Consider the following 244,482-nt stretch of genomic DNA (forward strand, 5'->3'; position numbering starts at 1 on the left):
GCAGGTGCACAGAAACAGACAACACCTCATTCAACTGGACTTTAAACAACCTGCTCATTGTTCACTTCATCACAGACAACATAGAGCTGCAGCCGACGTAGTCACACAGGTGCCTGAGGGACACATCTGATGCTCCACTGTACCATCACAATGTGTGTGTGTGTGTGTGTGTGTGTGTGTGTGTGTGTGTGTGTGTGTGTGTGTGTGTGTGTGTGAGAGAGACATTAGCATGAACATCAATTACATCATATGAGGCATCAGCCTGTTCAAGCCTTTTCCTGATCTCACCCAAAATGCGGCGGGGACACGTTCAAGTGCTCTTCAACACGTGCAGCCGTCAGACCGACATGTGCCAACACAGAAATCCAGTTTATTGCACCGTGACCTCAATGCACCAAACACACAAACCATGTTCAACCTGCAACCTGCAAGTGAATCAGCGCATGTCATGTTATTCAAGATTCATTTTCATTGCATTCACTTCACTTCCATTGTCTGTGCACACAACCTTGAAGCGGCAAATGCTAAAATTTATTGTTCAGCTATTTATTTATCTATTTATTCGTTGTTTACACCATAATTTGCTCTCTCTGATTAAATAAACCCCCCTCCTTTGCCAGCTGGTTTATACAGGAACACACTTACACACACACTTACACACACACACACACACACACACACACACACAAACACAGACACACACAACCTGCTGCAGCCTCTTCACTTTGGAGCCTCCTAAAACAGCACCATCTAGGGGCCAGATGGACTCATAACTGCAAGCAGCATAGTCCATGAAGGCACAGAGGGAATGACATCAGTCATTTCAGTGGGAACAACTTTGGCGGAAAAATCTGAAAAAAAAAAAAAACTTTTCATCGTCTCTGCTATGACTTTAACAATCATCATAAATGTTGCCCGTAATGGATTTGATACTAAAATCTAATTATCTACAAAAAGGCTTCACACATAAAAGAACCCGTGATTCATCTTTGCAGGGATTTGCTTCTCTCGGTGAACGAGGGCACCAACACCTCTCTCTCTCTCTCTCTCTCTCTCTCTCTCTGGGCCTCTGAGTGCTTCATGCCTCAGTGAGGAGAGGGTTGTCCTGACTCCTGTGAAGAACAGTGTGGAGGCGACAGGGGTGGAGGTGCAGTGGGGATTCCTACAACACTCCCCAAACTCCCAGTGGTTTATATAACTGTGCCTTCAGCCGGCCCACGTCTCCCTTTATTTTAAACCAGCCCTGGCAAACCAGCAGGAATCCAACTTTCAAATGAGCAGGTTCAACCACACGTTTAGAATTTGATTGTTGTTTATTAGCCTATAATGTTTGTTGTTGATGCCCCCCCCGCTGTTAGCTACATGCATGGATTAGTTCTGGCCACTGAGCCGCTCGGCCTCCGTGTACTGAAGCTTAAATGTACTCGTTTAAGAGCAGCAGACGGAGAACAGAGAGACTCAAACAGTCTGTGGGTTTTCCACCACACCGACAGCCACGCTTTGTCCAGATTGTTCTAATCGACATCAGATCAGCATCACAACTCATCACATCTCCTGTTCCCTGGTGCCCAGCATCCTCACCTCACATGCAGAGGGAGGGAGGGAGGACGGTGGGAGGTTGAGCATCAGGTCAAAACCCGGCTCCTCACATGCCGGGCGTCTAATGGTTCATTTGATTACACAGTCTGACAGGAATTTGGTCAATGGATTGAGAAGCTCCCTGCTCAGACAGCAGACTAATGGGGAAGATTGTTTATCTATAATTAAACCTACTGCTGCTTTACTGGTGATATAGGAACTCTTACGTGATGATAATAATAATAATTATAATTATTATTGGTTGTCATTATTATTATAAAAAAGTATAAAACAAAACCACACCTTTACATTCATTCACTCCTATAACAAAGATGGACTTCAGTAACTTTTAAACTTTTGATTTTAAATAATTAGACCAACAGGGAATAGAATTGTAAACTATAGCAACACCGTTTTAGATGAGAATAGAATCGACTGAGCGGTGACAGGTAACAGAGCTCAGGACAATCTGTAATAACAACCTGAAAGTGTGTGTCACATTATGCTGCTGAAAATAGAGAACGTTTTCCGCTTCACATGAACAGACACACTTCAGTCCCGCAGGTCACCTCAACCTGTGCCTGTGAGGTCGAGACAGTCCCCTGACTCAGAAACTGCATTCCACACGTGCTGTCTATTTGTCTTGTACTGTTTTCTGCTGTTAGGTTTATTGTAATTTCCGCTCGATGGAGACGTGGGAATCTAAAAATTCCCATGCCACCAAAACAGAGCCCAGCGTGACTCCTCACTCCCACCAGGCCCTGATTGCGTGATTGAACCGCAACCAGGGGACAATGATACTGAAGAAGACGGACAAGGACTGATGACTTTGAATCAGTTGCCGTTGTTTTCTTGACTCATGATGTTTGGAGAGGGTTGGTGCATTAGTTAATTCTTTTTTTTTTTAAATCACACTTTTTCAAGTAGAGCAGAGGAACCGAGCCAACATCTCACCAACAGGCGAACTCCCACATTAGGTTATCCCTGTCACACTTTGAGAAGCACCCAGAACCACCCACATCCCAGGAGAGAGAGTGTGAGTTAGAGGAGGAGGAGGAGGCTGCACAGGCCAGGGAGGGAGGGAGGGAGGGGTGGGGGACTCCTATTCCTGTGTGCATGTGTGCGTGTGTGTGTGAGTCTAGGTGAGTGTGTGTTTCTTTGAGATAGACAGGGGGAGGGAGGCTGGGGGTGTGTGTTTCCTCTCCTGTATTACCGCACCGTCTGCGCCTCACCTCTCACTTTTAATTGGCTGTGGATGCGCTGTCACTACGACAGCCGCCGGAAAGGTGCGCGCACATCACGCTTTCTGCACAGCTGAGTTTACAAAGCACCTGCACATGAGCGCGCGTGAACTTTGGTGCCTTACCCCCCACACACACACACACACACACACACACACACACACACACACACACACACACACACAGAGAATGGATGAATGAGTCCAAATCATAAATGCACAGAATTAAAAAAAAACATTATTGATTATTCATTACCACGTTAATTATCATAATTAATATACCACTGGAACCTGTCTGTGCGTATTGATGTGTTCACTGAAGACAGTTAATGTGTCGATTTCATCCCTCTCACGCATGCACATTGATTTTGCTGATCCTCTTTCCGGTACCTTTGGCTCTGCGTTGATATCTGCGTAGTTTGGTGTAAACCTAATGCTTCTCTCTCTCTCTCTCTCTCTCTCTCCGTGCACAGATCCCTCCCTCCTTCTCTCCCTCCCTCCTCCGTGCGCTGACACAGTCACTCTCACACTCGCACACGCCGGCGTGCGCGCACACAGACACACTCTCCCCCGCGCCCTCCCCTCGTCTCGGTGCTGTCTCATTCACTCCAGTGCGCCATCCACGCACTGACTCCCAGCTCGAAGGAAGGGAGGGGGGGCGGGGTTGGATATATACCTCCGAGAGGAGGCCACGAGCTTCACTGAGACTGGACCCACTTGCAGCGCAAGGACCACAAGCAAGAAGACTCCGAAGCCGGGAGTAGAAGTACCAACAGATTTTATCGTGGAGCATAGAAAAGAAAAGACCAGCGAAACCTCAACGTTTTTTGGACTGTCTGCTGGAGCTCCGATTCAACCAATTTGCCTCTTCGCTACACGCCGGTTCCTCTGGATAGGCTGTAGCCGCTAAACAAAGTTGGTAGTAAACTCTTTGGAGTTTGGTAAGAGTCACTTTATATTTCTTCGCTTGTGAGAGTGGACTGCACTGGAGCTTGGGATCGAACCCCTCCGCACACGCTGGTCGGGCTTGGACCAAGCGCTTCATCCTTTTTACGCACGGTTTCCCGACGCTGCAAAAGTTTGTGTCCAGATCTGAAGACTCGTGAGATCAAGTCAGCAGCTGCTTCCTGAGCCCAGCTCCAACATACCTGGGTCCCCGGACAGAGAGCCACTGACCAGAGCTGAGAGAAGACTCGTATCGAGGTGAGGAAACTTACTTTTAAACGCGTGTTTTCTATGAATGAATGAATGTTTGATAAAGAGACAGATTGATGATGAGTGTCGTGTGTGAGAGTTTCTGAGTTTCATCTCGCTTTCTCAACTTTCTCAAGCTGCTGCTGCAATTTTCCAACAACATGCACCTGTTGAATCGACTTTTACGCACATTTTACGCACATTTTACGCAGCGTCTGTACCATTAAATACTTTTTCCTTACAGAGATTTTGATTTTACTTTTGATTGATTTGAACTCTAGTGCTGCTACATTGCTGCTTATGCTGCCTATAGGTGCAGTAATACAGCCTGAAGAGTGCAGCCATGCTGGATGAGGCGAGGTGAACGATCAGCAGGCGAAAGTTAGACTCTGGCAACAGGTTGCTCCAAAGCAGTCTCTGATGTGCTTGTGCTGCAGGATAGGTTCGGGTGCTCTTGTAGAAGATGTTACACTGATTTCAATCATATCGTTCAATTAATGGACACATTTCTAGTGCAGATGCTTCTACATTTATATAAACCCAAATGTCATTTTGTTGATTTTCAAATCAAACATTTTCTTCTTTAATCAAGGTTCTGACAAACGTTCAAAGCAAACAGTGACCAGTCTGGATTTTATTTGCTCTGCTTGTCACACTTTTCTTTAAGAACAGGTTTTGAGCATCATATATCACTATGATACCTGTAGGGCAATGTAAATACATCCTGTCTTGAATCTGAACAAACACAGATGCTCAGGAGTTTAAGTCAGCATCTGTTTCCCTTTTCCCGCTTGTTGTTTTTGCTGTCACACGGTTTTGCAACGAAGCTGCCGAGCACAGTTTCTTGCACACGTGTGCAGCTACTTGCCACCGGGTGTACAGCAAAAGAGGGAGCGTGTGCAGTTTATGGATGAAGGATGACTTGTATAATGGCCACATATCTCCTGAGTTTGCCTCAACTAAACAGAGCGACTTGCAAAGGAAAAGAACGAGGTCAGGAAACTGTGAACATCAGTCTATCTCTCTCTACCTGTTGCACACAAATCACATCTTGAACAGAAGACTGAAGCTTAAAAGCAACTATTTAGTTATAGTCTGGCTGGAAAATCATAAGATGAACTAATAATCAGTTTGTCTAAATTTATTTCAGTTTCTATCTGATTTATCTTTTCATAGCTTCCTATTGTTAAATGTTAAATGACTTGCTTTATGCTGCAGACATTCATTCAGTCTAGCTTCTTTTGGGTTTATACCCTTAATGAATTCTGCAAAGCTTTCTGTGTCTGTGACAGGCGGCTACATAACTGTTTGTACGGGCAAAAATAGAGAGCATGTCGCTGACGGTTATTTTCATGCTCGTTGCTTTCTTTTCACACCGATCTGCAGAAAATAAATGCTGTCTCCATAACAACAATCTGCTCTTTAGGACGCCTGCTTTGCAGAAATGTTGTTGACGACAGCAAATACACAAGGAAGAGAAAGGGCCAGAATGGTCGCAGAGAGGGGGGGGCAGGTAGAATAACAGCAAGATACACACTGAGTTCTCCTACGACAGCTGGACCTCCTTTCTCTTGTCGCTGTGTGCCTCATCAGATGCCCATTCATGGAGCTTCCGGTTGTTGGGACGCAGGAGGGAGGCAGGAGGGAGGCAGCCACCTACACAAAGCAGAGGTCTTTGCTGTGTTGCTCACAGAGAGGAGAGGGGAGGGAGGGATGGTGAGAGACAGAGAGGGAGGGAGAGATGTGAAAAGAAATGCGAGGAACGTAATTATGAGTTCTTCCTGCCTGAAAAGTGCAGGTGCTCCTCAAAGCGAATGTCACCACAGGCGTCAATCATCTGCCTCCCTGCACTGCCCCACTTCTTTATGATTATTGACTCAGTCACACACAGGCTGTCACTGGTAAATCTTAGATAACACATTCAGCTTTCTTCATGCAAACACTATCCAATGATCATACTTTTACTATTTCAGTTGACGATGACTGTGGCCTGTTCTACTGACAAAGGAAAAAATAAGTAGAAAAACATGAAAAGGCAGAAGAACATCCCTGAATGCCTGAGAAACTTGTTGCTGAGCAACAGTGTTTCCTCCCCTCGTCTGGGCTGCAAGGAGCATCTCCCGTTATTTGAGCCGGTCCAGTCGAGCACTGACACCTTAATGTCGACTCTGCGCTCTTTCTCCAGGTTCTATTAGTCATGCAGTGGCACAGGTTCGAGTCAAATCCACATTAAGCATGTTTGCAAGATGAGTCAAATATGAATTATCCAGAGAACTGTGGATGCTTCATTTGACTGCATGTTGCCCATTTGCAGAGCAGCATCAATTCCTGATTAGAGAAGCTATAAGTGATTCACACGTTTAAAACATGCATGCATCTGCATTAACTTTCATGCATTTGCAAGAGTGGCTGTCATTTGTCATTCTGGGAGCATATTTCATTGCACTTCATGCTCTGGTATGTAACGCAGGACATATTTCCGGAGCACAGATGCCACAGCAGGATATGTAATCACACTTCACCGTGGACCCAGACCAACCATTTCTCTTGTTTACCACTCGAGTGAAGAGTGCATTGTACGAATAACAGAACTAATAAGCGTCTGTGGTTGCCAGTGGCAATGCTTCTATGAACGTCAGACTGACGCACATGATTCACGGATCAGTTCAGTGTGTGGGAGGAAAGAGCAAGAGCTCGGAGATACCAGCCTGCTGTGAAGGACTGTAATTGCAGTGGCAGAGCAATTATGTCCCGAAGAACTGGGCATTTAGATCATCGAATCTGCCCTGAAACACAATGATACTGATCAGTGGCAAATCCCTGATGAATAAATATCATTTCCACAGCGGGTCCTATTAAAATGCATTCCGCGAATATTGTGAAAATTACACATTTGATTTTGGAGAAAGCTCTTCTCCTGCATACTGATGTTTGTTCTGATGATTTAGATGTTGGGGCACGCTAACAGAATTTTTTTCCTGTTTTTCATTCCATGTTTCTCTGCAGCTCCTTTTCTAAAAGAGACATGACAGATTGTCTGAAGCACTAAAACCTACAAATCCGTCGATTCTTCAGAGAGGTTTTGAAGAGAAGTCAGAAGATCTGAAACAAGTGCAGTAACTTGCAACAAAGAAGTTAAAAATCATCTTGCCTAAACCAGCAATTACAGAAACGAGTACATCAGCATCCCATATCTGAGCCGACACAATGGCGTGGTCAGCTCTTACCGGCCCCTGTGTGGCCCTCGTCCTTCTCTGTTTTGGTTTGGCCTCTTGCACCCCCTCCGGCCCCGCCTCGGCCACCTGCGCCACCCTGGAGCAGAGTCGCTTCTTTGGCGTGTTCTCCTCGATGACCACATTGCCTTCAACACCGTGCTCCTGGACCCTGCAGAACCCCGATCCTCGCCGCTACACCGTCTACATGAAAATCACAAAGCCCACCGACTCCTGCGTGCCCCGCCAGATCAGAACCTTCCAGTTCGACTCCTTCATCGAGACCTCCCGCACCTACCTGGGCATGGAGAGCTTCGACGAGGTCGTTCGGCTGTGTGACGCTTCAACCACTGTCACCTACCTGGAGTCCAGCAAGCAGTTTCTGCAGATCCGCAAAGTGGCGCCAAGGAACGGGCTGGAGATCGTGGAGGGGGAGAGTGACGGCAGCGACTTCAAGGCTGAATTTCTGGTCGTGGGGAAGAGGAACCCAAGTATGCCTGCCTGCCAGATGCTGTGCCAGTGGCTGGAGAAGTGTCTGTCCAGCAGCACCCATGATTATCCCTGTGGCATCATGAACACCCCCTGCCAGTGCTGGGAGGCACCAAAGAGGAAACCAGGAAGCTGTTACAGAGGCGGTGTCTACGTCGAGAACTGTGTTGCTGTTCCCAAAGACAACCGACGCGATGCTGAGATTATCAGTAAGTTCATAGTTTGTTTAGTTTGGTTTCCTAAACTTTTTTTCAATGGGGAAAGAAGGAAAAACAAAAAATAATCAATAGGTCAGAATCAAACAATAACAGAGTGATTCTCCAGGTTTGTTGTGTTGTTTTATAATGACCCCTGCTGGACCTGACTATCGATCGAGGGAGGTCATGTTCTCCAAGATCCCACTTCTCTGTGGACCAGGCAATCACTAATTGTTTGTCTGCCGAGGTTAATGATCCGTGTTCGTAGGACAGGGGCACAGGCGGAGGATGTGCACTCCACCGCCACAAAGCAATGAGAAGTAAATCAAAGGTGTTGGAGTAATTTGCCGCAGCGTCTTAAGGCTTAAGTGGCAGAACCACCTGAACCGCACACATCACCGGCGCTCCCTTTCTCTTAGGGAGACATGATAGGTTTAATGCTTGGCAAGGTCAGGGGGTTTGGGGAGAGATAGAGAGGACATTTTTTGTGCGATTAGGGTTCTGGGGGGGGCAGAAAAGAGCACAGAGACCTCAGTCAGCTGGCAGCGGTAATCGAAGTGCAGCAATTCCGGTCGTCACGGCAACCCGCCGGTCGGCCTTACACGCCGCTCTGCCGTGGTTCACACGGTGAGTGGTTAAAAGCAGACAATCACCATTTCAAATGGAACATCTATCGGCTTGAGTGCTCGCGTCTGCTCGCAAAGAGCCTTACTTGCTCATTCGCTGTGTATAAAACAAATATTACTCACTTCCTGTTCGCTTTTGTGAGTCAAAGTTTTACAAAACCTAGTTTTAACCAGTTGAATGAACCAGTGTGGACCTTTGCCTAAGTATCTGTTCTCATGTCTTCCTTGCAGAAGGCTGGGCTGGATGGGGACGCTGGTCCGTGTGCAGCCAGGAGTGTGGCGGTGGAGTCCAGGTGCGCAGCAGGACCTGCCAGCCCGAGGACAGCGTGTGCCACGGAACTGTTGAAGAAGGACGCGCCTGCAACCCTCAGGCCTGCATTGGTAAGCCCACCTGTCAATTAGCTGGGGAGCACTCGGCTGCAGGTGCCTCAAGTTCAGTGGAATAATCTGTGCAATTTTCTAATTCCCTCAGGCACAGAGCGATCCAGGAGCCAGGGTCTGCGGGCCATCGTCGGTCTGAAGAGGGACAGTGCTGCTGATTCCAGCCAGGGAGTTGTTGCAACCCAAACAGGTGAGATAACAAGGACCCTCTGAAAGCTGTGCTGTAGTTATGGATTACTAATTCATACATATTTTGCAGATGTCCCTCTAATACATGTTTTCTCCACAGTGGATGCTAAGACCGATGAGTGGTCCTCCTGGAGCGCATGCTCCATCACCTGTGGGGAGGGCTGGCAGAGTCGCACCCGCGTCTGTGCTACTTCCTCCTTCACCACCCAGTGCACCGGCCCCCTGCGTGAGAACCGCCCCTGCAACAACACCGTCGTCTGCCCCGGTGAGTGCCCGCTTCCTCTTCTGTGCTGTGAACGTAACGGGGGGGGGGATTCAGGGACCACACTTGGCCCCGTCTTTTGAAGTTACACAATGATGGTTAAAGTTGTTGCTCAATTATTTGCCTTCACGCAGCCACAAAGGAAAAGTAGACAAAGAAAAGCAAGCGGGCAAAAGATGCTTTCACACAATTTGGATTGTGGGGAAGAGACAGCAAATTCAATATTTAATACATTTCCATGACAGTGTTTACATAGAGTGCTGTGTACAAGGGATTATGTGGAGGACTGCACCATCTAGTGGAGATTTTAAAGTTTTCCTCTACTGTAGATTCTCTCTTCTACCTTCCTGTATTAAACTAAACCCGTCTGTGACCCGTGTGCAGTGAATGGTGCTTGGGAGGAGTGGACCCCCTGGAGCCTGTGCTCATCCACCTGCGGCCGTGGTTACCGTGACCGCACCCGCACATGCAAGCTGCCCCAGAACGGAGGAGAGCCTTGCCGCGGCCCCACAAGACAAACCAAGTTCTGCAACATCGCCGTCTGCCCAGGTGAGTCATCTCGAGATCTTGAGAATGTGTCATGGTATTTCTTCTACTTAAAAAAAAGTCTATTCATCTGCTACCAAATACCAGAATTCCTGACTCTGGCAGTGATGCTTGACTCCTGACTTCACTGATTCATGCTGTTTTGAGAGATAATTAGACGAATTATTGGCATCACCCCCGTCACAATCAGCGAGCACAGTGGCAGGTTGACATTACATCTGACACATCAACACAATAAAAAGCCTCTGTTGGAATTAGTCACTGGCTAATAAGGAACGGCCGGTGACTCACGCTGTGCTCATGGTCACTGAATGCGTTAGAAGCTCAGTTCTTTCCCATTCAGCCTCCTACACGTGTGCTGAAAGGATTTCATGGCCTCAGTTCGTACAGCTACTTCTTCTTCCACATGACGTTTGGCTGTGAGCAGTTATTTGATCTCTGCGTTGCAACTGCACGCTGCCATCAGCAGATGTCTCTGTGCACCGCGGCTCGGTCGCTGCCAGTTCCTCAAACGGCATCTGTTCGGGCAAAGTCATTATTTCTCTTTTGAAAATTGAAAGTCGTGGCAAATTGAGTCATCCCTTCATTGTCCATTTAGAGTGATAGAAACGTTATTTTGGCCAATCCAACCCTTTTAAGGCCACGTGATCTGCCTCGCCGTGTTAAAGGGCAACATTTAGCAGCAATTACCATTGATTTCTGTCTCTGTTCTATTTCTAAAGTGCTTCAATATTTCAAGGCAGTTCTTCTCCCAACTTTTAAACTGGAGCATGAAAAGTGTTTTGCTGCAGTGAATCAATATTCCTTTTCCTTTATGTGTCTATACCCTTTGTTACAAATGCCCAGTATTGAATTTTTAGCAAAGTTCTGCTTCTATGTAAGAAGAAAAAATTGTCTTCTCAGCCAAGTGAAAAATGCTTTAAACAACGGTCATATTGTCCATCAAGAGGTAAACTGGATAGGAAGGCACATACAGTCATGTTTGAAGGTTTCACTTGAACTGAAGTAGGTCATGTGAATTCTTAATGGCATCAGTGAGTTTGCCTCGATGCCTCTGGCCTGTGGGTCTGCCTCGTCCTTGCTGACTCTCCTGCACGTGTACCATCCTCTGTCTCCCTCCAGTGGACGGATCCTGGAACGAGTGGTCCGGCTGGAGCGCGTGTTCCGCCTCCTGCTCCAACGGCACCATGCAGAGGACAAGGGAATGCAACGGACCATCCTATGGCGGCTCTGAGTGCCACGGCGGCTGGAAAGAGACCAACAACTGCTTCCTGAAAGACTGTCCCGGTAAAAAGAAAAAACTAAATTCCCATATTCAACAATCCCTGTGTAAATAAAGGACACATGAATTAGACATATCACATTGTTCATGGTGGGAAATGTCCTCTGTCTGTAGTTAATGGACGCTGGAATTCGTGGACCACATGGAGCAGCTGCAGCAGGACGTGCGGTGGAGGCGCTCAGCAGAGACAGAGAGCGTGTGAGGGCCCTTTCTTTGGTGGAGAATCTTGCCCCGGTGAGAAGGGAGAGCAGAGACGCTGCAGTGAGAAGAGATGCCCTGGTGAGTGACTTCAATACATCACAATGAATTAGTGTAACTTCACCATAACGCAGTCCAATCAGGAAATAAATTAGTCACCATATAATGCATTGTTCTCGTCACCTTTCAGAGCCCCATGAGATCTGCCCCGAGCAGAACACTGGAGAAGTTGTGTGGAAGCAAACCCCCGCAGGAGACATGGCTGCCATCGCTTGCCCTGCTGATGCCTCAGGTACAGTGACATTACAGACAGCGATGTGTTGTACGTGCATTGATTGGATATACGTTAAACTGTTTGTCATGCCCGTCACGCCAACTTCAAGCACTCTCTCCCATCAACAGGTATGATTCTGCGCCGGTGCACCCTGGACGCTGTAGGTCTCGCCTCCTGGGAGACCCCAACTCACATCAAGTGCGTCTCCAAGAACTACGAGAACATTCAGATGCTGGTAAGCCCTGAGAAGACGCCCTTATTAAGATGTTAAACAGCGGTGTAGACAAACCGGCAAAGGTCAGAACATTCAGATTAACCTCCTGTCTCCTCTCCTGCAGTCAAGGGACTACATCTCCAAAGCACAGGTCGGACAGAGCATGGACGGAGTCGCTGAGGTTATTTCTCGTCTGAGATTCTCCTCTGATGAGGGCACCAAGTACAGCGGCGACCTCATGGCCATCATGGAGATCCTGAAGAACACAACTGAGCTGTACAAGGGAACCAGGCTGAGACTGAGCAGCGCTGATGTCGCGGTAAATTGAAATCTTCACATTAAAATAACCAAAAGTGTTATTTTATCTTCTTGAAATGTGTCTCTCGTGCTTCTCTGACCAAAAATAGTTTGTGATTAAGCCGGATTTGGTTTCTTCTTACACCTGTGCCTCCGCTTTATGATCCACAGAACTACGTCCAGACCATTAGCGACTTACTGAAGGAGGAACATCGGGACAAATGGGAAGAAGCACAACTGGTACGTGATAAGAGGGTGTGTTTATGAGAAAGGGGAGAAGAGGGAATGAAAAGTTTGTTACGTCATCATTCTGTAGCCTTTTGATTAACACTCCCAAATGCAGGAGGGCTGGAAACGTATCTCAGATTAGACTGTTGTGAGAAAAAGTGAATTCAATGTCCAGAGGCTGACTTATTATCTATCAGTAGCTTTTATCACAAAAAATGTCCTATGATATTCTTACAACAAAACATACAGGAGTTGTTTGACCACCTGTCGACATATTCCCCTCCCTACTCTCATGGCAGTGTTCAGGCTATGAAGCCAGTTCTTTCTAATCCAGTTCCCTGGGAAAGATAAGAGTTGCACAAACACTGCAGAGAGCAAAACGCACATTAGTGCACATGGGGACTAGTGGGAGAAAAAGTGAACGCTTGAAGGTGACAGTAAACATAGAGGGAGACTGAATCAGGGAGAATCACTACGCCCACTTTGCAATCTGCGAGTCTCTGCGCCGTCCTACATACCGATGGCATTTGTGAGGGGACACAGACGAGCACATCGCACACGAGTGCGCACACACACACGCAAACACACACCTTGCGCCCACATCAATGCAGTTCTGCGTCAGAGACACGCAAGTCATGCAGCCCTCCCTTCCACCGAGCGAGAGGACAGGAAAAAAACCTCAGTATGAATCAACAGCCTGCCCATTTATGGCCTTCAGGAAGTTCTGGGGTTGCATAGCAGCAAGAAGTGTGTTCTTTTTCTTCCTTTTTTTTTCTCAGCTCCACTGCTGAGCGCTGTGAAAGAATAAGCACAAGCCGCACTGACATGAGAATAGAAAATCTAGATAAGGAATTGTAATTATAAAAGAGCGGCCTCGTGCCTAATTAAACCAGTTGTGTCAACAGCCCTTTTTCTAACCTTTCCCTCCTTTTTCTCTTATTTTTCAAAATCCAGATGGGCGCCAGCATTAAAGAGTTCTTCCGCCTGGTTGAGGACTTTGTGAACATGATGGGTACGCAGATGAGCAGCTTCGAGGACGTCTATGAAGTCACAGAGAATTTCGGTGAGCCTTGAATTCCCCTCCGCCAGCTGCCCCGTGTCTCGTCAGGATGATGTGTCCTTTAGTCCGGCCCCAGTGCATCAATCTTAATCTGGGGCCCGTGTGTCTGAGTCCGTACAAGCAGCAGCACAAAGCATCACTTATCACCCTGACAGAGTCCATCGGCCGCACTACATCAGTATCAGTGTCATCTCCAAAGATGTTCTGCATCTAATCACAAGTGTATTGCACATAACACATGGCTTTTTGCAGAAACTTACCAATCCTGTTAAAAACACTGTGAGAGTAACTGTAACTGTCTTATCGGTGACTCGTGTAACTGTTGTGATGAAGGTGACATTATCACAGGACTTAGTGGGAAGTGACACACATGACGCATGAAACAAAAAAATGTCCCTGGCATCGTTTGCTTCAGTTCATTGAGATAAAAAAAAAAAAATGTGTAGAAGTGGATGACGTCTAAGACAAAGTCTGTGAATCTGTGTCCTCCTGCAGTGCTGAGCATCCACAAGCGCCCGGCGACCACAAACTCCAACTTCACCTTCCCCGTGAAGGGCTGGAGGGGCATGCTGGACTGGGTCAGGAACTCCGAGGAGAAGATCTCAGTGTCCCGTGATGCTTTGTCCATTAAGCAATCTGGTGAGTTCCTACACGCATCATTTATTCTGCAGATCAACTGGTGCTCCGTCTTATGGAATTGGCTCTAAAATCAGATGTTTTGTTCTTTGCAGACGGCAACAGCACTTTTGTGACCGGCATCGTCCTCTACAGAAACCTGACGTCTATCCTGTCCTTCCAGAGGTAGGCCACAGCTCTTCTGCTTTTATCAAACTGACCATTGACCATATTCATTCTTCTATGAAGCCCCATGTGCACCAACGCTGACCGTGTAACCTCCTCCCTCTCCGCAGCAACTCCACCCTGCTCAACTCCAAAGTGGTGACGGTGATCGTCAACCCCACGACGACTCTCCTGTCGTCCCCCGTTGAGATCGAGTTCCCCCACCTCCACAATGTAAGTTACCCAATCTAATGTGGTAGTATCCGCCCCCCTGCCCCCTCTGGGTGTTTGCTCACGTACACAGCCTGACATTTTGTTGACATTTACAGCGACACTGTGACTTTTTACGTACGACTGGTCAGTGATGATGATGATAAATCACAAATCACGTGCAAGTAATTAATCTCCGCAGCCGGCGAGACGCTGTTTTTAGTTTTGTACTTGTATTACGTGGGAGGGTGGCGAGAAATGTCGGCGGGTGGGCGGTGGCAAGCTGTTGCATCTCACACGTTTTGTAGTACAGTGTCCCAGCCTACGTGTGTCCCCTTTTTTATTTTCTGTGGAGATCCCTCACTCACTTCTTCTTCTTCCTCTCCTTTCGCAGGGCACCATGAATGAGACGTGCCTCTCGTGGGACGAGAGCGAAACGTAAGTGTCGACCGAGGTCTCTTCTTAATCATCACCCCACATGTTTTGTCCTGCGCGTCAGCTGATCTGAGGCCTGGTGTTGTTCATCGTCTGCCAGTCATGCATCTGTCACCGCTACCAAACATTCAACCGCCCCTGTAGTGAGAGACAGAGCAATAACGCTTCAGCCATTTTGAAAATGCAAGTCATTTCGGACAAAGAGGATAGAGGAACGCCCCGATGTGTTGGCTCCCCGGTCTGTCTGACATGCTGACTGCCTGACACACCACGTTGATCGCACGCCTCCCTGTGCGTTGCCCCAAACATCCCGAGGAGGGGGGGGGATAGATACACGGGCAACACTAATAACCTCATTACATACATCAGTGAGTAAATTCACCGCCAGCATCCCTACAGCACCACAGAGTGTCAACCCGACAGACAATGGCCCCTCTCCCTCCCTCGGCTCTCCGCCATGTTCATATGTCACCGCCGCACTTAATGACTGTGGCAGCTCGGGAGTTTTTAAGGACGCTTACACGCATTCGAATGACTTACGAAAGCAGCTCCTGGTGGCCGGGGGATCAATCAGCCCCCGGGCCCACCCTGCCCTCCTCAAGAACACACAGGTGGACCATTTGCATATAGATAGACTTGTCCCCCCCCCCCACCTCTCTCCCACACACACACACACTTTTCCACATAAACTATAACAACCAGAGTGGAAGCATAAGCAAAGGCAAGAATGAATCAAAGGAGAAGATGTAATTAACTCATACACTTTCAGAGGGAGGGCCATGTGCCTCCAGTCAAATTATGTTCATTCTTGACAGCGGATGTGATTAATGGCTGGATAGGGACAGCGGAAATGACAGAGGAGGAAGCTCTGGCTGAGGGGGAACAGTTCGGGGTCAGTGCTTGTTTGCGGAGCTGCTTATGTTTGAGGCCGTCGCAGGAAGCGGTCGATCATCTCCTCCGATCAGCATCTTTCTTTTGTAACATAAGAACAAAAGATGGACCACGCCTGCTTCTTTTTTTTTAAAGGCCCAGTTTGCATCACACACATCTGCATGATGTGACGGCCTGAAAGCTGCACGCATTAAACGCTGCAGCCGAGCTTGTTTAAGACGCCATTCCAGTTAACTGGCTTGATGATATTCCCCCCCCCACCTTGCGGCTGTCCGACCATGACGCTCTGTACCAGGCTGGACCTGCTGGCTATGATGCCCCTTTGTATTCACCAGTCAGTCAGTCAGCGAGAGCCCGAGGGCGCAGTCTCAACCTCCTCTGTGCTCGCTGCTCTCTGGCATTTGCTGCTCACACACGAAGGCTGGAGCTTGATTTTTCTCTGGCTTAAAGTCGAGATCTGCACAAAAAGCACTGGAGATTAAAGAACTTGATCTGAAATCAGACAAGTGCAACTCCTTTGAAGGGGCCATAACGAAGCACTCACTGCTTTCACACTTTCTGTTTCTCATGTTTTCATCTCTGTTTTGTGATTATCGTGGTAAAAACAGGAGCAAATATTCCATGTATATTAAGTTGTTTGAGAAAAAATGAAGTTCAGTGTCGAGTCCCTCGTCTTCACACTCCCTCCTCCTTGTTTCTCAAAAGAGGGAACACATTGTCCTTTGTCGCCCCTGTGCACCGGCCAAGTGTTGCCAATAATCTGGTGTCAAGCGAGGAAAGATGAGCCTTAACGGGGAACGATACAGATTATGCTAATATTGAGATTTATGAAGGGGCCTATCATCATTAATCCCGGCAAAGATGGCCATTAATCACATAAACGTGAAAGCCATTATCAAAGCAGCCTGAGATGCAAGCGAGCGCCTCAGGTTACAGAAAGATAATATTTGTCTTTATCACACCGGAGCACAGAAGGAATGTCTGTGCATTAAAACGGTTTATATAAAAAAAAAGTATATTCATATGCATGTGTGCTGCTTGAAATTCAAATCACACTGGTCTATCATAAGCAGAATATACCAAGTGTGTGTGTGTGTGTGTGTTTTTTGTTATGGGAATTATGAGACCTTCCCTTCACATGAGGGGTTCGTCAGATGCCTCCTCTCCTCCTAACCCTGTTCCCTCTCTCCTTCCCTGTGCAGTTCCTCGCTGCTCGGCTCGTGGTCGGCTCGGAGCTGCAGATCGGTGCCCGTTCATTCATTCAGAACCAAATGCGTGTGTGACAGCCCCTCCACCTTCGCCATTTTAGCGCGCATCAACTTCGACTCGGTAAGTCTCCCGGTCTGCTCGCGAAAATCTGCGGCCGTTTTATCTTCTGTGTCCGACGTGCATCTGAAGTGTTTTTCCGTGCACGGTGTGAATGCGGTGCAGTGTGAACGGTGGGACTTGTTGTTGTGTCATCCTAGCGGGGTGTTTTTTGTGTGTTTCTTTCTTTGCTGTAGCGCAGCCTCTTTGTCTCCGTGCAGGTGCCGCTGCTCGGAGACGGATCGATTTTATTCTAATTAATCTGATCATCGGGTGGAAATAAACCGTGCAACGTGTTGATATGCGGGAAATTGGCATGTGTGGGATTTCAAAACTAAAGCGCTGACGATTTGCACATTTGACGTGTCTTTTCGTGCAGGAGCGAGTCAATGTGATTCTTGCAATCAGCTGCATAATTGAAGAAGAAGAAGAAGAAGAAAAAAAGGATAATAGCGTATTGCAGCAATAGTAGGGGGTCGCTTATGCATTTTTAAATTTTGCTTGTGCATGAAAATATATAAACACAGACATTATTATTGATCGTTGTGTAATCAGAGGTAACATTTAATGCCCGATTATGCAGTTTTTTTAATTTATTATTCGTGTTCAGAGTTTGAGCACCTGATGTTTCCATCATTGAAATCTGCCAATACATATTAGCTTTTCTTCTTTTTTTTCATGCATGCGCAAAGACAATGTGTAACCCCCCCACTCCCCCCACCCCCATAGACTGTGTTGCCTGTAAAGCTGCTCCATCTCCAGTTGCCTTGGTAACGGCTTCTGCAGGCAAACTCGGCCTGTGTGATTTTTTGATAACTGAGGTGCTGAGGGAACACACACACACACACACACACACACACACACACACATAGAGCCCCCCCATCTCCCTCCTCCTCTCTCCTCTGAACAGCCCCCCCCCAGGACAGAGGAAATGGCCTGTCCATCTCTGCTGTGCATCTGACTGCTGCTGCACAGTCGGGAGTCGGGGGGGGGGCAAGCAACAGATATTTATCAGTTTGAGGAGATTCATATTTGAAGTTTGAATCTCTTAATTTCCTCCTTTTTTCACGTTATTCATCGAGCAGTCGGAGCAAAACAGCTCACGACGGCTCCGGACTGCAGTGTTTTTCTGCTGCTGAATCAATTCCCTCTCCAACCTGTTGTTTACACCCCAGATTTGATTTGTCCTGCAGTTGCCAGTCTGAACAGCGCCGCCCATATTTTTGTTATAGGGCTGCACATGCCCCCCCAACCTCCCGAGACAGTAAAAAAGGCAGCTGCGCCAATCATTCCCTCTGCCAATATCTCTGAATTCTCGATTACATCCACCTCCCTCCTCCTCCTACTCCTCTTCCTCCTGCTTCTTCCTCTTCCTCTTCGGCCACAGCAGCGAGTCTTAAAATGCCAGCCAGGCGGACCAATGAGAGACAGACGTCTGGTCATGCATTGATGGCTCCCCCCACCCCCCAACCCCCACCCACCTCTCCATCCACCCTTTGATGTGAGCCATGGACGTTTTCAATAACATCTTCCTGCGAGACATATGAGGGAGAGAAGGGGAGCGAGGAGAATACGGGCAGATACCGCAGTGTGTGTGTGTGTTGCAGCTCTCGCTCACTGTGGTCTGGCTTCAAGACTCATGTGCGTTGGACACATGATGGTCCAGAGGGAGCCTTTTATATAGTTAGTACAGCAGAGGCTCTTAACCACAGGGGTGATTGAATAGAAAAATCAAAAACGTGAATGTTTAAAGGTTTTTTTTATTCCTTTACGTGCCTCGTCTGTGCTCGAAAATCAGAACATGTGATTCAGTCAAGGGCAGGCAGAAGACCTTCTCCATATTTAGGTCAATCTGGCTGTCTGGATTTCACTCAGAGGCCCACGGTGCAAGCGTCAACCCAGATATAGAGATTGTGAAGCGAGGGAGCAGAACACACTGTATCACCCGTTCTTTTTCCTTCCCCCCCCAGATATGGTAAAAGCAACAAAAAAAAGACACTCTGACTCTATATCTACCATCTGTTTTGGGGCGCTTCTGATGAAGTTGGATAGATTCTGAAGCAAATTTGCCACACTAAATTAGTCTTTGGCTGCCGTAGGCCGGCCTTCACCAGCTGTGCTTCTTCAATATCACCCCAGAGAGGAACAATCCTTCATGGCTCAGTGTTGTGCCATTTAAATGTTCTGCAACACTATCAACAGTGGTAGAAGTATTAGGAGGCGCGCGTCACATACGCTCGCAAAATGAGAATTTATGGACGTCATAAATCAAATGAAGGCCAAAGCAGCGTCTATTTCTTTCCCCTCTCGCTGTGCTAATTTGAAACCTGCAGATTTATTACATCTCATTTTCTCACTTACCTTTGTGGAGCCACTTGGCCCTTTCTCACCCGTTTCCCTCTCAGCTCATTATCAAAAAATACAATCACACCATTTGCCGACGACGACTTCTCCATTCCGAGCCCGAGCAATTTATACTTCACACGCTTTGTGGTGATGACAACTTGATCCGATGTGTTAAATTAACTTATTACAGCCACGAGTAGGTGTGAGACAGACAGAGATTATAGATGCATTGAAACCACACAAATGGGGGTTCGTAGGTTTTTTTTTTGTCAGGCGGCAGATTCTCAAGGAGCTGTGAGATTTGTGTGTGCAGCCGTGACCCGTCAGCGCTCCGGGTCAACGAGCAGCAGGGACGACAGGCGAGAAGTCGGCCCCTTCTCCGTTTCCTCCACCAGAGGTTCGGTGCCAGGGCCGTTTGAAACATGGGACAGTCACCGCCGCTGGCAGTGGCAGGCGCTAAGCTGCTGTCAAGAGATCAGAAGGGCAGGTGGTGGCAGATTAATGCACAGGTGATAATGGTCCACCTGTTCACTCCAGCAGGGGCGGGGGGGGGGGAGCTGCGGCTCGGCACCGACGCAGTGAGAAGATGATAAAAAGGCGAGAGGAGAGAGAATAGCTCGGGATGTCTGTCAGTGATGAGAAGGTTGCCACTGCAGCTCAGACTAATGATTCAATACAGCGCCCCCTCCTGAACTGCCCCTGGGACTCGGACAACCCCCCACACACCGAGATGTATGTGCAGCATCCTCCTCGCCTCATTTGCTGACTCAAAAGCTCAATGGAGGAACGCAGTGACCCTGACCATTTGTTTAGTTTGCCGCTCCATCTTTCTGACATGTTCACCTTGGGGTCACCTTGCCTCATCCGTGGCCTGATTGTGCCATTCAGCTGTTTGCCTACAGGGAGCTGTCTGCCGTTCCAGATAGCACACCCAGAGGCTTCACTAGTGTGTGTGTGCGAGTGTGAGCGTGTGTGTGTATATTTCAGTGCTGCTTTGCCTCAGTGTGAATGCAATCAGCTCTAAGTCTTTTCATGTCTCCTCTCTGCAGATCATGGACAAGGCACTGCTCCCGTCCGTGACTCTCATCGTTGGCTGTGGGGTCTCCTCTCTCACCCTGCTGCTCCTCATCATCATCTATGTCTCTGTGTGGAAGTAAGTAACCCCCCCACGAACAAAGCCTGACTCCAACTATGCACACTGCACGTTTTTGCTCTCTCTCTCCTCTACCCCTGTACTCACTCTTTCCTTCTCCCTCTTCCAAAACTCCAGGTACATCCGCTCCGAGCGCTCCGTCATCCTCATCAACTTCTGCCTCTCCATCATCTGCTCCAATGCCCTCATTCTCATCGGACAAACCCAGGCTCGCAACAAGGTAAGGCCCGCTCCTCCAGCCAATCCGAACCTCTCGTTAAACCTCTCTGAGACTCACCGCTTTGGGGACCTTTGCAAGTAGCAGCGCCACTGACACAGATTTCTCCTCTGTCCCCCTCCACCTTCCCTTCCTTCCCACAGGTGGTGTGCACTCTCGTAGCTGCTCTGCTGCACTTCTTTTTCCTCTCCTCTTTCTGCTGGGTGCTGACAGAAGCTTGGCAGTCCTACATGGCTGTCACCGGCCGTCTGCGCAACCGCATTATCCGCAAGCGCTTCTTGTGCTTAGGCTGGGGTAAGAGCACCTGTCTTTAGCTTCCTCTCGGCCCTCTCTCTGTTTTTCCTCCCCTATTGCACTTTCCTCAATAGCTTTTTTTTAATCCTTTCAAGCTCTAACGTTTCCTTCTGTCTTTTTGCGTTATCTTGCAGGCCTTCCCGCGCTGGTGGTGGCTGTGTCAGTGGGTTTCACAAAAGCTAAGGGATACGGCACCGTCAACTAGTAAGTGCAGTCTCAACCTGCCAGCTTTGCATCTTCCCTTTTCTCTGCCTTCATCCTAAAAAAACTCCTCCTTTAGTTCACACATTAATATTCTCCCTCCCTTGTTTCTCTAGCTGCTGGCTCTCCCTCGAGGGCGGACTCCTCTACTCCTTTGTCGGCCCGGCTGCAGCTGTCGTTCTGGTGTGTATTCTGACTTTGACGTCCCACTCCATCACAATCACACACAGTGTATTTCTAAATGCATTACCCACTATTACATTTTCTCATCCAATTTTTTTCCCCTCTTCTTCTTGCAAACAGGTGAATATGGTCATTGGTATTCTGGTCTTCAACAAGCTGGTATCCAAGGACGGCATCACCGACGTGAAGCTGAAGGAGAGAGCTGGGTAGGTCCTATTGATCCTCTCTTGTAGAGTGTTGCTCTTATCACCCCCCCCCATCAGTCCCATTACAGGTATATTGATGATGTGCTTTGATATCAAGGCTTACAATCAAAAAAGAGGAGGGGAATAGATCTGAGCCAGTAGAGATCAGTCCTGTGTATGAGCCTGTTGAGTTGAACCCGTTCCTTTTCCCCCTGCAGGGCGTCACTGTGGAGCTCCTGCGTGGTTCTGCCTCTCCTGGCCCTCACCTGGATGTCCGCCGTCCTCGCCATCACCGACCGCCGCTCGGCCCTCTTCCAGATCCTCTTTGCCGTGTTCGACTCGCTGGAGGGTTTCATCATCGTCATGGTTCACTGCATCCTGCGCAGAGAGGTAAGAGACCCCCAAACAAAACATGCAGATGAGATAAAGTGAAAGGAAAGTTGTTTCTCTTGCTGGTCGTATTTATGAAGTTACATGAGCTGACTTTTTTTTCCCACCCTTCATCCATTAGGTTCAAGAAGCTGTAAAGTGCAGAGTAGTTGACCGCAAGGACGATGGCAATGGAGACTCTGGCAGTTCCCTTCACAATGGCCACACCCAGCATATGGTACGTTTCTTGGCTTATTGCCTTTTTAATGTCTTGAGTGCCTTTTGTGTTTTACCTCTAAATGGATATGTGCATACATTAGGCACTGATAGAACATCTGTTATTCTTTTATCAGCAGTCTGATAACGAAAAGGATGGAGATTCGAGCAGACAAGGTAAGCCCTTTTTCTTGCTCTTAACCAATTTTCCATTTGCATTTCCATTTCTCTTAGCCTTGCACTTAAAACATCTGATCATGCATAAAAAGAGGACACATTTATTGAGCCAATATTTCAGATGTGGTTCTTTATTATCATTTAACTCTAAAACCATTTATCCTAAAAGGAATGAAGAGCTCCTCTGAAGAAAAGATGCCCCCTCCTCAGATGCCTCTTCCCATGGGCTCCAACTTCCACACTCTGCCGTCCAACCCCAGCAAGGGCCACATGCATGCGCTCCCTGAATACTCCAGCCACACCCTCACCCTGAAGAGAGAGAAGACCCGGCTGGTCGGTGGAGTCGACCCCTGCGGAAAGCCAGTGTACGTCTGCGAGGGGGAGATCTTCCAGCAACTGGACGCAGATCTCGCTCGTGTTCAGGCCGAGGGAAGTGGCTCCGACGGCAGCGGCTACGTCCTCATGCCCAACACCACCTCCACGCTCAGGATGAAGCCCAAAGACGACCCAACAAAATACAACATCAGCGTGGAGCAGATGCCGCAGGCCAGGCTGATGCACCTCGGCGGGCCCTTTGCCGAGCCCCAGGCCGCTTTCGGGATGAAGTCGATCCCCTCAGACCAGGTCAGCGTGTCGTACTCGGAGAGAGACTCGCCCATCCAGAACATCCACAACATGTCCAGCGAGTCTCACATCACCCACAGCAGCCTGGAGAACACCTTTGAGTCCATGAACTCCATGATGTCCAAGAGCGAAACCATCTCCACGCTCTCCATGAGCTCCTTGGAGGTAAGATCCACGGAGCAATGTGACCTGCGGCAGAATACACGCTTGATGAATTCTTGTGCACTATATTTTATCTGATATTAAACCAACTTTCTCCGTCTTTTCTCTGCAGAGACAGAAATCCCGATATGCTGAGCTGGACTTTGAGGTGAATATTGTTTGGTTACCGTTTGCTGTATAGATAATAAATGACACGTATTATATATGAAATGTACAACACGAGATATGAATTTTAAATGTTTTTGTCTTTGCTTCCTGTAGAAAATAATGCACACGAAGAAACGCCACCAGAACATGTTCCAGGACCTAAACAGGAAGCTCCATCATGCTGAGAAAGACCGAGAGTCGCCTGCTTCTGACAGCAAGGTAACGCATCGTGATGATATGCTCATCTTCCATTTCCATAGACATTCATTTCCAGGAAAATGAAAAAGCAAAAAAAGGAAAAACACAACAGAGGCAATTATAATGTTAAAATGATTCTTTGATATAAAATGACCTTTTAAAACCACCGGTGATTTGTGTATTGAACTGTGGTTGTCATTACTTTGAGGTCATTTGAATAAGGATTTATTTTCTTCCTTCCTTCTTACAGTCTGTGAGATGGAGTGTGTCCTCAGGAGGAAGTGACAAAACGAACCACAGCGTGAGTGTTTATATACAACCTCACACAAATCTCTAATTTACTGCCTGTAGATGAGACACAGATATTACACTTGCCTCAAGGAGGAATGATTTCCTCCCCCCTCCAAATGACAATATGACTTTCATTATTAGAAAATCACTTTGGCCGTAATGAAACCCATCACATTTTTGATTAAATCAGGAATTTGCTCGGGGCTTGATGAGCGACACTTGTGCTAACGTGCCTCCTCTTTCTGCTCCAACAGGACAAACAGCAGGCTCCTCTGGAGAGGCCGTGGGAGGGAGTCCGTGGAATACCGCAGTCGCCCCCTGCTTGGGTGCGCAAAGACCTAGAGCCCCTCGCCGCCTCGCCTCTGGAACTGCACTCTGTGGATTGGGAGAAAACCAGCACCACCATCCCCTTAGTCGGGCAGGACATCATCGACCTGCAGACAGAGGTCTGAGGGGGAGGAGGGGGGCGAGCGAAGCCACCTGATTTCACCTTGGTCACCTTTTTGGTTTGGGAACGCGATCCTGCAAGGATAGAGTAGAGGAAACCAGGAAAGGGAGGAAGTAGGCCCCAGAATCAATGTCTTCAAACCCTCAGCCAGAGCAGAGAGGGACGGAAGAGTGGAGTTGGTGATGATGGGATGTTTATGTAGCTTCTCTGTGTGGACTTAAAGTATCTCGTGTCAGAGTGCTCTGGTGGGCGTAGGGTTAATGGAGTTTCCAGTGATTTCCATGGACCAGGACTGGCTGTGGTTCCACCGGGGGTTTCCTGAACCCCTCCAGCCTGGGCTCAGAAGATGTGGTCGACATGTCTGTGCTTCTTTTTTCCTTCAACTCGACTTTGGAGAAAAATGTTATGACATTAAAAACAAACGGCGGGTCCTCCCTGCTTCTTGGGAGGAGCGACCGGAACTCCTGGCTGCTTCTCGAACAGCCGGGTTAACTGTCCAAAACAAGGCGTGAGAGCAGAAGGGACCAGTTTCATGTTTGGAGTCCAACACTCATTTTGGCTTTTTTTTTGCAGTTTTTGTGTTTATTTGTTCTGCTTCATACCAGGAACTGCTACAACAGATCTGAATATGAGACTCTGAACTGAGAAAACTAAAATGAAGCAGATAATATTTTTCTCCACTTTGACCACCATGGTTATTATTATTATTACAATGATTATCATTGTTATTGCCATTATTGAGTTAATAGCCTCCATTTTAATTTTTCATTCCCCACATGACTGTCAGGCACAAGTTTTATTGTTTTTTAACAGTCATATACAACATTAGGCTCAAAAGATCAGTAGAATGTTCTGAGCCCACGTGGACTGCATCGGGACAACGAGCGGTGGTGATGGAGGTGGCGTTTAAGTTACCCAACACGTCCTGGTTTCTCCAGCATTCCTCTTCTTTACCAGAACACCAGCACCAGGATGAACACAGACTCTCACACAGGAAGAGCAGTGCACTCTCGGAAAATGCTGGTCGGATATAAGAGGAGGCGTTGCAGTAGGGGGGGGGATGGGGGTAGCAAACCTCCGCCCTCTCTCAGCTGGCACAAGATGCAGGCTCTTCCATGTGGCACATATATAAACGGATCCGAGGATTCAGCGAGACCTTTCATCAACGCCCTTTTGTTTCTCAGCCTTGCAGGACTCTTGGACAGAGCAGAGGCTCCTGGCGCTGATGGCCACTTCCAGCCCAGCGTCAGGTCCTCAAGACTTTAACACATTAGTGTTTTCAGCCATCAGTGTGAAAAAGTGCAATATGATGGGCGCTTGATGCTCAAGCAGGACTGATATTATAATTTTAGGCAGGAGTTTTTTCTTACCGATGTTTTAAGAAGTTTTATACCATCTTCCGCATATTTACAGGGCATATAGATGCTTTATGAGAATATTGTATGACAAATCTGTATTAGTAATTCAAGGAATTTATTCGCTAGAGATTTGTTAGCACAAGACTCCATATTTGGAGCTGTGACAGGTAGATAATTGTACTTCTATAAAGTAAACATTATACTATAGAATGAACGATATGAATATCTCTAAACTGTGCTTCAGGATATTTGTTATTACTCGCCGCTGTATAGCAACGAGTAATTGATCCTCATGTCTTCTGTACCAGTGTGTTTTTAATAACCGTCAGTAACTCAACAGTATGCATTACCAGCCAATTCCCATGTCCCTTCCAATTAGTCCGTCCTGGGCACAGCCTGATTCATACCTCGAGTTACTCGTATTGAAGACCCATTTGTATTTCCTTGTCTCGACTTTGTTTTTTTATGTTCTGTTCTACCTTCTGTAAATGTACAGTTTTCACAGCACAAAATGAATGTGACTTATTTCTAATAAAAAACTAATATATATTACATGAAGACTGTGGTCCTCAATTATTCAGCAGTGGTTTAAATACGACTTTAAATCTCATATTCTCCTGAGGACTTTCAGGAATCTGAACAAACCACTCCTGCAGAGTCACGTTGGCATGACAGCTCCATCTGAAGCCTAAAAATAAAGTTCAAACGCGGGATAAGGAACAAACTGCAGCGTGTAGAGAGCGAGGCAGAACATGAAGAAACGCATTTTGAACTCCTGCCACATTAAAGCCTCTGGCAAACATGCCACTCTAAATATAGACGTGATATCTCTGATGATAGAAGTGCAATTCTCAGTTCTATTTTCATGCCTTGCAAGGAGACGAAAATCATTAAAGCGAAGAAAAAAAAGATCTGAAAAGTTGAGTAATGAGAAAACAAACACATTTGACAGGGGACAGAATGTGACTCTGGCCTCTTTAGAAAAAAGGAAATCTACCCGGTGTAAATTTAGTTTTGCCGACTTTGTCCACGGTAATGAGACTGCGCATTCTCTTCTCCATAATCCCTTCTTCGTTTCAATTCAACAGTGTGCTGTAATTCTGCTGCAAGGCATCAGCAATAGGAGATTTACATCATCCGTTTGTCGAGCTCTGCTAATTTGGTGGGGTCAGCTGGAGAGCAGGCTGGTTTCTGTGCGAACGGCGCCTCACTATGGGTGACATTTTTCATATTTGTTAGCACGTCACGGGACACGCTCCATTTTTCTCAGTGGCTCCTGAATAATTTTTTGCTTTGTGGAACATTTTGTGCTAATTTATTTTCACGGCCCAAACGTCATCTGGGTCTCGTCTGCACAGTCTGTCGGTGACAATTCACTGCTGTGATTGTGGAATCCAAAATAAGACTCTGAAAATATACAATATGACTCACTGTGGCCCCTCGTTATTTGCATTTCTTTCATGCCCTGACCTGCATACAGTTGCAATCACTGGGCAAGAAGGAAGAAAGAACAAGATGCTCACACATTTAGATTCTATAATTTCTATTAATATTAAATATACATGAATGTTGAATGACACAAACTTCTGCCTGATGCACAACTTCATCCAAGTGTGCGAGTAATATAGCAGCAACTGTCTCCACAAACACACCTACAGGCAGTTTATATGCTCTAGAAAGCCCTAAACTGTTACATGCTTATGAATATTTATGGTGATACAGCCTCTCTCTCTTGTTCAATAATTAGTATATGTAGATGTGTATGTGTGTGGTGGTTGGGGGTCCCAATAACAACATCCTACAGCTGTCAATGTCTACCCATCCCCCACCCTCTTCTTCTCAGCTCAACCCCCCACCCCTCCCAACATGGAATCCAGTATCAATTAGCACCTTGCTGGCAGCAACAGCAGGGTCCTGGCAGTCTCTTAATTGGAGGCTGTTGCTATAGAAACAACAGATGCTAATCAGAATGGGCAAAGATAAGAAAGTCTTTAAATTCCCAAAAGAGAAGAGAAATAAAAGTTACTGCAGCTAATACAATGTATTTCCAATGATTGTCAGCAGCACATTGAATTATTCTAATTATCAAGTGTGAGGCAACAGAAAAAGAAAAATCTTGTGCGACTAATATTTGTATTAAGCTCAAGGGAATCAAATATATTTTAAAAAATCATCTTTAACTTTTAAATGTATCTTTATATCTATACATCCATATTACAATATTATTATATATTATTTGTTAATTTGGATATATTTGTAAAACAAATTCTGCAAGAACTATGCCACAAATGATCGGGTACTTCAGCCAGAGGGTTAGGACACAAGTTGTGCTGGCAAAAAGATTTACAAGCAAACTATCTCCACAATAATCTCCAGCACTTCCTGTCGTCCTGCTCTGCAGTCGGCAAAGCAGCTCTGATTTCCCAGTGGAGGGAATTAGAGAAACCTAATTTCCCGATCATGATGACGATGATACCAACCACTCCATCTCGACATCAGCGGATTTGCAAAACTCTGCATCTTGTCAGTGATTCTCTTTGCAGAGCTCATACGGTGATACTGCAACACAAAGGAGGAAAGACACAGCTGAGACTAAACACAGGCGATTTCATGCTGTTTATGCATGAAATCATTCATGGTGATGTAGTTGGCACGTTGCACTTCAGTGTTTATCAGAGATACTGAAAAGTGGTGATTAGAGAAACAGTTTCACATTAAAATATTGGTGCATGGATTAGATCTTTGTTAGTGTATTTGCAGTAATGCTGCTTGTTGTTCTGTATTATAATGTTACTGCAATGATATGCAAACCAGCTCCAACAATAATATTGAGATTCAAAATCCATTCTTGAACTTGGAAACAGCAGGTGAGAGAACAAACTCCCCTGGTAGCTGTTCAGAAGATTTCTATCAAGTACGTATTTTATTTAACTCTTAAAAAATAATTTATTGGTAAAATAATAATAAAACTTACAAATAGTGAGATTTTTCTCTTGATGTCAACAATTTGAAGCAAGTTTTTCAGTTTTTGTGACTGATCCAAACCCTAATTTTAGTCTGTTTGAACCAAAACGTGGATTTTATAGTTACAATATTTATATTGAGTTTAATGATGACAAAATGAATACTTAAACACAAAAAAGGGGCTAAACATATTGTTTGGGATGGTAACATGTGTTCTGTATTTTGTGTTGTTGTTGTTGTTTTGGAGTAGGTCTTTGTGTTGTGATGTTTTGCTACAACACTGCTCTACTTGGGGAACCAAACTTTGGCTCTGAAGATAAGCTGCATCCATTGTTTTTTGAGCCGCAGCACAGCGTGTCCTTCAGCTCAAATCACACTCTTGTCTCCCCGAGCGAAACAGATCCGAGAGCGAGACTCTGAGCGGCTTAACCCTCGGGCTTGTGTTGTTTCCGATGGCAGAAATTTTCTTGAACGTAAATACGTAGTTAAAGTCCAATCAGCGTCCACTCATATAATCAGCACAGGAATCAACAAGACGGGAGTGGAGGTTGATATTACATATGGTCTGTGATTTAACTTAAATAAGCACTCACGCATGTCTGCCCAAACACTATATGCGTCTCGCTCTCTTTCTTTCCTCCTCCTAATTGGGGTTGATAAAGGATCTGTCATCCATGAAAAAAGCCCCCCCACTGTGTGGCTGCCTTACCTATGAATGACCAAGACCCAGATGTGGCGGATTATAGCTGTGAATGTGCGTCACAGCGAAATGCCAGCAGTCACTTGAGAGTGGTTTCATAAGGGGGTGTTTGCACTTGTCTTACTTTTCAGACGGTCTGCTAACCCCGGGGGTGGAATGGACCGGGTGAGGCTAATGATCAGCTTCGGTGCTGATGGAACGCGGAGGGCTGAAGTGAATGGTTCAATAAAATCAGTCATAAACCTGGACAGAGGTGACATGTGGTCACAAGCGAGTGACTCAATAGAAAGGGTTCCTGAGCAGCTCAATGGAACTGTTGGTGACACATGAATAATTGATATTCCTTTATGAAGAGAGGATGTATTACTCATGGTGGGGGTGGTAACGTTGGTCTGTCAGGTCACTTAGTCCGTCTTGATAGATCTGTACATACCGGATGGATTGCCTTTATGTTTTGTACAGTTTCACGCTCCTGAGAGGAGGAATCCAACTGATTTGAGGATACCTCCACAATTTATCAAACAGCAGCAGCAGTTCAGCCAAGTTTCGACGCATCCTTCAAAGTATCTCGACATCTAGAGGATGAACTTCATTTCATACAGATATTCGTGGTCAACCCTGATTGTACACCCTGACTTCCTGCAGCGCCATCGTGAGGTTGATCTTCAGTCAAATACCTCAACAACTATCTGGCAACTACTAACATCGGTTACTGCATCAGTTTGACGACACACATGCTGCAGAAAGTCCCGGAAAAGTTTCCAGGGGACCCAGAAAAGTGACGAACCTGGCTGTAGTTCAATGCTTTGTGAAGTTATTGAAGTCTGCTACTCGTCAGTGGTGATGGAACTTCACAGAGTAAATTGATGAAGATGTTTTCTTTAATGTGTTTAATTTGCTGTGCGTTGAGCTCTCTCAGCCGTATTGTCGGATGACCTGTGAGGACTTTGTCGATCACTTAACCTTTTAATTTGCGTGATCTTTAAGTCAAGACTTTCATTTGTCCAGTATTTGAACCAAAAACCTGCGAAAGCAATGTTTATAGTGTCTGTTGGCCAATGTTAACACAACATAACAAAGACGCCGAACAACGGAAACATTACTCCCGCTAGCATGTTAGCACACTGACATTTGCTAAAGGGCACTAAACACCGAGTACAATTTCCAGTCATTGCCTTGAAAGTTGGTAGAGAATGTCCTCATCTGGATGACTTTATATTTTTTACAATATTTTTATCGATCCCCTTAAATTTTCATTCGATGCCATCCTCAGGTCAAGACTTACATTTTTCCAGTGTTTGTTTTTTTAATGATCAAATATCTGCAAAATTAATAACATTCTGATTAACTTCAATTAGGTGTTTGGTGCAAGTTTAGAAATGTTAGCATGCAGACACAATCCCGATTACATAGATGTGTGTCTGGCCTTTTCGCCTTTATTTGACATTATAATGCAGCTTTTATTGAAAGCCGCAACCATCCTGCGAGAGAGTGAAATAAGTCCAGCAAATGTACGATTTGCAAAGGCTGTTTTGAGAGAACTGATTGGCTGCTTCTCGTTTTGTAATCAGTGTGCAAAATGAGTCAATTCCCCCCTTTTAATTATTGCCAGGCTGGTTGTCAATCGTCCCTGCGAATGTTCCTTGTCCAAAAGACCTTGTACAGAACATTGCGGATCTGATCCACTTTATCAACCCTGATGGTCGCCATGGCAACAGTGGCAACATCCAGGCAGCTCATGAGGGGCCATTAGCAACACAAGGACTTTCAGCAGCAGCAAAACAATGAGAAATATACGAGGTGAACGCACGTAGATAAAACCCCTAGAAGTGTAAATACTTCTGATGAACCAGTCAGGGTGCGTGCTGCCAAAGAACATTGCATATAATTCCTGCATTGTAATTCTGATATGATTTACTGCCTGTTTCATGGATAAACATGTTTTTAGTACCTTATATTTAAGTGACTCCATGCACACATAATGCAAACTACATCAACGTGCTTTTTTCCAACAGGTACGCATCAATTTCACATTTGAGTTCAATTTCATGCAATTATTGATAATGCACATGAGAAAAGGGGGCAGATTATTATGCAGGGAATCTGAATGTGGATTTTAAAAGGACTGCAACAAAAGAAATCTGAAAGGATATTATCGCGTACATCTGCAATGAACGTCCTTCCGAGCAGAGGTTATGAAAATGGGCTGTTCATACAGGAGCGCTGTGCCACATCTCGTTGTCCGCATGACCTTATTTTGTCTTTGCTCAGGTTAGTGCCGTTGCCAGGATACTATTTCCTATGGCAACACTTGAGACGGCAAGGTGAGCAGCTCTGAAAAGATTTAGGTAACTGGCTGCTCTGTATCCTGCAGACCGGAAGTCCGTACATGACCATACAAAAGCCCAACATGCACAGACACACACACAGACACACAAGCAGCCCTCAAATTTGTGTTTGGCTCAGTGCTGTAGCTGATACAAACACAACAAAACGACTTCCTGTTCAATTCAGCCATGATTGATTTTAACCTCAGAGGTTATTTCATGTTAGGTTTTCACATAGAAGTGACACAGTGTGACTATCTCTTTAGATATAGTCACAGTAGAACATACTGTTCAACAATGATTACTTCCCTGCAATATTCATTCTTCTGCATGAAACTCAAGTTCCATCTCTATTAAAAGTAAAGTGAGAACAGCACTTACTGACGTCCATTACAGCTATGGAAGAAAGACTTGTTTTTAACATATGTTATGTGAATGGTAGCAATTTCCGATTCCATATTCATTGCTGCACACAGCGGACGCCATCTGCATGAGACCACACTGCCACCATTTGATGCAAGAGTGTTACTACCTCAGTTTCACCATTTCCTCTCCCTGTTGAGAAGTACACTCAAAAACCACTTTGTTGGAAACACCTCTGGTTTCACTCCTGTCAGCTCAGAGCAGAGATCTGAGGCTGCAGTGGACACAGGCTCATCGAAACTAGACAGTTGACAACTGCTGAGGCTGCAGATGGTCGGGTCAGACAACATGAATTCAAACACCCAAAGTGCCTTAGACCATGCAGGCTGCTGCTGGTGGTGCTGTGATGGTGTGGAGGTTTTTTTTCTTTCCAGAAGCTTTAATACCACAGCCCATTTGAGTATTGTTTCGGACCATGTGCATCTCTTTCTGTCCACTGTTTTCAACTACTTTCTGCACCATGTCACAAAGATCCAGTCACCAGATCTGGATCCAGTGGAAAAAGAGATTGGCAGAATAAATGTGCAGCTGACAGATCTGCAGAAATCTTGCACAATGCATGCCACGGAGAATTATGTTTGTCATGTTTTAAGCGCTGTTAGTATGGTGTTCCTAATAAAGTGTGGCTGAGTCTATAAAGAAATGCCTGCATGTGTCTCTTGGTGCTCAAATCAAAACCTGAAAAGCATATATCTCATTTATCCCTGACCCTGCTCCCATTCAGACCCTACAATCTAAGACTTTCTGTCCCACTTCCATATTGCACACAGACCAAGGATGTTGGAATTACAGAACAAAGTGGGCCAACATGGACGGCTTTCTTCTCGCAGGAGCTTGCATATCGCCAGGGTCATTGCTGGACTTAAACAGCTTGACAGGATGCAGGGACGTCATCGGAGCAGCGCCGCGCCTACACTCGCTCATTGACCATCAACTCTGCCGAATTCAGACAATGAAAGGAGAATGTCAGGGATGAAGGCTCTTCATCAGTGGGACTCCATTATGACTCATTTGTACGATACACCCACTGTCTCTCTTTACTGTGCAAAGCTTCCCATTGTGCGGCTGAATGTGTCTCACCCAGCACTCGAGAGATGAGCACCGGGTCTCATCCTTTTGAGTAATGGGTCCACAACACAAGGATGTCAGCAGTCTGTGAACAGCGGTTACAAAATATGAGCGCGAAATTAATTAGACTGCCCGTGCAGCTCGGTGGGGGTGATCGATTTATGAAGATAGCTGAGCACAAAAGAGGAGGAAGCAGGGGAAATCTGTCTTTTTATTATTGTTGCTGACAAACCTGAGTGAGCTTAAGTATCACTGCATCAGAAGTGAGGCACGTTTGTGTGTTTTCTCCAAGTTCGCATGATGCTACACTCGGACTTGAGACCTGCAGCGTGAATTTGTTGTGTAGCCTGCTGCAGGGTTCAAGGCCCCACTGACCTAAGATAGGAATCGTTAGTTGAAAAAGAGGATGAATAAATGAATTTAGTGCAAAAAGAGCACAATTTCCCTTTCATGCAACTTCGCAGAATAGTGGAGAAAGTACTCAAACATAATAACACAACAACAAAAAATCTATTTAAGAAAAGATACATGAGAAATTCACTTAAGTACAGTAATGAAGGTAATGTACTTTGTTACATCACACCACTGCTAATTAGTTCTGCAGGAGACACATAATCAAAATCATATATTGCCTTTATTTCATTCTATGGACTATTCACACTGTGTTTGGTCACATACAGCAGACACAAGAAACACGTCTATGAAATATTGCATTAAAAAAAACAAAGTAATGCTTTATTTTCTGGGTTCATGGTTAAAAACATGGTGTAAATGATGCTGTTTCAAGTGGAATTTGAATGCTGTTTACCCTGAAACTACTACAGTGTTTTGTGGACTCAAACACTTCACCCACCTTTCCATCGGCATAGTGGTGAGTAAAATAAAATGTGATTGATTGATTGATTGATTGTTTGATTGATTGATTGATGATCCAGTAACATTCCACACACACACACACACACGAACACACAAATACACACACACACACACACACAGATTAGACTTCGCTGTGTTTTTGTTTACATGTTGCTGCAGCTCCAGCACTGACGGCCCCTCACCACATGGTGGCAGCAGCCGGACCCTCACATTCCAGAGGTGGGCGCTTCTCTGTCCACGCCCAGTCGCCGACGTCCTCCTCAAATTTCCGCATAGTGGGTCTCGGACCTGTGGAGCTGAACTTCCCTCCGTCTTCACTGTCCCGTCCTGCGCCTCCAGTGACACAGCCGCGGGCACCATGGCCCGGTATCTGCTGAGGTTGAGCCTGAGGAGATGCATCGCCTCTCAGATCAGGATGGCATCTGATCAGGTAGAAGAAAAACGTGCTGCTCCGCTGACAGGAGACGCTTTCCCCCTGTTAGCATGTAGCTAAGATCTGCAACTTGGCATTGGTCGCAGCCTTGATGAAGCTAGCGACGCTAAGCTAGCTGCTAACCTGTGAGTGTTTGCCACTAGATGACGACGTGTGCATGTGAAGTTTGCATCAGTTTTGCTCATGGCTGCAGGTTCATGTGAATTGTTTTTGCAACCATCCACTGTGAACTTGAGTAAAGCAGCTGTGTCACTGCAGAGGTGCAGCCCTGCTGTTATGTCATGTCCCAGACAATGACATGTGTGCATGTTTATGTCGAACATATGGAAAAAGTCTGCCTAGACAGTAATTCATGTAAAGCACAAGGCGATATGTTCCCTAGTATTTACAGGTGTGTCTCTTATTGCAGAGTCAGCATGAAAAAGCAATATATTTAAATACACTTACAATCGGCTTCAAAATGTCTTCAAATGAGAATTGAGATTTGTTCTATTTATAATAACTTTAATTATAGAGCACTTTTCAAAAAAGTACTTTACTGCAAAGGTTAAGGAATCACCTTTTATTAAAAGAGAATATTCATTTGAAAGAATTCAAAAAGACATGAAATTCTTTTAAATTAATTTTAAAAAATACAATTCTACAAAATATGAGTAAAATCAGGAAAGGCTCTCTGATGAGTGTTTTAACAAGGGATTTAAAAGATTTTAGTTTTTATTTGTTGTGACAGAGACTGTTTTTGTTGTTTGTTTGTTTATTTCATACCGATTTGAGAAAGTTAGGTTCACATCATATGACATTTTATTCAACAGGCGGATATTTAAGACAATGGTCTGCTGTTGTGTAGTCAGTCTGAGCAGATAGCGTGTACTCAGATAAGTGAGAGTTAACGTCAGGTCCAATGTACAAACTGCTTTGGAGTCCTAGCAATTCAAATGCAAGTGAAATGCTGATTCTATTTCTGATTTACAACTTGAGACTACTTCTACTTTATTGTCCCAGAGGGGAAAGTTGTTTTGCAGCGTGGCAAAAGTACAAAAACTCAAGAAAGAAACATTAAAATACATCAATACATCAATAAAACTGTTGTTAAAACAAAAAATAAGACAGTCATCAGGAAACAGGAAATAAACTAGGTCATCGGCTTGAGTTATGAAATAATATTTCCACCTGTTGGTCTTTGGTAATCTGTATCTTCTGCCTGAGGGACGCTGTAAGATTTCTCAAGTCTTGGCTGTAGCTCTCTTACCAAAGGTGAGAGACGGGTCAGGTAACTTAACACCGATGATCTTACAGGCAACCTGGAGTGTGTGCTGCAACTTATCTTGTTCCCGAAACAGAGATTACCAGTAAAAGGATAAACATATTCACTAGCTTGTAATATGATTCCAATTTGCACAATGGTAAATGAACCTCTTGTACTTTATGGGGTTAGAAGAATTGGACAGGTTCTTTGCACATGTAGAATCTTTGTGTAACAAATGAAATCTAACGAATTTCCTCTGCTTATTCCAGCTTGGTGAGTTAGGCAAGGGAGCGGGCAAAGGTGGGGGTGGAGGAGGCTCTGTGAGGGAGGCGGGCGGTGCCTTCGGGAAGAGGGGAGCAGCGGAGGAGGAGCGGTACTTCAGGTGAGTTGTAGCTGCTTTCAGACGTGCACTGACGTCCAGACATTTTCCTGCAATCTTTTGGAGGGGCTGTGTGTGAGAACGCAAATGTCACATATAAAAAAAACAATGCAATTTCATTTCCACCTGCAGGCAGAAGGAGAAGGAGCAGATGGAGGCGCTGAGGAAACATCACGTGGAGGAAATCGAACACCACAAAAAGGAGATCGAGCGCCTGCAGAAGGAGATCGACCGCCACAAGGGCAAAATCCGAAAGCTGAATCACGACGACTGAGGCGGAGCGGGAGGCCCATCGTCTGTGCTCCTACAAGCTGTCCCAGACCCATAGTCATTGATAAACATATCGATTGATTTTTTTGTTTGTTTTTACTGCTGGTCAAGGCAGGTCCTGTATCAGACATGATACTGGCGGCATGGACATTTTAAAGAAAAACAATAAAGCACTTCCATATACACATGCAATGAAAGCTGTGAAACATGTGTGATTTATTATATTTAATCCTCATGTGCTCTGACAAAATGTCGGTTGTTTATTATGCATTGAAGAAAAACTCCTAAAGTGCAGATTGTGCGGAAAGGTGCATTGTTATTGGCGGGAAGTCGCGTCAGTCAGAGTTCAAGCTCCGCGGTTGGGTGGTTGCAAATGAAGCGCTCGTTTTGATTCCCAGCGCCGCCCGCTGACACGTCTCTTCGGTGCCACTCGGCTTGAGGAGCAAATCCACACACGGTAGGGATTAAACCGCGGTTGTATTCCACCCAAGGATTTAAAATGTCTTCCTCTATTGAATCGAACCAACCCCTCGAGCCTTGTGTAAAAGATATAACTTAAAAAAAACACTCCTATGCATCTAACGGGACAAACCAGGACGCGTGTCCGGACAGTGAAAACAAACGCACCCGCTTCGCTCCGCGGTATTTTCGCCCCTCTCGTCCAACTCTCGCGATGTTTGCGGAGCGGTGGCGTTGTTCGGGCGAGCCGACGACGAGACCGTAGCTGTCTGGAAATCAGTCCTGTGGCTCCGACTCAAACATCTGCTCCACACTACACTTTCCCCCCGCGTCCCACGGTGCAATCGCCCCGCGTCGAACCCGCGCCCCGCTCACTTTTCGGAATCAAACCGGTGAGTCGCGCTAACTGTCTGATCGCGGGCGTGTGCGTTTGATTTGCGAAATGTGTCCGCACGGCGAGGCCCTGCGCGTCAGCCCGTTAGCCTAGCCTGCAAGCTAACACCCCGCACCAGCGGGTTTTACTGGAGACACTTCAGATAGATTTTGTTCTGGGAAACTGGGAAACGCGTTTTAAATGATAGCGGAAGTCACGAGGAAACGCGCTGTACGTGCCGATGTGTAAATGTAACGCGTCCTCGTTAGCTAGCTACATAGCCGCATGTGAAGGGGGCGGGACGGTGGAGGTTTATTTAGTTGTTAGCTTCATGTCTTTTTCACTTCTATTGTTATGATCTTCATAATTCTAATATCATTATTTATAGCGTTTTCTTTTTTAACTCTGCGCAAACCCGATACTTCGGTTAAAAAGAACAGGCAAAGCGGGTTTATTTATGAAGCACCTTCCACACAGAGGTGAGTCCCTGGTGATCCACTGGGAGATTAAAAAAAACACACTCAAATTTAATAAGCGGTAAAAAGGATTAATCTGTCAAAATTGTATAATATATAATAAAATAGAGACTGGAGAATAATAATTAAATTAGCATAGAGATGCAATGATGGTGTGACCTAAAAGTTGTTCACCTGGTTTTATGTACAGTGATATTTTTGCCATATTTGATAATTGGAGAAATATACAATCAAAGTGTAAACACAAGGAACTTTAGAAATGGAAGGCAATAAGTACAATGTAATGAGAATATTTATGCTGTAACAACATTGCACGTGTGTGCAGTTGAAATCGCACTGATAGAAATGTGTTATTGTCGAGCGACAGTAGTTGAAAAGCCAGATACACAAGTTGTGTGTAGTCGACTGGGAGCAGTGCTGGTTCTACAGTCTGCAGGACGTCAATAACATCCTAATGAATGTTGTCTTAATGAAAACAGTTTGAAATAATGTCTGCAGGATTAACTTGTTCTTAATGCGTTGTTTTTCTTGGATTCTGTGCGATAGGAGAATGGCTGCCGCCGAGGTGAACGGTAGTTCTGCCCCGGCAAAGGAGGAGGAGGAGCCGATGGATGTGACAACAACACACACAGAGAACTACCAGACGCTCATTGATGCTGGGCTGCCCCAGAAAGTGGCTGAAAGTCTAGACAACATCTTTCAGACAGGTGGGTGGTGGCTGCTTTGGCTCCTACAGTAAAGATTGGTGACTGTGACTTGGCAGCAAAATTGACCGTGCCTTGCTCCTGTAGGCTTGGTGGCGTATCTCGACTTGGACGAGAGGGCCATCGATGCTCTGAGGGAGTTCAACGAGGAGGGAGCGCTTACTGTGCTCCAGCAGTTCAGAGAGAGCGACCTGTCCCATGTACAGGTAGCCACATGGATGGATTACAATGTTGTTGTTTTTTTGTATTTCTGTGCTGTTTAGTTTCATGGAAAGTGTTGTCTCATTTCTTCTTAATGTAGAATAAGAGTGCTTTCCTGTGTGGAGTCATGAAGACATACAGACAGAGAGAAAAACAAGGAAGTAAAGTACAGGAGTCCACAAAGGGCCCGGATGAGGCGAAAATTAAGGTAAACAAACTCATGTAGTTGAACTTTGTTGTTTAAAATGTCATATAATAGAAGCCTCTCGAACCATGGAGCTCAGTTCATGTTTTTGTGTGTGTTTTCAGGCTCTGCTGGAGCGGACAGGATACACTCTGGATGTCACAACAGGGCAGAGAAAGTATGGCGGTCCCCCACCGGAGGATGTATTCAAAGGAGTGCAACCAGGGATTGGAACTGAGGTAGATGACTAGATAAATTCTGAAATCTGTCAAACCTAATTTCAAGGCTTTACTGCCTTTTAAACGGGTGATGTTAATTCTCTGCTGCTTTATATCATCCACTGAGAATACTTAATATCACGCTGTACAATTTGCATTGCAAATCCTTGAACTTCTCCACCGCATTATCTCTTCTTCATCAGGTGTTTGTTGGAAAAATCCCACGAGACTTGTACGAGGATGAGCTGGTGCCACTCTTTGAGTCCGCTGGTGCAATCTGGGACCTCAGGTTAATGATGGACCCTCTCTCTGGGCAGAACAGGGGTTATGCCTTCATCACATACTGCAACAAGGACGATGCACAAAAGGCTGTGAAGCTTGTAAGTGATCTGGGAGGGTAGTTGAAAAACTACATCGGTGTAAAATACAAACATGAAGAACAAAAAAAAGAGTTTGTTTGTCTTTCCATTTTGTTTTCAGTGTGATAATCATGAAATCCGCCCTGGCAAGTACTTGGGAGTATGTATATCTGTTGCAAACAATCGCCTGTTTGTCGGATCAATTCCAAAGAACAAGACAAGGGAAAGTATATTGGAAGACTTCGGCAAAGTTACAGGTCAGGTCCAAATACACAGAGATCCTATGCCATGCAGGATATGTGGGGCTTGATTCTTTGCCTTAATATGAAATCAAAGACGCTGTATTCATCTTACAGAGGGTCTCCAGGAGGTGATACTGTACCACCAGCCTGACGACAAGAAGAAGAACCGTGGCTTCTGTTTCCTGGAGTACGAGGATCACAAGTCCGCAGCACAGGCTCGCCGCCGCCTGATGAGTGGCAAGGTCAAGGTGTGGGGGAACGCCGTCACTGTGGAGTGGGCTGACCCTGTTGCTGAGCCAGACCCAGAGGTCATGGCCAAGGTTAGCAATGTTCATGTCTTATTGCTATGCGCTTGAGAAGACTGCAACCACACTCTGTATGACAATCTTTTTTTTGAATCTACATAGGTGAAGGTGCTCTTTGTGAGGAAGCTCGCCACCGCGGTGACTGAAGAACTTCTTGAAATGGCGTTCTCTCAGTTTGGAAAGCTGGAGCGAGTAAAGAAACTCAAAGACTATGCTTTTGTTCACTTTGAAGAAAGGGATGCTGCTGTTAAGGTGTTTTTTTAAATTTTGTATTCCTTTGACAAGATATCATCTCATGATGATGTGTCTTTAACTAACCCCTAACTCTTCTGCTATGTTAAGGCAATGGATGATATGAACGGTAGGGAGCTTGGAGGAGAGTCAATTGAGATTGTTTTGGCAAAGCCTCCAGACAAGAAGAGGAAAGAGCGTCAAGCAGCTCGGCAGACCACCAGGAATTCAGGGTGAGTTAAACCGTGACACATGGCTTGTTCTGTTTGACCTGTTTACATAATAAGGAATCAATAAATGTTACACTGTCCTTACCGCTGCAGGTATGACGACTACTACTACTACCCACCTCCACGCATGCCACCACCAGGCCGAGGTAGGGGTCGTGGGGGCCGAGGGGGCTATGCTTACCCACCAGATTATTATGGATATGATGACTACTATGATGACTACTATGGTTACGACTATCATGACTACCGTGGTGGCTATGAAGATCCTTACTATGGCTACGATGATGTGTACAGCATGAGGGGCCGTGGTACACGTCCCAGCAGGGGAGGTCCTCCTCCACCTAGGGCTCGTGGAGCACCACCAGCTCGTGGCCGCGGTGGCTACGCCCAAAGAGGCCCACCCCTAGGTGGTCCCAGGGGTGGCCGCGGGGGGCGCGGAGCCCCTTTCCAGCCACAGAGGGGCCGTGGTCCTCGTGGGGCCAGAGGCAATCGTGGGGGAAATGTCGGTGGAAAAAGGAAGGCAGACGTGTTTAACCAGCCTGACTCCAAGCGCCGCCAGACCAACAACCAACAGAACTGGGGGTCCCAGCCCATCGCCCAGCAGCCCCTGCAGCAGGGGGCCGACTATTCTGGTAACTATGGTTACAGTAATGACACCCTGGAGTTTTCACAGGATTCTTATGGGCAGCAGTGGAAGTAGATGCACCCAAAGGTATTTGGCAAAGTGGCAACAAAAAAAGAGAAAAACAACAAAAAGGAAAAAAAATCAGGAGATTGGCGACAATTTTTTGAATCACTTTTTATTCATCATCCCTCATGAAAAAATGTCTGTATATATCTCAGAAAAACGGACAGACCCCAGAATTGGCTCAAGATGATTGGCTGGAAAGCCTTTTGGCTGAAGAAATGAGCGTAACCGTTGTGGTGAATCATTTGTTACTTCTACGGTTACATTGGGACATGTGTCTTTAGAAAACACACAAAATCCTTTTATTGTTACTTTTTGTTCCTGATTCTTTTAAAGCCAACAATGAACATTTTCAAAAAAGTGGACATTCATTTCGAAAAAAGTCTGAAAGGACATTAAATAATGATATTGCCTTGCAGGAGTTTTTGTCCATGCCCCCTTCCCCCCCCCTCTCCTTCTTGTACTCCCTTTATTTGTGGTTTCTCATAGTTGCTTAGGGACTTGCTTGTAAATAAATGCTTATGGTTAGAGCTTCATATTTCATTTTTTGCAATGGTGGAGAAAAGAATCCACAGGAAGGAAGAAAACAAAGGTTTTGTAATGTTCAAAGTGTATGCCTAGCATTTCTAGAGATAGGAAAAAAAATTGTGTTTTTTTTTTTAAACTGATACCATAACTTCCTATGTTTTCTTTGAACTTTCCCAATAGGATTTGGTTTGGCTTACCTTAAGAGCCATAGCAGTTTGTTCTCTGATGGTCTTTGTATTTATAACTTTTACGTTTGTTCCGTTTCAATAAAACTCAGCTGAGCATCAGTCAATTGTCAGATACTCAAATTCAGTGTTGTCATTCAGTAATTGATTTGATTATTTTTATTTTTTTACCTCAATTCTCACATTTGGATGAAGATCTTCTTTTCCCGCTCAAATTTTCTTTTCCTCAAAGGATAAACCCAAAAGGCTGAAATTGTGCAGTCAGACAACGGGACAAGAGAACTTGGAAGGTGTTTGGAGGACACAATGATTAAACAGGATTTTAACCTTTTATTTTTCAGTGCATGTTACATCTCAGAATCTGCACTCAGAATTTATACAGTGATACCAACAACCATTAAAGGACTAAACAGTGACCAGTGTGACTCCTTGCCATTGTCCAAGATTGTGCCCATCTTTGTCCTTTAGCCTACCGTCACTAAATGCTGCTCTAACTCATGATTATTTAATTATAAGTACATTTTTGCCAAAAATTCTACTATTGGAAATCCTTCATTTTACAGTTTGCCTCAAATGGTTCCTCCCTGTTTTTCACCTCATCCTTGATTGTATCTCCACTCAGATTCAGCCAGAGAAACGTTTTGGCCAAGGAAGTGCTTTTCAAGTTAAGAAGTATAGTCGAGGAATGTTGTGTTGTTATACAATAGAAGTAATCTCGTAAAAAGTAAGTGTTTTAAAACAATTTCCTGTGTGAATTTGGTGTTTGTACGGAAACATCTACTGAAACATATACTGTGTTCGCCTGTCTGAATAAACATAAGATGAGGACAATCTTGGACACTGGTGAGATGGTACTCACACTGGTATGGACCTGAAACACCTTGACAACACATTTGAATGGATTTGTTTGCCGAGTTGTCTCCCAATTCAGTTTTAGTTCCAAAATCTGCGCCTCGTCTCAGCTTTTGAAGACACCAAGGATCTGACCATCCAAAGGGTTAAAACTCTTGAGACAATTTCACCTGTTAAAATGTTTTTAGCAACTGCCTTTTGGTACCATGGTATCATTGTATTTTGTTTCATGTGTCTGTCCTCTTATTCCAACCTGCCTAGGTGGAGAAGCATTGAGGGCGGCACCACTAGCATGAGGGACTCACCTGAACGGTACTCAAGGGTGAGCTCGCCTTGCACAGAGTACTGTCTCCTCTCCTGTAGCTAATTGTTATCTCTGGAGAAACACTAGCTATAATTATACTTTGTTCTTTTATTTATTTATTTTTTATTGTTTCCTCACCTACTTTACTGTAATGCGAATCAAGCTTTTTTTTTTATTTTGGAGGGGTGTGATTTTTCTTTTTTCCCCAGGATATGAAGATTAAAAGTCACTAAAGTTGACTGAAGAATCATTGAAAAATATTAAATTAATTGTCTCGTCAGCATTTTTCTGGGAGAAAAGTGCACATTTCCCTCACATAGTGCATATTGTTCCAAGTTAAAGAGCCAAAAAGCATTTATCTTTAGACTGGATTTAACAGCCAAAAGGCACAGTCAAGGATTTGGTAAGCGTTACAAACCCTGCAAGCACCTGTTGCCTGTCTTGGCTCACTGCACCAAAATGACCTCGGCTGTCTTCCCAGTGCACACACACACACTCACTCACACTCAGTGAATAGAGGTGGGGTGGATGTTTCCTCTCCTACGCCACTAGAGGAAGCTGTTCGTCATCAGCACGGCCGCTGCTCCATTGTCCCAATAAACGATGCTGCATTTTTGGCCATTTTGACAGTTGTAAATGTGTTAATTAATACACAAATAATTACTATTTGAGCTGCTTGTAAAATGTATTGAGATCTCAGTGGGGACAGTGGGCTAAAAATAGATGCAATTGGCAGATTTCAGAACAATGGATTTCCCTCAAAACTGGTGTATGTACCTTTTAACACCACCAGATGGTAGTAGGAGAGCCACATTATTTATAGTACACAGGTAAGACGGGGGTGTGGGGACCACAGCAGCTTCTTGTATCATGTCACACACATTTTGGTTTGTATTCAAGTGCCATCAAATGCTGGAGTGTCTTTAAAACAGCGTCTCATATCAGAACTGTCTTTATATGTTGCCTCTTGTCACCAGGCAGTAAAGGAGCTGCCCCCATCCATGTGAATGAGTTCACACTAATGGAAGGGACTGATTGGTAAGATTGTTCATTATCTGAACTCATTCTCAGAAAAGTCTCATGTTTCTGTTTTTTGGCTCTTTTGTTCTATTTGAAAACAAAGTTTGGTGTCCTAGTTGTCTCTTTATGACGTGCTTACTTCCCAGAGTAAGTTCTGAAAGTCACAAAACTGGCACATATATTTTTCTAATCTAACATATTACAAACTTTAGAGATTTTTCAATGTTTTCGTCTGTGTGGCCTTTTTTCTTTTTAGCTCTGAGCTTGGAGATGGTTCTCCACAAGGTGCACCTTGAGAATGATGTACCTGAGGTCCAGAGCAACCGCACAAGCACGAGCCGGCTTCGCTGTGTACAGAACAGCAGGCGACTGAGGTGAGAGGTAATTGCGGATAAGTTTCCACCTTCAGTCTCTTTTTCAATGAAAATGGGAACAAAAGTTACCTTCATAACTATTCAATCAAACCTAATTGCTAAGCCAAAAAAACCTTGAGATCACAAAATCATCATCTCCCTTTCAGAAGAACAATGAATCAGAGTGAAAAAAAACAAATCAAAGCCTGTCCCTCATTGTTCCCACATTAAAATCTGATAGATCCAGATTATTTTTTATCAGCACCAAATTGCCCACACCTGAAGAGATCTGTCCATGAAAAATGCCTGATATCTTTCAACAAGATCCATTAATTATTTCCTGGGAATGTTAAAGAAAATCCTGGATCTGTCCCTTTGTCCGGATCTGCTCCAAAACATAATGGGTTCTGCCTTGGCCCATCTCCCATCCTTCCAAGTTTTGTGGAAATCTGTTCAGCAGTTTGTGTTTAATCCGGCTGACAGACAGGTGAAAACCTCCACAACCTCGGTGGAGTTAATTTATAGTGATGAGAGAGTTAATTTACAACAGTAATTATGCAGTAAATTAGTCCTGAGAAATCCATTCTAATGTGTTCTGTTATCTTTCACTGCAGAGGCCTGGGAGGACGCAGCCGATGGTGGTGTCAGGATCCAGAGCTCGGTCCAGCAGACTGCTGCGCCCTCGTCCAGCTCAAAGAATCTGAACTGTAAAAAGAAATCATGTTTGTTTCTTGATTGTTCAATACATTTATTTCCAAAGTGAACCTGTGTGTTTGTATTTTTTTACAAAGGCTTTTTAATATGTGATATTTAATTTACAGCATTTTAACATCTTTAACTTTGACTTGTGTGGATCTTATTGGAAAGTTATTCAAAAGTTGTGCGCTCCACATTCAGAGCAGTTGGATGAATGATGGGTGAACAAACCTAATCAGTGCTGGACTAGAACTCGCTGACCCTGGATACACCGGGTTTAAAGGGCCAGTCCTGATGGAAAGGGCGGGAAGTGATAAATGTCTGCCCCATGCGCTCCTCGGGTTTGACCTTTTTTATTCCAGAAAAATCCAGACCAATCTCTAGTTTCCTCTGGAGGCGTGTTGATGTGAAATCCGGCTGTACTGTAGTTTGAAAACACGCTGACGTGTTCCAGTGTCTGACTCCTGCTCATGAATCAGTCTGCTCTTTAAATAACACGTTTATTTTAAACTCCTGGAAATGTAGCGGGACTTACAAACAGAACGTTTGAGCTAACCCGGAAGCGAATTCTCATTCAGTTCCGGCCTTTTCGAAATAAAGCACAATGCAGTATTTTAATTAGATAGCAAACAAATAAGTTTTGTAAAAGCTTCGCAGCCTTCGTCCTCATATTTACTGCAAGTTTTAAACCATCTCCGTGAGCTACAATTCATTTCACGTTTTTAAACCTTGCTCTTTTTCTTTTCTTTAAAAAATAAATAAATACCGATTCAAATATATAATTTAATATTTCCACAGAGTAAACGGCCCGTGTATAAATAAACCTAAAGTATTAGAAGAACTATTTTAAACAAAGTTCACACAAAAAAGTTTTCGATCAAATTAGCTCTGGGGTCACGTGGCGCCGCTACGTCAGATGTAAACCAGGGGCAAGATGGCGGCCGCCGGAGGAGAGCCTTCTGAGATTGTATCGGATGAATTATTTCAAAACTTCTACACGGAGGTACCAGGAAGCTCGCGTGGATTCGTGTGTGTTGAAAGTTGTTGTCGCTCCGCATTCGTCGGCTGACGTGTGTTTCTCAGCCGCGTTCGGGATTGTCGTGTACGAGGCCTCGCAGACGTGAGCATCGGCTAACGACAACAAGCTAACGTGTTCCTACCCAATGCTAGCAGCCGCACCACTGGAGATATGTCTTGATACACGTTCCCTGTAACTTACACAGACCCACAAAGTTTAAATTGTACCTAAATGTGAGGCGTTGTTTGCTCCCCCTTTAAAGTGACTGTATCCGGGGAACCCTCATGCTACATTCAATTCATATTTAGCAAACAAACCAGGTGACACATCCAGGAGAGAAACAGACTTCCATGACCGTTAGTCCCTGGTGTGGGGGGGGTGGGATAATGAGCAGTGACAGTGCAGCTTCAGACACAGTGTGTGGTTGTGTGTTTTATCTGTCAAACAGGTGAAGCAGATCGAGAAGAGAGACTCTGTGTTGACCAACAAGCAGCAGATAGAGAGGCTGCTCCGACCTGGAGCCTCCTACTTCAACCTCAACCCGTTTGAGGTGAGTCCACAGGGGGAGAAGTTCCACTGCTACTGGGAACTACTGCTCAGACTCTGTAGGGAACTAAGTAACGAGAGAGGGCTTTTAAACACAAGGCCATGAATAGTTTGTTTTATCCTACAACGTCCAGTAAACAAAAATAAACTAAATCAAATCAGTGTTTCACAAATACATTTGTAGGTTTTTCCTGATCAACAACAAGAAGAACTTTCCCCACAGTTAATCTGCCTCAGTTTCTTTAAAGGGATGGTTCACTGAAAAATGAAAATTCACTCATCTACTCAGCACTATGCCGATGGAGGGTGGGGGAAGTGTTTGAGTCCACAAGACAACAGCGTTACAGCAGAATCTGATACACTTGAAGTCGATGGTGACGGAGACTTCAGACGTAATAAAACAACAGGAAAAAAACCCCACAACATGCCCTCATGTTGCTCGTGTGGTGTCATCCAAGTGTCCGCAAGCCCCGACATTCAAATTCCACTCGAAACGAGGTCATTTCCACCGTGTTTGAAGTCTAACTGCCTCTGATAGCTTCCTCCGAGGTGCGTTCACAGAACCTGGGACACACCATCTTGTGGTTACGTCCGCTAGCTTAGCCACTTCCAGTAGTGGACTTTTAGGCTTTAAACACGGTGTAAATGACCTCGTCTTGAGTCGAATTTGAATGTCTTGCAGACACTTGGGTGACACCACACGAGCAGTATGGAGGCATGTTGTGTTTTTTCTGTTTTAATATGCCTGAAGAAGATGTCGCCTGGGCTAAAACACTGTTCACCCCTGAAACTGAAAGTGTTTTGTGGACTCAAACACTCCATCCACCCCTCCATCGGCATAGTGGTGAGTAGATAATGAATGAATTTTCATTTTTGAGTGAACTATCCCTGTAATGTCTTCATGCAATCACAGAGTGACTCTATGAGCTGAACCATCAGTTGCAGGAGTATCTTCTTTTCTGCTGAAGATACATGTGGCTCCTCATCATTCATGACGTTTGTTTGGTGTCGTTTAAGACAAGAACTCAAACAGCTCAAGTCCCTTAAACTTCTGCATATTACTTTGTGTTTTAATGAAAGTTTTTTTAGAATTCAGAAGAACAGCTTTTTGCTCAAAACATCACCTTGGTTTCGTGTCTTATTTGGGGAAAAGAATCTGTCAGTAAAATGCTGTTGTATTTTCCAGGTGCTGCAAATTGACCCCGAGGCAACAGATGATGAATTGAAGAAAAGATTTCGGGCGGTAAGCAGAAGAAGAGAAGTGTTGGAATAAATCATTTCAGTGTTTCTTCGTCGTTTTTGTTCCTAATTTCCTTTTTGTCTCTTCACTATGCAGTTGTCCATTCTGGTCCATCCGGACAAAAATCAGGGGGATCAAGATAGAGCACAGAAGTCCTTTGAAGGTAAATCCCTTCCACTTGTTTTTGACTTTTTATGTCAACAGTGAAATAGTAGATCCTGAAAGTACGTAGTGAGTTTAAGTTCTCCTGGTTATCTCCCTGTGTTCTAGCTGTGGACAAGGCATATAAACTCCTACTGGACCCCGAACAGAAAAAAAGAGCCTTAGACGTGATCCATGCAGGAAAGGAATATGTGGAGCATATGGTGAGTGTTCATCACATCCCCTCACTGTTCATCCTCTCATTCTCTAGCTTCTTGTTACTTCTGACTGGTATCTACATTTGCTTTATTTTCTGCCGCTTTTCAACAGGTAAAAGAGAAAAGGAAACAGCTGAAGAAAGAAGGGAAGTCGCAGGATATGGAAGAGGATGATCCTGAAATGGTGAGACAGTCATAACATGTTTTAACGAGATGGGATTGAAAATAGAATGACCTAAATCAAAACTGAACTGAAAGAGACACAGAACATTAAATTGAACAATTTAAAATTTGAAAAGGATTTAAAAACAAAAGGTTTTTATATTAAAAAACTATACTTCATATTTAAATAATGCCTTATCATACAGGTCCAGAATCTTAGTTCTAATTCTGTAGAAACTTCCCACATAATAATAAGCGGTTATTTAGCTGTTCATTTCTAGGATGTTCACTACCTAATATTTATTGACCAGTGTTTGTCATGTTCATGTCCACATTAAGTGTCTCTGACTCAATTTGTCCTTTTCCAGTTCAAGCAAGCCGTGTACAAACAGACAATGAAGCTTTTCGCAGAGCTTGAAATCAAGAGGAAGGAAAGGGAAACAAAGGACATGCATGAAAGGTAAATGACATGTGGAGTAATTCCCATCTGATCCGATGATTTCCCCTTTAAAACAAAAAAGCATGTTTATTCTGAACATCATGGATTTATTTTGATTTTTCTTAACTCACCAGGAAACGGGCGAGAGAGGAAGAAATCGAGGCAGCAGAGAAAACAAAGCGAGAGCGAGAATGGCAGAAAAACTTTGAGGTGCCTTCCTCGCCTTCCCGGTTACTCATTAATAAAAAAACAAATCACGATGATCTTGCTTTTGGCATTTCTTTTTTTCACCCCAGGAAACAAGAGATGGGCGTGTGGACAGCTGGAGGACCTTCCAGGCCAAAGGCAAGCGCAAGGAGAAGAAGAACAACAGATCCTTCCTCAAGCCTCCAAAAGTCAAGATGGAGCAGAGAGAATGATGACGTAAAACTGGACTGCAGTAGATTAAAAACCCACTTGTACTAAAAGAAAAAACTCACTTCTGTGTATCCTCACCTCGTCGTCTGCAGTTTAGCTGTGTAGTCGCCATAAGGATACTTGTCATGCCCTCTTAGTTTTGTACTTGGGGTTTCTAATGTACATATTTGTGATCTGGACCCAGAGATCATACCTTCCTCGTGTCAGAGAGATAAATGATGCATCTTCCATTTCTGTAACTGACGAGAAAAATGCGTGGTTTGTCCTTATGTTTGCTTTTTGTCCTTTATTTTTAAAAAAATTAAATAAAGCTTGGTGTTAACAAGCCAAACGTTCAAAGCTGAGCCTAAAATTTGTCTGAAGTTAAAAGGTTCAGGAGACTGTTATCAGATATATATGATTATTACAGATCACTTCACAAGTCAATACAATACAATACTGATCCGATTTACTCACACTCCCTTGAATATGCTGTAACAGCACAACAGGTAAATATCTCTGGACCTTCTACTTGTTCAGTTTTTATTTCCTGTCTTGATGCACCCGTCGGTTCTGCATGTTTTAAAACTATTCAATGAAATACTGTCAATAAAAACAAACATCTGACTGGTGTTTGTTGTACATACTTTTTCTATTTATGTTGCTTTTTGGGGGAAAAACTGCATAAAAATCATTTTACCTGCTTAGTTTCTGATTTGGATTTCAAATGATTCCACTAAATGAAACAAGCTCAGTAGTGAGGGAACTGGAAGAAGAAAACAATGACTACAAATCCAATGTATAACAGTTTAATACCTTATTATTTCATAGAACCATACACAAACAAAGAGTGATAGTGTACAGTCTGTAAATTATCAAGGAATCATGAAGAAGCACTCCAGTTTTTATGAATCAATGCTTTGTTTACAGGAGAATAAAGACAGGAATCCAAACAATTCAGGGAATCTGTCCTCGAAACTCTTGCTCTCACATGAGTGAACACTGATCTCCACCTGGGCCATGAGCAGGGTGAGCTCCTCCCATCCGTCCGTCCAGACTCAGGCCCTGAAAGGCCCCGAAGAAGGAGTTGTCCTTGGCTGGGCCCGATTTTCTGGCTGAGGTTTGCTGTAGGAGGAAGGATGAGGGATTTAGAGGCTGCTGAGTAAAAATCCTATTATTATTTTGTTTTAACTTTGAGGTCAGTGTGCACGTACCCTCGGAAGGCAGTGGTGGCTCCTGAAGTGAGTCCCCCTCACAGCCCTCTCAGTGTTCTTCTTGGCGAGAACAGCTTGTTGTCGTTTCCTTTAACACAAAGCACAGGACACCCTCAGTCAGTCACACGTGCAAGCAGCTTATTCCTGTGAGGAACAGTCTTATCCTCATTAAGTCTGATGCCAAGAGACTCAGCTGGACAACAAGACAGCGACTGAAATCATTCATCCCCTAAAAAATAGGTAGAGCAACAAATCTGAAAGTAAAACAGCAACGTAGCAGAAGAAAATACCAGTTGGAGCATGTTGATCCTCACCTTTCTCTCTTCAGCTCGGCCTGGTACACCCTGAGCCAGGAGTCGGGGACTTTCTGGCTGCTGCAGGGGAGGCTTCTCCTCCTGCTGATGCTCGACCTGCGGGTGAAGCTGCTCCTGCGGACGGACTCGCTCCTCTTGGCCCCTCTCTTGTTGGGGGAGCTTTTCCCCGACACGCAGCTGGTGAACTGTTTCAGGGGAGCACCCAGAGACATGAAGGAATCCATTCTCACAGTGTCGAGGCTTCTTTTATTTTGTGTGGGTCTTTTGAGGTCCCAGACAAATGTGGGTGTTGATGCTCTTCTTCAGTTTACAACAGGAATGAGGCTTCAATCTGAAAACACAAAGAACAAGAGCTGGAATGAACTGTGTCATTTTCTCATGCTGTTTCATTTCCAGTTTCCAAATAATGATAAAGAAAAACAACCTGAGCTTAATACTTAATTCAGCTTTATTACCTCAACCAAGGTCTTATCTCTTTGTTTGTTGGTTTGTTCGAATATAAGCAAGATTACACAAAAACTAATAAACCGATTTCCACAAAACTTGGTGGAAAGATGCGATTCTGGTCAAGTAAGAAAGACTTTAAGGATTCGGATCCAGGATTAATTCTTTTCCAAATACCCAGAGAATAATTAATGGACCTTGATTAAAACAGGCACATCTAGGGAACTAATATCAATCAGCCCTGATTCAATTTAAGGAGACTGTTGGGCCTTAGCATGGTTCTAGTTCTTGTTTAGGTCCATATCAGTGTAAAAAGTCAACAAATAACTAAATAGAGAACAATAATATAGAAATTAACACCGACAGACATTTGTTCCATTGTCTCCAAAAAGTAAAATAATTCTAAATCCTCCACATAGGTGGGTTCCTGCCACTTATTGCTGCCATATTTCAAAGGTGCAAATAAACACACACGCCTTAAAGAATCCGTGGGACTCACCTTGTTGTCTCTCGGGGACACAATCTGCTGCTCGTCTCATTTTGTTCTGTGTGCAACTCTGCTCTGCCACCGTTTAATCTGATGGGGATTTGACTGATGACACCACTGGTCCCTCAAACAGGATTATCTGCAGACGCAGGAGTCGCTCATCTCATTAACAGCAGAGCAGCGACAAACCTGCTCTGGAAAGGAAACAACAGCACCTGCATGTTCCCATTTGAGGCCTGGAAGAGCTCCCAGGCCATTGCATGTGCAGCAGGGGTTTGGATCTGAAACATGAGGGAAAGATGGGACAAGTCACATTGGAGGTTTCAGCAGTAAGCACCTGACTTGCTGAGGTAACAGCTGATGAGATCATGGGACAGAAGAGTCCAGACAGATGGAGCGTGGACGGGACGGAAGGTGGACGGTGACGCTTTTAGTGACGCACAGAGGTTTTCTTGCTTTCTCCCCAGGAAGACAGGAACAGAGGCCCTTCATTGACTGGGAACATGAAGCAGCTGAGTCACAACACTGAACAAATGACTCAGTTCATTCATTGTAGTGAGACCTGAATCAAGGTTAGAAAACATGTCACAGAGCCGGATGACTCAGCTTCTACCTATAACTGTGAATTTACACTTTTATAAAAGACTCCAGAGTGGTGACATCAAGTTGTGTGCTTTTCAGTGTAAAAGCAGCGTCATCGTGGTGCTTACTTACTTCTTGTTAACTTTCCTTTCTGTCTTTTTTTGATTTCTACTTATTTTACTCACAGAGTTGGATTAAAAATGAATTACCAAACAATCCAACTGTACAACTACCAGGTCACTAGTTAAATCAAGTTAAACTCCACAGTAGAGGCCCTAGTTTATATTATTGTTATTGAGGAGCCTTATTGCAGAGCTGTACAACAGTGACGTAGTAGGAAAGAAGTCCCACAGTGGTAGAGCGGCGTGTTACTGACAGATGGGGAAGCTTGTGTGACGAAGCGTCTGAGCACCTGTCGCAGCAGATCCTCTGAGTCAGTCTCTGCCTGACGGGGCGACAGCTGAGCTCAGGGTTTAGAAGGGAATGAATGAAGGTTAGTTGGGAACAACAAATAAACTATTTTGAAAAGTCACGGTCAGTGTCAGGGTCCCTGCAAAGTTTAGATTAAAAAGTGGAGACTTAAAGACACTTCAGGCTCCTGCAGAGCAGAGATTAGATCTCCACTATATTAACTTCAATTCTGTTTTCAAATCTTCTCTCTAAACTTAGTTTTACTGAATGATTTGGTTCTTTTAAAAGCTATTTTTGTTTCTTTTCCATTAATTTCAAGCAATGTTGAACTATTTTATTTATTGTCCTTTATTTAAAATGGTGTTATATCTTTTAACGTCTCTGATTCTAAATGCTACTGTATTATTTTCCTTGTCACTGATGATTTGTATTATTGTTTGTATCTGTCTTCTTTGTGGAGCACTTTGCTGTGGCTGTTTGGAAAGTTGATATACAAATAAAATGATTACTCAAAAATATAGAGTGACATCAAGTTGCATTAATATAATTTGTATAGAAAATATATACAAAAAAAAAGTTGTTGTTCACCTATCATTGTTAATATAATATATATATATACACGTTTTATTATATATTCTTCAGTCACTGCTCATTATCTCAGTGGGACTTTACCTTATCTCTCCTCTGTACTTCCTACAGTTCTGTCATTATAATTTAACATGTTGCATGTCCTTAAAAATCCATTAAAGATATTTGATATGTACATTACATTTATATTAGCCTATATTTAAACAGGATTTATTTAGGCAGCAGACTTTTCTTTCACTTTGATCTTTCTGGAAACCATCCAGCAGGAAGTGTTAGTCAGCGAAGACTCGGAGAGGAACCCAGACACAGCGGAGGTATTTAAAGACAGGACGCCTCCTTTTAGCAACCAGAGGCCTGAACCGATACTCAGAACACGTAAGCCTCTGGCAAGGAGGACTTTACTTTATTTCTACACAATGGTACATATATACAGTTTTATACGCTTTAATTTCTTACAAAAAAAACAATTCATTTACAGGTGGAGGTGGGGGGGGGCGGGGACTGACCTATTGGAACTCAAAATAAATACGTCGACAGGAGTTGTGTGTGTGTGTGTGTGTGTGTGTGTCTGTGGCTCCCACCAGGAGCTGTGTGCTTCACCTCGACCGGAATCACACATGGAAACAAAAGGCAGGTTCTTTTTTTGTTGTTGTGAGAAAACTCCCATGACTAATGCTGAACTATTAAAAAGACTCTGAGCAGAACATTAACATGGACGTGTCAACCACTCCATCCACACTTAGTCACACCCACACCCACACCCAGAAGAGCATTGCATAACATAAACAGATATCAATAAGACAGGCGTCAGAGGCCCGTGTGTGAGTGTGGAGTGTCCTTCACCATTATCATCTCATCGGCAAATAATAACTGGGACATTAAGAGCAATAGTCTCCATATAGGGAATAAACCTTTTATACATAAAAAAATAAACATGGAAAGTGATCTACGATGGAAGTGCTCACCTTTCAAAAACAAAAACTTCAGACACTTGCTTCTGCTGAAGATTCTTGCAATTTCCAAGGAAACGTGATATTTAACCATCACTGGTCTGCTGTTGGCATAATAGAGTTTTTTTTCTATGTAACTGCTCACATTTATCTGGGTGGAGACTCGTGCTGCATTTACAGCTCCGTCTCCTTCTGACCCTTTCCTTACACCTCAGAGTCGGAAGACATTTCTTTTTGGAGTCTTGCTTCTTTCCTTTAGAGAGCGGAATTATTGTCTTTACATGCTGATGGAATTGAAAGACGGACGGAGGGCGGGGTCGAAGGTGGTTCAGAAATCTAAAGGAAGACAGGAGCTGCATAGAGGGCTACTGTGGGTGCAAACATTCTTCCATGATTTTTGACCTCGACTGAGGCTGCAACCACGACAAAAGATTTGGTTTTTTTAAGTCTTTTGTGGGTTATTTTGGTCTCTGCAGCGAAATGAAAACATGCCTCTCGTGGCTGCAGAGGTGGACGTCACAGGGACGGGATGGAGGAGCAGGAAGTAACAGCGTCCATGCTCTTAATGACAAAACCGCATCATCTGAAGCCCCCAGTTCCTTCAACAGTTCACCTGTTCCACATTTATAGAACATGATCTCCTCTGTCATTCAGTCTCTGGAGACCCCAGGGTCACCGGCTGATGTCTCTGTTGCCCTCCCAGCTCTTGCTGCCCGTTGCCTCGCTGCTGCCGCCGTTCTCGAAGAAGGGGTGCTTGAGCGAGTCGGCGAGCGCCAGCCTCTTCGTGGGCTCGTACTCCAACATGCTCTCAATGAGGTCAAACAACTGGTGGTGCTCCTCTGCCTCCGACAGCAGATACCGCTGATGAAAGGACAGAGAGGAACACAAAAGAGAAAAAAAAGAGGTGGAGGGTGGAATATTGAGTGAATGTCAAGAGAAGAACAGTCGCACAAAACAAAGACACTTTTGTTCTTTCAGTACAAAGCACGTTTGTCACTTATCATCCCCGCTAATTATTCTTTTTATTCATTTCCCACTCGTCTTACCCGAAGAGGTTTGCAGTTTTCTCTGACGTATTTCCCCGCTGACGAGCTCTCGTCCCAGTCCAGACGACCCCGATAGAAATATTTCTGCTTCCTGAGAGGGAACGGACGTCAGTATGAGCAGCGTTCCATTGTGTGTGTGTGTGTTGATTTAAAAAGGTATGTTAAAGTGTGTGTTTTCTCACCTCGTCTTACGAATCATCCTAGAGGGCACTGGTCCGAGGATTCTCTCCATCATGGCCAAATGCTCCCTGTTGTCGTGAGTCTGTCAGGAGATGGAGAAAAAAGGTTCAGCAAACCAGATTCAGTAGCACAGAGGAAAAGACAGAACGAGACTTGATTTAGAAGATAATCAGGTTTAACTGCTGCTTCAGCTGCTACGAATAATTTGAGACAGTCAGAGCTCACAAATAACTCAAAGGACTTATTCTTACTGGGCTGAACCAACTGCTGCTACAATTACTATGTATGTGTATTTATTGTAGTATTGCACAGTATACATGTACAAGAGCGGTTTTGCAATACCCCGCGGTCAAGTCCGAGATTTTAAGCTGCTTCTCTGCTTCCTCTCATCTTGAAAATAAGAGCCGACACAAGTGTTCTTGCCAACCACTCAATGGCTTGTCCACAAAGCCTGCCAGAGTGGAAAGTGGGTGCTAGTATTTTTGGGTTAAGCTGTCTTTACCTCTGATATTACTCTGGTACACTCCAGGAATAAAGAAGAGCTGCAGAGCTACACTAAGATGTGAGGATCTCCCGGCAGGTGGATGCTTGGATGGTGTTTATTTGATAAATATGGGCCCAGATCCTTTTATTTTACCTACTATCTTAAAACATGGGTGAGGCCGTGGTGTTGGAGGTAACCTGCTGGCAGAAATAGAAAGTTGTTGTACCTGAAACAAGGTGAAGCCCAGGTAGTATTCGAACAGGATACACCCAATGCTCCACACGTCACAGGGATGGCTCCAGCCCAGCTCTGACGGACACAAACACACAATGAAAACATACAAAAATGTCATGTATGGAGGGTGCACCTGTCTGGGTTCAACGCTTATGGACTAATTTCCTTAAATTAATTTGGATCAGAGGAATCAGGGTGGGGGTGCTGAGCTGTGCTGGTTTCCACTGATAGGACGCAGCCTGTTGCTACAAAAAGTTCCAGGTCGTGCCAACTGAGCTGCTTATCTGGAAACTGGTTTCCCCGAAGAAACCTGTGGTTAGTAGAAATAACCGCTCGTGTCCTCCTGGTATTTGGTGTTTTCAATGACAACAGCTCGCAGTCGTTCTCACCTAGTATGACCTCAGGGGCACGGTAATGCCGCGTGGACACAATGGTGCTGTGGTGCTCGTGGTCAAACGTGGCACTGCCGAAGTCCACCACGCGTACGGCCGTGCTCTTCACCGTCCGCTCTTCACGTTTCTGCAGGCAACAAAACACAAGTTTCTACCACAACTACTGACTTTCATACAAATTCTTGAGCAAACTGTTTTTAGGTGTGTAACAGAAAACAACAATGTTTGTTTCCTTTGCATTCCTCTTCCGCGTACCTTCTCTACATTGTAGGACATGGTGAAGTCTGAGTTGACGAACAGGATGTTCTCAGGCTTCAGGTCTGTGTGCGTCAGCTTGTTGTCATGGAGAACTGTGGAGGACAATGTTGCTTATTTAGTATTTTGCAGTGAACTGTAAATGCACTTAAAGCTATAACCCATCTTCTAATCACTTAATGAGCTTATCTTAATTCCTTTCAGATCAAATGAAATGTTGTTACAACACAAAGTATATTAATAAAATATGTTTAAAAAAATACTCCAATGAGAAAGACCATGACAACAACATTTAAAAAAGTAAAAGAACATAATCTGTAAAGATAATGACATTTTAAACAGTAACTCAACAGCTTAATACACTGGGGCAGGATTTACTCAGTATCGTTTGTTCCTGAGAAGTTATTCAAGTTAAGAATCAGAGATCACTTTGAAGCTGTGATGCCCTCATGTGGTTACAGGCCGTCTATTGCAAACAGCTGTTTCTACTCCAGTCACTTCCATGCAGTCAAATGATGAAAAGACTTCACTGAATGAGGGCGTGTTTGTTTTTGAGACATTAAAGTTTCATTACATGAGCCTTAAAATGCTCTGTTTGTTATTTAAACTGCACAGCAATATGTTAATAGTTCTATTTGTTGGATTTTTATTCCCCTATGGTCTTTATGTCCTAAAATCAAATAGAGGACATTAAAAAAACGTACACTTCACAGCGAGACAGATCTGGTAGGCCATGTGTCGGACCTGGCCGATAGAGTACGGCAGGTAGTTGTTTTCCTTTAGGAAGTCGAAGGTGCTGAGAGCGAGCAGCTCAAAGGAGATACACATGTGACCGTGGTAGTCGAACCAGTCGTACATCTGTACACACAGGCTGCAGGGAACAGAGAAAACAAAGGTTAATGGCTGCACACACTTTTTACCTTAGATGTTTACATAGCACTTTGCAACTGAAATAACTTGGGGCTTAATGTCTAGCCCAAAGACACTGCGGTAACCAGACAGGAGGAGGAGCAAGGCACTGAACCGTCAGCCCTGCCATTAGTGTACAACCCGTTCTACCACCTGAGCCAGAGAGGCCCGCAGCAACACAAGAGGTTTGGCAGTGATGAAGTGGATCATTTATACCAAACAGCAATAAACTGGTACAGCAGCTAAATTTAAGATTTTTTAAAGAGGCTGATGTCGCACAACATTTCTTGTAAACTCTCAAAGGTTTCTAGGAGAGAGAGAGAGAGAGGCCTTTACCGAAGCCAATGACATGGACAAAACTAGATTGTCAATATTGGCAAATTTCAGTTTTATCACCAAGTTTTAATAAGTGAAATAAAGTTAGTTCTAGCAGTGTTAGTTACTTGTAAAGATCCTTCATTTGCAGCAGCAATGTACTCAGTCGAAACTCACAATTTGTTATCAGGGTCCTTCTCGTTGATCTTCTCCAGGACATTGATCTCCAGACGAGCGGCTTCCTTGTACTTCTCCACATTTTTGATAATTTTCAGAGCAACACGGGCTCCTCCCCTGTAAGAGGTAATTAAACACAAAGTTACATTACGTTTGTATCAAAACCGCACTTAGAGAAGATGCAGTTCATAGAAAAGAGCCTGGATTTCAGACCAGAAAGTAATAATGATTTGTTTGCCTCCACGGTTGAAACATAAAAGCTAATAGCTTGGCAGCAAAATGAAGGAGTAACTCCCTTCAGCAGCTCCAATTGGTGAAAAGATATTATCCTGGAATCTGTGTATGTGTCAATATCTGAAGACTCTGACCATGAAAATAAACTAATTTCTAGCTCTGTCAGGAGACAATATATCTTTTAATAGTTAATATATCAAAAAGAGAAGCACAGAATAACTCATTTGGGGAACTGATGTGAAGATTTTACATAAACGACAACAGACCGGAACAGTGAACCACAGTGGTAAACTATAGTAAACATGGATAAAATATATATCTATTCCAGTCATGTTGCTAAAGTCTAACCCCTGACAAACACAACACAGCCCAGTGAGCAAATATTCCCTACTGGAGTTCATGGAAGTAGGACCCCAGAGACTTGACAACTGTTGATTTCCACCTTTAACTGACACACAAACACACATACACACCTGCGATGGTCAATGCACTGCATCACCCTCCCAAAGGTGCCTTCCCCCAAAGTGCTGACAATCTCATCTGCAACACCACACAGAGAGAAAAGGAATAGAGGGGGAGAGCAGGGAAAGAGAGAACAGGAGCATTAGACATGTGGACTTGAGCAGAAAAACAAAATGCAAAAGTGTAGACAGGCGTATCCATGCTAGCGCCCATCCCCTTTTCAAACGGCTGCCTACTCAAATCTGGCAGACTGGACACACTTGGAGGTAAATCTATGATAATCGGATGCGTTGCTCTACGACAAGGGGGCAAATGTAAAGCGCTCCCTTTCTTTGATGACCAATTTGCAGCCATCGAAAACGAGAACACATCCTTTCGAGATGTGGTCGTCTCTGTAACATTGTGCATGTGTGTGAAACTGGGAAAATAATTAATACTCAACAATGATCCTGCAAATAACCAAAGTGTTAGTATATATGTTCTGTCTGATATGTGCACTGGTTATACTAGAAACAGGCTAAATAGGTGATGTGCATGTTAGAAAGACCAAAATAAACCAAACCCTGAAACCTTCATGGCTAGCTGAAGTTAAAGACCTAAGCTTTAATCTAAAACACATCAGAGGCAAACAGCTGCGAATGGAATTCTACGTTTAGGGAAATCAAGTAACCTGTGAAACATAGGAGATGCTCCACAGCTTAAAATCCTACAACGAAAAGGGGAAAAGTATCTAACATCCCTCCTTAAACCTTCTTGCAATCCACCCTGCTATTTCAGCTATTAGAGCGAAGAGCATTCTAGCAAGGCATCATCATCAGGCACTCCCATGTCATGTAAATGCTCTATGCTTTAATACTCATATGGAGAAGGGTTACGATAGAGTAGTGGCAGTGAGTACATCTCTCTTGCAGGACGTCCCCACTCCGACAGATCAGGTGCCCTTCCTCGTCGTCCCTCACACTCAGTGCCCGCGTCCGGCTGTCGCTCCGCTGTTTTCACACCCAAACCGCCATCAGCAGGTCACGACACGACCAAAGGGAACAGGGGGGGTTTCAGGGACAGCCGCAGCCATGGCGTCAGGCGGCACAGGCAGACGAGGAGGGAAGAGGAGGGTGGTGTAGTTGATGTAGTTGTGGTTGTAGGTGGGTTTGGTGGTCATGGGGCGATTCACGCATGACACCACGTGAAGGAAATATATAACGATAGGGATATAGTGCAAGGGAACAAGTCAAAGATCACATGTTGTCCTCTGCTCTCCACCCACCGCCCTCTACCTTTAACCCACAGCTGCTTACAAACAAGGAAGCAACTGGCACATCCATTCATCAACGCAGACACCAATTAAGACAGAGAAATAACTTACTCAAAAACTTATCAGGCTGACTTTTCAGATTAAAACAAGATGGAAAAGAAAATGAGAGGACCAAATGTAATCAAGCAGGAAACAGAGAGAGATAACACCAACATTTATACTATATCTAAGTCAACCCCTTGCTCACGTTAATGTTTACGACCTAATAAGCAGATGTGGTCAAATATAAACCACACAGAAACTGCATTTCAGTAAATCAATGACATTTTAAATGCCAAAATCTACTTTCAGTTTAAATCCGAATTTAAGCACGATGTTTGGTAGAACATTTTCACTTTTTTCAGGCTATCTGCACTGGAATTCACTGGTGGCCATGGACTGACGGGACAGGCCTCTTCTAATTCATCTTCTAAATCCAGTGTTACCAAAGGTGGGGCCACAGATTCTGGATTGAGTGGAACGAAAGATGCGATAAGAAAGCTACGGTGGGTGTGTGTCTGAGGAGCGGCAAGAGTTAATGGTTGATCATTAATAATGAAAAAAGTGTTTGCACAAAAATGAAAATGCTCTGCCAAAAAGAAACGCCAATTTAAGCAAAACCCACTTGGGGGGAGAAAAAAGAAAAAAAAAATACATAAAATAAGACAAAATAGAACAAAAAACAAATCATAAAGATTGTACTACTTACCGATTCCAGGAGCTGCGGAGTAGAAATAGTTAGGGAGAGAAAGAGACAGAAAGAGCTGAGTGAAAACAGACAGGAGAGGTGGACAGAGAGAGGATGAGGAGAGTCAAGACACAATCTCAGGGCTGGCTGTACTCACCGAGGAGGACGGGCTATAGGACCTGGTTCTACGCCGCCTTCGTTTGTGCTTACGCCTGCTGCCTTTCCGCCTGTACGACTCTTCCCGTTCCCGCTCTCGGCCGCGTCGGTAGTCGTACATGTTCGGGGTGAAGACGCGTGGATAGTAAGTTTCGGCTGCTCCATGTGGCTCCCGTTCTCTTTCGCGGTCCCGTTCGCAGAATCTTCTGTCAAATGGCCGTTGCTCCGTTGAGCGATTGTCAAAACTACGACTGAAAGAGACAGTCACATATTTAAAAACATACAGACCAACCAAAGCTAAAAAAAAAATGTCAACATAACACACATACCTCCTTGATCGTACAAAGCTTCCCTCCGGTCTGTTTCCCCGCCCTCTTCTGTCTCTGTCACTGCTGGAGGAGTATGTCGGTGATCTTCTGTGTCGGTGTCTTCGCCCTCTGTCTCTGTCCCTGTCTCTTTCTCGGTCTCTGTCTCGGTCTCTGTAGCGGTCCTGGTAGCTGCTTCGACTGTCCCTGTCCGAAGACGAGTATCGTCTTGTGTGAGGCATCTAGAGGATCATTGGAGATGGACATTTAAAAAAAAGCATTATTAAGAATATTAAAAAAGAAAGAAGACTGACAGCCAAAATGAAAATGAAAATGATAGCTGCAGGGAACACCTGCTGTCAACGGCACTTTACATTTACTCCTGTTCACATCTTTGTTTTTGCCAAGTAATCACAGAGATAACGACAAACACAAAACACATGAGAAACAGCAAAACGTTTTAAAATCTGATTTAAATCAATTATGTATCGAACCTTCTCACTGTGCTTCCACAAAGCACAAGCAATACATCGGTGTATATATCAGACTTTGGCTAATATCACCATTGTTGAAAGTTATATTGTGATGATTATTAATAGTGTCTTTTACTAAGACTGTATTTAAATAGATCCCATTGAAACCAGGGGGCTGACTTGATGACAGCAGCTTAGTAAACACACAGTCTGAGTGGGAGACGTGGTTGTGCAGGAGGCCTGACACACATGTGAATCCAGGAGAACCCACACAACGTGAATCCAGAGGAAGCCATTGACACTCAGAGACAGTCGCAGGTAAACAGACAACTGTTGAGGTGCAGGCGGACACGCACGAAGCGACGCCACACACACACACACACCGATCACATGCGAGGGAGGGGGGGACACATCCCAACAACACTGTGGCGTGATCATGATGAAACACCGACAACACAACTGGCACAGATGCGACTGTAAACAACGAGTTGACCTGAGCTCAACGAGCAGCTAGCAGTTAGCTTAGCTGGATCCCCCCCAGCCACAACAACACGTTACAGCTTCACAACACACTTCTGTGCGGGTCTGTCTTCATCACCAGGAAAACACTGGCGTATCAGAATCACAGCCACTTACGTTGTTGACCTCACGGAACCCCTTCGTTGTTAAGTATTACAATCAGATATTCCCCCAGTTTACAAACAACACGTTCACTGCGAGCGTCCGTATAAAGTCTAAGTAGTTCCCTAACTCTCCAACAAGCGAGTCGTAGCTAGCAGGTCCCGCTAGCAGCACCGATTGATGTAAATAATTTGACCGCCATCTTAGCCACACAGCTAGCTGCTCACGCTAGCCCCGCTGAGCTAGCTGTTAGCGCGGGGGTGGGGGGGAGGTACCGTGGCCCTCGCTCGACGGCACGAAGCGGCTCCCGCGCGTCGTTATTCACCGTTTTAGCAGCGAGACCCGTGCGTTTGTCCCACAAGAAATCCGTGATGGCGATCCACGTTTCCCCTGCTATGTCGCTGCTCGGACGGTTGGAAGCTGTGTCGCTAACAGGCGGGCAGCCTCTCCCCCTCCGGTCCGCTCGGTGCAGCTGATCCTGGATCAGAGGAGCTGACGTCTCCCTGCAGCCGGAGGACCGCGCACTTAGCTCCCGATTTATAATTCATACAAAGTTCGAGAATTAAAACCCACGTTGGAATGTTGTTGTTCAAACACGAGTCCAAAATTTTAATTTGATTAAATGTGATTTGGATAAAATTTGACTATTTGTCTTTTTTCAATTTGCAGATAATAACTTTGAGTGATTATCTGATATATTTTATTATTCATTCATTTTGTTATTTCCTTTTAAAATGTTATTATCATCACCACCATATTTTTTAGATTATTTAGAAATTGCCCTCCGGAGACAAGTAAAGTTGTTATGAATTGAATGGACAGGTCATTAAAACAATAATAATAATACTCTGTTTATTTGGCACATTTCAAAACGGTTAAGGGGATATTCAAGTTAAAATAATTGAAGGCAAACAATAGGAAACAAACGCAATTTGAAGATTACATAACAAATAAAACTGAAATATAAAAATACAGTTATTGCAGATTTAAATAAAGAAAGAGTAAAAAAACAAGTAAAACTGTAAACGCAGTGGTAGGATTAAGATGGAGGATCTGTCAATACTTTTTACGTGATGCAAAATTTGTATCAACTTTTCCCCTAAGCTGTCTTGAATTTTACTTGTCTGTAAAAAGTTTGGTCTTTCAATAATTTAGAAAAAGAAACTCAACATTTTGGCAGATCGTTTTTTTACGTAGTAGGTCACAATGTTAAATTCATAACACAAGATATGTTCCAACATTTTAATTTCTTGGTAAAAATAAGCTTCCGCAGTTTTTTATGTACATGTACATGTAAAACAGCCGATGCTTTCCTCATAACATTAAAACAATCAAATTAACTTAAATAAAATAAAACAATTTTTATTAAGGCAGAAACACAAACACACACACAAAAACACAAATTAAATACAAAAACACTTCATGTTTGACAGTTTCCGGACATTACAGCCAGTGAGGAACCTTTAGCACCTGTGAGTCCAGTGAGGCAACGTACATGAGACCAATACGGCCTGGTTTGTTTTAGAGGAAGAAGTTCATTTATGGTTGGATGAGGTAGATTGTTTACTTGTCACCTTTTCCGACTCCAACTGCTTCCTCATATTAATCATGTGTTTCAAGCGCATGGAGCCTCGGTAGATCCACTCCTTGTGTTGATCTTCCTGAGCATGAGAACACATAAACCCCGTAAGTGACACAATCTAAACGACAACAGATGGACAACAAATATATAAAGAATCCAGCTGAAAATTACCTGAAAAAGGACATGGATCAAGCTGCTGTCGACCATCACCACCTCACACTTCTTCTGGACGCCGTTGTGTTCCGCTTGGACGATCTCTCCCTGCGGATAGTGGGTCAGCAGCGGGTTTGGCCAGCTATTCAAATAGCCCTTCATGAAATTCTTGTGGGTCGCGTCTGGAATATCGTCCAGAGGGTGGGACACTGTGAAAAAAACAACAACAACACGTGTCACATAAAAACATTTGGTGTGACTGAAGGGACAGATTTCTGCTGAATGTACAAGAAGTATAAGCTCTTCAGTGCATGGGTGACCATTCGTGGGAGCTGTGTATCAGACTCTGAGTAAAGAAACTAAGCCGATTGATTGTCCTGAATCATAACCCAGATCAGCCAAAGTGCTTCTTCACCAACAGACCCAGCTTTCCAACAACAGCTGTCACACTGGACCGAGCGCACCTCACCAGCGTCACTGAAATAAATCCACAATGACAACTTTAATAGGTATGGACCTAAACTCACATGGTCGGCACACTAGGTGAATACCATGTAAGGGAACGTAGATCGGAGTGTGATCGTCAATAAAGACCAGGAACCTGGAAAATGGAAGAAAAAAGGAAATTAAACAGTCAAAACCAAAGTTAAATAGAAAAACTGAATCATCTCTATTAATCACACTCACACACAGACCGAGACACAGACAGAAACGCCGACACACACACACCTCATTTTGTTTTTCCTGCTTGGCAGCTCTGCCAGGACTCCAGGGGAGTAGGAGTTCTGGTCAACTTTACACTTGATGACCACACGAGCGCCGACAAACAGCTGCTCAACACTTGGCACTTGTTCCAAGGCGATGTGGTGAGCAGACACGAGGCTCTTCCCCTTCTCTACAAAGTTAACCTTGTATTTCATCTTCCCATCTTCTGCCAAGACAAAAATAAAAAAATTTAAAGCACAGAACAAACGTGATGCACTGTATTCCACGTCGAGCTGCTGAATAGATTAAAAAAATATTATAAAAATTCGAACCCTTTGTTTGTATTTCCGCGATTTTGCCGGGTTGCCAGATCATGGGCCTCCTCCTGGCCAGGACTTTCATGTTCACACTGAGCTCTGCTTGGGGAACACTGGGAGGGTCCTTAGTGATGTCATCAGATTGGCAAAATGCTGTTACTACGCACGCAGAGCTTACTCCTGTCAGTACCAAAGGGAACAAGTGATTAAACAGACCGGTGCAATATAGATGCAACAAACCCACATGTTTTCGTTTGTTGTGTTATTTACCTTTGGTGTTTGCAGGCGGTGACGATTCTTTGGTTGGGGTTTTCTCCCCTTGCTCATGTTCCGTATTCTCTGGTTCCTTAGCTTGGGGTTTCAATGTTTTTGCTGCATCGCTATCGGCATCAGTTTTAGTGTCGGCTTGGTCCCTTTCATGCCCTGTCACTTGTTTTTTCTTGGACACTTGATCAATTTTCCTCCTCTTTTTTGACCCAGAGTTATAACTTTGACATTGTGAATCGCTGGATTCTATTTCTGGTTCCCATTGGTCATCAGAATCTGAATCGCTCAAGCTTTCATCATCACTGGTGGACATTGGAGGTGTTGGAGGACGTAAATCACGGATCTGCCATTCAGGCAGTCTGGTCAAGACCACCACTGGTTCCTTCATTTGAAAACGCTTTCTGCTTCTTTGCGGATTCTTACTGCCCCGTTGCTTTGGTAACAGAGGACTATGGCCGGTAACAGCTGGAGAAAGACGGGCTTGAGTCCCAGATTGAACTGACTCACAGGGAGATGGAGGAATATGTCCTACAAACATAAAAAGCACAGGTTAAACAAAAAAGGACACTAAAATAAGCCAGTTTGCCTGATTGAAAACAAATGACGTGCATCTTACCACTACCACCACTGCTGCTCTCGTCATCATCAGAATCTGTGTCTCTGTACTCCCATCCCAGCAACGAGTACTGTTTCCTCACAATCGCTTCACATGATGCCACAGACCTGCAGGACATCAGGACATTAACCCAAAGACAATATGAATCAGGAAAAGTACATAGAAAGTACTTAAAAATAAAAAAAAATGTTTTAAATGCAAATACATTCAAATATTTCCATGCAGAACTTAATGTCTTGTACGCAAAGGAGTTATGTTTATGTCTGCGTTTGTTTGTTTGTCAGCAGGATTGAATAAACATAAACACAAATATAAACATGAAATGCTGCAAAGACATGAACAGTGGTTGTAATAGTAGAGTGTGTGTGTGGCTCTTAACTTAGCGGATACTAAATTATGAAAGTCCTTGAGGGTAGACATTACAATGTACCACTAGTTTGCTCTTTATCTATAACCTTGGGTATTGCTTGGAGGGACGGTTGTACGTGTGCAACACATAGGAGATAAAGTCAAACTTTCCTCCACAGCAGGCACAATGCAAACACAATGTAAATATTATAAATGTAGTGAATTAGCTTTATAGTGTAGATACAGCACTCACTCTTGGAGCTTCAGTAGATTGGCGTCCATCGTCTGTCTCCTCTCCAGCAGCGACTGCAGCTCGTAGCGTTTCTGCAGCATGTCTGGGGGGAGCAGCCCGTTCTTTTTTACCTTCGCTCTGATCCACTGTCGGAGTTCCTCTTTGCTCATCATCGTCTCGTCCTCCTCCATTCTCACTGCAACACACACACACGTAAAGAAAAAACAAACTAATAAAATATAAAATCCTTTTATACAGTCTATGGCACAAGAGGAGAATTAATACCACCAAATAATATGTTCTGTTCCAATGTTCTCTGCCAATAATGTGATATGGTATGAAATAGGGCTTTTGCATTGCATTCCCTGATTTGACCTAATTCTACTTTTATGACTATCTTTTTATTATTCTCTGATATTTTCAAGTATTCTAATGTGTTTGTCTTATATTCGTACGGGACTCTGTAACTTTGTTTTGAAAAGAGCTATGTGAATGAAGATATTATTAAGTATATGTTATGATATGACATGATTTTCCATTGCACATATTGATATTTTTTCTTACGTTGATATATATTTTGTATTTTGTATTTTTATTTCAAAACTCTTAAAGCACGGTACTTGTAGCGGAAGGCAAAGTAAGAAGTTCATGTACAGGACTGTATATGACAAATAAAACACTTTGAACTTTATAATCTATTAAAGTGGTCTAGTCCTTTTTGGCTCCATTGTTTTTATGGCCCTTTGTGTGTTTTACTGACTGTTACTTCCTGTTTTTATCTTAATGTTGGCTTTGTAAAGCACCTCGTAACGTTGGTTTTTAAAGATGCTTCATGAATAGAATTTACTTACTCGCATAAATAAAGTAGCAGTGGACCAGGGACATAAAGACAAAGAAGAATCCCTGTGTTTTCTAGAACCTGACAGATAAACTGCCCTTGATATATTATCAGATGCTTTTAAAACACATTTTATTTGTTGGAAATCTTGAGTTGATTTTCGAAGTGAGCGTACAATCAAATATAAATGAACACACACATACTTAAGCATCACCTGAGCGCGCCCCCCCCCACACACACAATCACAATCCCAATCTTGATGAAACACGTTTGAGAGCCGCTCCTCGTCTGTCAGTGACGAAGATCCGGGATTAGACAACCCGAACCACCGCTTCCTCTTCATCCATGACGGGCTCGCTGATGTAGAAGTTGTGAGTTTTTGTCGAAAGAGCAATAAAGTGAAACTTACCTTCGTCCAGCTTCCCGTGTTTTCAATGGCGGCGTCTTCTTCGCCTTATCCTGGCGCTGCACCACAACGGGATAGGCTCACTGCTGCCCACTAGTGGCTGAACACATGACCAACCATGTGTAGTCATGTGTTTGTGAGCAGATTGACCTCTGTGTGTATTCAGCAGTGGTGGAGGTAGTACTCAAACATTTCAACTAAGTAAACAAACAAATAAATAGACAAAAATGCACTTAAGTAAAAGTACCAATTTAACTTTTCAGTAAAAGCACTTGCCGATACATAGTGGGCCTGAACCACCTGGTTGGACCCGGGGCGAGGTCCCTACAGCACTTCTCTACCCTGACATGAGGAGTGTGTGTGTGCCCTAAGGTCGTCAGTAATGTTGCTGTGGTGTGGATACGCTGGAGATCACCTTCTGGGGCGTAGCGGTGTCGTCTTCGTGAAGAAAACTACGTGTTGGTGCTTGGTGCGTTGCCACAGAAAACTCAACAACACATGATGCTATCAAACGACGCTTTTTATTAACGAAAAACCTTACATAACGGATAACAGGGGTTTTCCTATAAGGAAATACACGGAAAATAAAAGCGGTTGACATCAAAAGTCAAAGGGTGTCATTCGTCACAGGTTTTTCCTGATACTATTCCTCACGCTCACTTGCCATGTACGCTCTGGTTTGATGCCTTAAAAGCGAGTAGCCATCTAGCCTCCTATGGTATAAATAGCCTATTTACCAATTTCTCCGAACTGGTAATGAACATCAACTCATGCACGTGTTGGATTCTGTGGCAGACGGCCAGAGTCTGCTGAAACAGCTCGATTTTTGACTGTGCTGCACTGAAACCGGAACCGCCCGTAATAAAACCACAACAGTTTTGCTCTGAGAGGCCCCGACCCCAGAGGAACGTTAGGGGAACTCCGGTTAGAGAACTTGTCATGGGCCTTAAGTAGAACTGTGAGGGACTTTTCCAGTAGAGACTCTTTGACACCCTTCTCACAACATTACGAGTAAATAATAATAAAAAATGATCAATACAACAATAAAAACGAATATAAAATTATAAAAGAGATTGTTAAACATATTCAAAATAAAACATAAATTATTAAGTGACTAAATGTAATAAAAATAGATTTAAAAAAAGGATTAAATGATTGATTAACAAATGAGCTAATACTTCATCTAGATAAGCAATAAACAAATCGTTATTTTTCTGTCATCACAACACATACTTGTTATGAGCTTAATGCCACTGGTGTCTTCACTTAAGGATGGAAACCTTCATCAATTCCAGGATTTTCAAACAAACACATGATTATGGACTCTGATATTATCTTAACACAAGAATACAAATAAAGGAGAACACACTTTCAGTCTTAATCCTATTTGGATACTTATATAGTGAAAGTGATAGAAGAAAGCTCAATATAAGAAGTTGATTGCAAATGAACGCATTTCATCCTTCTTTGGTCAGACAACTTCCTGTCGGTGCTGCTTTGGAGATTTTCCTCCTTTAGTTTTTGTTTTTGGTCTTTCTAGCTTTGTTTTCTATTCATATGAGCAAAGACGTAACCGCCGGTCATACGATAAATAGGTCAGGTCCTGAGACCAACCCACTATATTTAATACAAGTAAAGTGACAAAGCAAATGAAATGGTTGCATATAATCCTATTCTTCCAACAAGCGACAGGTAACTGAAGGCTTGTAGACTGTAGCACATATTAAGTAAAGTGTCGGACATGTTTACGGACACAGCAGAAAAGAACACATTTGAATAAGGTTTGAAAAAATGGTATGTTTAATACATTTCTTTAAATGGGGCTGACAATTGAGCCAATAAACAATGTAGAATTTTGTAACAAACAATAATACTACTACTAATTTAAATAAAATGCAATATTAAATAGTGCAAATCCACTTGAATGGGTTCTTTCTTGACACACGTCCCACCATTCCACCAAATTTAATGGGAATTCATTGAATTCTTTTGCAAAATTTAGCTGGAAACAATTTACCAAACAAAAAAAATTACAGGAGTGAAAACATGATCTCCTTATTAAGGATATTTAGAGCCAACAAAATAGCGATGCCTAATTCTGTTTTTCCAGCTTCCCAAAAACTTGCAGCACGAGTGGAAAAATGTATAATTTTATGTAAAATTGCTCAGGATGCATCCCATTTATTTTCCCGTTTCTTGCGGCTTTTATTCAGAAATCACTTCCCTTCATTCTCTTTCGATTCCAATATCCTACCCATGTGTTGCTGCAGTCTTACAGAGCCACGGTAGATCCACTCCTCGAGTTGACTCTTCTGAGTATGAGACATAGACACCACATTAAGTCAAAACATGTCACATCGAAACGACAGGACATTATAAGAGCACCAGCCGTCTTCAGTGATACTGACCTCAAAAAGGACCAGTATCAAGCTGCAGTCGACCTCTTGCACCTCACAACTCTGTTGGACTCCATTCAGCTCGACATGCATGGTCTGTCCCGCTTTGTACTGGGTTGAATGTGGGAAGGGCCAGTCCCTCAGGTACCGCTTCATGAAACACTTGTGATGGTCGTCAGGAAGGCTCTCGAGGACGTCCTCCACTGTCGCAAAACAAACAGTCCGTCACTCTGGATGGACGTCATCCCAAAAAACATTATGTTCGCCTGATGTAAACCAAACAGGGAGCTACTCTTTGCTGCAGAGTTACATGAGGACAGAAACTCCATAAGGTTCCTTAAAAGCACCATTTCACACACACACATGATGAGACAACAACAGGGTGAATGACTTGTACTCTTCAGAGCTCACATGATTCATTTTGCACGATGGACATCATGAGTTTTTCTCCAATCATATTTAATCACCTCTGCTTTTCTGTTTATTTCAATCAAGCTCTTCTCAGGGAAATGCATCACTTCCTTTCCAGCTGTTTCACAATAAAATGTTTCAAGCAGCTCAAGGGACATCATTTCTTCCTGACTTCACTTTTAATGTGAAACATAAGCCGGAAAAAGTGAAAAATATTTCTGTTAGAGAAAACAAGCCCAGAGAAAAAAAAAAGAGTAATGACAATGACATGATTTTGGATTTTGTGATGTTGACATTAATGAAACACTGAATTTATCAAAACATCATGGAGGGGGATTTAAGTTCCCATTGACAAAAAACAGCATTAACATCCAATTAAAACTGCAGCAAATCAGAAAGTAGGGAAGCTTCTAACCAAAATACAATGAAATAAAACAGAGTTAACACTTACATGGTCGGCACACCAAGTGAAGAAGAGGTAAACTAACATAGGCCGGTGTGTGGTCATCCATAAAGACCAAGAACCTGGAACGTAAAATGTGTTTAAATCAAATCAAACCTTTACAAAAGCATTTGAGTTTCCTGAGATTGTGAGGTGTTAGTGTAAGGAGACACACACCTTAAGTGGTTCTTTCTACTTGGGAGTTCTGCTAAAATACCAGGCTGGAACAGGAGCTTGTTGGTTTGACACTGGATCGCCACAGGAGCGCCGATATACAGCTGCTCCAGCGTCGGTGTTCGGTCAAAGGCGATGTGGTGTCCAGAGACGAGGCTCTTCCCCCTTTCTTCAAAACTAACTTTGTACTTTAACCGTCCATCTTCTGCAAAGAAAAGAAAAAAAGTCAGGGGATGTTATTGGTAATTTTTTGGGATTAATTGTGTTTTGAAATTAATTATAAAGGTGAAAAGCACAGTTCTCTTAAAATAAGGAAAGGAAAATGAGGTAAATACATTTTATATATTACATATTTAGTCTTCAATGTGTCAGAATATTGTTTCATCTTCAAACTGCATTGTTGCTGAGCCAAGAATCAAAACAAAATATACTTTGATTTTATAGATTTATTTAGTTTTACTGCTGTTTTAAAAGGTTTATGATCATTTCCCACAGTAACATATATCTTTTTTTTACCCTTTGTCACTATTTCCACTATTTTCCCCCGCTGCCACGTCATGGGCCTCCTCCTGGCCAGTACCACCATGTCCACTTTGACCTCTTCCTGTGGCAAGTTAGGACAGACCTTTGTGTCAGGGTCAAAGCCTGTGGTGGGCATCATTTCGCTCCCTGTGGAAAATTATTTTCATGAGTGTGGAGTCACCTAAAACTAAGAATCAATGTGTGTTTTCATCTGTGAGTGGTCGCAGTGATGTTTGAGAGCTTACCGTTGTTGTTGCTGCTTGTTGACGCTGCGTGTGCTCTCGTTGCTTCGCTCTTTACCGTGTTCAGTTTGTGGTTTGACACGGAATTATCTGAATCACTATCATCTCCGGGCTCCCACTGCATATCAGAGTCTGAGCTGCTGAGGGACTCGTCTTCACTGTAGAACTGCAGAGGCGTCGGAGGCCGTAGAGCGCTGATCTTATAATCTGGGAGTCTGGTCAACACCACCACTGCTTTTTTCATCCGATTATCACAGCCGTTCCCCCAATGTGTCGCCTCACTCAAAGTCTCATTCATGGTCTCACACAGAGAGTCGGACATTTTCTGCAATGAAAAAGGATTTAGTGAAATTGGGACTTGCAAGAAAATAAATAAAAAAACCTAGAGTAGAGAACTGCAACAATTTTGATAATAGATTAAATTGAAAGAAAAGTAGCAAATTTTGAAATAATAAAATCAACAGCTTATAGCTAACGTCTTTGTTCTTCTCTGGAGTTAGTAACTGTAGTTTAACTCTCACGATTTATACCTTAATGATATATATATACACATGCATATACTGTACATATCATTGACTGTATATAAACATGGTCCATTTTGCTGGTCTTATGTCTGAAGAATGTGTTGAAGGTCTGAACATCTCATCTCTGCTTTTATTCTGTGACACACTTTGTGTTGCTTGTTTGTACGAACAGTGTCAAACAAATAAAGTCTGATTGATTGATTGATTGATCTCTGTAGCAACAAAATATTTATTTTATCATCGTATGTTGTGACACATTTTACCTTTATCATTACAGTGACTAACTTTGAATAATGGTGATTTGAAGTTATGTGTTAATAACAGCAGACAGTTGAGCAGGTGCAGCAGGAAACTGATGATAAAAGATAAAGGATGTAAATGTGTCTTGCAGTTTTTGTCCTGCACAGTTTTTGAGTTGCACAGTTTTTGTCTCACACTGTTTTTGTCTCACACAGTTTTTTGTCTCACAGTTTTTTGTCTTGCACAGTTTTAACTCATATTAACAAATAAACGACTCGCACCAGGTGTCATAAGGTTCAGGTTTACGCTGATCGCTAATCGCTAACAATGGGTAACGACTCGGTATCGTTCATTTTAGCTGCACGTTTCACTTACAACACTGGAGCAGCTCACCTGTTCTTGCTTCCTGGTTTTCCGCTTCAAAACAACAAACAGCTGTGGTCACATCACAGTATTGTGTGTTGTGATATCGTGATGGTAAACACGCGCTACATTAGCTACTGGGCTAATATAGCATGCTAGCATTGAAACAGTGTCAAGAAGAAGCGTCCTCTCGTTGTTGTGTGGGAGGAATGGCGCTGTTCTTCTGCTCTGATGGATTATACGTGTGTCAAATAATATACAAAATAAAAAATACACAACTTCCTTCAACACATCCTTGCTTCCGCCATTTTACCTTTCTGTTGCCATGGTTGTTGTCTTCTTCGCGCTCCACCGCCACCTAGCGGCGTGGCGCGGTACTGGGAGCCAGTCACACTCCAGGAAATAGTTTATTTAGAATAAAAACTAAAAACATGTCATTTGCTAATTGTTTATTCCCTGAACAAAACTTTAATCCTCATGGTTTCTCTTTTACAAAATATTGATATTGTTTTGAGTTAATTATTTTATCTGAGCACTATCCAAAAAAGATAAGATAAGATAAGATAAGATAAGATAAGATAAGATAAGATAAGATAAGATAAGATAAGCGTAAGAGTCAAGCGTAGTAAGCTTTAAGTTATAATAAGTAACATGCAATACTTAAGTGTAAGGATATTAAAAGTTAAGCGTAAGGAAAATATAGAAAAATGTGAAGGGAATAAAAATGAATATATACAGTGTGAAAAAAACTTCTGTACAATGAAAACTAAAGATAGAATAAGAGAAGATACAGAACAAAGTCACAGAATAGTAAGAGCCACCCAGTAAAGTCCACAATTCCAATCCTTTGGCAAACAAACAGACCAAACAGGCTTAAAACAAGTCGGTATATAGATAAGTAAACAAGACTCAGTCTGTCTGAGTGTCCATATATACAAATCTACTCCCCTGCAGCAGTAAATGCAATATTAAACCGTCACTTTTGACTGAGCTCTTTGACTTTGCAAAAAAATACTTTAGATCTTATCATTGCCATTTGAAACAGAGGCACTGGGTTAACGTCCCTGACGCTCTAGGCCGGTTGCAGTCAGGAATCCAGCCACAGGCAACAGAAATGCACCGTGGGGTCTTTTCAATGAATATTTAATGTCATGTAACATCTCAGTAGCAGACACATTCAGATGGAAAAGGTTGTGCTGAAAAAATATCATTCATACATCACAGATCTGGATTTCTTTACAAAGATTAATATAGTAAGAGATATAAAAGGGAAATTGGCTTCCTGTTAGTTCTTAAGTGGCCTGACTCCTGTGAGAGATAAAAACATCATGTCCACTGAGAACTGCACGGTCAGAAAACACACCGCAAAAAGAGTGCATGAGCAAATCTGGATTCCACAGCGTCCTGCAGAGTCATTTCACTCTGCTCCCCCTCAGGTGATCTGCTCCTCCTGGTAGGTGGAGGTGGAGATGGAGCCATAAGGATCCACCACCGTTTGGGCACATCGCACCACCGTCGCCAGCAGGAAGAAACAGAGGAGGACGAGGAAGAAGAGAGCGAAGCCCAGGTCCACGTCCACCTCAAACTGTGTCGCAGGGCGAGGAGCCTGGTCCATGTGGGCTGTGGTGACGGTGGATTCTCCTGTCAGCCTCTGCTTTGTTAGAGTGTGCACGTGGGTGATGACTTAATGGCAGAAATATAAATCAGAGAGACACACACAGATGAAGAAAGTTAAACCAGTGCTGTTAAAAGCAGAGACACTAACTACATAACTCCATCTAAGGGGTCGTGAGATTATTACAAGAGGAATAAACTGAATTAAAGTTCTGCTGCACACATTTGCTTTTTCCTTATCATTGCTTTTTGGGAATTATTATAGAAAGTTGATAAGCTATACATATTTCAATTTCTCAAATTTTACGTCATTTAATTCTTAACTTGTCTTGACATCTGAAATGTGACAAGGGGCCAAAACTAGATGGTCTACTTCTCAAAAAGTTTGAAAAGGCACTGTTTTACTGTAATGGTTTTATCATATGTTTGTTTTAATATAAGTAACTCGAAGTACAAAATAACATAAACACTAAAGGGGGTACATACACACACACACCGTAATTTCTCATTATGAATTCTCCTCTGTACTTAAACGGCATCGTACAACTTATTTCATGTGATTTAGAATTTCAGATTGTTGATTGTTACCTGAAATTTGAGGGATTCAGTCATTTTCTTAGTCGGTTAATTGCAGATAAATTCCTAATAATTATGGCTGTAAGATACATTACAAAAATAAAACTGCAATATTCTGGAAAGCCTGGATGTTGATTTCAAATTTCTTGTTTAGTGTGACCAGCAGCTCTAATCCCTAAAAGCACATAAAATGAAGAAAAGACAAACCAGAGAGATTCTCTGCGGTTTTGCTTAGAGATAAAAAACATAATAAAAAAAAAGCAATTGCAGAATATCCATCTGAATAATAATCTCAACTAATCTTTTCAGCTTTACTGTGAAAACATGTTGTTCTTTCTGTTTATTTCTGTGAATAAACCACAATCCCTTTCAGGCTTGTTAACCGGAACAGACAGATAAACTCAAACTATAATCAAAGCTTTCAGGGAAGCAACAGTTTACAACAAGATAAAGATACAAGTTTAACCTCACCATCCTTCCTGTGCTGCTGCAGAGTCTCTGCATCAAAACTCTCCTGTTCTTTCCCTCAAGGTCCCTTATTGCTTAGTGACATAAGACGCTCATCGGTTACCAAAGTCTTAACAGTTCCCCGGTAATCATCATCCCAGGAAAAATGAGCAGCCCGTGAGTTAGCTCCTGCACACACACACACCCGCATAAACACAGCACACACACTTGCACCTAGCAGCCTCCCCCTGGCGCGTAAAGCCTTTATTAATACTTAAGCAGGAATTGAATAACGGTCTGCAAAGTTCACAAGCGAATCAAACACCCTGCGCCTTTTGTTCTCCTGTCAAGACGACCCATCATCCCTGTCACCAATTAGACTTCACACCACCACAACTCAGGCACCCGAGGCGACACTGAGTCTTATTCATTACAAGAGCTAACAACAACAACAACAGGAAAGAGGAGGAAGGGGAACTTTATTACAGAGGAAGGGAAAAGATTTAAAGAGGAGGGGTGAGATGGGACTCAGGAGGGGGGGGCGAGGAGAGGAAAGCCCAGACGTCGGAGCTGGAGAAACTGGAGATGCATTAGCAATTAAATTGTGGAGCCAGATGCGAGAGCAGGGTGGAAATTGACCCTGCCACTTTAAAATGGAGATTGTTACAGTGGAGCTGCCAGTGACAAGAACAGTGTGGAGGCTGAAGAGCAGGGCACAGGGGTAAAGTGATCCTGCTCCATACATGCAATTAACCAAGGAGGCCTTTCAGGCTGCAGCCAACTGGAGGGGAGAGTGGCACCGAAACAGGAACTGGTTTCTTTTCATGGATGGAAGAGAAAGTTCTCCAAGTTCCAGGCTGCATGAAAACAACATCTCCATCACCTGCAAACTCTGAGATGATTTTTTCCACAATCACTTGAGACATTTTTGGCAACATCATCCCGAGAAGCGTGCCAGCCAGGTGCATGCTCAGCGTGTCGCCACCACACTTTGCCATCTGATAGTGTAATCGCTCCACGGTGCCTTCAGGTCCAATCTGCAAAAGTGGAAGCAGTGACTGACGGGGGGGGTGGGAATCAACTCGATTTACGCAGCGGCAGACAAGTGTTTTTACGAAGGTTCCAACATTTGTCAGCTACCGAATCATGGATGTTTTTCTCTCTCTACAAAATAAACGACTTTACACAAAACTATATTTGTTTTGAAATTAATGACAGAATCAAAATAAGATATTTTCATCTCATAAAAGGAGCTGAGCTAGATTGGACGACATATCTAAATTAAAACGGTGAAATAGCTCTGCAGTTACTTTTGGTGATTTTAAGGCTTAATTGCAGGTGAAAAATCCTGAAAGATAAAATGAGAATTTTCAGTTAGGACATTTTTGTTTTATAGATGAAGACACAGTTAACACATAACTGAAATAATTATTAAGGGCTGTATTTGTTTATATTACAGATACATTAAGAATTCATTTTATTGTGCTTTGGCAATTGATTATTTGATCAATCGATTAAAATCTAGTTTGTTAACATCCATTTTATTCATATTTTTAAATAAAACAATACAAATATAAGTTATTTTTAATTTTATTTAAAATTATTCAAGTCATTTTTTAAGGAAGACCTCTGTCTCCAGCTTTTAAAATCATTATGCATTATTTTGCTGCGGTTTATTTAAATATTGGGGTTTTGGACTGTGGTGGACATTTCCACTTTTCTATCTCAATCTATAAAAGTAAACTTTTCATCATTTAATAAAAACAAAACAACAGATTAGGGGGAAGGTTTAATCTTTTAAAGGGAATTCACAATTTCCAACTGTCTTTCAGGGACTTTTCTTTCTACCCATTCACTTGCATTTATTTGGCACTTTTGTTTGATTTTCACACCTTACACACAATTTCATCATTAAACACCTGAAACCAGATCTTTACATCAAAGTCAAACTGTCATTTAAGATTAAAGAACGAGACGAGTATGCACAGAAGTTCTCCACAGTTATCTTTATCATTCATAATTATGATTTTACATCTCAGCAACACAAAATGCAGAATAAAAACACATTCTGTAGTAGCAAGGCACTTTAAAAAGGTAGCTACAGGTGAGAGGTGGTTTGTGAGCTGAGCCGTACAGAGGTGTTAGAGGCCCGGAGCGTTACAGTGCACAGGGTGTTGAACATGTCGGGCACAGAGATGGCAGAAATAATGACAGAATGTACAGAAATTGTGTTTTTTATTTTTGTCTTTACAACTGACACTTGAAATGATGAAGGCACTTGAAATGACGAGGTCGTACAAAATGATGTAAACCATACTTTGGTCTTTTCATTTTTTAGATTTCATTAAACTTTCTTTTTAGACAAAATGATCCAAAACACAAACAAAGAGGAAGAACTTGGGTAAATAATAACAATAAATATTAAACTAAATTGAAATCATATTCGTAAAAGTCTCTAAACTAAAACTGAGTTAAGTTTGAGTTTAAATCAAACACGTTTACCACGCTTGTTTTTCTAGATAATTAGTCAAAGCTGATCCATAGAAGAAACCATAAAGTGCATCTTTGGATGGGTGGGAGAAACAACACTGAATGGAAATGCTATTGACTCTTCCAGCCCATAAAGAATTCATGAACAGTTACCGATTGGTTTGGGTTACACTTAAACAAATTGCTCCAAAATTTTACTGGACGAAAAAAAAAAAAGAAAAAAAAAGAAAAAGACACGAATCATAAACACAAATAAACATTTAAAAAGGACCTCTGTGCGTTCGTCTGCCGATGAGGCGATGCACATTAAGACAAACTCTAGGCACTTTTCAACACACCTGGCAGATGTAGCACCTTCTCGTACGGTTAAAAAAATATTATTTATCACCAATTATCTCGTTTTAAACATCACCGGAACACACACATATATATTTTTTTGCAACACTGACTCAAAATCATTGTCAAGAACCGAAGTGACGAAACGGCATGTGCAAAAACCAACATGCACAAATGATCGATGCTGGACACTTCAGTAAAAAGACTTACATCAGCTCATGGTCCATCGAAAGACAAAGGCCTCGTTCACCGTCGTGCTCCTCACAATGTCACTGACTTCAGTGTGGTTACTACGAGCGAAAAGAAAATCAGTCCTCTTTCAGAGTAATACTTAGAAGAGTGTTAACTGACTGTGCAGGAGGGCAATGCCCGTCCTAACCACTGTGTCTTCCAGTAACAAAACATAAAGCTACAAGCAGGCAACTTGGTCAACAGCAGAAAATCTTCAAAAAAAGCAAATTACACTTCAGTGGAAGGAAAAGAGGAGAAGGCGCGTGGAGCGAGAAAAACCACTCTGCTGCTGCTGTACTAGAAAAACATCACCGTGGTTCTCCAGTGACGTCGTCCTCTCTCCGTTTACTTTAGTGTGATCCACAGAGGTGAAATTATCCACATTAGATTGCCAGGGTTTCAGAAAGGAGGGTGTAGCTATACAAATGTGTGTGTGTGGGTGTGTGGTTGTGTGTAAGTGTGTGGGTGTGCTGCCTGCTGCCCCATTCAACATGCCCGTTCTTTGGCTTTCAGGTGAGGGCCACATGCCAGGGCCCTTCGTCACACGGCCTCATCTCCACCCTCTCACTGTCTGATCAGTTCCTCTTCCTGAGGTTGTTGTTGAGTGGCGTGTGGCCATTCTGAATGTGGCCGTTTTTAGACTTTTCCTTCGCCTCGCTGTCTTCATCTTCATCTTCTGACTCCGTCTCCTCCTTGTCGCTGCGCTCATCCTCAACAATGTCCTGTCGGGGGAATAAAACAACAAGACACTTAGACTTTGTGCAGTAACTGGTGTGAGGTGACAAAATGATCGAAAAGTGGCGGTTCCTACATTTCCTGGCAGGAATTTGACGACCATCCGCAAGATGAGCACGGCCCAGAAGATATGAAGGACCTGCAGCACCAGCAGCAGCCCGTTGAAGAAGTAAAAGCCGAGGAAGGCGGGGTAGAGCGTCAGGGGGTACACCCACGTCGTGTGTATGATCCTGTACAATAGAACAAAGACAGAGAACAGAGGGTCCAGTGAGAGCCACCTTCAGTCACATTCCAAAGCCCATTGAGAGGCGTCAGAGGGGGACAATGTGTCTGTTGTATTTCCAGAAGAACACATTCATAAAATTACTGCTAAATAAAACAAAGGAATCAGGGTTTTTACAGTCTGATCAACCCCCCGCCCTAAAAGTGAGGATGGTGTGCGAGGGATTGGCTCAAAACTTGTGTCCATCTTCATCACACGCTCACATATTCCTCATTGAGGCGAATGACAATCAAACGCACAGGAATAGACCACATAAAAAATAACCTTATCGTTAAAGGTTTTATTTAGAAATCTGAATATTTCAACCTTTATTTTAAAATGCCTTATTTTCCAATCCAAGCCAATCATAGAAGCAATTACCTGAACATATTTTTTTAGTACCAGCTAAAACATGGTATGGCAGCTCATAGAGAGAAAGCCCCAAAAGTGTCAGTGTTGCACTAATTTACTCTGTTGTTAGCAGTGACTTTCACAGTAAATCTGATGTAAGAAATATGTATTTTACCAGAAGGGGAGGATGACGAGGCGCGTGACGATGAAAACCGCAGCAAACATAGTGAAGATGAAGTTGCAGGTTTTCCTCCAGCCTGCGTAGTTGAACATTTTGGCCGACTGGAAAGAGAGAGGAGAGCGTGAACCTTTCGTGTTTTCACCTCTAGAGGGCAGACAGTGAACTGTATGAGGAGGACAGCTCTCTGATCTAAATACTGTTATCATGAAACCTATATGACAGTTACAAGGTATATGAAACAATTATCGTAATTTGATGATTATATTTTTCTGCCGTGTTGGCATCTTGTCGTACCTCCATGAGATAATCGGAGGAATCATGCACCAACATGATCAAAGTCCCTGCTCGGATGTAGTTGACCAGCCAGGAGAAGCTGATAAGGAGGATGGTGGCCACGTGGTGAACTATCTGCTCTTTGAAATCCTGCAGTGAGTGAATCAGAGAGATAGTGTAAAAACAAGATGCAACATTGTTTTGTCACTTATTGATCAAGTTATAAAGATCGGTCACTAATCGACAGTCTGTATCAGACTGCTGCCGGTTTAACAAATGATTAACTCTCCGCTCACAGCTGATTATACGACTTTACAGCCATAAAAAGACACTAAATCCACACACAGAGCCAAAAAACTGAATTAAAAAAGTTAAAAAAAACACTTCCTTGAATAGGAGACAGATTTCAACATCGTGGCTCTACAGTAAATTCCTGCCGTTTTGGTTTTAAAAGATTAATTTGTTGCATTTGTGAACTCGGTTATAAGACGAGCACTGGAATCGAGGCCTTGTGATTTGCTGACAGGCTTGAACGTCTGCCACCAGTTACAACATCAACCTGAGCTGTGGATAAAATGGTCAGTCGGTGTGACTTCCCACTGATTTCCAGTCACACATTAACTGAACACCCTGACCTGGGAGCCACAGTTCAGTTTGTGAAGTTAAAGTAGAAGCAATGAGCAGAAATGACGATACCTTTAACGGCTCTGTGAATTCTGAAAGCTTCACTCGATCCAATCCATAAAGTCCGGATTTATTAGTAGGGAAGTCAATATCCAAACCTCAAAATACACTACCAACACCACAGATCATTGATTCTGATCATTTCATGCACTTAGTCAGTGAGTGATCGCTCTTGATGGAGGGCTGCTGAGGGGCTTCACGGCACAGGGAGCTAACAAAGTTCAGGAAGCATTGCTGCATCACTTACCTTTCGTTTGATATCTGATGCTACGCTAAAAAGCAGCGAGAGGTAGAAGCCTAGTTCCAAATTGTAGTACCAGTACTGAGAAGGCACCAGTGGCTGGAACAAAGGAAAAGAAGGATCTGATGTAAGAGCATGATGCCAATAATGTTCTATCCATTAGTCAGTTCAGGAAATTGGTAAACAAATAGAAGTAATGCACATTTTGTGATTAATACATGTGATCAAATTAAAATGAAAGTATTCAAATATGAAATGAGCTGAATAGTCGTTTCAGGCCGTCGCAGTTGGCTCACCATTTTGGGGAAGTCTTCCCACATCTGTTCCAAATCATAGAACCATGGTTTCTGAGGGGAGGTAGATATTTAATATTAATGACAACGTCCAACACAAAACCACAAGCACTTGAAAGCAGCAAGCAAGAATACAGAGGGAAACCAGGTTTGCGTGAAACATCCAACAGTATGATTATGCTGAAGAAGACAAACTAAAATATCGTTCAATAAAAAAGTTTCTAGTTATGACCAGAGTGGGTTTCACGTTCCTAAATTACACATATATACTGATTTTCATTAGCTATGAATGACAGATTATGACAGGGTACTCACATCAACAAGGACTGCCAGGCCAGCAAAGAAAGCAAGAAGGTAAAAGGTAAATCTCCAACTGTAAGAGAATGCACAGCGATCTCAGAAATGCCACAACACTGTAGAACTTCGGACAAAGCACAAACCAGTACACATAAACTAAGAAACAACTAACGGACAACACAAAAGGCACAAAGTAAATTAAGGTTTCAGACTTGAAAGTGAATACAACAAACATCTTTATCTGAAATCACCCAAGAGTCCACAATTTGACAAGCCTCCAAAAATCACACATGAAATGACGAAACAGATATTTAATAATCATCCTTATCACGTCTTGTATTATATTTCCAATATTTAATAAATACCACAGGGATTTAAACCCTTAATCACACTGGTCAAAATAAATCCTTCTGACATCTGTTGCGAAACAGCCTGTTTTGCAACAGCTTTCGCGAAATACCGCGCTTGCTCCCTGTTTCTGGGAGTTGTCGGGGTTAAATGGATGAAATAATCCATTAGCAGACCATGGGCCATTAAACACTGCACATTTAAATAATTTTGATGTTCTGTAAGAGCAGTTAGTGCCGTGGCTTCACAGCAGCACATTCACTGCACGTGCACGTTTCTGGTCCAGTTACTTGGTGACTCTCTTGAACTAACCCGTCTCCTCCTCCTGCAGAGACTAAATCATAATAATATGATTCCCTGTTACATTCCCTCATTCATACTGTTGATAGCAAAGCACATTGGATTAACACGTCTTGTCTTTTACTAACTTGAGTTGGACCTAAGGTTACAAACAAAGGACTTGTGAATAAACTTGTATCTCATCTGTTCCATTGTATCTTCGGCTGCCAGCAGTATTTCTGTTTACAGCTAAATTGATCTACTTTACATAAAATGCATACGTTAAAATAAGCAACAAACAGCAGTGGTTAAAGCACTTCTGCTAGTTGTTTTAACTAAACCTCTGTGTTTGAGGTTAGTTCCAGTTTGTTAAACTTACTTTCTGGAGCCAGTTGTTATTCTTTATAGCACTGCTTCTTAACAGTCAAACCTTTTGCACCCTCACAAACACAAGGGGGGAAAAGTTACTAAGTAATTCACAAGAAAATAGAAAAACCATACAGGGAAGATTGTCCTGACCACTGTCAAAGTGACAAAAAATCTAAAAAGCACACTATGACCTCTTCAAAATCCTGTTAAATACACAAAGCACAGCTTCGTCAGGCTGCATTAACTACGCCAACTTCATGATGCAACGACAGTTCAGCATGAAAATTCAACACTGTGAGAAAGATGCTTATCTACCATGCTTCCCGAAACTTTTTGTGCTTGTTGGGCCGGTCCTGGTTTCTCCGCCGCCTGAACCACCTCTGAACCTGCCGCACCGAACAGCCCGACGTTTTACTTAAACTCTCTATGGCGCTCTGGCAACAAGAGAAGGAGAGAAGGACAGTGCTGTCATGAAGTTATGGTAGTTAACTGGTCTGGGATTATTTACACCATCCTGTCATTCTTGTCCATTTACACCTCAAACAACATCTCTGTCATTAGACACACAGTGAGTCTTAAAGCAGTTGGTTTCCTGAAGTACGCGAGATGAATACCTGTGTGGGATGCTTTGATGTGCTGCAGAAATAGGATTCTAGGGTGGGATTTGAAGGAGCATAAACACGCTGTTTGTTGCTCACTCCCAGCAGAGAGGCCAGAGGTGTCGCTACCGTCCTGGAAAGAGGAAAACACGCAGGATGAGAAGACGCAGCTTACGAGTCACGTCAGGAAGAATCACTCAAAACACACATGTAGGAAGAGGTGGACTAACAAATGTTGACTCACCTCTCGAATATCTGTCTGATGACCAGGAAGCAGAGGGCGATGGGGACAGTAGCCCAGAGGTCCTGCATTTTAGGGAAGACTTTGCCATCGTGGTCATTCAGGTCCGCCCAGCCGTGGCCTACTGGAAACCAAATCCAGTCGGCCCATATCTTCTCGCTCAGCTGAGACATCCTAAAGAAAATAATAGAATGAGAGATTTTTCTTTTTTACCGCATGGAAGGAAATTAAGATGGGTATTAAAAAGACGGGTTTGTCTCCTCTGCGATCTTCACTCATTTTCCATTAGATAGATATAGAAAAGTCACTCTGCCGTGACAATATCCTGAGAGGAAGGAGAGGAAACAGAGAGGAGAGTGAGTATTGATTGGAGGTGATTAATCTCACTGGGCCTCGGGCAGCACGCTCAGTATCTGAGCACTTCCTGCTCCACATGTAGGGCGGACTTTGTTAAGCTACACACACACACTTGGTTAGTTCGTTCCGGGACACAACACCATGCTCAAATTTGGCAGTGATTTTTTGAACAAGGCTTAAAAATGTGTCACATGTCTCTGTCATTGACATGAGCAGATATGTACAGAAAACAGTGTTTGTATAGTAATGCCTCGCAATAATGAAGAGTTTACATAGAGTGGTAATTCCTCATTCATATACCTCACTGTGTGTTTGAGCTATGCAAAGGAAATTGCACAATGAACCCATCATGGGCTGATAATCTCTTGAGCAAGATGAGTCATGATATTCCATCCTGTTAACTGACAGTTAATCATTTCCAATACAACCTCTCACAGAACGGGGAAAAAACCTTTGTTATATCGAGTTCCTGCGAAAAAGTCTCAGGTGTCAATCATAAGGTTTCACACCTTTTTGTAACATCGAATAAATGACTAATTGCGGGACAAAAGAGCAATTGATCATATATGAGAGTGGTACAATTTTTTGTTTTGTCCATGTCCCATCCATTAACATTGAGGTTTTAAGCCTTTACTGCAGCCAGCCAGCAAATCCAGACACTTTTGTTGGCATCACATTTGTTGACGCTGTCATTTAGTCCTTCTTTATATCCGGTCTGCGGTCGATACCCATTGGATGAACTGCCATGACATTCAGCACAGACATCCATGATTTTTTAATGGTCCTCATGTGGAGTCCAGAACAACAACGTTTCTCTCTTGTTTTATGGTTTTTAATTTTCGGGACTCAAGTTGGACACGGACAGGTGAAAATGAGCCGCGTCACAAACCTCAACACAGTCCCACCGCTCTGTTATTAGAGTCCAGGGAGCAGCAGTTAAACTAACTGGGATAACATCAGCGTCACAGCAATAATTAGAGGCGACTCCTCCGCGGGGCACTCATTTACCTGTGAGCAGCAACTTTTCAGGCTGACCATCACTTTATACAGCTGAACCTTTGTGCCAAAGCTGTGTGTCAATGAGCAGAGAGGAAAATCCAGCTTGTCACACACACCACCTGACAGATCTTGTTACAAGGAAACTGTGTGTGTGTGGACTTTAACACGTTAGAAGCTTACTATAAATGCACTGTACCTCATGCAGGCAGCATTTTGTAGCAGTAGTTCTACTTCTGCATGAGGCAGTGAACCACAGCAGTGCAATATCAACCATCCTGTCTGTTAACCAATGTGTGGATTTCAATGTAACAGCTGCCTTCTGTCAGATATCGACCTTTAACGGGTCTTATTTTCACTCCATGAAACTCTGACTGAAATTAACATGTGTACTTACTCTCTGAGCACAATACTGAGCGGACCGCAGATCATGTTAAGTCTTTTAAATGCTTCAAACAGAGAGAATGGGCTCTCTGTGGATTGTGTGTGTTACTGGTGGGAGGATTGTATTCAGTCCTGGAGTGAATTATGGGATTTAGGTGAACGTGCAGAACGTCTTTCTGTCTGAAAGGGGGAAGTGGTAACTCTCATGCTGCTTCTTATCAAAGTACACATCTAGCTCTGTGTCTGAACCACACTTTATCAGTTCAGTTTCACTGTTCAGGACAGCAGCTGAGGCTAAATTCCAAAACAGGAAACATTATCAGGGAAGAGTGCACCGGCTACATTCAGTAAAAATCCCCTGTGTTCCCCTGTGTTGTGTAAAAACTGAAAGACGACAGCAGCACCAGCATTTGTGCAGCGGTCAGAGTTAAACAGTATGTCTGCTGCTGTATGCGTTTGATTTCCATTAGGGTTAATTGATTGGAGAGGATCAATAGTTGGTAGGAGCACAAATGTGGCACCACCGGTTTTAGCAGGTGCAACTGCTGCAGGCTAAAGTAAACTTTATTTTGTTAGCCAGTCTATATTGACACACCATCCAGTATGAAGTATACCCAACATGTAGAGTCATTGAAACAGATTTTAGATTGAAAATGGCCACACTCTGGACTCCAATTATTCTATTCCACTTAGAAACAAACAGGCCTCTGCGAACTGTATTTGTGCATCTATCACTGAAGGTGCTGTGTGTATTAATTGGTTAGTTGTATTTCACTCCATCTGTTATAACACCCGCTGACTCTTCTCTGGTGCTAGTACATTTAATCTAGACCCAGAGTTCACCTCTCACCTACAAGTTCTTTGGAGGGTCCATGGTGCAACATGCCACTTTGCAACCTACGGTTTGGAGTCCAGGAACTATCTTCACTTTAGAGATTAATACACATTTCAGTGCACAAAGTTCAGCAACATTAACAGCTGAACTAGAAAGACATCTACCCCTTGTAATAGTGTTATCTTTACCATTAAAAAAAATAAATACTGTACATTGGTTGATATATTGGTATCAGAACTTCTTTTACTCCCATATTTGTTAAGTTTTTCCCCTTTTAACCGATGTATTGTATACACAAGCAACATAGTAATATCCATAAAGAAAATAGAGAGTTCACAAATGGTTGATTAAAAATCAGTGATCAAAATACTGTATATGAATCAGCTTTGCAGGGATATATTGACTTTTAGCCAAAATGTATCAAACCCCAGATCCTACACTTCCCACATTAAAGCTCAAAAGCATCTTTCATTATTCCCCTGCTGTCTTCTTGTAAAGACAGGCTTTCTTTTCATAATTTCCTTGTACACAAACACAAATTGTGAATGAGACAGACCTGTAAAAACTGAAGGTCTCATACTCAGGTTATGAAAACCCATCAGACTTAAGAAAACTGTCTCCAAGGCCAAGAGAGACTTTATACATCTGTTTTCACAAGTTCCTAATGACAAGTGAAATAAGTTTTGCATGTAAAAAAAACAGCCGAATGCCCCTTTGCCATAGTTTCTCTATGTGTGTTGTCTTTAAGATAACCATGAAGGACGGAGTCTGTGTTATCCTGCAGAGATAGTTAAAGAATCAGTCACCAGTTACTTCAATTGTATTGGATTTGGCTGTAAAGCTGTTTACTCCTGAAAGTCCAAAAGTGTTTGTTGGACTCTAACACTTCACCCACCCCCCCACCAGCATAGTGCTGAGTAGATAATGAGTGAATAATCATTTTGGGTTGAACTATGCCCCTTTAAGAAAACTGTCTTTACAAAGCCAAGAGGAGACTTTATACATTTGTTTTCACAAGCTCCTAATGACAATTTAAATACGTTTTGCATGTTAACACTAAGCAGCGTGTCCCTTTGCCATAGTTTCTCTACGTGTTTTCTTTATGATAACCTTGGAGTGGGGAGTCTGTGTTACCCTGCAGAGACAGTTGAGTCCTTCAGAGGGGAAATGATGTGTGAATAATGCTGATCAGACACAAGCCTCACATCATAACATCTAAACCCACATTGTGTCTGTGTCTGCAGAGCTGCTGAACTTTCCTCACTTCTTGTGTCTGTCACTGCGGTCTACGCCGTTTGCGTAAACTCTCGCAGGGAGTGGCAGCGAGTGCGCAAGCGGGGAGTCTCCCGGACATAGCGGGTCTCAGGCTGAGATGGAGCTTCGAGCAAAAAGTTAACAACACAAAAAAACTATAACTCAAACACTTTCACGTGCGTCCGCCACACACGGGCCCGGGGGGGCTGGTAGTTTGAATCCCCCCCCCACCCACCCACCACCCGCCTGTGTGGAGAGAGGAGACGGGGGCGAACTTAGCGTAGCGACATCTCCAGTTGCCTCCAGTTGAAAACTTTTTCGAGCGTAAACCCACAATTGCACCACAAACGGCTCAAAAACATGGCGACTAACGCTGCGCCTGGCACTTCTGCGTTCCCCCCTCCCTCCTCCAGGAATGAACTGTTGCGTTTTTATTGTAATATACTTGAATAGTATCGCGACCTTCTCTTATCGCGGTTGTTGCTAAACAAACACCCCGGACATGAGGCCTGTTTGCTGGCTAACGTTCGCTTAATAACGGCCGGGGAGTGGAGCGGAGCGGAGCGGAGGGGGGAGTTCGGTGGCTATTCCTCCCCCCCGGGTATAACTTCACCGAAACCCCCTGTATGGAGTCTGATCGCCCCCCCCTCCCCTCCCGCCGGTGGTGTCTAAAAATAGCGGCGGTGTGCGTGTGACAGGCGGCTTCCACGGAGCCGAAGCGGCGGAGTAACGGTGCGGTGAACTCACCTCTGCTCCGTGTCGCCAGGTAGTGAGATGAGGTCCGGCTGCTCTTCCTGGTGTCGGGGCTTTAAGTGCTTTTCGCCATTTTTTTCCCTCTACAAACTGAAAGTTGCACTCATTCAAACAACCGTGTCGCAGTTTCCCCCCCCCCTCCTGAGTTTTCGTTTCGGAGGAGCACGGGGCGGGCGGGTGTGCGGGCTGGGTGTCCGGCTGGTGGCTCGCCGGGTCGTCGGTGCTTCTCTCCCAGTTGAGCCCGGTTGGATGAAGCGGCCGCGGACACTGGGATGTTATGGTTCTACGTTAAGAGAGACCAGGCGTGGGCGGGTGGAGGCTGCTAAAGTGACGCACGCTTCCGCTGGGTATGAGGGGAGGTTAGTGCCACACAGGGAGGGACGACGAGGCAGGAGTGTGGCCCATTAGATAATAATATTTTCTCGTACAATGCTCCTGGTAGACTGTAAGTGCCTGTGAGCATTCAATAAAAATTGTTTTTTAAAATTGCATTTAGTTCATTTCCGTCCAACTACATATACTTCCTGGTGCGGGGCGCCAGCCAAATAAGAGTGAATATAAGTTCTTCAACCTGTTGGCAACCATGGGACCTGAGGCTGCTCTTTAATTGGTTGTTGCAGATTTTCCCCGGGATGCAGCTCTCTGCGCCCCAGACACCCAGCCAATTGGTATTAATTTACGTTTTTTAAAAATCTAATGTGATGTCGACGCCTCGATGTCGTCTCAGGTACATCCGCCGTCACTAAGTTACTTCCGCTTCCGCAGAAATGGTGCCTTCTAGTGAAACTGCTGCAAATCCGGTTAATTCTTTTAAAAAACACCCCAACAAAATAAAAAGGAGGATAAAGGAGCTTGGACTGACCCGATTTACAGATTCAGCAGGTGATCGAGGACGAGCTTACACATTCTCTCACTCTTGTTACGAGAAACAGAGTTGACTAACTGGATGTGGCGTAAGTTATGTATTTTATTGCTTCCCCCTGTTTGCGAGACCACAAACATCTCTCTGAAAAATGCAAACGGCATGGAAGTTGCCAAAGTCATTTGGCCACAATGAGGCTACATTTTTGCGGCAGGCTTAGCATTGCTCAACAGCTCGATGAAGGCTACAGGACGGGCATATTGTGTGTTGTGTTGTTATTGTTGATGTTTGTTGTCAGTTTGTTTGTCCTGCCTCTTGCAAGGCGTCACTCCACACCAGACCATTAAAGACATGTTCTTGTTGTTTTGTATGCGTCTGACCCGTAGAACCTCCTGCTGCCGGCTACAGAAAATGTCCGCACACAATATTCCGGACATTTTCTGGACAGTTCATGTCTGTAGCAGTTGGTTCATTAAGTGTTTTTTGTGAATCCGTGGGACCTCGATACGTCTCCATGATCACTACTCTGCAGATACTTGCTCCAAATGACGTCAAAAGCTATTCATCATTGTCCCGAATGTCCCAGAAGGTGATTTAATGTGCAAAACCCTGACAGCTTTTATCGTTGTCTTTATTGGGCCGTAAAGGTTAACTTAACCTCAGTGTATTCTTATTAGATACAGATGCATTCTGTCACAGGTCTGTCAACATCACGTGGGCTCCCTGATGCTCCTCCTTATCCACACATTGGCTAAGTTTCCAAATATGAGCTTACATTTGTGTATGTTCACCCGACAGTCTTGTGCAGCTGTTTGCTCCTCAAATTGCAGCTGCAGTGTCAACAGCACAGCTAACCCCCCACCCCAGCCAAAGTCTACGTGTGGCATTAATCAGCCGTCCTAACACTGAAGCATGCTGAGGAGGGAAGAGGCATGTTTGAACGGATCAGACCAAACCCAACATGCTGTGACACAGGGATTCTCTGAGCACCTCAGACTTTTCCATCCTGAGTGGATCCACATGCACACAGTAAATCATGGTGGTAGCTTTACAAGTGGGATTATCAATAGCTAAACATATATATGTCCTAACTATAATGGCATTGTCTATTTCTAACTTAGTGAAATTATATAGCGTAAATAAACACAACAATATTTCAATTATTTCCCTCATTGGGTTTTGGTCCAGAGGTTTAGATACAACCAGGATTCATGTATAGATGTTTTTCACTTTACACAATACCTCTTCAGGCCTGTAGAGGGCAGCAAACTCCCCTATGTTCAAACACTCTTTAAACAAATGAAATAAAAACAGTTCTAAATTGTAACTCTGAAAAAAAGGGCAACATTATTTGTTAAATGACACGACATCAAGACATTTTTTTCTAAATTGTACTTTATTTTCTTTTAAAGACATATGTTTTAAAACAGCGATTGTAGAGAATAAATAAAGAAACATTATGTTTGTTTTTTGTTTTTTTTTACTTCCATAGGTACATTTATGTAATTAAAAACTCTATAAGTGTGTTCATTGTCTTGTAGACCACAGGAATCCTCTTTTTTTTTTCTCCCTCTTAAATTAAAAAAGAAATTTTCACATCTTTCCCCCCCCCCCTTTCATCAAATTGATTACCAAATAAATTAAAACGTAAAAAATCAAGATAGAAAAATTCTCAGCCCTTCCTTCCGCTTTGTTAATTTTGAAAAGTTGTGGCAGCAGAGAATCTTAACTCGTGACGTTTTTAAGTCCTTTTACCTCCATTTTGAAAACCAAGGTATGTACACTGAGAGGACATCCATTTCTCTTCCAGCATCATTACCCCATGATTTTTTTTAATTTACGTATAAATAATAAAACTAACTCTACATAACAATATTACCAATGGTAATCATACAGAATAGTATTTTCTTTAGCCTCTGACTGTAGACTGGCCTTCTGTTGACGCCATAGACCACAAATCACACTATACAGTAGAACCCTGTTCAGTAGAATAACATCAGTGATATGCTTTTTCTTAACATGTAGATCTTGTTGCCGACAATAGAGTATGTACATAATATAAATGAATCCAGCTGTGGAATGATACAGTAGGAACATCTGGAGCACTTCTGATAGTGTGGATTCTGGAGATCGTTGCTGATATTACTGCTGTATTTTTTGTAAGCGCATACATGTGATACTGCTTTTTGTGTTGCTCCTGTGCTATACGGTTGGTCAAACAACCAAAAAAGGCTGGGACATCCCAAGTGGTTTTTCTTGATTGAACTCTTAGGTTTTCCTGGAGGTGGAGAAGAGATGAAAGAGAGAAAAAGAAGAGCACAAAGTATTTTAAATCAAATCACAGAGAGGGAACACAAACATTTAAGACTTTGGAAGTGGAGTGGTGTCTGGAATACACACTGCTTGCACTGAGGCCTCAGGGGGAGTCTCAGTGAACAACTAGTGTCCATGCAACTCAAATGGTGACAGTCATACTGCTGCAGTGTTATGCACGTTCTTAGAAAAGTACTTGGTCATGTCTTTTGGCAGGCAAATTAATTCAGAACATGCACAATAGGAATTCTGGTAGGAGATAAACTCTCCAAATTTCGGGAAAATATTTTCTAATAATATTCAGAACCTTGCCATTGACCAAACTTGAGTTCCTCAGGGAGGTTCAGTATTTCAAATCATCCACCAGTTTCTCTGTGATGCAGGTTGCAGCAAACTGGGCATCTGCAGGTACCAGAAACAGCTAATTAAGATTTTTAATACATTATTTTAATGCCAGATTATCAATTAAAAAACCCTTAACAAACAGTGCAGTCGTTATTTGGTTCAAACCCACTATATATTATATATATTGACATTTGTAAGGGTTTCAAATAGGTCTCTGCAAATTTGGGGGATGCTGGAATAAAATTATGCACAAATAAAGCACATGTAGTGTAAAGTTGAATCCTTAAGTACATGGAGTGTGGGGTTTGAATATTTCACTGCGTGCAAACAATATTTAGCTTCAATAATGCAGAATAGGTGTGGGTAGGGGGGCACTGTATGTTAAGGGGTGTTTAATACCCCTTAATATAGAGTGTTTATTTGATGTATTAAAGAGAAACTTTAGCCTGAGCCTTTAGTTTTCAGCCTAAACCTGATTTAAAACATCCTTGAGTTTTGATATATATCAGAAGGAAAAGATTCAATCTCATTAGATAGTGAATTTGAAACATTCAAAGGGTTTATAATTAATTCTTGTTGCCAATAACCTGCAGATACCCTGAACAAAAGACACCCTGAATTAATGTTTGCTTTTGATATGAAGTGGATATTTGAGTTATAATATTTAAATAATATGCTTATATTTGCTGATTCTTTCTTTGTTTTTTGTTGATCCAGAATTCCTACAGAGGAATGCAGTTCCTCAGCCAGCAGCACGTGTCACAGGAACCAAACAGCTTTACCCAAAACCTTCTAGAGTAAGGTTAGTGTCTCAGTTGGTACAACACACACACACACACACAAACACACACACACTTACACACAAATATTTTTTCACATCTACTCAATACAGAACACTCCCGCAAATATGAACGCACAACGAACGTCTTCTTTGTCTCACGCACGCACACGCCACTCAAACACAGATACTATGTTGTCGACCATATACAGGGGCACATTCAGTACATTTTCAGTCGCACAAAAACCAAACAAAGTTCAGGCACAAAGTCACGTGGATTTGAGTTACAACCAAACAAAAACCCCGCATCACCGAAAACTACCACACCAACCAACTAAACAGAGGGGATGTGTAAGAATGATAATCATGACAGACAACAAAAAGGAAAGTAATCAAAAGCAAAAAAGTCTAAAAGGAAGTAATTCTATCCATATTTGATGGACATGCTGTTTTTTTTCTAAAAGCCTCAGTGCTAAGAGCTAAATTAACCTCTGCTGTCATGATAATCAATTACTTACAGATGCTGAGGTAAAGTGACAGTTATTGATCAGTGTTTGCAAGGATTAAAAACCAGGACAAAATAATAAGAGGAAACTCACAACGCACCAAACACAGTTCATGGTCGCCACAGTAACCCGCCATGCAGTTGAGCATGGTGAATCAAGGCAACGGCCCAAAATAAAAATTGCTAATGGCAACCATCACAGGCAATATCGCCACAGCAACCAACACAGGCCAATTAACTTACAACGCAGTGAGAAGGAAGGGGGGAGGTTTTAGCGGTTGCTAGGCAACCGTAGCCATAGCGACGCACGTCTCCACGATATATGTATGGACGGGACAGTCTTGAGAGTGGTGTGATGTTTTTTTTCAGGAAAAATGGCATATGGCACAGCACAAAAACAATAAATGAAAAGTAAAACAAAAAATTAATGACGAACAGTAGTTGGCATTCAACCCTGCGACAGAACACTGGTTAGACAAAACATTTGAGCCGAGGTTAAGTCTCTAAATCTCTCTGTAAAACTGTCCCTGTGTACAGAGCAATAAAGGAGGAGCCACGTTTACACAACATATCTTCTGATCCTTCAAATGTATTCAAAATGGATGTTTCTCTAAGAGTCCTACCACCTCAGTAATGTTGATCAACTGTAGACTTATTGACTTCCTCAGTTCCACATGAAAGATAACCATTAAAGTACTGAGCCCCCAATTACATCCACTCTGTCTCTTCAACTTCCGGACCCATTTCTAGCTGTCTATCAGCCCCTCCCCGAGCCACTTCTCAGTCAATATGCAGTGACGCACCTCGCTCAGTAAGGTCTGTTGGCATCCTTGGGCCTCTTCAGCTGCACCTTCAGTCTCTTCATGCCGATCTGGAAGCCATTCATGGCCTGGATGGCAGTCTGGGCACTGGACGGGTTGTCAAAACTCACAAAACCTGGGGAGGAAAAGAGGAAATGAAAGAAGTGAACACAAACGTTCATACTGCGGCACAGCAGCAGCATTTATAGGTAAAATTACATGGTGAAAATGTTGTTCCCTGTCACATAAAAGAGACAGATGCTAAAAGCCACAAGGTAAAAATAAACCATCACTGACGTTACCGTTCCTATTAGCATCGCTGTGACTCACCGAAGCATTTGCTCTGGTTGGTGGCTCGGTCAACAAACACCTTTGCAGAGATGACGTTTCCAAAGGGCAGGAACATCTGCAGTATCTCAGAGTCAGTGAACTCCTGAGGCAGGTGGTAGATGAAGATGTTACAGCCCTCGGGTCCTGTGAGCAGAGACGGGAGAGAGACAAGGACGCGGACATGGCGCGACAAGACAGGACGGATTCAGAGAGGAGTTAGAAACTGCAGCGTTCAGGAAGCGCTTGGAATGTTAGGTTGATGAAAAAAATAAAACTACAAAACCAAAACACAAGAGCAGGGGAATAAATCAAATATTAAAAGACATTGCAGTCATTTGTTTGCCAAATAATTGTAACACCTCTGTATCTGCATGTAACTATAGTAACTTAAGGACATATTAACAGTGGAAACTTCACAGAATGGATTTTCTCTCTTTTTGCAAAGTTTACTAATTATGGATGATTTATATTTCACTGTTTTCAAATGTATGTAAAACAGGGTTCGATTTCTGGAAGTATTGCTCCTCCAGTTCTAGATAGCCACTGATTTCAGGTCAGTGTTATGTTGTTATGTTCAGGTCAGTGTTATGTAGACTGAGGATCAGGAATCAGACGGTTGTACTAATCAGTGCAGTGAGGATTAAATCTGGATTCATTTTCGTTGTCTTTGAGTTGCATCACAGTTGTTGGTTAAATCTGAATAAATAGAAAAGGCTGCACTACATTTTGCCATTGTCGGCATGAAGATAATATAATTTTGATAAGAGCTTTTTTTATGAGTGATTTCATCAATTCATCAAATCTGCAACAATTTTAAAAACATAGAAACTGAAGTTGTTGTCAAATATATGCTGGACAGATTAGTCAAAAATGGAAATAATTGTGCAGCCCTAACATTTGATCTTAATTGTGGTGTAAATTATATAATTTAATAAAGTTGTACAAGTCTGTGCAAGTTATTGAATGAAAATCATCAGAGGGGAGCGTGGTTTGAAAACTGTGATGTAAAGCAAGTGTGGTTTGTGGTTAAAGGATTCAAATGCGTAAAACCACTAGAATGTGCCTCTAAAGACATGATTATCTGTAAGTTTACCTTCCCGTTGCTGCAGCTGCTGCGGCTGCTGCGGCTGCTGGGCCACCAGGGTGGGCTGGTGGGGGAAGGGCTGTCCCACCAGGCTGTAGGCAGCAGGGTAGGTGGCTGTCGGAGAGGAGGAACAGGTGAGCCGAGCAAACAGAACACTGCAAACTAATCTTTTTTTTTTTCAACTTAAAACAACATCTGACTGAGCTGAACTCCCACCCACTGACCTGCTGTGTTTTTGCATCTAGTTTGTTATGTATGACTCATTCTATAGAGATAAGGGGTTATTTACATTTCGTAATATATGTGCATGCAGTGCTGCGTAGTCGGGGAGTGCAAAGGTAGCTGTAATCCATTAGGTTGCATAAATCTGTTTTTGCATTCCGGTTACACAAAAGTCGTTTCCAGGGAACAAATCTGAGGCCGCGCAGTTAAACTCCATGTAAAATGAAACAAAAGAATAATATTTGGGGGATGATTTGTTTGTCTGTATCAGTCGCGGCAGCAGGACGCGTACAAGGCAATGCATTTCTATAAATAAATAAATGTCAGTTTTCATTACATCTTATAGCTTTACACTGAGGCTCACCTGTGTAGTGCTGCATGCCTGTATACGCTTGCTGTAGAGGGTCCAGGACAGGACTCTGAGCTGTGACACAATAAATAAATACCGTCACCAACTGCTGTATAGCACACACACACACACACACACACACACACAAATAATCCTCAACGCTATCTGGAGCACATCGGCACGCTCCAAATAACATTCAGAGCTTTAGTTTCATTTCATTTCCTCTTAATTAGAACCTCACTGTCAAAGTAGGAAGCCTGTGAATCTATGGAAGAGGCAACACGATTATTCTTTACTTCTATGATGTGATGGATGTACCTTGATAAGCGTGAACTCCATTGGTGTACAGGGCTTCGGTTGCTGATTGGCCGTTGGGAGCTGGCAAGGAGGCGTAGCTGTTCAATGCAATTGGTGGAGGCAGAGCGGGCACAGGTGTGCCTGCCATGGAGGGCGGAGTGCTGGTACCTGCACATATGTTTGCCCACACTTCAACACTTACTTACAATAAATTCCAAGACAGGACACAGTTAGATTCAAACTTGCGCTGAAATCATAAACTGAAATGAATGACATTAGTTTATTACAGATTCACACTGTTCCCAATGTCACCCTTTTTAAATTAGAGATCAACATTATTTATTGGGAATTGAACAGTGTGTCGTCCAACTCTTTTGCATTCAGTGGTGAATCACTTTTTGTGCTGCACCTTTATGTTCTGCCCGGATGTTCACACTCTACTGAGATATTAGTTTATTACAGATATATGAGTCGTATAGAAAAGCCAAAGCAATGTTTAAGGTACTTAAACTCAAATGTAACAGATCCTTATCAAAATATATGAAAAGAACAATTAATATAAGTCACAATATTTGCTTCAAACCCTGCATGTAGTTGAATAGAATATAAACTATTCCACTACATAGGGGTTCATGTTTCCCCAACTCAACAACAATCTTACTGGTTTTTATAACTTAAAATAAAACACAACCAACATCATGACAGAAAGATTTTTTTTTCAAAACAACATAATATATGTTTGTTATTTCGTCCGCTTGGCTCCACCTCTCCTTGTGTAACTGTCCTCATATTTCAGGCGCAAATCTAATCAAGGCCGGCCGGAGCCAGACATCCCTGCCTCTCATTACCTGAGGAGGGGGTGATGGATGCGATCGGCGTGGCAATGATGCTGCTGGGGTTGAGGGCGGCGAGCTGCTGCATCTGAACCGCCGCCACCGTGGCAACAGGAGAGAGGTAGGCCGACTGCGCCACCAGGGCCTGCTGCTGCATCAACTGGAGAAGAGGGAGAGGATGTGTTTTTGTGAGTGTGTGAGTCTAAACTCAGGACAGTAAAGTAAAAAACTTCAAATATATTGTGACAGGACTCAACATCAGATGTTTACTGAGTGATTTCCGTAGATTAACAGAGATTTTCCTCGTCAACCAGCTCAAATAACTGTCTCCAGCCATAAAAAACCAACATGTTTCATAACGGTGCGACGGCTCCAGACTGAACCTCAATCAGGAGTCACAATATATCCGAAGGCCACATTTCTTTACACAACCTACTACAGAGCAGCTTTCCTTGGTGACCTTCTCTGCTTGTGAAAACCATTGCAGACGCTTCACTGTATTTTATAATCAGCCATTGAGGCCGAATCAAGGTAATAATCTGACTTCAAATCATGTAGCGTGTTCCTGCTCTAAACCGGGAGGGTAAAAATACCCGACTACATTTCTGCTGCAGGGCAGTTTCCAAAAGGACCCAGAAATTTTACCTACTGTTCAATATTCATGTGTCTGTCTGTGTTTTGTGTGACGGACAGCATTCTGTGGACAAATGCACTGCAGAGTAAAGATGCTGTCAGGCCTCTTTAAGCATCACAAATTGAACAAATGTTCATGAGCCAGATCTAAAACCATTTGCACTAAACGCTCAATTAGCAAAGAAGAGAGCGGTAATGCCGTCTTTTGACGTTGTGGCGTTAAAACTCCTCTTCTTACATCACAGGGAACATGGCACGTTGAGCGAGGTTTGCTTTTGCCCAAAAATTGGGTTTTGTACATCTTTTCTTTGAGGATATTTTCAGTCGTGTAATTTCAGCTTTATGTCACATCAGCTTTTACTTACGTCTACATAAGGAAAACCACTGCCAGCCTTTTGTTACCGAATCATGCATGGTCTCTTTCTGATTATTTAAATAAGGGTTGATACTGAGTTGGAGACGAAAGGAGTCGGACGAGGATAAAAACAAACATGGGTTTCTTTGCTCTGCGTTTCTGTCCTGGTGAAAGGTAAAGTGTGTGCGTTGCTCACCGCCTGTGTGTAGGCGTTGTATGCCCCGAGGTGCAGGGTCATGGGACTGATGACGCCCAGCTGAGAGGCCACCTGCTGCATCCGCCTGAGCCCTCGCTCCTTCTCCGAATCGGCGAACTTAACCACCAGGCTGGACGAGGCGCCCTGTGGAGGTAACGTGGATATCGTAACTCCTTTGGTCTGGTGCTAAACGTCAAGAAAGAAACATCAACGCTCAGTAAAGGTGAAACAAGGAATAATGTACGGCATGTTGTGGGGGGGGGTTAGGGGATAACGTCTCTGGTTCAGGTCCGACCAGAGACCTCTGAATTCTGCATCACTTCCATAATAACTGGTTATAATGTTAAAATCTAAAGGAAATCTGCAGTTTCTATGACATATTAGCTATTAGACAACAGTGAAGCTAAAATTAAGCTAAAATGATCAAAAAAATACTGAGATAAATATGAATTTTCCACATAAAATCAGTTGCTCTTTTGAATTTAGAGAACCTGCACAAACAGCACAGAAAAAATCACCTCCAGCAGAAGAGAAAAAAAAACAAAACCAGATGAGCACATTTTACAAAGACTTTGTCCTCGATTCAGTGTGTGGAGGAGGGGGACAGAAACGAGAAGTGGTGACTGTGGGCTGAGTCACCGTGTTCAGCGTCTAAACGCCTGGATGTGGAGCATGTGAGTGTGTCAGCCATGTAGATTCTGTGCATGTGTGTGTGTGTGGGGGGACTTACAGGTAAAGTACGACTCCCGTGCAGAGCGTTGATGGCGGCCTGGGCCTCTGCGTTGTTCTGGAACTTTACAAATGCGCAGCCTACGAGAAAATGACACACCATTAAACGTGGCCTCACACAAACGCGCACACACTCTCTCACGCGGACCCGGTATGAAGAAACGACTTTGCTTTAAAAATACATTAGGAGCCGTCTTACATCTAGTGCTTCATCAGTTATTAAGGCATCATTACACATGGTCCACAAAACATTCATTGCTTCATCAATCACAGGCCGTAAACCTCCAAACGCATCATTAGCCATGACCCATAAAACCTATTGCACCATTAGTCATGGCTCATGCAACAAACGCAGAAAGATCTAGCATCTGTGTTTGAACTGTCGCCGGACGTTGATCTACACGACAAATATTATGAGCATTGTTGTTCGTGACGATTGTAATTTTACGTTCACGTGATGGCAACGTGGCTCGGGTTTGACTCTCAGGGCTGGAGGAGGAAAAGGCAAATATTTAAATGAAGGCAGCATCATGTTGACAGTCGTGATCTGGAGCCGATCGTTGGAATCAGGGGAGAGAAAAGCTCAAGGACACGTGAGGAACAGGTGTTTGGGAAATTGTGGAGAAAGGGAAAGTTTCCAAAAACATCTTAGTGCTGCATCTTTTTAAAAAGAGGGACAAATATGAATTTATTGTTTTAAAGATGGATTTTTTGGCTAATATTAATACATTTTGTGTTTGTTGGTTGGTTGGTTGAGTTGTTAGCAAGATTACACAAAAACAAATGAGCTGATTTCCACGAGATGCAGTCCGGGCCAGTAAAATTCTTTAAATGTTTTGTGAGAATCCGGAAAAAAGGGGCGGGTCCAAGAATGTATTTATTACTTTGCTAATATTGTATTGATATAATATTTCAAAAATTGTCATTATTTTCTCAGGTAATAATTCATGGATTCTGATGGGGAAAAAAATTGCATATTTAGGAGGTGGGTATCCATGACTGTGTATAATATGGTACGAATCAGAATAAAAATCTAGATCTAAGGAATTTAAATGTCATTTCATAAGGGAACTGTTAAGTGCTTTTCTTGCATCCACTTAAAATTTCATATTATAAAAGGGATGAAACAGGGTTCAGGATTTTGCAGGAAGTTGTGGGTATAAATTCCTAAAGGCCAAGGCACTACACGCTCATACGTCAGGCCAACATGGGAATAAAACAAAGTGTAGTCTTGTTTTGGACATACTTTGGAACGGGTAAAGATTTGGAACAGATGACCAGCTGAGGAGAGCATCTCTGTTACCATTTTGTAAAAACAGTTGGCTCTATTCAAAGAAATGGGTGGAGGACAGAAGATTGAGTCTCTAATGTAGTAGAGACACAACAATCCATGATGTTGACATGATTTGGGGCTGTGGTTTTATTTCTCATTGTTTTTATTCCGTGCCGTGCTTCCATTTCATGCTTTGTGTCATATGCTGCTGATACAGTAGCCTGTTCTATCCTGTATCTTGTGCCCATGACGTTACCTTTGCTGGTACCGTCGGGCCCGCGGAGCACCGTGCACTCCTCTATGCTGCCGAACGGCTCGAACATCTTCCTCACGTCGGTGTCCGTCTGCTGCTTTCCCAGCATGCCCACAAACAGCTTCCTGTCTTCTAAGGAAAAGGAGATCACCAGGATGGGAGGGGAGGATAGTGTGAGTGAGAATAGAAAACCAAGGGAGAAAAATGGGAGTGGGTGTTGTTATGAGGGAGGCGATGCAGGCAATGAGAGAGGAGGCGGGGAGGGGGGGCGACAAAAGGGGGAGAAGTGCCATGTCACCACTACATGCATGCAGGAGTATCAAGGAAGCAACAGTGTGATGAGCAGTGACAAAGCAGGGTGGATGCAGGGGCCTGCCGTACTTCGGAACTACCACCAGAGTGCAGTAAACGTGAAAATCTGCCACAAACAAACAGCATCTGGCCGTGACTCAAATGTTTGTCACCCTCTGTGTTGTCAGAGAAGCTGCTCCGTCTGTCCACGTCTGTGAGGGATCAGACCAGCGCTTCTGCATGTTTGAGCCCATCCACTACAAATATATGTGCTTGTTATAATTCTGCAAAACACGGCGGATGGAGAAAACCACCGCAGGAAAATCATCTGCTGCAGACCTGAGGCTTGAGCTTCACTCAGGGTGATTCACCGCCGTTGTTGTTTTGTTATATTTATGCAAATGTTACACAAGATAGAGGTCGAACATGTGGTCTTATTAAAAAAAGGTGTGTAGATGTGGTTTCCATCATCAGTCAGTCCTTCACGATACCAGGATGCTGAAAATGAAGCTACTAAGGGAAATTCAGCCTTCATTCATTTTATTTACACCTGCATTTTTCCTGTTGTGTCGTATAAAAATGTCCTCAGACACTGTAATCAATCTTTTACCTCTACGGACAAAAACCCTGCATGTGTGATGAAGCAGCTACTGTATCTCCACCAGAGTTTCCTGTTTTCAAATAGGTTCTTATGCCTTTTACAACAAAATGATCGCATTCAATGTTAAATGGCCGACAACAATGCAACGTACGTATGAACTGTAGTAAATGAGAGAAAAAGAACACACAACAGAAACAGCTGAAATGTGTAATAATGTGTTTTACGATTGCTGGAAGCAGCGTGAATCTAATCCTGACTGATTAGGCGACTGATTGATTACATGTTGGAAGAAGGGGCGTCAGTGAAAACAGCTGAACTAATCCAGCACTGAAGAACACTTGTGGCTGTCCAAGAGGGCGGCTTTGAAGGTGTTGAGATTTGGGAGATGTGCCATTCACAACACACTCATTATCAACAGGTCATCGAATCCAACACTGACTCTTGAAATCCTTGTTTTATTGAAGCTTAAACTGATGGTTTTGGTTCTTGTGTCGTCATCAGTGTCATTTTAATATATTGTTAAAATAAATCAGGTTTTTTTTCCACTTTCTGCATGAAAAGCAAGTGTTTGAAGGTGCTGTTATTTGAACAGGTGCTGTGTGTGTGTGTGTGTGTGTGTGTGTGTGTGTGTGTGTGTGTGTGTGTGTGTGTGTGTGTGTCTGTGCATGGGGGGGGGCAGGTGTCTCTTACCCCCTCTGCTCTCGCTGTCCGCCGGCTTCACTTGGATCGGACGGTTCATCTGGAAAGACAGAGGCCACACAGCGCAGGGAGTTTAAATATAGGACGGGGGCAGTGACCATGAACAAGAGGTAGAATAGAGAATTTATACCACTGGAAAAAAAAACAAAAACCTGACAAACTAGAAATAACTGGCAGGTGCTGGTGCTCGTAACGAGATTTGGTCGCTGTTGTCTGGTAAGCTGCGGGAGAAGACGTACAGATGTCATGTAACACGGGCTATTAATGGTGTAACGTGACGTCACAGTGACACATGTATGTAAGTCTGTGCTCTGTCAGTCGGCCTCCTATGTTTCCTCCAGTAATTTTCTCTTCTCCTTTTTTTTTTTCTGCCAACTCTGCTTCACTAGACCACGACTGACACTGATATGTGGGATATTACATTCACAGCCGCTCTCTCTCTCTCTTCTTTTCTCCACCTCTTCTCTCCGAGTCTCTCAGAATCGTCTCTTATGCCGATTGCCTCCCGTTCCTTCTCCCCCCCCCCCCTATCACACCAAACCAGGAAAAGCACACACCCACGCGGGATTGGGGAAGTGATAAGATTAAGAACACTCGCCGGCTAATCTGGATTACAGAAGCATGCATCGTCAGAGTAGATTCTGAGCCTGACAGGAAGGCAGAAACAGACGGGGGGGTATACAGGGTTAGAAAGAAAGGCATCATATCTAGAAAAAAAAAGGAAAAGAATAAAAGAATGACAAAGAAAAAGTAGAGCGCACACAACAGAGGAGGATTAAGTGACCTTTTCATAATTCATCAAAAGACAAGTTGCTGAAATCCCATTTCTTTCTTCACAATTGTCCTCCCATTTACTTAACACAGCCTCCTATATGAAAATGTGCTCACATCAGTTCCCCGGCGCCTCGTCTTTGAAATGTAAAGAGCAAGGAAACGGTGAAAAGAAGGTATTGAGTGGAATAAAGGAGAGAGAATAGGGCAAAGAGGTGTAAGAAGGGTGGGATTGAGAGGGATCGAGGGGGAAGGAGAGGAGCATATGGAGGAGAGGATGGAGGTGGGGGGGCGATGTGTGTGAGGGAGGGGATGGGTGAGGTGAGGAGTCGAGGTGCGAGCGGCAGAGTGACACTCTGTTAACTGTGGCTTAATGAAGGTCTTAATTATGGAGCTGGTGACATTTCGGCCAGTCACTGTTCCCGTGTCACTGATTGATCGGCTGTGATCGGTCACCAGGAGACACTATTGATCGCTGCTGTGGTCGCGCTCGGCCGGGCCGCATGCACAAACACCGTCGTCTCCACGCCGCCCCCGCCGCCACTGAAGTGAACCAGCAGCTGAAACACCTGCTGCAGAGGGCCCCCTCGCCCCCTCGTCCCCTCACTGAGGGCGTCCAATTGATTGCACCAATTAGGCGGGTGATAGAGGAGATGGAGGGCCAAAGTCTCAAAACCATCTTCCAATCACTCAGGCAAATGGAGGTCTGCTCCTGCAATCACTGAATAGTAATTTCATCTTAAATCACAGTTTCAGTTTTGTTCCTTATACATATAATTACATGTATTTGTATTTTTGTAGAGATCATTCTGACTCGGCCCTTGTGCTAAACATCCGTGTGCTCGCGGCGCTTTGCATGAAAGCTCTCGACAAATAACACCTTTGTCGTTATAAGCGGCTCCATTCATTTGCCTTTTGTCTTGTTTGCCACTATTCCAATCACTTCTCATGTTGTTTTGCACTTGTACACCCACAGTACAGAATACATCAGTGAAGCGGCCTGTGCAGAACTCACTGTTATTTACCTCTGTGCAAGATTATATATTTACTCTTTTCTTAGCTGATTTAATTTGATTTGTTTTATGTTTTTGTCTCAGGGTGTTAAATATTAAACAGCATGTAACTTAATTCTCATTTTTCTTTTAACACTCTTTTATTTAAATGTGTATTTTCAAAGAAGTGGATCTCTCCATTATTTTGTTTATGTTTTAGGCTGGTTTTCACAAAAGGAAATATTAATAATAGGCCTGTTGTTACTATTTGATCATTTTCAGACTGTTTCTCTTAATGTCACATTGGTTTTAATCATTATGCCTTTTCAGCTTTTTTCATTTACTAAATAAAAAGATATACTCAACATTGTATAAAAACTTAATGAGAAAATAAATTCAAGGATTCAGATTTTACATGGACGCAAAGGAAGCAGCTTTAAACAACAACAACTAAATAATAGATGATATAAAACAGAAAAGGATACATCATATTTCTTTCTGTTACAGATAGGATGTGGCGGTTTCTTTTTTATTGCACCAAAAATACACGGCCACACGTATCAAGGGATGTGACATATACCTGAATTCAAATAAATATGAGCCCGTCCATTTTTCATACTTAAGTAAAAGTTAGTAGATGTCCAGTTGCTGAAATGTCCTTAGAGCCACTAGGAACAAGACCTTGGTATCGAGACCTCAGTGGTTGCTACAGTTCTGTGAACATGCAACATAAACATGAGAAATCTATAATAAAACCAGACTCAGATTAGATCAGTGCAAAGATAAAATATAATCTACAGTGAAATGAACCTAAGAGTTGATTTGAGGATTTACAGATGATGCTCCGACCTCACGGCAGCAGTTGAATGTGACGTCTTTGTGACCGATCACATGTTTGACTGACGCCTGTAAAAAAAATCCCATGTCCCATATTTCAGTGCAGGAAGACAAACAGCGAAGGCCGCGGTGGTGGCGCTGATAAGGAGAAGCGGCAGATGGCTCAGGAGATTGGAATTAGAATATACAAGAGGGAAAACAGCAAGAAGTGGAGGCATCAACGCCGTGCCACTCCAGATCAGCACGGCAACACGGCCCCGCCGCCTCTGACGAAGGCCGCGCTCGCATGGCCATCGTCATGACAACCCCCGGTGATGAGAACCCCACATCAGGTAAACAAGGTTGCCCTGAACGACGTGCAGAGGAGAGACAGGGTGAAAAACAAATGAGGAGGACAAAGGGTGCTTCTAGGTCGAGAGATAGAAGGATTAGATGGGCGAGGGAGGAGGGGGAAGGAAAAATGAAAGATTCTGAACACACACACACGCACACACACACAAAAAAAAAAGAAAGAGGGATGATGGAGGGAGCGTTCGTGCCTGTTGAATGTTGGCGCTGCCTCGAGAGCAGATGCAGAAGCAGGGAGGAAAATATCTCCCTCTAAGCCTAAACCACTAACAAACACTTTACAGTAATTTGCTCTCTCCCCTCCTCCTCCTGTTGCTCCCCTCCTCCCATCCCCTTCTCTCTCTTAGGCTTGTTTACAAAAACAGTCCCATACTGTGCACAGACAACACACAGGCACAACCTGCCTGATCAACAGCCCCATTTTATCTGCGTGCTTCTGCTGTTTGATTTTTCTCTCCCTCCGCGCACCGTCTCCAAACACACACAGTTATTATATAAAGTCACATTAAACACACATGCATTATTACTGCCACACACACACACACACACACACACACACACACACACACACACACACACACACACACACACACACACACACACACACACACACACACACACACACACACACACACACACACACACACACACACACACACACACACACACACACACGCTTTGTCTGCTCCTGTCGGTCCCAGCAACATGAGCACACATCTACACATACTTAATCTTTTTCGCTCTGTGATGCCGCCGGGGATTTTGCAAAGGATTATGAGATATTAAATCCATAGATTATCCAATCAAATCACGGCTCGACCCCTTCCCACATAATGCATGACCCCCATGCCATCGACTACCAAATACGCACACCCCAACGTGAATGCGTTCGTCAGCTACAGCAACAGGGACATGTTTTAGATGGAGGGCTGTTTACAGTCGCGGTGAGTGAAGCATATTGATGGTGGGATATTTTTCTCGCCTTTCGATTTTGAGCAGATGATAATCTCTATACTCTCAACTGGCTCAACGCAAGCCAGTGGGGTTGAGTCTATATAGCAGGCGGCTGCGGCTGCGGCTGCTGCTGCTGCTGCTGCTGCTGCTGCTGCTGCTGCTGCCACATTTCTGTCGCCTGTTTTCTTGTACAATTTGCCGGTCCGCCCTGAAAAGCAGCCACTCTGAATGGTAAATATCAGCAGAGACCATCTCCCCTGCTCTTTGAAGAACGTTTACAGCAGGGAGAGTTGGAGGTCTGCGTGTGTGTGTGTGTGTGTGTGTGTGTGTGTGTGTGTGTGTGTGTGTGTGTGTATGTAAGGGAGAATTGGGGGTGGGGGGCACAAAGACAATTTACCGTCTTCGCCTCCCCTCCGCTCCATCACACAGCGCTGGTCATTGCATCGCGCCGGTCGCCAGGCAACCTGGCATCCCTCGTCCCCGCCGTCTCCAAGCAACGAGACCTGCGACCGTAATCAACCTGCCACCCCCTCCTCATCTCTCCGCCCTGTTCTGTTCCTCTCCAGTCTCTGATGCTTTCGCTCCCTCGCTTCTCCATCACAAATGCACTTACGCTGGGACACACTTGTGAATTCACCCAGGGGAAAAAGAAGTGGAAGAAGAAGCACAGGTGGAAATTGGTATATTCACAGGGCGAAAAATAAAAGGAGGAGGATAAAAAACAGACTTTGAAAAAAAAAAGGAGATTAACAGACACAGATGATTGTGAGCTCGGAACAAAGAGTCGGAACAAAGCAGCAGAGGCAGGGACGAAAAGCAGAGATACACAAGTAGGGTCTGTTAATGTTGCCACACGTGGATGCACACACAGATGCGCACACACATGGGTGGGTAGGCACACAAAGCCGAGAGAGAAACCTTCTCCTGAATCCAGCCTGTAGCTAAATCAATCAAACACAAAGAGACTGACAGCACCATGCTAGCACAGTTCAATAATATTTATTCAATGATTTGCTCTTCAATGTCAAATCTGCTTCCCAGTGTTGTCTCCGACTCCTTACAGGGTTCAATAGTCTGTCCGGTGTCAAGCCGAAGCCGTTTTGTCCGACCAGAGCCGACAGAAATCCTCCAAAAGTGGAGAAATTGAATATCAAAGAGTAAATTTCTAACAACGCTGGAGTCGACTCTCAATTGTTTTGTCTTCTCCGACTGTTAAATATTCATGTCAAGTGTTGTTTGACTCGAGTCAGTGGAGCAGAGGGAGAAAAGAACTGAATTACGGACAGATATTTGTGTGTAAGTGTGTGTAAGTGTGTGTGAGTGTGTGTGTGTGTGTGGATTGGGCTCATGTCCTACTTTTCTTTCTTCTTTTTTTAATTTGCTCATGCCTTACACACTTGGGTTTACATGCTACGCTATGACCAGTCCTACGAGTTCAAAAAGCCTAATGAGTTTTGTAACAGCCACACACACAGCACACACTCACACACACACACACACTCACACACACACACACAAACCCCCCGAAACACACTATTTCTCAGTAACAGATGTCTGCATTTAAGCTGATAAACACACTGCCTCAATGCACCTCCAAACACCCCCCCCCACCCACCCTTGCTGCCACCCACTGTTCATTATGTCAAACTTTCATTCATTTCTTCCTGCCCTCCCCCCACCCTCGCTTATTGTCCCACCCCTCCTTCATTTATCCAATTCCTCTCTCATTCACACGCATTTACTACGTCTGTAAATCCAATCTGCGTTTATCATTACTGTCGACACAGAGTGACGCGCAAAAAAAGAAAAATGGGCCCTTTCTTTTTTTTGTTGCCTGCCGACGCCGCCTGTCCTGCATCGTCCCTGATGCACGTTCGTATGCATGCATATGTAAATGACCCAATGCCAGATACATTGATTGAGAGAGCACATTTGCTCTGAGACACGCTAATTGCTATCATCTTCATCATCATCCCACGCACCCGACCGACGTCACGACACAGGCTACACATGGAGGCCCTGCTTCATCGGCCTATTGTCAGGGAACATAAAACAACATGTTCACTGTGACCCGGTGAATAAAATCTAATTCTGGTAGCAACCTTACAAAATAAAACAACACACGGGGAGGGACAGGAGAATTCGCTGGTAAATGTACCTTTAGGGAACATGTCAACTTGTCCATTATATACATATGATGAACTGTGTCAATCCAGTCGTCGATCCAGAGCTCGGGACCTTGGGGCTTCAGCCACTTAAGCTCTAGCTTTTTTCACATAAAGCCAGCAGGATTTTCATAAAGGCTCTGTCTCTGAAGTATGTCTTTTGTGGGATCTTGAATGGGTATAGAACATTGAATCTAAAATGGTTAGCAGTTCTGACCATCTGCTCTGAAGTCTGATGGATGCTCTTCCAGTGGGCATTTAGAAAATATATATAAATGATCAGCATAGTTGACCTGGCATTGTAACCAGGAGTTCTGGATTTTTAATACGTCTTTCTCCATGTATCTGTCTCCACTATGCAAAGATGGAGTAAGTCTACAATGCTAACAGGTAAAACCACCTCCATAAGTCCATATGTATCTGAAGCGGAGTGTTTGCTCAGACACGAGGGGCACAAATTAACATTCTGGCACGACAACTTCCCATCTCATATCCTGCGTAAAAAGCCTGGGCTATATTTAGCATATGCATTTATTTCCGACTATTGATAAAACCCCTCTGTCTGCTCCGTCTGAGTCCTTATGGCTGAGTAAATGTCAGGCTTAGTCAGATGTTCCACTCACAGAGGGATCTTTCCTCTCGTATATAGGCAGCTTAAACACAGAAGGCCTCACGGCACAGATTTCACTCTCTCTCCCTCTCACACACTCACACACATCACACACACACACACACACACACACACACACACACACACACACACACACACACACACACACACACACACACACACACACACACACACACACACACACACACACACACACACACACACACACACACACACACACACACACACACACACACACACACACACGGCAGATAGTGAATAAAGAAACCTGAGAGGAGCTCATAATAAAGCCAACAACTTCCATCCATCCATCCATCCATGCATCCGTCCAAGTCTTTGTATGTGTACCCTCCACGGAAACGCACAAACACAAAAGCAAACACACACTCACACACACACACCCGTCATTAAACCCAGTTAGTGTTAACACCTGCCCTCCCTTGCCCTGCTGCAAATGCAAACACGCACCAAACACACACAGCTACTATCTCACTTGGGCACAGTCGCACTATTAAATAGTAATATTTAGTAGTGAAATTAACAGTGAGGCCTTGTGGCAAATATTAATTCAAGTAAGTGATGAGGAGAAATTTATTGTGTCTCTACTCAAGCAGATGAAGAGATTTAGAGCTGCAACTTACAATCTCCTCCTCATTGATTACAGGAGTGAAAGTCTGACATTTTAGGAAATATATATATATATATATATATATATATATATTTATATATATATACACAAGTTGCTGGTACCATTAGACAGAGCTAGGCTAACTGTTTCCCCTTGTTTCCAGTCTTTATGCTAAGCTATTTATGCTAGCTACTAGCTGCAGCTTCACATTTACCAAACAGACATGAGCGTGTAATCTCATTTAACTGCAAGAATCCAATTATACATACTTACAAAACTTCAAGGCTTTTTCTTGAATCTAGCGACGGTTTTCCACCGATAATGATTTTGTCATTTGGCCTAAAATGTCAGGAAATAACAAAACATGCTCATAACAGGCTCACGCCGCCTGTGGAAATGTCTTAAATCACCTAAGAGACCAAAAACTAAACATAATCAGTCTATTAACATCGAGAACCACAACAAGTACACCAGTGAGATTTTGCCATTTGCTCTTGAAAAAGTACTTGACGTATTTCTGTCTAGTAATTTCAGCTCTAATGATCTCCAACGGCAACCAGAGACGTAATTTAGCTCATTCAACAGATATTTATATAAAGTTGTTGAAATCTACGTTGGGTTTTGCAGGTCGCAGTGTAAAATGGCTTCTTTTAATGTGGCATAACCGGATGTGATGGTCTCAAACTGTGGGGACAAGAGAACAAGATGTCCAAACAGGACAGGACCAGAGAACCGCTCACGAAATCTTCTCTCCTCCCAAACTCCATTTTCACACTGTTCCTGCCTCTTTTTTTTCTCTATTCTCTTCTCTCCATCTACCAACTCCGCCATTCTCTCACTTTCTTTCCCTGCTTTCGGCCGACTGTGCCTTAGACACTCCTCCTCCTCCTCCTCCTCCTCCTCCTCCTCCTCCTCGGAGACGGACCCTCTCTCACCTGAAGAGAAACCCAAGGCCAGGTGCCACTCCGATATAAAACCATCTGTTCGACCCTGCCTGACTTCTTTCTTATTCCACCCTCCCCATCTCCTTTCTTTCTCCGTTTCCATTGTTGGCTAAGAGAAAGAAAAAAATCGGTGAAATAGCAACGTGGAGAAAAAAAGAAGCAGCAAGTCTGACTCTCACTTCCCGGAGAGAAGAAATGCTAGGAAAAAAAAAAGGAAAAGCTGTGATGAGTGTTAATGACATCCTTCAGCTTTCTCTACATTCAGGTGAGCTTTCATTTCAGCTCCCTCCTCTCAGTCCTATAATTGCCTTCATGTTATTTCTTTTGTATCACCCCCCGCCCCCCCCCCACCCCCCACCCCACGACCATGAGATGCCAAAGTTAATTATTCTTTGGCAGTGCAGGTGCAATTAGATGACAATTACACCACAGCTGGTAGCAGGGGTGGGAAGCCGTTCTTGTCCGCGTGGGCGTGCATGGAGCTAATAAGATGGTTTTCGTCGTCGTCTTTTTTTTTTTTTTTTTCTCTTTCTTTCTTTGGCGAAGGAAAGGGGCAGGAGGAGAACACAGGAGGGTTTAGCTTGTTCCACTCGGCTTAGAGGTAAGAGGTTGTGAGGAGGAGAGCCGCTGGGGGAGAAACACAGGGGGGAAGAGGGCTTTAGCCGTGGGGCATTGGGTCCTGCTGATCCCCCCTACGAGAGGTCAGGGAGGTCACGCTACTGTCACGCTAACAAAAGGATTTCATTTGTTGCCACCCTAATACCAGCCGGCTCTTTCAAATTGTCCCCGCGACCCGCAGTGTCCCGCCCCCCGGCTGCCATTACAACACTGATCTACTGCTGAAATTATTGCAATCAATGAGTGATTATCAGGAGAAAACACAAATGATTTCTGTTTAAAGCAACACAGGAGGGTTCGGCGGCTTTTTTCGGTTTCAGGGCTTCAACCAAATGTTATTTTCACCATCATTTCATTTCTCAATCAACTCTTTTGGCTGAAAAATGGACTAAAGTAGTGAAAAATGTCCAATATGATTTCAGCAGCCTAAAATTCACCTCACATTGAATATTAGATTCAAATATTTAGGGTTTGGAATGTTTGTCGGCAATTTCACAACATCATCTTCTTTGATTATTATCTTTTTCAATTAACTATTTTGTCATTAAGATATCCACAAGAAGATAAAAATGCCCATCACAAGCCCAACAACCTAAAATCCACTTTACTGTCACATCAGACACAGAAAACCAGCTAATCTTCACGTTGAAGAAGCTGTAATCAGACAATGTTTTGCATTTTTGCTTCAAAAATCAATCGATTATTAAAATACTGGCTCTTTAGATGTTTTGAGCAAAGATTGTTTCTGTCTTTTCAAATGTTGATATTTGTTGGTTTTATTAGGTCGGGCAAAAAAAAAAATCAATTTGACCGCATCATCATCAGTCAGTTTAATGATTATCTTCTTGATAAATAGTTTTGTCTGTAAAACTAATTATTGTTTTGCCAACAACAATTTCAAATTCCCTGTATTTATCACATCAGACAAAGAAAACCAGCAAATCCTCACATTGAAGAAGCTGTAATCAGACAGTGTTTTGCATTTTTGCTAAAAAAATTACTCAAGCTAATAATCGATTATCAAAATACTCGCTCTTCAGATGTTTTGAGCAAAAATGACCAAAAAAGAATTGTCTGTTTCTTTTCAAATGTTAATATTTGCTGGTTTTCTTCATCTTCTATGAAACTAAATTTAAAATCTTTTGCGTTTGGATTGTTGGTCGCACAAAGAAAAAGCAATTTGACCACATCAGAATCTCTTATGGACAAATTCTACCTGCCAATCAATAGATTATTAAAAAAAAAAACACTGTTCTCCTGCTTCCTCACTCTTCCCTTTAGAATCTGCAGCCATTAGCTGCCATTCAGGAGAGGGAGAGAGAGAGAGAGAGAGAGAGAGAGAGAGAGAGAGAGAGAGAGAGAGAGAGAGAGAGAGAGAAGAAAAAGAAGTGAATGATGATGAATGTAGATTTCAACAAAAATAACCAAAAGGAAACGGGGTTAAAGCCTTGTTAGTATAAAAGAGGAAGCGGCAGCGAGTCTGGGAGCACACTCTGTCTCAGTAATTCCTTGCCTTGTCGCCTTGTCTCTCATAGACTCGGTTATTATGGAGACGTGGCTGTCATGTCATATTTAGCTCTGGAAATGTCATTTGGCAGCACACCTGCTGCCTGGCTATGCTAATAAAGCTAGGTTTAACTTTGATTAGGACTCACGGGGAGAGATGGATGGAAAGACAAGAGAGGAAGGGGAAGATGTATATATATATATGTATGTGTGTGTGTGTGTGTGTGTGTGTTTGTATAAAGGGAGAAAGACATAGATACATAAAAGAAAAGAAACATCAGAGAGAATGAGGAGCGGCAAAGTCCCTCCAGAAGCGAACCTCCTAGCTGTCTCTTTCGTCTCTCTCGACCCATGACATGTAGCGAGATGACTCATGCCTTAACTGGATGGATATGTCTGGATGCATCACATATGAAACATAAGAGGGAGAGCAGCCCCTGACCTTTATTGGAGCATATCAGCTAAAGGGAGAAGACGGGGCTGACATGTCAAACTCTGTTAATTTCTCTCGTGTCACTGTGCGTCCACGTTTGTGCACGTGCGGCGTGTGTTCAGATGCCCTCGCCTGCCAGTTATTGCCTCCCTCCATTTTTTTTTTTTTACACACATGTGAGCCGCTGAGGACTCGAGAAGACGACGACGACGACGACGACGCACTCACCCCTGGTAGCGTCTTCTGCTCGTGCAGTGCATTCTGGGCTTTGAGGGCGGACTCGCGTGCACAGTATGTCAGGAAGGCACATCCTGGGAAACAAAGCCAAACGGGAGAAGATCAGCCAAATATAAGTGCATGTATTTTTAATGTCAGATTTGTCAACATTGTCAACCCATGGTGCCGTTCGCCCCGAGGGCCTGTAGGCAGTGCCATCAAATAAATAATATAAATATGCACATTTGATATTGAGTACGTGCTTTGGTTTTATTTAACAGTTCGGGGATTGCATGGGTTTAAAATTTATTTAAAAAAAATGCTTCCAGCCTTTAATCAGGCCCCAATTATAAATATGTATTTAAAGCTGCATAAAAAAAAGTGGCATGAAAACAATGACCAACTGTCATTTTGTTAAATAGTTTTCCCAACAGCGCAGGAGATCGGCTTGGATTATTAAATCATAATACCTGGAGACAATTCAGACGCAGGCTGTCTGAATGAGTGGTTAATATCATGCTGTTCAAGCAAAATGTATGCAGTCCCACATAATAGAGAAAGGCCTTCATTAACCTTTAGGGCTCCCACAAATCATGAATATGTAAATGTATGCAGAATAGGTGTTGTAGGTGTTAGAGGACTGGTACCACCTGGCCCTATACGTCTCCCAAATGACTGATGCTTTATGTGGATTTATAAAAGCCTTTGTTTCCCCTGCTCATATTTGCATTAGGAATGACAGGAGGGATCAGTGTTTTCGCTCAGATCACTTTTACCAACTTAACTCCATCTGTCCACCAGGATTCTGACAGTGGAGAGTTTTTAAAAATCCAAATTATGAGAAGCCTTTTTTCATCATTTGACAAACATCACTTTCGAGTTGACTATTGTCATCATATGAAAGAGATTATGGACGAACAAAATAGTTTTATATGGTTGAATTTAGACAACTACCTCTGTGGTTATAGTAAATTATATCCAGAGATAGTTGTGCTACATTCTACACTGTAAAATGTACAACAATGCTATTTATCATCTCCACCAGGGATGTCATGTTTTCACCCCTCCGTGTCCATTTGTTTGTTGGATTGTGGGTTTGTTTGTTGTCAGCAGATTTACACAAAAAAACCCTGAAAGGATTTGCACGAGACTGAAGGATGGTACACGAGCCAAAAAAGAACTCAATAAATTCTGGGATCCAGACAAAAGGGGCTGAACCCGTACACTTTTTATCAGTGTCTTTAACATTGAGAGTGAGAGGGCGTTTTTTTTTTTTATGTTGGACATTTCCACCAATTTCCCAGGAAGTAATTCATGGATCTTGATTTAAAAATAATTAGACACAGTGAGGGAACTGATATCTTTGAGTGTGTGAAATTTAGTGCAGCTTGATTGAGTTTAAGGGGACTGTTGGGCCTCGGTGGTATTTGCTCAAGTGAAAGTCATTCTAGTTCTGTATAATCTCTTAATTCTAACAGATGACAGGTATTTATTCATTCTTGAGGTCTATGATTTTTTGATTTTAAAGTGTGGAAGTCTTATTTTAATCAAATTATGTTGATGGTGAAGAACAACTACTGACAAATTTTAAAATCTCTGGTGTAGCATCATGAGACGTGACATGAAATCTCCCAGGATGCACTGCGGCGTTTAACTTTGTACTGTTTTCCCATTTGCTCAACATAAACTCAACATGCTCTTGATGAGCAGAATGTAGATTTAAAAACACCATCACTTGAAAATCCAATGCTGCAGAATTAAATTTATTTGCCCAAATAACCTCGACTCCTTTTTCCAGGGAAATAAATGAAATGTTGTCAACTCAGCTTGAAAATACTCTGCATGAATCACTACCTCAGTCTGAGTCAAAGCTCAAAATCTTTTTCCACTGTAATCCAAAACAGAAAGCCTGACTAAAAGATTTGTGAAGTGCGAGGATGCAAACTTTCCACCAGCTGTGCATCAAACACCAGGTTTTTAGCCTCACAGCGACGCTCAAGGAGGCCTCAGAGGGACAAGTGCCAAATGAGGAAGAGCCACACTGATATTTACAGGGAATCCAGTCATGAGAATAAACTATCGTAACTAAATATCTTACTCTCGTGCTGAAATTAACATTATTCCCCAATAGGAAGCTCTGTGAGCCAAGATGGGAGTTTCTCCTTCCTTACCTTTGTGCATCCCCGTGTATTTGTCCTTTATCACCGTCAACTCGTAGATCTTGCCAAACTGCTCGAAGATGGGCTTCAGGTCCTTCTCCTCCAGGTTTCGGGGTATCTGCCCGATGAAGAGCTTGATTGCGTCAGGCTCCTTCATTGAGAAGTCTGGGGAGGAATAAGAGCACACACACACACACAGAGAGATAGAGAGAGAGAGAGAGAGAGAGAGAGAGAGAGAGAGAGGAGAGAGAGAGAGAGAGAGAGTGGAGGCGGTCAGGAGGAGCAGACAGGAGCCTGCAGGCTTAAATTCACACTGCACAGGAGGTGCAAACAGGAGGCCGGGGATGGAGGTGCAGATGGGAACGATCAGTGGGACTGAGATGCTGAAATTATGGTTTCTACACCCTCGGAGAGATGTTGGAGCAAATCCTCAAGTCGATTTTAGAGAGAATATCCCAAATAAATCACACTAAACCACATGTGATCACAAGAACACACGCAAATAACATTAAGATTAACATATAGAATATGATATTGATGTATTAATAGATAAAAATGCTTAGTGCTTAAATATCCTGAATGCACTGTTGTCTACATGACAGACACGTTGTGAGAGCTGTAAGAACTATATCCAATGGGAATAGTGATGTAATGTTATTTTAGAAAGGATCAAAATCAACCAAACACATTTTTTGACCCGATTTCAAACAGCCGGAGCCACGATTTCGTGTGAAATTGTAAAAAAAATGCTAATTTTCTAAAACAAATATACAAGAAAATTAAATTCTAATGTCATAACTTGCATATTCATAGGTTTATATCCACATCTGGATCTACAGATAGGTAAGTTACAACCTGTCCTCTTCGTCAGGGTAAAGATAAAAAAAATAAAAATTGGAAGTCACATCGCAGCAAATGATAGTAAACAGCTCGATTCGTCGATGTTCGCGACAGAAACATCATGTGTCTGTCAACACAGCTGGAGACCTGCTCGCTCTTTGTCAAGACGTGGGTGACAACAACAATGACCCCGACACGATTCTACACATTTCACCCAAAAAAATAAAACACAAAACACACAAACACACACACACACACACACACACACACACGGGGAGAATAAACGAAAAATAACAACCCTCCTCCTACCTGTGGTGCTGTTGGTGGCAGAGAATCGATGGAACCCGCGGACGTCTTTCTTCTTTACTTATTAAAACCTCTGTTATTCAGCTCATCTGTCGGTGGGAGCGTGTCTGAAATCCCGCTACAAGTTCGGCCTGTTCGCCCCTGAAACAACACAACTCACATCCAGCGACGCTCCTTTATTCGGCATGAGCGTCTTTTTCTAGATCTGCTTGGGCTTTTTTTTTCTCCTCCTCGCTGCTCGTGAATTCCTGGATTATTTTTGTTTTCTTTGCTCTCTCCCTAGAATGAATCAGACCTAGAGAATAAACAGTTCTCCCTGCCTGGCTCCGCTGGATGAGTGTGGAGATCAATTGATATTTAGGCTTCCGTCAGTGGACCGTGGGGAATAGTCGGTCTGGTTGGTCGGTCCTCTCCCCTCTGAGTGTGTGAGTGTGTGTGAGGGTGTGTGTGTGTGTGTGTGTGTGTACTCCTTTGACGTCGTAAGCCGGTGTCTCCCTCCCTGTCCATCTCAGCTCCATCCCTCCCCTGGGCTGTACGAGCCGTGATGTCTGCCGCCAGGGACCGTCCGCAAGCTACCGGCCCCGCGACAGCCGCACAGAGTACATTAAATATACATTAAAGGGTTAGTTCAACGAAAAATGAAAATCCACTCATTATCTATGCTGATGAAGGGGTGGGTGAAGTGTTTGAGTCCACATTACACTTTTCAGTGGTGACGTTTCAGTGGTGAAGTTGCATGTTGCAGCTGAACACCCCCTCACCTCACCCTCCCCTTCCAAACCATGATAGAGAACCTGTGGTAGCCTTCAGTTGTCATAAAAACTCAAAAGGTGATTAGTTTGTCCAGTTTGGACGACTGTAAAAAACATGTCTGCTTCCATAGAGAGGACCCGCTCCTAATGTAAATATAAAGTATTTGAATCTAAAGGGCCAATTCTAGGGTAGAGAAAAGAACAATTTGTACAATTTAAATGAAAAACACTTGTAAAACACCAGTAGGTTTATTTTATATAAGATTTCTGCCAATAGATCCCTTTCGCTACTTCCGGCAGCATCGCTACTTCCGGGAGCTGACATTTAGGCTAAAAACAACATTTCGAGTCGACTTTAAATGTTGGGCTTATGGACACTTGGATGACACCACCCGTTCCTTAAATTGTATTGGATTTGGTTGAAACGCTGTTTACCCCTGAAATTTCAAAAGTGTTTTGTGGACACAAACACCTCACCCACCCCTCCATCGGCAAAGTGGTGAGTAGATAATGTGTGCATTTTCATTTTCGGTGAACTATCCCTTTAAGTCTGGAGATCAGAGAAAGGATCCAACACAGTTTTGCACAACATGACCTCACCTGTGACTGAGATCAGAACATTCTGTGGCTAATAAAGGTCACGCTGTACAAAGGCTAGGTTCACATCCTACATATCTTTTTCCTAGTGTTTATAATATTTCTTTACTATTTTTAAATTCATGCTTATTCACAAACACATCAAATTTCTTGTAACCTACTTGGCAATAAATTCGGATTCTGTCCTTGACTAAACAAACACGGCCTGAATCAGACTGAGAGGCGCTTTGGACGATGGTAATCAAACGTCAGAGGAAATGTTTTCCCCTCAGAAATCAAATGATATGGGACATAAGAGCAGGAGGCGTTCGCTCGGAGGGATTTGTCGTTTTTCTTGCAGGGGGTGAAATAGCAGACGGTCCCTGACATCAAAGATGTAAATCCGCCTTTTGTTCTCGTGGCGCTGACCGTGGTCCTGAATATGGTTCGACTCCGCTCGTGACTCTGAGCAGTAACATCGCGTCTTAGAGGAAAAACTCCTTATTTCAAATAGAGTCAAATGTAGTAACCTTCATTTCACACCACACGCTCACACGCTCACACGCACACACACAGTGAAATCTCGACAGCATGTAAACAATGAGCCCACATGACAGCGGGCTGCACACACCCACGACTCTTCAACAGGAGTCACGATCTGGTTCTGATCCGTGTCACCGACGTTATAAACACAGTAAACAGCCTCAGTGCACAAATCTCAACGTGACACGTTCGATGCTGTTCCCACCAGAACAACATCTCCTCCGCTCGTCTCAGTGTTAACGCCGCCATCTGTCATTCGCCATTAAATCCCGCCTCCCGCCCTTCACCCCACAATAAGAGACACACACACACACGCACGCACGCACACGCTCGCACGCACACGCACACGCGCACACTGCAGGCGTGGCAGACTGACTTCATCTGGTTCTGATCCATAAGGTCGAAACACAACGATAAACGTTATATCACTTTGATTTGAGTGACAATAGATGAACGTTTTTTTAATTTCAAAGTGTAACCAACAACGACATCTGGTGACGAGCTGCCAACACACATGATGCTGTGGTGACTTTATACATGATACTGACTTCTACTGCATGTGGGGATTTCAATGTGTTTCTGTGCTTTCAATGAGAAGTGCACGTTCAATTCAATTCAAGTAACGATAAAACATAAAGCCATGTGGTAAAATCTGTCTTGACTCTTTTCCGCAAAAATTACTTCAAGTATTGTGAAAAATACTGGCCGTTTCATAGTGTTAGATATTTTTCTACATCATTTCTTATATATTATTGTACAAACAGCATTTTACTGCAGCAACTTGTTGGTGTGTTATTACTTTTTACTGTTGGGCAGCTCAAACTCAAATCTAACTGTTTTTCTAAAGACATTTCTGCTTTTAACTAGGTCCTAAAAGTTATTTTCAGAAGATTAAAAAAGCTGAAATATAATTATATATAATGAAGGCCTCAACGTTGCAGGAGAACTTAAATTTAGAAAAAAATATATATAAAAAGGCTGGAATAGTTGAATGCACTGGTTTTTAGCGCGAGTTTAAAAATGTAGGCGTCACAACCGATTTATAGACTGTATGTAAAAAAAATGTAAAGTATAGTTACCTAAAGATATACTTAAGTACATTAGTTAAGTAAATATACTTAGTTAGATTTCACCACTGGCTTTAAATAAAAGGACATTTATTAAGGCCAAAGGTCATCAGTTAGTCCTCTGTAGTAAAAACCATGCAATATTAAATTTGGGGATTTGGGGATTAACTTTCCTTTTATTAGAACAAAATTACTCACTATCCCATTTGAGCAAAGTTTTTCTAAAGTCCACTGAAATGGATCTTTTTGAGATACAGGAGTTTTCACAGGATAAAAAGCAGCTGATGATACACTTGACTAAAATACTGTAAATAAACTGACAACACCACCTTACTTTGATATAAACAATTCTTTATTTCACAGTAAAAATGCATTTAGTGGAGTTTTTACATAAAAAGGCATCTGAATACCTGGTTCTGTTGACGGCAGCTTGTGTGTGAGTGACAGAGACGAGGAAAAGGGAAGTATTTAATAATCCTGGTTATACTCACTTCACATGGGCCTCAGTCCAAACTTCCTGTTCTTCTGTGATTCATCGTCTGAAGAGAAAAGACAGAGAAACATTTTCAGCATTTTGATTTTCTCCCTGCCTGTTTTTCTTTTTTTGATTTCCTGCTGGTGGCCCTCGGCCTCTGATGTGTTTAAGCGGAGTCTTACTCAGCTGCGTTCATGTCAGACCATGAAGAGACATCACTGGCAGCGGTGCAGGGATTCAAAGAGGAGAGTCACAGCAGCAGCAGCAGCAGCGAACCTCCACCTCCCCCACTTCTATCAGTCAGGTTGTGTGAAGAAGTTAACATCACATCAGACACATCAAAGTGTGGCTCTGCTTCCCTGAGGAGGAGAGCAGGAGGAGGGAAAGAGGGATGAAACAGGAGGAAAATGGGTTAAAAGTCAAGGGATGGAGGAAAGTAAACATTATTTATCACTCAGGATGAATTAAACAAAAGGTTTTATTTATCACGCAGCAATGAAAGACACTGACAATCTCCCTGACTCACATGGAGAAGTCCAGATTCTAAAGGTAGAAACACATCTTGTATAATTATTTCAATGGCTGCTCCTACATGAATCTAATAAAGAAAGTGTGAGTGCTGCTGGAAACACGCTGACATCTGTCCACAGCTGTCTCACCTGTTCTGACTATACACCGTTTTAAAACCTGCTTCACCTGCCCATTCAATTATGAACTAACTATTAATCGACCTGAACTTTTAGCTTCACTTTCTGTTTTCATTGTTTCACCAAACGCTGCATGGACGAAATGAAACCATCAGACAGAAGCTACATGTGTTCAAATGAATCATGTTAAGAGTTAAGCTTATTTTCTATTGCTATAAAGTAACGGAATATTTATTTATTATTATCGTTATAGAATTAAAATTTGGAAGTGTTGGATTATATAGTATTAGAATAATTTAGCAAAAGTGTTTCAATGGTTTAATTGGTTTAGTGACTATTTTCATATAAGTGATATAAACCAATTTATTTTTAATTTTAAAACAAAGATAAAAATGTTTATTTATTGTTTAACAAGGTACTAACCAGTCCACAGGTCTAATTAACTACATTTGATTATTTTCCAAATGAATGAATCATGTAAGGACCTTGTTTTGTAGTCATCTAATCAATTGGACTAATTACTGCTTTGTCTTTAAACTTGTTTTCACACTGACGTCCGGTGCAGACACAGTTTGACCTCAGAATTAAATTCCTCTCACATTCTCTTCATCTATTCATGAAGCAAAGAGCCAAACGCCTGATTTTCCAGAGGGAGACGATAAAAGCCTCGACCGGAAAAGAGTCCATCACAACACCAGCACTGAGAACAGTGAAGTGGACGTGTGGTGGGAGAACCTGAATCACACGAACAAATCAAAACGTTTCGAGGCCAATTTGAAACCTGATGGATTTAAATAGTAAAACCAAAACAAACAGGATTGGAAAAACTGATTTAAGGTTAAGTTTCGTTACCTGTGTTCTGAGAAACCACCTGAAAAACATGTTTTAAATGATCTTATTGGGATTAATGGAAAAACACATTTGCAGGAATGTCCACACAGGCTGAAATGTGCAGCCTCAGTGTTGACATTCCTTCATCATGAATAATACTTAATCTTATGTCTATAGTTTAATTGCTTTATTTTAGAAAATATTAAATATTTAGAGCATATTTTAAGGTTTTGGATTTCACAAAATGGCTGCACCTTTTTTGCAATAACAGAGTAGGCAAATAAATAAAACATGATACATGTCGTCAACTAGTTACTATTTACTAATTATTATCATTAAGTAGTTTGTCTGTTACATTACTTTAACCTTTCTGGATTAAAGTTACATCAACAACCTAAAGGAAACGTGCTCTTTTTACAAAACAGTTTTTAGCAGTAATAAACACTGATTAAATCCTGCCCTCAAATTGCAACGCCTGCCTCTATAAAATTCAGTAAATTATATTAACATTTTAATTAACTTTGATGATCTTCTAAGAGTCTCTGGTTATCACTATAATGACAATGTTCTAGTTGAGGCACAACCTGATGTTATATAAAGATGGTTGCTGGTAGTTAGAGGCGGTGGTGCGACAGTCCATCGAGCAGAGGAAAGAAAAAGAACAACACAGTTTTTAAACTCAGATTTTTATTAGTCAATACAAGTAAAACGAAACTGAAGCCGAGAATCTTCATCCTCTCCAAAAATGCATTTCTTCTGCGTCGGTGTTGGCGGGTGAAAAAAAAAAAGGAACTCTCACACCTCTCTCTCTCTCTCCTTCAATCTCTGACTTGTGCCGCTCTCCTTCAAGGAACTCAACGAGACGTGAAACTGTCGCCGAAGGGAACTTAACGCTTTGGTGGAGAAAGCAGTTCTTCACAAATATATAACATTTGCAGTTTGGAAAAAAGTGAAAGTAATCTTGCCCCAAATCTCTTCCGTTGTAGGACAAACAGGAACTCTATATAAATACACTGTGTTTTTGTTTATAAAGTGAAATTCAAATTGATGTTTTACCAAAAGCTACTGGGAAACTGCTGATATGGAAGAGAAGCAGTCAAAACTGCTCGGTGACGAACTAAACAGCAGCGGAATCGTTCTACGTTATTTTCTTATTCTCTTAGCAAAAATAACTATCTGCGGATTCGATGGAAGAATATGAGAACGGCCTTTCACAAGAGGACATAAGCTTGACCGCATGCACACCCTCATACCATGCACACACACTGACCTATATCAAACTGACGCTCCGTTACATATTTAAAGAATTGCTTGATTTCTGGAGCAAATAAAACAAAAAGTGAATTATATATATCCACCTCTTTTTTTCTTGGATCTTCTGTCTTCCCTCTTCAGCCCAGCAGCCCTCTCAGAGCCTCCGTTTGCCGGCACCTCTCTGGGTGTTGAATCTCCTCAACCCTCTAATCGTCCTTTACACATCCCCGTTTGCACTTTTCTTCTGGCAGCTGCTGAATTTTGTTCTTCAGCATCACCTCCCTCCGTCCTCCGACTCCCACCTCAGTATCTGCGACATTCGCGGTTTCAGATTTTGACTTGTAAGCTACTGAACATTCTTTAAAGTCTTGCCCCCCCACCTTCACGTCATCCACAGTGATTTAAGAGAGCTCGGAACAAAGTCTCCGGTCAGTACCGGGGAGGTGGAAAGGGTCTTTTTGGTGGAAACATTGGACCAGGATTTCCCCCGCCACCTCTTGGACCTGGACGTTTGCCTCTTAACCTTGGATTGGGGCCGTGGAACCGAGGAAAGGGCGCACGTGGGGGTCCCCTGGGGTGGGGGTGGTGTGCAGGGTGGGGAGGCTGATGTGGATGTCGTAGACCAAGATGAGGCGGTGGGGGCCCTCTTGGAGTGTAGTGGTGAGGAGGAGGGGGGCTGTGCCGCTGGTAGTCGTGGCTAAAGTAAGGGTCTTCTGAGGGTGAGGGATTGATGCCTTGGCCTCTAGGGTAGTGGTGCGGGGGACTGCCTGGCCTGTGGTACGGGTCCTCTGGGTGGTGGAACGGGTCTTCCTGAAAGTGATTGAAATCTTGACGGTGGTGGTCGTCCTGATACCACTCCTGCTCCTCCTGGTAACGCAAGCTGTCTCGGTGGTGGTGTAGATCCTCAGGGTGATGAGGGTGATCGAGCTTTGACTCGTCTGAATGGAACATGGACTTGTGCTGATGGTCATGCACCACCATCCCACTGAAGGTACTGTCCGGTCGGGCCCCAGGTCCCTCCCCATGGCGGTTCATCCCCTGATGATCAGGGGGAATCATCGGACTGCTGGTCACAAGGGGGGGGGCGTCGTAGGCGCGAGGAGGCGGAGGTAACTTTGGGACAGGAGGGAGGTTGCCTCTGAAGAAACCAGGGGGCATGGTGGCTCCCTGCTGGGAAGCTAACCCTTGAGGTTCCCCAGTCTGCTCTGTTTGGTACTGATAAAGTCCTGATGTCTTATTTTCTCCAGGCCCCCCAGGCACTGCTACGTTGTACCCTCTGGGTTGCTGAGAGCTCCCCTCTGGGAAAATGTCACTGTACCAGCTCCTGTCGTTCATCCCCTGAAAGCCTTCGACTGCCTGGGAGCCACCGGTGCTGCCTGGGGCTCTCTCTCCAGGCCCTAGCCCTCCTGTTTGTGCAGAAAACTGCTGGAAATGTGCTACAGATGCAGTAATCCCATGATCTGACATCTCCTGTTTGCCACTAGGGGGCTGCTGGTACGCCTGCCCGTTCTGAGCCACGCCTTGCTGAAAGTGAGCCTGTTGTTGGGAGCTGCTGAGGTTCTTCTGAGTTCTGCTCTGGCTCGCAACGGGAGCCGTTTCAACAGTTTCCCCAACTTTCAACTGATTTGAGCTAGAAGTAAACGGGACCACAGGCTTGTCCATGATCTCATCTTGAGTCGGGGTGCCTCCTCCCTCGTCCCGCACTGGAGTCCCACCCCGGGTGTCTGTGCCCGTTACTGGGCTGACGTTTTCAACTCCTACTGGGTTTGCAGCAAACCCCAAGTCAAATGCAGTAAAAGCAGAGTTCCCCCGCAGGAAGCGGTGGATTTTAGACTCTAAACTCTTAGAGGACTTGGACGGCTCAGGGTCTGTTGTCAAATCCATGTCTCTATGGAGAGCCTGCACCAGGGCGGAGGCTCGGTTAGAAGTCTGGGGGGGGACTTGGGAGATTGTGCTTTGTTTAACAGAAGAGCTGGGTGTTGAAGGCACGGGTGCAACAGAGGAGAGAGACGGACTCTGAGGGGGTGCTGCTAATGCAGCTGTGGACGAAGGAGGAATCTTGCCTGTACTGGAGGACGCTGAGGAGACATTTGCAGCTGGGCTGCTCAGAGTCGAGGAGATGCCTAAGAGACGAAAAGAAGAATGAAGAAATGTATTTTAAGCAAGCTGCTTTTGTTGTATATCATAAAATAGAAACATAATATAAAGTTTTTGTTTTAAAACTAAAAACAGAGGACTCTTTAGTCTCACCCGCAAAGCTGCTTTGGCCCTGCACTTTGGACAGAGCACCAAGGAGATCTGAAGGAATCACGTCCACCTTGGAAAGAAGGTTTACCAGTGAACTGGCATCCTGAGAGGCCACAGAGATCGCAGGTGTGGCAGCAGGAACAGCTGCAGGAGGACTCTCCACCAAAGGTCCTGCAAGACAGAGAGGAACACTCACAGTAAATCACTGTCAAGAACACATGAAGTCTGCAGTGAAATGAGAACAATTACAGGAGGATTCAGTCTGGCAGAAAATGTAGGGGTTGCGCCACATTATATATTTGCAAAGGTAGTTAGTTGGTTCATAGAGGACTTCAAGATACACCAATCATCAGTGCACAGAGTTTATTGATACTCTCCATGTATTCTTATACCTTTTTAGTTTAATTTTATTTTGGAAAAGAGGAATATTACGACTACAAAAGTGCATAAAGGAATTGTAGATGTTCATATTATGTCACATGCTGTGAGGTTCAGACACAGAAACAGTTGTTACAATGGTACGGTTCAGAGTTTCATTCAATTTTATTATGTTATAAATCCGCCTGTTTTTACGACATTAGAACAGCCAGCAGCACTCACCTGTGTTCTTTATGACTGAGCTTAAACTGTTGAGGATGGAGCCAATTTTACCCAGGTCAACGCTTTCAACACTGGCTGCGGGAGCGACCACAGGGGGCGTGACCTGTGCCACAGGCTGCTCTGTGGCTGCCGGTGGTTCCTTGTTTGCAGGCGCTGGAGTGGCCACCTCCTGGGGGGTGGGACGTTCTGTCTGCTGCTCGACTGAGGAGAAACATACGGCAGGAAGAGAGAGTTTAGTGACGCCAGATAAATCCAGTTATTTCATATTTAGTTTTAAGGCCATACAGTTATTGTCATCAATTTTCTACTAGCCAGGATTTCCAGGCAAAAAGAAGTCATCCCATTAACACGCAACAAAAAATATTGTTTACAGTTTTCCTTAAATAATAATAATAACGAATGATGAAGAGGTTAAACTGTTAGAGACGACTGTAGCAGTTGACGTCTTTTATGGCCTCCTGCAGGTGTAAAACGTGTAATTGCCAATAAAATGAAAAACTGGATATAAAAGTGTAAAGTGTCACATTTACAACCAAGTATAGTTCTTTAAATTCATATAATTTTCATTAAATGGATCTGTGGCTGCTAAAATGTGATCCAGAGAAACTGCCACGAACCAGGGTCGGAAGAAAAATACTTGGAACTTCTCCAATAACATGTGATACGAGTCTCTTCAGATTTTTCTGCATAATTTAGCGACTTCACTCCTCAGCTGCTGCTCATTTTCATTATTTCAACACATTTTGAACTGAATTCCAGGAATCCAGAAGGAATAATCATAATTATCTTTTAATTATTTTAAAAAGCTTTCACTGCCCACTCCCTCACCTATAATGCCCCCGCTCTCAATTTCCTCCTCAGAGAGCTCCATGTCTTCCACTTCACGATTGTCCTTCTGTCCAACAGTCTCTGGGTCTCTGGGGGAACCTCCTCCCAGTGAGGACAGAGGGCTCGGGGCTGGTGGCTCTGCTTCATCATCCATGGCAGAGCCATCAAGATCTGGATCAGGGTCAGCCAGGTCCATCCCGTGGAAAGGGGACTCGGACCCGGTTGGAGACGGTGCGTCTGCAGAGGGTGAGGGGATGGGCGACTCGTCCAGGTCGGGTAAGGTGGCCTTCAGGGAGTCCAGCTTACGCTTGAGGTGCAGCACCCGGTTAGCAAACGTCTGGTAGGCCTGGAGAGAAATGTAAAGATGGACGAGATTGATGATGTGTTAATAAATAGTAGTTTTATCACTTTAAATTTCTAGTGGTGTGTACTTTTCTGTCATTTCAGTTAATGTGAAGTACCATCAATAATACATAAACTGCATCTATTAAATAAATGCTAATACTGCCATAAAACAAGGGTTGCATTATACGCTACTATAAAACACTATATTTATTTCTTATTGATTGAAAATTAAGGTTGGAACAATAAACAACAGATGTTTGTCTCTTACATTAGCGACAATCTTGACCTCCTTGTACTGCATCTCATAGAAGATGTCTGCGTTGGTGAGGGCCTCCAGGAGAGGAGGGCCTGTTTTGCTTTGTTTGTCAAAATACTTGACAAACTCCTGTAGCTGTGTATTTCCTTCCTCAAAGTCCTTGGAGAACTTCTTTCCTCCGGCCTTATCTGTCAGAATGAATGCATATAGGTATTATAAAAGGTAAACTATGAGGTTTTAAGGTTATGTTGAAAAGAGACAGAGACACAGACGCCATTACTCAGGCAGTACAGACAGTATGAGAAGTCTTAATCAGGCACCTTTGAGCTTCTTGAGCGCCTCAGAGCTGCAGATGTCAACTCTCATAGCTGCCTGCTGTTTTTCTCTCAGGTCCAGATCCGCCAGAGATTTCTTGTACTTGGCCAGTTGGTCTATTAGTGCCTGGGGCTAAAGCAGATGGAGCAGTCAGTAACACTGTCAGACGTACACAACATTTGAATAAAAATAAACTATGTGCAGAGCCGTCTTTTGTTACCTTCATTCATAATATGTGAATGTTACAGTTTAATTAAGATTTTTTGGTTTGAATTAGAATTAAAATGTCTTCCTTACCACAAACTCTGCAACAATCTTGGATTGTAGATCTGCTTTGGACTCGACTGGAGCTTTAAAAAAAATAAAAATAAAAATAAATTGGAGATCACATCAAACAGGCAAATAAAATATGTGTGTGTGCAACATACAGTATTGAAAAATAAAAAGATTTACATAAAAACTTCAGCCAGTTAAATATAAATAAATAAAAAAGACTCAAAACAACATTACACAAAATGTATGCAAAATCTGCATATGAAGTGTTACAATTACAATAAAAACTTTGTACAGTTGGAGTTGAGCTGAAATATTCAAATTCTATATATTTGGCTGTATTTTTGTTTTCTTTTTATTTAGAATAAAATGTATGGTAAAACTGTAAAACATCAAGGCTCAATTACATTTCTTTCTCTTAAGGGTTTAATAACATCATCTTAGGAATCAATGACAATTTGTTTAAAATACAGCTTATATATTGTGTTAGAATTTTTTTAATTCCCCAATATCTGTATCGGCCCCAAAAATCCATATCTGTCGGGCTCTATAAAAATTAATAAGCCAACACACTTACTTTTCTGCTCCACGGGCGTCTCAGGCGGGGACTCCTCCTTGATTAAGCCACTCCTGAGCTCGGAGATGAGCGTCCCTGCATACACTCCTCTCTCCTCCCAGATGGACAGTATCCTTTCCAATGATTTAATCACCTTGGCGTCACCTTCTTGGCTGGAGAGAGGAGACGGGACGACAGAATAAGAACAAGGGAGGCCAGAGATTTATGTTGCTGTAATGACGTTTGCTTTATTTATGTATGAGGAGTTTCCATGAATGGATAAAACCCAGACAAGGACGAAGTGAGACAGAGAAAAGACAAAGGATAAGGTTGACAGGACGGAGAGGATAAACAGGACATCCTACACAAAGATCATCACTGCATCTAATAAGCTCTAAATCAGAGCTGAGTAACGACACGTTCCACCGCCAGATAAAACTACATTTCCACAAACGACTTACTTGACCAGCGAGAAGGCCTCGGGAAGCACCTCGGCGAATTCCGCTCGATAGACGGTGGCATTTTTCCTTTTACAGTTCTGGATGACATCGTTAGCGAGGTAAAACAGGTTGAGTCTGTGCGGGGCATCAGCTGACAGAGGACAGAGGAGACAGTCTCATTAGTTTGACTGGCAGATCGGCAACTGACAATTATCGGATATTTGCAGACATCATTGATTATTGTCATGATTAACTAATTAATCATCTACTCTCTGTCTGCAAGGTGCCCATCACCTACAACCAGATCCTAACAAAGGACAAGTAACTTGACAAGTAAAGTCAATTAATTATTGTGATTAATTTAATGGCTGATTAAGATGTCCAAAATCATAAATTCATTATAAAAATAGCGACCAATTATCTCTCAATCAATAAAATTGTTTCTTTACAGATCTACTCTGATCCAAAGGGCAAGAGGAAGAGAAAACTTACAACAAATCAATATTGTCTTCATACTTCACATACAGAGTTCACCTTTCCCATCAACCCCTTCCTTTAATTGACCATAAGAAGCAACCACTCAAATACATAATGCAATTATCTCATTAGAGAATAAGTGCCACATGCTCTGTGCCACTTTAAGTTACTTGAGAATGTTAGAAGCTTTGTTAAAGACATCATTTCATCAGAACTTTGAAAGTGTAGGAACCAGTCGTACAAATACAAAACAACTACATCAATGAATCTTATTTTGACAAATAAAAAGAATTACAGGAAAGTGATTATTGTGTTTAAAATGTAAACACTGTGATTAGGGTGCAAATCATTTAAAACATAATATCTTTAAATACAACAAAGCCAATTAACTTGCACTCAAAGGTAAAAACACAAACAGATTTGCTGTATTTCTCTTACTTGCTCAAAGCTCAAACTTTCGTTTTCAGAGTTACAACTTTCTGACAACAGAGCAAATACAAAAATGTTAAACCCTTTAAGAGTGAAATAAATATGTACATATAAGCCATGTTTGTACTCGTGTCTCCACACTGTCAGTCAGTTGTATTCAAGTGTTCACCACAAAACAATAATGATAATAATAAGTCCTCAAGTTGCTTCAAGGCAAACTGACTGACGTGTGTGATCTCATTAGCAGAACAACAGATCATAATGTTTCCCTAACAGAAAGCTATTTGTTCTCATTTCAAATGTGACGCACAATAAACAAACAACCACATGAGACAAAGAGCAATTGACAGTGAGCCACGGCCTGATTGTAACATGTGACAAACTTCATTAAAACAAAGATCTACCAGGTAACCTTGGCATAAAAGTCAGTGATTAAACACACAAAAGAAAAATAATCACCAGAAATGCAAGTGTGTATTGTATGTAATTAATTATCTGTCCATTCATTTCATTAAAAACCCAAGAATGTTACTATGACAGAAACAAAACAGAAACTAGGACCTTTTCAGGTCAGCATAGTAAACACAATAAACCTTGTAACATCAAACTGGTGCAACAGGTTTACAAATCACCTTATTTTTGAGGTTATTAAATTGTAAAATCCACAGGTTTGTTATCGATTAAATCTGTAACTTGCTTTTTCTACTGTTAAGTCTAAAAATACCAACTATAGGACATTACATTTATAATGATATAAAAAAGTGGCATTGTATTTAAAAGTAAAATGGTCAAGATCATTTCTTAATAAATAACTATCAAAGTTGTAGAAAATAACAGTTTTGCACTCAATTAATATTCAAATTGATTTATATATTCAGGTGTTTATATTCTTTAAGTAAATGCATAATCCATGCGATTCTATGCAGTTAGTCAGCATGTTGAATATATTCAATAAATCCATATTAATGTTTTCAGTGCTAAAGACTTAAACATCTCAGTTGTGGCCTTGTCTTGGACAATGATGACTGCAGCACCAGGCCTCGTGAATATGTGTGTTGTTTTTAAAGGGCTTTGAAAACTCAGGTTTATAAGTCACATGTTGTCAGATCTCGTAGCCAAAGCTCATGCAATACATTTGGGTTATGAAATACAGCAATTAGAAGACATTAGCAGATGAAAAACCAAAGCCCATTACTGTTAATCCACAGATACTGATTATAAAACCAGAGGCAAACTTTACAACTAATGATGGCACAGAAAAAACGAACCTAAAAACAGACGTACAAAGACAATAAATGCTTCAAAACCTCAGCTCAAAAGAAACAGCTTACATGAATAACATACAAGGTGCAAAGGTAGTTTAAGTTGTATTTTGATCATCTTTTATGAAACATCATGTGTTTGATTTTGGCTTTAATATTTTAATTAAGCATAAAAGCTCTCGATGTTAAAAATAGTTCTACTTTGACCGCTCCAGCAGTGATAATCGCAATTTCATTATTACATTCTGAAAGTTGAGAATAACAATTTCTAGTTTATGTCCAGATACACCATCGCTCTAAGGCATCTACAAATCTATTTCCGATGTAGTGTGCAAAGTACTCGGAGGGATCATTTTCATGCCTCAGTCTATTTGAGCAGATAAAGTTTATTTAATGGCTTCTCTTTGCGTTTGCACCCTGTCACACACTCGGATACATCATCAACAAAAGCATCAGCAGTCAGGTTGCAAGATATTTATGGCCTATCGACCCATTTGTCAATTAGAAAATACCAGAAAATAATGACAAATGGGGATCACTGGTGACAGGCATGGGTGATCGGCATTTATCAATATTTATATTGGTGAGATTTCCTTCAAGATCAGCAAATGATTTTATTTATAGTTTAATCACTTGATTATCAAAATTGGATCTGACATCAACTGCAGCCCTTTGGCAAGATGTTTTTTACAACCAGTATTATTATAGTTCTATTGAAAACCAGTTTATCATGATATGACATAGTTTGTTTCAAATCCAGCAGCCGAGCCTACCATCCTCAAATGTCAACTGTAAAAAAAATACAGTAATACTGAACAGAGCAACTTCATCGCCGAAATAACCTGTTCAGTTTTCTGATCTCCCCTCAATGACTCAAACTTGACTCATCAAGTATAGTGCACATCACAAACGAAGGAAGCTTTGGTTTATTCTTAACTCATTTTGACACAAGATAATGGGATAATATTGGACCCTGTAGATACTTCCCAACAAATTTGTATATAATCAATCAAAAATTATATCTATGAGCTGGTTAATCAAAGCTCTGGCTGCTGCGCTGTGGGTCGGATTTCTTAAAATTTTTGGTGGGAGGTCTACAATGCAAAGATCTGAACAACAATTGTACGTAACCTATTTTGCCAAATAACTAATGCACTGTTAAGCTGAGACTTTTAGGGGGCCCCTGGAGGTGGGGCCCCGGGAGCTTTGCCCAGCTCCAGATCTGAATAGCATAACAACACAAAAAACAAATATCCACATTAACAAGATCATTAGCAGGCAAACAAGTTTGTCTTGTCAAAGCATGAGGCAGCGTGAGTTTAGGAACTCGTTCATCAAGGGGGAAATAATCCAATTTAAACTCCACCGAGCAGAGTCGGGTGCCAACTTATTAAACTGAGAGGAGAGCTCGTTTTAAACTCAGTTTCCCCGGTGGACAGAAGTAGGAGTTAAAACAGCAAATATCTCATAGGATTGGACATTAAAACAATATCAATATTTACTGCAATCTATCTATCTAAAGAACCTTATAACTGTATTTTGAAAGGTGCTGCACAAATAAAGATCTTTATTATTATGCATTGAGCACATGGAGATGTAATATATGTCTGATCAAACTCAGATTCCTGAACTATTTTGCTGTTTATCAAGTGTTTAAACCACAAACTTCACTCAGGAACAAAAATCTTCTCCAGATTATTACAGAAATAATAATGTGGCATTGATCCTGATGATTACCAACAGTGACAGGTGGGAGGTCTACAATGCAAACATCTTTTAAAATGAATGAAAACTTTACAACTCACAGTCACAAGTGTTTGTCATTATCTGCACAAACAGAGGAGTTTAAAGCACAACATGTGGAGTAAACATCTGTCTCTAAACTTATATAATAATAAGTTGACATTTATCCTGCGGTATTGACTGACGTGTAGAAGTTGAACCTGCAGCTCTGTCTCGTGTTTGCTTCACGTTAGTCGCTCTGTCATCACTTTTCTGGTTGTAACGTTTACTCACATTTCTTCAGAAACCTCATCCAGTGGCGCACGATCACGCTGTGGTACTTCTTGTTGTCGATGCACCACGTCGACAGCCCCTGGATCGAGTCCATCGTGCTGGTGAGACCTTGGAACTTCCGGGCCAACGTCGCCTCCAGAGATCCGCCGTACGCGGCTCCTGCTCCCGCTGCCATGACCGCGGGAGCCCGCTCGCATTTCCCGACACCGACTGAAAGTTAGCACTTAGCCTAGCATGCTAGCTCAACGCAGCGCTCGGCGGCCGCTCTGCCGCCATTGTTATGTAACGAAGCCTTAAATGTGTAGTCTGCTGATTTTTTAATCAAATTCTCGTCTCTATCGCCGCTGGGAGTTTATATCATTTCATATTTTAAAGCTGGAGTTTAGCGCCTTGCGACATCCTGCACGTCTGTTTACTCGCTGCTGGCGGAGCAGTGAAGGACACTTCCGCACACACGACGTGATTATAGCGCCACCCCGCGTCGCGGAGGGCAAGTGCCTTACGAGCGCCACCTGCTGCGTGCTACCGACGACGACTTTGTGCGCGTGTTACATAAACGTGTGTGCAACAGTTCGAGCTGCAACGTGTTACACAACAATGATCTAATGGTCCGCAACAAGAAACACTGCATTTCTACACGTTACCCAGGAGTGTGTGGTGTCATCAGATACTTTAATTTCTCTTTAGATGTTCAAATCAGGCCCTGTTAGACATGTTAAGTTGTATTGCAATGTGCAGTATAAGTTCTAACAATAAAGCTTTGAAAAATAATGCCGCAAGTGAATACATTTTAAAAGAATGACATTATTATTTGCTGTGACCACATTTTAACTTTATAACAGCGCGTCTTAATTACACTCACGCGTTGTTTTTCTTCTGTTTTATTAATTGTATATGGACTGTTAGTGGTTTATTAATACTGATACATGAATGTGGAATCAATTATAATAATTCAAATTGTTGGGGTTTATAGCCTATAATCCATATTTTTGTAAAGTGTCTACCAACCACAGCTGTCAAACACATGTACGGAAATAAAAGAATATTTCCTTATGAAATATGGGGGCATATAAGAAGTAAAGGAGATTGAGATACTCTTAATATTTCAGTTCAGTACAGATATGTATCCGAGTTACTGATTAAGAGTGTTAGATTAAAAATAACAAGACTTTAACGATGTTATAATAAAATAATAAAGTTATCAAAGCTGAATATTACCATTATTAAGCAATTGGTTAATTTTGTATTTAACTCATGGATTATGAAAAAAATTAAAACAATAGCATCTTTAATAAAAGAAAAACTTTAAATTGCAATTGAAATAAATTCAATGTATTTTAATTAATTTCTTTATATTAAAGAAAAAAAGAAACTAAACAGAAGAAGACTTAAGGACACATAACTGGGGAATAAGATCTTTACTTCCAACAACTTTCAGAATTCTCATATTACAAATGTTGTTTGAAACAGACGTGTAACCCAGCACAGCAAAACCTGTACTGTAGGACATGATGACATTTTACAGACCAAAACAACACAACGCTGAACTATTGTTCTTTACCACATGCTTAACATTAGGATTTTTAACAGCCTAATTCCAAGCCAATGAAAATGACTAATGGTGAAGCCTGAGGGACGTCTACACAGCATTTGGTTTGCAATGACATGAGAGGTTACGTGATGATTTTACCATCGTTAGTTACATAACACAAGTTTAGTAGAAGTGTTTATGTAACTTCAGGCAAGTTCATGGTTACCGTTAAGGCTGACTGGTGACAAACTCAGAGATGAAATGCCATTCAACATGAATGATATCAGTTTTCAAATATGGTGGAACAACACCCAAATTCTATCAAAAATACCTGATGTGCTCAGGAATGAAGTTTTCTTTACCTCAACGACATAATTCCTTATTAAATAAAATAAAATGATCAATCATAAAGCACTTTGAGTGATAAAAACTAATTCCACAAGAACAATTCAGTGATACAATTCCATTTAGAATGGGACACGGAAGCTGTTCTCAACCCTCGTAGTAACAGTAAAATTGGGGCATTTAATGTGTACAATGAGCAACATTTTTACTTTTATTACACCTTTCAAATTCCATCCAAAGTGCCAAAATTAAATTAAATAAAACACAAAATATGAAAAGTTTGCCGATAAAACTTCTCATTCAAGCACACAAAAAGAACTCATCTGGTGTAACACACGTCTGGTTATTGTGTAACCAATCTGCCAATAGAAACTCTTCTGATGTGCAACACTTCCTTATTGGGTCACAAAGTCAAATTGCATCAGTTCTAATTCACACAGGATCAAATAAAATAGGTCTCTTGAATCTTCTATGAAAAAGTCACTCAAAGCTCACGTGTTTATCAAATACTACATTTTCTACATCTTCCTCACCAAACTCAGGTTGTGGTTTTCCTGTGCAGTATTTTTGCACTTTGCCGTTCTTATTTACACAGAAGCAAAGATGTACGCATGTGTTAAATATATAAATAGGTAGCGACTGTGTAGTGGTGTGTTTGATATGATAAAGTTCTGAACTATCATATCAAACTACTTTTGTTTGGCAGTTACATTCTTCTTACGCTACAATCAAGATGCAAGAAAAAAAACTTGTAACTTTCTCAAATGGCTTCTTTTTTTTTTTTAAATGTGCATGTAAAAGGGCTGTAAGTTATTTTGACTATGTATTAAGCTATAAATAATTTTCTCTATTCATCATTTTAGTGTTTGGTCTGTAATATATTCCAAAATTTTGACAAATGCCCATAAAAAGGTGCCATGAGTTCAATTTAGAACCAATAGATAATCAGTTTACCAACATATGTGACAAATACAGGCAATAAAATAAAGCTCATTTAATTTTTTGTTTCTTAATTTATTGTATAGACGACTGTCTTTAACTGTTACAGCTTTAAACTGTGCCAGCAATGATCCTCTTTGTTCACTCTCATTAAAGTGATATGTGCTATTTCTGTTTTTCCACCAGTGGCATGAAATCCTATCCTGTTACTGTTTGGGCTGAGCTCCATGATATGAATAAAATATAAAACAGAGCACAGATTGCTTTAACTCATTACACTTGTGAAGTATTCCCTACATCGTTTGACTTCAATGTATATAAAAGCGATTCTCTTAAAGACAAATAATACACAATTCCTAGTAATAATGTTCAACAACTCTGGGGTCATCAAAATCCACATTGGATAGTTGGAGGTTGGAGAGTGTCTATCTGCATTTCTCCCCTTCCTCCGGGGGTATTAAGTGACTTGCACCCAGTAATGCCTTTGCATTACACTAAGTCATTGCTTATGTAATCGAGTCCGCCCTGTAGCCTCACTCTGGCCGGCATGTTGTGGCACCTCCATGTGGTAGGAAGGTCAGTTGAGTCCAGCTAAGGTGAGTCATTTGTGGTAATGGTGTCACTGGAGGACACCGAGTTGTCTTGCGTAGCCGGGCTGCCACAGTGTGAAGGTGGAGAAGTCTTGAGCTGCTTCCGATTATCATTTTCTCTCGTGCTGCACGAGTACGACTGCCTGCTCAAAGTGCCAGTGCTGTCTGTGGACTCGTGTCCGGCTCTGCAGCTGCACCCAACTGCTACAACTGTTTCCTTCTCGGGAGATTTCAGGTTCTTAGGTGGTTCGGGGAGACGTGTGGTTACGGTGTTGAGTGTAGTTGAGGTCTGGAAGCTCCACTGTTCTTTGTGTTGGTGATGGTGCTTGTGTTTGGTTGGGATTTGAGGATCTGACCAGCTCAGCTTTCTCTTCTGGAAAAGAAAAGTAGAACAATAAACAACTACAGCAAACTGGGTTCTTTGAGATATGAAAGAAAACTGAAATCGTCAGAAAATACTATGTAATAATACTATTACGAAACTAATAAAAAAAACATTATAGTAATTATATTTTTGCATTATCAGATACACAATAAGCTTATGTAGTTTTTCCTGCTCTTTAACACCAACTTATCTCTTTTTTTTTTACTCAATACTCCATATTTTTTAATATCTAAAAGTCTTGTAATACTTTCACACATTTTTAAAGACATAAAGTTTAGGATTATAGTATGAATCTTACCTTGACTGGCATGTGGAGCTGATTTTGGCGCCAGTGTGGTGGATATCGGGGAGTGATGGTCGGGTTCGGTGTAACTATTGTTTGAAACGCCAACTGAGGGAACCAGATTTTTAACATCATCTCTATCTGTAGCAGATTTTGGAGGTATTTCTCACTGCAGAAAAAAAAGGAAAACGCATTAATGACAATACTGAGCACTGATTACAAGACCACTGTCCCTACTTTCGTAATGTTAGGCTGCTTTGTCATGGTCCCCTTACCCCATATCAGGCTTCTGCAGAATCCCAAGAATCCTCTGCAATCTGTCTATGGCAACGCTCTGCTGGAAACTGGTTAGACCTGCCAAGGTTAAAACATCAAGGTAATTAGACACTGGGGGGGATAATTGTAGGCTGGGAAGAACTAAAAGTTGAAAAGAAATAATCAGTCATGTTCAATATTGCTCAGCAGCTTACCTTTGTCAAATCGCCCTGTCTTCAGTCCGTGCAGGAGTCCAAGCAAAGGACGGGTAAACCTGTGCAAATCTGCGCACTGGGAAAATAAAGAGAAAGTCAAGGTTAACTACTGGGACTGTTCTGCTATTTGGATGAAACAAACACTGAAAGATAGACGCAGGAATTAGGTTGAGGTTGCTCACCTTCTGAGCAAAGGCCAGATCCCCTGGTGTCGCTGATGATGAGCCTAATGTGGCAGCTCCAGGAGAGGAGGCGGAGTTTGGATGTATACTTCCGTCGGCGCAGCGTTTGGACTGTTCTCTCCTGGACCTTGCGCACCGCTGATCCGGATAAGGTCGAAAATCGAGGTAACCACCAGAAAATGTGAGTCCGTCCCCGGCTGAGGGGGACTTTCCTTTGCCACTGTCTCCCTCTCCCTCTGAAAAGACATCTGCCTCATCCTCAGTCTGCTCGCTCTCACTCAGGACAAAGGTCAAGGTGGAGGGTAGCGGGTTGTAGGACGGCCATTTGGAAGAGCTGCCCAGTGAATTCATCTGTGGACACAGTAGAGGAAAAAAAGAGTTGAGTGGAAATAACCTTAAAAAATATATTAAACAGGAATGAAATAATCTAAGGAGTTACCCAAACTGTGCAATATCAGTGAATTACTAGAAATAAATTGGTGTCATTGGTTGAAATTTAGCAAGTATTTCAGTATTGCTGCTTTTGGGAATGACTCATTACCTACTAGAAGATTCTGAGGTAAAAAGATCATTGATAATGTTGCAATAGAACAAGCTGAGACATCCAGTCCTCATGCTGGCCAGTTGTGCACTTAATTGTGCAATGTTTGATTTGAAGCTATTACTCCAATAAGTCTTATCTCTTCCTGTACCACAATAATTACACAACAACGATACGTCAACCCATCCTTATTGCACAATAAAGGATTGTAAACACATCTGAAGTTATTTATAATCACAATCTTGATGTGCTGCAAACGGGAAGTCAGAGACAAGCCCCTTCAACTAATGGGTGAGCAAGTAGAAAATAATAAATATCAGGACAGAAGAGCCAGTAAAGCTGGAGTGGGCCTCGTTACTGATTCTACAAGTGAGTGGAAGTCTGCAGGAGAGAGAGAGAGAGAGAGAGAGAGAGAGAGAGAGAGAGAGAGAGAGAGAGCATGTTGTGAATCCCACTGCCTCCTTGTGTTGTTGTGATGGGCGAGAGCTGAAGTGTCGGTGCACGATGTTCAGCTGCGTTCACATAGTATCTCCTATCACCTATCATGTGGCAGGCGTGTGCGTGTGCGTTTGTGAGAGTGTGTTTGAGAGAGAGAGTGTGTTTGAGAGAGTGTGTAAGATTACTTATGAGAGAGAGAGAGAGAGAGAGAGAGAGAGAGAGAGAGAGAGAGAGTGTGTGAGCATGTGTGAGAGAGTGTGGGAGAGAAAGAGTGTGAGAGAAAAAGAGGGCGTGTGAGAGAGTGAGTGTGTGTGAGAGAGAAAGAGGGTGTGTGAGAGGGCGTGAGAGTGTGTGCCAGAGAGAGTGAGAGAGAGAGAGAGTGAGAGAGTGTGTGTGTTTGTGTGAGATTGTCTTCATTAGTGTGTGTGTGAGTTTGTGTGAGATTGTCTGTGTTAGTGAGTGTGTGTGTGTCTGTGAGAGAGAGTGAGAGAGTGAGAGAGTGAGATTGTCTGTGTTAGTGAGTGTGTGTGAGAGTGTGTGTGTGTGTGTCATCTAAGGACAGTGTTGTCTCAATAATAAACACACACTGTTGTGACTGGTGCACCCCGCACGTGAACAGCACATCTACCGCAGGAGGAGAAACGTCTCCGGCCAAAACAACACACGTGTGATAAAAAAGAAAAACAAAGAAAACACGAGACCCGGAGACGTTCTGACGCAGCACAAAGTTCGAATCCCAAGTTACTGGAGAGATTAAAAAGAAATAAAAGAGCTTCTTACCTTCCACCCGGAGCAGAAGCGGCTTCACAAAACTGCGGACGATAAACGGGAACCTCTCGATAAGGCACCGGAGCGTCACTGGAGCGGCTCAAAGCAATCCCGGGTCTCGGAGAGGAGACGGTCGCGGAGCTCTCGACGGACGCGTGCGGACTCGGGAGTGATCGGTGGCGCCTGTGCTCCCGGTGGTTCGAGCTCCTGTGGTCGGGGTGGATCGTGCTCCTTTGTGGGCGGCTCGTTTCGCTCCGTCACATGTGCAGCGTCTGAGGCAGGAGGACCCGCGGCGCGCAGCAGACGGTACACGTGCCGGTGGAAGGAACAACCGCCGCGATTGGCTGCGCGGCGGTTCGATCCCCGCACACGGGGCCCGGGGGCCTGGCCAATCGGAGGCGTCCGCGGCGCCGGTTGGCTGGCGGCGCGCGTTGGTCCCGCCGCGTTTCGAGCGGCCGCACGTGCAGGTGGTGTGGCTGAGAAACGAGGAGACGAGCACGCGGCCGCTCCGAACTAAATACGCAAATGGATCTATTTTAATGGCGCTACTGTACTTTACTTAATCATCACTCTGAACTGCGCAATCACACGCTGCTGGGGACATTGGCTGCTTGTTGTTTGAATCCCTTTTGTTTTTGTTGTTTGTTCCTTTCCTCGAAGAACACTCCTGAGAGAGATAGATGATAAGATAAGATAAGATAAAATAAGATGAGGTAAGATAAGACTCTATGAGGGAGACAAGGAAATAAAAATATATATATTTTTTAAAAAGGCAATAGAATAAAATAAAAAAATGCAGAATATGTACATCATATACACCTTAGTGGTTTGTGTAGAAATGTTATAAAGTAAAGTGCAGGGTGGTTGCAGGAGCAAGTATAGAAAAAAAAAAATATGCAAACAACTATTTTGCACATTGTAAATAATAGGAGTGGAGTCACATGAGAAGATGGAAATGTACAGCATCTATAATACGTGCGTACGCTCTTTAATAAGCAGATCAGTTCATCTGTACAATTATAAAGAGGCTCAGCGACCTCCCATGGCTGTATTCACCTAAAGGCCATTGGGCAACGATTTCCCATTGGGCCCCAGGTGACACCCAAAAAAAAATAAAACACACAAACACACACACACAGACACACACACACACATAATACATAAGATAAGATAAGATAAAAACTTTATTGATCAACACACCGGGGAAATTCAGATTTTACAGCAGCAGGCAAGTAAGAATGAGGAAGACAAGACAATACATATGAAAAGGCGCAGCTGTAATGACTAACTGCCACTACTGCGCCATCTTGTATTAAATGATGTCGACCACGTGGAGTAGACCTGGGTCTTCTGACGCTCTCTGGGCAGTTGTGTAAGACAACGAACTTGATTTAACTATTATCAGAACCTCATGACAGGTATAACAAAAACATTTTTTTTATTAAGATTTCTGAATAGACATTTAGACAATATGCCTGTAAACACATGTAAATTAAATAGAATACACATAATAGCGGTTTCTGCAACCACCTACCAAGTCATATCCACTCACTATATTATTCTAACACGCAGGACAAGTTTGTTTGATTTGTGGATAAATACCATGTGCTGGATAAATGGAAGGTGTGTCTGTCAATGCATGACATGGGGCCAGAAGGTGTGGAGGAGTCTGTTTCAGTCTGTGCCAGGGGATTTATCTTTGAAAACGTGCATGAAACTCAATTATACTCTACGAACAAAAGCAGCGAATTACCATTGTCGGTGCGGTTATTACAAAAGGATTTAATTAAAGTTGAAGGAGCTCTAACAGATAGTTGAGTCTCTAGGCTCCATGGTTAAACCTGTGTCAGTCTCACGGGCCCTTTGGCATCTTATGATGAAAGGCTTAATGCGCGATCCTGGAGTTTACACAGGGACATTTAGTTCCAGATTACTTTGTATTGCAATACAGACACTAAGCAAACAGCTTCAGCCAATAACGTCAGCTGATTGAGAAACCATGTAACCAATGGAGTCCAACCGAAACCTCTCTCGGCAGAACAGTGAGACGGCTCCGATATGAAGCCGACACGTGCATTGAAAGATGGAGATACGCTGAATCGCAGATAAATGTTAACACGTTGTGGGAACCATCCAAATATTTCACAATTTCAAGATTAACAACAGCTACGCAGCAGCGGTCGTGTTGTGACCAAGCTTGTGGTGCAACACGTGACAGAATAGAAAGATATCTGAGCGGGGACATGTTTGCAATTTGGCCCATCCTGTTGTTGATGTCTGTCGTGAGGAGGAAGGTGACAGTGTGTGTGAATGTTGGGAAAGGGCCAGTAAAAATATTTGCACATTTCACAATGTGCACACTAACACAACTGCACAACCTGTTACACAAACTGCAACTGAATCCCACTGAACCAGTAAAATGTGCTTCATTATCTCGTAAAAATCTAATGATAGTGATAAAAGGTAAATAAAAACCACATGAGGACATTCAAACCCAGAGAAAACAGATGGGGCTTCAATTTACCCTTTAATGGGTCTGAAATATGAATACCTTTATTTATTTACATCACTTATCTAAACAAGGTTACAAGTGCTTCACAAAATCCATGGCAAAAAAATTACTAAAATAAAAGGTATTCAATTCAGTTACATTTTAATTTGAAGGGGAACACTTTACCCTCTATTGTATGAATTAATAGCAACAGACAATTTGAACCGTCTGATTATTTATTACTTATATGTCAAACATAATCTGTTCAGTGCTTAAAAGGTTATTATGCATATTTCTTTACATCTCTATCTAGTGTGGAAAAATTACCCCCCAAAAAATGCATCATCATCCTTGTTACACAGCAGTTTTCCTTGGAACTATTTCTTCTACCAGAGGCTTCAGAGAAACTTGATGAAATAAAATCAAGATCTACATTTTCAACAGCAGAAATAAAGCCTTTTTTTTTTTATTGCGAGTGAACCTTTGAAGTTGTCAGACAGGAGTAAATATTTTCAGTATAAAGTACACAGTGAGTAATCCATTGTCCTGCTCCCTCATTCCTTACAACACACCCCAGTGCCTGTAGCCACACGGCCTGGATCAACATGACCTAGTAACTTCTCAGACAAGTGGGCCCGCTGCACATGTTTACCTTTCCTTTTGTGAAAAAGTGCACACGTTACCAACCCATGCAGGGAAGGCTTGGGTCTGACAGATATGCGTGGCTGGTTTGTGTGTCACATGTGTGTGTGTGTGTGGGGGGGGGGGGGGGTTTGTGTGAGGTGGCACAAACCAGCAGAAGGCATTAGCGCCCCACTGTGTAGCAGCGACACTGAATTAATTTTCAGAGAGCTGCTGCTGGGTGGAGAACCAGATTCACACAAAGAAGGATCTCCAGCATCGTTTCAATTTTCTCCAGAAAATCGTGTCACATCAGATGATTTACACGAGCAGAATATCCCTTCATACTGTACCTTGTACACATCTGGGTTTAGAGAATAAACCAGTTGTTTAAACAGAAGTTTCACCAACTTAAATGTTTTTTTATTAGCATTTTCATCAGCAAGATTTTGAAGGAAGGTTCAAAACACAAATTAAGTGTTTGATAACCTGCTCATTACAGCAAAGAACAAGTACAAATGTTTTTTTCACTCCTAACATGAGAAATGCTGTTAACATTTAAACTGGAAAACAAGGAAAAACAACTCAGTTTTAACACATTTAAAAGAAGTCTGTTTTACTGTGTGTGACACCACAAACGCCATTATTTTCTCTATTTCTAAAGTTCATATAGACGTCTCATTGGAATTGCGTCTGTAACATTTGCTTCCTCCACTTTGCTGGCTGGTCCATTGATAAAGTCCGATTCCATCACACTCCCATTCCTCTAGCAGCCGAGCCAGGGATCCTCTCTGTTTGTCCTGGAGATGAAGTTAATTTTCCTCGCCATTTCCGAGTGGTAGATTCGCTTGCAGTTCTCAAAGTTCTTCCTCTGCCTCTCTCGGCAGGGCTTCTCGAAGTAACGCTTGCGCTTGACGTCTTCGATAATCCCTTCCTGACTGAGGACCCTGGAATATGTAGAGAGAGAAATGTGTGAATAGCTTTGGACTTCTGTTGCATTTAAGAAACTAAACTCAACTGGAAGTAGCAGCACAAGTGACCCCAACAGACAAATTCCTCCACATTTCTGGATTCTTCGACATTTCTGGTCAGGGAGATCACAGACAATTTACTGCTTTAATTCACAGATTCATAATGGAGCACTCAAAGTCAATTCATAAACTTTTAACTTTAAGACTTCAAACACCCAGTCACACATTTAGATCCTTTCACACTTTGATGATCAGGTTTATAAAGTACTTTTTTTACTTGAGATTTACAAACTTAACAAACACATTATAACCAAATCATAGAAACAACTGAGAGATCACATTCACCTAATAATGCTTTGCAGTCCTATTTATCTCTTAGTTTAATTTTACATTATCATTACTGCACTGGCACATTTAACAGTCTGGTTTTAGGTTTGAATCCTTTATGAGTTATTTCCTTTTACTGTCTTTTCATTATAAATGTTTTTAGGGCAGGGGCAATCAGAATAAAGTACATTTGATTTGATTTGATTGTAACTGGTGGCGTTTGAATACAAAAAACACATGATACAGTACCTGCACTAGATTTATTGTTAGATTTTGCTATAATAATCATGGACTAGGTGAAATAAGTATTTGATAGAATCCTTGTTCTGGATAGAAAATCGTTTTTCTTATTCTAGAGTGTCAAGAGTCAAGCAAAACAAAGCATCAGACTAAGCATTGATAATAAAACAATGTTTACTTATGCAGACACAGAGCTGATCACATTACACTAGATGATAGATGACATTTATATTTAATCACTTTATCCTGTTTGGGTTTCTAGGCACAGATGGACGCTGTTGGACTAAAATGATGATTTACAGATTTCAAACTGTGATCAGATGTTCCAACATTGTAAAGATTGTTGTGCAGCTGCAGACGTTCACACATTTTTATTCCAGACTTTGTTATTATTTCATCAATTTTGGGTTTTTAATCACAAACTCCACTGCGCAGCCGCAGCTTTGTGACATTGAGCGGAAGGCTAACGCTAACGCAGCTAACGTTAGCTCGTCTTTTCTCCAACACAATAATAAATCATAGTCCAACATATTATCTCCAACACGAGACTGTTACTTGTTCAGATTCTTGTAAGCCGCGTCCACGTTCCCGTCCTGAACCATCACTGTCCGCGCGATGAAGCGAAGGTGTCTCGCCATGATGACACCGGTGCTTGCTTTTAAAAACGACCGTCTGGAAACACCAAACTATAAAAGGTTCCGGAGGCAAGAAGCCCTGGTGCACAACTCAACGCTAGGTGGCGCTTCACTCAAGCTTTCTGGTAAATGACCTGTGTTCGGTCCTGGGCTTGGATTTGTACACAGATACATTTTTTGTATTTTATACCTTTATATTACAATTATTTGAGTATTTTATTCATTCATTTAATGTCCATATTTTATTTAATCATATGCTGTATAACAAGGAAACATTATGACCTTATTCTTTCTGTCAATTAGAAGAGATTTAATATGAATTAAGTTGAAAACATACACAAGTATCCAGCATCATAGTATTACATGCAAAATCATTTATACGTAAAAACTCAGAACTGCAGAAATCTGTTTGTTTTTATTCTTCCCTAAACTCTCAGTTATTGATTGTTGTGTATGCATGTGAGGGAATTACAATTATAACCAAACTGTCTTTTGTACACACTCAAACCTCACAAATTGTATCCATGGCAACCCAAATGAGTAAATGTAAGGGAAGATAATAATAATTACATGTTTTTATTCATCATTTAACTTAATATTAAAGGTTCAGTGTGTGGAATTTAGTGACATCTAGTGGTGAAGTGTCATATTCATCCCAGACTGACTCCATAATGCTGAGATCAGGACTCATGTGATGGCCTCTGTTGCCCTTGTTGCTGAAGATGGTTCTTTATGACTCTGGTCTTATGTTCGGGTCGCTATCTCGCCTCAGAATGAATTGAGTCCAACCACACACATTCCTGCTGGTGATGGATAAGAATCTAAAACTTTTGCACAGTCTTGTATATGAGTGAGTAAGTGAGAAATCTCTCAGCACAGAGGACCATGCAGCAACTGTCTTCATAAAGGGAATCACAGATTTATTAAACTACATCCGTTGTCATGGCAACAGGCCTAGCAGTGTCTAGTGTTAACCTTTCATCGCTGCCATTCTCTTCTTCTTCTTCTTCTTCTCCTCCCCGAGCTTCTGTTGTCCTCTGTTATTCTGAGGTCAGTCAGCGGTGAACGCTGGATGGTGTGTCAGTACCCTGCATTCAAAGGTGCTTCTATATGTCCTTCCCTCTGTATTAATGAATCCACAAGGTTTATTCCCATGTTGCTGTAGCTCAGCATAGGGCACTGAATCTGTGTGGTGCCACACAGAGGAATGCTGAGACGACCTGCACAGATAACATCATGATGCATGAATGCAATGCATCATGTTTCCAGAGGCATCCTCTCTGATCAAGACCTGATGAAATGTTCCTGGCAGCGAGTGAACGTGTGTGTGAGAAAGAGGGAAGAGAAAGAGTGTAACACAGAAAAAGTTAAGTTGCATCAAGACGTTTTATTCCAGCTATGATCAAATACATCGTCCTTACAAATCTTCAATGTATTAATTTACTCAAACTTTTTTTATTTATACTACTGTTTTATTTATCTTTACTACTTTTATCAACTAAAGTTATAACATTGTATTTAGGCAAAAATTTGAGGTTATGCTTTAATAAAAATGCAAATAAAGAATAATTGACATTTTTAAATTCACATTTTTTTGTTGCTAAGAATCTTTCATCCACTTTTTGACGATTTTCCTAGCTTTACTCTTTTGTTGGTGATTTGATGCAGTAACAATGTCGGGTTTCTCTAACATGTTGTAAGATGTTTATGTAAAGTGCCTTGAGATAAGGTTTGCTGTGATCTGGTGCCTTACAAATAAAACTGAATTGAAATTAAAAAAAATTTCAAAATATTCCTGTATTTCTCAGAACAGTGATTCCGAGTTCCTGACTAAAGAGGTAAACAGTGTCATGTGTCTGTTTGTTTCCAAACATCCCAACTAATGTAACCCACCACTGTCCAGTCCAGATAAAGACTGAATGAGATGGCAACATGAGTCGGTGTCAGGTAAATGAAATCTGATACCGGATGGTTCCATCTGACTGTGATGGTTGAATGAGACAATGTGCCCCGTCTCCTAAATCTTAAATTGTAAAGTGAAAAATGCTGATGGCACTTTCCTGGATGGATGCCTCCAGCTGGATGTCTTATCTTCTGCTCTTTCATTACCAGTTCTCCCCCCCCTCTGGAACTTAACACGTTAACCCTGATATCTGATTTCACATTCCAGCATCTTAGAAATCACAAGGTTTTAAGTTGCATTTTTAATTACAAACAAAAAAAATCCACACTTTAATTGCCAAGTTGTTGACTCACTTTAGTTCTGTTCACTTCACTTCTTGTCAGATACCTGAGAATGGAACGGCACCAGCCTACAACACTCTTCACACTTTTCCTTATTGTACCACATCAAAAGAATTTACTGGAAGTGCGTTTTCCAGCTCGTATCCAAATCTTTCACCATGCTGACAGGGGTGGAGGGTAGGTACACTCACACACTCAGAATGAGGGGGGGAAAGTCCCTCCCTGCCACCGTCATCTGCATTGGCTGGATCAGCATCAGATGCAGGCGAGCTGTCAGCCAATGAACGCAGGAGAGGCAGGAGATGCAGCCAGAGGAGAGGGGAGAGTTTGCAGACTGGGTAACGGAGAGTGGGGACAGACATCTTCTGGAGAGTGTGCAGCCACAGTCGACTTCTTAATCTGCAAAAAAAATTTAAAATAATAATAACTTCTGCAACCACTTCTGCATCAAGATGGAGGATAAAGTCACCGATTTCTCTGGAAAATGGAAAATGAAGTCATCGCAGAATTTTGAGGATCTTTTGAGAGCTCTGGGTGAGTACGAGTACGAGGAACATCTCCAGTGAAGCTTTTTTTCTGCTCTAAAAACTTTCCCACTAAATTGCATCCTGTTTTTTTAAATAATCTTTGTAACAAAAAGGTTTTCTTTACTTGTGTTGCCTTAACCTTATTCAAAGGTTGATGCCCCTTTGGAGCCAAGCTGCACATTGTTATCTAGTTTATCATCAACCACCGAGGCCCATTGTTAAAATGCAAAAGAAATACAGAAAGGAAAGAGATGCGTCTTCCTTTACAAAGACCTGTCAATCATTTTGTGGCATTGTCAGCGGGAAATCCACTTTGGCTTCCAGGTCAACTGGTAAAAACCAAAGTGGTCTGAAGTGAAGTCTGTGGTTGAATTGATTCGCCCCTGCCGGGCTCACCCATGTTCCAGCTGCGGAAAAGGACTTGTTCAGGTACATGAGGCCGAGTGGAAGAAGTCCTCTGTGGGGAGAACAGGAGAGGAAGGTCAGACGAGGGCCAGCCAGTGGCATCCATTAAAAATCTGAAGACAAATAGCCTGTGGAGGAATGTTAGATTAGACTCATCTGAAGCAGGGTCCTCCTCATGCGGTTGTAATTAGAGCCAGTGTAAACGGAACTAAGCCTCGACATGGGCCCCAGCAGCCAGCCGGCTCTGAGATTGACTTTCCTTCTCTACCCTGGGCCTCTCCGACCCAGTCTGGAACTGTGTGTGTGTGTGTGTGTGTGTGTGTGTGTGTGTGTGTGTGTGTGTGTGTGTGTGTGTGTGTGTGTGTGTGTGTGTGTGTGTGTGTGTGTGTGTGTGTGTGCTGCCTCTTTTAGTACCACTCCATGATCCAATAAGGTCTGACTTCAATCAGATTTGTTGGGTAGTCCTGATCTCTCTGAAGCCAGTCCAGCTCGCACACACAAAAAAACGGCAATAACTTAAGGGTCAACGGGCCGTTTACATTTGTTGTACTTTTTTTTATTAAACATCACATCACATCTCTACTGACCTGGACCTCAGATGAAAACACAAGCTGTGAGTTTCGTCCTGGTTGTACTTTGCGCGTCAGTGAGTCAGTAAATTTTTCCCGACAGGTTATAGCTCCCTGTATTAAATCCTGTTAAATATTTCCTGTTGCTGAACAAATCCACGGGTGAATTGGCCTGTCACAAGCCCACTGACTTGACACATCTTGCTATATTAATTAAATGGTTACACAAAGGCAAAAATGACTCAAAAAGACCCTAATGAGATGCAGAACAAGCACAAAGAGACACAAAATGACAATAAAGAGATGCAAGACAAGTACAAAGACATGCAGAAGGACTAGCGCAAAATGAACACAAAGGAACTCGAAAACAACAAAAAGATGCAAAACAACCACAAAGAGATGCCAAATTAACATACATTTGCATCTCTTTCACAAAGAGACCATGCAAGGGTCCACCAAGGAGGTTGTGTTTTCACCCCTGTCCATTTGTGTGTTTGTAAGCATGGTTACACAAAAAGTACTGCATAGTTTCCACAAAACTGTGGTGGAAGAATATGATATGAGTCAAGGAAGAACTTATAAAATTTTCCAGGAATCCAGGAATATGTTTTAGGCCGTTTTTTCAACATTTTGAATTTAAGGGGACTATTGGGCCTTGGTGGAGGTACGTGCTTTACTGAAAACCACTCCAGTCTGTAGCCATCTTCCAAAGTTTCATCCCCAACTGAAGGAAGTGGAATCGATATCTTTCCACCTCGATGTCAGACAGAAACAGGGCTGAAGTTTATCGGACCAGTGAATTCAAAGTTTCTATTGTTCCATTTTTAGCTTTTGCGGAGCCGTCATCTTCAATCTCCGTCTCTTTGTGAAATCAAACAAATCAAGCTGTGAAAAGATGAACCTCCTGAACCTGGTTGTTGAAGCAGCGTCAGTAAATATTTGGCAGCAATTTGAGTCGATAATCACAGATTTTTGTTCTAGGGTAAACTATTATGTTTTGCAGCTTTGGGGGTTCTTGTTCCTGCACGTTTTGAAGAATGCACTACTTCTGTCTTTCTGCAAACTTTGCCTTGTATCACTTATTACAGTTATTAGTGGTTTGAAGGAATATACCTGTGGATTTGCATGTTGTAACTCATCCATCCATCCATTAGCTATACAGCTTATCCTATGAGAGTCGCTGGGGGGGGGGACTGGAGTCTATCCCAGCTGACATTACGCTAACAAGCTCAAATCACATGTGCTTTACATTACTGGCAACAGTTTGCCGGAGCATACCATAAATTCTGTCTCGTAACCAAGGAATTAATCACAATGAGATTTTTATTGCCTCGTGGTTTCGGTCAGAAAGAAAATATGTTATTGTTGTGTGGTAACGCAGCAGCACAGACTGTTTTTATGGGCGGCAAAAAAAAAAAAAAGCATTCATAACTTTTGTTTTCCTAAAACCAAACCGGGGAGATAAATTAGGAGAAGACAACATGTGCATTGTGAAAAAGAAGATTGAATTAGGTTGTTTCTTTGTTTTATTGAACAACAAGCAGAGAAAGAAATTTCATGCTTGTAGCTTCTCTGGTAACACTTTCAAAAAGTCTTAATCTTAAAGTGCTGAAAGTTTCATAGTGATGGATCAGCTTCCTAAAGCAAACAGCAGATGTCTGCACATTTACACTGCTCATAATACACAGTCGTTTTGGGCTATAACATCATTCACAGCTGTATGTTCTTTCCTCTCATCACAAACCTGTGAGGTTTTCACCACAGCTGCCAGTTCAATATCTCCTCTGTTTGCATGTGTCCAGGTGTGAATGTGTTCCTGAGGAAGATCGCAGTGACGGCCGCCTCCAGCCCAGCGGTGGAGATCACCCAGCAGGGCGAGAGTCTGTCCATCAAGACCTCCACCAGCGTCCGCACCACCAATGTCTCCTTCACCGTGGGTCAGTCCTTCAATGAGGCCACAGTGGACGGACGTCCCTGCACGGTACGCAGCCCTTTCACTTCCTGTATAATGTCAATACATGCATACCAGCATTTGGCCAAGGTAATAACTAGCCACAGTTCTGCACAGACGGAACATATGGGAATAATTTCAGTGCAACTGCCGAGTCGTTGTTGGTGATAGTGCATGGATCTGTTCTTCATTTCTTTATGCCGAGTTAGTGGTGAAGTGCTTTGTTTCCTTAGAGACAGTAGAAATGTTCTGAGGTGCAGTTACGATGAAAACCAATGTTTTTCCATCTCATCTGTGTCCAAAGCACATGAATGATGTCAGGTGTTATTATTCTCCCTGCAGAGTTTTCCCAAGTGGGAAACAGAAAGCAAGATCAGCTGCGAACAGACTTTACAGAAAGGCGACGGGCCCAAGACGGCGTGGACCCGAGAGCTGACCAATGACGGAGAGCTGATACTGGTAATCATTAAACTAGAATTAAACTAGAATCACGGTCTAGTCTGAGAGCTTCACAGTTAACATTTGTATAAACATGACTTTATCCAGATTTAAAAACTAATCATTTAGATGTTCCAAAGAAATGAATCAGAGAGGTTTTTAGTTTGCAAAGTTATTAGGCCAAGACTGCAGTCATACTCACTGCTATAAATATATATATTAGCTCCAATAAATCAAAACATCAGGGCAATAACAAAGTCGGTGTATCATCTGTGGGTCATGAATAGCTGTACAAAAGTTCACAATATTTTTTGAGGAATGCAAACCTGGACTGAAATGGATCAACCGTGCCACTGGCGTGGCAATAAATTATCAGGCTGTTGTTTATCATCCATTTGCATGATACTCAAACTTTCTTTAAGGTTTTACCACTTACCTTCTGCAAAAGCTCTACAGAGAATTAATTAAAATGGCAAAACAAGTGTCATGTTGAAGGAGGAATATCCACAATACGAACAATATTTATGTTTATTTTAATATTTAATGAAGCATAATATTCCAATAGGTTCAACTGTCCTTTTGTTGCTTTTTTTTTTCAGACGATGACCGCCGGGGATGTTGTCTGCACCAGAGTTTATGAAAGGGAATGAGGACATCTTTCAAAATCTTCATCCAACGCTTCTCTTTTGTGTCTCCACCATCACTTCGCTTTCCTCGCCTAGATTTCTTCTTGTCGTCCTCACAGCCAATCAGATGTCGGGACCAGTCCACTGTGTAGAAAAGGCTTCAGTTTTATTGAATGTATGTAGATGCGATTGCCTTTTAACACCAAAGCTGAATTCACTCTCACATAAATGCCACATATTCCGCTTCAAAAGCTGCATCCCAGTGTCTGAATCCATTCTCACGTTGTTATTAAACTGTTTTATATGAATTTACTGTTTTGACAACTTCTTTTCAAACATTCGTTCTTTATGCGGCCTCCTCCCTGCACCTCCTATTCCCCTGTCGTCCGTCTCCATATCCCTTTACATCACTTTCTGCCATTTGTTCGTTCTCTGGACACGCAGATTATTCCGCACCCTTTCCCCCCACCCCCCCTCCGTCTTTCCATTTGCAATCCAGTCCCCTGTCCTTTGTTTGCTCTCTGTCACCATAGCTCACTACAATATGCGATTAGTTTAAAAAGGCCCAAAGACAATTCATATTTCATAAACTCTGCTTTGAGAGATGCTTTGGCAAAGGCAAGGAAGGAAATGGGGAGTGGAAAGGAAAATGAGCGAGAGCGTGGCCATGAGAAAATCATTTCATGACATCAGGAGGAGGTTATACTTCTTATTCTCCCCCTCTCCAGCTGAACCTATTTACAGAATGAGCTCAGTAAAATCTCCCCCAATCGTTCTCTCTGGCTTTGCACCCAGGTACAAAGTGTTAAGTGACTTCCTCTTGCACTCTGTGCTGATATTTCCAGCTGCTCTCTCTCAAAACCCACTTTTCAACGTAATGGATGCAAAGAAAAACATGCAAACCTGAGCTGGAAAATGAAGCGAGAGCTCCACCAGTTAAAAATTATAGATCTACTGTTTCTCAACGTCCCCAAAGTCCGTCCTGTCATCAACTACAACTCAACACCAGTGAGTGTGTGAGACTGACTTAACCTTGCCCTAAAACATGTGTCGTTCACAGTCTCCTTCCTGAGGAGAGCTGCTTGGTTCACGGGCCAGTGATGGTTTTTCCAGGTTTTCAAGCAGTGTGGAGACAAGCGCCCCTGTGAAGTGCTTCCCAGTTTACACACACAGCGCCAAGCAAACAGCAGCAGGAGGACTGGGCCGCCTCAGGATGAACCTTCTCAATATGCTCAATGAGTCAATGAGTGTGTGGTGGGAAAGTGCCAATGCAAAAATGCTCAACTGCAAGTGAAAGTCCTGCATTTAAGTTCTTTAAGTAAAAGTGATGTTTATGTTTGTGCAATTTGGTGCAGATCCACATAAGAACACAGTTAATTTGAATGTGGTTTCATCAGAGGACTGTTTGGCCTCGGCGGAGGTTTGTGCTCTCTGAGTGCTCGTCTAGTCAAACTGTGTATTCATGAGGCATCATGAAATGATTACTGAGGTAAAAAAGAGGAAAGAAAACTTCTACGACACAAAACTACTTGTTCTTTGCTGTGTGAAGTATTGGTTTATTTGACTTTAGAACGGAAATCACCTGAAAAGCAACAAAGGGAAATCTCTTTCGGTGAAACATCTCATAAACATCTGAACGTGACAAAGAGCCCAAACCAGACTCTGAGTTTTTCTGAGGGATCATGAGACAAAAGTTGGGAACTACTGGTTTAATCTTTAACATTGCATTATATTTTATAATCTCTTTATAAAGGTGTTTTTTAATGTACAGTTTTTTATCTGTAAACTAAAATACATGTACTGCAGTAAAACGTACATTATTTGCATCTAAAATCAGCTGAAGTGTAAATAAAATGGGAAGTAAGCACCTCAGAGTTTTTATATTTGACTAAACCCTCATAGTTTCTTTCCTCTGCTGATCCTCAGTGTGTGTCTGCATGAAAGAAGGAGAGTGAAAAGATTATGTGTGACTAGGTATGTGTGGATTACACAACCTCAGCCGTCATGTACATGCTTTTATGTCTCCCAGGCAGAAAGTACATGTATGGATGTTTTGTCAGTTGTCTCAGTGAAACCCAATTTATTGTGTAAGCGCCCATCTGAACCGCAGAGGCTTTTACTGCACTCTGGAGGGCACGGAAAGTTCCTGGCTATTTGCACAATGAGAAAATGGGCATTGCACACACACACACACACACACACACACACACACACACACACACACACACACACACACACACACACACACACACACACACACACACACACACAAACAGACAAGATGCCTGATTCTGTCTAAATGACCCCTTTGACTCAAGCTTGTTAGAAACCACCCAGTCCCTCCTTGTTAGCCGGGTCACTTTCCACACACAACTGTGATGCCAGTTCATTCCTCAGGCAGTGATGTCATGGAGCACTTGCGCTGCTCGATTGGCTGAGGAATGCTGTGGTTTTGGGACGGGGAGGCACCCAACTCCTGCGTTTGAGTCTGGGCCATCTGGACCAATCGTGACAGGGCCCATTAGAGGATGAGTCACAGGAGTCGGCCGACAGACGAGGCCTGTGAGCAGGTCCTGGCAGATCAGTGCTCACTCAGCTGCGACAGCCAAACTGAAAAAGCCTTCATCAATAATTGTTATATATATTATATAATAATCTGTGAAGGCTTTTAAAAAAGCCGCTCATTCTTTGCTGTTCAGGCCACATCCGTTTCCACCCTGTCCTGCACATCTCCACATTCTCTATGCTTTTTCATTTAACCTGTGGTTGCATTGATCTTTAAATTACAGTTTCTTAGTTGTGATATGAAAAAAGAGAGCCAACTTGTTATCCACCACTTGTCACGTCAACAACGTAAAGTTTTAGATTCACTCTAAACTCTGTATATGTATAAAATCAGTGTTTTGCAGGGAAAAGGTGCTAAAGATTTGAAAAATACTATTTGCATATAATTTTTTACTGTATTATCTTAATATTGCCTTGTCTTGCACATTACCCTTCCTGCACATTTTCATGTGATGAATACAAGTCCCTGAATTCTTGAATATCATGACATAAATTACCATATACAGTACATACTGTAACAAGGTGTCACAAACAAGAATAAGTGACACCTTGTTACAGTATGTACTGTATATGGTTAGCTTAGGATAGGTTCTTATATTGAACATGTTTAAAATAAAAATATCAATATATGCAAGAAAGTAAGGCCCAGCAAGTTAAACATCAAATGTTCAGAATAAACGATCAATGTCCGAAAATTTATGATTTTGTGAAATGCTGCAATATTCCAACTTTCCTCATAAGGAGCTCAGAGCTCTGAGCAGTTTGAATAAGATAAGTTTATATATTCTTTAAGATTGTTTCAGAGGCATAAAAAGGCTGTTTTCCTCTTTCCTATTCCACTGAATCCGATTCGTCTCGCTCGGCCTCACCGCTCCACTTGGACAGTCAGTACAAGCTCAAGCTGTGGAGTTAAACCAGCAGGACTTTATATTGAAGTCTAGAGGAAAACCAAACATTTCCAATGATACTAAATATGTCAAGTTGAATTCTGGAATTTTTAAAACATCCAGAAGGTTTCCATCTGAGGAAAAGGTGCGGCCATAAAAAAACAAGGAGGACTGGATTAGAAAATTCAAGGCTACTTGAAGGGGAAATTAAAGCATACAGGATATAAATCCACTGATATGGACAGTATTTTCCGTTATATCCAGTTTGCATATGTATGGATTTCTTAATTAATAGGTGCGTGTTCAATAGAAACTCTGAATGTGTGGGGGGTCCAGTGAAAGGGATTTACAGTATGTACATGAACAGGTCTGTGTGCGTGAGAGACACAGTCCAGCCTGTGTGTTTAAATCAAAATCATCTGACTGCCCTCACACATGTGACTTGTATGAGAATGAAAAGAGACCAGGATGGATTGTACATGGGCATTAGGCCAGGAAATGTGTATACGTTAGTGGAGCTGAACATGTAATCCTTCCTGCTGCTGCAGGGTCATACAGAGGCACAAAGGAAAAACTGTACATGCATGACATATGATTCATCCGTAGTTTCTACAAGTTGCCACCTCGATGGATATCGGCTAATTGTATTGTCTGTCCTGCACAGATGGAAATGAATGTTGACGGTTATGAATCTATTGCACTGTTGTTGCATCGATTGAAGACCCACAATGCAATTCGGCGCAACTCAGAGTCAACTTTGTTCCTTCTTCCTTGGAGCTTCTCTTTCCTCCTCTTCATCACATCAACATCTCTCCTTGTGCTTTATCGTCACAGATCCAGGATCTCAGCTGGGACCATATCGTGGATCGTGATTATGAATCGGGACCGTGATGGTGGATCATGGTTGTGAATTATGATCGTGGAGGCAGCTGACCGTGGATTATGATTACAACTAGATTGGATATACAATAGAACGACTCACATACACATTACAGGCAATATCATTACAATTGTCACTACTGCTCGCTTCATCTCTGACAGACTTTATCTTTTATATTAATACTTTAAACATTGAAACACTTCTCAAGTTACGTTAGACCTGGCCTTTTCTCATGAATGTTGTAAGTATTGTTATTTTAATCACATGTTCTGTTACACACAACATCTATTGCACTTCTGTCCATCCTGGAAAAATAATCCCTCACTCGTGACTCTCTCTGAGGTTTCTATGTTTTTTTTCTTTCGATTATTTTTCCAGTAGTTTCTCCTCAGTATAGTTGAGGGTTAAGGGCAGAGGATGACACACCTTGATAAGTCCTATACATGTATATCTGCAGTTTGACAATTAAACTTAAAAGTGCTCAGCAGTAATATCAAGCAAATCAGGCATGTATTATGGTCTGTCCCCAGGTAGCATATGGCTGTGGGCCACTTCAGGAAATGATGTGGCACTTCTGGACTTCTTGTGGCCTGAAAATAGCAAAAGTGGCCCAAATATCCCAAAATAAATGTGGGCAAACATGCGGTGCACTTGGCATGGTGTAATCTGGACATGAACTTTAAGTGAACCTTGTGGTAAATGGTGACTATGGCCAAAATAGCACAAAACAAATTAGGTGGCCATGTTTGGCACCTTTGGTTGACATGTGGTTTTGCTGTGGCTCACATGTGGCTCCAAGTGCCGTCATTCCACGCGGTATGTGTGCCAGATGACAATGTGGCAGAGTAACAGTGCGTGCCAAATCTGGGCCACAACAATTTTGCAATGTAGGATTGCCTTTGTGAAATTGCATGACCCGAGGTGCAATGTTTTTCCTTGCAGAAAAGTGAACAGAGTCGATTCAGGAGTCTTACATTTAAAGGTTCAGTGTGTAGAATCTAGTGACATCTAGTGGTGAAGTTGCACGTTGAGGGTGTGTGGGTCGAAACAAAAAATGAATGCATGGACCCAAACAAGAGCTGTGACGATGACTGTGTCACGTGGTTAACTTTGGGAAACTCATCAAATACTCATCAAAATAAGTTTCATCAACAATGCTCAGATAAACTCTACAGTCATGTTAAAGTATTTGGATGTGAATGAAATATAATTTTAAAACTAATATATTTCGCTTTAACTGAGCCACCTCACAGTTCTCACTGTCTGTTCAAGCCCAGGAGCGAGAGATTGATTATCACCTCAATGCACAAGAGGGACATCTACTGGAGGAGGAGGGAAACGTCCCTTAAAAACAGAATAAAACGAAAGGAAAAGGACTGTTGATTTAGAAATGACGTTATACATATGCTATAGGTATTCTATATCATTTTTATGAGTGAATATAAATGTAGTGTAAAGTGTAAAGTGTGAAGTCTGTTTTAGTTCTTCCCCTAAAGAAAATGTATCAAGACTTTATATCACTAAATGAATTGTAATACTGATGAATGATACTGATAAAGAGAATTGTACAATGTTAATAAAATAAATAATAATAATAATAAAATAGTAGTAATATAAAATGAAATAAAACAAAAGACATTAATCAAATAAAAAATATACAAATAAAGAAAAAACTATAATAAAATGTTAATAAAGAAATAATAATAAAATAGTAGTAAAAAAAACAAAAATACATTAATCAAATAAAACAAACCAATAATAATAATCATAATCATAATCATAACTAAAATGACGTCCAGCGGTGGCCACGCCCCCGTCGGGCCCACGTGTCTCCGTGCCGCAGCAGCAGTCACATGACCTCGCTGGCTGGCTACTTCCTGATCGTCGCTTGTTTTCCTGCAGGACAGAAAAATGTCGGATGTGTGTTGATGTCTCGCTGCAGCCTGGATCCTGACCGCCGGGACTGAAGAGGACAAACATCCGGGTGATAGCACCTCCAGCCTGCCTGTGGCGTCCACCGCGTTCACCTGACATCTTTTTGTTTGCAGAGACATGGTCGCCGGAGGAGGGGCGGGTAGCTAGCTCGGAGGATAACACCCCCTTCCCTAACACCGCCCGGCTGTCGATTTCCCACAACAAAACAAACCCGTCGTCTGATTGAAGACGATTGATTTGTCTCAGCCCTTCTTCTATTCACTGTAAGTGGTGGCTGCTTCGCGTTAGCTCGGATTTCTCAGAACCCGCAGCCGTCATCATGTCCAAGTACACCAGCTTCCCAGACCCGGCCGAGGACCACAACCCATTCCAGGTGGGTGCAGGGAAATCAAAGGCCCCCATCACGGTATCCCAGTGTCTCTAACATGTTGTGTGTGTGTGATGCGTGGAAGTCAGGGATGCTGGTGTAATAGCAGGCGTGTTGCTGCTCATGTGACTGTGTGTGTGTGGGGCCTGGGGGTTCTCCGGGCCTGGTTGTTGCTCCTGATCTGTCTATCTGTTGTTTTTATTTCATTCTACAGCAACATCACAACAAAAAAAAGAGACCAATTGTTAAACCTTCATGTTCCAGTACTTGCTCATTGAATAGTATGTTTCTGCCACAGGACCCTGCAGTGACTCAACACAGCAGCAACACAGGATATGCCACACTGGACCTCTACAACCCATTTGACAACACGACCACTGGAGTGAGCAATTATGTTATTATGCTATAATATAATTATATGTGAGGTAATAACAAGGCAATCAAAAATAACCAGGGCTGAAGTTTTAATTCAATATTTTTAGTGCCTGAGCAATATGGATTTCCAGCCCCATGTCGATGTCAACATGAGGGAGTAAGAAAATGTCCGATATAGACTGAGACATAGGCCGATGTATTTATAAAAGATGCCATTGATTCCTAAGATGTTGTTATTAAACCCTTATGACAAAGAAATGGATCTGAGGCTTGCTATTTAAACAGTTTAACCACAATCTTCTTTAAATGACTATAAACACAAATACACAAAACTCAAATTAAGAGAATAACCAATTTGTTTTTGTAGAATTCAAACATAAATGAATAATTTTTTCTGCATTGTTTATTCTGTTATGGTATAATAATAATAATACAATGAAACTGAAATAATACATTTTAACATAAATAAGACAGATTGGCCCTGAAAGCAGAAGGCAGACACAACAGTGCTATAACATACATTACAGATTGGCACACTTCAGTTTTTATGTTATGGAATTTATTGATGTTGTTTCTAGGAAACAGCTTGAGTCTAAGTGGTGAACCGTCAAATTGGGGTTTGTTGCTAGGAAACAGCCTGAGTCTACTTCCTGTTGGTTTGTTAGTAAACACACCAGCCTCATGCCCACTCCCACAATCACCCACAGTTCTCTGACTTGTGGCCCCCGAGATGCAGGTTGGGTTTGCTAATTTTTATCTTTTACAAAATATTTTCCAGCCTCCGCCACCGTACGAGGCCACTTCCCCCTCTGCTCCATCTGTGCCTGCGCAGACCCCACCCAGCAGGACAACGCCCACTGAGCCACGCAACTATGGCTCCTACACCTCCCAGGTAAACATGCTGCACCTGTTGTCACCTTCACGTCAGCACTTTCAGTGGCAGTAGGATGCTCCAAAATGGGATCTCACTTGAAATTTGCACAGAGTCCATTAAGGTTTGGCTCAAATAAAGTTTTTACATGAAGCTTCCTAATTTCATTCTTGTAGGTGACATCTTTAATGCTCTGTTACTTGTAGTAGGGGGCGCTATGGAGCCATATTTGCCACAACCAAAGCTGAGACCCATAAAATGTGTGCATTTTCACCAGGTCTGACACAAGAGCTTTTAAGAATGTTTAACCCTTGAAATAAGCAGTTTTAGGAGTTTCAGGAAAAATTTGAATGATAATAATTCCCTTGCAATGGTTGGTGCACGGCCCCAAATTAACCTTCTCAATTATACTTTGTGTAGCTTAATCAGTTGAATGATTTATTTATACTCAAAACCAAATTCTACCAGATTTTAATAATTGTACCTACATTGAGTCATCTACACTTAACAGAAAACACTTGACGTTTGTACGCTTGGTAGCGTCTCCTCCGGGAATCTCTTAACCATCAGATACCTTTTACATAATCCTTTTCATTATTTATAAGACAAACACGACCTCTGACACACAGTCCTGAAGCATCATTTCCCCCGTGTCTCACTGTGTTAAGACTGCGGTGAATGCCACCACGGCGGAGCTGCTGAGGAAGCAGGAGGAGCTGGAGAAGAAAGCCCGGGAGCTGGAGAGGAGGGAGCGGGAGCTGGAGTCGCACAGCCTGGGACCTGGAGCCTGTAAGATGGGGAGGATATGAGGGATTCAGAGTTGAAAACCATAGTTTAACATTTTAATTCTATATATAGAATTGGTAGTTTAAAAAAAGTCCATTCATTAGCATTTCTAAACATATAATAAATGTGTTATAACCCACTAAAATGTCATTGAAACAGTAATAAGGAAATTTAAAGTATTAGTCAACAGGTACAAATCTCATATTAAAGGCATATTTTCTATTTTAACCCCCGTGTTTTTAATATACTTTCCTTCATTATCTTTCCTCGCTCTCTTCTCCAGCCCGTCAGAATAACTGGCCCCCGCTGCCCTCATTCTGCCCCGTGGGCCCCTGCTTCTACCAGGACATCAACGTGGAGATCACCCAGCGTTTCCAGCGCACTGTCACCATTATGTACTACTTCTGGATGTGTGAGTTCATGTCCTCCTTTCTAAGCATTTACTTTCGGAACATTCGTTTCATTTCTAAGCGCTACAAATGACTTGTCGCAGCTCTCACAGGGGTTGGGTTGCGTTGGGAGTGTGTTTTCGTTTCCTGTCTGGAGTATGAGCATGTATGAGTATGAGTATGAGCCTGCGTGTTTGCACAAAGACTCTGACACATAGCTGCTAGACAGAGGACTGTAGCAGGAACCAGCTCATTGACCCACACACAGCCTCTGATAGGGATTGTTCTCCACACCCTGTCAGTATGCACACTGGGAAAAGATAAAGGCAAACTTATATCAGTCTGTTTCCAGATTGATGCTAATGTTCATAAGATAAACTCTGGGTTCTGGTTTGACTTTGACCAATTCTGAAAACGATAGAGATAAAGTGAGACCACAGGAAGAGCAGACTATAATTAAAAAGCAAAACTTCCCAGGAATCAAAATGTAACGTTTTCTCTATTTCTCTATCACTGAAAGGCAGTGATGGTGGACTGGTTACCTTCCATACGCATGACCTAACAGCCTATAATGGCTTATTAATCACATAGTCACATGATCTTAGCAACAATTCCCAGGATGTTGTTATCAAACTCTTATGACAAAGAAATGTAATTGGGGTTTGATATTTTCCAGCTAAACCGTATCTTTTTATAAGTAAAATAACAAAACAAAAGGAAAACACACTAACTTGAACATAACATAGAAATTAACCGTACCGATATGTCTGGACTCATTTTTATCGGCCAACCAATCGGTCGGTCAGGCTCAAACTAAGAGTGAGAAGTCAGAATGCACAACGGTTCACTGTTGCTCATCCACTTCTCTTCATTCTTCTGTTTAGTCTCCGCTTGCACGCTGCTCTTCAACCTGATCTCCTCCCTGGCCATGTTCTGCGTGGACCCCTCTGGCGGTGTGGGCCTGGGCCTCGCCATCCTGTGGGGGCTCCTCTTCACCCCCTGCTCCTTCGTCTGTTGGTACCGACCTATGTACAAAGCCTTCAGGTTTGTGGCTAAATCCTATCGAAACAGCCTGTGGGCCGAAAACCTTAACCTTTACTTGCCATTTAAAGTTTTTGGTTTTGGTTTCATTTTGACCTGTGCGTGTCAAGTATGTGTCACATGTCACACATGGGACATTCTTCAAGGTTCACCTCAGTCCTTTCTTTAGAAGTATTAATACTGAGCCCTGATATGTGTCATTCACGTGATGGATGACACCATGTTTTACTAGGAGCTGAATTTGAGAGCCAAAGCAGCGGAAGTGGAACTTAACATCAGCAAAAGAGGCCCGTAAAGGGAAGAGCCAACACAGAGAATTCATTTCATGGCATCTCTTTTGCTTTAAACTTTGTTGTTGTCCAGATTTCATTTATCATTTCTCCAGTTTCTCATGTGAGCTTCTGCTTTTAAAGGTCCGTGTGGACATCTGCTTCAATTTCCTGTCTGTGTTCTCGCAGCTGGTCGGAAATGACAGCTTCCAATCTTTATCATTTTTTTTTAGTAGGTGGACTTCAATGATCTCACGCAACTTTCCAGCACAGAGTCTAATCGACTAGAACCAGTGAAGTTATGCACCCTGTTGGATTGTTGTCGCTTCGTTTTACTGACTAATCATATTTTCCCTCTCTTCCAGGAGTGACAGCTCCTTCAACTTCTTCGTCTTCTTCTTCATTTTCTTTGCCCAAGTGGTCACCTCCGTCATCATGACTATCGGCATCCCAGGATGGGGTTTCAGGTGGGACTCATAAACTTTACACTGATGCAAGCCTCTTTCCAATTCATGTTTTTAACGTTTAAACCTGTGTGAAGACAATCTGCATCCAGTTGCCTTGTCCTGTGAAGAAATTTGAATTCAGATTTCCCAGTGGCAGTTTGGCACTTCTTCTTTCATCCTGCAGCTAATAATTTTATGTGTGTATAACTAAGTACTCACTGTCCTTACTTGACCTGACAGTGCTGACAGAACAGAGATAACGAGAGTATAATTAATACTGAGCGTGAGTCACATTGTCTGGATAATTCATTCACATCTAGACTGTCCATTATTTCCTGGTGCAAAAGAGGATATTAACTGACTTCCCTGGCTGTTCTTCTGTTGTTCTCTCTTCTTCTTCTTCTTCTTCTTTCTCTCGTGTCTTTCTCTCAGCGGGTGGATCGTGAGTCTGGCTGCTCTGAATACCAGCGTCCCCGTCGGAGTGATCATGATGATAAATGCCATCTGCTTTACTGCCCAAGCCGCCATGGGGGTCGTCATGCTGAAGAAGGTGAATAAAACAGTTGAGCTGGAGGGAAAATTCAAAGGTTGTGACTCACATGAAGGGGCCATCTTTGACAAGGCATCAGTCACACTATCCCTGCATGGACTGATTAACAGGATATTTAGAGTAGTACCATAAAAAACAGTGTCTCCACAGTGTCTAATGTCTTTTAATGCATTTACACGAATGTTATTATTAGGTTTAATCATAGATTTTATATAAAGACGGATGGCGCATTTACGCTACATCTCGTTGTACAGAAATTAAGATAAAATAGCCAGAGACTGTGCAGTAGTGATCGTGGTGTCGAGCTGCTGTATCGAGGTCCCTCTGATGTACGAGCGCAGACGATTTTTATTACTCGTCAATCATTAAATTACACCCTCACATACAATTAACACTTCACATATATCAAGGTGATGAGAACTAGCTAAAATCACAGAAACCATCTTTGAGAAAAAAATGTATGTGTCTGTATGTATATGTATGTCTAATCTGCCAACATGGAGGAGGTAGGGTTTATGACCTATACTACAGCCAGCCACCAGGGGGCAGTCAAGATGATTTGGTTTCTCTTTAGGGGAGCTGTCAATTTTATTTACAGTATATTGTTTAGATCTTCGACTTAAGCAGATCGTGAGAAACCTGATTAGTTTTCAATAAACGAGAGTGAAAACTGTAGATGCACTTTCTACCTGCTCCGTGTAAACACCCCGCGCTCGCCTTGTCCAGGTGGTCCACCCACCATCAAGCCGTCCGTAGATAACAAACAGTCTGAAGAATGGCCTCGATATCAGGTTCTGCGTATCATTTTCACCCTCACAATGTGCGTGATGTGATGATGAATTGCTGCGTGTATCGGGTGTCAGCGTTCTCTGCTCCTTCCCCGCTCCAGGTCCACAGTCTGTACAGGCAGACCGATGCCAGCTTCCAAAAGGCCCAGGCTGAGTTCGCCACCGGAGTCATGTCCAATCAGGCTGTACGCCAGGCCGCCACCAGCGCTGCCACCAATGCCGCCCAGGGGGCCTTCACCGCGCCTCGGTAGAGAGGCACAAGAGGGGCCAGGAGGGTGAGAAGATGGAGGAACAGTTCAGTATTAATTTCCCCACAGATGATTAGAATTTGATTGGGGGGAGGCTGTGTCTTTACAATTACCCCGGGACACCTAAACTTTAGGGCACTTGCATGAGACAGAGGTGGGGTTGTCTAACTTCAAAATACAGTCATTTAAATGTACAGGACAAGTTAGCTATATTGCCAAAACATGAGTCAGCATATCACACATGTTGATCGAAAGAAATAGAAAAATTATGTGAAAACGATAAGATGTCGATGCTGTAAGAAACCTGTATCACTGAATGCTTTTTATATGAAGACGACGAGCTGCGTGTGCCAAGTGGGATAGTACTAACGTGCATATGTCCAAAATCTAAATGGCCTGGATGTACATTGTGTTTACGAGGAGTCATGTTTCACGACAGATGTGAGAGTTGGAGCTGAACACTGAAACGCTGCCAGTCTAACACGTGATCCATATCTGAGCGGATCAGCTTCAGCCATCCCTACTTTCTGTTGCTTCACTGTAAAACTAACACGTTGTTTTTGTTGTTGTTGTTCCAATTGAGAATGCCTATTTGCCGTGTTTGCCAAAACCTCTCATACTATCAGGTTATGAATATGCGTTGTTTTTGGTTACATTATACTGTACCTGTCACTGGTCTGTTTGTGCAACTTGTGGTTCTTATGATTATTATAATTCACTGTCTTGGTTTAATAAAAAAATTAATTGTCTTGCTTATACAGTCAACTGCGGTTATTGCTGTCTTATGTTATTGATCATGCAAATCACAAGGTTTGCTAATTAGCTGCTCTCGGGCTTTCAATTGCATCTTCATCAGCAGATGGAGCCACCCAGTTGCCATGGAAACAGTTGCTATGAAAACAGTATAAACTCGCATCTCGAGTTTATACTGTTTAACAACAGACAACATTGAAAACCGAGTTGAATTTAAGTGTATTTTAATATTGTATTTATATAGTAATTGATACAGGTGAAGATAGTCACTGCAGGGAGGGGCAATAAATCTAAAAATAAATAGCTCAATGTCATCTTCATCAATAAGAATGTAACTGAAGTCCAGTATATGTTGATTTAATGTGTTGTGCAAACAGTGACGAGGTTTAACACAACTTCAGATTTGTAAAATGTTGCCTTTTAATAAGTGTTTCAAAAGTGTCCACTAACCAGAGGGTCAGTGGTTTGATCCCAGTCCGCGTGCCAAAGTGTCCTTGAGCAAGGTACTGAACACAAAACTGCCCCCGATGACTGTGCTGGCAGCGTTTGAGGGTTTTGAGTCGTAATCAAGACTAGAAAAGTGCTACAGACTGTTACTTAGAAGCAAAAATCTGTATTTAAACTTAAAACAATACCCAAATAATAATGTTAAAATATATTGATAAATATTGATATTTACTCATGAAGATTTTAATCTTGATATAATTTTTGGCTGTACTGCAATTGGGTTGCTAGGAAACCACTCGGGTTAACTTTCTGCGCTGTAAAACCAACCCACTGAAAAATAAGCTTAGATTTAAGGCTGTGACTCAGGCACCATGTTCACTAAAATAGAGTCTTTGAAGAGCGATGACTCCCCTTAAAGATGTTTAAACTCTGGCGACACCCAACAGTCTTCAGAGGAGCTGCAGCCTGATGTCACCATGACATCTTGTTGCTTCTTATACAAACTCTGAGCTTCTTTTTGCAACTTCATATTTTTTGTAGCATTGACCAAAGGAAATATCATCATTAACCAGATAACAGGTAAATAATTTGGGTGGAAAAATGATCAAAATAAAAAATCTTGCATTTCTAATCTGTATTTATAAGCACGTTAAAGTGAGGGTTGTGTTTCATGCTTGTTATTAGAGTGATAAGTGTGTTTCCGGTGCTCTGACACCACTCGTCCCGGGCACCAGACCCTCCTGCCCTGCTCTGACCCGTGGGACAGACCACTGAGACTTTTATGGGCTTCCACTGGGACGTCGGGCTCTGCGCTGCACCGTGAAGATGGCGGAGGCTGCGGAGGCACCACAACACCGGTTTTTCTGTCACTGCTGTAAATGTGAAACTAACCCAAAACTCCCGGTGAGTCACCTTCTGGAGAGTTTTGTGTTTTTTTATTCCACACTTGCCGAACCTGGGAATCCTCCACGCGCACACGGACGGAGGGATTACGAATTGTTAGATCACTTTGTTTTTTTAACGCGCAAAGATTGATTTCTTTAAATAACTATTGGCTGTAAAGTGACAGTTATTATCTCCACGACAGAACACGTGTGATGGCACGATGGTGGTTTTTATTCGCGCTCTGTATGAACCAGGATCTTACATTCGAGAGAGAAGGGGGAGTCAAATCTGGCGACTCACGTTGCCATTTTTAGAAACACCACTGTGTCCAGTTGGCTTCTGTCAACTGCGTGTCAGGGACGTCACAGGGGCAGGTCATGTGTCCCCACATGTAGCAGCAGCATGTAGAGCTCCATGCACCACATGAGCAGTTTAATATCCACAGTGGAGCCTCCTTCGTTTAGTCTCAGTGACAGTTTGACTTGTATTTATTCTGCTGGACGTGCGTAAAGGAGCGCCCTTGTAGCTTTTACGCATGGCACCTTTACGCACTGGCATTGTTATGATGGACCAGATGCTAAACAGAGAGAGAGCTGTGTTTAATGTGCAACAAATGGACACAAATATCTGGACACCACTGCTCACTCTCTGTAAGCAATAGTATTATGAGTTTTGCATTTTATTTATTTTTACCCAACAATATATTGATTAACATTTGGGTCACTTTCCATTTTACAGTAAAATGCTGCCAATGCACCAGTAAACCAGTTTTATAATTTCTATTTTCCACAACAATATAAAGTTCTAAAAGTTGCATCAAGTACTAAAAATGTAGGACATTTTATTGTTTTACCTCTGTTCTTTTGCAAAAGTAATATTTTGAATTCAGATATTGGGGATGACAATAAACAGGTTCCCAGCCAGAATAAAATGTGGACATTGCAACTACGTGCCTCACCTCCAGGTCACAGGGATGGTTTGCCCCATATGCACCTTAGTTCTAAATCGTAACGCTACAGCTGCATACAATAACAGTGAGGATAGAAGTGTGCTTCTGGTTTTGTGGCAGTCCCTGTCACATGATTAGGATACAAACCATCTAACCACAATGTGCCCAGTTATATTCTCAATGGGATCCTTTTTGCATGTTATACCCCTTGATCCTTTCACTTGTTTCCTGTCTGTTTTTATGCAAAATGGCAAAAAAACCTCAACATGACTGTCACCCTGTGCGTAAACCGAGATCCGGAAAGTAATATCTTTGTGAGTTTGGTGTGGAAGAACTGGACTGGCCTGCACAGATCCCAGAGCTCAGCCTCAGCTAACACTGGAACAGTGAACGTATCCCCCATCAGTGGCGACCTCACTAATGCCCCTGTGGCTGAATGAGTTCTGATCTCTGCAGCCAGGTTCTGAAATCTATTGAAAGCATTCCCTGAAGAACTGAGATGGAAACATCAGTGTCCATAATTTTGGAATGAGATGAGAAATTTGAGAGTGTAATGCATATTTATTTTCCTTCTCAAAGGATCTTGTCTGTCCCAGATGTGACTCTGGCTTCATTGAGGAGGTGACAGAAGACTCCAGGTACACTTTAGTTTAACTTTTCCCAAAAGTTGGGAATCATTCCTCTCTGGTTTATTAAACAAACCACAGTTCTAAAGGTTACCGAGGAGCCAGGTCTAATACTTTTGAAAACATCAGCTTTTCTCACTTTATAAAGGCCCTTCAAAGTTTTGTTTTTCATTTTACAACCCTGATATGAAGTTGACTTTTATTTTTGCTGTCCAGTCTCCTGCAGGACAGCACGTCCGCAGCCAGTGAAGACTCAAACTCGTTGTTCTCAGAGGTATGTCCTTACAGATGGTGTTTTATTAAGAGCACTCCTCTTTCTCGCAGGCTTTGTTTGACACATTGCTTCTCTGGTCTCTCTCCAAGTTATGGCAGCTGCTGTTTATGGAACGCTCTGCTCTGCTGTCGCATCCGCCCTCCTCAGAGTCCCACCCAGATGACAGCGAGCAGGTATCTGCAGGTCAGAGCCGTCCGTCTCTGGTGTCACCAGCTGCCTCCGCCGACGCCGCCGCCGAGGCCCAAGAACCAGAGTCTCCCTCCCAGCCCGAACAAGAGAGGTCGTCCAGGCCGGAGCAAAGGCCTGCAGTGGAAGGGTGTGTGGACATGGTACACAGCAACATCACCAGTGTGTGCTGAGCTCTGAGAGTATAAAGATCCTTTAGTAGATATTTATTTCTATTTATTTAACATCAACTTCAAAAGGTGACTAGCCCTTTAGATTACAACCTGCAAGTTACTGTCTATATATTCATGGAGTACATGGGGGATATCAGGAGGAAATCTCACGGAGCTCACACCTACTCTGGGAAGAATGTGTAAGAAGAAGGTAGAGGAAGAGCGATGTAGGTCTAACAACCTAAGAGGAACTTCAATTCCCTATTTCCTCATATTTGACAGTAAAAGAGGAAAATGGGTACATTTGAGATACAATAAGTAATTTAAAATTAGTTGAAATTACTATGTAATTGGGTTGTAAAAGTATATTAGGTTCATCATTTTGACACATTATTAATATAGTGTGCTTATTATTCTTGTTGGGGAACAAATACTTCAATAAGCCTGCGAAGAAGAGTGGACCTTTATAGTTAAAGCTATAAAATACTGATATATCTGTTTTTTAAATGACGATAAAATAATTATGAAGTTTTAAGATCCAATGTCTGGTCCATCTGATCATCAGGGTTGATGTCAGAGAAGAATTTTGATAGTGTTTATTTCCCGTTACAACCACAGATCACAAATAATTTATACTCATAAACAACATATACAGAAAAAGGGATAGTGTAGTATGTTATTCAGGACTCACACATCACAGGTCGGTCTTATCTTTGACTCATGCATGTTTTATAAGAAGTGATTCCAGCCGAGGTAATGGCTGTTTCCTTATAGCAGCAGAACACTGACCATCACAGCACAGTTATTACTAAGTACTCGGGAATGTGGGGCCTTCAATTGACCAGTGACTGGAAGAGACCTTCACCCACTCATTTTTGAGTAATTTCCTTATCTGACACACATATGGTTTCCACAGCTGTTCAATAAAACTGCCATAATGTATAAAAACCTCTGTAATCATTTGATATCAAAACTGAAAATCCTTATGACTCAACAGATCAGTTGCGTGCAGAATGAATGAGTATAAACTGTCACTGTTGAAGTCTGTGTTTCTAAATCACACACACTAAGACAGGTTTGCTCTCTTGTTTTTCTTTTTACCTTTCAAGGATCGTGCAGCAGTTCTTGGCCGACCTCTTCGCCAGCAACGGGAACCCCGGTGCAGCACCAGCTGCATTGTAAATCGCTTTTTTGGAATTTCGATTCACATCATTTACTTTTGATTTCGTGTAATTTGATGTGACACCCCCAACCCCCTTTCACTCCCCCACTTTCTCTGTGTTTGTCCTTAAGATCCAGCATGCTACAGTTGCACTCAAACCCTGGAGACTATGCGTGGGGTCAGGGAGGTCTGGACGCTGTCATCACGGAGGTCAGTGATGTCCGAGTGGTGAGGTTGAAAAACTGTAGCTACATTATTGATCGTAATGTTTTATGTCTTGACCCCCACATCTTTCTTTGTCTTCATCCCCAAGAACTCAAGATATAAAGTGTTTAAGTGTTGTCTTTCTCTGTCCCCCGTCCATCTACCATTTCATCCACTTTATCCATTTCTTCTCGCGCTCCCACAGTTGTTAGGACAGCTGGAGAGCACCGGTCCACCTCCTGCTGAAAAGGAGATGATCTCGTCCCTGCCGAAAGTTTGCGTCTCCCAGGAGCAGATAGGTGGGAATCCCAACATCACTGTATGCTGAGGCGTGTGATTAGAACAATACAGTTCATATGAGGAGAGAATCTGAGATGTGGCTACTTTACATTATGATCAGACTGTTTCCTCTATCGCTCCCCTTCCGCCTCCTATCTCTACTTCTCCAATAATTAATTTCCTCCTTTTATCTTTCCACTCTCCCTTCTTATCTAACCCTCCCTCTTATAGTTCTCCTTCTTTTCACCCCCATCTTCCCTTTCTTCCTCATATCTCTCCTTCGCCTCCACTAATCGTTCCTTTCCTTTCATTCCCTCCCTCTATCTTTCCATCCCTCCTCTTATCTTACCTTCCCTCTCCTATCTTTCCTTCTCTTCTCTCCTTTCTTTCGCCAGTCTCTCCTTCTAACCTCCTATCTTCCCTTCCATTCTCAGACCTTCTCTGTCTGTCCTCTTATCGCTCCTTACCTTCTCCAACCTTTCATTTCCTCATTCTATCTTTCTCCATCCCCATCTTGCCTTACCCTACCTCTTCTACCCATCCATCTCATCTCCCCTTTCATTCACCTATCCCTCCTTCTTTCCTCCTATCTTCCATTTTTCACATCTCTCCTTTTCTCCTCTTATCTTTCCTTTCCTCCTATCAATCCATCCTCCATCTTATCTTACCATTGTCTTCTATCCTTCCTTTTCTTCATCTATCTCTTCTTCCCTCCATCTTTCATATCCCACCCTAATCATAAGAAAGTATCACTCACAGACTTGCTTTGTGCATCTGCTTGATCCGTGAAGTTTACTTTCTGTTAATCTTTTTCTTATTTTTCCTCTCAGACTGCAGACTGGAGTGTCCAGTTTGCAGGGAGGAGTATTCACTAGGGGAATCTGTCAGGAAGCTTCCCTGCCTCCATTACTTCCACGGTCATTGTATAGTGCCTTGGCTGGAGCTGGTAAGGACAAGGAGTGCTTGTGGTTAGTTGGTTGAAGGGCTTGAAGGTCTGTTTAGAGTATTTGCCCACATCCTGACTTCAGGGATTAGAATATCAACCCAAAGATGAACTGTTCTGACATTTTTCCCCTTCAGATGCGTGACCATGTTCTCTCTCCTCTCCCAGCATGACACCTGCCCGGTGTGCCGCAAAAGCCTGGATGGCGTCGACAACAGCCTCCCGCCCACGGCAGAGCCCCCGGAAGACCACTCCGTCAGGACAGAGCAACCAGAGAGGCAGGTGATCTGAAAAAACGGGACAAAACATCTCTGCCTCCTCTGCTGTTTTCAAAGAGACACACTGCTTACCTCAAACCTGTCCCTCCGACACCAACTCCAAAATAATTTTAAAAAGTTGCCGCTTCAGCTCTCACTTGATTCATGCCTCCCCGCTAAGGATTTTTATATTTTCCACACCAACATCTTTTAAGACACACTGCACACAGAAAGGACGCGGCAGTTTGCAGAGAAGATGTGGAGGTGATGTGTCCTTCTCGCTACACTGGCCTCCTAAGTGTTTTTCTGAATGACTGACTTTGATTTCATGAACTAATCACCACTGAGCTGCCGGTGGTTGTTAAAATGATGGGGGATTCACAGAGTTATGAAGTAACGTTTTTGCATTTTAAGGCTCTCCGTAAGACAGTTTGGTAATTCAGCATTTTATCGACCTTTTTTCCACTCAGTCTGATTCAGAATTGATCTCATCTATACACGAAGCTGTTATTAAAGTCTAACCCTGTTACCCTCAACCTCTGCTCCGTCTGTCTGTTTGTTGATTGTCTGTTGAGGTCATTCACTGTCCCTCAGGTTGTGGCATGTTGATGCAGTATATGATATGATAAGATAAGATAAGATAAGATATGATAAGCTATGCCCCGTCTCCTTATATAATTTTCATTTTAAGACGCCATTCAGTCTATTGAAATTTAGTAGGCCTGTTACATAATTGGTAAAAGTAAGTGTTCCTTGTTTCATTGAATGATTTACAGTGTAGGAGGAAGTACATCTCTGTCTCAACCTGTGGAACAGCGACCACACATTCTGTTTACTTTTGGCGGCCGTAATTCCTGTCTACCTTGTTTATAATAGCTGGCTATGATGCAGAATAGAGCAGCAGACAATAGAAACAAAATGTCAGTTGAGCGAATAGATGACAGACAATCAATCATCACCTATTTAGATAATCAAGTTGAACTTATACTGTTTGTTTTTTTAATCAAACATGAGGATTTACTGTTTTATAATATTGTAAATTGAATTCTTTGGGAGGTTTTGGACTGTTGGTCAAACTGAGTGATAAAAAATGAATAGATTAACCATCAATGAAAACAAACAACACCCTAAAATGAATTATATAAAATACGATGCTGAGAACTTCACGTTTTTAAAGTTTGTTCTTAAAACCACAAACAGATGTCCTTAGAAACATTGTAAATCTCCTTCCAATCAAGATCCACCGTAACATTCCTGTGCAAAAAATGTATTTATGCACTGTTTATAGAAGCTTTAATAAGTCTGAGTAAATAAGTTGTATATATATATAAGATTCCCTCTTTGGACTGCTCATGTGCAATAAAGGGCAAGGAAATTAGCCGATTTTGCACCAAAATGACAAACGTTGGAGTAAAACTAACTTATTTGGACAAACTTTGAATAATGTCCGTGCAGAAAACAAGGATTGAACAGGTTATGTCCATCACTTCCACGTGCATTAGGCAGGGAACTCTCTCATGGTCCCATTTGTTTGTTTGTTTGTCTGAAAAGTGCTTTAACACAGACTGGTATCTCTACTTTAATGTTGATGGTTTGATTGACTGGTTAATGGCCTCATCCCCGAGTCCCAACACAGGAACCACATCCTGATGGAGCGGGATGTTTTATTCATGGGGCTCCCGGTGCCTTCTCCCCTCGCAGCGCCGCGTCACGTCGTGTTGACACCGCGGGGATTTGACAGTGGACCGTGGACCGGCGGGGCTCGAACACACCTCCTCCTCCTCCTCCTGCAGCCGAACGTCCTGAAAACACACAAATAATGAAAGTCAGGCGTGGGTTTCTTTAAATGAGCGCAGGAGCCAGCGCACACAACCGACATTTGCTCTCCTCTCCTCTCCTCCCCTCCGCCCTCCTCGGTCCGTCCTCCTCCCTCCCTCCCTCCCTGGGAGCGAGAATGCCCGTGTTGTACTGACACTGTACGAGCGATACGGGCTGAGCAGACATGGAGGCCCGACTAACGAGGGAGGCCCGTGCCGACACGTCCCGGCCCAGCTAACGGCGACCCGGGAGCGGATTTTCGCAGCGCCGGCGGGAGACACCACGGACACCAGTCGCTGTAAGGACCGGGGATTTTCAGCTTTTCCAGAAGGAATTACCGGGGGGAGATCCATTTCGGGTCTCTGTTGATTCAACGCAGCCGCCATTTTGTTGACAGTTAGTGTTTTTTTTTTTTATAATAACCTACACGGCGCTGCATCTGTCACTTTACACCGCTGGAATATATCCCACCGCCTTTTTTTTTTTTTTAAACCTCACGGGCGTGTTTCCCTCGGCGGAATTGTGCGTTTGTCCTGTTTTTTCAAACCCGACATTTGGAGATAATAATTTTTTTTTCCGGTGGGGGGGGGGTGGTTAGCTGACTTTTAAGCTAGTGCATCGTTAGCCGCCGTAGCCGAGATGTGGTAACACGAGTGCCCCTGCGAGAGTGTGACGGAGGTGTGGGATCGCGGGCATCACTCGTCCCGGGTCGAGGCTTCACGCATTCACCCGCTTTCTAGTGTCTGCCTCTCGCGTGTAAGCCCACCGCTGGAGCTGTGCACGGCGGAATTAGCCCAAATCGCCCTCCTGGCAGATGCTAGTTAGCCGCTGCCGTTGATGCACAAATGTAGCACAGCCTGTCTATTATTGGACGGATGGAGGCTGCTAGCTTGTTACCAAATAAACACAAACCTCTCGCAGTGCACGGGGGGGTGGCATTAAGAAGCGCCCTCCATGCTTATGTCAACGCACCTGGGGCTTGTTGTTAGCTTAAAATGCTACGAAACGGCATTTGTGGGGCTGCTGCCTGACACGCCGTGGTAACTTTGTGTTTTGGAGGTGGCAAGGTTAATCCGATTTCCCCCGAGCCGCGTGCATTGATTTCTGATTGAGATTTGTGGCCCCTGGTCACTGCGATCGCCTCGTTATAACCCATTTGGCAGGTCTGGAAACAGCACAAACATTTGTTATGCAATTGCAGCTCGGATACGAAGGAGGAGGAGGAGGGGAGGGGGGGAATGTAGTACTTCCAGGCAGCTGAAGTGTGGTTAGATTAGATTTAGATTTGTATCAGCTGTAATCAAAACACATTTTTGACATTTTGCATGTTTCTTTTGGCAATGCAGCACTTGGAAGATTAAATATGTGGCCACCACGTTGATACACACGAAGGGAGGACACAGAGCTAAATAATGTGAACACCGTTTCTGGACAATCACAGAGGTGAGTGTATTTAATATTAATACGATGTATGTTTCTATAGCTACATTTATTTATTCCTGATCCAACAGTGTAGATCCACTGAATGAGATCGAGCCCTGCTTCTGTTTTTTGCAGAGTTTAATTAATCGGATGTTGACACATGAGCAGATGTTTGCAAAACGCATTTCTCCACCGCCGCATGCAGTGTCAACCTAATGGCTGTCAAGCTCGTCTCCGAGGCTGGGTCTATTTCCAGTAATTATGAGTCTGACTAAACACTGGTGGATTTGCTGAGGCACTTGCAGTAAAGCAGAAAATGACTGGGATCCGTCCTCATTATCATGAGTTATGACAGTGTTGACTGTACTGGAAACCCCCCCGAAAGCAGATAACGTTATTCGGTGGCAACCACGTTTTTTTGCACGACACGTGGGGAAGCGTGGCTAAATTAACATGTTTTACCTCTGCACTTAAATGCATTTAATAACACAGCCTGCAGAGGAAGCCCGTGTTTGCATGGTGCTGGTGCTGACTGACACCTGTCATTCCCACCCGAGATTTATTGAAGCTTCTGCCGCGGTTTCCTTTATCTTCCACATCACACCCGCCTCTTCCATTCAAGTGTTTGAACGCTGCTGCTGTTAGATGATACAAACCAATCGTAGTAGTAAAGGAATTTGCCTGCCCCCCTCTCCCCAGCCACACGGCTCTGTGTTAGTACCAGTGGTGTAAAAGCCCCGCAAATGACACCGCGCTCCGAGGGCAGACGCCAGCCCTCATGTGAATGATGTGGGGGTGGGTGGGTTGGATACTATTGCTATGGCCAAAGGGAAATCAGCAGTTATGAACAACGTGTGCAAAAGTGAGGAGGGAGGGAGCAAGGGGAGGAAAGAAATGGGAGGGGGCGCGGGAAGTTGTTTACTACGTTCCTGCCTGCCCTGAATCTTTCTAGATTTTTGACCAGGTATTGATCGTTGATTCTTTGTTCGTCACATTCATATTTATCATAATCGGACGTTTGTTCTTGTGTTATATACGATTATGTCAACTGTAACTCTCTGGCAGTGGCTCTGAAAGTAAAAGCAAACAACAGACAGACATGAGTAGTGTTGTTATTCTGTTGTGTTGCAGGTTGACTCAAAAAGCCCAGACTATAATGTAGTCCTACTGCTTTGTAAATAAAAAAGTACCTCGATGCCAAATGTGACAATGATGAGTTTTGGTCTTACGGCTTATTAATCAAAAGTATCAGATCATTTACAGGAGAGCAAGTGCCAGTAAACCACCCGACTTGGCCGGTCAGAGGTGAGAGGAATGTTTTGACTCTCCAGAAGGCTTTTCTCCTCTAGCCTCTTACTGAGTTTGGTACTACACTGGCTTATTTTTGGCACGGTTGCTATCAGGCAGCGGAAGCAGCTAGTATCACTCCAAGCGTTAACTATAAAAGAACGGGGAGAACATTTGTCACTCTGCGTAAAAAAGAAAAAAAGGACATGGGGAATGGAGTTTGGGGGTGGGTGAAATGTGTTTTTGGTTAAAGTAGGAACACAGCGACTTTAGATTGTTAGTACTGCTTTTCCAAGTTAGCGAAATAGAGGTGGAAAAGCTTTAGGAAAGCGGTGAAAGAATACAGAGATTGATGGAGTGTTAAAGAAAGGAGGGAGGTGTGATTTGAGTGTGGTATGTGTAGTGAGGGGGAGTCTGCAGTTTTGAGGCGAAATGGAGTGAGTAATTGAAGCAAACACAGAAAGAGGGCGTGGGGGAAGTACAGGCCAGACTCTAAAAATTGGGCTGCGCGTACTTTGTGGTTCAACAAAAAATAATCTTCACTACTGTTTTCCACAGTCATAACCCAAAACAAACACGGTGTAAGATGCTGTGTTGGGTATATTCTGTTTTTTATTTCTCTTTCTGTGCCTTAATGATGACGACTTGTATGACTTTCCTGAGGCTCCATTAAGTGGCTCCTTTAGTGCTCTCTACTAATGTAGGGCGCAGAGAAACCGCCGGCACATTGACGCTCTATCACTCACTCTCATTTGCTGCTGGCGAAGGCTGGGAAAGGCGGCCGGATCCTCTGTCTAGTCCCAGAGGGCCCAATGTGCTGAGGTCACAGTTCTGAATTGCCTCCAAATGACTCCACACAGAGAAAGCACCTGCTTGGGGGCGAATCCGCATTAAATCACTCAGTGGCCATGGGGAGCTGTAGACAACTTCATTGAATTGGGCTGTGCTCTAAGGAGCACAATTAAGAAACATGCTGCACTCTGCTGCTGCTCTGCAAACATAGGGTATGTGCAGCATAACACAATAACAATCATGTTTTCACTTCAACTAATGAAGGAACTTGAGGGATTGCTCATTTGACATCTTATCTCGCGACATCTTAGAAGGATGTGACAACACTGTGGGATTAACTATTGACTATGGATGTGTTGGGTTTTGTAGTTCTCACATTGACTACCTAAAGTCCTTGAGCCTAAGGTTACCTTTCTAAGGTAGACGATCCTTGGCTGTGTAAATAGGTCACAGATTGTTATAGGCTGTGAGGATGAACAAACCATAAAAAGTCACCCAGACAGGATGAAGGACAGCCTCTAACCAAATAGATGATAAAAAATTGTTGCCCTCCATCTGCTTTGCACCATCATTCATTGAAAGACATTTTATACTTCTCGGTTGTAGGGCACTGTTTAAAACTGTCAGTGTTTGGTTGATGTTCTGTGTTGCAGTGACTGATGGAATTTTCTTTTTTGTCCTCTCCATCCTTGCTCTCCTTCCCTCCCCCTTCTCTACCTAATTTTCTTCCAACAGTTGAAGGACGGAGAAAGAGGGCTGGACAGCCGAGGAAGGGAGCGAAGCCGCCTCAAATCAAGGAGAGCTTCACCCTCACCGTTATCCCCCCTCCCCCCTTTCCCCCTTCACCCCCATCCCATCCCATCCCCTGAGAAAAACTCTACCTGGTAACCACAACATCCCCTCCCTAGTCAACTTGTACACCCCCTAAAGTTCTGATGGATCAGAAGATGCAGGGGGGAACTGCAACTCCTCCCCCTCTTAACTCAGGTGCTCCCACGGGGGAGCGAGAGAAGGATGGAGGAGGTGGAAAGAAAGAAGAAGAGGAGGAAAAGAAGAGGGACAGAGAGAAGGAGGGAGCTGCCACTGGCTCAGCTGGTACTGGAGGGGAAGGTGCAGGTGGTCCAGGAGGTGGCGACCAGTCACATTTCTCCATCAAAGAGAGCAGCCTGTCCGAGGGTAATGTCAAACTTAAGATTGGCCTTCAAGCAAAACGCATGAAGAAGCCACCTAAAATCCTGGAGAATTATGTGTGCCGTCCAGCCTTCAGGGCCACTGTGAGGCATACAGGGCGTGGAGGCGGTGCCCGTGGAAACCGTGCAGGGGCTACAGGTGATGGGCCAGGCACTCAAAACCAGTGTCCTTCAAATGGCAGGGAAAAAGAGAAGGAGAAGAGTCCCAGTGTCAACAGACCACCCCCATCATCTTTATCAACCCCCTCTTCTAAAGCTCCTACTCCACCTCCTCCTGCTCCTCCTCCTGCTGTCACCACCACCCTGTCACCCTCCCAAGTAAATGGGAGTGCTCCAGCAAAAAGGGTAAGGAGGGAAAACATAATCAATTTATGTACTTTGACTCAATGTTGGATTCATGCTTTGCCAAAAGCAAGCATTTAAGATTGACAGCCTGCATGTTCACCAAAGCGTTATATTTGTTTTGTGTATATACACTACATGTTTATTTACCTCAGTTTCTTTAGCTGTTATCAGTCACTCACTGGTAAGGCAGTGGCCCGCAACACGGTTACTGAAGTAATCACCATGTTATTGCACAGATAAAGAGCAGAACATAAATTGTTCTTTAGTATTCTTTGTGTTCTCTGTTAGCCTGTCTCTATTCATCAAGTACCGCCTCCTCCGGTCTCCCTCCGTCTGTGCCGCCTATCCTCTGTCTCTGCCTGGCCATGTCCTCTCCACCCCCTCCCCTGCTTGACCCTTCTCTCTAGCTCTCCCCCTCTGTCCCCAGTCTGACCCTGATTAAATGTTATTGAGTTGAGTGTAACAACCCCCCCCCCTGGATATGCCCAGAAAACAGCTTTGGACAGAAAAATCTCAACAATGAATTGAAATTTTAGAAAGGGGTAAAAAACCTATTGTTTATTGATAGTTTATACTTGCAGCTGAGAGTGTCTCTGGCCGGATGTGTTAGCACCACCCTCTCTAATGTGTCATTAGATATTAGCTTTGACAGCTTATGACTTGAGTGTGTTTAGAGTCTTTTTAGATACATCCGTCTAATAAGTGTATTTCTAAATACAAAAGTTATTCATCAGTTACCACTTATTAGTTTTAATTATTCACTTGCTATCTTGTTGTGTCTTTTTTTCCAGGGTTCACCAAAGATAGATAGCAAGGCTGACACAAAGCCAGACTCAAAAGCAGCAGCCACCACATCTGAGAGACCCCTCAACCTTCACCGCTCTCCTCCAGACAGTAAAACGCATTCCTCTTCGAAGAAAGCACCGAATCCACAACTCAACCCCAGGACATCCTCACCTTCTCCACCACTACCTGCATCAAAAGAACCCAGTTTTGAAGGTGCAAAACTGCCCCAATACGCCTACAGTACTGAAAGTCAGAGAGACAAGGACAAGAATCTCCAAAGCTGGGGAGCACCCACAGTCACTGAGAAATTAGCTCAACTCATAGCGACATGTCCACCAACAAAGACCCCAAAGCCAGCCAAACCCACAAAGACTGACTCCACTCCTCCTCTCCCAAACTCAGGCTTCATGGCCCCCACAGCCAAACAGCGAGACAGGGCTATGGCCAATAGGAACACGTACTCAAGAATGGTCCACCTTTCTCCACCACCTCCCGTATCACGACCACCTGGTCGGCCGTATGGTTCTAGGAACAAAGACAGTGTTATGGAAAATTCACCGCTGAGAAAGGAGGACACAGATGGGGCTGGGAAAGCAAGTAGCAGCAGCGGTAACCACATCAGCAACAGCATGAGCAGCAGCAACAGCAGTAGTCGCAGCAGCAGCCCAGCACTCACGTATGGCAATAATCGCCTGTCAGCCATTTCAAAAGACAGTATCAGTGACAACAGCAACAGTAGCATTTCTAAGGCCCAGTCGCGTCCTGCTCACTGCCAACCCCACGCAGCATCCTTGCCATCCTGTCCTATTTCATCCTCTTCCACCACCTCAGCCGAGCAGAGGACAGTGAGTGCAGTGAGTCACCTGGGATCCCCGGTTCCCTCGCAAGGACACCATGCGCGTGAGAGTCCTGCACTAGCAGAGGAAAGCAGTGCAAGTGAACTGGAGCAGGACAGGGACAGCCCCAGAGACTTAACCAAGTGCCCTCCCCAAACAGGAACAGGAAAGCCAGAAGGGAAGGACAAGGGGGGTAATAATCAGTCACTGCGGGTTGAGAGGGGGAAGAGCTCTAGTCCAAGTAAGCGCAGTCCCAACCGGGATGGTAGTCGACCTGGCCGGACTATCAGTCTCCCTGAGCCTGTGAGACAAAGGGCACCTTCTCCATTAGATCCAGATGGTGATGAAGGTCCACAGACGCCGCTTAGAGACGACTCTCCTGATTCCTCCATAGACTCTCCTGCAGAGCAGGACAGCAAACCCCTTAAAAAACGCAGGGGAAGGAAACCCCGCTGGTCCCGTCTTATGAACAAGACGCACAGTCAAAGAACAGGCCACGACAGTCCCTTCGACCAGAGCAAAACCACCATGCCTTTATGTTCAAGCTTGGAAACAGTGTTGCCACCTGTTAAAAGACCAGTGGGCCGGCCTCCCAACCCAAATAAGGTCAAACCAAATCCTGTGCCACAAAGTCCAGTGTCACAGCTTTTCCCATGTCAGCCTAAGAAAAGGGGAAGGCCAAAGTCCAAAATGCCAAGGCTTGATGCCCTGGCCCATGGGCACCCACCTAACAAGCTAGCCCCCTCCAAGGTCTTTTCATCTCTACTAAAGTCCAAAGAAGAGCAGGACCCACCTGTTCTTCACCCAGAGGTGGACTTCAACCCCCCTAAGCCCATGCCTAGAAAACGTGGACGTCCCAAGCGCCTTCCCCCTACCTTACCACAGGAGGGTCAGCCTCCCACATTGGCTCCAGAGTCAGGAGACATGGGAGAGAAACGGTTCCGCAGTAAAGGAAATGGGCAGCTCATCATGAAAACTATTATAGGCAAGATCAATAAGATGAAAAGTGTGAAAAGGAAACGCATTCTCAGTCAAATCCTGTTAGGCCCAAGACCAGAGGAACCCCCCAAAGGCCCTCCCAGTGGGGTGGTTGGTTCGGTGGAAGCTACGACCCAATCGTTGTCCTCTCTGGCAGCTTCTTTTGGGGGAAAACTAGGGCCACAAATTAATGTCAGTAAAAAGGGCACAATATATATGGGTAAGAGGAGAGGCCGTAAACCAAAAGCAGCGTCAAATTCCTCAGCTACGCCTCCACAAGAACCTTTCCTCTCCCCAAACACCACTTCCCCTCTCCATCACCATCAACAGCACCCGCTCTCTTCAGAAGTCTTCCCCTCTCCTTCCCTTTCGCAGTCTAGTGGAGGTCACAGTCCCATCAGTGATGCCAGCTTTGTGGAGCCGGGCTCAGTGCACTTTGCAGGTCATGCTCACTATGCTAACTCCCATCATAGCCACAACACATTCTCCTTCTCCCCCCCAACTTTTTCTGCCCCTAATCCTCGTAACACAGGGCTGGGCTCGACATCGTCATCTATGGCCACAGCAGCTTCCCAGAAAAAGGCATCTTACAGAGGATACCATCATCACCACCACCATTATAGGCAGCACTACCATTATCGTAAGCTTTCCCCTCCTCGGCCGCTTCATCCCACCTCCCCTGCCCCCCTCAGTGAGCTAAAAGAAGCCACTCCATCACCAGTCAGTGAGTCACACAGCGAGGAGACAGTGCCTAGTGACAGTGGTATAGGAACGGATAATAACAGCACTTCTGACCGTGGTGAGAAAGTGGGAGGAGCGGGTGGCTTGGGTGCAATTGGCTTGCCACCTGGGATGGGCAGTGGATTATTAATGCCAGGGGTCATCAGTTCAGCCATGGGTCCAGGAGTGGGACTTAATTCTAGAGGCAGGCGGCGACACTCTGCTGTGCTCATGGAACATCCCTCACCCTCTCCATCACCTCATGGGGCGAGGTCATCACCTGATCCCCGGAGACCTCACCCAGCAGCCCCCGCCGCTTCTTTATTGGGACACAAGGAGAAACATAAGCACAAATGTAAACGCCGCAGCCACGGGTGTCCTGGCTACGACAAGCTAAAAAGACAAAAGAGGAAACGCAAGAAGAAGTATCTGCAACTGCGCTCCCGCCGACATGACCCAGACTTTCTTGCTGAGTTGGATGACATTGTTGTGAGACTGAGTGAAATACGGATAGCACACCGTACCACAGGGCACCGGCTCGGCAGTGGAATAGGCATAGGTGCGGGAACAAGTAGAGGGCCAGGGGTGGGGAGCAGGGCCGGCGGGGGCATAGGAGGCACAGGTGGCCCACCTCCACATCATTATGTCCACAGGGACCTCCTGCCTACAATCTTCAGAGTAAACTTTGGTAGCTTCTACTCCCATCCTGCATACTCTTGTGACCCATTGCACTATGTTCGAAAACCAGACATGAAGAAGAAACGGGGACGGCCTCCAAAACTGAGGGAGTCCATGTCTGAGGTTCCTTTTTTACCTGGGCTTGGATTCCCACTGTCCAGTGGAGGCTTCTATCACCCCTCCTACAGCGTTCCTTACTCCTCTGGGCCCCTGGGGTTGGGCTATTACAGAGGCTATCCTGCAGCTAGTGCTCTTTATCCCCACCCACACCACCAGGCACCCCACACAGCCCAATCCCATCACTCTCACCACTCACCATCTTTCCCTCCTCCTCCCCCAACATCTTATATGCATCATCATCACCCCTCACATCTCCTGCTGAACCCCTCCAAATTTCACAAGAAAAAACACAAGCTGCTTAGGCAGGAGTTCCTTGGAGGAGCGAGGTCCCCTGTCCTTTACCCACCCATGTCCTCTGAGCTTTCCTTCAACTGGCACCACAAACACAAACACAGACACAAACACAGAGAGCGCTGTGCAGAGGAGGACAGAGAGGAAGCGTCAAGAAGTGGATCAGGGAGCCGGGCTAATGCAGGGATATCTGACAGTGGAGCATCAGGGAAAGGAGAGCGAGTTGGCAGTTTAGGAATGGCCGAGTCTTTACAAAGATGCCGCTTTGGACGAGACACCTCCAGCACCAGCACCAGTGCCAGCAAGCCAACTGCTTCCACCTCTGCCAACTCCCCTTCTTCTTCCTCAACCTCATCTGCAGAAAGGTACAAGCGCAAAGAGAGCTCAATGTCCTGTCTAGGCCCTTCCAGGCTCGCATTGGGTAGTAGCTCAAAAGGCCACCACCCAGTGGAGTCCTGGTTCAGGATGGGCAGCTCTGAGGCAGACTACTCTAAGCTTTCACGGGGTCATGTGATGCCTGGCCAGGGTCCCTTCTCAGAGGGACGGGCTGAAGACCCAGCGGGCTGCTCGGACAGCGAAGACGAGGAGCCTCTCACGCCCACAGAGGATGTCGAGCCTGGAGCCCATGATTCTCCAAACTTCACAAATCTCTTTGCATCTGCTCTCACCCGCACTACGCTGAAGGGGGGCAGGAGCAGGAAGACTGAGGTTGTCCCGGAGAGCTCCAGCTTTTCCCGCATGGACCGGCCAATGAGGAAAGACCGCTCAACATCAGCAGAAAGGAGAGAGATGGGTAAGTCAAATTTGATTGTGTTAAGTTGTATATGTATGAATAACAATTAGCTGTGAACATTCACTCTTAAACTGATATTCCATACACAGCATAATCTGCAGAGCTAATCTGTAATGAAAAAGAACATGCAAAGTAAACAAGAAGCAGCTACATGCAATTATTTGCATTTATTTGTTCTTTGACCTTCTTCACACTTTATTAAATTCCATATAATTCATGTAGCTCGATGCACTTTTGAGCTTGATAATCTCTTCAGTGCATAACATTATTTGATCCCTAAAATAAATTTGACATTGTGAAAGGTTATTGGAGTCAATTATGCACCAACTTCATTTTCCAAATATAGTTCAGATGTTGTTGTATCAAGAATCCTGTGGCTGAATGTGATTGGCTAATGAGCTTTATGGCTGGGTACAGCTATGGTGAGACCGGCACAGGTAGAAATCCGATAGATCCAGCCCTGATTCCAGGACTATTTATGTGGGCAATGTGCCAGATGGCTCTGAAATCTTGCTTGATCTTTGCTCAGGGAACGCTCTATGTCTCTTGAAAATCCCTCCGAGTGTTGAGAATTACCACGGAAACCATCTATACCTCAGTTGTGGTTGGATCAAACATCACTGGAAAATGATCAGCTCTGTCTCTGTAGCTCTCTCAGCTGTCCCCCATCTGAACAAAGAAATTACTCAGTGGAATATGCTACTTAATGCTACTGAAAAGTATCCCTTTTGAAAGAAACAGTGACGACCCCTGTGCATGCGCAGTCTGACATTTGGTAGCTCTTACGAGTGGTTACAGTTCTGGCAAAAATAAAGAAAACATGTGTAATGATTTGAACTGACTCCACTATGAGTGTGGATGGCCAGAGCAGATGTAGCGTTTCTGCCTGTGCTCATCTTACTGCAGGGGTGGAGTGTTTTGTTAACATGCTATATTTAGTAGACATTTCCCTCAAAAACCCACAATGTGAGGCCTAGTCCTCAGCTTCAGCCAGCACCTTGACTGAGCTACTGCCGCTGTAAGACCATCAGTGTCCCCCTGACTAACAGTGATGTGTCTGTCTTTGAGTTTAAATGTGAGTATTGAGTTATATTTAAGTTCATGGCTCAGAGGGAGATGGGAGGCAGTAAGAGGCTGTATAGTGCAGTTTAAACCAAGACAGGGTAATCCTGGATTATAGCTCAGGACTTGGGGTCAGTCAGAAGTCGCAGACTGCATCATGGAGATAGTGGAGGTCAAAGGTGGACTGGGACACCAGACAAGTGGGGAATGATGGAGGCTGATGGATGCACACTAACAGAAGAGGTTGGGAAGAGAGTGATGTGGGGGAAAAAGGGAGTAAAGGTGAAAGGGAGATGGGGACATGGGGGAACCCTCTTTCACTGAGCAAGGACTAAACAATACGAATGGTCTTGATCTACTTACTACACTAATATTTAAGTATGTATTAATCCCAAAACATTATTTTTAATGATTTAACTATTTCTTTAACAGTTTTCCCTTTGCTTCCTTGTATCAATATAATATATTTTTTCAAGGACAGAAAAGGGAGAGATTTAAAGAAAGATTTTTGAGGATGGAAGGTGATGGCGTGAGTCAGAGAAAATTAAGAGAAGCTAAAGTAAATAATGAAAAGGCTGCTCTCGTTCATTTACCACTGAATGCCTGTCTAAAATGTCAGCCAAGTAGGGATAATATGATCTGTTATGCTGTGTTAACCAATTACCTGATGTTTGGCTCTGTCAAACAAATCTTACTGTTGACTTTGTGGTTTGGATGAGACACAGCTGAGACAGTCATGGGACATTATCACACAGTTTCCTGACTGTTGACTGTGTCAGCAGTGCTAGTGTCACTCATAAATCCTAAGAATGTGTGCTGAGTGCTTTTATATATTCTTAGCATTAGTTTGCTGTGTTTTTTTTCCCACAGGGTCATCAAGTATTCAGGCAAGAGGTGTTGCCCTCCCGACCCCTGAAGGTCCCGAAGGATCCCTGCACCACCGGCAGCAGCACCATCACCAGCCTTCTCTGTTTCACTCCCACAGCTCGGCCTCCTCCTCCTGCCTCTCTCCCTCTCAGGACTGCTGCCTGGATGCCTCCCTGCCCCACCACTCCCACCGGGCACAGCCATCCAAACACAGCCTGCACCATGTCAACAAAATCCTACGTGCCAAGAAACTGCAGAGACAGGCTCGTACAGGAAACAATGTGGTGAAGAAGAGGGGCCCCGGACGTCCCAGGAAACACCCGTTACCCTCCCCACCGCCATCACCACCCCCTGTCGTTGAGTTGAACCCGACCCGGCAAAGGGACAGAGGGGGAGAACGGCCTGCCGGGGTCAGGGGCTGGGAGGGGGACACTGTGACTGATGCTATTGAGGCAGTAGTTCAGGGACAGCGTAGAAAAGGCCAGAAAAGGAAGCACTGGGAGAGAGACGGGGATGAGGAGGAAGAAGAAGAGGAAGAAGAGGACGGGGAGGTAGAAGAGACTGAGGAGCGCCTGCCAGACAGAGAGGAGAACCTGGGAAACCTGGTGGCAAGGGCCAAAACTGGGACAGGAAGAAGCTGGCTTACTCAGGAGGAGCTCCAGCATTTTCGTGGGTAAGCAACTGTTCACTATTCTGCGTGTTAACCTTTACAGCTCAGAGTTTCAGCTCTGGTACACAGACAGTGATTCACAGTAAATACTAATGTGTGGATTCAATGCTGGTATATATAGGAACATTTATTGCATCCAATTGCCACTAGAAACCAAGTCATGGTTCTATTTTTAGCTCAATGGAAAGCAAGCCAGATGGCCCCGTCTCCCCAGAATGCCCAGGCACTGTCTCAAGGGAACAAGCTCCACCCATTTCCATACCCAGCCAACGGGAGAAGAGACCAGCGAGACCTCCAAAAAAGAAGTTCCAGAAGGCGGGTCTTTACTCTGACGTGTACAAGACACAAGAGTGAGTGCCAAGGAAATCAAAATCAAAATATCTCATTGGTTTTAAGATACTAGCACAATATATATAGTAGGTCTGGACAGCATCAAATCTCTCTTTACATTGCCCTCTTTTTCTCCTCACCCTTTAGTCCCCGGAGTCAACTTCTGCAGCTAAAGAAAGAGAAGCTAGAATACATACCTGGGGAACATGACTATGGGTTGTTTCCAGCTCCTATACATGTTGGTGAGTCTGGGTCACATTTTGCACTGCATTTCTTATGTGTAAAACACAGGATTTGACCATGTAATTAATACCAGATTGAAATATCAGTCTAAAACTAATGTTTCTAATCATGCAAACTTTGTTGAGTAAAACCTGTAAATACTTTTTTACTTCAGTGCATGAGAACACTTCTTCTTCAGTTACCGCAAATGTATATTTTCAGCCATTACAAGATGTCAAAATTTACATCAACAGGTCAAACTTCTTATTTACATACAGTATGTCAATACAGCTGTGATAAATGTACAGTATGTGGTCAAAAATGACTTCCTCCTTCTACATTTCCCCTGCTTTTCTTTTACAGGGAAGTACCTGCGACAGAAGCGTATTGATTTCCAGTTGCCTTACGACATCTTATGGCTGTGGAAACACGATCAGGTGATCCATCAAATTGAGTACTAATTGTTTTTTAGGGTTTTTCCATTCTCGGAGTGAGCAACTGATGGCTAGTTTAAAAAGTCCCAACCCGCTCGTCATTAAACGCCCTTGTGTTCACTCTTCTGTTGTTGTGTTTCAGCTTTACAAGAGGCCCGATGTCCCCCTGTATAAAAAGATCAGATCAAGTGAGTATCTGGCTTGTCCCTTGGTCAGTTCTGTTGCCACTTCTCTGTTGATCCCTCCCTCGGTTGCTTTGACTCTTGTTGTCATGAGTTACATGCGCGTTGTTTACAAAACAGGAATTAAAAATACTTAATGCTCTCACTGCTGGCCACAACTTTAAATGTGAAGTGGTAATCTTCTGTTTGTGTCACAGATGTCTATGTGGACGTGAAGCCTCTCTCTGGATATGAAACAACGACGTGCAGCTGTAGGGGTCCTGAGGGCTCAGCTGAGAAAGGCTGCCTGGATGAATGCCTGAATAGGTAAAGACACATGCAGAAATTGTTATTCTATTTATTATCAAAAACCAAGATGCTTTTTCATACACAATGACGCTTTGGAGTTCTTTTGTTTAGTTAAAATTTAACTTGTGTTCAATTGTGTTTTTCCCAGGATGAGCTTTGCAGAGTGCTCTCAAAGCACCTGTCCGTGTGGCGAGTACTGTGACAACCAGCATATCCAGAAACACGACTGGGTCCAGTGTCTGGAGCGGTTCCGCGCTGAGGGCAAGGGCTGGGGCATCCGCACCAAGGAGTCTCTCCGCTCTGGACAATTTATCATTGAGTACCTGGGAGAGGTTGTTAGCGAACAGGAGTTCAGGTGAGATATATTATGCAAGATATTCTTGTTTAAAAATGTATGTGGACGTCAGATGATTTAGCATATTCTCGTACTCTTGTTTTGCCTGTTTCACTTTTTCCTTTCAGTACTTATTTAGAAATGGGTGAAAACCTCTCTTTTAATCTTCTTCTTCTTTGTTCTTTCCGTGATTTAGGAGCCGAATGATGGAGCAGTACTTCTCCCACAGTGGCAACTACTGTCTGAACCTGGATAGCGGCATGGTGATCGACAGCTATCGAATGGGCAATGAGGCGCGCTTCATAAACCACAGCTGTGATCCCAACTGTGAGATGCAGAAGTGGTGGGTGTCTTGTCAGCTTTACACCAGTTCCCGACTTGTGTCCTTGTGGTGCCTTTGGGTTCTTAACAGAAACACAGATTTGGTCTAAGCCATTTCAGGCACAAGCATTAGCCATAAGTTGTTACTGATGGATAATTGAGCCAATATATACAAACATACTGCGTTCACTCACACTATGTAAATGGTAAAGCCGACCATTAGGAGTCCGATAAGAGAAGGGTTTATGATTTAAGGGCTGCCTGGTGCATCAACATAAGCTGCTTTTAGACATGCACTTACATTTTCTGGAGAGGCTGAGTGTAAGTACGCAAATGTCTGAGTCAGTAGCTCCAGGCATTTTCTGGAACTTCTCCTGCCGGCCCCCAAGTATAATGTCCATGTGATAATATGGCAGGAAAAACTCAGGAAAAATGATGATTCTAATATGCAGCAGACGCAAAACTGTAAGAATACACATAACTCCGAATGGAAAAGAGGTGCCATACACGTAGAAGCTGCCAGCAAATGTGTCAACTTGGACAGACGACGAGACTCGAGAGCTTTTGGCAATAAAGGCAGATGTTGGTGTCGATATACTGCAAACAAACACATTTTTCTATTATGAACATGTAGGACCCAGACAATGTGCTGCTGTGTTCTTCATATGTGAATGTTAAAAGAAAGAGACAGAAAGTGTCAGTGAGACATTTGCTGAATCGTTGTTGTGGGAGAAGCTGAGTATTTTGTTTTCCAAATTCTTCTGGCGTTTAAAGTTAATGAACTGGAAAATAAACTAGCCCATTAACTAGATAGTTTCTCTTAATTGCTCTCCGTTTGTGGGCTTGATGATTTGGATGAGATGGGTAATTTCATATTCACGCTGCAAGAGGCAAACTCACTATACTGGAAGTACCAGAATTAAACCAGTAAGATATTCAGCATAGAACTAATGATGAATCAAAATAGAGACAAGGCCATCTAAACCACAAAATGTATCGTGTGTATTTCATATTTTCAGCACCTCACTCGTGTAGTTTAAGAACTGAGCATGTGTACTTTAATTCATGTAAATGGCCTTATTTGTATCAGTTTTATATTCCCTTATTATTGCAGGAATTCTTTGTTATGTTTAGAAGTTTTTGGAAGTTGTGTGGATTTGTCACAGCGATGCAGCAAAATCCCTTTATCCTTGGACACGGTTGAGTCGTCACAGTGGATGCTGGTGAATATGGTGTTGTCCTAGTTTAGGTATCATACACAAGCTCTAAAAGGGACACGTGTAGCAGGTGCACTTGGTTGTAAATGAGAACGCTGTGCCTGGAAACCCTAACCTTATTAATGTGGTTTTGTGGTGGTAATCTGATGAGATCACCTCTGTCACACTCTGCCAGTGTTCAAAGACCTAAATGGCTTAAAGGCCTTGCACCACGCCAAAACAATTCACTGGTTTCCTGAGGGATTGTTCTCACAGCATGGCTAAATCCACTGCAATCAGAGCCCTGGCAGAACAGGCTTCGCTGTGCACGATGTTATGAAGTGAAACCTGCTTGGTTTTGCTTTCGTCGCGGTTTGCCTGTGTTTGGTGAATCTGCGCCACGTGTCACTGGAGAGGATTTGATTTTGGACTGCTAACGACCTTGAGAGTCAACTATCAAACCGTACCCTCTACCCTCCAGCGTAGACCTGCTCATAATCTAGGCCACTGGTCTGTGCAAGTCTGTGTGTGTAATGTATAGTGGCTGGGCTGAAATAAAAGGCACCACAAGGATGGAGGATTTTCAGCACAAAGCCTGACGAGTCATCCATCTTGTCACAGAAGAGAGATTACATGCAGCGGGGCCTTAGATACAGCTGTAGTGCCTGAAGACAATGCGCTGAACCAGCTTTTTACCCCTATAGAAGGAATAAATTATGAAGTGGCTGGCAGGCAGAATAGTGCACTTTATTCTTAGAAGAAAGGCTAAAACCTGGAGCACTGCTTGGTTTGGAAAGGAGGAAAAAAAGGGGGGGGATTCCGATGTGTTGAGAGGTTGCCAATTCGAGCAAATGAAAACCTGGCTGTCCTTTTCTCTTTTTGTTCCAATTTTAAAATGGCTTAACTTAAATTGTCTCTCTGACATCAATATTTAAACATTAACTTTCAAGTTGGGACAGAAACTTGAAAACCTGACTTGAGGGAGAGGATGTAACCTCTTTGGTACAAGACCCAGTTGCTTCCTGACAGTTCAAAACTTTAGCCCTTTGCACCACAGCCAGAAGGGGAATGTATAAAAATATCTCTTATTTATTGAGTTTTCTTTGACTTCATATTGTCATATACACAGTAGTTTGTAGTAGTTTTACGCATGTACTTATTCTGTGTGTCTGTGCCTCCTCTCTTAGGTCCGTGAACGGGGTTTACAGAATCGGTCTCTTTGCCCTCAAGGAGATCAGCAGCGGCACTGAGCTCACCTACGACTACAACTTCCATTCCTTCAACACAGAAGAGCAGGTGAAGCACCAACGACCACTTTGACCTCTTCACGGAATAACACTTTGTTCAGAGCTGTACTCGCAGCAGCTTCAATTTCAGACCCTTTTCCCGCTTAGTACAACTCTGTCCTTTTCTCTGCCCTACAGCAAGTGTGTAACTGTGGCTCAGAGACCTGCCGCGGCATCATCGGTGGGAAAAGCCAACGCATTAACGGCCTGCCTCCGAAGACGGGAGGGACTCGGCGGCTGGGTCGACTTAAGGAGAAAAGGAAATCCAAACACCAGCTCAAGAAACGAGTAAGTAATGAATGTACGAACAAATACTAAGAACTTTTGTTTATATCAGTTCACGTGTAGAACATTTGAGTCTTTCATAGCAAAATTTCACACAGTTTTTGAATTAAAGTAAAACTTCTTTTCATCTGTAGTTGCTAGTTGATAAAAGATCAGGTGTCGTGTCTTTATAGGGCATGAATGTGTCTGTGTCTCAGAGGTACTCGTAGTGGACCCAAGGTGTCTGAGAAAGTAACTCAGAACACCATAAAGGGTATACTTCTGAATTAAGGTTGAATTGTGTGACCTAAAATGTATTTTATGGTCTTTTTTTAAATATAGGTTTTCAGTCATACTCATTTTAGGTTTGAGCAAGAAACTTAAAAAGGAGTTGTAAAAGTAATCAAGAGTAATGCTTTAGTACAACTGTCTTTTTTATCAGGAGGAAGAGTCGAGTGACAGCAACAAGTTTTACCCTCATCTCATGAAGCCCATGTCCAACAGAGAGAGGTAAGCACATGCACACACACACACACACAAACTGACACCAAAGTGACACACAGGAGAAACAGAACTCACAACATGTGCACATGTGATCATTAACATGTTTTGTCTGTATTGCATTCCTGCAAAGCTTAAATGCAAACTATGACTTATTGAAATATGTCAGTATAAAACAGCACTTGGTTAAATATCTGAAATTGCATTTAGTGCTGCCTTCCTTGATAGAATTGTGGTCTTTAAAGTGTCCAATTTATCAAACCAAATTTCACCAGAGAGCAATCTGTATATTTGCTATTTCAAGTATGAGGTGTGAGCGCACATTCACAAGCTGTCTTCTTCACACTGTTTTCTCTCCCTCGCTCACCAGAAACTTTGTGCTGAAGCACCGAGTGTTTCTCCTGAGGAACTGGGAGAAGATGAGGGAAAAACAGGAGCTGCTGAAGAGAGAGGGCGAGAGAGAGCGGGACTCCAGCAGCCTTTCCATATACACACGCTGGGGAGGAGTCATCCGCGACGACGGCAACATTAAGTCGGGTGAGTTTAAAGGTGTGCAGAGGCTTGTGAAGAAAAATGTTTTAGTGGCTACAATTGAGATGTGATAGACGTGTTATAGCAATAAAGCTGCACACAATTTGCAGAGAATGTAACTACATGTTGGAGCAGATCAGTATTTCAATTTTAAATCACAAAATAAGTGATAAGTTATGTTTCAGATTGAATTCTTTCAACACAGGCTGCAGATATTCACTGATCAGCGTATGTGATCTGAAATGAGGTGACTGAACTGTAATAAAAAAAGCCTGATGTGCTCTGTTCATCCCTGGTTTCCAGATGTGTTCCTGACGCAGTTCTCAGCTCTGCAGACGTCACGGTCGGTTCGTACGCGGAGACTCGCCGCTGCCGAGGAAAACACAGAAGTCACGCGCACTGCTCGCCTCGCACACATCTTCAAAGAGATTTGTGACATGATCACCAGCTACAAGGGTCAGTTACTTTAGTGGAGGAATATACAGAGTGATAATATGTATAGATAACCAAAGAAATTCACAGCTGTGTCTGTTTATTCTGGTGCCCTCTGTGAAGTTTCCCCTTTGTTTCAATCGCTGGCACACATGCACAAGCAATGTCCAGAAACGGATGGTTTTCTCTTACTTTGAAACAAGTGATAATAACAACCAGGTGCCACACAGAGAAGGTAGAGTTTGATTCTAGAACAGTTAATGGTGCTGAATATGTGACCCCACTTTCCACCTCAACAGGCCTTTAAAACTCATCTGTCTCTTTGGTAATGTAGTGAAAGAAAAGATGTTGACATTAATGTGGTTCTGTCCCTCAGATTCCGCCGGTCAGACGCTTGCTGCTCCACTGGTGAATCTTCCTTCACGGAAGAGGTACGAGTTTAAACCCGCATGTCACCTGGTTCATTCATAATGTTTGACTGTTTTCCAGACAGCACAGTGTTATCTGGTCCATCAGTGTACAACGCCCACATAGTCTAACACTTTATCTTTCTCCGCACGCTTTGAGCCATGACATCCTCTGCTTTGATTTCTCATCCAGTATTGATATAATCACGTCTGTGTCGAAACAATAACAGCCCATACACCGTTGTGGTTGGGAGTTTGATTTCCACTGTGCCGCTCATGTCATCTGTAGACCCATTGTCTTATTGTTGCTCTACCTGACGTGTATTTCATATTAAAGCCACATTTGCAGAGGCTAACACCACTGTGTTTGTATCATCAGGAACAGCCAGTACTATGAGAAGGTGTCTGACCCTCTGGACCTGAGCACCATCGAGAAGCAGATCCTCACGGGCCACTACAAGACCGTTGAAGCGTTCGACATGGACATGCTTAAAGTGTTCCGCAATGCCGAGGTAGGCTGCGTTGACGATCCCCTTCTATTTACAGTGAAAACTGCAGAAAGAGCATTTGCTTCTGCATTCATACATAATTTAAATCGTTCTGTCAGTTGAGCCGCACACGTTGCTGCCAGAAGATGAGTATTTAAGGGAAGTTTTGTTCCTCCTTTAACTTACTTTGTTCTCTCATTCACTGATCCCTTTCTCCCACTCTCGCTCTGTCTCTCTCTATTTATTTTACTCTTTAATTAACAGCAACAACAAATGTCTACCCCCAATTCTAGTTGCACTCAGTGTGTCTTTGTTTTGTAAAGTGACACATATTAGGTTCGGAAGAAGTGTGTTTTAAATGATGTGCGGGTTCAGGTCGGGTTCGGCCACATTGGTTGAGCTACCCTCTTGATATTTTATGCTGCACATGCCTGTGATTTGTGACACCACAACAAAACCATAAAGACAGAATGCCTGTCAAGTTGGGGTTGGACTTTTTTTCTACCAGACAGAAACTTGCGGCCCAAGCTGCACTCTAGGGTTTTTTGATCCGTGCTATTAAACCACATAATCATCATGTTGATAGTTCCTAAATGTTACAAGAATACTTTCTTCGGAGCAGGGATTTATTTTACATTTGGAGCTGTTTTACATGAACAACATTTAGTTCTTGGTTCTTCTAGGCAGGTTGAGATCTTCAAGAGGATTTTCTTCTCCTGGGAAAGGATTAAGAAACTATAAGCTGGTGATAACAGACAAACAAACTAAAAATCTGTTTTTTAATGAATTTGTACCAGCATCGTTATATTTGTCATGTTGATCATAATTTACACTATTTTTCTTTTAACTCAACGCTCAATGTGTTACATATCTGTGTGTTTTTTAACCAACAATCATTAGAAACAAATGTGTGATGAATGCATAAAAGCTAAAGCTGCTGCGGAATCCAGTTTTCATCATCACTAACTCCCGAGTATGATCCCAGATTCTTTGCTCAATCAAAATCAAGAGGCCTCATCAGAATGATAATTTAAGCTGTTTCTGTGCAGCTCCGAGGCGTTCGTCCTCCCACTCAGTCATCGCTTCCCTCTCTTCTTTCCCACACAAAAACCTCCCTAATGGGATGTAACTGCATGACTCCTGACGCGTAGCAGGTCCTTTCTATTTACATCTGTATAGCGTAGCAGTTAAAACGAGTGCCACTTGAAACCTCTCAGAGGCGCTTACGTTCCCATTCATAGAAGTTTGATGGGGACGTCTAAATTAGATTGACCCCAGGGTCCCGGGGCCTTTTTTTTTGGCAGACTGAAAAATGTGTGAGTGGAATGTGGTTTATTGTTAAGTTGAAAGCCGCTGGGTGTTGCCCCTGTAGGTGAAATTTTGGCAGTTGCAGAGGAAATGCTACTTTCTGAGTCAATGACCTTTGTTCTGCAGCAAATTGTCTGTTGCTCTGCACAGAGAAGTCTGGTCTGACTGTTTGAACAATGAGGGTGTAATTCTGGAGTCAAATGTACATTATTCTAGTAAGATTTATCTCATCTCTTCATGCTGTCTGCCAGATCCTGCTGTGTGTCCGAACACACCTTCAGTAGCAGATTCACAATGATTTCCTGACAATTTATTGTTTTTGGCAGAGAAAGGAAGTAGCTGCTCTTTTACGATCGTCTTGTTTTCCCACCAGAAATATTACGGCAGGAAGTCATCAGTGGGCAGGGACGTGTGTCGGTTGCGGAAAGCCTACTACAGCGCTCGCCATGAAGCCGCCGTCCAGATTGATGAGATCGTGGGCGAGACTGCCAGCGAGGCCGACAGCTCGGATTCACTGGAGCGGGACCACGGCCACGGAGGAGGAGGGCCGGGGTCCCACGACAAGGACGACGACATCATCCGTTGCATCTGTGGAATGTACAAGGACGAGGGACTGATGATCCAGTGTGAAAAGTGCATGGTAAGAAGCAACGGGTCAAACACATACAACTGAAAAAATCTATAGTTTTACTTTTCCCTTTTTTGTTTCAGTGAGTGTGTTTCTCCTGAGACTTAACACCTAACTATGAAGCACTTTGTCAAGAGATTTTGTGCAGTCGGTCCTTTTGTGTATATTTATTTTTAGACAAAGAAAACAAGGCTGGTAACAAATATCGATGGAACAACCACAGTCGTGAATCACCAACTCTTAGGAGAGCACAAACGCTTCTGTCCTTGTCAGTGATGCAGAACTCTTGAGTGTTAACTGAGTCAGCCGGAGAGTAATCAAGTCAGCCACCCATTTTTTACAACATGTGATTTCAGCTATTTTTTTTTATCATTGCAGGTATGGCAGCACTTTGACTGTATGCGGCTGGAGACCGAGGTAGAGCACTACCTGTGTGAGCAGTGTGACCCTCGGCCTGTAGACGGGGTACGTTTATCTCTGCAAAAAACTGCCATGAATACCGAACTGGATCACCGACCTCTTCTAATCTCACTTACTGTACATCATTACAGGAAGTTCCCATGATTCCCCAGCCCAGCTACGCTCAGGCCGGCTCTATCTACTACATCTGCCTCCTGAGAGACGAACTGCTGCTACATCAAGGTAAAGAAACGCTTGAAACCTGCAGTCATGAACTCATAAATGCTGAAAAAGGTTGGCTCTCAACTTTTAGAGCATTTTAACAGCTCTTGAAAATCTTGAGTTTGCTGACCTCCAGTGGTTTAACTCCTAACGTTGCTGCAGTGATGTAACATGACATCACTCCATGTGAGGTTGCGGGTGTGTTGCATGTGGTCAGAGGTTAAACTGGTTCAAAACATTTAACCAGAAATGTCAGAAACAGAGTTTCATTCTGATGCTTTCATGACAAAGCAATCCTCTCCAAAGTACTGAACTGAGTTGTCAAACTATCTGTCAAGTGACTTGGGTGTTAAGCAGTCAATTTCCTGTGAAATGTACCGTTGCAGACAAGTAACAAGTCAGTGTGTGTCTGTTGTGCAGGCGACTGTGTGTATCTGATGAGAGACAGCAGACGCACACCTGAGGGCCAGCCTGTCAGACAGTCTTACCGTCTCCTGTCCCACATCAACCGAGATAAGCTTGACATCTTCCGAATTGAGAAACTCTGGAAGAATGAAAAGTAAGTTCAACCAGATGATGCCCTACACATGTCTGACTGTGAGAAAGATAAAGTTGTAATTGCTTGTCATTGTTGGGTGTTGAGTTGTGTCAAAGTGTTTAATATTCTGTCCCTGTCTGCTCCATCTCTAAAGGGGTGAGAGGTTTGCCTTTGGCCACCACTACTTCCGTCCCCACGAGACACATCATTCTCCATCACGACGGTTCTACCAGAATGAGCTTTTCCGGATGCCGCTCTACGAGATCATCCCCCTGGAGTCAGTGGTGGGAACCTGCTGTGTCCTCGATCTCTACACTTACTGCAAGGGTGAGGGGGAAAAAAAACACACACACACAAACCTTCATCATATGTATGACTCACTGCATCTTCTGTGACGGACTAATTCTTTGAAGAGCTACTGCTCAGGCTCCTGTGTTGCTTGATTAAAGCTCCTTACAGGCTGAATGTGTGTAATTATGGATAAGAAGTAGGACAGTGCTGATAAAGAAAAAGTATTTTAAAATGACATAAACTGCAGCAGTTCTTTGCTAATAAAAATGTCCTTTTCTTCATACAGGTCGGCCAAAGGGCGTGAAAGAGCAGGATGTTTACATCTGCGATTACCGCCTGGACAAGTCGGCTCACCTGTTCTACAAGATCCATCGTAACCGCTACCCAGTCTGCACCAAGCTATACGCCTTCAACCATTTCCCCAAGCGGCTGGCGCCTAAAAGAGACTTCTCGGTGAGCGTAATGGGGGTTGGGGGGTTGGGGGGTTTGTTCCTGACAGGGCGGGTAGCTGCTGTGTTGGCATCTGTAGCTGATTACTAAACACTGAAGGATATTTTAAGAGCGGAGGTAATATTACAGCCCCGGGCACATTTGCAAGGGCGGCTCATCTTGCTGACAGTGTTTAGACTTCCTGTAACACAATAACAGGTGAAGGTATTTCTAACCAGAAAAAACGGAGAAAAACCTCAAGAGCTTGCAGGGAACCGCATCAAAAACCTGTTCTGTAATTTTTTCACTGCTGTTGGTATGTTGACGACATTGTGTCCAGTGTAATTTGTATCTAAAAGACGAAAAAGACATTAAAATTATTTTAGATCTGTGTCAGGAAACTTTAACTGTTCAAAACTCCTCTGTGGTTTCTTTACTGTGTTGCATTGATTTCATTCATTATTCACAAATTGCCACTATCTGAAATCTAAATCAGCTGCATGAAACTTTTTACAAACATTATTTGAACCGAGTGTAATTCTGACTTTTCTGCAGCCTCATTATGTTCCTGACAACTACAAGAGGAACGGGGGCCGCTCGGCCTGGAAGAGCGAACGACCGAAAGGAGCTGGAGGCGGCGAGGACGACGGCTCTTCCTGCGAGCGGGGTGACGACTTCCCACCGGAGACGGAAGAAGGGAGAGGAGTGGAGGACGACATGGACATGGCTACGGAGGATCCTGAAGTGAACTCAGCGAAGCCCAGGAGAACGGAGCAGGAAGGGGAGGGAGAGGAGGATGAAGATGATGAGGATGAGGAAGAGGAAGGACAGGAGGCTGCGGAGCGCAAGGAGCTGGAAGAGGCTACTGCCGAGAGGATCGGAGAGATGCTTGAACTCCCGTCCTCCTCAGCATCCTCGCCGTTACACCACCCAGTGCTGGGCAGGAGGGAGGCCCAGAGGGACCGACTGAACAAAATTCTGTTGGATCTGCTGCACAAAACTCCCAGCAAGAATGGTGAGGGACCGGGAACAAAGCAGGGGGGTAGGTCAACGAATGAATGAGGGTTAAATACTCAAATCATTTGCTGTGACATCATTTATCATTTTAAACATGTTGGATAATGCATTTTATCACCATTTTCTGAATGATCAAGTTTTTCGATTTAAAAGGAATGTGGGATGACAAGGAATCAAAATCAGATTTAGCTTTCATTCATTTTTATGTTGCACATCTTTCACTCTAACAGATGTCTGCTGCTTCGTCCAAGTCCTTTCCTCCTGTACTTTGTTAGAGGAAGTTGTTTTCATTTACTGATACTGTTACTAAAAAGATCCTTTATCTATTTTTTCACGTATAATGTAGATGGTAACAAAGCTGTTGAAAATCCCCATTCTTACCATTTAAACGTTACACAAGGTACCAATACCAGACCAATATGCCGTTAAACGTTACAGTACCCAAGTATTTACTAGTATTGGTAGTTTTTGAATACAAGCTGTGTTTCCTATGAGTTGATGTTACATAGAAGCATCTGATGAGAGGCATCGCTGCTAACACAAGTTTTTAACTGTCTACGTTGACAAAGCAGAAGTAAGAAGCGAAAAATAGCATCGTTTTGTCTACAAAGCCGAAAGTCCACCAATACCACAAAGCTAAGTTTTAAACCTATGCAGACAAATGGAGGCTACACATCAAACCAAGCAAAACTTCTCACAGGTTAGGGAATGTGATACATACATCATGACATCATGGCCTCAAACATAGGTCAAGTGTTTGTTGTCTGACAGGCAAACTATTTGTTTAAGGAGGAGATTAAGGGCAGTGAACTTTTTAATTGGGCTTCATGTTTTTAGTTTACTCACCAATGTGGCAAACAGGTTTATATGCAAACAACATTCGTTTGTGGATGAAAAATTGCAACAAGAACAAATAAATATTTCAATTCTGGATTCGGGGAGTTAAAAACAACTCCAGGAACAGTTTCCAGAGGCTTCCTGGATGTTGCTGACTCTGTCAGACTTTTGAGCACTTGAATTTTAAAGTAGGAATAACAGAAAAGTCACCTTTACCTTTTCTTTGCTTTGATACAACACCCTGTGTCAGTTGTTTCTGTCCAAGCTCCTAATCCCCCCTCTCTTTCTCTGTCTGTTCTTCCAACAGCCATAGATGTCAGCTATCTCTTGGAGGAGGGCGCAGGGCGGCGGCTACGGCGACGGACGCTTGGTTTCGGTGATTTCGTGGGGAGGAAATAACGTTGCTACGTGCCTGTCAAGCACACTGCTTTTAACCTTGTGAGCAAGTGCAGAAAATGGAGCGAAAGCAAGAGGGAGAGATGAGCAGTGCTGGTTCCTGACCATTAAGGACCACATTGCATCCCTCGGGGGCCTCTTCCGGTTTACCTCTTCCAAGACTGTCATCTCTAATCTGAGAGCGTGGAGGGGGTTTGGAAGCGCTGACTCCGTGGCAGTTCTAGCTTTTCCGAAGTTCTCCAGGAGCACGAAGAGAGAGCTAACCCAGACTTCTTGCTTATTTAAGTAGTTTGATGCAAAACCTGTTTTTCAAGAAAAAAACCGAACATAGGAGAAAAACCCATGCACTTAAATGCATTGAAACGTGACAGACGTGGGCGGATGAATTGAAACAAGTGGTACGGAGTTCGGGGGGGCGGAGAGAGGGAGAGGGACGGTTCTTCCTTTCATTCAGTGGTGATGTGAATGCTGGAGAATCGGTTCAATGCTGCAATGACTAAATGCAAACAAGCGAGAGAAGAGAAGATCAGCGCCGGGAAGGGGGGGGTGGGGGGGGCGTGGCTTCGTAGAAATGTAAGTTGAGCAGCGTGCTCAGATGCTGCTCATGAGAAAGAGAACAAGGGCGGTGGAACTGCACTTTTGGTACCATGGATATTGTGAAGCTCTGTGTAATGTATCTATAATGAAAACACACTAACACTCTCACAGTATTTGATGATGCAGTCTGAAAAAAAGAAAAAAAATGAAATGCGAGTTAAAAAAGTCTATTATCTTTTCCCTGTTATACTGTAGTTGCTCATTTAGGAACAGAAGAGGCCGGGTGGCGTGTTTATTAACGGGGCGGGGGGGGGAGATTGAGTGTGCGCTTTAGTCAGTCAAAGTGTCTTGTTGAGGTTTTATTTTATTTTTTATTTTCTTGTGAGGCAGTCAGCTCGGCCCCTCTCTTTTTTTGAAGTAACATGATTCACCAGCTTAACTAAATCAGGCATGCGTGGGGGACACTGGCTTTAACAGTAACGCCTTACACAGCTGTGCTCTCCGGCGGCCTTGCGTGCGAGTGTGTGCGTGCGTACACACTTTTATTGTGTGTCTGTACTCTGCCAGATTTCTTGAAAATATACCTTTTTAAAAAAAAAGAAAAAAAAATTAAGGGCTCGATGGCAATTAACAGTTTTAAGAAAACTATGGAAAACAATACTTAACATGAAATGTATCGTGATGGTCATATTTTCTTATATTCTGTGAGACGGGTGGGGCGGTGTATACTGTATATTGGGAGGGGACGGGGACTTAGCATCTTTTCTTGTCTTTAGACTATGTTCCTGGTTGCCATGGAGAATGTTTCAAAAAGGAAATTGTGATATTTGATGAGATTTCTTTTTTTTTCCCCAAATGCCTCTGCTAAAAAGGGACAAGCCTGCAATGTCCCCGTGCGGTAAACTGACAAGAGACGTGACAGGAATGAGACACTGAGGGAGAGGCGGTCGAGAGGGAACGGGAAGCTGTACAGTGCCAAGTTATGTAAATATATACACTTTACATTGAGGAGTGTCTCCAAAAAGCAATATCTTGAAAATGGATTTTGTTTATTATTGTACTGTACAGGACTCAGCCCTAAATGTATTATTATAATAATGATAATATTATAATTTCTTCCGTTTGTATTACTATAATGAAGACACTTAAGCTCGGAGGAAAAATGATTTTTTTAAATGTCCAGAAAATCTCACCGTAAATTTCCTGACGACGTAAAAACTGAAGCAGAGTTTTCGTTGCCTATAAATGAAATTCATCTATGTACTGCATGAACAAGAGGAATGTCGGAACGGACACGAAGGCATTGGGACATGACAGTGACTCAGCAAGACACCTTGTCACTGAATATTGTTAATAATATTTACTTTTAAGGAGAAATGTACTCCTTGTTTTTTTGCTGCAAAGTGTTGAACACTAAAAAAACAAACCAACATAAAAATGTTATGATATTTTTAAAACGGCGACAGAAACAAAAGTAACGCTGTCTGCCCGATATCATGTTATTATTTTTTGTTTTTCCGTTTTTCTTTCAAATAGGAAATGGTTCCGTTTCGTGATAGCGGTCATTGTATGATGCTTGTACTTGTATTTGTGTGTTTTTTGTGTGATTCGTTTAGTTATTTTTAGACAATCACAAAATAAGATGCAAGCATTGTAAATGGCAGACTGGCGGACATTTTGTGATGTGTACAGTTTGTCAAAAAAAAATACTTCTTCCACTCGTTTAAAAGTTTGTAATTATGATTCTTAAGTCATGAAAAATGCTGTTGGTTTTTACTTTTTGTTTTATATTTGTTTTTTTGTTTGTTTGTTTTTTTAATAAAAAGCACTACATTATTGTGAATACACCTGATGTTGTTGTACTTTTATTACTATAGAGAACATCACAGAAATGCAGATAGACAACTTGTGTTTGAGAGTAAGCTAAAGACATTTATATTTTATTTTAATCCTGACGTTAAGTAGCGTCATGACATAGATACTTTACATGTTCGTTGGTTGATCAAAGCCATTGGACTTTGTAGAGGGAAACATTTAGGAATCAAAAAGTCTAAGAAATTCTAAATATGAGGCTGATAATCAGATTGAATTATCATACACGCAGTTTTCATCTTGCTGAAAAACTCCCCTATAATTCTACTTTATCTATTATGTCACAATCAACCTTTTTAGACACAATTCATTGATGAAACATGTATAATTTATCTGACAGAGCCTCTGTGAAAGTGAAGATACACGACAGATAGACGTTTCCCTCCGTCTGGTGTTTACTGTCCCGTCTCCTGAAAGTTCAGCCTCGTGTTATGTGAAATGAAAACTTGATCTCCTCTGTGACGAATGAGTAAACCTTCCCCCTCCACCAGCTCCCAGCCTGGAAAACTACAACTGTTGGTCAACTTTCTGTCTGTGACTAAATGATCCAACGATTCACAAACAAATTAGTCAACAGTTTTACATAAATTCTGAATAATAATAATAAATAAGCCTCAAAACAGCTATAAATTTATAAGAAGCTGATTTTCAAGACCATATGTTGGTTAAATATATTTTCTAATAATTCTTAACAAACCCACGTGCACTACTAGTTAAACTCAACCTGTGAAAAGGAAAACCATGAATGAATGAAAGAGAAGGGGGCGTGACCTCCCCTCAACTCTCGCGTGAACTCGTAGCTGGTTGCCATAGCGACGTCCCAGCGGTTCATGTTGTTAGCAAACGATCCTCAACGAGTTCAACTTCACACTGAGACCAAACAATGTCCAGAAGGAAGCAAGTGAAGGACAGAACGGACAAGACGAGTCCAGAGGAGGAGAAAACTACAGGTTTGATAAACAGTCTGTCATCTGCAGCCTGTGTTAGTTAGAACTGTGTGTTAGCCTGGAGCTAACTGCCTGTGTGTCCGTGTGTAGGGGGACAGCAGGTTCAGTACATGACACTTTCATTTTTTAATAAATACGGATTTCCCTGTGAAAAGTAGCATAAAAAATAAATAATTTAAGTGCTGTAAAGTGCAAATGAAAGTACCACAAACATGGTTAAACAGATGAAATGTACACTGATAGAAAAACAAAATATGTAAAATAATGATAATAATAATCGTTATAATAATGATAGTAACAACAATAAATTTATTTACAAGGTGCTTTTCAAGTTTAAAATGAAAAACTGAAGGAAACCAACAGGAGACGATCAAAAGCAAATCTGAAGATCACACGACAACATAAGAACACAAATGCACGTTTGACAATTGTACACATGAGAAAAGAGTAACAACAAAGTAATATAAAACATTATGAAATGATGACAATGGTCAGAACTAGATTAAAAGTCAATAAATACAAATAACAAAACGTGAATTCAGAACCCAAGGCCAGAGAAGGCACAGGCACATTGTTGCAAAGAGTAAAGAGAGGACAAACATAAAGAATATAAGTTATAAAGAATGGATGCATAAATAAAAATAAAGTAACGAATGGCTTTAACAGAAGATCGTATTCGGTAAGTGCAATAATACTCATAAATACTCCCACCTATGGAAATAATTAGTTGTGTTTAAATAATCACAACAAAGTCATCTTAATAGCATTATTACATGACTTGTATCATTGTCACGGGATTAAATACCAGTCTCATTCATTTTCTATTCTGTTACATGTAAGTGGTTGATAAAAGGATTAAGTGTAAACTCTAGTCTTCCTGTTGTTTTCAGGACAGACTCCATCTGAAACATTACCTGCTCAGACCTTTGGTAAGTGACGTTATCAGTCTGTCTCTGGAGACGCTAAGTGTTGTGTTGTTAAAGCTGTAAACCCTCCATCCCACAGATGAATATCAGTGCACAGGCAACGTGGAGATCGACTTCCCTGGGCTTTGTGCTCTTCTGGACCTGAGGTGTATCCCAGCTGTCGGCACCAAGCAACCAGCCTCCTCCTCCTCCACGGCTGAAACTGAAGGAGAGGATGCAAGTAAATAACAGCTTTGAATGAGAAGACCTTAAAAAACCAGGAGCATTCATTACACTGGAAATACAATTTAATGTATTGTACCTAATAGATTGTTATATAGGAAGTCTGAAAGTATAATAAACTGTTCCTTCAGTGGACATCCCCTCCCAGATAAAGGACACGTCTTACTGGTCTAAGCCACGTCTTCAAGTGGAGCTGGAAAACGACGACCCCCTCTGTGCCAAGAGCGTGAAGGTTTCAGGTAAGAATCAAACACGGCAAAAAAAATACTCATAACCATATTTCACGCTTGCTTTGACATATGATGTATGCATTTTCATAAAAGTCTCATTTGAGTTTCTAAATATGGTAGTGACCTGTCCAGGGTGTTGCCCCACCTCTCGGCCCTTATCAGCAGGGATTGGCTCCAGCTCTCCCTGCGACCCTCAGGCGATATAGATGATGGACGGATATAATATAATATAATATATGTTTTAATATGCACAGGATGGAAGGTGGATGAGCAGATCGCCAGAGTGCTACAGAAGATGCTTCCCTCCCTGAGCCACCTCCAGAGCCTGCAGTGAGTAATGAGCTGCTGCAGACAGGTGTCCTCTTGTCACATGGAACAAGGTTACAGCTTTCACTGTTGTCTTCTTGTTTTTCGTGTGCTCACAGGTTTTGGCAGGCGGGACTGACGGATCCAGTGGTCACCTCCCTCGTGAACACAGCGTCACTGTGCTCCAGCCTCAGGTGAGTGGACTCTGTTGTCGTTCACTGGGTGAGTCCTTGTTTTGTCGCTCCCTGAATCACGGTGTTGTTGTACTTGTTTCTTTTTTAGGGTGGTGTCATTAGAAGGGAACACTCTGCCTGAACACTGCTTCCACTGTCTTCTCTCTGAAGACAGCGTGTGAGTCACCAAGCAGTTACACACGCAAATAAACCTCGATGTGCATTCACACACACACGCACACAAACAGAAGCACAAACACGCCTGATTCCTCTGTGTGTGTCTCTTTGGTCAAGCCTCACCCACTTGTCCCTGAGAAACAACCGGATGGGAGATACCAGCGCTCGTCTGATTGGGTCTTTGCTCTCAACAACCAGAACGTCTAACAAGAACCTGCTGTCACTCAACCTGGCATTCAATTCTATTGGTGATGCAGGTGCTGCTCATATCGCTCAGGTATAATAACCCAGAACTGGCTCCTTAGTCCCTCCACGTGTTCCCCTCATGACCAGTGAGGTTCTGTCTTTGTCCTGTCGTCCCTCTCAGGGCCTGCGCTTGAATCGTGCTTTGCTCTTCCTCTCACTGTGCAACAATCAGATTGGAGACTCGGGAGCTGCTCATCTGGCTGCGGTATCCTTTTACATTAAAGTCTTGAAACCCGAGAGATAATGCAGTTAGATCGGTAGTTAAGTTGTTTTAAATTCAGCTTATCGGGCCATTATCATGTAAGTTAATAAGCATCCACTGCTCACCACTTCTCTTTGCAGGTACTTGGCGACTTTGCTCTGACTCATGACGAAGTTGTGGAGAGAAGGAAGATGCTTCTGGAAAGATCTCAGTCTGTAAGTGTTGTAGTGACAAACATTGATAACTTACCTACCCTAAAATTCATAGTCATCGAGAGAAATGGTCATAGTGAGGAGTTTACACAAATCACATAATCCTGTGGAGGTATTTTTTTGAGTCGCTTTTCAGTTCTTTGAGCTCCACAACTGAAAGTTGCATAAATGCCAATACTGATCTAAGCACCTCTATTATGTCCTTGAATACAGTACTTGAGTAAATGTACTTAGCTACTATCCAACACTGGCCACGTTTCACTAAGAGTGAGTGAGAAAATATGTTGTTTCTGTCTTTATGAACCTTTTAAACACTTTGTAATTATTTTTATTGCTTTATATCTGCAGACATCTCTAAGGGTCAATTCTGACCAAACGCCCACTGACCAACTTCCCTTGGTTCCCAGCAGCACTTCACTGAAAGAGGACAACAAAGGCACGTCCAAAAAAAAGGTAACACGTCAACATTGGTTTAATTCCAAAGTATTTGAATTGCTACCTTCTGTAAATCTTGTACTATTGATTATTGATATCTGTTGAATTGTAGGAGGCACCCAAAAAAGAGGAGAAACCCGCAACCAGCAAAGAGAAGTCTAACAAGAAATGTAACAGAGAAACACTTGTTTTATTATTCTATGACCTAAGGGGTGATTATCGCTTCAAGGCTGTTTCTCTGAATCTCTCTTAGCCTCTGATGTGAAGGCACCTCCGAGTAAAGGTGGGAAGCCCGGGGACAGAGAGAAACAACCGAGTGCACAGGAGGTATCACACTCATGCTTTCTGAATCTGTGGATCAAGTCATAACGGGAACATGTACAATACAGTCAAAACAGCTTTTAATAACTTCACTTTGGCTTTTTTTCTGCAGGTTCAATCAAGCACAGCCCTGAATGAGGTTTGTTTCCTCTGAGCCAAAATGTCGGTGTTGATAATGACTCAGGTTTGAGCAGATTGCTGTTGTTTATTTATTCTGCTCCTCCTCCAGCAGCAGGTGGAGTCGATGGAGATGGGGAACCCCCTGCTGGACGAGTCGCTGCAGCACAGGGACGGGCAGCTCTTTCTGCCTGGAAACACAACTCTCGCCTCCCTCAACCTGACAGGTCGGTCAGTGACTGTGACTGTGTTACTGCCACAGTCAAAACAGACAAATCTTATCTTATGACATCTCACATCAGGAATATTTTCAATTGAGATTATTGTGGATCATCAATTTTGCTCTGAATTCCACAAACTCTATTTGCAACAACTTCCTTTTCAAGGCCATGGTAATATTACATTTTCTACTATATATATATATATATATATATACAACGTTTAATAATGACACTTTTCTTATTGTAATGTGTTCAGATAAAAACAAAACAAGATATAGGAAGTTAAAACTTGGAGATTTATTATTTACAGTTCACATTAGGTTCATTAAATTATTAATTGATAAAGGGTTTTAATGCAAGCTGGTTGCTCACGTGCAGCTACTTCCCACATGGCTCTGAGGAAAATAAATAATGAAACCTCAACAGGACTTTTAACACTCCGTTTCTGAAAGGTCTTAAAAGGTGTAAAATCGAATCATCTGAATTTTAGCCCTTAAAAAGTCTTAAATACTTTAAAATGTTTTAGTGGATCTTAAATATGTTCATAGGTCCTAATTATAATAACGTTTATTTAACACTGCTTCTGCCATGCTTCAAAATTAACGTAGATTGTAATGTAATAAGCACGCTGTAATAAAACTACAAACAAGACCAACATGGAACTGAGAACTGAGTCTACAAACAAGGGTTGTTCTCTACGTGGCTCCTTCACCTTATCTTCAGCTATGGGGAAGTGTAAGTAATCCTGGGACTCTTCACTTTCCTTCATATCTGTAGGAAACAGAATCACAGAGCGGTCGCTGCCTCAGTTCCTGACGTCAGTGGGGATGCAGGGTGAGGATGGAGGCCTGCTGCGTCTCTGTCTGCAGGTGTGTTGCTTTCACCCGACTCAACGTCTTCTTTATCTATTATCAATTAAAGTAGGGGGTTTTTTTCATGACAGTATAATTTTTTTATGTGATTCAAGTAAATGTGATCCGTGCGTTCTGGAGCAGTGATTCATAATCTGGGGATCGCAATATATTCTGTGGGTGTCACCAGAGGTTGTAAAGAAAAAATATGTAACATGTTCAAAAATAGTTTTTACATATCTCTCTCTCTCTCTCTCTCTCTCTCTCTCTCAGAGAAACAGCTTCCCACCAGAGTGTGAGACCTATGTGAAGATAAAGGAGGTGATGACACTCAGATACCAGAGAAGAAATGGTTGTGAAGAGAGAGAAGAGGAGGGACAGGGGCCACTTGTGGTTTAAATTTGCTACGTCGCATACAGCAGTCTTGTGGGGAATAAAAGGCCGGTGGCTGAACAGCAGGACAATGTTATTATAATTAAAATCCAGATGCCTGTTTACGGATCCATTTTACTGCTTGGTTTTGCTGATGGTCAGAATTTACACCAAGGACAAAGACTGAGAACAGTCAAATACCAAGTTCTGAATATATAAAAAGTAACACGCACTGATTTTTGAATGGGTCTGTTTTTATTTGTTCATTTTCCCAGTTTTGTACGATAGAAAAGTCGTGATTTTATGTTTTTGGCCACTGCTCAGACAAAAGATGACGTTGTATTGTACTTGTTGTTACCTTGGTAACCATGCCTTTGATCCTATCTTTAGACTCTAGACTTTGCCTATGTAGTTTTGATCACCAAAGACCTCCAAAACTAACTGTATAGCACCTGCCTATGAACCAAAAGAATAATCCAACACTTTAGAGAAGAAGGAGGCCCCGATCAGTCCAGTGTAAAATAATCACTTCACTGCAGTCAGCTACAGGCAGCTAGAGACAGTCTACAAAGACCACAGCACCAACACTGTCCTTTAGAGTCTTCATTTCTCAGTGCCATGGCTGGAAGTGAGACGTCATTTAAAGTCAATGCCCATGAGGGCTATGTAGATTTCAATAAAAGGCAGTCTACCTTCAGGGAGAGGCAGTCTACCTTCAGGGAGAGGCAGTCTGTCTTCAGGGAGAGGCAGTCTGTCTTCAGGGAGAGGCAGTTCAAGGAAGAATATGCAAAGTGCTACCAGGCCATCTCAAAACATGGAATTGAAGACTTCAACCTCAAGCCCATTCTCGAGTTCAGTGAGGAAGAGGGCAAGGTCACAGAGCTCATCAACCATCAGAGCGGGGATCAGTTGACAAAGCTGCTCCATCAGTGGGAAAATGAAATTGTGACGCTCAAGAAGCAGCTCGCAGAGGCCAAAAACAAGCTGAGGGACAAAGATGCAGAAAAACTCTCACACCTGAAAGCTCTGGAGACAAAATACACCTCTATGGCGGAGAACACCAAGGCAGACATCACCAGTCTAACACAGCGCTGGGGAAGGGAATTAAAAAAGTTGAAGGAGGAGACAAAAGACCTTGACCACAACAAGGAACAGCTGGTCAAGGAGAGGAAACAGCTGGACAAGAAGAGTGAACAGCTGGACCAGGAAAGGAAACAGCTGGACCAGGAGAGGAAACAGCTGGACGAGAAGATTAAACAGCTGGACCAGGAGAGGAAACAGCTGGACGAGGAGAGTAACCAGCTGGACACGGAGAGGACACAGCTGGACGAGGAGAATAAACAGCTGGAAGAGAAGAGTAAACAACTGGACCAGGAGAGGAAACAGCTGGATGAGGAGAGGAAACAGCTGGACGAGAAGGGTAAACAGCTGGACCAGGAGAGTAAACAGCTGGAAGAGGAGAGTAAACAGCTGGACCAGGAGAGGAAACAGCTGCCCCTGAAGAATTTGGGCAAGAAGGAGGAGAAGAAGAAGAAGAGTATTTTGAGTTGGTACAGAAAGTTATTTAATCGTTCGGCTCAGGCTGGACAACAGTAGCTAGCTCCCCCTCTCTCTATGACATTGCTCTTCCATATTTCGATATATTTTTTTATATTCCTTACACTTAGGTATTGCATGTTACTTATTACTTGTTGATGTATTTTTGACTCTTTCTGCTGTAACACTGCAAAACTCCCCATAGTGGGACTAATAAAGGACTTTTTATCTTAGCTCCGTTGTAGAAAAATACAAAACAGTTTTTACCGCAGTCACATACCAAGTTCTGAATATAAAAAAGTAACACGCACTGATTTTTTGAATGGGTCTGTTTTTATTTGTTCATTTTCCCAGTTTTGTACGATAGCAAAGTTGTGATTTTATGTTTTGGGCCGCTGCTCAGACAAAAGACAACGTTAACTCGGGCTTCATGCAATAATGAAGGGCTTTTAAAAAAAACAATTTTCTAGTTTCTATAAACTGTCATTTGACCTCATACCAGGTCTACAAAGGGTATAAAAAAAAAAGTCATTCTGAAATGTCTTGCTTCTATTTTCCTGGAAGAAATGGAACTAATTTAAACACAGGGACTCTCACATAGTGATATAATGAAAAAGCTCATATTTAATATTGCTCATTATTCCATTAGTGTTATTCAGTCACATAAGCCTCTTCTTCTACTTCTTAGTTCAGTTAATCGGCGGCTGGCAACCAACGTCAAGGTGCATTACTGCCATCTACTGTATCTCTTATTACCGACGAGACTCGACAGAACCAGCCGAGCACCTTCTCTTCCTCCTCTTCCCCATACTCGGCCCACTACTCGGTAAACAGAATTGTACGTGTTGTTACCATGGTAACCATGCCTTTGATCCTATCTTTAGACTCTAGACTTTGCCTATGTCAGTTTTGATCATCAAAGACCTCCAAAACCAACTGTATAGCACCTGCCTATGAACCAAAAGAATAATCCAACACTTTAGAGAAGAAGGAGGCCCCGATCAGTCCAGTGTAAAATAATCACTTCACTGCAGTCGGCTACAGGCAGCTAGAGACAGTCTACAAAGACCACAGCACCAACACTTCCCTGAAGAGTCTTCATTTCTCAGTGCCATGGCTGGAAGTGAGAACACAAAAAACTGGGTATCATTTAACACCGACAATGAACACTCTTGTGTGCAGACTGCCTTTGGGCAAATCGGGCAAATCGAAAATAACAACATGGGCAATCACATCACTCAGCCGGAAGCTGGAAGGTCGTGGTTCAACTACAAGATTAGTAAAGATAGAGTGAGGGTCAGAAGACTCGAGCAACTTCTATCGATCAGGGAGAGGCAGTTCAAGGAAGAATATGCAAAGTGCTACCAGGCCATCTCAAAACATGGAATTGAAGACTTCAACCTCAAGCCCATTCTCGAGTTCAGTGAGGAAGAGGGCAAGGTCACAGAGCTCATCAACCATCAGAGCGGGGATCAGTTGACAAAGCCGCTCCATCAGTGGGAAAATGAAATTGTGACGCTCAAGAAGCAGCTCGCAGAGGCCAAAAACAAGCTGAGGGACAAAGATGCAGAAAAACTCTCACACCTGAAAGCTCTGGAGACAAAATACACCTCTCTGGCGGAGAACACCAAGGCAGACATCACCAGTCTAACACAGCGCTGGGGAAGGGAATTAAAAAAGTTGAAGGAGGAGACGAAAGACCTTGACCACAACAAGGAACAGCTGGTCAAGGAGAGAAAACAGCTGGACAAGAAGAGTGAACAGCTGGACCAGGAGAGGAAACAGCTGGACCAGGAGAATAAACAGCTGGACGAGAAGAGTAAACAGCTGGACCAGGAGAGGAAACAGCTGGACAAGGAGAGTAACCAGCTGGACACGGAGAGGACACAGCTGGACGAGGAGAATAAACAGCTGGAAGAGAAGAGTAAACAACTGGACCAGGAGAGGAAACAGCTGGACCAGGAGAGGAAACAGCTGGACGAGAAGGGTAAACAGCTGGACCAGGAGAGGAAACAGCTGGACGAGGAGAGTAAACAGCTGGACCAGGAGAGGGAACAGCTGCCCCTGAAGAATTTGGGCAAGAAGGAGGAGAAGAAGACGAAAAGTATTTTGAGTTGGTACAGAAAGTTATTTAATCGTTCGGCTCAGGCTGGACAACAGTAGCTAGCTCCCCCTCTCTCTATGACATTGCTCTTCCAGCAATGGACGTCACACCCGAATAGTTGATAGCGTTCCAGTTGCACAGGAACAATGGTTACGTTAGCCATTGTTAGCAAAACAGTTCATAATAAAGAATTACGCTGCATTTCACGCACAACACCGTAGTAAAACATCCACAGACAGTATTTGGACACATTTAATAAGAGAAGTGATAATAAACATTAAAAACTACTGTTGATATACAGAGGGGCCATCTTGGATTTCGAAGTCGATGGTGGTGAGGTTCCTCCGACCTTCTGAGTGGAAATTCCGTCTTGAGGGGGCGCTGCAGATGCAAATGACAAAATCTGAGGTTTATTGGAACGCGGCATTACTGTTTATCAGTGATTGTACTGTCCAATCTAGTATGTCTGTGAATGCGATTCTATGGTAAAGAACTGGTGGTGGATTTCCACAGGCGCAGACACTCTCCCCTGACACTGGTGAACATCCAGGGAATGGACATAGAGTTAGTGACTTCTTACAAGTACCTGGGTGTTCACCTGAAAAATAAACTGGATTGGACTGATCATGCCAGTGCACTCTTTAAGAAGGGCTGGGATACCCGCTTGACTCAGTGGAGGTGCTGGGACAGAGGAGGATGATGGCGAGGCTGTCTTCTCTGATGGACAACCAGTCCCCCCCCCTGCAGGACACCATCACAGCACTGGGCAGCTCCTTCGGGGACATACTGATACACCCTAAGTGTCTGAAGGAGAGGTATCGCAGGTCGTTCGTTCCTGCAGCAGTAAGACTATACAACCAGCTCTGCTCCCAGTAAAAAACACATTCAGCACCATTGGATTGCAGTTTAAAAAATGTTTTGTCTCAACTGTGCAATATTCATCTGTCTGTGGAATATAAACGGTTCATGTGCAATTCATTCACTTTAAATTATTTATTCCCGTCTTTACACTAGTTTAATTACATTCATGTGTTTCTATATTTCGATATATTTTTTTATATTCCTTACATTTAGGTATTGCATGTTACTTATTACTTGTTGATGTATTTTTGACTCTTTCTGCTGTAACACTGCAAAACTCCCCATAGTGGGACTAATAAAGGACTTTTTATCTTAGCTCCGATGTAGAAAAATACAAAACCGTTTTTACCACTGGAAAACGTTCTAATACAAAGCAGATAGCTAAACAGAGAGTTTAGAAACATATAAGTCACATCTTAAAAATAATTATTATGTACAATGAAGTAAAAAAAAAAACCGGTTTGACCTCACCAATATGGCCGTTGAGTATGAAGCCGTCACTTCCGCTCTGGGCTCAAAGGAAACACCGATATGAAGCCCTCGCTTCCGGTGAAGCCTCCTTTTCGGCAGCGGCTATTTCCTCGCCAACATGCCAGTGAGTATCTTAGCCCGCGGTACTTTGCTTTTTCTCCACTTTAACCCCGTGTTGTGCGTTCGCCGCTCGGCTCGACGTGTGCGTAACAAGCTAGCGACGGACCTGGAGCCGGTTCCGGAGGCTTTCGTTGAGTTTCCGTCCCAGTTTTTGAACAAAATAAATGTGCACATTGCGAGCGCGTTGTGACACAAGATGGCCGCGCACACACCGCGGACATGGAGCCAGCTACCCGGGCTGAGCCGACCCGAGCGCGAACAGTCAGGATCCGCTGGGTTCAGGTCCCGGTCGTGATTTACGTACGTTTCTACAGATTAGTGATGCGTTTTTAAAACAAAATCCCCCCCCACCAGGGTCGGTGAAAGTGCGCAGCCCGCGTTGGCTCATCAGAGGACACGGGCCAGAGCAGCAGCCCTAGCGGTTAGCATCTAAGCTAACACGACTTGGCGTGAATTTAATCTAAAATATACAATTATACACAACCACAACACAACTGGGTTACGTTTTTGTTGTTAGAAAATGTGCCCGATCTCCAGTTTGAGATAGATGTGTACTGTATTGATCCCAAATTGGAAAATATTTGAGCTGACATAAGACTGATACGAAATTGGAAATTAATTTCCGTTAATATTATGAACTCCTTTTGCTAACTATAGCTAGCCGGCTAATGTTAACATTTGTTACAGTTGCACGGAATAACTCGGGTTATTCGGGCGAGACGCCATTTCGAGCTCCGAGGTAGAAAAATATAAAACATGGGCAGTGAGTGTGGGTGAAGTAATACTTGTATCTGAGTTGTTACTACTGGAGAACCCCGAAAACTTCCAGTTTTAGATATACATGTACTTTATTGATGCCAAATTGGGACATCTTTAAACCTACTGATCAGAGTTTAAAATGTTCACATCAGTCTCCTTGACGTTTCCTTTGTTTTTCCTTGAATCCAGCTCGCAAAGGACTTGTTGCATCCATCCCCTGAGGAGGAGAAGAGGAGGCACAAGAAGAAGCGTCTCGTCCAGAGTCCAAACTCCTACTTTATGGATGTGAAGTGTCCAGGTACAGATCTGCAGATGCACTGACACTTGTGCTGTCATTGTGATGTGTTGATTCACCTCAGATTGAGTTGGTAACCGGTGTCTTTTGGTTTCTTCCAGGATGTTACAAGATCACGACGGTGTTCAGCCATGCTCAGACAGTGGTGCTGTGTGTGGGCTGCTCAACAGTTCTCTGTCAGCCCACTGGAGGCAAAGCGCGTCTCACAGAGGGTCAGTACTGTCCTGCAGTGAATGTGTCGGCACAGACTCGCACCGACAAAGACACAAGTTGTTGTCATGTGCTGCATTTGAACTCGGAAGTCAGGCCAGTTTCTATCAGCTGCTGAGACACAGTATATTTATCTAAAGGGACGTGAGATTCACTCTACAGTGTTAATCTTGAATAAGCAGGCCTCAAAAAGTGTTTACAGTACCTTTTTATAAAGAAGATACTCTGGGCCGATTGTAAAAGTGCATTTACGACCTTCAACGACAACATCATCTTGATCTTTGGCCCCAAAAGTCCTAAAATGTGCTTTTGTGTGGAGATCATCCAGCGTCAGGACACTCAGTCCTTTTCTCAGTCCATCAACTGGTGTAAACTGAAGGCAGTTGGTGATCTGAGCCCAAACGCATCCAATTCAGGAGTCTCCTTTCTGGGTTACAATAATTATAATCCCGTATATAATCCAATGTAATGTTAAAACTGTGGAAGGAGATACAAAAACAGGATTAAACTGTACATTACATCCGGATACTATAATTAAGCACATCAACCAATCAGGACCTTCACTTGACTTCCATTGATAGAGGAATAATTGACTTGACGTCACCTAATTATCTCATCACAACAGGTAACACTCAGATTTATTTTAACGTAGCTCAAAGCCCACCTGTTTCTTTGTCTGGTGCTTTTAGACCCTTAAATATTATGTCAGATAAAAGTGTATTTAACGTGTGTGACGTTGGCCGCACTGCCAAGTGACTGGACTTCCTCTCTCGTGGTCTTCCAATCTCATTCCAGTGCCAGATTGACCTCAGCTTGCAGAAGGGTTGAGCTAGACCATTGGCTCCCCCCTTTCGAAGGCTGAGAACATTAACACTAGTTACTGTACAGGTCTGATGTTGCTGATGGAGGAAGTCAGTGTGACTCGTTTCATCTTCATCACATAATAGTTTTCAGTTTAGATTCTGTGTAGATTCTGCTGTCGCTTCAGTGACTTTCTCTCCGTGCACAGTAAAGTCAGTCAGTCGCAGGAAGAGGTGTCGACCTAATCAGTCACATGACGCAGCATTATGTGACACAATAGTGTGCGTGTGCAGCTTTTCTGTACTGTACGGCTTCTCTTTTGTGAGTCTGACTGTCATTGTCTCCTCTTGCAGGGTGCTCATTCAGGAGGAAGCAGCACTAGCTGTTGTCCCTGGCGCTGAAAAGGGAGAGGAGGGGATGGACCGGTGGATATCAGCATCTTGACCCAGCTGTCTGATCCGAACTGATAAGAACGAGGCACGGAGACGAATCGGACGGCAGATGAACTTCCAATGTTCATGTTGACAGATCGGTTGTGGCTGTAACTCCACCCTCCAACCCGGTCTCTCTTTAATAAATTGTTTTGGCTAAAAGAGCAGCTCGTATGTGGTGACTTCACTGTTCATGTGCAAGAATCTGTTAGACGAAGACAGTATTTTAACAACTTTATTAGAAAGTACAACAGGTGTAGAATCTGGATTTGAGGACATAACTCCGAGAGGTGCATCTTTTGTTTTTAATACTAAACTGTTATTCATTTCATAAGTTATTTATTAAATCAGGTTAAAAAGACTGATCGATTTGAGTTAAACCATTTAATCTTTTTGAGTTTTTCTTACTTTGGGCTTTAATTAACAAATATTTATAGTCATGACTAATCTGACCTTCATTCAATTTCTGTTGGACTAAACCCCAAAGCCCTTCACAATGTCCTTAAGAGTTCATCAAATTGGGACCTGTAGACCCCAGGAAGACCGTGGTGCATTGCCAGGGTCTATGAAGTTTCCAGATTCATCCATTAAATAGATATACTGGTATTCTGAGTTGACATGGTGAAAATACTTTTTAACAAGTTAATGTCTATTAATCTTTCTTTGACAACTAAGTGTAAAAAAACATTCCACACATGAGTGGGTCCCTGGAATATTTACCATCTTTTCGAGGTCCTTGCTTAGAAAAAACAGTTGTTGGATAACATGTCCACAATTTAAAATATTACTCATTCGAGAAACTGAACCTTGAATTATAATGTTCGACACCTAAGTGGTTGATCTGTCAGAGCAGATGCACGTTGACAGATGTTCAGTTTGGTTGCACATCTTGTTTTTCAGTTACTCCAGGGGTGATTTAAAAAACCTTCATGAAAAGTGATTTATGACTAATGTCTAAATTTAGATTTTGTGATATTACTACAGAAAATGGTCTACCTATGTTTTTTTTCAACAATTTAACATGCCTTACACCTTGAGAAGCCTCCAGCTCAGCGCCGCCTCCCTCGGCCTCTTCTCTACCTGTCGCTGCCACTCACGCTGGCCGCCTCGGCCTTCATCTCCCTCTCCCTGAGCAGGTGGCGGATGGAGGAGTTCTGCGTGGACAGGGTGTTGGACAGGAGCGGCATCAGGCCCCTAAAGCCCTCCCTCAGCTCCTCCACGTGCTTCTCCAGGCTGTGGATGTGCGAGTCCAGCTCCCCCCTGCAGCCCTGCACCTCGGACAGCACGTCGTACATCAGGCTCTGCATCTGTGTTGGGGTTTGACGTCCACAGTGGTGCGGAGTAGGGCGGAGAAAGAGAAAAGGATATTAGATGCTACTTTGTTGAGGTTTTCACAGGATGGGATTTAAAGTGATGTTTTCACTTGCCTCTCTCACCTTGCCGAGGTCCAATAATGAGTTGCTTTGGTCTGCAAGTGTCCTCTTCTCCATCTTTACACGACGCAGCCTGGAGACAAAGGTATCTTATATAGCTGCTGCAGGAGGTTAATGTGATATCTGATTAACTTTCATTTATTAGCAAACATTAGTTGCCACTATCTACTGTTCATACCATTTAGTGAAGTGGTGAGTTTAACTTTCTATTTCTAAGAGGAAGAACTTTTCATTTCTTTTAAATTTGACAAAATCTCACTTTAAAATTCTGATATAGCCAGGAGCGTCTCAAGGGACTTTGGGGGCCCCCGGGGCAAAAGGGCCCCAAAGTACTGCACGGCTACATAAAGTGTCTTTATCGAGGTTGTTCAATCTGTGATTTGGGTGAACTGACCCTTTAAAGTGTCGGGTCAATAAATTACTTCACTTTGAATTTAAAATATCACGATCATTTAAAAATCATAAATCAGTCAAATCGACGTGAGAGAAAAATGTAGGCAGGAGGCGGAGCTACGTCAAAAAGTGTTTTCACACGCTGACCCTGCAAACTGCAGCACATGCATTAGAAATACACTGTTTTCTAAGATGTAAAACCAAACACAACTTGATGTCAAAAGCACCTATACATGTTTCATTGCTAACATAGGGCGTGTTAAGTGAAAAGGCCGTTGCAGCCTGACACCAGGGTTCAGTGTCTTACTGGTGGATGGCCAGAAGCAGCTTCCTCTGGTGCATGCGGACTCGGCTGTTGTCTCTTTCTCTGGACAGCTTGGTGTGTTTGTAGATGAGCCAAGTCTCTCTCAGCACATTCGCCGCAGCAATTTTTTGCTAGTGAGAGGAAGCAGAAGAAGAAAATACCCACGGGGGAATCGTTTTAGGTTCATTCACATAACCTCATTGGTTTGTTATTTACTGCACACGCTGAACAACAACGACAGGACTGATGTGTACTACAGCGAGTTTGTCTCATTCTCGGCTCACGGGCTCGTGAGGTGAGATAATTCTGCTGTTTTTCATTAGTGAAGTGTCAGTGTCAATATCGCACAGCAGGACAAAGTTATACAGATCAATAAGACAGGCTGCTCGGAAAAAACAACTTCATATGCGATGGAACTATTCCTTTCTAGCTGTGGAATTTCCATCTCATGAATGTGCAATCCTGTTACATTGTATATATTCTGTTTAAGTTGTATACATTATTTTCCACTTTTTATATTTCCTAGCATTGTTTTGATTTGATGAACTGAACTGAATTGTGTTTATATTGCATATTATATTGTATACTTACCCGTCTTATCTTATCTTATCTAGCCTTATCTAACCTTACCTTCCCTTACTGTATTTTATCGTACCTTATCTTATCTCATCTTATCTTGTCTTATCTTATATTATATTATATTATATTATGTTATATTATATTATATTATATTATATTATATTATATTATATATGTGGTGACTAAAGTCTCCTCCTTAAGGCTGATGCTGTGCTCTTCAAGCTGTTAAGGTGAACAATACAAATCAAATCAAATTTATTTGTTAGTCCGTATTGACAAATCACAATTTAGGACCTAACATGGTGCGACATCCTCTGACCTTAAGGAAAAACTACCAAAAAACCCCACAAGCCTTTTAACAGGGGGAAGACAACCTTAGGGAGAAAGAAGTGAGGGATCCGTCTCTCAGGATGGAGCGCAACAAAATAACATTAATTATAACATTCATGAGAAAAGACAGTGTCTAACAACAAAAAGAAGAAACCTGCTGAGTTCATATAGTGTCTGCAGGATCTCTGTTTCTTTGGGTTATATTTAGTTGAAATAATAATGCACAGCACAGACACACTCATGCACATTGGTATTCACCCTCTTCGAGATGTGTGAGTCCATCATGAAGTTGTGAACGTGCTTCTCTGCTCGCGTCAGCTCCAGCTTCCTGGCAACCACCGCCACCACCAGCACCGTGCAGCCGGCTCCCTGGAAGAGACGGACTCAGACGTTTAAATTGTGATTATTCACAATCTGGATTTATCCACGTCGCCACGTGCTTACCATTATACCAGTGAGGAGGCAGATGCTGCGTCCACAGTAGGTGTGAGGAACCACGTCTCCGTACCCGATGGACAGGAATGTGACGGAGACCATCCACAGCGCCTCCATGTAGTTGCTGCTGAGGTCTCTGTAGTTGTGGTGTCTGAAGGAACAATAAATGAACTCATGTGATCACACTGAGCAGCAGCTCCACCACTTTACTGCACTGATTTCAAAAAGTTCAATCTTATACTGCAGTAAAACCATGTTCTGAATACAATGAGACTGTTATCTGTGTGTAGTGTGCAGCTGATTGATTAAATATAGGAGAACTATACTGATTTCTAGTTTTTAGCTGTATTTATTCTGTACCAGTTCTGCTGTAACACCCAAAATTCCCCCCATGTGGATCAATTAACTATTATCTGACCTTGTTAAAATAAAGACAATTGATTTTGACAAAGGATTTTAATTCATCGTAATGAGCTTAATTAGAGCTTAATTTTCTTCTTTTCTGAATTTATTGAATGTTTTACTTTCACCTTTCTGCAGTAACCGCTCCTCTCCTGTGCAGATTCATACCTCTCACACACGTGTAAGCCCCACGCTGCCACGAGCCACAGAGAAACGCTGAAAATCATCAGCACGGTGCCGGGGTACGTCGTCATCAGAGTTTTCCCCACGAATCGGGTGTTGAAGTGAATCTGAGGATCACAGAGGAGGGGAGGTTTGACGTCAGCACTTTGACAGTAGGGCTCCTACTTAGCCAGGTTATTTAGGCTAGTACCTGTCAGATTATCATTATATAACAGAGAGGAGATATGGGATGAGAGAAACTTGTTCTCAATCTGGCCGGATATGTGCATAGCAGGTTTGGAACTGGAGGGGGGGACAAAGGTCATTTTCATCACTGTTAAATGGTATTAATAAAGGAGGGGATCAGCCGGGTGGATATTATCATCTGTGGAAAATAAAGTAGACAAGCGAAGGAGACGTAGTGAGGGACGTAATCAACATAAACCACAAGGATTCTTTGGGAGTAAAATTTTGATATCCACATCTCAGGTGTCACATGTCTGCATTAACACTCATAGAGGAAGCACAGCCCTAAATATTGGCCCCATTTCGTCCCCTCCTCTCTGTGTCATAATCTCCTCCCTGCACCATCCGAGCCAGTTAAGCCCACAGCCAGACTCTGCGTGGAGCCCACTGGTGACCTCTGACCTTGTTGAGCGCTCCGATGCTGCGGGACGCGGTGTCGGTGAAGAGGCGGCTGTGCAGCATCATGGCGCGTCCCAGCAGGTAGAGCCGGAAGAACATGGGCAGAGCCAACACGATCTCCAGCTCCGTCTCCGACAGCGACATGCGGGACGTGGTCTGCTGGAAGTACGACAGCAGGCCCACGGGATAGGGATGTATGGCCACCACCGCCAGCTCCAGGCCGATCAGAGCCAAGCGGTCGGTCGTCATGGCAATGCGCCAATCCTCCGAGCCAATATCGTGGACGTAGAGCTGTACCAGAGCAGGGGGGGGGGGGGCAGAGCATCACAGTGCTGTAAAGATCTGGTTTACATAAATCTGTGAGGTCAGAAGATGATTAAAGGGAAAAAAAACCCCCCAAAAATATATACAGACACTTTCATCTCTTTAGACCTTTAAAAACCCTTCAACGCTCAGAGTCATGTCCCCATGGGGACTTTAAACTGTCCCCAGGACACTTTGCTTCAATTGAATGAGCCACAGAACAAAAAGAGTTGGAACTGCTGATATTTATTGATAATAATTCGCCCCCATTTTTTAAATCTGTGGAGAAATCCCTGGAGGAGGAAAAACTACTACTACTACTATTACTACTACTACTACTACTAAGAATAATACATTTTATTTGTAAAGCACTTTTAACAATGCTCAAAGACACTTTAGACTGGATTAAAAAACAGAAAGCAGATAAAATCGAATAACTGAAATACACATTATAATCACAGTCAAATATAAAATACATGGTTTTGAATACTGTTTTGAAGGTGGACAGAAAAAAAGAAAAGAAGTGTTGTTATTAAAACCGCCAGTGAGCAGATACCTGCACCTCACAGCAGTGGAACGCCACGATGAAGCCGAGCAGGATCAACGTGGACAAACTGATGATCGACTTGAGTGCGAGGGAGTAAATGGAGCTCTGTAGGAGACACACACACACACACACACACACACACACACACACACACACACACACACACACACACACACACACACACACACACACACACACACACACACACACACACACACGACACAACATCACATTGTCAGCTGAAGGCACAATGTAAAAAATGGCACCAGTGATCCTGTGTAATCACATAATCCACTATTGATATAATGAACATCATCTCATGAACGTACTGTGCATTTTCCCGAGGCTGCTGTTGCATCAGTTCTGCCACTGACTCAACACATTTTATACGACACAGCTCGTGATTAACAGGTTTTATGTTTTTCCACAGAACACAGAGGAAGAAAATCTAAATGAAATGTGATTTTCTCAGGCAGTAAAACTAATGCTGGGCTTTTGTCGTAAAAAAAGAAAATAACTGCAATTCTACAGTGAGATTTCTTCTCTTTAAAAATCTTTACAGCCCAGCATCACGTTCACATCTCTCAGCGTTTCCTTCTGTTTCCCCTCTGACCCTCTGACCTTGCTGTACACGCTCCAGGAGAGCTCCGTCTCCGTCACCATCAACACTACCCCGAATATCCCCACCGCCACGGCGCAGTCGCTCAGCTGCTGCCTCCTCAGGAACAGAGCCCTCCTGCGGACCAGCCGCCAGCCGATGCTGTGGGTCTTCCAGTAGTGGTCGTCCTTGCCGTCCACCTTGTTCTTTGGGCTGGACGGAGGACTGGTGCTGGTGCTGGAGCCGGAGCTGGAGCTGGGACTGGGACACTCGGCCCCCGGCAGCCTGCCTTTAGTGTGAGACAGGTCCTGATGGTACCGGGACATCTCGTTTTGTGGCTGGAGGTCGTCATCTTTGCTGGTGATGATGATCTCGGGGAGAATCTGGCGGTCGTGCATCTCCAAACAGACGCTGCCTCGGCCCTCAACCTCCGTGATCTCTAAATGGGACCTGCAGGGGCCCCTGAAGGGGGACCGGCAGGGAGAAGCGTGGACGTCAGTGAAAGAAGTGACTTGTTCTTGGAGTCTGTTTGAACCTACGTTTTTGGCTTTGCACTGTTGATTCCTCTCCTTGTGTCCCAGAGTTTGTTTGCTCCCCCCTGATCTTTTCCCACATTTCTTCTCTTTGCCTTTAGCTTTGCATCCTCTCTGTTTGGAGCGAGGGGAAGACGTGACGTACAGGTGGCCGTTGTACAGAGGTGTGGTGGCCATGGCCTGGGTTCGGTCCAGCCACACGGTGTGATCGGCCGACATCTGGATCGTGTGGTGGATCCCACACTGCGGAGAGCAGGCCTGAGGTGGAGGGACTATCCTGGGCGGGAGGAGGGGTCGCTGGTCCTCCACCTCGTTTCCACTCACCACCGACAGGTTCATAGAGGGGGAGTGGTCCATGATGATTCAATGGATCTCTTTAAAAGGGTTGGAGCAAAGATGGTGAGATAGAAAGACAGATGTTAGACAATGTAGTGTAAATGTCATTGTAAAAGAAAACTGCTTTGCAAGTTCTACTCACCAGAAAAGTTGAATCTCTAATGTTTATTTTTCTTAATTTTGTCCTTTCTTTATCTGTAATGTGTTTTTGGAAATAATTCAGATTATGTGAAATGCAAATATTGTTTAATTTGCCCAATCACATATTTTTAGGGCTCAGTCATCAAGATTTAGACATAGATTTTCCTTAGTTTAACATACTTTACTCTTAATTTACTTTTCAATCACTATCCCATAAGTTACTAATATTAAAACATCTTAAAGTCATTTAAAAACATCTCTTTTTATCTCTATTCTTACCTTTTCACTCAGATTTTCAGGCCGTGAGGATGAAAACAGGCCAGACAACAGTTTTATCTATTTCAATATTCAGTCTCCTGTTGGTCTCATCTGCCTGAATCACAAAAGGATCCTCCGAGTGACGTCCTGCTGCAGCTTCGACTCAACCAAAACATCACTTTCATCGAGGAAGAATTCAAATTTGAAAACAAATCGAGCTGCAGCACCGAAGAAACCTCCGATGTGATCAGATCCAAATATTCCAGTCGTCCTCAGTCTGCATGTATGAACTTTCCAGTAATCCATTAGCAGCCTCAGCACCGCAGAGCCCCTCCCATACATTCAGGCCGAGGTTATGAACTCATCCTGCGTATGACGACACACGAGGTAAATACCCACAAGTATCAATGACATCTTCTGGCCATTTATCCCCTTGTTTGGCCGTGTTTCCTGCTTCATGACTGTCAGCCATCAGGGCATCTTCCTTAAAGCTGCAGCGGCTTAATGACTGCACGGACTCTCAGTTGCAGATGTTGCGTGGAGCCAAGGCAAAGAATGTGTCATCTGTCAGGAGTTTTTTTTAGCCGGGATTGGCAGATTTCCTCTTCCATGCATGTGTGTGTGTGCATGAGTTTGAATGTGTGAGTGAGGGGAGGGGGTTGCCTGCTTATATATGGGTGCCTTGGTGTCATTCATCACCCTGAAAAGTCACGGCCTGATCAGAAATGACAATAAATCACTTTTCATTTGTACCTTCAGCAGCTGATGTCATTATTCTGGGGGAGAATTCTCAATGGGTTATACAAACTTTAAATAAATCTAATCTTCAAAGGAAAACAACGCTCCTCAGTATCAATTCAGCAGATTAGTATCCCAGATTAATCAAGTGAGACAGCGAGCTGATGCTTATGAGCTTATGAAATATCAAATATGTCACTTCTTAAGCGAACAATATGCACAGACCCGGAGAGGAGTATTAAGCATTAAAGCCATAACAATGACATTCAGCATCATTTATTTATCCAAATCCTCGTGACAGATGGGTCCACAGATAATAGATCTCCCTCCAAATGGAGAGGCCCAAGGAGCAATGGGTGGGCGGAGAGTGCATCCGGATCGTAGCAGGATAAAGGACGGCACGATTTAATCTGAAGACAGCGCAGAGTTAAAGATGGTGACTGAGTCCAGTGGGAGAGAGCAGCACAACAGTCTGATCAGCCGGTGTGTGATTTCTGCCTCCTCAGAAGTCCCTCCAGATCTAAAGCAGATTCATTACGCTGAAATTGACTCAGTCCTACTGCGAGACTTAGCCAGATGCTGCTGTCTGGATTTTGTTTTGTGTTGACATTCTGCAGACGGGGAAGCTCCCGACTGTTTGTGTCTCAGAGCCCGACTGTCAACACCGAACCCCTTTGAGGATGATGCTCTCTGGTAAAAACAGACAGTATCTCACATTTTGAATACATAACTTTGCAGGAATATAAAGCCGAACTGACTCCACTGAGGCTGAAATGCTCCTAAGTTATGTTGTCGTTTTGATAACAAGATGCTGACGGGATATATGCACATCTGCAGGGCTTCAAATTAATTCAAGCCTCCAGCCAAGTGCTTGTAAATCCTGGCTGTTGTAGCGGCACAGGAGCTAAGTATGTCAATTTGTTGTTTGCCTCTGTGGCTGTTTGCCAGTGCATCTTCAATTAGTCTCTTCCATTGCAAATCATCCTTTGGCTGCTATAAGCAAGTGGAATTAAATATTTTTGAGTCCACTAATTGCTGCGGCTGGTAAATGGCAGACGGCTCCGAGCCCTGAATCTTAAGCGAGGGTCAGTTTATCCTCTGGTCAGGATGATTGCTTCAGACTCATCGGCAGAGAAGTACTGGTCACAAGATGAAGAAGTTCTATTAGAACACAAACAGTGGTAACTCGGTTTTACTTTGAAAAGGTTAAAGGCCCAGATAAGAAATAAAGTTTGAAAGTTTTTAGAAATAACCTTATTTACTTTCTCGCAAAAACTCAGGTGAAAAAATTGGTGCCTCTTTCATATCTCTGTGTTCCCATTAAGTTCACTTCATGGATTAACGTTACATTCAAGTCACTGAGTTTTGTATGTAAACCCCCAAATATTAGAAAGCATCATCAGTATAGAAACAATATGCAAATAGGCTATGAATAAATAATATTAAGACATGTGTATCTTTGTTCGTATGGTTTATACAAACTCTTCTGACTCTAGCTTCATATAGCTCAAAGCTACATTAGCCGCTATTAGCATAACATACTTGAATCTTGATCCAGAACTAGAATTAAATGTCCTTTGAACAAACCTGTTCAGATTATTTCTTGAGAAATTAAAAAAGAAAAGTAAGAAAATAAAAACCTTATCCAACAATTTTAAAGAAAGTGAAAAAAAAAAGAATCCTGGATCTGTTCCCTTAAACTAATCTGCTCCAAAAGCCAACGGGTTCTTTTGGCCCACCCCCATCCTTCCACCAAGTTCCACTAAGATTGGTTGAGTAGTTTTTGCGTAATCCTGCAAACAAACAGACAAACAGCGTTGAAAACACTGAAATGACACATGAGCAAACCGCCAAGTCCCAACAGTCCCCTAATGAAACCAAGTTTAAATTCACTTAATCCAGATTTTCATCAAATCAACAAAATTTCATGGAAATCGAGCTGCATGGAACTGTCCAGCTGTAGAGGTGCGATGCTGCACTGCTGGAGCGAACTTTTATCATTTCACACCATTACGTTTTATTGGATGACTTCTGCCCAGCTGCTCTGGGTTTGCTGGGGCCAGGACGTAATTGTCCACTAGAAGAGAACTTCATCCACTCAACTCCATTCAGGACTAAAGAAAAGGCCACTCTGACAAATCAGACGTCACAGGCCAGTGGATGTATGTGCTGGGTTTGTCGATAACACCCTATTAAGTGGAGGGGACGTGTCAGCGTCGGAGAAGGCCCAATCTAATCAGCAGAGTAATTAAAAGCACACAGCACAGCAGCCCTGATGGCTGCACTGTCAGGGGCCGGCGTTCAGCATTTAGCACAGAGAGGGGGTATTAATGCCAGGACGGAGCTGCTGCCGTGCAATTAAAATCACAATCAGGATCAGGAGGACCAATAAAAGAGACACATCAAATGTCAGCTGTGCAGAGAGTGATGTGTGGAGCTACAAGCAGAATATAATTGTCCACATGATTTTAATAATCCTGATCATTGATGCGGCTCTAATTCACACCGGCTCTGTGTTTCCACTCATTTACCTGCATTGTTTCCTAATTAGCTTTCTCTTTATAGCATCGCCCACTCATCAACTCATCATCTCAGTTAACTTTGTTTCCACCTGGTTAATTAACACCATCACCTTCCCTCCACCTTCCCTCCAATTCAAATAAAAACCCCTCCTCCTGCTGCTACCAGCGTGCAGTTGGAGAACAGTCCACCAGATGTCACCCACGCCTCAGTGGCTCCTCGGGTGCATTTTTATGAAGCCAGTAAATGAATTTTGCTTCTGGCACCGAGCAGCACAAGGAGCTTTTTATGTGCAAAGTCAATTTGGCATAGTTAAGTAGCAGCGTTGCAGGGGATGCAGCAGCAACAGGATGCTCCTCCTGCCATGACACATTGCTGACGCCCCACACACCGTGGCCTCCTCGCTCCTCCACGCCTGGTGCAGTTTTTCTGCTCTAACCGGTGACCTGGTCGTCCCCTCCTCTCTCCTCCGAGGGCCACTTTCCATCCGGTGGGTGCAGCCGAGCATGAATCTGTGGCTCGGGAGCGCTCTGGATGTGTGACAGGCTGCCGAGCAGAGGGGGTAATTCCGAAGGGCAGAAGAAGTAATAGGGTAATCTATTATACAGTCCAGCTCTTTCTTCCTCCTCTCTTCCCCTCCTCCTCCTCCTCCTCCTCCTCCTCCTCCTCCTCCTCTTTCTCAGTCTTTCAGCCTCTCGCTGCCTCTGCCCTTGCATCAGCATTTCGTGAGGACAAATGAGAGGAAGAGTTTAACTGTGCACATTTCCATTGCATGTCCAGCACTTTCTCAATTAAACTGGAGTCCATCTGCCCTGCTGATTCAAAGCTGACCCCTCTGCGTGTGTGTGTGTGTGTGTGTGTGTGTGTGTGTGTGTGTGTGTGTGTGTGTGTGTGTGTGTGTGTGTGTGTGTGTGGGTGGTGGTGGGGCGCAGCTCACACACACTCGCAGACCCGTACGCTTTCCACTCCAGCAGTGCATGACCATAACCACTGTGGTGTGTTATCATATGTGCACACACCAACATCCTTAGAAAGAAGAAAACGAGTGTCTCCATGCAAGGAACAGATTTTTCTCTTTTTCTAAATAAAGCCTGTGTTCGTGCATGAAAATTGACACAAAAGAGGAAAAAGGAGCTTTAACTTGCAGCTCTAGTTAAAGCAGGCGAGTCAAAGTATCTCTTCAGTGCATGTGTTTGTGCACGTTTCAAACTGGGTCCTCTCCTTTGGTTTGGCTGCAGATAAGTCGCATGTTTTCCACTCTTCCTACACTTAACCTTCTTCAATCAATTCTCCATTACGGGCAACAATCGTTGGAAATTGTGTGCATCATCTCTTTCTTTTGTGTTAAAAAAGGTCAACCTTGTGGCGACGGACCAATTAAACAACCTCCCCTTCCTCCACCGCTCCCTCCATCTTCAACCCTTCCAAACCCCCATCGCTGCCTCCCCCCTTTCGCCCTCTCTCTCTCTTGTGCTCTCCATTTTAGTCACACCTCCCGGAGAGACAAGGAGGCAGGGAGGCAGAGGGAGAGAGAGAGAGAGAGAGAGAGAGAGAGAGAGAGAGAGCAAGAGAGAGAGTGACCATCTCTTCCTTCTCCTCCTCCTCCTCCTCTTGCGCTGCCTCTCTTCCCTGACACACGCTCCATCCCTCTGATGCTGACTGGATGCAGACTAGGGGATTTCCAGCAGCCTCCTGAGTGTGTGTCCTCCCTCTCCTCTCCTCCCTACCCTCCTCCTCCTCCTCCACCTACCTTCTCCTCCAGCATCCGGAGCTTCTTCCTCCTCTTCCCTCCTGCTCCTCACCACCAGGATGTGGCGCTCGGTGGCTCTGCTCCTCTCTGGATTCTGCGCTCTGATCCACGGTGAGCTCGGCCGCCCGCCTCTCTCTTTGCCTCTGCTTTCAGGAATCAGATTGCAGCTGCAGCACTTAATTCATCCAATTGTCACAGGAATTCAGGAGTGGGAGTCTGTGGTCATGACGACTGAGCTGGGAACACTGGAATAAGATTTTAAACTAGAAATAGAAAAATACAGTAGAAAAACCTAAAAGTGAGGATGTGACTCACCTGTTTGCTCACTTGTTTACGGCTTTGGGATTTTTCATACCTGTGCTCTTATTTTTAGGGGGATGCACACGTTGTGCTGACCTGAGGGTCGGAGCTTCTGCATGAGATGCTTGAACGGGCAGGTTGACATCTAGTCTGTGCAGCGAGGCAGATTGAAGAAACTATGTGAAGGAATCAGAGGCAGCATGCATAACATCTCATACGCTCATCTCTCCTCCATAATGCTAAAGTCTGTGTGTGCACGCGGGGGATGGGGGGACTGGACCCCGTAGAAAAAACAGGTCACAGATCAATTGAGTTGCACATTTTTTGGAAAACGTCTCTTCCATCTCGCCTCCCCTGTCGTGCGGTGGACATGCTGCTGCAGCCGAGCTGTCGGGGCCCTGAGCAGCAGAATGTAGAGGATGACAGAGGATGACAGAGCTGAGAGGAGAGCGTGTGAACTTTCCCCACAGGCAGAAGCACCAGCAAGGATTGGCAGTTTGTTTGTGTGTGCTTTCAAAAAGAGAGAGAACTGTGAATAAACAGCACAGAGGGCAAAATGCTTAGACGTTATGTCTGTAGACTGAATTTTAAAAGCACTGGGATTTCCATAAAACATCCAGAGCTCCACCATCTGCCTGGAGCGCGTGCACCCTCATGCTGCAGAGGGACTCAAACCACCTCCACCACCCTTTAAACCCCGACGCTCCCTTTAAACGGTCCCTGAAATAGCTTCAAAATCAGAAACAAAAACACGTTTCGGCACTTTTCATCAACGACCCGAACACAGAACATCCTGCATCTGCTCCTCTAGCACTTTATTGAGGTTATATAACACCAGGCGGTGAAATTTCCAAACCAAGAGACACATTTCTAATTGCACGGACCGAGGAAATCCCTTTATAGTAATTCCATCAGCGTGATATAAAACTTTGAGAAATTGGATTAGACCATTAAATTAAATTCAATATTGTGTGGCTTTTATCCAGATTGGGATTAGAGTTAATTGGACACTTGGGCAAGAATCACAGAAGAAGAAGCTACAGTTCCAAAAACGTCCTTGATATGTTAAACTATTTGAATTCCACCGTGTCGAACATCTATACCGAACATTTTCTTTCTTACCCCAGAAACCACAACGACGCTATTCTACATTTATGATTGGCGGTTGTGCTCTGATAATGTTTCTCACTATTTCTAATTAGATTCTGTTTAATCTTTAAACTCTCTCAAAATGTTTTGTTATCCATAAATTTGCGTCTGTATTTTCAGTATTAATGTTTCATATTTCCGTCTGGACCTAAACTCCAAGTCTCACTTGCCTAAGCTCAAGATAAGCCTAATGAATTATTAAATAACCACTTTTTATTTCTGCTTGTTTCATCACATGTCCGGTTCCGAGGACTTTTCCTTTTTCCTCTGTGTCCTGTCCTTTCAGTCGTCTGGATTATTTATGGATGAGGAAGTTCCGTACCTGCCGGCGACATTTTATGATTTGATCAGCAACGTGTTTTTCTTCTTTTTTATATATATTCAGTCTGTACTTTCATTCCCAAAGTCTCATTTGGTTCCCTAGTGAGATTGTTACTGGAGGTTTTTCCTTGAAGATTGGTGTCATTTGGATTCACTTCCCAGGAAACAGACTCAATCAGCCATTGGAGGTGCACAGAATCTCAAGGATTTGAAGTGAGCCTTGCTTTTCACCACGTGGAGATTTAATCAGATATTTGCCTGTGTAGTGTCGCTGCAGGGTCCTCACCAGAGGAACCTGCTGAAGAATCTCCTGAAGGACTACAACCGGATGGAGCGGCCGGTGGGGAACGACTCGCACCCGCTCACCATTTACTTCTCCCTCAGTCTGATACAGATCATGGACGTGGTAGGTGTGAAAATAAACTGTGTTTCTACTGTGCATGTTTTTAATCCATGTGATGAAGCTTTTTCTCTCGGGGAACAAGAAGCATTTGCAGCCTTTAGTCTCTTGTTGTGCTAATTATTATGGAGATTAGCCCGAAATTAGAAAATTGTACATATGATTTGATGCCAAGTTTAGTATTCAAGTCAATATCAGAAGCCTTCTGATGAGGACGTTCTACTCTCAAATGTGCTGAAAGTGTTTTAATGTTTCGTAGGATGAGAAGAACCAGGTGTTGACTTCCAACATGTGGCTCCGGATGGTAAGAACCATGAATGTTTGAGGAGATAATGATGTTTCAGGTTTAGGTGTTTTTTAAAAATGTTTCTACATGACCTAGCAAATTCGAATAACTGTGAATCACATGGATTTGATGTTGTTTTCAAGGAACGCTCACATTTTTCACACTAAAACCTACAACAGTATTATTTTACTTGTGTTATTTCTACTGAATGATTTATTTATGTTGCATCTAAACTGAAATCCAGAAGGGATTGGTGAAAATGAAGATACAAATCAAATATGTGCTTGTGTGTGTTTAAGAGTTGGTTCGACCACTATCTCCAGTGGAACCAGAGCGAACACCCGGGCGTTAAAAACCTCCGCTTCACCACCGATCAGGTGTGGACGCCGGACATCCTGCTCTACAACAGGTAAAACATGTACACACACACACACCTCACACACACACACACACACCTCTCACACCCGTTATCTCTGAATCAAATAGTGTCACTCCCTCTCCTCTCCTTCCTCAGTGCAGATGACGACTTTGACTCCACCTTTAAGACCAACGTTCTGGTAAACTCCAGTGGCTACGCCGAGTATCTGCCCCCAGGTGAGTCTCTCCTCCTCATCCTCTCATCCCATCACATCCCCTCGCTCTTCTCCCTGTGGAACCTCATCCCGCTTTCTCTGTCCCCCCCCCCGTTGTAACACTTCATATTAATATTCTATTAGTTTAAGACAACATCCCTGGTTACTCATTGGCTACAGACTCCCAGTGATGTATCACCTATAAATAGGAGATGCTCGCTTCCTCCACTTCCCCTCGACTCAAACGCAAGACCCGTGCAAACTCGAGCAAGCAACAGCTCCCCTGCGTTTTTCCTTTCAGGTCTTCACTGTGGATTTTCTCAGTAATTCCTTTTGCCAGCAGGTGACGTGGACAAAGCTGACGTTGAATCCGAACGTGGCTCAGGAAGCCGCCCCATCAGTTCTTTCTCAGTGATCCATGTTTATTAATAGGCTCAGGCTGAATGTAAATACAGATCCCTAATGCTGCGATTTGGATGAAAGCCAATTAGGGGGAGGAATAATAAATAGATCTGGTTAGAGGAGGAGAAGTTTTATCCCAAAACACGAGGAGAAAGACAGCAGGGGGGGGGTGGAATTGGAGGGAAAATTCGGAGAAAAGAGGAGAAGAATAAGCTTGAAACTTTTTATACTCCCTCGCAAAAGCCTGGTTGCAGCTGCTGGGGTCTTTTCCAGCTCGTTATTGTCAGTCGCTAAAAAGGCAACAGGTCTGTGGGTGGCAGGCACAGAGCTTCACACGACGTGAATCATTTAACGCTGCCGTATCCCAGGTGTCTGCTGCTGCATACCATCAGCTGCAGAATACGCCTCGCAGCCGCCGCCGCAGAGGTGGTGGAACAGGAGATAAGGTGGAAGAAGGGGTTTTAGCTCAAATCTACGTCAGGTGACATTTGCAACAAGGTAATCTCGTCTCCGGGCCTCGTGACACCTTCCTGGAAGACGATTTTTCAGAGTGATGAGGTTTATTTTGGGAGCTGCGATGAGGAGATAGTTTTAAGTTGCAGAGAGAAGAAATTGAGGTGTGTTGTTTGTTAAGAGGGTTTCAAGGTTAGAGGCAGGTTTCAAAACTGCGATGAAGGTGCACGGAGCAGTGGATTACTTCTGCCTGAGTTAGTCTGAAATCCATTTGCATGATCTCCCAAGTGTCCACGTGGGTTTTCTCCGGGTACGTCTGCTTTCGTAGAGCCTGCGACATAATTAAAATGCTTATCTGTAGTCATAGTCTTAATTATATTAAACTGGCTGTAAAGGGAGCATCTTTACATCTTAAAATTGGTTCCATTAAAAGGAAGTAGTTTCAGAGAGTATATATATTTCAACATAAGCAGCCCTGTTGCCTCACAGGATCCCTGTTTGAATCCTGACCTGTCTGGGTGGAGTTTGCTTGTTCTCCCTGTGTCTCTGTGGGTTTTCTCTGTGTTCACCAGCTTCCCCCCACAGTCTATAGACATGCAAATTGGGAACAGATTGATCGGGGACTCTAATTTGACGTAAGAGTAAATGTGAATGGATGTCTGTTTGCCTGAGATTGGCGATCGGCTCCAGTTCAGCCCCACATCCCTCAAAGGATAAACGGTGTGGATATTGGATAGATGGGTGGATGATGTGAGAATTATACAGACGTCATTCCCATGACACAAATTCAAGAAGCTATAACTTAATCTCAAGTGTCATTTTTTTAAATCAGCCTCAGCTTTAAAGGCAACAATCAACCCGCTAACCCCCCCCCACACACATCTTCCATCCCTCCACTCTGAAGGATGAAGCCTCATGATGACTTCCTCTGAGATATGTTAGGCTTCACTGGCGTTTTGGTCCTGAGCGCCTCGACGGGCTTGATTCATTTATTTCAGCAATTACTTTAAGGGCTGGAGTTTGCCAGCGACCACTGCCAGGATCACTGCGTTCACCGGTATCCAGCGTGCAACAGGATTCTCGATGATTTTGTGCCTGAGGCTGCTCATGTGCCTGTAGGTGCATTTATTCTTTGCATAGTAAAAGTGATAATCTGATTAGGGCGACAATCTCATTTTATAGTGTCACCGTCGATGTTGCTTTCTAGGAGGATTAGTTCAAACCTGTGATTGACAAAACCGCAGCCACATTTTTTGATGCAGGCTTTTCTTTGATGGGATGTTGTTCCTCATCTATTCCTTGCTTTCACTTCTCCAGACCCTGAACTCAATTTGCACGATGTTAATAAAAATCCTATTGCACCGTGCAGCACTTTCCTCAACGTTTTCAGAGCTGGTCACATTGAAATGAATGAACTGCTCATGTCGGACATAAAACTATATATTTGTATTCCAAACAGGCTTCCTGCACAACACAAGTGGCTTCCCAATACATCTCTCCCATGTCCACTCTGCCCAAAAAACTGAAGGGGTCAATAATGCCAATTTAGACAATTGATTGCTGAGCGTCTGTGTCTTTCTGTGTTCCTTTGTCTTCTTCTCAGGAATATTTATGAGCACATGCAACGTGGACGTCCGCTGGTTCCCCTTCGACGTCCAGAAATGCGAGCTGAAGTTCGGCTCTTGGACGTATGACGGTTGGCTGCTGGACCTTCAAATGACTGATGCTGATATTTCGGGCTTCATGCCCAACGGAGAGTGGGACCTAATGGGTGAGTGGGGTGGGGTCAAAATCTAGTCACAGAGCAAGAAGAGACAGAATCTCTCTCTGCTTCTTTCCAGGGGTTCCCGGCAGCAGAAATGAGGTCTTCTATGATTGCTGTAAGGAGCCCTACCCGGATGTCACATTTGTTGTGACAATACGCCGGCGAACGCTCTACTATGCCCTGAATCTGCTCATCCCCTGTGTGCTGCTTTCTTCAATGACTCTGCTCATCTTTGTGCTGCCAGCTGACTCTGGGGAGAAGATCTCGCTGGGTGAGTGGATCAATCGCAGCTATCAGCGATGAAACAGGTGCCTGAAGGCCACACAGGGGAAAGTGGCCTTGTTAGTTTGATATCTTGGTTTCTTTCTTTGAGAATGTGAGAAAAAAACAACGTGGTGCAAAGCTTCAATGCAACTCAGTCAAAAGGAAAACATGTTGCACAGCGTTTCTGTTGACGTTGCCTTCATCAGAACATTTTCCCCCTAATACCATATTTACTCCTCAAGGTATCCTTTGGAGATTTTAACCGCTAATATCAGTTATAGGAGCATAGACTGTGTATAAAAATGGATTCAGACTCCAGGTCCTGAAAGTGAAGCCAATGTGGAAGTTGCCATGTTTTTGTGCAATGTAATTTGGATGTAAAAAATTGAGTTTTAAGGCTCGTATATACTTTTTCTAAAAGTTTCTTAGAGAAGGAAATGCATTTAAACACAATGTGAGTAACAGTGACTGCAAACAGGAAGTACGTTGATAAGAAACAACAGGGGACCTTTAATGGATACAGAAATATATGAGTATACGTGACAATAAATTCACATAGTAATTATTTGACATTTTCTATATAAGGGTTATGTATCCCGCATTCATATCTGTATCCACTCCAAACCTTCCCTCTATAAAGGCGAAAAATTGCAGGAGTGGCACTGAGAACTATGGGGAGGCATGAAAGAGGCGAGGAGGAGAGTGTGTGGAGCTGAGGGAGGAGACGGATTACATAGAGAAAACAGAAAGATGAGAAATGTGAGGAGGAGGAACAGAGATGGATGGATGTGGGGAAGGTAGAGAAAGGGAAACACAGACAGGGGGAGAATTTGAAAAAATAAAAAATGATGAGAGGGGACGGCACAAAAGAGAGAGAGACGGAGGAATGATAAGGAGGGAAAGGTGGGAGACAATCAAATCACACAACAATAGGCTGGAAGAGAGGAAGAGAGAGAGAGAGAGAGAGAGAGAGAGAGAGAGAGAGAGAGAGAGAGAGAGAGAGAGAGAGAGAGAGGCAGAGCTACAGCCAAACAGCAGCTTGGAATACATCTGCTTGGACTTGAATAGAGATGAATGATGTTCACCCCATCAGGACAATAAGGCCTCTTTTCCCTTCTGACTGGAGCTGCATGGAAATATCAGTCGATTAATCAAATACTTTATAGAAAAATTACATTTGATTAGTTATTTTTCAACCCTTTGAACTCTGGTCCGTTATAGTTATAGTACAGCCTAAACTAAAAGATTAATAAGTAAGATAATAAACCATAATAAATGATAAAAGTACTGACATTTTCTTTCAAAGCTTTTATTTCATGAAATTGGCTTAATAAAGACATAAAACATATTGATCCAAAGATATTTTAAATATAGAAACATGAACAAAATATTTCTTAACATTAGTTCTTTTGTCCTTTTTGAGATTTGCCAATTTTTCTCTGCGTGTTATCAACATGCACATCGTTGAACTTAAGGAAATGTAATGACATCATCAGGAGTGTACAACTTGATGATGTGGAAAACAAAACCTTAGCTTTCTGCTGCACAAAGAATTAATGCTGTAACGATTTAAACAAGTTTATGAAAACAACAATCTCTCAGGGCGAGTAGCTATTTCACTATTTCGAGAAGGAGTTGATCTTTGACATTTCACTGTCTTGGTACCCGTCCGCTCACACATCAATACACTAACAAAAATCCGATGTCTGCTTATGCTTTTAGGTAAATATGAAGTGACTCGTGTCTGAGATGCAGCGACAGCGTTGTCAAATTATCCTCAGCATCAATACAGATGCATTACGCAGCATTTCTCCACTGGACAAAAAAAAAAGCCAACTCCTTTGCACGCAGCCAATTAACCTATTGATGTAATTAAGGCTAGTGAATTGATTAGAGGCAGCGAGCTCACACAATGCCTTCCAGGAAAACCCTCTGTCACTCTGCATGATGGAGGAGACACAGGGATCAGGTGACTGGGCCCTTTAGGGTCCTTTAAGGACTTGGTCATTCCTGAGACAAAAGAAAAGAAAAACAGGTTCATTTTTGGGAGCTTTTAATTTTCTTAATATCCTTAAAGGGCATTCCTATTTTATCTCTCGGCCTAATTGAATTCCTCCGAACGGGGGACAGTTATGCCAGCAAAGCACTCCTTAAATTCTGAGTGCAGGAAGGAGTGAGACAGATCGCTCGGAGGTGGATAAATGAGGAGGAAGACGAGGTGCAGGAGTGTAAGCGATGCGCGTTCAAAAAATTGCTATTTGCTGCGTGGAAGGGCTTTTCTGCTGTAGAGGTAGAGAACGTCAAAAACCACTTCAGCGTATGAGCATTAGTTTGTCATTTACATTAATCAAACCTGATCTCATCCGGAGCGAGATCATTTATCAAAAACCAAACGCACCAATTTACTCACGAGAGACGACCGCCGCCCAGGGGACGAGACTAAACCACAATATTGACTGCTTGACAAAATGTACTTACGGCATCATAAACTCACATTTATCTATCTATCTATCTATCTATCTATCTATCTATCTATCTATCTATCTATCTATCTTTGCAGGTATCACTGTCTTGCTGTCTCTCACTGTTTTCATGTTGCTGGTCGCAGAGATCATGCCGGCCACGTCTGACTCCGTCCCTCTCATAGGTACGTAACACTCAACATTTGTGTGTATATATTTTCAATAGCGCATCTCGTGACCCTTTTAACCAGCAAGTTGCTCCCCCGCCGTACATAAAGATGTTTCACTCATTAGAAAAAGAGCCGGAGCATTTGACCGTGATGGTCAATACTTCGTCTCTGGCGTGTTTTGTCTCTTCAGTAGTGATTTCAGGGGGTTTGGGAAAAGCTTATGCTTGAGCTCTATAGTGGTTTTGAAGTCAGGTTTATTCATAAATCAACAAAAATCAATGTACAGCCGCACCAGAGGCTCTGTGAAGCCGTTCTTATGAGCAAGCTGGTGCTTTGAGCTAAATGTAAACAGCAGCATGCTAACACGCCCGTTTTAAAGGTGCTATATGAATAAACTTGACCTGACCATGCTGAAAAGCTTGAGATTATATATATTCACCACCTTTGTTTAGTCTGTTAACATGCTGACATTTGCTAAGTGGCTCTAAACACAAGCGGAGGCTGGTTTGAATGTCATCACTTTTCGGCATTTTCAGTCTGATTGTTTCCATTCGGCCACATAATGTTTTATTCACAGATTTATTCACTCTGCCTTGTGAAGTAACCTTGGGTGCTGTGAAAGGCGCCCATAAATTGAATGTATTATTATTAGTTTTCATAGAGAGTTGGACATAAAGCCACTTTAGCATATGAAAATGTATAAAATATGATATGATTTTTGGACCACACTGAAAAAATGGTGTACTTGCATTCATCCTCTGGGGACCACAAACATGTGTACTATCTGATGGTTGCGGAGATAATTCAGTCTGGACCAAAGTGGGGGACCTCCCGCTGTTCATCATGGAGGTCACGTCCTGTTAACACCTCCTTAAACTCAGACTATTAATTCAGATGGGTAAAAAACTAAATACACCTGAGGCTATTTGAATGTCATTAGTTTTGCAGATATTTAGACATAAACCAAATTTAGCATATTGAAGATTTGCCTAGAGAAGATGACGCTAGACAGTACAGAGGTACCTAGGGTTAATCCTCTGGGGAACACAAACGTTTGTGCGCCATCACAACAGTGGTGGAGCTAACAAACCCCAAAAAGTCTTTATTAAAGCCATCTGCTCGCCTTCAAGTTTAATTGGCTGAACTGATTGTGGGCACATTAGAGGAAATGATGTATAATGTAGTAAGATAAGAGCCAGAGACTGATGCAAGGCAGCGTTTGCCCAAAGACACAAATCCTGGCGATTAAATAATTAAAAAAACACAAGCTTTCAGCAGTTTTTTTGCCATTAAGAATACACACTCAGACTTGTCTTGATTTCTCTGATGATTTGCGAACACAATATAGCAACAAGCAGAGCGGGGGTGCTGGCAGCGGGTCTCAGGTTGGAATAAAATGAGAATAAAACAGGAAAGAAGAAACTACTAGTGAGAGTCTCGGAGCTGGTCTCAGTGACCTTGCAGTGATTGACACGGAAGCGAAGCAAACAACTCATAGACGCTGAGGAAACTGGTGAACACAAGGACATTTTGTTTATATGATAACCTTCAGTTTTTGTCTCTAGTTTTTCAAAAAATAATGACGTTTATCGGCCTCGGTGCAAAATCACAGCCTGCATTTGGCAAATAGGAAATGAAATCTCACACTGTTCGATACTCTTCTCTTCCAAAGGTCAATACTTTGCCAGTATAATGATAATCGTTGGGATGTCGGTCATCGCCACAGTGGTGGTTCTGCAGTATCATCACCACGATCCAAACGGAGGAACCATGCCAAAATGGGTGAGCTCACACTCTCCGTCATCACGTCAAATAAATAATCAGTCACATACATCATGCTTTTTAAAATCGTTTTTTAAAATTGCTCCTCTCCATATATTCAGACATGATGAATTCCCTCTGTTGATCTCTACATCAGCATTATAGTGCCACTCCTCTCCTCTGCAATTTTCAATATCATTTATTTTCATTCTTCTCCACATCTTCGCTGTTTAGTCTCATCTGTTACTCATCGTCCGACTTCATCAAGTGCCTCGCCAATCAGCTTCAACTGGAGAGTGTTTCATGAGCACTCTGGATACGTCACAGACTGACAAAGGTGGTTTACAATCTGATACACTTGCCACTTCATACAAAAACTCCATCAAGACTTTATTTTTTTCACAAAAGTTTTCCTCTAATGTGACTGTATCAAAAAAAGTGAGTCATGAAAGACACAAATCACACATTAAATATGGCAAGAACATTTGGAACTGATCATATTATACATTTCTTATGGACGTTTGACAACACAAATGTTGGGACTGCAAAGACAAATTGACAAGGCTTCGTTACCCGATAAAAGTTTGGTTGTGTGAGGGTATAGATGCTGTGTATAGACAAACTGCAAGGACTTCCTGTTCTGTTGATGAATGGCCTGTTAATCACAAACATCAAGGACGATAACCTGATCAGACGAAGCGCACAATCAAGACAAATCACGGTGGACGAGACGCGAACACGATACAACAATGATGACACACAACATCACAAACAGGTCCGTAAACACACTCGGTGGAGACTAATTGAGCCGTCATCTGGGCATTAGCTTCTCATTAGATGCCAGACACCCATCTGGATGCTGTTGGGACAATATGGCATTAAGAGAGGAGAAGAGGAAAGGTAACAAGGCACAGAGAGGGGATGAAAAAATACAAGAGAAGGGACAAGGAAACAGAGAGGAGAGATGAAAGGAGGCAAAGAGAGGAGAGTAGGAAATGAGGAAATGAGGAAATGGGATGGAAAAAGGAGTGAAGGAGAGGAGAATAGGATAGAGGACCAAACAGAGTGGAGTGGAAATAAGGAGGAGACCAAAGATTAGGAAAAACAGGAGAGGAAAAAGGAAACAGAGATGTGGAGAGGAAAGAGGGAGCAGGGAGACAATAGAGGAGGAGAGGTAACAAGGATGGAGGAAAAGGGAGAAGAGGAAAGGAGAAGGAGAAGAGAAGAGCAAATATGGTGGAATGGAAATAAGGAGGAGACCAAAGAGGAGGAAAAAGGGGGACTAGGAAACGCAGAGACAATAAAAGAGGAGAGGATACAAGGAAATGAGTGGAAAAAGGAGAGCAGGAAAAGAGAGGAGAGAAGAGGAGATGAAACAAGGAGAGGAGAGAAGAAGAAATATATAGTGGATATATTGGAAGTAAGGAGGAGCGATGGGAGACAATAGATGAGGAGAGGATACAAGGAGCCGAAGCAGTATAGAATACAGTCAAAGAGAATCAAGGTTTAAATTCGTACCAACTTGCGAGCAGCATCTTCTTTTTATCTTAATGCCGCAGTTGACGGAAACATTACTGCTCAGCTCATTACGGTCATGAAACAGTAAGCCGAGAGTCCATCGCAGCGATTCCACAGTTTGAATTTAAAGCTGCCTCCGCGAGTATTGTGTCTGCTGGGAATCCACTTAAAGCAAAAAAGATCTCCTTTGCCTCAGGCTCTCTCACTGGGTGTCTGTAGTGAGGATCCCGCTCTGCTGCTCAGAGAAGTGCAGCAGCGTCTCAACACAAAACGCAATGTTGGAAACAGCACCGACGCCAGTGTGCAACAAAGAGGCTGTTTTACAAGCTTAACTAGTGATTTGTGAAAGTCAAAAGGTCAAAAGTTCCAATGCTTTCAAGCTTTCTAATATTTTCTCATATCTAATATGTTTCTCAGCTTCTCCCCGTCCGCCATCCTCATCTTTAAATCTCTATTTCCCTCCACAGGTGCAGCTCGTCTTGCTGCAGTGGGTAGCATGGTTCCTGCGTATGAAGCGGCCCGGAGAGAATGACGACCCAGAGCGGCCCCCGTGCGCCCCCCATCTGCGCCGCTGCTCCTCGGGCTCCCAGAGCGGCAGCCTCCCCAACCCTCCGGACCCCGTCCTCCATCCGCTGCACCCGCAGAACCTGGCTCCTCTCCAGACGGGGCCCCTCCACGCGGGACACCCCCACCTCCACCTCCACTCCCAGTCCAGTGCCAACAACGGGAACCTTCTTTACATGGGCTACCAGAGCATGGAGGACCCTGCGATGCTCTCGGAGCCCCTCCAGAGGAATAACATCTCAGTGGGGCTCTCTCGAGTAGCAGGAAGCCCGCCTCCGCACCTGCCAGCTCAGTTCTGCAGCTCCCCACCGCCTCCCACCCCCAACATGGATAATGTCGGCTGTCCCAGCACTGTCTCCAGCGGTGGGGGGTTTGGAGGGGGACCAGGAGGACTTGGAGGGTGTTCGACTGCGGGGATAGGAGACCTCCAGCTCCAGTCCATCCTAGAGGAGGTGCGTTACATGGCAGACCGTTACCGGGAGCAGGACGAGGCCGAGAGCGTGGCCGACCAGTGGAAGTTTGCCGGCGCTGTGATCGACCGTCTTTGTCTGGTGGCGTTCAGCGTTTTCAACATCATATGCACCATTTCTATCCTCATGTCTGCCCCCAACTTTGCGGACGCTATTTCGAAGGACTTTGTTTGAAAGCAAAGAGGGAAAAAAAGTGTGACGGGATGGATGAGGGGAATTAAATGTAAGATGACGGATGGAGTGGAACCTGGAAACACAATTTCCAGCCGACTGTGGGCTTTGTGATTTGTGATTGCGAGGGACTGGGAAATAGAAAAGAAAAAAAAAGGAAATGGTTTTCTTTGCAATACTTTCTGTTTTGTAACTGAAATCTAAGAAGAAAACAGACGAGGAGGGAGATACAGAGTGAAGGTAGAATGAGATTAGGCTGATGCAGGGTGCTTTATCAGATCCTCGACAGGGTGAAACGGATTGTGGTTAATTCAGAGACTTTTCCTTAACAATTAGGGGAGAGGTGGGTCGGAAAGGGAAAAGGGAAGAGAAGATATCAATCCTGTGCAACCTCAAATAACACCGGCTCTTAAAGCAAGGAGGAGATTGAGAGGAGACGAGAGGAAAAGAGACAGGGCAGAGATAGATAGGGACAGATAAATAAGACAGTCATTTGGCTGTTTTATTTTCTCAAGGAGGGAAAGACAGGCCTTCACTCCCACACAATGAGAGGAGACTGCATCGGTTCAAGTGAAGTGAGGAGGAGAGAGTGCCCGAGGAGAGAGAAAGAGACTTTTACAAGGACAGACAACAAAGAGCGGTCAAGGAGGAATGAAACTTCATCCCTCGCGTCATTGGCACATTTGAGCGGAGTAAGCAGCTTGATGCTCGGGTATACAAACATGGACCGAAAGATCAAGATCGAGAACGCTGCGGCGAGGACGAACAGACGAAGATCTCATCTATTATTCAATCACATCTATCTAATGACCGTCAAATTGAAAGACCTGGGATAATCTTTAAGACTAATAAAGCTTCCAAAAGATGAAGTCCCCTTCTCCCTTTGCAGACCACTTTAAAATTCCAAGGCCTTATCTCTTTGAGACGATTGCCAATCTGCAGCAATCAGTGGCGATCAAAAGCCCCTCGGCTGCGGGCACGCTTTGAAGCGCTTATCACGACTGAGCTAAACTGAATTAACTGGTCATCAACAAGGCAGTGGCCGGTGGCTGCACCACAGTGGAGGCTTGAACCGTTAATAACTCATGAAGCAGATACCTAATTGTGTCTGGCAGGATCCTAACTGATCAAACATTGGATTTCATACAAAAGGTTTAATAGCTCAAACAGGAGTTCAGGTCTTTAAATCAGCACAAATGGGGTTAAGATCATTCAAAATCCTCAAGTTAATGTGGAGTATAAGTAGCATCCCATCAAATTACTGTCAAATCCCCTCAGGGGTTTAGAGCTCCAGTACTTCCCTGCACAGTGTGTAGCACACAGCCCGATGCCCAATTTGTTCCCTAATAAAGTGGTAACTCTTAAAATTGGACCTCAATTATATATCCATTCTTTCCATCATCCAGCTTATCTTTTAAGGGTCGCAAGGGAGCTGGAGTCAAGCCCAGCAGACATAAGGCGAGAGGCGGGGTACAACCCGGACAGTTCAGTCCATCACAGGACCAACATTCACTCTCACGCTCACCTTCAATTCAGATTTTCCGATCAACCTAACCCCAAACTGCATGTCTCTGGACTGTGGGAGGAAGCTGGAGCACGAAACCCACACATACTCCACACTTGCAAACTCCACACAGAGAAACACTGGCCTAACAGGGATTCAAACCAAGAACCTTCATGCTGTGAAGTGATGCTGCCCGACAACTATAGTTTCATTTGATTCCTAGAAAAAGCCTCAGTCACCTCCTAAAACAGCAGCTCCTGTTTGGGTCAAATATCACTCAAACAGGAGCAAATAGGGATCAGATGTGGATTAACACACATTTGGTCCTGAATTGATCATCTATTGTTGTTGATATTATTATTTCATTTCAATAAGGAACATATTGACAGTGACAGTTGTGTTTTCACCACCATCTCTTATGTTGAAGAGTATATTTACCACATCCCTAACAAGAGCCCAGGGGGTCGATGCCAATACAGATATTAGGGAGTAAATAATTTCTTAAACCGATATATAAAGTTTGGCAATGAAATCCTAAGACGTTGTTATTAAACACTTATGACAAAGACGTAAACTAAGCTTGAATAAAATAAATACAATCAAATATATAAAACTTGAATTGAGAAATGTTTTAAATTTTTTTCAAGTACAACGTAGACATAACAGACTGTTCTGCATTGTGTGTTCTGTACAATAAAACTTTTCATATCAGCGTAAATATAAACTGCTCGTATCGGACGATGTTATCAACCAGCTGATAAATCAGTCGGGCTCTTTTCCTACAATCGCTGTCATCTGTGGCTGTAAACGTGCATTTTCTCACTGTGAACTGCGACAGTGAGTGAGGGGACAGATCTCTTATCTCTACACCTTCCTTCATCTCCTGTCGGCTCTCACTTCCTCTCTACAGTCAAGTCCCCTAGCAGGCGGAAAGTCAACTTCCTGTCGGAGGGGAGGGGGGGTTGGCAGAGGGATCTTCTCCTTCCTGCACATACTCCACCATACTCACACCGTCACAAACAGTCTCATCTGTACAGAGCCTTTCTCATCCTGAAAATGAAGGATTCTCTCTCCTTATATATATATTTTGTCTCCCACCTTTGGTCTGCTGTGCTCCCCATCTCTCTGTGTTGACAGTGGCTGGCACGGCCCCCGGAAAGAGGAGAAAAATGACAGGGCGAGGGCATAGGAGGAGGAGAGAAAGTGCTGACGCGCAGGCAGAGCTGGACAGGGCCTTAATTGATCACTCGTTCAGGAAGAAGAGAAGGGGGTGGGGGGGGGGTGGGGGAGGGTTAATGGGGGAAAGAGGGGGCATACTGGGTAATTCATCGGATTTATGAGGGACAGAGGCGGGGGAGATGGGCGCTGCAGACAGGCATAACTCAGTCACAGACATCAAATGAAAGGCCACCGCAGTATATCACACCGCAAGGGAAAATACTGCAAGAAATAAACTGAAATTACAGAAACATTTTCGTGCAACCATTTGTCCATCATGTGTGTGTGTGTGGGGGGTCGTGGCCTCCAGTGTGTCACTCAGTCAGTGTGTCAGACTCAGGGCCGTATTTACAGTCATGTGCTGGTTCCTTGTTCCCTGTTTGATGGGCTGACTCCTTTTCTCTCTGAGGTAGAAAAATGTGCAGTGGCAGCAATCTAGCAGCACTTAGATTTACTGTGTTCACTCAGATGGAATAAAAGAATGTGTGTAAAGACGGTGTGTGTGTGTGTGTGTGTGTGTGTGTGTGTGTGTGTGTGTACGGGGAAGATGAGCTGCAGGGTTTACACATATACAGATGTACAGAATCAATCAGTGGTTGTTGTTTTTTCTCCCCACCCAATTCTCCTTTAATAATAAAGCCTCAGATATATTTTAGCAGATGGGTAATTCCACCGAACCTCACTGGAGGCACATTAGGCCGCACGCAGCTCCATGGCTGTGTAAACCGGGCGGTGATATGGAAGCTAAAAAAAGATGGAGTCACTGCAAAGCATACAAATGAACCAGAAAGAAACCCACGGGTTAAACAAGACTAAACACACCAGGGAAAAACATTTCGTGGCAAATGTTCTGCATAAAAACATGAATTCATATTAATATTTACACAGCACACTAGTTACATGCATGTGCATGCACACCTGTTATCTCGACGGCTCCCAGCGTGCTGTGCTGCATGATTACGTCCCGACATCTTGCGGTTGAGGCCGATCAATGCCTTTTAATTACCAAGGGCCCAAAGCGCTGGTCGATGCGGCTGATGAGAAGCACGGAGGGAGAGAGAGAGGGACAGAGGGAGGGAGAGAGAGAGAGAGGGAGAGAGAGGGAGAGAGAGAGAGAGAGGGGGGGGAGCTCCAGACGGTGATTGATGCTCACTCCTCCCAGCGAGCCTACCTACACATGTGTTGTTAGGCTTGATTAATCCTGCCAAGCCACGTTCACTCAGTTTACAGACCGCCGTTTAACCAGCCCAGGTGGTCATATAAGGTTAAGTCGACAGGAGGTGACCTGCCTGAGGAACACAGGCCCCTCAACCAATAAGTCAAGGGTGGCTGGCTGGTCGGTACAGTTCTGATCTGGTGAACGTTACCATTAGGTTTCAAGTTGACTGAGTTTTTATTTCTTTGCTGGACTGGTGGAAGATTAAGGAATAAAATGCTATCAACAAGCCAAAGTAAAATACAAACTGTCAACTACTTTCAATAAATACTCAGTGACCATCTGGCAAAGGCATGAATTCGATGTTGATGAGGATTTTCACTCTATGTCTAATATGAGGAGAAAAGTTTTATGTGCACAGCTTGCATCACAAAT

General features: G+C 43.2%; 22 protein-coding genes, 1 long non-coding RNA gene and 1 other non-coding gene across 49 annotated transcripts; 12 read left to right on the top strand and 12 right to left on the bottom strand.

Moving 5' to 3' along the window:
• Window positions 1-3,553: 3,553 nt before the first annotated feature.
• Window positions 3,554-26,209, top strand: LOC118124300 (adhesion G protein-coupled receptor B1). Its single transcript, XM_035181937.2, has 32 exons — window positions 3,554-4,021; window positions 7,019-7,922; window positions 8,768-8,917; window positions 9,009-9,107; window positions 9,207-9,371; window positions 9,753-9,917; window positions 11,037-11,201; window positions 11,311-11,475; window positions 11,585-11,686; window positions 11,797-11,903; window positions 12,007-12,201; window positions 12,351-12,419; window positions 13,362-13,470; window positions 13,963-14,106; window positions 14,199-14,268; window positions 14,379-14,481; window positions 14,852-14,895; window positions 16,986-17,112; window positions 20,484-20,587; window positions 20,705-20,807; window positions 20,948-21,098; window positions 21,233-21,302; window positions 21,416-21,482; window positions 21,603-21,688; window positions 21,886-22,057; window positions 22,179-22,274; window positions 22,390-22,429; window positions 22,599-23,218; window positions 23,328-23,363; window positions 23,477-23,581; window positions 23,811-23,861; window positions 24,106-26,209. Exons 2-32 carry the CDS (start codon window positions 7,220-7,222, stop codon window positions 24,301-24,303), a joined length of 4,581 nt encoding a protein of 1,526 aa, XP_035037828.1. The 5' UTR covers window positions 3,554-4,021; window positions 7,019-7,219; the 3' UTR covers window positions 24,304-26,209.
• An 8,053-nt stretch (window positions 26,210-34,262) lies between these two features.
• atp5if1a (ATP synthase inhibitory factor subunit 1a) lies at window positions 34,263-36,535 on the top strand. The gene is made up of 3 exons (XM_035182245.2): window positions 34,263-34,445; window positions 35,964-36,076; window positions 36,206-36,535. Exons 1-3 carry the CDS (start codon window positions 34,374-34,376, stop codon window positions 36,345-36,347), a joined length of 327 nt encoding a protein of 108 aa, XP_035038136.1. The 5' UTR covers window positions 34,263-34,373; the 3' UTR covers window positions 36,348-36,535.
• Window positions 36,536-37,004: 469 nt separating this feature from the next.
• On the top strand, window positions 37,005-45,019 carry LOC118124445 (heterogeneous nuclear ribonucleoprotein R). 6 transcript variants are annotated; one of them, XM_035182244.1, is made up of 15 exons: window positions 37,005-37,194; window positions 38,198-38,358; window positions 38,443-38,561; window positions 38,657-38,764; window positions 38,866-38,979; window positions 39,162-39,338; window positions 39,439-39,574; window positions 39,674-39,879; window positions 39,967-40,116; window positions 40,207-40,328; window positions 40,419-40,957; window positions 42,840-42,900; window positions 43,860-43,920; window positions 44,159-44,276; window positions 44,870-45,019. In XM_035182244.1, exons 2-12 carry the CDS (start codon window positions 38,202-38,204, stop codon window positions 42,872-42,874), a joined length of 1,863 nt encoding a protein of 620 aa, XP_035038135.1. In that variant the 5' UTR covers window positions 37,005-37,194; window positions 38,198-38,201; the 3' UTR covers window positions 42,875-42,900; window positions 43,860-43,920; window positions 44,159-44,276; window positions 44,870-45,019. The 6 variants fall into 6 exon arrangements, with proteins under 6 accessions (XP_035038135.1, XP_035038134.1, XP_035038131.1 ...); XM_035182243.1 differs by having other exon boundaries at window positions 42,840-43,920; window positions 44,159-44,283; XM_035182240.1 differs by having other exon boundaries at window positions 42,840-43,920.
• LOC118124447 lies at window positions 43,063-45,496 on the bottom strand. The gene is made up of 2 exons (XR_004698734.2): window positions 45,183-45,496; window positions 43,063-44,960 (listed from the first exon to the last, which is right to left on the bottom strand). It is a non-coding gene; the product is annotated as an uncharacterized LOC118124447 (long non-coding RNA).
• A 334-nt stretch (window positions 45,497-45,830) lies between these two features.
• On the top strand, window positions 45,831-49,471 carry dnajc8 (DnaJ (Hsp40) homolog, subfamily C, member 8). The gene is made up of 9 exons (XM_035182251.2): window positions 45,831-45,954; window positions 46,418-46,519; window positions 47,702-47,758; window positions 47,852-47,918; window positions 48,026-48,120; window positions 48,227-48,298; window positions 48,645-48,736; window positions 48,850-48,925; window positions 49,012-49,471. The coding sequence occupies exons 1-9, from the start codon at window positions 45,886-45,888 to the stop codon at window positions 49,132-49,134; spliced, it is 753 nt and encodes a 250-aa protein (XP_035038142.1). The 5' UTR covers window positions 45,831-45,885; the 3' UTR covers window positions 49,135-49,471.
• A 435-nt stretch (window positions 49,472-49,906) lies between these two features.
• Window positions 49,907-51,784, bottom strand: si:ch211-81a5.8 (uncharacterized protein LOC560648 homolog). Its single transcript, XM_035182252.2, has 4 exons — window positions 51,583-51,784; window positions 50,640-50,970; window positions 50,326-50,413; window positions 49,907-50,236 (listed from the first exon to the last, which is right to left on the bottom strand). Exons 2-4 carry the CDS (start codon window positions 50,861-50,863, stop codon window positions 50,099-50,101), a joined length of 450 nt encoding a protein of 149 aa, XP_035038143.2. The 5' UTR covers window positions 50,864-50,970; window positions 51,583-51,784; the 3' UTR covers window positions 49,907-50,098.
• Window positions 51,785-53,468: 1,684 nt separating this feature from the next.
• On the bottom strand, window positions 53,469-62,848 carry clk2a (CDC-like kinase 2a). 5 transcript variants are annotated; one of them, XM_035182248.2, is made up of 14 exons: window positions 62,649-62,846; window positions 61,254-61,471; window positions 60,926-61,175; window positions 60,790-60,801; window positions 59,688-59,778; window positions 58,801-58,867; window positions 58,094-58,210; window positions 57,397-57,563; window positions 56,693-56,787; window positions 56,435-56,564; window positions 56,038-56,120; window positions 55,330-55,409; window positions 55,148-55,238; window positions 53,469-54,962 (listed from the first exon to the last, which is right to left on the bottom strand). In XM_035182248.2, the coding sequence occupies exons 2-14, from the start codon at window positions 61,469-61,471 to the stop codon at window positions 54,774-54,776; spliced, it is 1,590 nt and encodes a 529-aa protein (XP_035038139.1). In that variant the 5' UTR covers window positions 62,649-62,846; the 3' UTR covers window positions 53,469-54,773. The 5 variants fall into 5 exon arrangements, with proteins under 5 accessions (XP_035038139.1, XP_035038140.1, XP_035038137.2 ...); XM_035182249.2 differs by lacking the exon at window positions 60,790-60,801; XM_035182246.2 differs by lacking the exon at window positions 60,790-60,801 and having other exon boundaries at window positions 60,926-61,471; window positions 62,649-62,848.
• A 312-nt stretch (window positions 62,849-63,160) lies between these two features.
• Window positions 63,161-67,898, bottom strand: LOC118125236 (histone-lysine N-methyltransferase SETDB1-A-like). Its single transcript, XM_035183653.2, has 9 exons — window positions 67,791-67,898; window positions 66,565-66,739; window positions 65,964-66,070; window positions 65,351-65,875; window positions 65,096-65,260; window positions 64,788-64,989; window positions 64,586-64,659; window positions 64,077-64,267; window positions 63,161-63,984 (listed from the first exon to the last, which is right to left on the bottom strand). Exons 2-9 carry the CDS (start codon window positions 66,732-66,734, stop codon window positions 63,859-63,861), a joined length of 1,560 nt encoding a protein of 519 aa, XP_035039544.1. The 5' UTR covers window positions 66,735-66,739; window positions 67,791-67,898; the 3' UTR covers window positions 63,161-63,858.
• A 1,666-nt stretch (window positions 67,899-69,564) lies between these two features.
• LOC118125102 (histone-lysine N-methyltransferase SETDB1-B-like) lies at window positions 69,565-73,436 on the bottom strand. The gene is made up of 7 exons (XM_035183475.1): window positions 73,415-73,436; window positions 71,978-72,299; window positions 71,727-71,879; window positions 71,214-71,415; window positions 71,046-71,119; window positions 70,196-70,386; window positions 69,565-70,099 (listed from the first exon to the last, which is right to left on the bottom strand). The coding sequence occupies exons 2-7, from the start codon at window positions 72,294-72,296 to the stop codon at window positions 70,004-70,006; spliced, it is 1,035 nt and encodes a 344-aa protein (XP_035039366.1). The 5' UTR covers window positions 72,297-72,299; window positions 73,415-73,436; the 3' UTR covers window positions 69,565-70,003.
• A 280-nt stretch (window positions 73,437-73,716) lies between these two features.
• Window positions 73,717-76,134, bottom strand: LOC118124992 (cortexin domain-containing 1-like). The gene is made up of 2 exons (XM_035183290.2): window positions 75,763-76,134; window positions 73,717-74,784 (listed from the first exon to the last, which is right to left on the bottom strand). Exon 2 carries the CDS (start codon window positions 74,714-74,716, stop codon window positions 74,534-74,536), a length of 183 nt encoding a protein of 60 aa, XP_035039181.1. The 5' UTR covers window positions 74,717-74,784; window positions 75,763-76,134; the 3' UTR covers window positions 73,717-74,533.
• Window positions 76,135-77,729: 1,595 nt separating this feature from the next.
• cers2a (ceramide synthase 2a) lies at window positions 77,730-88,833 on the bottom strand. Its single transcript, XM_035182929.2, has 11 exons — window positions 88,522-88,833; window positions 83,952-84,122; window positions 83,723-83,840; window positions 83,424-83,542; window positions 82,131-82,188; window positions 81,819-81,869; window positions 81,529-81,621; window positions 80,619-80,747; window positions 80,319-80,425; window positions 79,607-79,760; window positions 77,730-79,517 (listed from the first exon to the last, which is right to left on the bottom strand). Exons 2-11 carry the CDS (start codon window positions 84,119-84,121, stop codon window positions 79,371-79,373), a joined length of 1,146 nt encoding a protein of 381 aa, XP_035038820.1. The 5' UTR covers window position 84,122; window positions 88,522-88,833; the 3' UTR covers window positions 77,730-79,370.
• A 1,933-nt stretch (window positions 88,834-90,766) lies between these two features.
• celf3a (cugbp, Elav-like family member 3a) lies at window positions 90,767-117,149 on the bottom strand. Of its 8 annotated transcripts, XR_004698796.2 has the most exons (15): window positions 116,627-117,149; window positions 115,490-115,642; window positions 113,331-113,413; window positions 102,267-102,315; window positions 100,688-100,816; window positions 99,160-99,239; window positions 98,430-98,615; window positions 97,261-97,405; window positions 96,434-96,601; window positions 96,131-96,190; window positions 95,554-95,658; window positions 94,461-94,604; window positions 94,134-94,266; window positions 93,574-93,670; window positions 90,767-91,667 (listed from the first exon to the last, which is right to left on the bottom strand). XR_004698796.2 is itself a non-coding variant. In XM_035183511.2 (14 exons), exons 2-13 carry the CDS (start codon window positions 115,632-115,634, stop codon window positions 94,139-94,141), a joined length of 1,419 nt encoding a protein of 472 aa, XP_035039402.1. In that variant the 5' UTR covers window positions 115,635-115,642; window positions 116,627-117,149; the 3' UTR covers window positions 90,767-91,667; window positions 94,134-94,138. The 8 variants fall into 8 exon arrangements, 7 of the variants coding, with proteins under 7 accessions (XP_035039402.1, XP_047200204.1, XP_035039404.1 ...); XM_035183511.2 differs by lacking the exon at window positions 93,574-93,670 and having other exon boundaries at window positions 100,688-100,813; XM_047344248.1 differs by lacking the exon at window positions 93,574-93,670 and having other exon boundaries at window positions 98,430-98,573; window positions 100,688-100,813; window positions 116,627-117,148.
• Window positions 117,150-119,936: 2,787 nt separating this feature from the next.
• On the bottom strand, window positions 119,937-133,264 carry rprd2a (regulation of nuclear pre-mRNA domain containing 2a). 2 transcript variants are annotated; one of them, XR_004698787.2, is made up of 12 exons: window positions 132,813-133,264; window positions 128,650-128,779; window positions 128,210-128,361; window positions 127,657-127,709; window positions 127,365-127,491; window positions 127,057-127,232; window positions 126,444-126,789; window positions 125,616-125,816; window positions 125,019-125,186; window positions 122,873-124,891; window positions 120,219-120,395; window positions 119,937-120,100 (listed from the first exon to the last, which is right to left on the bottom strand). XR_004698787.2 is itself a non-coding variant. In XM_035183325.2 (10 exons), the coding sequence occupies exons 1-10, from the start codon at window positions 132,985-132,987 to the stop codon at window positions 123,198-123,200; spliced, it is 3,222 nt and encodes a 1,073-aa protein (XP_035039216.1). In that variant the 5' UTR covers window positions 132,988-133,264; the 3' UTR covers window positions 122,185-123,197. The 2 variants fall into 2 exon arrangements, 1 of the variants encoding a protein (XP_035039216.1); XM_035183325.2 differs by lacking the exons at window positions 119,937-120,100; window positions 120,219-120,395 and having other exon boundaries at window positions 122,185-124,891.
• A 951-nt stretch (window positions 133,265-134,215) lies between these two features.
• Window positions 134,216-139,571, bottom strand: ciarta (circadian associated repressor of transcription a). The gene is made up of 6 exons (XM_035183109.2): window positions 139,297-139,571; window positions 137,538-137,888; window positions 137,356-137,431; window positions 137,161-137,239; window positions 136,901-137,054; window positions 134,216-136,590 (listed from the first exon to the last, which is right to left on the bottom strand). Exons 2-6 carry the CDS (start codon window positions 137,886-137,888, stop codon window positions 136,219-136,221), a joined length of 1,032 nt encoding a protein of 343 aa, XP_035039000.1. The 5' UTR covers window positions 139,297-139,571; the 3' UTR covers window positions 134,216-136,218.
• A 3,226-nt stretch (window positions 139,572-142,797) lies between these two features.
• Window positions 142,798-144,620, bottom strand: mrps21 (mitochondrial ribosomal protein S21). Its single transcript, XM_035183698.2, has 2 exons — window positions 144,490-144,620; window positions 142,798-143,343 (listed from the first exon to the last, which is right to left on the bottom strand). Exons 1-2 carry the CDS (start codon window positions 144,570-144,572, stop codon window positions 143,163-143,165), a joined length of 264 nt encoding a protein of 87 aa, XP_035039589.1. The 5' UTR covers window positions 144,573-144,620; the 3' UTR covers window positions 142,798-143,162.
• Window positions 144,621-147,117: 2,497 nt separating this feature from the next.
• Window positions 147,118-151,637, top strand: crabp2b (cellular retinoic acid binding protein 2, b). The gene is made up of 4 exons (XM_035181987.1): window positions 147,118-147,347; window positions 150,117-150,295; window positions 150,608-150,724; window positions 151,303-151,637. The coding sequence occupies exons 1-4, from the start codon at window positions 147,266-147,268 to the stop codon at window positions 151,351-151,353; spliced, it is 429 nt and encodes a 142-aa protein (XP_035037878.1). The 5' UTR covers window positions 147,118-147,265; the 3' UTR covers window positions 151,354-151,637.
• A 5,870-nt stretch (window positions 151,638-157,507) lies between these two features.
• Window positions 157,508-164,491, top strand: scamp3 (secretory carrier membrane protein 3). The gene is made up of 9 exons (XM_035183450.2): window positions 157,508-157,969; window positions 158,262-158,345; window positions 159,117-159,230; window positions 159,878-159,998; window positions 160,279-160,407; window positions 161,269-161,428; window positions 162,060-162,161; window positions 162,573-162,690; window positions 163,580-164,491. The coding sequence occupies exons 1-9, from the start codon at window positions 157,916-157,918 to the stop codon at window positions 163,727-163,729; spliced, it is 1,032 nt and encodes a 343-aa protein (XP_035039341.1). The 5' UTR covers window positions 157,508-157,915; the 3' UTR covers window positions 163,730-164,491.
• Window positions 164,492-165,355: 864 nt separating this feature from the next.
• rnf115b (ring finger protein 115b) lies at window positions 165,356-171,379 on the top strand. The gene is made up of 10 exons (XM_035183382.2): window positions 165,356-165,505; window positions 165,611-165,829; window positions 167,340-167,398; window positions 167,603-167,660; window positions 167,750-167,976; window positions 169,108-169,176; window positions 169,292-169,370; window positions 169,570-169,663; window positions 170,474-170,589; window positions 170,755-171,379. Exons 2-10 carry the CDS (start codon window positions 165,752-165,754, stop codon window positions 170,875-170,877), a joined length of 903 nt encoding a protein of 300 aa, XP_035039273.1. The 5' UTR covers window positions 165,356-165,505; window positions 165,611-165,751; the 3' UTR covers window positions 170,878-171,379.
• A 1,392-nt stretch (window positions 171,380-172,771) lies between these two features.
• ash1l (ash1 (absent, small, or homeotic)-like (Drosophila)) lies at window positions 172,772-201,163 on the top strand. 4 transcript variants are annotated; one of them, XM_035183381.2, is made up of 27 exons: window positions 172,772-172,959; window positions 174,008-174,104; window positions 176,898-177,697; window positions 178,489-182,899; window positions 184,832-185,501; window positions 185,675-185,848; window positions 185,976-186,070; window positions 186,414-186,487; window positions 186,627-186,672; window positions 186,864-186,972; window positions 187,103-187,309; window positions 187,485-187,631; window positions 189,993-190,101; window positions 190,230-190,379; window positions 190,798-190,865; window positions 191,227-191,393; window positions 191,691-191,843; window positions 192,196-192,250; window positions 192,606-192,738; window positions 194,396-194,662; window positions 195,029-195,115; window positions 195,202-195,292; window positions 195,692-195,830; window positions 195,964-196,136; window positions 196,387-196,553; window positions 197,085-197,544; window positions 198,691-201,163. In XM_035183381.2, the coding sequence occupies exons 3-27, from the start codon at window positions 177,098-177,100 to the stop codon at window positions 198,780-198,782; spliced, it is 8,844 nt and encodes a 2,947-aa protein (XP_035039272.2). In that variant the 5' UTR covers window positions 172,772-172,959; window positions 174,008-174,104; window positions 176,898-177,097; the 3' UTR covers window positions 198,783-201,163. The 4 variants fall into 4 exon arrangements, with proteins under 4 accessions (XP_035039272.2, XP_035039268.2, XP_035039271.2 ...); XM_035183377.2 differs by having other exon boundaries at window positions 172,773-172,959; window positions 197,085-197,571; XM_035183379.2 differs by lacking the exon at window positions 172,772-172,959 and adding an exon at window positions 173,038-173,057 and having other exon boundaries at window positions 197,085-197,571.
• A 732-nt stretch (window positions 201,164-201,895) lies between these two features.
• Window positions 201,896-207,382, top strand: lrrc71 (leucine rich repeat containing 71). Of its 4 annotated transcripts, none has more exons than XM_035183056.2 (17): window positions 201,898-202,138; window positions 203,026-203,064; window positions 203,141-203,281; window positions 203,415-203,522; window positions 203,768-203,843; window positions 203,939-204,013; window positions 204,102-204,170; window positions 204,287-204,446; window positions 204,537-204,620; window positions 204,758-204,832; window positions 205,178-205,282; window positions 205,377-205,434; window positions 205,518-205,591; window positions 205,698-205,724; window positions 205,815-205,929; window positions 206,701-206,792; window positions 207,048-207,382. In XM_035183056.2, the coding sequence occupies exons 1-17, from the start codon at window positions 202,072-202,074 to the stop codon at window positions 207,171-207,173; spliced, it is 1,491 nt and encodes a 496-aa protein (XP_035038947.2). In that variant the 5' UTR covers window positions 201,898-202,071; the 3' UTR covers window positions 207,174-207,382. The 4 variants fall into 4 exon arrangements, with proteins under 4 accessions (XP_035038949.2, XP_035038947.2, XP_035038948.2 ...); XM_035183057.2 differs by having other exon boundaries at window positions 201,900-202,138; window positions 205,818-205,929; XM_035183059.2 differs by having other exon boundaries at window positions 202,016-202,138; window positions 203,031-203,064.
• Window positions 207,383-212,120: 4,738 nt separating this feature from the next.
• Window positions 212,121-214,898, top strand: rps27.1 (ribosomal protein S27). The gene is made up of 4 exons (XM_035183626.2): window positions 212,121-212,242; window positions 213,187-213,295; window positions 213,394-213,504; window positions 214,657-214,898. Exons 1-4 carry the CDS (start codon window positions 212,237-212,239, stop codon window positions 214,683-214,685), a joined length of 255 nt encoding a protein of 84 aa, XP_035039517.1. The 5' UTR covers window positions 212,121-212,236; the 3' UTR covers window positions 214,686-214,898.
• LOC118125330 lies at window positions 214,243-214,372 on the top strand. The gene has a single exon (XR_004698829.1). It is a non-coding gene; the product is annotated as a small nucleolar RNA SNORA35 (small nucleolar RNA).
• Window positions 214,899-214,955: 57 nt separating the features above from the next.
• Window positions 214,956-222,759, bottom strand: LOC118125215 (small conductance calcium-activated potassium channel protein 1). 3 transcript variants are annotated; one of them, XM_035183622.2, is made up of 10 exons: window positions 222,155-222,759; window positions 220,889-221,772; window positions 220,277-220,372; window positions 219,421-219,708; window positions 218,779-218,900; window positions 218,218-218,359; window positions 218,032-218,142; window positions 216,868-216,995; window positions 216,171-216,240; window positions 214,956-216,041 (listed from the first exon to the last, which is right to left on the bottom strand). In XM_035183622.2, exons 2-10 carry the CDS (start codon window positions 221,753-221,755, stop codon window positions 215,811-215,813), a joined length of 2,055 nt encoding a protein of 684 aa, XP_035039513.2. In that variant the 5' UTR covers window positions 221,756-221,772; window positions 222,155-222,759; the 3' UTR covers window positions 214,956-215,810. The 3 variants fall into 3 exon arrangements, with proteins under 3 accessions (XP_035039513.2, XP_035039510.2, XP_035039511.2); XM_035183619.2 differs by having other exon boundaries at window positions 216,162-216,240; XM_035183620.2 differs by lacking the exon at window positions 222,155-222,759 and adding an exon at window positions 221,877-221,931 and having other exon boundaries at window positions 216,162-216,240.
• A 4,164-nt stretch (window positions 222,760-226,923) lies between these two features.
• chrna11 (cholinergic receptor, nicotinic, alpha 11) lies at window positions 226,924-242,292 on the top strand. The gene is made up of 10 exons (XM_035183623.2): window positions 226,924-227,252; window positions 229,178-229,317; window positions 229,571-229,615; window positions 229,897-230,006; window positions 230,112-230,191; window positions 232,628-232,795; window positions 232,866-233,060; window positions 235,614-235,700; window positions 237,358-237,467; window positions 239,432-242,292. The coding sequence occupies exons 1-10, from the start codon at window positions 227,201-227,203 to the stop codon at window positions 240,170-240,172; spliced, it is 1,728 nt and encodes a 575-aa protein (XP_035039514.1). The 5' UTR covers window positions 226,924-227,200; the 3' UTR covers window positions 240,173-242,292.
• The last annotated feature ends 2,190 nt before the right edge of the window (window positions 242,293-244,482 follow it).

Source organism: Hippoglossus stenolepis, chromosome 17 (assembly GCF_022539355.2).
Source record: "Hippoglossus stenolepis isolate QCI-W04-F060 chromosome 17, HSTE1.2, whole genome shotgun sequence".
In the NCBI taxonomy this organism is placed as follows: Eukaryota; Metazoa; Chordata; class Actinopteri; order Pleuronectiformes; family Pleuronectidae; genus Hippoglossus; species Hippoglossus stenolepis.

Excerpts from the sequence above, each read along its gene's own strand:
- crabp2b (XM_035181987.1), top strand. The coding sequence starts at position 147,266 with ATGGAGGATAAAGTCACCGATTTCTCTGGAAAATGGAAAATGAAGTCA. Across the intron at positions 147,348-150,116 it reads GGATCTTTTGAGAGCTCTGG|GTGTGAATGTGTTCCTGAGG; the intron begins GTGAGTACGAGT and ends GCATGTGTCCAG. Across the intron at positions 150,725-151,302 it reads ATGACGGAGAGCTGATACTG|ACGATGACCGCCGGGGATGT; the intron begins GTAATCATTAAA and ends TTTTTTTTTCAG.
- celf3a (XM_035183510.2), bottom strand. The coding sequence starts at position 115,634 with ATGAAGGAGCCTGACGCAATCAAGCTCTTCATCGGGCAGATACCCCGA. Across the intron at positions 113,414-115,489 it reads ATACACGGGGATGCACAAAG|GATGTGCCTTCCTGACATAC; the intron begins GTAAGGAAGGAG and ends TTTGTTTCCCAG. Across the intron at positions 96,191-96,433 it reads TGGAGTTCACGCTTATCAAG|CTCAGAGTCCTGTCCTGGAC; the intron begins GTACATCCATCA and ends ATTGTGTCACAG.
- ash1l (XM_035183377.2), top strand. The coding sequence starts at position 177,098 with ATGGATCAGAAGATGCAGGGGGGAACTGCAACTCCTCCCCCTCTTAAC. Across the intron at positions 185,502-185,674 it reads GAGCTCCAGCATTTTCGTGG|CTCAATGGAAAGCAAGCCAG; the intron begins GTAAGCAACTGT and ends TTCTATTTTTAG. Across the intron at positions 186,973-187,102 it reads CTGGATGAATGCCTGAATAG|GATGAGCTTTGCAGAGTGCT; the intron begins GTAAAGACACAT and ends TGTTTTTCCCAG.
- si:ch211-81a5.8 (XM_035182252.2), bottom strand. The coding sequence starts at position 50,863 with ATGGATTCCTTCATGTCTCTGGGTGCTCCCCTGAAACAGTTCACCAGC. Across the intron at positions 50,414-50,639 it reads GCCGAGCTGAAGAGAGAAAG|GAAACGACAACAAGCTGTTC; the intron begins GTGAGGATCAAC and ends TTTGTGTTAAAG. Across the intron at positions 50,237-50,325 it reads GCCACCACTGCCTTCCGAGG|CAAACCTCAGCCAGAAAATC; the intron begins GTACGTGCACAC and ends TTCCTCCTACAG.
- chrna11 (XM_035183623.2), top strand. The coding sequence starts at position 227,201 with ATGTGGCGCTCGGTGGCTCTGCTCCTCTCTGGATTCTGCGCTCTGATC. Across the intron at positions 227,253-229,177 it reads ATTCTGCGCTCTGATCCACG|TGTCGCTGCAGGGTCCTCAC; the intron begins GTGAGCTCGGCC and ends TTGCCTGTGTAG. Across the intron at positions 229,616-229,896 it reads CCAACATGTGGCTCCGGATG|AGTTGGTTCGACCACTATCT; the intron begins GTAAGAACCATG and ends TGTGTGTTTAAG.
- mrps21 (XM_035183698.2), bottom strand. The coding sequence starts at position 144,572 with ATGGCGAGACACCTTCGCTTCATCGCGCGGACAGTGATGGTTCAGGAC. Across the intron at positions 143,344-144,489 it reads GCTTACAAGAATCTGAACAA|GGTCCTCAGTCAGGAAGGGA; the intron begins GTAACAGTCTCG and ends TACATATTCCAG.
- lrrc71 (XM_035183056.2), top strand. The coding sequence starts at position 202,072 with ATGTCCAGAAGGAAGCAAGTGAAGGACAGAACGGACAAGACGAGTCCA. Across the intron at positions 203,523-203,767 it reads CAAGAGCGTGAAGGTTTCAG|GATGGAAGGTGGATGAGCAG; the intron begins GTAAGAATCAAA and ends TAATATGCACAG. Across the intron at positions 204,014-204,101 it reads TCACTGTGCTCCAGCCTCAG|GGTGGTGTCATTAGAAGGGA; the intron begins GTGAGTGGACTC and ends TTTCTTTTTTAG.
- ciarta (XM_035183109.2), bottom strand. The coding sequence starts at position 137,888 with ATGAATTCACTGGGCAGCTCTTCCAAATGGCCGTCCTACAACCCGCTA. Across the intron at positions 137,432-137,537 it reads ATCTGGCCTTTGCTCAGAAG|TGCGCAGATTTGCACAGGTT; the intron begins GTGAGCAACCTC and ends TTATTTTCCCAG. Across the intron at positions 137,240-137,355 it reads GACAGGGCGATTTGACAAAG|GTCTAACCAGTTTCCAGCAG; the intron begins GTAAGCTGCTGA and ends TAACCTTGGCAG.
- LOC118124992 (XM_035183290.2), bottom strand. The coding sequence starts at position 74,716 with ATGGACCAGGCTCCTCGCCCTGCGACACAGTTTGAGGTGGACGTGGAC.
- dnajc8 (XM_035182251.2), top strand. The coding sequence starts at position 45,886 with ATGGCGGCCGCCGGAGGAGAGCCTTCTGAGATTGTATCGGATGAATTA. Across the intron at positions 47,919-48,025 it reads AGCACAGAAGTCCTTTGAAG|CTGTGGACAAGGCATATAAA; the intron begins GTAAATCCCTTC and ends CCTGTGTTCTAG. Across the intron at positions 48,737-48,849 it reads ACAAAGGACATGCATGAAAG|GAAACGGGCGAGAGAGGAAG; the intron begins GTAAATGACATG and ends TTAACTCACCAG.
- LOC118124445 (XM_035182238.2), top strand. The coding sequence starts at position 38,202 with ATGGCTGCCGCCGAGGTGAACGGTAGTTCTGCCCCGGCAAAGGAGGAG. Across the intron at positions 38,562-38,656 it reads GCGACCTGTCCCATGTACAG|AATAAGAGTGCTTTCCTGTG; the intron begins GTAGCCACATGG and ends TTCTTAATGTAG. Across the intron at positions 38,980-39,161 it reads AACCAGGGATTGGAACTGAG|GTGTTTGTTGGAAAAATCCC; the intron begins GTAGATGACTAG and ends CTTCTTCATCAG.
- cers2a (XM_035182929.2), bottom strand. The coding sequence starts at position 84,121 with ATGTCTCAGCTGAGCGAGAAGATATGGGCCGACTGGATTTGGTTTCCA. Across the intron at positions 83,841-83,951 it reads ATCAGACAGATATTCGAGAG|GACGGTAGCGACACCTCTGG; the intron begins GTGAGTCAACAT and ends TCCTCTTTCCAG. Across the intron at positions 80,748-81,528 it reads CATCAGATATCAAACGAAAG|GATTTCAAAGAGCAGATAGT; the intron begins GTAAGTGATGCA and ends CACTCACTGCAG.
- atp5if1a (XM_035182245.2), top strand. The coding sequence starts at position 34,374 with ATGGCCCGGTATCTGCTGAGGTTGAGCCTGAGGAGATGCATCGCCTCT. Across the intron at positions 34,446-35,963 it reads TCAGGATGGCATCTGATCAG|CTTGGTGAGTTAGGCAAGGG; the intron begins GTAGAAGAAAAA and ends TGCTTATTCCAG. Across the intron at positions 36,077-36,205 it reads GAGGAGGAGCGGTACTTCAG|GCAGAAGGAGAAGGAGCAGA; the intron begins GTGAGTTGTAGC and ends TTCCACCTGCAG.
- clk2a (XM_035182246.2), bottom strand. The coding sequence starts at position 61,471 with ATGCCTCACACAAGACGATACTCGTCTTCGGACAGGGACAGTCGAAGC. Across the intron at positions 57,564-58,093 it reads AAGGACCCTGATAACAAATT|CCTGTGTGTACAGATGTACG; the intron begins GTGAGTTTCGAC and ends TGTTCCCTGCAG. Across the intron at positions 56,788-57,396 it reads GATCTGTCTCGCTGTGAAGT|TTCTCCATGACAACAAGCTG; the intron begins GTACGTTTTTTT and ends TGTCCTCCACAG.
- LOC118124300 (XM_035181937.2), top strand. The coding sequence starts at position 7,220 with ATGGCGTGGTCAGCTCTTACCGGCCCCTGTGTGGCCCTCGTCCTTCTC. Across the intron at positions 12,420-13,361 it reads AATGGGAAGAAGCACAACTG|ATGGGCGCCAGCATTAAAGA; the intron begins GTACGTGATAAG and ends TTCAAAATCCAG. Across the intron at positions 22,430-22,598 it reads TGGAGATTCGAGCAGACAAG|GAATGAAGAGCTCCTCTGAA; the intron begins GTAAGCCCTTTT and ends TTATCCTAAAAG.
- LOC118125102 (XM_035183475.1), bottom strand. The coding sequence starts at position 72,296 with ATGTCCGACTCTCTGTGTGAGACCATGAATGAGACTTTGAGTGAGGCG. Across the intron at positions 71,416-71,726 it reads AGTGGAAATAGTGACAAAGG|AAGATGGACGGTTAAAGTAC; the intron begins GTAAAAAAAAGA and ends TTTTCTTTGCAG. Across the intron at positions 70,100-70,195 it reads TGATACTGGTCCTTTTTGAG|AAGAGTCAACTCGAGGAGTG; the intron begins GTCAGTATCACT and ends TCTCATACTCAG.
- rprd2a (XM_035183325.2), bottom strand. The coding sequence starts at position 132,987 with ATGGCAGCGGGAGCAGGAGCCGCGTACGGCGGATCTCTGGAGGCGACG. Across the intron at positions 127,710-128,209 it reads GACGCCCGTGGAGCAGAAAA|CTCCAGTCGAGTCCAAAGCA; the intron begins GTAAGTGTGTTG and ends TTTTTTTTAAAG. Across the intron at positions 124,892-125,018 it reads GGGCCAAAGCAGCTTTGCGG|GCATCTCCTCGACTCTGAGC; the intron begins GTGAGACTAAAG and ends TTCGTCTCTTAG.
- LOC118125215 (XM_035183619.2), bottom strand. The coding sequence starts at position 221,755 with ATGGACCACTCCCCCTCTATGAACCTGTCGGTGGTGAGTGGAAACGAG. Across the intron at positions 220,373-220,888 it reads CCTGGAGCGTGTACAGCAAG|AGCTCCATTTACTCCCTCGC; the intron begins GTCAGAGGGTCA and ends TGTCTCCTACAG. Across the intron at positions 216,241-216,867 it reads CTGCTTCTGGCCATCCACCA|GCTGCGTCGTGTAAAGATGG; the intron begins GTAAGACACTGA and ends CTTTGTCTCCAG.
- LOC118125236 (XM_035183653.2), bottom strand. The coding sequence starts at position 66,734 with ATGGAGGAGGACGAGACGATGATGAGCAAAGAGGAACTCCGACAGTGG. Across the intron at positions 66,071-66,564 it reads AATCTACTGAAGCTCCAAGA|GTCTGTGGCATCATGTGAAG; the intron begins GTGAGTGCTGTA and ends GATGTCCTGCAG. Across the intron at positions 65,876-65,963 it reads GAGCAGCAGTGGTGGTAGTG|GACATATTCCTCCATCTCCC; the intron begins GTAAGATGCACG and ends TTATGTTTGTAG.
- rps27.1 (XM_035183626.2), top strand. Across the intron at positions 213,296-213,393 it reads TATGGATGTGAAGTGTCCAG|GATGTTACAAGATCACGACG; the intron begins GTACAGATCTGC and ends GGTTTCTTCCAG. Across the intron at positions 213,505-214,656 it reads CAAAGCGCGTCTCACAGAGG|GGTGCTCATTCAGGAGGAAG; the intron begins GTCAGTACTGTC and ends CTCCTCTTGCAG.
- rnf115b (XM_035183382.2), top strand. The coding sequence starts at position 165,752 with ATGGCGGAGGCTGCGGAGGCACCACAACACCGGTTTTTCTGTCACTGC. Across the intron at positions 167,977-169,107 it reads CAAAGGCCTGCAGTGGAAGG|GATCGTGCAGCAGTTCTTGG; the intron begins GTGTGTGGACAT and ends TTACCTTTCAAG. Across the intron at positions 169,177-169,291 it reads GGTGCAGCACCAGCTGCATT|ATCCAGCATGCTACAGTTGC; the intron begins GTAAATCGCTTT and ends TTTGTCCTTAAG.
- scamp3 (XM_035183450.2), top strand. The coding sequence starts at position 157,916 with ATGTCCAAGTACACCAGCTTCCCAGACCCGGCCGAGGACCACAACCCA. Across the intron at positions 159,999-160,278 it reads CAGCCTGGGACCTGGAGCCT|CCCGTCAGAATAACTGGCCC; the intron begins GTAAGATGGGGA and ends TCTCTTCTCCAG. Across the intron at positions 162,691-163,579 it reads GGGTCGTCATGCTGAAGAAG|GTCCACAGTCTGTACAGGCA; the intron begins GTGAATAAAACA and ends TCCCCGCTCCAG.